A 280,199-nucleotide genomic window follows, 5' to 3' on the forward strand; every position below is an offset into this window, starting at 1 on the left:
GAAAACAAAACAAAAGACAACAAACCCCATCTTTCCCCAAGAAGAGGAAATGAGAAAAAACCCAAACCTATTAAGATGTTTTCTGTGAATCATGCTAAGATGCAGATGGGCCTTGAGAATGACAAAGAAAAATATGTCCGTGGTAGTCTGTAGAAACAAATAAGGGAGTTTAATGCTTTTTTAGTTTTAAGTTTTCCAGGCTGCTCCAGTGGCTTGAGGAATTTCCAGCAGCTCCGTGCATCTGTGTGTAACGCCTCTAGTCAAGGACTTTTACCAGAAGGTCAAAATATACTTTGATCACAATAACTTGAGGTGCTGCAGCATGTTCAGCTAACTCCAAGTGCAATGATACCAATTCTTGTCTGTCAATTGGCAGTAAATGGCACTGATGAGCATGCCTTCATGTAAGGAGGGAAAGGTTAATACGAGAAGCAGTGAATGTCAGGACAGTTTATTTCCAGGCCAGCAGCATTAAATTGATATCCTGGAGCTCAGATTTCTGCGGTGGGGCTCAACATACCACACTGATCTGTTTCTCTTGGCTGAAGTGATCAGCTGTTATTATCAAAATGTAAAGTTCTAATCATGTTGGACCTGCCTGTTCTCTGGTGTTACATACGTGATAGCAATACCTTTAACATATTTTTCCAGGAAAATAGTTAACCCATCAACAGTTGATTGGATGTTGTGTAGCCTAAGGCTAGATTTTATGAGAATTCACAGACAAGAGACCTTTCTGAAAGGTACCAGTGCAGGTAGTCAGATCATTCTCAGGACACCTCCGCAAATAAACTTTTCTGTTTCTCTTTTCATTCACCCCCAGGGCTAGTGCTCTGGGATGTAAACTGATTAGGTCCTCCCACCCGTACACATTTTACTCAGGTGCTATTTCTGTTTCAACAAAACCAATCCAGTTCTGCTCAGGAATCCTTCTCTTGATGTGTGGACAGTGGCAAAATAAGGGTAAGCCATTAATTTTGGATTCTGTCTCCTTTAAAGTGCTCGTGTTTGGAGCATTTGTTACCAGAGTTCAGATTTATTTTACCTAAATGCAGGAGATTAGTGACCAAAGTCTCCAAATCCAAGTCCTGGTTCAAAATAGTATAGGTTCCTCATTTAGTCATATCAGTTAAGTGCTTAATGATAGGTGGGATGAGGCGAGGTACACTTGGGTGAAGTACATGTTTGGGTTCTTATTTCGTCTTCTAGGTTTTATCATATCTAGTGGGCATGGAAATGATCCTATAACACCTCACAACTTATTTTAATTCAATGAATTAATAAAAAAAAATTTAAATTAATTTTTAAAATCTAATGATGAGGAAAGAATGGGGCAGTCTAAATTTTCTCCTTCAGTACTTGAAACTCAAACAGCATAGCATTACAATGCAGAACAATGAAATGGACCAAAATGGATATAAATAGTAATAAGCAACATCGCAACAGAAAGAAAAGTAATAGGTTGGAAAGATCATTTAAGGCATTATAAGTACATAACATCATTTGTTATAATTCTTTACATTCTTAATTCTTTTACTCTCTACTGGAATTATTTAGCTGGAATATCAAATCTAAGACAAATTAATTGACAGACTTTTTAAGTGAGTGGAATTTAGCAAACCTACCCCCAAGCTATCGGAATTCACACGGTACTTGGCTGAGCACAGGGACAAGCCTATACAGGAACTGCTGTGGCAGCATAAACATACCAGGATGCTGTGGGGTCATTCTAGCAGTGGTGTTAATGGTGAAGGTCTGAAGCAGTGAACCTGCTAAGTTTGCCCAAACAGCTTAGAGATACAGCTCCGTGACATAAAGTATCATTTATCCACCTCCCTGATAAATTCACAACCGTGTGGTACCAGCGAAGCATTCCCAGGATGAACCACTAGAACTGCTTTGCTGGCGATTCATCCGAGCTACCAGCAAAGTGTCATTTTGCCTTTGTAATGTTAACCACAATAAGAAATGTTGCCAGCATAGCTGTATTAATCACAGATTGTACCTCATCACAATTCTTGTTAAGCACAGTCCTGAACCATTTAATAATAAGACTGCTGTATAACATCTTCATTGACCTACCCGTTGTAAATTACATTGAATTCAGTGGACTTTGGATTTACAGCAGTACGAGTCAGAGTCAAATTCAGCCCAAGGAGATCCAGTTTGAGCTTTCCCATAATTGGCGTATCTGCTAAAAGATACAAGTAGTTGATTCCCCTCCAGTTCTCTAATTGTTTTCTAGAATTCATTCATCTGTATATTTTTCCTTTATTTTACTTTATATTTTATTTTATTTCATTTCATTTTAAAGGAACTGGAACAGATCATCAACTGAGGTAAACATATATATATATATGTATTTTGGTGTCCGTTGTACAAATTTGTTCGTTTGTTCACCTCCAACACCTGCAGTAAAGAGCAAGCGTATTCCTCTGGAATTTAGTTGCTGACGGTTAGAAAGGCAAGTTCTGAAGCCAGCTGTGTAGTTTATACAGGGCTCTGCTTAATGCTATGTAGGGATCCAGTGTTTGTTTTATTGTACTGACACATTACACCTCCACATGCTAGTATTTTTAGATGCATATTTTTCAAATAGGCTCACAATCAGAAATGTGACTGCAAAAACAATCTCCCAAGAACTGCCCACATTTGCTACTGCTGCCTATACATCTGATTCTTCTTTCACTTACATTAGTGTAAATCAAGGGTAATTCTGCTGTTACCAGTGAAATTACAGTGATGCAGAAGTGACATAACTAAAAGGCAAATAAGGCCCTGAATCTTTTTTGAGGGATGCTGACTTAGTTATTGACACAAAAAAAGCTGTAATTACTGTCAGCAGCATTGCAGAACTAATTAAGCAGCAGAAGCTCTTCATGTATTGTCAGCCAAATTATCAGTTCTGATTTTAGGATTTTTATTGTGGGACAGAATTAGTTTTCATGGGAGAAGCAAAATGGATACAAGCTAGTTTTAGGAAATGGATTGAACAGGCAGTTTTAAAAAAAAAATTTTTTAACTTGTATTATCAAGTGAAAAACTGGTCTTTCATATCATATAGTAGTATCTGAATCCTAGGTGTAGGGTTACAACGGAGGTTATGGTTTGGACTTAAAAGAGCCAAGAGTCAATCCTAGGCTTCAGTTACAATGAGCTCTTTGAATGTTGTCGGCATATGAAGAGCAGGAAGCTGGTGAACGGCAGGATCTCCTATTTAAAGTCTGAGTTATAGTAGGCTGGAGTTTGAGACTCGCTGAGGTTAAAGAACAGTTATCTATGGACTTTCACTGAGTAACAAGTGCTTATACTGGGACATGGAGTCTAGTTCTCAAACTACTTTCACACCCTCTTGTGATTTGCAACAGAATCATTACTGTGATCAGGATTAGGGTTGTGGAGCTAAAGTTAGAGCTGGAGGAGAAGGCACTCTTGAGTACAGTGCTTTTTATTAACAATAAGCTGAGGTTTAGAATTAGTGAAAGGATTAGGCCCTTGTAAGAGAGAAGAGCTAATGTTAGACCTGGTCTCCAAGCATCTATTTGCATAAATTTAAGGCAGGAAACGTCAATAGGTACTGAAATATATTTAGTTTTGAACTTTGTCAAGGGGCGCGTTTTGATCAGGATTCTTGTTAGGACTGAAACTCACTGGGTCTTTTGCTAAGGCCTATTTTACAAGGACAAATTTGCATTAATTGAGGGCTGGTATCATCAGTAGCTACAGACACGTTTGTCAGGCTGAAAGTGATTGCTTTCTACAAGATAACAAGAGAATAGAGAATAGGTTTAAGATTAGGATGCAGGTTAAGCTTTGGGTTCTGACACCTTAAGGGAGGTTAGGCTAGAGTTTATAATAGGTCTCTGGGTTCACGGTAGCACCCATACCACCAAGGCTTGCCAATTATATTCACCTTTGGAGGTGATAAAGGTCTTCTCTTAGCATTAGAATTATGGTCGAGGTAGAATGGAGTTTGGACGCATCGAGGGAAATGCATTAAAGTTAGGCCTGAGTCTGAAGGGGGTGGCTACATGAAATTTACAGCAGGATCTACCGGGATGATGCAGACAGTGTTAAGCTTTAGAGGGAGCTGGAGGTGGGCTTCCTCCTTAGGTTTAACGTAACAGTCAAAGTTAGGACTGGGGTTAATGTTTGGGGTAGGGTTCTGATTTTCTGCAGTATACAAGGAATTGTTCAGAAAGGTATTCAAAAAGCAGATGAGACAAGCTTACTGTTGGTACTAGCAGGTGTTGAACAATTGTTTTTCTGACTGCTATAGGTCACCGCCTGAGAGCAAACAGTGAGGTTAGACTTAGGCTAGGATTAGGGTTACACAAAAAATTTGCTAGGGAAGATGAGCTAAGACGAGGCCTTCATTTACTGGGATAAAATAAAAGATGTTTGGAGAAGTAGTATTAAATTTGTGGAGGAGAAGAACTGCTTAGAGTTAAGAACAAGGAGGATGGAGCTTAGTTTAAATATCAGTAAGGTCATCCCTTAAATGTCCATGAAACTGCATTTAGTGCAGGAGATGAAAGATGAAGAGAGACTTAAAGTTTTCTATATAGTTAGAGTCAGAGCTAAAGTTAGGCCTGAGCTTACAAGCGACAGCTGAGTTTAGTCCTATGTTTAGGTTGTTAACTGCTATAAGTCAGCAAAACAAAAGTAGTTTGGTGACTCACATCCTTTTAAAAATTCCCACTATGCATGGCACCAACATCATCATTATTTTAAACCAAAAGAGACAATCAGTCATCCATGCCAAATGGAACATCTTTCAGGAAACAGTTTCACGCATGCAGTATAATCTGAAAAAAATAATATATGCCACTTCTCCCTGGGTGCCATGTGCTAGAAATATCACTACATAGAAAATTTAGGCATCTGACACAGATTTGCAAATATATTTTCTAGAAACAAGCATAAAAAATATTAGCGCCTAGCAAATTACTTGGACTTGCCCCAGGAGCGTACAATGGATCCTGTATGTTCCGTACACTTTGTTTATGGGACCTGCTATTTCTGCTTGAGTTCTCTTCGCATTACGTTTAATGGCCTAAGAAAACTTACTATGCTGTTTGCTCACCAGAACAGCAGACCTAATAATTGCATATAGCTTATTCTCAAAAATGTTATAAAATAGGAAATTTGAGCAAGTGAAACGTGATCTACAGGAGCACTGAAAGGCAGATTAAACCATACAGAAAAGCCCCGACGACGACCCACCCCGCCGCCGCCTCCCACCGGCACCGGCACCGGCACCGGCACCGGCACCGGCACCGGCACCGGCACCGGCACCGGCACCGGCACCGGCACCGGCACCGGCACCGGCACCGGCACCGGCACCGCCATCGGGAGCGGGATCAGACTCCAGCCCCGCCGCTGCCCGCACCCCCATGGCCGGCAGCGCTCCCCACCCGCCTCCGCGGGGAGACCGCCCCGTCCCGGCCGCCGCTAATGAGGGGCTAATGAGCCGCGGGTAATGAGGGGGCGGGCGGGGCCGCAGCTCCCGAGCGCCCGGGGGCAGCCCCGTGCCCGCAGCCCCGGCCCCCCGCCACTCCCCGCATCCTGCACCCCCGGCCCGCACAGCATCGCCCCCCCTCGCCACTCTGCCGGCACCCACGGCTCCCCGCACCCCGACACCCTGCGCCCACCGCACCCCTGCACCAGTTCCCTCTCCCCAAAGCCCCCCGCAGCCTGCGCTGCCCCCTCCACGGCTCGCCCCGAGTGGCGACCAGGGCCCGGGGCCGCTGCCAGCAGCGGGAATGCCGGAGGGCAAGGAGGGCTTTGCTCCGGGCTTCAGCTCTGGGCACGGCCTCGGCTAAAGCAAGGCAGAACCAGAAGCAAAGACATGAGCATGGGGAGGTTCAAAGCCTTAAACATCAGCACCTACAGCTCCAAAACCTTCTCCCCTCATCCTTGTACCTGCCGTTCCCAAGGATGTCATGGCCCTCAGGTGATCAGTTTGCATTTTGCAGCTCTGCGGCCCCATCCTGGCTCGTGCCCCATCCCTCCCTTTCCTTTCCCTCCAGCAGCAAGGCCAGCAGCAGGTTTCCCGCCTGCTTTGATGGCATCACGGCAGGGGTCGGTCACAGCAGAGCTCACACTTGGCTGGGGACCCCTTTGCTCTTGGGGACACCACTCTCCAGCAGCCCACAAACCCCGCTGGTGCCCAGGACCGTCCCCTCCGTCAGCCGCATTCCATCCATGTACAGGGACCCCCTGCCCCGGGGGCGCCCGTGCCAGCACCCCCAGCCGCCTCCAGCCCCGCCATCCCCGAGACACTGGAACAACAACTCTGCAAACGCCGCGGGTGCCCAAACAAAGGCAAAGAGAACTTGGGTGTGAAAAACATGAACACAACTCTTTATTAACAACAACACAACTACCTACAACTACTGACAAAAACACAAGTAACTACAAAACACAACAGTAGAAATACAACTGTAGAAATACAACTATATAAATACTATAGAAATACAACTAACTGTAGAAATACAACTATATAAATACAATGGAAACCCAATGGTAGAAATACAACTATATAAATACTATAGAAATACAACTAACTGTAGAAAGACAACTATATAAATCCTATAGAAACCCAACGGTAGAAATATAACTATATACGTCTCTTCCTCTTTGTCGCTCTTGTATGTTGCTTTGAACTCCCACACGTCTGCTGCCCCTGGAAGAAAAGCAAGCGGCATGGCCGTTTGGCTAATGAGCAGCGCCTCACCCAGCAGAGCTGGGGCTTCCCGAGCCAGCTCAGCAGCAGCAGCTCCTTCGGGTTGGGCTTCACCCTGATGGGCATTCGATGGCCACAGCCCTGGGACACGCTGGGGACAGTGGGACTCTGCCGCCGGCGCTGAGCCCCACCTGGGCTCGGGCACACACTTGCCTGTCCCGGCCCTAAGGAACCGCTCCCGGCCCAAAGCGGACGGGGGCTCAGGGCAGCGCGCTGGGGACCGTTGTGCCGCCAGCATGAGGGCAGCGGGCACCGTGTCCCTGCAGCGGGACCACCCACCCCAGCCCCAGCCCCAGCCCGGTGGCAGGAGACCCTCCCTCCCTGCGGGCAGTGCATGGGGAGCACATGCCTGTCCTCCTGATGGCGGGTCCACATCCATCGCCTCCTCCTCCTCCACATCCACCTCCATCTCTTCAATTTCCACCTCCTCCTCAACCTCCATATCTTCCTCTGTCTTCACGCTCCGCACAGCCTCCTCCGCAGCCTCCAGCGCTAGTTGGCACATCCTAAGCCGAAAGGCAAGCAGAAAAGTGCATTGGTCCTGCCCTGCCCAGCCCAGCAGAACCGTGGCCACAGCCCCAGCAGGAGCTGGCTGGACCTGGGCAGCTCCTTGGCCACCAGCACCCACCAGCGCTGACGCCCCAGTGCCTGCAGCTGGAGGCTCCTTTGCTTCTGCATCTTCTTGATCTTAACGGTTCTCATGGTCTTCTGGATCTGGCGGAGCAGAGAGCAGGGGTGAGCGGCCCTGCTCCCTGCCCCGCGGGGCCCCGGCCCCCGCCCGCAGACCCTGGCCCCGCGTGTGCCTGGGCGCCCCGAAGCTCCTTACTCGGTGCAGATGGCCTTTGGGCTCAGCGCTGCTCCGCTGGCAGGGCTCAGCTCCCATGGCTCCAGCCTGGAAAGGGGCAGCGCAGGCACCGGCTCAGGCTCCGGCCAGCACCCGCCTGCTCCCGGCGAGCATCCCAGTGGCACCAGCCCGGGGCAGCCTGGGCTGTGTGTGGGGACGTGTCCCCCCGGCGCAGGGATGCTGCATCCCAGCAGGGCATGAGCAGCCCAGAAGGGCTTCTGCCAGCCCCTGGCCTTGCAGGGGTCGGGGGAGAGGGCGAGCCAAGGTCCCGGCCCCACCACCACTGCTGGGTGCCCACCTCCGGCGAGCAGGGACGTACCTCCGCCAGCGCAAGCATCGGCTTCTTCATAGTCTTCATTACCGCAATGCTAGGGAAAAGGAATTAGGAGCAGGTGGGAAGGGAAGGGCTGGGTCGTGGGACTGAAGCGTTAGGAGCAGGAGAGCAGGGCTGTGTGGGGAGCAGGAGAGCAGGGCTGTCGGGCACAGGGCAGAGGGGATGCGTTGTGCCCGTCGCCAGGCACTGGCAGTTACAGATGGAACACGGGCCATGGCAACGGGAACGCAGTGGGGATGGGGATGAGCCCCCTTAAAGGGGGGGCAGCTTAATACGTGCATACCCCCCAAAGTTAAGAATCCCAACACATTACACTTCAGTCCTGTCTTAAGCGGCTCTTCCTAACCCTCCCCTCATGCCTGGCAGTCACGCACACCCCTCCGGAAAGTTCTCCTCCACCTATTTCATGCAGGAGCTGATGTTCACCTCACATCTCGTGGCCACCCCTCTCCGGTCTCTGCTCTCTCTCTGCATCTGTACAGCACGCGGTGCTGACCAGTGCCCATGGACCTTTCTCCAGTGGCCGGCACATCAGTTAAGACCACGGTGTGTGGCAGGGCTACCCGGGATGCTTGTGTGCCCTCCAGCTCTAAGGCTGCAAGAGCATTGCCCATCTCTGCCACGGCAGCAGATCCAGTTACAACAGCCCTTGACAATCCTGGTGGATTATTGCCAGGGCAGGAATGCTCACAGAAACTGGTGGAAGCCCCTTTGTTGCCTATTTAACAAGTGCATTTTGCCCAGGGCATTGCAGCCTGGCTGTGGGACGCTGGGGCAAGTGGTGCGTGTCCTTCCCAAAGAGGTCTGGACAGATGGAAATGCCAAGGAAAAACCCAGCCCGTCCTCACGTACAAGTGCCAGCCCGGTCTCCAGGCAGCACCCGACAGGCCTTTGAGCCGCCCACCCCTCATCCTCCTCCATTCCTTACCATCTCATCGTACAACAGCTCTTACGGGTTAGGAGGTGACCATCTATAACAGAAGCCCAAAGGCAAAACCCCACAGCAAATCCAGTGACAACTCCGAATACCAATCGACAGGTCCCGCTGACGCCAAGAGGGTCATGGCAGTCTGTGGGCAGGGCTGGAGCTTGTGCTGCTGGTGGCACCTGAGCCAAGGCAGCTCCTCCAGAGCACCCAGCTCTGCTGGGACGGGCCATGCCCTCTGCGTGGGCTCTGAAGACGCTGGGACCCTTGGAGGCCGGGCAGCGCGGGGGCAGGTGAGCAGCCCTTGCCCACGGCTGCAGCATCAGGAATTCCCAGGGCCTGGGCAGGCCCCTTCCAGCGCAGCCCAAGGCCGTTTGCGCTGGCACAGCTCGAGGGAGACCCCGGCTCCTGCTTTCCGGGAGGGACGCGCTGCAGAGGGGGGCTCTGCTAAAGCTGCTTCCAGCCGTGCGCGGAAAGGCCTCCCACGTTTCATCAAGGGCTGTCAATATTTCAGGAAAGCATCCTCTGTCACTGTCCGTTTTCACTTCATGGGCTCCTGAAGAAGTACAGCAAGGAAACAAACCTGGCAAACACGGGCCCAATCCCCTTTAGCCCAGACCAGTCTATCGGGGGAATTCACTTATTCACCATTCAAGTCATAAGGTCTCATAGCCCATAACTCTTCATTTTTTCACTTACGAGCGAAAAAACCACCAAAAATCATCTACACAGGCAACGGTGACAGCGTTCATCCGTCCTCCTCCGTCACGGTGCGGCATCCCCTGTGTCACACTGGGAGGCACGAAAGCCTCAGCTGCTGCTGGATCCGCTCCAAAAGCTTTGCGGGGGACCTCATGGTGTATACTCTCCAGCTTGGAGGCTTGCTCTGTACCGTTTCCAGAAGTCACCACATTTGCACCAAAGCCCAGAGATGCCGGCCGCAGGAGGCAGCACTTTGCAGGTGACCCTGGCTGCGTGGTGGCCCTTTGGCTCTTTTGGCCACTGGTCCTGCCCACCTGGGGCTCTGCCTTTGCCCTCATGGCGCTGCTCCCAGCACAGCTCGGGCCTCAGCAGGAGCTGGGGCAGCCGCAATCCCAGCAGGAGCAGAGGGAACAGGCACAGCCACACGCCAGGCAGATTTTGCCAGGAGGGTCTCTGCCCTCGTGGGCTGGCGCCACGTCGGGTTTCCCACCGGTTGCAGCGCGGTGGCTTCTGCCCGTGGGCGGCGACCCCACTGCTGACACCAGCCTGGTAGGGGATTCTGCATCTCTGGGGCCTCACCCTGGCTCGTGCCCCGTCCATCCCTTCCCTCTCCCTCCAGCAGCAAGGGCACCAGAAGGTTTCCTGCCTGCTTTGATGGCATCACCCCAGCCCGTGGGGGCGAGCAGCCCGTGCAGAGCAGCGTCAGGAGAACTGGACCTGGTGAAGCAAAGCTCCTGCTGCGCTGGTGGATGAGCCTGGGACGCCCAGCTCTGCGGCGGACTCGGGGCTCTGCACCTTATCTCAGCCCTTCGCCGGCCAGGGCTGCTGCGGTGGCACCAAAACTCTTCATTCCTGCACCTGTGAGCAAAAACTAAACAAACCATTTCCCCAGCCAACGGTGAGAGTGCTCATCCCTCCTCCTCCCTCACCTCCTCCTTTCCGCCAGTGGGCAGCAACCCCACTCCCGACACCAACCTGGGGGGGATTCTGCATCTCCGGGGCCTCAGCCCAGAGAGAATTTTCGTCCCGAGCCAGCCTGTCCCGTGGAGAAGGGGCAATAAAGAGCAGGTCACAGACAACCTCCCATCGGCACGTGTGCTGGCAGAAGAATGCATGCACCAAATAAATAACATTTTTAAAAAAATGAGTTTCCATTCTCCTTGAGCAAAAGAGTTTTGCTGAAGTGTTTTCCCCTTCTGGCAACAACCAAAGTTCCATATTTTGGCTGGGGCAGGCAGCAGGGCTGAGGACCCTCCGCTTGCCTCAGCAGCGGCACCGGCTCCTCGTCCCAGCTTGCTGAGACCCCCACCCGCCGCCACCCCCCGCCCCGTCCCGGCTGCCCCCGCCCACCTCAGCCCTGACACATGCCAGCCAGCGGGGCTGGCACCAAGGAGCGCGTCCCACAGCCTCCACCCCACCGCTGAGGGCGATGCCTTCCCCTCCCAGCCCGCAGGCTCCCTCGCAGCACCTTGGAAAGCCTGACCCACCGGGCACTCGGCCCCCGCCTTGCCCTGGCACCTTTCCTCCGAACCAAGGCACCGGGGCTTTCCCTTCGTTGCCCCCTGCAGCTCCTTGCAACTCCTTTGCGCTCCCCACAACTCACTGCTGGGCACAAAGAGATGCCCCCAGTCATCCCCGCAAACATTTTGTTAGCAACCTTCTACTTGCCCCCCACCTCGCTAATTCCACTCGTTTGCTTTTTAAGCAGACCTTTCCCCAAACCCGCCCAACACCACCCTCCTTACTCAGCTCTTCTACGAATGCTTCCATTCTACTAAAGTTAACATCCTCCCAACACCGTCATCTCGGGGCACTCGCTACAAACTCACCAACACCAGGGGTGAGGTCAACTCAAGCCAAAAGGACGAAGGGTCTCACAGGAAGGGTCTCAGCAGGGAGGGAGAAGGATTGCTTTGGGCAGCAGGATCCGACTGGAGACCGGGTGCAGGCTGCTCCCTGCAGCACTGGATCCTGGGACAGCCCGGACACCTGCGAGTCCCTGGCTGCAGCCTGTGTGTCCAGGGGAGCCTTTCCTGGGGGGCAGAAGGGCTCAGGTCCCACCAGCCCCACTCCACCCAGCTGCTCAAGGGAAGCCCTGAGACCCCTGTCCGTGCAGGAGGTCTCAGGACAAGTCCACGGGGTGGAAGCCATTGCTCAGGGCTGGGGATGCCACCTCCGGCTGCAGCCATGCACCACAGACGGATGGAGGGAGGGAGGGAGAGAGAGAGAGCTCAGTGCATCTGTAGGAAATCGGAGCAAGGTGGGGAGCATGTGTGTGTCTGCACACACCGGTGGGACCCAGGAGTGCCGGGGGAGAAGAGGTCAGACAGCAGCAGCTGGCACAGGGGCAATGCCAAAAAGCCATGCTGGCCGTGCACCATGGATAAACCCCCAACCCGCCCTCCTCCGGGGACTGTCCCCACAGCGTGGGACAGGCAGGGGGTCGCGGCGTGGGGCCGTACTCACCCACAGACTCGGTGCAAGCCCTGCAGCTCCACACCACCCGCCTCCTCGTACGTGGCCATGTCTTCCCCCAGCTGGAGGACACAGTCCCACAAGCCTTGGTAAACGCTGGCCCAGGCAGTGCCCGATGCCAGCAGCCCGGCCAGCCACCCACGGGGTTGGTGTCAGCGCCCACACCTCGGGGGACAGAGCCCACCTCCCTCCCCGGGCTCACCTGGGCACACCACGGCCACCACCGTGCCGCTGCCACCCAGGCACGGCGAGCTGCCCCTTCCCCGCAGGACACACACCAACCTCATGCTGTCCCTCGCCCCTGCCCAGCCCCGCCGCCCTTTGCGGAGAGCCCCAAAGCGCCGCTCCGCCGGGGCAGGGAGCCCATGCGGGGGCAGCCGGGGCACCCCAGCACCGGCACCCCCGGCCCGGGGCCCAGGGCACGGACACCCGGGGGGGCTCGGACAGCTCGGCACTGCCAGCCGACACCCACCGGACACACACGCACAGCCCCGACACAGCCACACAGAGAGGGGACCCTGCATCGCCCCCCACCTCTGCACCCTGGGGAGCGGCCCCTCCACAGCCCAGCACCCCACAGCCCCCCCCGGGCACCTCACAGCCCGACCCCCGCCCGGGCAGCTCTATCCACGGCCAGGAGCAGCACGGAGAAAAGAGTTTACAAAACCTAGAGGACAAGATAGCTCTGCAGAAGAGGGCCTTCCTTAGCCACAATAAAAGTACCTCAGAAATACCAGTGTTCATGCCATAAGAAGGCACTCGCACTCATGATGATATTCTGCCTACGTTGGGGTCCATGACAGAGAATAGCAGGTCTTTTATTTATATCCTTTCATATTTTATTATTGGCTTGTCTCTCACTTGTTTGGGCTATTAAAGTTTTGCCACTGTGCACACATGTGACAGGGATCACATGGTAGGAACAGCCACCCACAACCCAGAACCACTTTCATTTCTGTTTTCTTAAAATAGAGCCTTCTTCCTCTTTGTTTCTTTCTCTCTTTTTCTCTTTCAGAGACATTTGAGTATTTTAAAAATACAAGCACATTCCTTGATAAGTTGGTGTCCTGGTTCCGGTGGGGATAGGGTTAATTTTTCCTGGTATTCCATGCCATGTGAGCCATGCCCACCCTGAGCTGCCGGGGGAGGGGGCAGGAAGTTGCTGCTTAAAAGCTTAAAAGTGGGCTGGGGCGTCCCCGGGTCCCGCCGGCGAGTGGCGGGGAGCGGCGGTTCCGTAATCGTGTTTGTATATTCCCCTATCCGTGGTGTTGTTGTTGTTTGCCTGTTCCCTTTGCTGTCCTGTTAAACTGCCTTTGTCTCAACCCGAGTCTTGCCTTTTCTTACGATTCTTCCTGTATTAGGAAGGCGCGAGCGAGCGGCACGTGGTTCTTTGTTGCCGTCTGAGGCTAAACCACGACAGTTGGCTAAAGAGGAATTAGCATGCAACTGGATATAGAGGCCAAGGATACTCGAATCATTTGTACCAAACTAATGAGTTCACTAGATCAAAAACTGCTTGAAGATACAAGAAAAAAATGTGGAAGAGGTGGAGAATAGTTATTTTAAAAATCTGTAAGTCAAAAGGATGTGCAGCTCCATGGATGTAGCCTTTATGAGAGATTTGGACTTTTTTCCATTACTCGCATGCAGGAAAGGTTAGGCTGGGGTGTTCCCTGAGGCGATTTCTGCTCTCACTGGTTAATATTCTGGGTGCACAGAACTGGAGACAATTAATTCCCACAAAGCATTTTCCATGCTCACTTAATATAAGGACAACAGCTGCAGAAAGATGGGTCAGTTCTGCGTGAGACCTCGTTGGAGTGTCAGAAATTTAAGACTATGAGCTCACATAGCCAGACTGCTACTGAATAAAAGATGGAGTCTGCATGCAACATTGGCCTTTCAAAAGGCTCAGATCTTTCTTCTCGTCCCTGCCTCTTTGGAGCATCACTTATTGCTAAAGAAACTAGTTCTTGCTCACATATTTAGATAGTTTTACTTTGCCTAACTGGAATCCATGGGTGTCCCTAGTTTGTATTTTATGGGCCACTTCATGTCTTCTTTCAAAACTGGTCATGCTGCAGCAAGTCAGCAGGACTGATCCAAAAATCGGCTGGAGGGTGTCTTGCAGATTACACAGTCACCCTGGCAGCTTGAGTGGTTTAATATGTCCTTAAACAGCCTGTGATCAGGTATTGTGAGGCAGCCATGTAAATGGACGGCCACAGCCAATCTTGTGGCTGCTATTCAGAGGCCGTGCGGATTAAACCATTTAGTTTTATTTGGACAAAACACTCAAACTCCTTTTCAATATTCACATTGGGACTAGTATACATTTTATTGGAGAAAGCATTGCTTGACACAGCTAATGGAAAGTTTCCCCACAGCTTCTTTACCAGAATGCTTCAACATTCATTGGTACAGGAGGGATCTTCCTGCACCTTTGCAAGTAACACTACAAAACCACAATGAACCAAAATCTATTAAATGAGAATAAATTCCATTCAGCATTGTGACAAGCCCACAATCCACAGCATGGCCTGATTCTCTAGGGCCCACAGGGATTGCACAGTGCAGAAAGGAAAAGCTTTCACATTTTCTAAAACACTTTTTGTCCTCTTTATTTGCTACTCATGCCTGAACAGCCCTTATGGGTTTTCAAACCACTTTTGCTGCATGCAGTCTATTAATCCAACTAGGGAATAGAAATATTTCCATGCGATTTACATAGCCAACTAATATGATCAGCTTGAATTTCAAACATCAATTGTCAGATGGAGGCAATGACAGAAACTGATAGACAGAAAATGATGTATAGACAGACTATATATATTTTTTCCCCTCACAAGTGTATCATGATGAAAACTATGTTTCACTTAAAAATCCCAATTCTTCAGGCACCATACAGAAAAAACCCCACAGTATAGAATCAATGCATGGAGTGAAAACCAAGCCCCCAAACCTGCAGAAAACAAACAGAAGAATTTGAAAGACTGTCTAAAATCACATCTACTTGGGAGTGTTCTATGGAACAAAAAAACAGGCAACATCCATGAACAAAGCATCCCCTCTGACTTATTTGTTATTTGCTCATAGCTCCTACTGATGTTAGTGTAAGACTACAACTAACTGGTCTTTGAAAATCAAGCCTGTTATTTAGGTGGTCATAAATGCTCTTTGAATTTATCCTAATAATTAGATCTCATAGCATTTAAAGTATTGTTGCATTTGAAGTATTGTTAATAGCTGGAAGCCCATCTGCATTGGGCCTACTAATCTGAAAAAGCCAAGAGAGCTAGATGCCCATGCCGAGTAAGATGCACTGTTTCCAATTATACCATTGTTTTCCTTCAGAATTGTGTTCTTCGGTTGGTTTATGCTTTTTCCAATCTTAGCACTTGTTTAAAACAGTTTTCTTCACTTGAGGGCGCTAAAAGCCTAGCTCTGGAAAGGGAATGCACTGCTTGAGTTTGCAAGCAGTAGTGCTCAGAAGTACAAGAAAAGATCACTACAGTGTAAATAATTATTTTTAGCTACACATATTAACACGATGAAATCTTGCGTGCTAGAGGTGGAAAGAGACTATTGCCATATAGATCATAAAGATGGCCATGTGCTGCTGTCTGCCTTGGATCAGAAGATGACCAGAAGCTCATCCAGAAGAGTGTCGTATCTGCTTCTCTGTGATCAGTAGCTCTTCCACACAGGTGGGCAGACAGACGCACACCAGAGTTAGCCCATTAAGCTAAACAGGGACCTGAAGATTTTGTTTGCATTTGCCTCCATTGGATGTGATCCTAGTCCCTCACAATCCATATATGTCCAAATTAACAGGTACCGTTCCACTTGTTTTGGTTCCAAGAGTTAATATTTATTTAATTCAGCAGCAAATCTGGTCCTCTCACATACTTAAAGAGTTTACTTCATTCAGATTATCTTTCTCTTCCCTCTGGCTTCTCCTTTTCGAAGAACTTTTTATGGCATTAATCTACACAGTAGTCTTTTTATTTTTATTTTTTTTAAAAGATCTACAAGCAGAGCATCTACTTTCTGTCACTTCTTCACAATTGCGTTGTCATTCAAGCTGTAAAGTACAAGCTAAATGCAGGAGGTAACAAAAGCTATATTCCATTGATGTCATAAGCAAAGCCACTTTTCATAGCTAAATCACATATGACTAATATATTGGTCATGCTGATGTGCTGGGTTGTGGTTTAAATGCTTCTAATGACGTTCAGTAACTATTTATATGACTACAGCTTCACAATAATCTGGCAGTTCATTTGAAATATTTACAGTCTGTTTGAGCTAGAAGACAACTTCTCACCATGGGTTCAGATATTTTAAGCCTCTCTGTCATCCTGGAATTTTTCAGCTGTAGCTTGATTTTGCTTGCAATACTATATAAATGAGAATGCAACAAGAAAGAATCTGTTAATTATTACACATGCAAAATTAAAGCCTGAATGAAGCGCTGCTGCAAACTGTGGGTCATTTCAGTGTTGATTTCATTGCTAACATTTTTGTGCTACTGATCCACCTTCTTGGGCTAAAGGCAGGCATATGTCCCAGATGACCCTCCCTCTACTAATTTCTGCTATTAAAAACTAGATGGCTCAAGTCCCCGTGTAGTCCAGCACAAACACTGAGGTGCGCATGTGGAAGAGCAAGTCTCTCTCCTTCATTGTGGGGATTACTCAGTTGCTCGTCCTACTGAAAAACAAAAGCAATTTGTCTTAGAGAGGTTAGCTTCCCACCCACTAGCTATGAAATAAGGAGCTCTGTGTGGTCACCTGAATTCCCAGGTTTCACTGAAGTGGACATGGAAAGCTGGCAGGAAAATATGAGCACAAGAACTGTCAAAACTGGGAAGCATGAAGGCCCCTTCTAAATGTGCTTCTATGCCTTTTGACAAGTGGGAGGGCTGTCTGCATTTTTTACTAAGCAAGGCATTTCCAGAATGTCTGTGATTATGGATGATGAAGAAAAAAAATGTAAGGGAAAGTGGCAAGAAAGAGAATGAGCTAAATCATCTGAAGGTCCTGCACTGTCTTGGGTCTCCTGGGAAGAGAGAAGTGAGATACTCAATGAATGTGTCCTCCTATACTGCACATAGGGAAATTAGGACAGCACTGTCAACAGTGGCTGTGTCTCTGATACTGATCACAGTGGGGAACATAAGCAGAAGCACAACCTTGTCCCTATTACATGACGTGGAAACCACACTGCAATAAATGAGGTCAGGAGACAGCTACATTCCCTTAAACCTGCAATATACTGCACTCTGTCTACGGTGGGTTCATTTAATCATCTAATTCCTTTTAACTCCAGCATTGATCAGTGATTTGTATCCACACAGTAATTTTAAACCCAGCTGTTTTCACTGACACTCATGCCAGCACGTATGAAAAAAGACAAGATTTTCACAAGACTCGTGTATCTGATTTGCATACATGGTTATGGAGGCAGCACATGTAAATCATCAAAATTTACCATCACTGGCTGCTTGTGATGCAGCTTGACACATTTGCTAACTGAATGGCATGGGAGTGCCAAACCTGAATGAAATGGCTATTAGATATAAATGGGGGGAGAGAAGAAAGACTTGGAAAAAATAAAAATGTTGCAACTATGTACCCAAATCACACTGTGCTGCATGCCAGGCACTATAGAAATATACAATAAAACACAGATTCTGCCTCCAGTTACAAATGCGTGTAACAAAAATTGTGATCCCTTATCAGTGTAATATGTCTGCTTTCTTACAGCAAATTGCATGAACTCCTGCATGATAAAACACTGCCTTTTTCTTAGTATCCAATATGATATGCCTTTTTGTTTAAAAGTCTTAACGGTTCCCAGATAGACATTTGTTCTCATAATAACAGACAGACACTTAACTTTTGGTGGTGTCTTGTTCTTTTGAACTACTATGTATCTATGATGTTTTATATGCTATCTTTACAGAAAATTTCAAATGCTTGCAATGGCTTCATATGCTTGTCATAATAAAATGTAGCACTGGGAATTCAGAAATCCATTTAGTACAGGTATATGTCTAAGTAATATTTTAATATAAATAATAAAAAAGTAGAAGGAGCAAGAGATTAAAAAAAAAAATAGAAGTATTACTTCCTACTTCCTTTCTGCACCAGCTAATTCAATCAAAGACAAAACACAACCAAGACATTTGGAGACAAACAATTTCATTGCGTTATGCCTTTCAGTATGGTCAATCAGATGGCAAACCTGATTTTCATGTGCTCAGAAAGCATGGGTGCATTGCCATTGCTCTGCAAAGAGGTCACAAGCCAGGTCACAGTGTTAATCGCTCTGTGAGAGGGCTGTGAGGTCTGAGCAGAAAGAGATCCACAGTTACAAGAAAATAATGTGCGCACTGGTTTCATAAGCAGTGAAATCCCCTGTAATTTTGTTGCATGCATTCAGAAGCTGAGAAAGCAGAAGTCTGGGGATCTCACCAGCATTCCCACAAATCTGCTTTGTCTCCTGTGCCAGTTGCAAGACCTAATACACTGCTAGCAATCCAGCTAGCCAAAGGGAACTGCAATGAACAGTACAGCTGGTCCTGAGTTAATAAGGACCCACTGCCATGTAATGTGCATTTGCCTCAGCCCAGCACAACCATTTCTAGGCTCTGCTGGAATACAGCACAAACTCTAGTGCTGTTCAACCATGGAGAGAGCTCGGAGTGAGGCAGAATGGGAGAATGGTTTATGCCAAAGAATTTGTTGGCCAAGACTGGTTTAGATCTGGCTCGTATTTTGTCTGAAGCCTCAAATTTGTTGGTAACATGGCTTGGATGATTTTGATTATGGCTTATCCTTATATGTCAATGCCCAGCCTGTAAGGTTATTTGTTTTGTCCCTTAGTGGCTTGGGTGTGTTTTCCATATGCCACAACCTCACACTGATATGTCAGTCTATGAAGTATTTCACTCCAGATTAAGGAAGGAAACGGAGAACAAACTCAGGCCTCTTATGTGACCCCTCCTCTAACACATACCTGTAACTTATGTGTAGAACAGCCTACAGCTTCTGTCAGCGGATGGCATGTTGATTCATTCAAAGATACAGAAAGCAGAAAATAGGATCTGAATCTCTTTCCTATTCTAACACTGTAACGCATGTGAAAGTTTATCACAATATACAAAGACAAATATTAAATATGTCCCAGGCGCTTGCTTTCTGTGCCAATGTGAGATTGTGTCAACATGTGCTGGTAAGATTACTATAGTAGATGAATGAGGTACTTTTCTATGGTGAGAACCTGGCAGCCTTGTTCACTACTTCGCTTTTTCTACAATGCTAAATCCAACCATTTGTGAAGCTGGTATACAGCTTCCCAAACTATCAGATTGCCTTAAAAGGCATGAGATTTTACAGAATTTAAAACTCGTATGTTCTCTATTAGCCTTCTGATTGTAAGGGTGCATTTTTTGACGATTTTCTCTCCAATCTCAAAAGCTATGCATCCACTTGAAAATGAAAGAAGCGCTCTCACAAATCAGGGCTACTTTCCTAAAGCAGTAGTGGCATGTCCTGAATGACAGGATATGTGAAGCTGAGCCTAGAAATTGCTTCTTTCTAACCAGAGTCACTCAAAATAGCTCTGACTAGGGAGACTGAATTAGAATGATTTCATCCAGAGATCTCATAAAAAAGTGTTCACATACTCTTTTTCCTCCACTCTTCTAACATCTCTGTACTTTGATGAGAAAACAGGAAACACATTTATTTTTTAAATGACCAGGACAGATATGACAATGTTATGATTCCCACGGTTATGCTCTATGGAACTTCAGAACAAGCAGGACAACAAATCAATGTTCTTCTCAAATGGCCATTTTTAATCCCCAAAAAGGGAAGAAATAATATGCAGACTTCAAACTTAGTAGCTACCAGTCAGGTAATCAAACTGCTAGGAACAGCATTGTGAATATGGCAGATACGCATATATTTGCATATGAGTATAGTATGTCTATTTTACTGTCTTCTAAGTAAAAGCAAAAATGTTAATATGGGCCATGAAGTTGGCCTGACAAATAAAGAATGACCATCAACATGATAATGGTAGAAGAGACTAAGAACTCTGCTCTTTACGTGTTTAGGGGTGCTTTTGGTTGGTGGTTGACATGGTATTAGTGGAGCCCCTTTGCCCTCCTGATAAATCTCTACCTGCTCGATATAGCATAAAAAATAGTTTTAGTCTACATTACATTCATCCAGTGCCTCACTGAGGGCTTCTTCCACCTGAGCACCAAATGCATCTGGGCTTTCCAACACACGGCATATAATGTCTTAATGTCTTCCAGCCCATATAATGTCTTAATCTCCCAGGACACACAATGCTAATGTCAAATTAGGCACACTCAGCAAACAATGCTCTCATCACACTGAAATGAGATTTTGCAGCTAACTGCAGTGAAAGAATAATGGGGTTTGGTATCATTCTCAGAACTATTTTCAAAGTTTTAAAATTCTTTTTCTCAAAATATTTTAAGATCACATTAGCTGATTCTCTGAGGGGAGAACGTGAGTTATTTGGCTAAATCAAAAGCAACATAGACTAGCTCAACATTACAACTGAATATAGCACTGTGCTGCATACAGAGTTTAATTGCATGGTGTGTATTTGTGGTTGGAAGCATACAAGGAAAGAAAGCCTTTCCATAGAAGAGAAGGCAGAAGAACAGGGAAAGAATACATGTATCTGCATGTCTGTATTTGCAAGTAAATTCAGTGCTAATTACATGAATAACTATTAAACTGATGTAAAGAGCTAGTTGTTGTAGCAAATATGTCTGTAGCGCAAGACATAAATCAAGAGCATACAATGCCTAACAGGTGGACACAGTTCACAGTTTGTATAAGCTACTTCCTTGGCAAGAAGCTTCTCTGGATTTCTGCCCAGGGGCCAGGTGCTGCTCACTGACTGACAGGGCTAACCTCACAGCACTTCCCCCACTGGCACATTGCTACATATTCTGCACTAGGAAGGAAACCTCAGCCTACAGAAAGATGCAGAATGGACAGGAAAATTCTTGGGAAAACAGCACTGATCTCTACAGTAGCTCAGTTCCCAGTCCAGAATTAGCAGAAATTCCTTGTAGATCTTCTTTTCCTTTCTGCTGCCCATTTTTAATCATTTCCATAGAGACTGATTCTATTTATTCTGCTTGGCTTCTAGCTGTTTTCTCTGCTGTCCAGTAATGTACTTACTAGTGGATTTCCCTGGGGACTCCACATTTGATTCACTGTCTCAGCTCTCTAAATTTTTTCCAGTTAACACTGCATGCCCTAAAATCAATAAATCCAGATGGTAAGGAGTTCTCCCATTGCTAACAATATAAGTGAGGTAACGGAAGGATTACTAAAACAAATTATTAAGTGGGTATTTATATGAGTATTCAGGTGGTATTAGCAAGACATTTCACCATGCGGTTTATATACAATTCTCTCCCTCTCATTCCCAGTGTTTCCTTCAAATCCAGATTTCAGACCTTCTGTATCTTTCTGACCAACTTACTGACAGCAGCCTCACACTGAACTTAGATTCCTACCCAGGGAAACTCTGTAATTTGAGGAAAGGACACTGACAATACATCTAAACAGCACCGGGCAATGTCACGATATGAAAAAAAAATAATCATTTGACAGGAGAGGCAATATAGCTGTATTTACACAGTGCTGTGGAAGACAAATTAGACCAGCTGTTTCTGTAATTAGTCCACATAAAGGCACTCCACAAACGCAATGATACTCTTCTACCTCCACAGTCAGGCCTCTGAAACTTACATCAGTATTTCTACACAGTGCTGATATTTTATCTTTTATGTTAATATTTTTACCTTGAAGTAGTTTACAAAGAATAATAGCCATATACGGAATATGTGAAATTTATACAATTCTAAGTCAATAAAAATTAAATTCTTTCCTTATAAAGCCAACAGGACAGATCAGATTTGCAGCTGTCTCTCTCAGAAGAGAACTCAGACTTTCTTATAAAAAAATATGAAAAACTAATACTTTGGCTAAACCCAAAATCTGCAGTTTTCATATTTTTCAAATTTCAAAGGATCAGCAATATGTCCAAAGAAAGCAGACACTTCTGTCACGTAATAATTTTGTTAAAATCCCACATTTCAATCAAAAACAAATTAGGGATTTTTTTTTTCTTTAAGTAGACCTGGCAGAAGGAGCTTCTTACTAAAATCAGGGTTGGTCTGGTACCCATTGGGTAGAATACAAGACCTTACTTAGTACTGTAAACCACATCTTCAGATGCTATACAGAAGCAGATAAAGACACTTCGATCCTGAACTGCAGTCCCTGCTCATTGTCATAATAACAAATAATATGTAACAACAATAGCATCCGTTAGGAACATAACAGTGTTTATACAATCAGAGATGCAATAGAATCTGAAGGTTAGATTTTAAATCTAAGTGTTCACATATACAAATACGGTTACCTTCAAGGCCTATTTCACTGAACACCAACTCCTCCCACTGACTGACATCAGTTTGTGCTTCTTGTGGCTAGCAGTCCTAAAACCAGTCATTTTAAGAAGCTTAACATACTCAGGCTTGAAAATTTGAGACTATTTTCCTTTTATAGTCTTTAGAATAGAATCATGCCTAGGCCAGAAAAGCCTGTAATTACCTAAATACATATAAACATTAGAAACAACTTGTCTTTAAAAAAAAAAATTGTATTTATTTTTTTTGAAATAGCAGCCAGAGTGAGATAGCAGATGGGAAAAATATTTTTGCCAATCCCTGCTTTTGACTGCAGAGTGAGAAGTCTAATTGAGTGGAAAGATGCAAATGAAATTGAGTAGCTCCCACACCCTGAAGTGCCTGAGAGGTGGAAGACCTCGGGCTGGTTAATCACTCACTTGCAATTTTTCCTGTCTGAGAGGTGATAATGAGACTTTATTTGCCATGCAAGCAAGTGCTAGTTACACTTGCATGTATCTGAATGCCACTGAAGGACTGACTTGTTACACATTCTACCTTCTGCACAGAAAAGTCTGTTTTGCATTGTATTTTGCTTTTCACAGAGGTAATAGTGTAACTATTCAGATTTTGTTGACAGAAACCTTGTATTCAGTAAAAACGAAGGAAACAGAATACTAAACTACCTAAAATCCTGGTTTACAGTGTAACAAAATCCTGTCAGAATTTCTTAAGCCAAAAGGAGTTGAACCTTTGCAGATTTATAGGGTTTTAGCAATTGCTCTCCACCTCTGACACATATGCCTGTGCATCAGCCCTGATTTTGCTAACCAGTAGGATGACTTCAGTCACAAGGAGAGCTATTAGTAGCACCAGGAATTAAATTGATAAATAACCTTCTCTCTGACCTTTCATCTGATCTTTATATCTCGTCATTTCTTGTAAGAAATGCAGAGTCATCAAGAAATGTCCCTGGCTTTTACCATACAGTATGGGGTGTGTGACAGTACGGATTTTATTCATGCATGTGCAGAACTCTTCATGTTTTTCATAAAGCCAGTCCAAGACAGTTCCTTGGCTCCTTGATTCAGATTTAAGAAGACTTGTTTCCTTTCCTCTCAGCAGGAAAGGCTTCCTCTCTCTGCTCATTACTGTATTCATTTATTCTTGATTTGCCTTTAGGTATTCTTTAGAGGAATCTTTGTTTAGACAAAAGGGGCTTTGTTCTGGTTTCGCCTCTTGTATCTTCTGCCTACTGGGCCAGAATTAACATGTGTAGCCCAACAGGTCTAGTGAGCTCTCCAGTCACCCTTATTTTATTTAAGCTTCATTTTCTTTATCCTTCCAGTGTTTCCCAAATCCTTGATGAGACTAAATATTACTGAAACAAAAGAAACATATTGACAAATCTGAAGTGTGTGTGTGTGTAGAAATTGGGGGTATGGGACTGATTCTTTCTCCCTCCCTCCAGACTTGTTCAGTTTATAAAGTGCAAAATGATTTTTCTATGCTGTTGTCATTGGAAACTTTTTCACAACCTTCTTGAATGTCTCTGTCTCATCATTATGTTTTGGCCTTCTTTTCAAAACCAGTATTTTATTGCTCTAGTTTCCCCCTATATTTCTGTACTTCATTACTTAAATCCCAGCTACCATTTTAAGGAAATTTCCTATACAAAAATTTAGTTGCAATATGTTGTACTGACATAGAAGAAAGAAGCTGTTAACTGTCCTGGTCTGGTGTTATTAGGAAGCATGCTCATTTTGAAACTGAAATGGTTCTGTAATTTTTTCAGCCAGTAGAGTGGAAAAATAATTTCCATATCAGAGATCATTCAAATGAAATGTGGAGACTCAGATTTACTGAACCCACCCCCCTCCATCCTTATGCACATGGGTATTGTCAGTGACTTCAGTTGGCATACTATTTGTATGATTGCCTTGCACAAGCTTTGTTTGTTGCCATGACTGGTGCATACCAAACAGATATCTAGCCAAAGCCTAAACTTGACATACAATACACTGACAGGAAAGATGGGACTCTGCAGGGAATTTGGTGCTTGAACAACGAAAATACAGCTGTAGTGCAAGCCATGCCCAAAGCACCAGGCATTCAACAAGAAAGCTTTGTCTGCACGCTTCTAAGGAGGTGTTTCCTCATGCTTGGGAGAAACCAAACGTAAAAGACGATTTGCCTTCTTCCTCAGGGACTGGCAGGGCTCAGGGCTGCTGTCTGGTCTGCAAGGACTTGCAGAAAAGTCTGAGTTGTGGAGGTCTGTTTCAGGGCTTGGGACTATTTGTGTAATATATCATCAGGGATGATGATTTATCAGCAATGGTTATAAAGGTGTAAAATCAGCTGCACAACCTAGTTCAAGTTAACATCCTCAGAAAGGGAAACAAAATCCTGCTTAGCATTTTATACTTTATAGTCACTTAACGCCAGGGTGCACCTATGAGCTATAAAATCCAAATGTCATGCATGCTGAAGACAAACACCTTGGACTTTGGTAAGTGCTTTTTGTTTAAACAAAGCATTCTGTAGCATGTTAGCTACATTCAGTTCAAATTAACCTTTTTATTTTTTTCCCCTGAAAAGGAATTCCAGCATAGCATTGAGTCTACACTGTGATATTTTTCTTCAGTTTTCAAAAGGAAAGAATAGTTTTTTACTTCTACTCCACTCAAGTCTTCTGAACAAAATTTCACATTTTTTACCCCTGGACTTAGACTAGAAAATTTTGGCCAAAATGAGGATTTCTCAAAAGTACCAAGCTTCTGAAAGCAAAGGCGTCATAACTGGCATGTTTGCTATTATTAATGCAATTTGGTTGTTAAGAAAAGCTGCAAGAAAAACAGATCTGCCCCATTTCCTTCCATTTTCAGTCTAAGACCTTCTGCGTGCTGTATTCTGAGCCATTGGTGTTTACACCAAGTTCCATCTTCTGTGGCAAAGCATAAAGGCCTTCCCCTAACTCTTATCTGCTCTCACTGGCTTCCTGTTATGACTTGTACAGCATTTACACTGTAATTCAAATGAAAGTGTTCTGTGATTTTACAAGTGATACTGTCAGTTTAACGGCATTTTTATTGCTACACCTACTTTTAATGTTGCTGCACAAAATCAGCAAGAGAAAAAAAATATCCCCCTTTGACAATATCAATAAGGCAAAACCCAGTCTGATTCCCATTCTCTAGTCGGACTGCTGTTGTCAATTAGGATTCTGTTAGAGCTGGGTGATGATTTCCCAGAACGTCTTTCTACTCCTACACTGTGAGCTCACAGCCCATGCACTGACCTTATATAAGTGGCTATAATTCCATGGACTGCATCCAGCACTGATGCACGCAGCGGTGTAAGGCTACAGTTTCACAAATGGTTTTAAACTGATCTGTGTGTGAGTTACTGCCAAAGGAGGCAGTCCCATCCTTCTCTCAGCCCTGCCCTTACCACAAGACCTTACACCTCCTCTTATGCCAGCAGTAGCTCTTGGGAGTTGCACGCTGAGCCAGCTAGGGAGCAAATCTGACTGAAAAAGGACCTTTTGTTTGTTTGCCTTCAGCTGGATTTTCAGCTGGATCAGCTGATCAGATCCTGTTCACCACAGCGTCACAAAGGAGGCGGTGAAAACATGCAGGAACGTAGAAAGGGGAAAAAGGATAGCTCACACTTAGATTGACTCAAGTCCAACCACAAAACCACAGTCTAAGCTACATACAGGACTAAATTTACATGAATTCAGCCCTATAGATATAAAATATGTGCACTATAATAACCATGGAGACAGTTTTATCCTGAATACAAGATGGCGAGGGAGACTGTAAATGGCAAAGTTATGTATTATGACAAAGATATCTATTTTGTGCTAATGTGATATATGACTGGTTCAGCTCATCCTTACTAGAAGATCTTTAGTTTATCAAATGCAGACTCCCCTTACTCTTAGTATTTAGTGGAGAAGAGTTCACATATCATCTCACAAATGCATATTAGATTACTGTATTAAAAAAAAAAAAGATATTTTCTATCTGACCAAACCTGCAGGTGCAGACAATAAAAAACAGAAATTACATCTCTGTTAAATACATTTGGAGCACTGAGTGTGAAAGAAGCAGCTGATGGAGCGTCATGTTATATGGTGTCTTGCTCCTTTCCCTTCTACCAACAAAGGGAGGAGGCCCCAGCTAAGCCAATCACTTAGGCATGATCTGAACTTAAGCATGTGAGTGATCCATCAAACCTCTTAAGCACGTGTTGCAGTTGAAAGCCAGCAGACGACAGATTGATGAACTATTGCCAATCCCTAGACCCAAAAATCAAGATCTGCATCTTCAAAACCACTGAGCTGCATAGGAGAAAGCAGAGAATAGAACTGGAGAAAAGAAGAGCAGATGGATGGATGCCTGCTGGATAGCACGTATTTCATAAACATTTTTTTCTCTGATCTTCAAATCTCTGCTCCATGAGGGAGACTCTTTTTCTGGCTCTAGTTATGAAAACCACACGAATTTAGAAGTGGCTGCATAATTCTAGTCTCCACCTCTTCATTACTTTTTTTATACACATTGGTTATGCTGACACAAAGGTAGGTGGCTTTTCCTGTAAGATGTACTGATGGTTGAAAATAATATCCATGCAGTTACGAAGAACCAATTTATAAACAAAAAGAAGCACCATCATTTGTGTTATTTTTTCTTCATGTACTTACAGAGAAAAAAAAATGCAAAAAGTGACTTTTGCTTGGTTGTGTTAGCGTGGGGCAAATATTTATTTGCAATACAATCTGCAAAACTTCCATCAGCCTCTCTTAGTATTCCCTCAAAACAATAAATTTCATAAGAATGTTAATTTGTCAGAAAAAAATGTAAAGAATTGCAAACTTCTAAATGGTCTCATGTGGGAAAAAAGTCACTCGGAACAAGCCCCATTTAATTCAATATTTCATCAAAATGTGATAAACTTCCCATTTCCAAAATAAATATATTTGTAAAATAAAAAAATATATTTACAAAATAAAAAAATCATCCTACTTCAAGCATATTGAAGTTTGAGGCACCTTCTTTTCCCCACCCCTAGTTCTGGTGCTTTAGATAAAAGCACCTAAGCCTGCTGTCAAGACAATGGTTCTTTTTTGTTGACTTCAGAGGGTAAAGAGCATATCACACAACATTATATGTCAGGAATAATAGACATGCTTTCTACACATTACTTAAAAACTAAACTGCTTAAAAATACCCTGAATTGAGCAAGACCTTTTGATTAATTAAACCAAAAATCTTCTCTCAGTTCAAGAGCCCAATGAGAACCCTTAATTACATAATCAAAAAATTATGTCAGGAAAGAGCATCATGAAAATCTAATTATGCACTTTTTAGTACGTGATTAGTTTTAAGTAGGTGGGTATGATTGAAGAAGAGCAAAAGAGGGGAAATATAATAAAAGAGGTGAATCAGGCAGTGGAAAGAAAAGAGGTATCAAAGAAGTGAATAATAACAAATACAACCTCCTCCCAGAGTGTCTTCAAAAATCGGATGTCTTGACTTGATTACAGAATGTATGAAGTAAGACATGCTTCTTCCTCAACTATATGCATTTAGGATTTGACACAAGGCTCACTGAAGCCTATCAAAAGGAAATAGGCTGCATTTCCAATTAATTAGTGATTTCAATACCAGGAATATGGTCAAAAAGTTTTGTCCATCTCTCCTGACCTTATGATGGAAACAACTGTTCATTCTCATTGTGCTGTCCCTCTGGTAAGTGAAACTGGGATATAACATTTTACAAAATGTTGTGTGCAAGTCCCATTATATAGTTTATAGTATCTCCCTCTTTCTTCTCAAATCCTGAAACTTTTTTTTTCATGAAGTTGTGTTAACCTTCAGTTCTCTCTAGGATATTAGAGTTACGGAATAAGTAGGTACATGGGGATACCAAGGAGAAGCACAAGTTTCAGGCACTGCTGTCTCATCACACTCCCATGTGGCCTGAATTAACAGCATGGTTAAAATCTGAGTTTCTGACTGCAAACTTGTGTGACATCATGGGGGCCCCTTGGAGTGGGGTCTGTAAGTCAAAGCCGAGAACCGTGAATTCCTGAATTCCAGTTTTGTACATATTGACACTGTGTTCTTGGGCAGCCACTTCAGCTGTCTATATCTCAGTTTCCCCATTTTCAAATGGACATAATAATACTTACCTCCTTCTGCCACACATCGTGAGTCTAATTAAGTGCTTTCAGAGTTTAACTGAGTGTGTGTACAATATTATCCTCTAATCAGAGAGAATTCCACCCAGCCTTGCCTAGCAATTCTCCTTCTTTGTTCTGCTCACTCTAAGCCTCTCTATATTTGTTCCAAGTCACTCTGCAGTCAAGTTACCTGAACATTTTTATTCTTAAATTATTTTTATGCTGATGTTAAAAAAGGAAATGCAAATGCTCCACTGGCAGCCTAGGTTCCTGGAGAGTGAGAACCTGAGAAATTATTTCTGCAAAGCTCACTGCAAACTACCTCTATATATCTTGCTTGAAGATAAATCATTTGTAGAAATCAAAGGGATTAATTCTTAGCTAGAATAAATCAGTAGTGGTTTTAGTGAAATCAGTAAGCTGCAATGAATTACATAGGGACAGGTGAAAGGTGATTCATGTCCACTACACACAGGCCAGAATCTGATTTCAATTAAACTGATGGAAATCTCTATTAACTACATTATTTTGACTGAAGTTTCTAGAACTACTCTGCATATCTACAGGTACAATGACAGTTTTTAAATTAGCTACTGACATTCACTAAACAGTTCCTGCAGTCAGGGTTTATTCTCTGCTCAGCAGCAGCCATAAAAGCAAGCAGCATTTTAGAACCTTTATGGAAACAGCACACAGAACATCATGGTATCACTGAGCAAATCCCTGACACACATACATCTTTAATGTATTGCAGAAATCCATTAACACCATCTCTAAAAGGAATTAGTAGAACTGCTATAGGTACAGAGAAGGGCAATAAAGATGATCAACCATGTAAAATGGCTTCAATATGAGAAGGATCTAACAGATGAAGGCATTTTAACTTGATGTGGACACCCCTGGGGGGAAATACAGAATCATAGAATCATTTAGGTTGGAAAAGAGGTTTAAGATCATCAAGTCCAACCGTTAGCGTAGCACTTCTGAGTCCACCACTAAACCATGTCCCTCAGCACCACATCTATACACCTTTTAAATACCTTTTAAATGACTCAGCCACTTCCCTGGGCAGCCTCTTCCAATGCTTGACAACCCTTTTGGTGAAGAAATTTTTCCTAATATCCAATCTAAACCTCCCCTGGTGCAACTTGAGGCTGTTTTCTCTTGTCCTATTGCTTGTTACTTGGGAGAAGAGACTGACTCCCACCTCACTACAACCCCCTTTCAGGTAGTTGTAGAGAGTAATAACTTTATCCCTTGAGCCTCCTTTTCTCCAGACTAAACAACCCCAGTTCCCTCAGCTGCTCCTCATAGGACTTGTGCTGTAGACCCTGCATCTGCTTCATTGTCCTTCTCTGGACACGCTCCAACACCTCAATGTCTTTCTTGTAGTGACGGACCAAAAACTGAACACAGTATTTGAGGTGGGGCCTCACCAGTGCTGAGTACAGGGGGACGATCACTTCCCTAGTCCTGCTGGCTATACAATTCCTCATACAGGCCAGGATGCTGCTGGCCTTCTTGGCCACTTGGGCACGTTGCCAGCTCACATTCAGCCGGCTGTCGACCAATGCCCCCAGGTCCTTTTCCACCAGGCAGCTCTCCAGCCACTCTTCCCCAAACCTGTAGCATTGCACGGGGTTGTTGTGACCCAAGTGCAGGACCTGACACTGAGCCTTGTGGAACCTCATACCATTGGCCTTGGCCCATTGATCCAGTCTGTCCAGATCCCTCTGTAGAGTCTTTCTAACCTCAAGCAGATCAACACTCCTGCCCAACTTGGTGTTATCTGCAAAATTACTGAGGGTGCATTCAATCGCCTTGTCTAGATCATTGATAAAGATATTTAACAGAACTGGCCCAAATACTGAGCCCTTGGGAACACCACTTGTGACCAGCCACCAGCTGGATTTAACTCCATTCACTACAGCTCTTTGGGCCCGGCCACCCAGCTGGTTTTTTAGCTGGTGAAGAGTATGCCCATTCAAGTCATGAGCAGCAGTTTCTCCAGGAGAATGCTGTGGGAAACAGTGTCAAAGGCTTTACTAAAGTCTAGGTATACATATATACTAAAGGTCTGCAAAATCTTAAATGGTGAGTAAAGCATGGACAGTGATTAAGCTCTATTTCTTGCAATACTAAAGCTAAGGTGCAACCAAGTAAATTATCAGGTCTGAAGCAAAAGGAAATTTTTTTTTCATGGAGTATATCATTAAATGTGGACATAGTTGCTAAAGGATGCTGGAAAAGCCAAAAATTTAAATGTGTGCAAAAGGCTTTAGGAGCATTCACTGGGAAATAGGCCCATTGGTGGCTATTAAAAACAATGGTTCAGATACAACCTGTAGCTCAGGAAATCCTTAAATTACTTTGAACCAGGTACGTCATATACAGGGCTTGAGTACCAAAATTGCTTCAGGGAACCACATTTCAACTGCCCTATTGATTTCCCATGAGTCCTTGGGCATTTCTGTACTGCTCAGTGAAATGAGCTGTGGATTAGTAAATGCTGAATCAAGGCAGTAAATTTAGGGTGTCCCATGGACATAATGTACCAGATCTGGAAACAGTGTAAGCGTGATCATATGAGCAAGAGCTCTGTGATGCCTGCCTTTCGACAGCACTCATTAGCTCATATGCAGCTCCACACAAAGCTCACTCTCAGCTTTAAGCTTCTCTTAAAGTTAGCTTGCCATACACGGACTGTTCGAGACCCATATTCTCCAAGAGATCCAGACAAACCACCTTGAACACTAACGAACAGGAACTTATAATCCAGTGGCTCCTTTAACATAACATTAAGAACATATACAAAAAGACCTAGTGGAGATCAATACAGGAAAGTAATGTTCAGATACCTTGTCTCTTAGATGCACACTGTACCCAACACTATTGTCCACATGCTTTTCACCACAGAGAGGTTCAATAAACTGTGAAACTGCAATGTACTAAATTCCACTGAAAAGCTGCATAAACATTTTCATAAATCAAAGCATGTGAGGCTGGAGTTTATTTAGCACCACAAAAAAAAAAAAAATGTACGGGGTTGGTTCATATAAATCATATATACAACGTGCACACAGACATAGAGTAATGCACTTGAGCATCTGCCTTTGTCATCAAGTCACTTTGAAACTAAGCATGAGTGGCAATTTTTTGATAAGCCAGAAATAGGGATTTCATTAAAAATTTCCTAAAGTTATCAGAAAGAACATCTGTTAACTTCAGCAGACTTCAGAACAGTATGCATTTGGGAAGCCTGATGAACAGATATTCCTTTCAGAAAGGAATAACAATGGTTAAAGGAGCATAAAAAAAACAGTGGGGAAGAGGCAGGTGGGTGGTTTATCAGATCTTCCTTGCTGAGGCTAAAGGCTCTATCAGTATAAACTAATTCTACAATCACTCTAGATTTCTAAAACTTATTCTACAGCAAATAGGGTCCCAATCACATCACACACAACTTTCTGGGAGCTCTCCTACAGCCTTTAGCAGGCCAGCAATGAATAACGTTTTCTCCTACAAGAGAGAATACAGCCATTATGCAGACAAACACATGATTGATGATTATTTTCTTTGGTATTGTGATGCCATGTAGAGACCTTGCCACCTTGGTGCTACTGTGGTAGACGTTGTACAAATATAACAGCTCCAAGCAGCTTACAAGCACACGTAAATTAATTACATCTTCACGAAAGATGGTGAATTTCATGGTAATTGATATGTCAGCCTCCTGATAATTGACTCCCTGACTGTTTTACAAAGTAGCAGCATTTTTTGTTTGTTTTTGAAGTGCTCACTTGAAAAAAATATTGGCAGTAAAAATTCTCTTCAAAACTGAACAGTGGTTGTAAACTACTTCCTTTTTAAAAATATAAAAAAAAATGAAAAAGAAGCAAAAAGAAAACAAGCTAAAAGGAACATATATTCAGTTGAAGCTTCATTCAGTTAACACACAATATCCCTTTAAAAATAAAAGAGCTTGCTGGCCAATTACACATTTTTGTCTTTAAAATGAAAATCCATGCTAGCAAGTAATAAAATATTAATTCTAAAGTAAGAATTATGTGTACATCTGAGATAATTTGGACTTTACCAACCTGAATTTTCCTACAGCTAAGAGAAAACTGTTTCTAAAAAGAGTGAAAAATCTCCCTTTAATTTTAATGTAAACTTTTTTCTTAACATTTTAATCTTCCCAGTCACAAGTAACATCCTTTTAAAAATCCTTACACAGTAATGGTTCTAATGCTGACAATAAAGCTAGAAAAGTATTCTGAAGCAATGTAGCTCATACACAATGTCAACAAAAAGGCATGCACACCACAGTAGTTCAGGCATTGCTCAGATAAAATCCTACTGATTCTATGATTGTCTCCTGTCTCAGCATTTGCTGTGGGAATGAAATTATTGTAAGACTTCTGAGGCAAACACAGGAGACAGTTAACAAATTAACAACTTTAAAACTAACAACTTTCTCATTCAGCCACAGGGTGGGGGCGTAGCTTTGGGGATGCTGATTTTTCTTAGCAGAGTGTATTGTTATTTAAACTGTTAGGCTCTTTTAGAAGAGAGTCTTGCCACTTGCCCCAAACAGAAAAAACATCTGATGATTTTTAAAAAGACATCAACTGTGGACACGCTGACTAAATAAATGAAAATGCTGTAGTGACTTTCAGAAGAAAACAAAAGGTTAAACATAAACAACTTGAAAGAAAACCAGTGAATCTGACCTTCTGAAGACTTTGCTTCCCTGTCCTTGTCTCAGGCCTGTGCTGTGGTGCTTTTCCATCTCCCTCAGTGCAGCTGAGATCTGCGTAAAATCCAGAATTATCCCTTGGTATTCCCTTCCCCTCAGTGCTTTTCCCACAGACACCCTACATTTAGGGAGACAAGAGCTTCCCCACATTTTTCTTCTCATTTTGAGCATTCGTGTTTCAGACTGACTTAGAGTGAAGCGAACATTTCTCATTGATGAGGTTGCAGAAAGTGGTATTACAACGTATCACGAGAGTCATGTTTGTGAAGGTGCACATTGTGCACCTTGACCCAAGGCTACGTCACAAGGAGACGTGGCAAAGTAATATATTATTATTACTTGATAAAGGCAATTCCCACACCTAGGATTGAAAGCATCTTAGATATTTTCTTTACACTGCAGGCTGCCGCAACTATGACTTGACCGAAGAGCTGTTTTTTCATTTCATGTGATATCCGTGAAGCCTAAATCGGACTTCAAGATGACAACTGTGTTATGTTGGACTGCCATCATTTTCTCCTGAATAGAAAACTTAATGGGTAGAATAAAGGAGATCAGTCAAGACAGAAAAAAAAGTCACTGTTAAGTTAAAGTACCCAAAGAGGTTTTTGTTTTAGCCTGAGGAAGATGATGATTCATTACATTATTTGTGTTAGTGTTTAAGATTTGGCAGTGTTAGGTTAGCGGCTGGACTCAATGATCTTAAAGGTCCTTTCCAGTCTAAATGATTCTATGATTAGATAAATGTCTCTGTCCTTATGTCACTTAAAAGTTCACATTATTATATTTTTTAAAAATTCCTCTCAATTTTTTTTTAAATTCTAAATAAATAAATATGTATTTGTAGTTTGAAGAAATCCTGGCAGCTTTCTTACGGTGTAACGCAGACTTTTGGGAGAAACTCCACTGGTATGAATCAAATTAGCTTTTTGGAAGCCAGTAGGAGCAGCACTGAGTTTCAGGACTCTGTTTATTTTTGTGCGCAATTTACCCCGTTAACCCCTGCACTTATGCCTTGCACTCACTTTGCACAAGCACTTACAAGCAACTTAAAAAAAAAAAACATATTTTTGATTTCACGGCAATGAAACACACATTTGTTGCACCTATTCTCTGCTGGCACAGAAGTCTGCAATAGCTTATTTCTGCATAATTGTGTATATTCCAGTGTGCGTATTCCTGTATGCACTTCTGTGTACGAGTTGGGTGTGTGTCCACCCCTCAAGGGAGGGAGGGTCTGTAGATCTGGGTGCAATTCTCCACATGTGCAGGTAGCTGTGGCGTGTTTATCTCCCTGCGTGGTGTTAATGCGGTGGGTGGGTGGGTGTGAGCTCAGTGTCTGGGTGTGCTGTGTGGTGTGTGAGTGTGTGCTGTGGGGGGGGTGCAAGTGCACGGTGTGTGAAGTGTGTGGGAAGGGGGACGTGAGTGCAGGGTGTGTGGGGTGCGTGTGAGGTGTGTGCGAGTGTGGGGTGGGGTGTGTGTGCGTGGGGGTGTGTGTGGAGCGTGAAGGAGTGCAGGGGTGTGCGTGTGTGTGATGTGAGGGAGCACAAGAGTGAGGTGGGCGTGTGAGGTGTGTGTAGGGGGTGAGAGGGAGTGTGCGTGTGCAGGGTGCGTGTGCCTGGGGTGAAGAGAAGAGGGAGTGCAGGGTGTGGGGGGCTGTGTGACGTAGAGTGTGAGGGAGTGTGTGTGTGTGTGGTGTGAGGGGCTGCAGGTGTGAGGGGTGTGAGTGTGATGGGGGTGTGTGTGGGTGTGAGGGAGTGTGGGGGGTGAGGTGTGTGTGTAGGTGCGCGGATGTGAGGGATGAGGTGATGAGGGAGTGCGGGTGTGTGCTATGTGTGTGGGTGTGAGGGAGTGCGGGGTGTGAGATAGGGGGGGTCTGAGGGAGTGCGGAGCGTGTGGCGCGCGGGGTGAGGCTATGAGGGAGCGCGGGGTGTGCTGTGTGTGTGAGGGAGCGCGTGGGGGAGCGAGGCCGCCCTCCCGCCTCGCCAGGCCGCTGCCCGCCGCTGGCTCGGCCAGGCCCCCAGGGGCCGGGCTCCACCGCCTTCGCCCTCCCCGTCCCGCCTTCCGCGCCCGCCTCTCGCTCCCCCCCTCGCCTCCCCGCCGCCGGGGCTTCCCTTCTCTCCTCATTCAGCGCTGCCTCGCCGCTGAGCGTTCGCCGCGCCGCTACTCCGGCATGTCCCACAGCCGGGCTCCCCTCAGCTACCGGCCCCTGTAGCGCCTCCACCCGCGGGCAAGGCAGGGCCGAGGGGGCGGCAGAGGGGGGGCCGTTGCCCATCCGCGCCGGACACCGCGCGGCCATGGGGGGCTCCTGAGGCGGTGGGGAAGCGGAACGCCTGGCCCCGGGGCCGCCACCATGGAGGCGCCGCCGCCGCCGCCACCCGGCGCCCCCAGCGCCGCGGAGCCCACCGGCTGCCCCAAGGACACCGACCGCCAGCTGCGCCTCCGCCTCTGCGTCCTCAACGAGATCCTCAGCACTGAGCGGGACTACGTGGGGACCCTCCACTTCCTGCAGTCGGTGAGCGGCGCCGCGGGGCGCGGGCGGGAGAAGCCCCCTCAGGGGCACCGGCGGGGCTGGGCGGGCGGCCTGGCCTGGCGCTGAGGGGAGCGGAGAGAGCGGCTCCTCCCCGGGCGGGCCGGGGGCTGCGAGCGAGTCGGCAGCGCTTGTCCCCACAACTTGTGGGAAGTGCCTGGGGCCAGGCCCGCTCCGGCGAGGAGGAGTTTCCTTTGCCCGAGAGGCTGGGGAGGAGGAGGGGGAATGTGCGAGGGGCCGGCGTGGGTCCGCCGTGGGCCCTCCGCGGGCAGAACGGGACCGCCAGAAACCGCGTTGTCTCCTCCGGTGAGGAGAAACCCCGCCGCCGGAGCCGTGGAGCATGCTGGCGGCGTCTCTGCCTCCCTGGGGGGTGACAGGGAGGCATCCCGAAGTGAATCTGCTTTTCAGAATGCCTCATCCCCTTTGTTGTTGTTTAGAAGTTACTGTTACACCCACTCGGAAACTCTACCCTTACTGCCTGTTACTTATAAATAAATAGTATATATATTTTGTTTTAATGGTATACATAAATATGTGCTTGGGCCGGGTGTGTCTGTGCATGTGGAGACAATTATACCCGCCTCTGAAATTATCCACGGACTAGTTCAGAAGTAAAACTCCATCTGGATATTTCCTTTTTCCTATATAGGCTCTAGATGTGGAATTCATCAGCATACCACCACACTCCTGCAAATAACTAGGAGAGCCTGCAGTAAAAGTTACTAGATAACAGATATGCCATAAAAAAGGAAGAAGAATAAACTATTTGATCACACAGAGATCAAGAATCAAAGCAAGGGAAGTCTCTGCAGAGATTTCTAAAAGATTGGACAGGGCAGAAATTCTTTCTGGTGTTTTGCTAGATAAGTACTAAACCCTGATTTCATCTAAATAGGCTTAGACCCTGGACCCTTTTTGACTTGTCTTTCTGGCAAGGTTTTTGTTTGTTTGTTTTTTAAAATCAGTTTGTCTTCAGTGTTTTTCAGATTCACCCAAGTGGCAAACTGTCTAGCATGAAAGATAAATGAAAAGGATGTGGTTGCTTTATGAACTAGTCTCTACTTAAATCCTCCTTTTCTCTCTCAAACAGCTGAACTCAGAGTCTTTAATTTCAGAAAGCTTCTGACTAAAGTGCCAGTTAGCTTCCTTTAGAACTGGTATTCTGCCTGAGTGTGAGATTCTTAAAAAAGCTGCAAGTTGCAAAAGTGCCCCACCCTACAGACCAAACAAAACAAAAAAAAACCCTCAGAAAACTCCTCTGTCCTAAGTACTGAATTTGAGAGAATTTGAATTTCCAACTGCAGGCTGGAATGCAGATTCAAGCTGCATATATTTTTAGCTTCGGTTCTACAGCTAAATGCCTTCACAGTGTTAACTAATGGGATTTTCATATATTAAAAAGCAAAACAAGTCTCTTATTTATTTATATTCATTAACTTGGCAGTTTTCATGAGAGCAGTAGTGAGTAATATGCCTTAGGTAATGGCACGAGAAGATAACTGATAGAGTACACTTGGCTGTGTTCTTGGGATGGCACAGCAGGCAGTCAGAGCCCTTCACAGTCACTTTGTTACTAGCTACTAGGTGTAGACTGGATGTAGTATTATCTCGGGGGGGTTGATTCTGATAATGCAGATTTACACCCCAAAGGAGTTTGTGTTTTGGTTAACTATGTTTGAATAAAGCACTGAGGGACAGGATCTTTCTAGGCCTTAACTTTTAAGCATGTGTTGAATGTTCATGTGCTGTCCTAAATAGTGATAGTTTTTTTAGTCATTAACCTAGTTCTTGTAGGCTGAATCTCTGTACAGCTGCACTCAAATAGTTGAATGGTGTAGCACCAAGGAAAGGAGAATGAGCATCTAGTGCAGTATGTGAGAGTAAAAAGAGCAGTAGTGGTATGAAATCTTTAAAAATAAAATTTGAAGTGAGAAATATTTTCTGTATAAGTTTGGTGGATGGCCATAACTTAATACCTTCTAACAAGATATGACAAAGGAAACAATTCTGCCCTGCCTGTCAGGGGCAGAATTCTTGTCAGCACATTGGGAGCTGACATGACATGCAAGGATAGTATCATCTATATAGTCACTGGAATTACAGGCAGTTACAGGGCAAAAGTTTTGGCGTATAATTAGGACACTAATAAAAGTAATGCTGTAGCACTGGGATCCTGTATTCTCAAATCTACTTGGGCCTCACAAATGAAGTCCACTTTATTCCCATTAGTTTGTTTTGCTGAGTGCTCTGACGTTACTGCATAGGAACTGCTGCTCCTGCCCCATGGGTCTCTCTCTTACCATCTCGTGTTCTGTGTGAGTAGCACTTACCCAGTGCAAAGTAGATGTGAACTATTACACTTTCTGGGGTAATGCACCCAGTTAACACTCAAATGTGGTTGGATGATGTTAGGGTTTTTTTAATGGCGTGCATTGTACTGAAATTGTACTTCCATATGTTGCAGAAGTAATTTTGTCTGTAGTGGAGAGAAGACTGCAGTTCTTCTGTGTAGGACAGCTGCATTTCCCAGACCTTATGGAAACTTGTTCCTGTCAAACATGAGATTAGAGATGTGAGGGGTACAGGTTCCTTAGCTTCAGAAACTTTAATAGCTTTGATAAATAAAGGAAGGCTAAATCTCATATCTTTCAATTGTCAGAATGAGTTTTCCCTAAGTAGGATGGGACAGTTGTGCTTTAGAAAAAGGTTAGGTGAGGGAATTTGTGTTCTTTGTTAAATATTTACTATTGAAGCTCTAGTCCTCATTAAGTATTCTCAATAAACAATGTTTTAAAAAGCAAACAACTAAATTCTATGGGTTTATTCACAGCACTGAGGTTGCTTGCTCGCAGCAGCTTCCTGTGTTCCCTGGTAATGTAAAAGAATCTCTTAAGTATTTAATACTATGGATTTGCAGATAAATCAATGTAACTTTGATTTATTAAGAGTATTTTCTTCCTTTTCAGAAGACTAATATGTGACCATGTTAAAGGAAAGGTTTCCTTTTTCTTTTTTTTGTATGCTTAGAAACCTTTCCCCGCTAAGCTGCAGGGAAATAGGTTCTCTATAAATATAAGGACTCAATCCTTATTTACTTTGCATAAAAGATTGTAGTCCTTATTTTGCTTCCATAGATTAATAAAGTGGGTTTCATTAACGTATAGAACATGGAGTTCCCTTTTCTCACAATAAAAATTGTGTTAGTCACCATGAAGAACACTTTGCTATGAGTTTTGTACTCATTTAATAAAAATGCTCCAGATGTTTACCTATTTAAATAACATATATAGTCTCTAGAATCTGTTCTATTTCATACCTCGAATAATTCTGACAGGAATTATATCTGAAAGGAGTTATATCTGCAAATTTAACTTAGATGTCCCATGCCACTACAGCTAAATCAGGCTATTCAGTCTGTTAGGTTTAGTACATACAGCTAATATTTTACTGTATATGTTGTTTGTAACATTTTTATCCCATTGAATTTTGGACACAAGAAGGTGTTCCTAGTTAGTTTTGCTCCTGCTTACTTTCGGGTACTGCTGTTGATAGGTCGCATTATAGTATTATGTATCAGAACTGTGAACAGTAGTTCTTCTCTGTGTTTTTTTCCAGATCTCGCAAGGTGAGATGATCAGTTCCAAGGGATATAGCTTTTTGTTTGTTTGTTTTTTTTTTTTTTAAACAGAGTCTGGATTTTAATACAATAGAGATATGATACTCTCATGCATATCATGATTTCGACAGTCTTACCTTTCCTAGACTAAACCTCAAAATGAGGAGTTACCATGCTGAGAGAGGGCAAACTTTTCTACCAGCTCACAGCTGATGAACTGAAGTTACTGATTTAACTAGGAATACGCACAGGCCGTATTGTGTCCTGTCTTATCTGCCATTTTGCTAGGCAGGTATCATGTTGCAAAATGTGGAATCCTCCTTCAAGAAATGCTGTGTAAATCAGGAGTATTAATAGATAATACTGTTGTTATGCAGGTATGTTAATAAATTTACTAATAAAGGCTTATTACACAGCCAGACCTTTTAAGCAGCAGGGAGAACTACAGGGAATGGATGAAAATGTACTGCTGCCAACATCAGTAAAGAATTACTGATCAAATAAGAAGCAAAGTGGAAAATTGTCAGAAGCTAATGGAACTTTAGTAAAAGTTACTGATGGAGTAAGATAAACTTCAAAGAGATAAAGGCAGATAATTCTGTTGTACGGCTCTGGTGAGATCATAAACCATAAGGATTTTCAGTCTCCAGACTTAAAGATTCAATTAAGCCTTTGCCTGCCTTTCGCCTCTTCTAACTCTCTGCAATGTATGGAGAAATGTTTACATTTTATATGTGATCTCGTAAATATTTATTTTCTATGTGACAAAATTAAACCAGGAGATAATTTAGTTTGAGTGACCAGTGGGTAAATGTCAAAGCATCTGTCTGGTAGCATGCAGTCTTGCACATAAATGTGTGACTGCCACCAGAGTCTTTGGGTACTGGGGTGCAATGTCTGCACATTGCAGCCCTTAAGCTTACCCGTTCTCTAGGTATCTGTTCTTGCCTGTGTTGTCAATCTGTATGAAAAACTCACAGACAAGTCATTGAGAAAAGAAAGATTGTGGTTTGTTTGAGTGCCACGTGGTCATTCCACAGAATCTGAGACAAATATGTGATACTTTTATTGCAGTAATTGAAGACCAGCTTTCAAGTAAGGAGACAGAGAAGCCCTGAGCAATTTCAGACATACTCATTGACCATCATTCTAAAAATAGATGAATAGTGGGTACACAACAGCTAGATGTTAGTATGTAAAGGTTTGGTTTACCAGTTTGTAGATACAATCATATGAATTGTGTGTGAAAGTATAGTAACAGTAATTATCCAATACACTAGATTGCAAAGGTAGGTATGTTGTTGCATATGCTTTTTTTTTTTTTTCCATCCTTTAATTTCACTGAACACTTACCTCTAACCTGCACATGCAGCTCCCACAACTTAGTCAGGTAATTGCAAGTATATAAAGCCAAATTGTTCTCCACGTTGTATATAAATAAGGCTCTTTCATCTTTCCAAAGACAAACCACCAACTTGTAAATTTTAATGTCAGAATGACAGGATGTACTTTTAGTTTGAGCAATTGCAGTGTGTCCTGTGCAGGCATGAAAACAGTATGAAAGTTGAATTGTCCTTATCAGACAGGTATCAGGTTGGATAGGTAGTTGTACCAGGACTATTTTTAGATTCTAATATTATGCTATCCTTTATTTTTATATGATGACTAGAAGTCTTTTTCCATCTTAGCAATTGTATAAATATGTTATGTTAGGACACGTGCCATCAGATAAATTAACCCACATCCTACAGACTCAAAATATTTATGTTATGCTCCCTTTTCTTGCTTGCTTTGTAGTTGTAATTGATCTAGTATCTCTGGATTTTGCACTCCACCCATCTTGAAATATGATAAGCATCACAGGTCCTTTTTTTTCTTCTTTTTTTTCTTTTTTTCTCTCTTCATATTTCACAATCTTGTTTGCATCCAAGATTAGGGCGCTGATGCTCAGATAGAGTAGCAAACAGACCATTTGTCTCAGCTGTGAGGTGTGGTTTCCTGTCCTACCCTGTTCTCTGCCTGTTTCACCCTCAGTAGGTACAGATAAACTCTTGATTCTGCAAGGTGAACCATATGGTTTGGGTAATGTTGCTCCTTTATTATGAGAGAGTAATTGGGGAGAGGAAGGAGATGGAAAAGGAAGTTTCTTTGGAAGTAATCTAAATTAGCATTGCTGTTCTGTTGTTTCAGTCAATTACTCACATGCACTTACCTATAGCCAGTTGTTAGAATTGTGAATTATCAAGATTTTCTACTGTTGAGTCTTAACAACATGTGACATTTTTCTTAAAAGCCCAGTTCCTGACATTGAGGAGGATCACAGCTTTCATTTTAAATGGCACATTTGTGGCTCCTCTGGTTGTAAAGCAAAATTTGAAGCTATAACAACAGCAAAACATAGATGCTCATGAATTTTTAGGGGCTTGTGTTATGACTCTTGAATATTTGGGGCTGGCAATTCTGATAGTATTCTATTCAGACTAAGTGTAGTGCAAAATCAGCTGCTAAAGGCTGAAATGCAAACAGATTAAAAGGTTCTTTTGCTCTGGATACAAAGAGAGAATGTGAAGAAAACAGTCTGGATATAGAAAGTGAAGCAGAAGTGAAAAACAGAAAAGCAAAACAGAGCAAAGAGAAAGATCTGAAAATATTTATTCATCTGAGCCTGTGGTCTGCAGAGCCCAGTTTGAGCCACGGGTCTAAGAGCCCTGCTGGATGGAGGATACAGAATTCCCAGGTCCTCTTCTGCCCCGAGATGCATGTTGGAGCTTAGTTTTTCACTTGGAAAATTGTGTGACCAGCCCATACCTTTTGCAGCGAGGCAAAACAGCAGAGGGAGTACAGCAGATTTTTTGTATGAACAGAGCTGTTCAGTTCTTTTTGCACTCTGACAGAATTCCCACAATGAGAAAATATCAATAAATCCCCGATGTAGTTTCACCAGTTTACACAGGTGAGAACTAAAACTCCTTTCCCTTTGCTTCCCCTAGCTCATTTCAGCTTGGTGTGCATCTGACCCTTGTTATCCTTTATCTCAGACCTACTTTGGTCTCGTTACATCCTTCATCAATGATGCATTTGACGTGACTCTGGCTCTGCATCTCTCCCTCCTCTCAATTGCAGTGATACCATCAATCAGCTCTTTTGCCATTTGTCCCACCCATTCACTTCAGGGGTGCCAGTTGTTGTCTGAACATGTGTCATGATCTCTGGGGGAGGAGGGATAAGTTGGTTGCCCTATGCTTTCCCAGCGCCACGCTGGTGCCTCTGCAACAAAACTGACTTGCAATAGCAGTCTGGGAGCTGAGTGAGTGTAAGGGAGGGACAGAGACCCTGGGCTTTAGTAGGAAAGGGCGTGTGGATCAAAAAGTGAAACAAGCATCACAGATAGCAGAAATTATTTGAGTGAGTTGCTCCACACTTAGCTTAGTTTAGCGTAGAATAGGCTATTTCAGTTGGAAGGGACCTACAATGATCATCTTGTCCAACTGCCTGACTAATTCAGGGCTGACCAAGTTAAAGCATGTTATTAAGGGCATTGTCGCAATACCTCTTAAATGCTGACAGGCTTGGGGCATTGAATGCATTTTACACAGTTTTTGGCTGATATATTCAGGAAGCATACTGGTACCCATCAAGGGAGCTTCCTAAATATACGAAGAGAAAAAGTGTGAAAGGTTTGCTGATTTTCCACTTCCCAGGTCACACAGTGTTTGTGCCTTAGGCAGGAGTACTGCTTTGCAGGGGTGGGCAATGCGGTTCTACGATTTTACATCATATCATAGAATCATGAAAAATAGTTGTGGAGAAGATCTTGACAAACCATCCCATCATGTTCTGATCTGAAAGCTGGGTAATTTTGGATGGTTTATCCTGGTGTTTAGCTGTCCTTATTATTAGAAATGTCTTCCAAATACCTAACGTAATGTCTAATCTCCTTTTCTTTGCAGTGAGCACAGAGGTGATCTCTTTCTCTTTGCATCAATCCCTGAAGTATTTCAGACTAGACTAACTTGTCAAATTATTTAACTTTTTTTCTTAAAAACCATTTAATTTTACCTCTGTGCTATTACCTCCTGTGCTATTATCTGGATTCTCTAATCTGTATGTTTCTTGAACTCTGCCAAAATGCAGGCACAAGACACTCCTAAGGCTTTAGCGGTAACTGAGTGAGGGAATGGATTACTTCACATTTTTTGTACATTGTACAGGAGTATTATCATAGCACAGGAGCCTTAAGAAAGGCTTATCTGAGTTTGTACCTGTATTTGAGGAATAACTCATTGCTTATACCAGTGACTGTGACTGGGTGTCTGCATGGAGGATTTATGGGAGCAGTCTAATAGTTAGACTTCTGGGCTGTACTCTGGAAGGGGAACACTGAACTCTCCTTAAGGGGAAGAGAGTGATGTATTTTCCAGCCAGCTTTCCTGTGTTCAGATCCTGGCACTCCCAGAGGCATCCTGCTCTGAGACGGTATCTGAGGCTTGAAAAAGCAGGATCTCCCAAGTGCAGTATCTGCCTGCCAGGCATCCAGATGAGTCCCTGACAGATGAAGCTTTCAAGAAATTACTTATTTCTGTTGCCCGCCTATTGTTTTCCTTCAGGCACTTGCAAGAAAATATAAGGGACTAAGTGTGAATTTCCATTTTTTTTTTCCAGCTGTAGAATCCCTTTTCTGTTGTTTTTGTTTCCAGCCTCAAATGGATTCTCAGCTTGCAACGGGTGTTTTCTTGGTAAAGGCCTTGCACAGTTGTAGTATTTTTAGGATGTAAGTGGTAATGTATGCTTTGACTTTGTTGATGCTTGAAATCACTGTTCAATGGCAGTCTATACCGGTCACCACCAGAGAGAGAACTGCTGACTCACATATACTGCCTTATCCCCTAGGCCTTTGTTATCTGCAAAGACTACCATCAGTTTTCTTGCATGAAATGGGGATTTAATGACAGCTTTGCAGAAACCTTATTTGACATCTTGGATCTTGTTGGACCAGGCCTTTCCTGGGGCAAAGAGTTTCAGATCTCCTGCACTTCATCTCCTTTTTTGAGATACTCTTGAAATCACAAAATAGAAATATATTCTGTGGACTCATCTAGTTTGTGAATTTTATTTTTTTCATTTGCAAGTAACAATTACCATGACTGCAGAAATCTGTTTTGTGGATCAAATCTTTGAAATTGTCCTGAAAATATCTCCTAGTTTCTCTGACTACATGGCAAGGTTTCTTTGCAGTCATATTTCAGCCAGGCCCTTTTGTTTTGTGACATGAAAACATGTGTAGTTCACTAATGCTCCTGCTTATTACCATTGTCTTTGTGTTGTGGTGGAATACTTAATCCATATTTACACAGCAGTATTTCCATTAAATGCTCTGAATTGACAGATGATCCCTTGATTAGTGCAAAGGTGATACTGTTTGAGTGCATGAAGGCTGTTTCAGGACATAAAAGGTAGGGTGGGACTCATGGCATAGGGTGGCTGTTATTTCCTGTGTTGGGGTGGCTTCAATCCTTTCCTCCCCTGCCCCCCTTTTTGTCTCCGTTTCTGTCTCAATATCTTGTGTTCTGTTTTCAACTTGTGTTGAAGCAACTAGTCCTGTGTCTTTGAAGGATGGACTGGATGCATCCCTATCTTATCATGTTTCTTACCTGTTTTCAAGAGTTCCCATTTAGCAGTGGGAATGACTGCAGCATTCTCAGCCTTTAACAGCTAGAGGCAAGAAAAAGATTTGAAATATGCAACAATGTCATTTCTCAATCAGCTACAGAAACTTCATTGTGGAGCAATGCAATTCATGCAAAGCGATCCCTTATACAAAGTCTGAACGTTACCTTTTACTATTTTTCCCTGATGGATCACAAACTGAGGCTTGGACTAGGGGCTGCACTGACAGCGTGCCCAAGACCTGAGCAAAGTCTTGGATTTAAATATTACTGCAGATGAAGATTCCTGCTTGATTGGCTAGCCAAGCCTGATTAAACCTTTAACAATGCCTCCTGCACATATGGTTGAGTCAAGCTGTAGTTGACATTGAGAACTACAGTAGATCTGTACTGGGAGAGAACCTCAGGGTGGTTATCTGGACTAAAATGCCTTACTCCTGCATATACACTCTCCTTAACCCTTCTGTAGAAGCCACTCATCTGAAGAGGCCTCAGCTCCCTTTGAACTGCAGATCTCAAGACCAGAGTAAGAGAAAATCGCTCTGTGGTGAGAAAACAGTTCCTTCACTCTTCCTAATGAGCCCTCCTCCTTAGAAGAATAACTCATTGCTTACACAGCTGATAGCCATATGTCAAGCCATGAGATAGTGATTGCCCAAAGCTGAATGGGAGCTCTGATAGGCCCCCTGACACCTAGTGACAGAAAGATGGGTATTCATCATTCTGGGCATCATGAATCTTATGTATGAAAGCCCACCTGCTTTTTCACCCAGTGCTGTTAGCACTAGGACTTGACACAAACTGGCTGGCAATGCAAGTTCCTTCAGTTCCAGAAACAGCTGCAATTTTATGTCATAATCTTTGACTTGCGGAGAGGTCAATAGATTTCTACACCTTGATTATTTAAAGATTAGGGTGGTTACTCAAATGATGGGATAGTGAAACTGAGTTAAAGGAACATTTGTGTTCATGTAAGAATATTGAGTCAATCTCACTGCTATTGCCATTGCTATGATTATTTCTATGGAAGCATATCGGTCATACAAATAATACCTTGCTGCAACTCATCTGATGTCTCATGACTCTTAGACTAAATTTTGTGACCATTCTCAACCTGACTTTCATTTTGACTTCTGGTTTTGCTTGTGGTCAGTTCTTGTGCCAACAGGTTAATTTGGTTCACAAACCACTTAGCTTATGTAAAATGAGGACTCTTTATTTTTTTTTTTTTTTTAGAAGCACTGTCTTTTAGTCATTAAAAATCTTTGTAAACTAGTCATTGTTTAGTTGGCCCAGTAATACACTTTCCATTTAAAAAAAAAAAACAAAAAACAAACAATCTCATAGACAGAGTGCTGATCATATATTCCTTGTGGATTTGTCAGTTGTTTAGTTGCCGCTGTCTAGGAGTTAGGGCCAATGTTTTCAGGGCTCTTCCAAGCATGTATTAGGAAGTGTATAAGTATAAGTGCTTGGCTGTATGTTTTGGGTGTTTGATGTTATTGGGCTAGGAGTTTCACTTGCACAAATCAGGCTGCTGGTTTAACGTGAACCAAGGTCAGTACCAGTGATACCAAACCCATGTTCTTTCTGCTAATTTGTCTTGCCCTAGTATGTCAGAATGAGCAAATATTGATTACTGAAAGGTCACACTGCTCACCCCTTCCCTGAGCAGACCACTCCTAAAGAGAGAGGCTAGTATAGTCCTTTGCAACTGGTGACCCTGACTGCTGAGGCTGCCACCGAGGAGTGATGCTTGTCTTTGTGATCTGAGCAATTTATTAAGAAACAGCTTTGGACCTGTGAGACTCATTTTACTGGATGGCTGTCAGATGTTAACTACCTTTGTATATGATGGAATAGGCTTAGATTTGAAAAAGCCTAATAACATCACCCACATCTTCTTATGCATGTGCTTATCTACAGTAAATTACTTCAGTGATAATGCTTTTTTTGTCTTGAACATTTTGCCTGCTCATGCTTCTGACATCCTAATGTGGTTTGAGTAACTTTGAACACCTGCCATGGGATACATGAGGGAAATAGATGTGAGGAAAGAGAGGAAAATGTAAGAGGTTGCATTTGGGGATTATTTTGGAGGCTGAGGAAACTGACAACGAGAAGAGTTCCCTGATATTCAGTGTCGTGTGTCACTGGTGGAGGGCCCTGCTTTGGGGACAGACTCCTGATAAGAATTTGCATTTTAGTGAGTTCTTATCTCAGATAGGTGGGTGGGGTTTAGCTACACAGCAAAGTCTCTGGTCCCATGGGACTTTCTGTCTAATCTGACAACCGCTTTGAATTCATCACCTCACAGGGAGCTGTTTGCTGTTAACCTCATCACTAGGCGGCTAAAGAAGCCCCTTTCATTTTGTTTGAAGGGGCAATAACAGAAGGCTGTAAAACTTTTGACCTGGTAAAATGTTTCGGCTCTTGAAACTTGATTCTTAAAACAGAATCCAGGTTGTTGTGGGAACAATGGACAACCCTAATGTAGGTATATATGTGTGGGCTGTGTGCTATTTAATATGTAGGTCACAGAGGAGCAGGCATGGAGGCAGAAGTTTATCTGTCTCCTTAGATCTGATCAGTGGTTAATGCCCTGTATTGTTAAGCAAGAGACTTAGGCTACAAATGTAGCAAACAAAACAGTGCCAGGCTTTATTCGCTGGCCCTAAGGCCAACTGGCGTCTGGTCTTGTACCACTGAACTCTGAGTCTGAAAGTAGGATAGCTGCATTCAGACTGCCTAATGGGAATGGTCCTTGGCCCATCCTAACTCTGGCACCATGCCTGAGAATTGTTTAGGACAATGCTAGTAGACCTGGGCCAAAGGGTGCCAGGAAATATTCTAACAGTTTTCTAACACAATTGCAAGGCTCAGGCCCATGTCCTGGCACTGTTGGCTTACCGGTATAGGTACAGCCTGAAGTCCCATCCCAGGCTGTAGCACATCTTGCTGAAATAGGGCTCTGATAGAACAGTGATGCCTGTGGGTGGGTTTATGTCCAATGCTTTGTTGTTATGTGAAAGTTCTAGGTGCCAGGCCAGAAGTGTTGGAAATATGTTTTGCCAGCCTTTCTTAGATTTTTGTTATTATTGACTTTGTTGTCATCATTACTTGAGGTCTTGTATTTTCTTGATTGGTGGAGGAGAAGACAGAAAGGAAATACAGTTTAAATGGGCGGGGACTACTTTAGGATAGTGTGAAAGGGAACTGGATGTTAATTACCTAATTCTGAAGGTCATTACTAACAGTTGTGAGCTGAGCTATCCTAGACTGAAGGCACTTTGGTCCTTCATATGAGGTGCTGCTTGCTCATTTCTGTTTATGTACTTCCCTTTTTATTGTGAAAAATCAAAGGCTTCAAATGATAATCACTGGACACTTGCATATAATTTTTTAGCTCATATCACTCTGGGTGCACGTGGTTCTGTCTCTGTTGTGTTACCAACACTGTGCTCAGAAATCAGCTCAGATGGGAAGCAGCTGTTTGTGAGGAGAGGGTGTTGACAAGACACAGAATAAGGGAAGAACAGTGGGGGAAGATTTCCAAAGAGCGCTGCAGAAGTGTGTTTGCTATAAGCATTCAGTTGTCAGAGGCATGATCCCTTAACAGGAAAGGGAGAGATGGATATTGGGAAGACACTTTTCCTAGAGTTTGGCTCCTTTGTCAGCTCGTACATGTGAAACTAGACTATCCCTGCTGCAAATATAGGTCTCCTTTGCATTGGCACAAGTGTTTTGTTCACGTGTGCGGAGAATACATTCTGAAAACTTGTCAGTAAATAAATAATGATTTTCAGGCTATAGAGACCAACAATGACTTTTTTGGGAGGTATAGTGAGATTTACCAATTAAATTATTTATAAAGACAAAAGTAACACTGGAGTTCTTTAACTTAGTCACTAAATGATACAGGGCGCATAAAATCCAATGCATTTGGTGTTGCAGTATCTGTTTTGCTGGGCTTTTTAGAGAGTCAGACCTCCAGCTTTGCCACCACTGAATTTCTAGAATTCTGCTGAGTTTAGGCTTCTGGCCTTCACATTGCACCCGCATTCTTGGTTTACCGTTGCCTTCCCTTGCAGTGGATTGCAAAGCCATTGCACAAGGGCAGATAATCTTGCTGCACACATTTCTTTCACTTCTGTGCATTCGTCCTCTGTTCCGTACTTACAAGTAGTGTTTGCCAGAGTAACTGCACTGAAAAGTTAGGGAGCAAGAGCAAAAAGCACATAGTAACAAAAATGGACCAATAAAGTTAATGTATAGTTAAGGGTTTTGAACTAAATGCAATTGGAAAGAGTATTGGTTCTAGATGAATGGAAGAAGTCAAAAGGAAGGACAGATCAGTACTTCTGGAATTAGAACAGGCCATTGCAGACGTATTACATCATCACATACTCTTTCATTATTCACCAACTATGATGGTTCTCTGAAAAAATCAGCGGTGGGCAGTTCCTGTTGTTATAAATTTAAAATTGTGCATGGTTTTTATTACTTTCCTATGGTTTTTGTTGTTGGTCAGGTTTGGGTTTTTTATGTTTGCCAAATGGAGCAAAGCTTTCTTACTCTTTACTCCATGAGCAAAATGTTCCCTGAAGAAATGCGTTTTTTCCTCTTTTTTCGACTCTTAAGCCCCTCTTTCTTTAAATCTTTAATATACTCAGATGCATCTTGATTCTGACATGGTGAATAGATCAAGCTGATGAAACTTTGCTTTAGTGATGGATTTGTTGATGAAGGGGGCTGGAAGTTTTCTGCAGTTACACCTAGTAGCAGAGGAAACAGGGGAAAAAAGAAAGATTACTTGGGATGATATTCTGTTTTGCATTATGTCTGGTAGAGCACCTTTTGAGGATTCTGCTATCTCTATGGACTTTATCCTGTGGAGGAGCTGGGAAAGTTCAGCCTGTTCTAGCAGGTGCCTGTCACCTTGCAGTATCAGCATTTTCTGCGTATAGAATATGAACATCATGAAAAGTAAGGTACATCTGGGAATTTCACTCTGACCTCTGGTTCCTTCCCTATTTAAAAACGGCTTAATATGCATCTTGACATAAAATAAAGCTAGAAAGAACAGCCAGCCTCTTGATTGGTTTTGTCTGTTATACTGTGTGTGCAGCATATATGTCTGTGTCATAAGAGATCCTTTTGCACAATAGAGGCTACTGCATCTTTCTTAAGCAGTTGCACAAGAAAAGCCACAACATTTGTAAAGTAAAGTATGAATCAAAATTTTTACAGCACACAACCAGAGGAACTGAAATTTGCAATCAGCAAGCAAGAATTAAATTGCAGTGGCAGCAGTTGCTATATCCAGGTGGTGTGTGTTTGGAGGCAAGGCTGCATGACATCAGTTCTCTTTTAATGTGGTTATGGGTGAGCTGCTGGGGCAGCATGGTATCAAAATACAGCTTAACCCAGTGGAAAGAAAAGTCTCAGGCTATTTTATGTAGAGATGAAGAAAATTTTGCTTTGAAGTGCATTAGGAACAAAGATACTAGTCTATGTTTATGCAGCACTTTTGGGGCTGTAGTATCTCAAAATAGAAAACCAGTATTTAGTGGATGGATAAACTGAGGCACAGAAAGGCAAAATGACTTGTCCAAACGTTGCAGGGGAAGTAACTAACGGAGCCAGCAGCTGAAGCTAAATATCTTGTCGTCATTCCTTACCTCTTTTAGGAGAAAAAGCAGAGCAAAAGTTGTCACAGAAGCTATACTTCTTTTTTGTGAAAAATTGCAACAAAAATTTTAATTCTTCAATTCAGTCTTCTGGCAACCAGCTGACACATCCTTGGCAGCTTAGTGCTTGATGAATTGGTGGTCTTAGCTCAATTCCAGAGGGACTGTTAGGCATAACCAGAAGCAGTATTGACAATCTTTGTGCACAGACCAAGAATCAATGGGCATGAGAGGCACTAACAATTTTCTGTTCCGAGAGTACCTCGGCTGCATGCAAGAGCCTATGCTAGGAGATTTTTCCTGCTGTAGTCCTATGTGAACATAGGGTGTAGAATGGAAGTCTTGGCTCTTCAGGAATTGCCAGTCAGCAGCTTCCCATTGCTCTCAGTCAGTAATAAAAATGTAAATAAAGAAGCTATGTTATGTCTCAGAATTATTTGGTGGCAGTTGTCAGAACAGTTGTGCTTATGGTAGAATCTCAGCAAGTGCAAGTGCAAACACACAGACATCTGGTTGTTTCACGCTTGCTTAGTCTGCTTATGTATATGTTAGCTGCTGAAACTAACTTCAACACTATGCAGAAGTACTTTTTAAAGCAGTAAGTGCAAGCCTGAGTTCCTCAATCGAGGACACACTGAGCACAAAGGGTGTAAAAGACAGAAATGAAGTGAAAATGTCCATGGTTTGAATGTACTGCTGGTGCTGCCCCTGCGTTCACTAGGAAAAGCCAGCCTGTTCCAGCAAAGTAAAACTGTCTAAGGTCAAACTGAATCCACGGGGAGATTTGGAAGAAGTGAGTTAAAAAGTCAATATATAGAACACTTTACTTGTGTGGCTTCCTTGCACTTGGTTTTTGTTGAGGAGCTGGAACTTCAGAGATGCCACAAAAAGGAAGTTTCTTCCTCTGTAATTTTTTAGCTCCAAGGTTCAGACTTAAAGTTTGAAGGCAAATTAAAGTAGTTGAATCCTGAAATTCACAGCACAAACCTGTCCTTTGGGACAGGAGGGTTTATTTTTGGTATGTTTTGCACCTCTCTGCGCGCTTCTGATCTTCCAAGTCTACAGCTGCCTCCTTTTCATTAATTTTGAAGACATTCAACACCCTTGTTGGGGGGTGTTCTCTTTATTTTCATATAAAAAGACTTTTTTTCAACAGTTCTGACTTTGTCAGAGGCCACTACTGCATTTTTCAAACTAACACAGTACCAAAATAAAAACAGTAGCATAAGATATCTCTGCGAATCATGATACTATTGAACCTTTTGAATAAGAGATCAGTGAGATTTTGAGGGAGAGTGCTCTGGGGAGAGGTGGAGAAATGCCCTTACAGGAACATTACTTTCCTTGTCTCCCACCCAGCTGATGTGATTTTTCTAGAATGCCAAGACTTATGCTTGAGACACCTGGTATGGTGGGTACTATAGCACAAGATGGTGTTAGACTGTTTTTTCCCACTTCACTCAGTTCAGCATCCCTGCACCAGTACAACCTTCTGTCGCATCCTCTCTCCCACATCACAAATTCTTGGTTGTCCCTACATATATTTCTGTTCTGCTCCACTCTAGCCGTTTACGAGGTGGGGTAGGAGGTACCTCTGACCAAGGGGAAGGAGAGGAGAGAACATCGTGTTTTCAGCCTCCTTATACCTACTGCTGGAGCAGGGAAGTGACACTGTTGCGTGGCTCAAAGAGGATGGACACACAAAGGTCCACTAGGACTGACTGGTGCAGAACAGAACACAACATTAGTATTGTGGATACTTTGGGATTATAATTTCAGTATTTCCTGGCCATTGCAAACAATTGGAAAAGCCAGTGTATGTGATATACCATTATCCTGGAATCCCTATTTAATATCATTATGTTAGGAGTACATTAGACCAAACCAGAAGATATTCCTACCTATTTCACTCTGATACACTGCTTACGGCTTTGATTTATGTTTGTAAGCATGTTTAAATGGGGTGATCATGACAGTTATTGCCATGCCTATTTGGCCTGTCATTTTCTTAGAAGTCAAAGTCCTATGGTATGAATGGATGTCTGGGGTTTGTATCCTCAGCTGCTATAGTTTACAGCTAAAGTTGCAGACTAAAGGCTGCAGTGGTTTGTTTAAATGCTTAAATGTTGAGTTGTAGAGGGCAATGCTTAAGCAACAGATGCATATTCTGTGCAGTGTTGTCTGAGGCAGGTGTAACCTTCAGGAGAGGGAGGAACAGAGAGTAGAGGACAATAATTGCTTCAGCTATCTCATTTAAATTAGTTTGCAAATGAGGGTCACAGTCCTTATCCCAAATGCATGTTAATTAACAGTTTATAGTTATCTGTAGGATGGCAACTGGAGCAGTTCAGGATTAGGCACGTGTCTATTTTGCCATGTATACCTCAAACACAGTAAAGTGGTGGGGAAGACACCTGGGGGCTTTCAAACACAGTATTTGCCGGAGCTCTTCTGTTGGAGGTCTGAGTTGGTGCTGTACACCCAGGCTGGCTGACAGTATGCTGTGGATGTTGGTTTTACTTGGACTGTGTGAGGGCAGTAGTTGTGAGGGTAGAAGAGCTCAGGCATGGCCTTGCTGTACAACTACTTGCATCTAGACTGAGCTGTGATGGCTCTTCCAACCCTTTGCTGGTCATCTAAGTCATCTGCAATGAACCTCCACCGTAAGACTTGAACTTGCTTTTTAGAAAGAAGAAATGTTAAATACAGATGATATTGGAGTGACAATTTCAAAGGAGGAAGAGAAACGTGCTGTCTTAGTCTGCTTCTGTTTTCTAGGCTTATGTTATTTTCTTACGTTTGCTGTGTAAGCAAGCTTCGTCTGAGCTGCTCAAATTGGTCAGAAGGGTTGAGACTTTCGGATGAAGTGAAAACAAATTCCTTAGATGTGTTTTGGCTTTTTGTATGTGAGGAGTAATTTGGGCTTGAGTGTACTTCTTTCTTACTAAGGATACACCAGCTGTGTCACTAGTGACAGAAATCTCATGATCTTGTCATTGCAAATGTGCTTATTGAGAGACACATTAACTGTCCATTCTGATGTCTATTTAAGTGGAATTTGGCTAAATGTATAATTTCTGTCTTCACTCATTATTATATAAATCTTTTCTTAAAGGGAAAAGAAAAAAAAAAGGTTGTCTTTCCCATCAGTCTAAATGCCAGGCGGTGACATGAACTAGTTACAAATCTCCCTGTATGTTGTGTGTCTTGGTTACATGATATTCAGTTGTCAAACTTCCCTGTTTTTCTGGGGCAACTCTGCTGCCTTTAGGAGCTTTTGGATAGGATGCACAAAGCCATCTACAAGGAACATCCCTCCAATTAGAGACAAAGTGACTCTAGTACTTATTTTAACCTTCAAGGTGATAAACAGAAGGGTGTGAACTGCTGAGAAATAAAGTTTGGGGTTTTTTTTGCTTCATGTAAAGGTTCTCAGTCATTTTGCTTATAAAGGAAGTATATATCCAAAGATGTAAAGAAGATGTCAACCAAACAGATTAGAAAAATAGTGTTTTACATATTTTAGATTCAGCTGAATTTATAGCCTGTTTATATATCTAAAAACTTAATTTTGCAAGCAGTATTACAAATGCAGGAGTGGTAATATTTCTAAAACGCGTATGAAATTGGTTTTCTGCGCATCAAGCGGTGAATACACAACAGAAGAGGGAAGGGGTTCAGTTAGGTTTGTACCCACACAAAAAGAGTAGTTGTGTGCACAGGGCCTGGGATCTGCACGCTCTGCAGCAGGAAGGCGCTGCACCGTGTGTACTGTCCAGGAAGGGTAAAATATGAGGCTTGGCTAGAATACTGGCACCATCCTACCTAAATACCTTGTTTGGCAGTAAATTGCTGCTAGTTTGGAGCGGTTTCCTCCTTTCTATATGTTTTTAGTTTGTAAAACTTATGCCAGGAATAGTTCCTCCCACACCACATATATACTTTGCCCATTTATTAATGGGATGTGCCTTCTAAACTATAGCAGAACTATGGGATCCTTGTTTCTTGGTAGTGAATTCTTGGCTATTATCAATTCAAGTAGAGTCTTGATGAGTTTAACTAGCAGTCATAACTCCAAATTCATAACCTATTGATGTGTGGTACCAACTGCTAAAGCATGCATGAGCTGTGAATCCTGGCAGAGTCTGGAGTAAGTTTATGGAGGGTATTCATGCATAAAGAGTGTGGTGCTAAATATTGGATGATGCTGCTCCTCAGCAGCTCATCAGGTCTCGAATTCTTCAGCTGCAGTGGCTGTTTCTTCAACAAAACAAATCAAAATAAAGTAACAAAAAAATTTCTATTTTTTCATATATTACTATGTAAATCTTTCATTAAATAAAATGTCAGGGAGGTATAGATTCACTTCAGTGGTGGGAACACAGTAGAATCTTCAAACCCTGCTGCTCTGAATTTTCAGAGGAAAAAATGGAATCTACAAATGATTGAAGGAAACCAAGGCCAGCAGCTCTTCAGAGGCAGAAAAAACTTGAACAGAGTAACATGATTGCTCCAAGGGCTGGGTATGTGGGAGCAACAAGAAAGCATTTCTCTTCATTTCTGAGTCATAGCTTGCTTTGTTGGAGAACAGATGAGCTTACGCAGAGCCAAGAGTAGGCACAGTAAGGCATAGGCACACCCCTGAAGAGAATTAAAAGAAAGGATTTTTGAAAAAGAGGAGGAAAAGGCTAAAAAATCCAATCAGAAGACTTGGGAACTGAGATTTACTTTTCCCTTAAAAAGCAACTGAAGAGCTGTTAGCATGAGAAGAAACTGAAATACCATTTGTCTGATGTAATACTTCATACCCTTTTCTGTGTGCAAACCCTAAGTGTTTGTATACAAGAGCAGGGAGCCAATCTATGTTTCCCTGTCTGGATTTGCCACCTAGAATGTGCTGCTTGGGTGCTGTGCTAGTCGACAAATGCAGCCTTGGCTCTGCTCCTTAGAAAATGAGCATGGTGATCGTAGCGTTTACTGAATAAACAGTTGAATACCACAGTCTTTTTTGTTTGTCTCTATTCATGACAGACATAATCATCATATACAAGGACAGGGAAGCCTATGGGAGACAGTGTGGACATGGGAAAAAGATTAATGGGCTCTAAAGCAAGAATGACTAAATTCTGGAAATCTCTTTTGAATTAGTCTAATACTGTTAAAAATCAGACGCAGGTAATAAATTCTTACACCTGTATGGCTAAAATGGAAAGAATTCTTAAATTCTTAATTTTATTATTGAAGTTCTTTGCTTAACAGGACAATGTCTAGTTTTATGTATAAGCTTCCCAAGTTGGTTGTGTCCAGAAAAGAATAAGAGGAATGTTCTCAAGTACAGCTTGAATGAATTTGGATTGCTTAGGCTGAAAAGGCTAAATCTAGGAGGACATGGTAATAGTCTTCAAAGTATATTAAAAAAACCTCCAACCTATAACTGAGATGAAGGGAGTAAACTCTTCTCTGTATTCATAGTTGAGAGGATGAGAAGTAATGGGCTTAAATTGCAGCAACTGAGAAAATGAGGAGATGCTTTCAAAAAGCCAGGATAATAAAGCACTGGAATAGATAAAGGGAATGCTGTGAAGTGTCTGAAACTAGTTCTTGTTGAGAATGAATGAGACAGACTGCTGACAGAAGTGTAAAAGATACGGTGTGCCTGCCTTGGTGTACTGTGTGGCATTCTGATCTCTTATAGTCCTGATTTCCTTCATTGTTTGATTTTAAACAGTGGAGAGGAGTTAGTCAAAGGCTTTTTAAAATTGCTTAGGCAATTTTAGGCAGCTTTCTTGTCTGATTATTCCCTCTTACCTTACTTTATGTATTAATAACCCGTATCCATTTGGTCTAGTTGAAATTTGTGAGGGGTCTTTAATATATCTGAGTGAAAAGTTAGGGAGTTCAGCTTGAAGTGTTCCTTTGGTGCCTCAAAGTAAGCTGGCTGACACTATGGTGAAGCAAAGGAGTAGTTCACACAAACCAGCTGAGAGCAGGTACAGTAACTTCTAGCAGCAAAGTAGTAACCAAGTAGACGGGGTGGTGAAGTCCTAAATCACTAAGGTCCTTAGCAAAGTAAATGTGACTTAGCTTTGTAAGCCATTCTAAACATTTCACTCTCACTTCTTTAAAAGCCAAGCATATTTAAAAAACAGAATGATCCCTAAAGACATAGATAAGGGGTAGGTTCTTTTTTTGAAAATAATAGTAAAACAAGTGAAACAAAAATAATCTTGGAACTACAAATTTCCCCAAAGTCAGAATGTGGAATCCAGTTTTATAATGCTGTTACCATTGGTAAGAAGGGGTACCATGCGGAACATCCTGTGATACTGGCTGGATGTTTCACATTTGGAGGAGGCTAATAATGTAAAATTATTGTATAGATCCTCCCTTTTTGCCAGGTAATTTCTTTTCTTTCTGGTTTCAAATATGTCCTGCAAATATATTGACCTGAAGATTTTGTGGCAATCCATATATCATCTTTGGAAGCTCTTACCTTTTATAAAATTAGCCAGAGTATCTTTAAGTGAGCTGGTTTATATATTTTAAATTCAGAATGTTTCAGAAAACTCCCTCCACTTTCTATTTCATTCTCACCTGAAGGATATCATCTGGATTTAAACTATTTTAGGATCCAAAAGACAACAATATAAATTTGTGACATGACTGTCAAAATACTAATATCTTCCATCATATGAGGAACACAGTTAGTTGTTTTACACCTCTTTGTATGTTTTTGTGGATACGCAAAATCACTTAACTTGATTAAGAATTTTCTCTTTCTAATTGGGACAGTGCAGCTCCTCCACGTTTCTGGCTAGTTACTTGGGTCAAAAGAATAACAGCATGTTTTATCTGCCTGGATTCTCAAAGGTGTGAATCACTGGACCATCTTCAGTTGTACATTGAAATTCTCTTTCCAGCTTCTCTTGGGGGAACTAGACACTGTCTGTCAGCTTTCCCTATATGCCTGGCTCTGCTGTCTCTGCACAGAGGAGCACCATAGTAGAATGGAGACTTGCTGTGCAGATGAAAGAATTTTGCCCATTGTTCGTAAGTTACAATTTAGCTCCAGAACCTCGCTGTTTTCACCTTTTTTGAATGTTCTTGGCATCCAGCTGCCTCATTTCCAGTGATCTTTGTCCTGGCTAGTTTCGTTTTGCTGTGAAGTGGCTTCCTCACACCACTTCCTTAGTGGTGCAGCTGCATTTTTCTCTCTTGTAGACAGCATTTTCCCCTTAGCACTCTTGCCTCTCAGACCGATATTCCCACACTTTATAAATATGCTTGCAGTGGTGCCATAAGCTGTCCCTTCTTATTTATGGATAGAGTTGCAAATTTGATCCAGATGGTGCTGTTTTCTAAAGTCTGCTTCTGAAATCTGTTTGCAAGATACGATCTGCCTGAGCATATGCCTGATAGGCTGTTTTCAGGAGATCTCCTTTCAGGACTCCTGGTTATTTTTACTGTATCAAAGTTGTGCTTCCTTAAATACCTTGAGTCAGTGGGATTGGATTCTTTTTTTTGCCACAGTAGCACAGGCAGTGTCTAAAAGCTGCTTAGACTTAATTGTTATTTTATCATAATTGTTTCCAAGAGACTTTGCGCTCTTTGAGCTTAATGAGAACAAAATATTATTTTATGATATGTAGTAAAATGACAATTAATGATACCGTTAGTAATAATTGCTAGCTTTGTATCAAGAGACATTTGACAGTAGCTCTGGCTATAACAGGGGAAGTGGTTTCTCAGAACCCGTAGCAGAGTGCCAGCCACATTTAATGGTACACACGCTGACTGGGTTTGTCCAAGCTACTCAAGACCATTCGCCACTTGCACGCTATCCTTCTTGGTTTCTCTTGTGGACTTAATCTCATACAATTCATATTGCCTCTTGCTCTTTTCTCTCACTCTGTTATCTCTTTATGTGCTTACATTCCTTTGTTCTCAAAACTGGAAAAAAAAAAAACATCTTTGGAGTATAGTGTTCATCAGCATTTTTTTCTTAAGCATGCGAGTTATCACAGAAGGCCTTGAGGAGGTCTTTGACAGCTTCAGTTTTACAAAGTTGCTTGTCTGGAGAGCAGAATAAAAAATCCCATAGTTTTACAGCAGAGGTGTGTAATGAAGTATGGTGAAATCTGTGCTCCAGTCAAATTGAGACCGGCTTGTGGAATAAGAGCGTACCAGCACTGAAAGGCTCAGAAACCACAAGGCAAAGAATTAAAATACCACTCTCCCCACCCCCCACTCAAAAAAAAATCCTACCAAAAACCCCTTTTGATAGGTAAAGGCTTCTGATTGGCAGGCCTCTGCTCTGTATCGTTTGTCGCATAGTTCATTTGTTCATCTGTAGTTGTCAGTTCATGTATTCAGCTGCTCATTCTTCTATGTAGAAATCGTGCTGGCAAATGGCAGCACAAATCACAGTGACTACATTGCGGGGAAAAAAAACCTTGCAAACTTTACCATTACCTTCCACAAATTCAGGGTCAGGGGAACATAGCAAAACCTGCTTTTGAGTGTTAGTGCCACACTGCACAAAACACATAGGACAGTGACCAAAAGCTTCTTTCAGACAACCGCCAGCTGCTGTTGACAACTACTGAACAGATACATGCTTTGATGCGTAGAATTGTTGAGGCAATTTGACTTCTCTGTCTCAATGGATATAAAACCTCAACAGTGTGTTAAGTGCTTGATAAAAGAGAGGCTGGAGCTCTCTCCTACAGCAGAAGAGCTTTTGTTTTGTTGCTTTGCATTGGTGTTGCAGCTTTTTGATAGTTGTGTTTCCATAACCTTCCAACACAGAAGCAATGCATATATCTTCAGACAACGTGTTAACAAGACTAGCCTCTAGAAGAAGTTGCGACACCAGAAACCATTGATACCTGTGGACTACTGCTTGATTATTTGGCAAAATTGGTATGTAGGACTGGGAGAAGAGTTACTTCTGCCTCATCTGTCTTACCAAGAGTCACCATCCTATCAGTGACAAACTATTAAAAATTCACTCTTCTGACAAGAGAATAACGTTAACTGAGGGCTGTCTTGAAAGTCGTTCCTTGGAGAAGTTTGACTTTGCTGTTGTCACTGTGCCCCTGTGTGCACCTCTCTAAGTGTTGTGAGGAGTCAGGAACACTCCCAGTCAGAAGAAGTGAGTATATAGCATAGAGAGAACATACGAACAAACAAGCAAACTGCCTGTGGTGTTACCCTGTTATTTCTACTGGTCTGCAAAGAGCTCTACTGCTCCAAGTCGTCTTCATGTTAGTAGTGTGCTGAGGCAGGTTATTTAGAATACAGAGTTGTCCTTTCTTTGTATATTGTGCAGTGTACTGCTGAGCAAACTTTCTAAATGTTTGTTTTAAATCCCATAGATCTCCCAATCCAGGAGAGTTTTCTAATTCCATGTCAATATTGTCTCAAACAGCCACATTAAAAATATAGACAACTATGTTTTCTCACAGCAGAACACTCAGTATTGTACTAACCCTTGCTGAGAAGGCCTCCTCCCTTCTGAACTGCTTTTTAACTAATTGGAATAAAATACAGCTTATAGCTTTTGTAATTTTTGTTGTTATTACCAAGGAAGTCATAACTAGTTTCCACATGGCATCTCTTTTCTTACCGAGCTGCTGGGGCAAGGGCCGAGTTGTTGGAGTCTTAAGGATGTGAAAGAAAGAAGGGGGTCACAGGGAGATGCCTGGTTTGCCCTGTTTAAACTTATTTGAAAGAATAAGTTGTCTTGATTTCATTAATATTTTTGGAAACTTTCTGAAGGTCCTGAAAGAAACAATGGATGAATTTTCTCTGCTTCCCCTCCCCACCCGCCTTTAGATTTTCTTTTGGCCAAATAATTCATCCATATACCTATAAAGTAGATCCAATTGCTCCTTCCAAGTATTTGAAATTAAACATCCTATCATCATATATATAACTTGGTTGAAAACTAAGATGTTTCCTGGTCTTATTTTTTTTTTCTGCAGATCATAACATTCCTGTTTCTATGTGAAAACTTTCTACCAACACAATTAGTATTGTGAGTAGAAGACAGCATTTTCCTGATGCATTTTTAAACTTCAGTAAATCCAGTGTTACCAGTGGGGAAAGTATTTAATTCCAAATTTGAGGGATAACTCTTGTGTCAGGTGACTGTCTCTAATACTGGCAGGTGATGATTTAGGAGCCCTTTCTAATAGCTGACTGCAGTTGAATGTCCTCTCAATACTGGCTGAAGCAGGAGCCTGGAGTTTCAGATGCTGGGAGCTGGGGTGGGAGGGCTGAGCATCATGATCTTACAGAGGTGAAAAGCGGTCACTAACTTAGCAGACTGTGAGTTTCAGGGTCAGATTCTCTTCTGCCCTCGCAATGTTTGGGTAGATGAATTAGGCTAGGCAGCTTACTTTTCTGTGCCTGTTTCTGTAAAACAGAATCGTAACTATTATTCAGAGTGGTTATGAAGCCTACTCAATTATTGTTTGTAATATACTTTTATATCTTTGGAATCCTGCAGGGGGGTAAGGTTTAACGTCGGTGTTGTGAGTTTTGTAAGCCAGAGATACAGTGAACAAGGATCATCATGAGCAGAATGACAGTGGAAAAGACCAGTAGAACGGTAAATGTATGAACATCACGAATTTGCCCTTTGCGATGTTTTTGGGTGGATTCTTTACCCTTAATAAGAATTTTTGCATAAAATCGTGGCATTGTAGATGTCTGGAGAGCTTGGAAAGAGGGGAGATGGAAAAAAGAGGTGAAATTTTAGTTAACATATGGCACAATTAACTAATTAACTCTGGGGGTTTGTGTCTCAGGTTTCACTGGGCAATGGTTATTTTTGCTATGGCCTTTGGCTTTGGCACCGGATTTTCCCCTTTTTGACACAGCAATTGTCAAAAAAGAGTCCAGCATGGAGTCAAGGTCCTTTCAGGCTGACACCTGTTGCCATGCTTATTTCTTTTTTTTTTTGTTTTGTTTTGTTTTTTGTTACCCTACAGACAGTGTGGATAAACTAGTTTTGCCCAGTAAGTGAGAGCAGAAAGTGACATCACTGCACCTGGGATTCATGTCGCAATAGGGAAACCAGAGCGCGTTGTTTGTCTTTAGTGCTGCTTCTCCATGGTTAACTAGTGCAGAAGCTATAGCTTTGGTTAACATATTTTCCTTTGAAACTTGCTGTACAACACAAAGGATATTCCACCTCTGCAAAGGTTTAGTTATCAGTGAACTGCTGTTCAGGTATGTTAACACAAAGCAGCGTGCTCACGCAATTTAACATGAAGGGGTAGCAGTGGGTTGCTTTCTCATGTTCTGCCACAGACTTGGACGCAGACTAGAAATGCCTGCGGAAGCCTGGGAGCCATTTTAAGAACAGGTGCCAGTGTTTGAGAGATTTGCCTTCCCTGCACACATCAACATCTCTGAGAAGCGTGAATTTGATTTATAGGCAGACAGAGAAAGAAACATAGGGTGGGAAAGTGAACAGGAAAGAGAAAAATTGGAGAGGAAGGAGGGGGAAGGGGAGAAGTGGCCAAGGAACGGGAAATGGAGAGAGACAGACAGAAAGACAGAGAAAGAACTGTTTCCCCTTTCATGAGGAAAGGGAGCCTTCAAATCAAGATGACTTAGTTCAGCTGTGCAGGCCACTTAATACCCATGAACTTGCAATTAAATGCGGAAGTGGCAGACAAGAGGCAAGCTAAAAGAAGATATTGTTAAATACTCGGCATTGGAGGATGCAGGGGGAAACTCAGAAAATGGACAGAGCCCAAGTCATGAATAAGCACTCAGTTTCCTGGGATTCTGCTGCTGGTGGGAGGAGTGCTGGAGGTGCTGGAGGCCTCTGTCATTCAGAAACACTGCAGTGGCAGAGGCCCTTTGTCCTTCTCCCCTGGATGCTGCCACAAAGAGAGGTTTTATTCAATTTCATGGTGCTGAGTCGACAGGCCTCTTTCTACTAAGCAAAGGGTTTCTTCCCCAGGCCAAGCTCTCAGAGAGCTTTGCAGAGAGGCTCTGTGAACCTCGATTGTTGTTTGGCTTGGAAGTACATTGTTTGCTGCTTGAATTTTTCTTGATCTTTTGCCTAGATAACCTCAACTGGTTCCTGCTTTGCTTTGGAAAAGTACATGTGCCTGATCAGTTTTTCCTGGATTATTTTACAGTATGGAAACACCCAAAAGGAGTCAGGACTGTTACTTTGTGGGCTGGCCAGAAGGTTCTGAAGTGTTTTTTGTTTTCTTTTGGGTTACAGGGTAAGAATTTACCTACTCTCCTAATAACAGTTTGCGTGTAATTGTGTGTTTCTAGTAACCTCTGCTGGCTGGTGAGAGGTAATCCCCACTTATTCCTGTAAATCCATTTTACCTCTTGCTTCTGGACAGAAGGTAAACTCTTATCGTTGAAATATCAGTTAAAGCTTTCAAAGCATTTTGGAATTCTTTAGGCTGGAAGATGCTCTGTGTGTGTGAGGTTCCTGGGAAACAGGGGCAGACAGTGATTTGACAGGATAGGATAAAGCTATCACATTTATTCCCCTGTCATATACCTTCTGAGTATTGGGGTGGGAAAAGGTTTTCTTAATGTTTATGAATACCTTAGTGGAGCACAGAGGATGCTTTGCTAGCTTTAACAATGTCTGATCTACAAAATTTATAACCTGTGAGAGCAGAACAGGGGTTCTCACGCCATAATCTGCCAAATTTACTGAATAAAGCAGATTTCACTTCAATAAGAACTCAATAGAAAGTGAACACATTCTTTGGGATCAGACCTTATCTTGTGAATCTGTGGCAAGCATCTGAAATGCTCATGTATTAAAGATGTTTCTGTAAACTAGGTTTTCAGGGTTTTTTTTATTACTCTAAGGACTAAAGCAATATTCAGATTATAGCACATGATTTAAACTGAAGTGTGTATATTATTAATAGGGACTAGGATGTGTCCCAGCTTGTAGAGAGTGAAAGTAGGTCATTCCAACTCCTCTGTAGCATTACAACTCCAACACCAATTTGCCTCAGCATATGAAATTAGGCTGAGGGAAACCCTTGAATGGGCTGCTTATTTTGATACCCTCTCTGACTGGTACTGTCGTAACATTCTGACAGCTCCTTTTAACTTGGTTCTCTTGCCAAGGTTGTGTCTGGTTGTTTGGAATTGTTTAGAAGGTTATTTTATTTCTTTCACATGTACAGGGCTGGATTCAAGAGGCTGACCTGTGTTGGTGCTGCTGTGGAAGGGACAACGAGCAGTTTTTCCTGCTATCATTTGGCAGGGAAGAGATCCAGAAAGCTGATGCAAAGCTAGTAGTTCTTTTTGTTATTACAGTACTGTGTGGATTAGGCATTGTTGCAAAGGAGACGTTTGGCTGCCTGATACCAGTTGTCTGCAAATTGTCTCTACAATGCAAATGTAACTGTTATCTAACCCTGCATTTATAACTTCTCACTGTCGAGTGTACTGGCACTGGATAGCATACTGTGCTACCCACTATCAAATATAGATTCATAGATTTACAGCCGTATGGTGGGACCCACTTTGTGTGAATTTCTGGTTCTGTGCCCAACACACCTTGCTATCCACATAATATGCTCTCTCACACCAACAAGGTGCACCCAGGCATGACTGGGAGAACCGATTGAAAATTTCACCACTTGTATCAATATAGGCAACTGTTTTGATACAGACCATGAAATGATTGGAAGTCTGGGAATGACATGCAGTCTTAAGCATTTTATGACACTTTATTTGGATTGGAGGAGCCCCCTAAAAGTTTTATGGAACATTTCAGGTCTGCAGAAGAACTAGGTTGGTAATCACAGAACAGGATGTGTCTTAAATACACGCTATCAATATATGCCTACTGCATGTAGTCAACACTGTCAGTCTTGGATGGAATGTGAAATAAAGCAGCTCCCCAAATTGAGGCTGCTTGTGTCTCCCAAACTTTTGTTCGTGGTTAGGGAAAGCATTGCTGGGAATTTTACTCAGAGTAGTTCATCTCTCCCATCATTTCCAGCTCTCAGTACTTCTGGCTAATTTGGTGATTTGGCCCATGTGCAAAGATTCCTGTCTAAGGGAAGAAGTGTCTGTTTATAATTTTTATTTCTTTCCTCTCTATTTTCAAGCATATGGAAAAAATGTGGAATAAACAATGTTGAATAAATTTACTCTGCACTGTCATCTCCATGATTTAATCACAAACTACTGGGGCTGCATTGTGCTTTGCCAGCATCAATGTTTTATCTCATGAGGCCTTTCAGGCTGCTGCATGAGTTGCCTTTGCTGCCTAAACCAAATCCCTGGAAAGGATTATTGCCCCATGGCAGGCAGCCATTTGACTGTTTCTTGAAACACTCAATTCCAGTGGCTAGTTGTAGTTCTGTTACTGTGACCAGCTGGCCAGCATGTAACCTGTGATTCTTTGCTTGAGTAGAATGAAACTGGTGAGATGGATGGCGGATTCATGGGAGGACAGGACGGACAATGGGGAAAAAGACAAGACTTTAGGTTCCCGTGGGAATCAAAGGCAGGTAGAGGAAATAAACATTTTTGTTCCTAGCAAGATTGATTACACATTAGCAGCTGTAATTGACATGTGTCAAAGATCTCTTTTGTTGCAGTCCTGCACCAACAGCCATATGGTAGCACTGTGAAGGAGTTATACATCAGACAAGCTCCAGCTGTCCCTATCTTAGTTAACTCTCATTCTTTTTTGCACCCATGTAAACAGATGCCTCTTTCCACTCTTTTTCATGTTTCATTGGGATTTCAAAATAAGGAGACAGGAATTATTTTTTTGGTTTGGGTAATATTTCTTTTTCTCTGTAGACCATAAAGCTGGTAAGAGCCCAGTGTAAAGAAATAGTATCACCGTAACAGCTGCACTGTATGTTAGCAGGACTCTGAGTAATGTAGTGTAGAATACAAACAGATGCAGCAGCTAAAATGCCCCTGGTAGCAACACCAGCATTTTAGAAATACATACATGTGTAGATTTTTAAATGGGGAAGTAAGAAAAGATGGCAAAGCAAGCTGATTAATATCAGCCAACATCTTGGTAGAAGGCGTAGGGCAAGCTCTCAGAGTTGCGTTGGGCGAAGTGATGCAATGGAGACAGATTGTCCCCTATCGTAAACTGGCTGAATTCTCTGTCGAATTCAGTGCAGACAGATGATTCTGGCCCGTGCTTTTCAGGAAGGAACCATTTCTGTCAGAGGCCAAAGCACAGTCATAGTATACAAGGAGAGAGATCTAGCACTGTAAGTTAGCGTGGCTGAGTATCCTGCAGCCAGGGTGGGTAGTGTTAAAGAGGAAATGCTGTCTGTTCATGGAACACTGAGTAAGGGACACATCTGCATCCTAAGCCAGCATATCTGAGGTGGAATAAGTTACGTGATGGACTTTGTGTATAGCTCAAGTGCAGATTCAGTGGAGCTTAGTAATATCGCATCATGGTGCACGATATGTCTTTTTTGTGCTTTGTTTTTCATGACATGAATGATACAAGATGTGTGAATAAAATCTTCCAGTTGAAACACCTTAGCCCAATTCTCTCTAGAAAGGTGATGCTCTTCAGTGACTCCTCAAAATGGTCCTGACTCGTAGTCCTGTTGACATTTGTACAAAAAGTTCAGGCTGCTGTAAGAACAGATGCATCCATCTTTCTCTCTGCCTGAAGAATGCAGGGCTGCTGTGTATTGGTTAGGCAGTCTTGAGATCTCAAGTGTAAGTGGAATGAATCTTGTGTTCCCCTTTTGAGGGATTTCATTTTACAAAGTGTGAATTCAGCTTTTCTTATCAACACTTGAATCCTCTAAAAAAAACATTTAAAAATATTATGAAATCTGTCACCAAACAGAGCTTTCTCTAAGGATGAAGTAACTGAGAGCAGTAGAGGGGGATATAAAGGGTCAAAAAACCAAATCTTTCACTTCGTGATGTCTGGTACAGGTTCTGGAATCACCTGGATTTTAGCTGGGAAAATTGTAAGCAGAATGTGATTTGGTAATTTTGTTTCAGTCCTGAGTGAACTGTCGGGTATCCTTTGCTCTTGTGGCATATGTATTTTTTAACGATCTGAATCTTTCTTGACTAAATCTGTGTTGTTCTGATACCCCCCTAATGCTTTTGAAAGCTGAAGCACAGCAATGGGTTCACTTAGCTGCTGTTGGCTGGAGCTCCCTTGGCACTCACTGTCGCTCATCTGTTGTTGTACATTATTCAGAGGCAGTCGAGTGGAGACAGTTTTATACAAGTTCACAGGAAGAAAATGAGGGCAAATCTCCAGGAGATGGTTCTGGCTGATAGTAAGTTCTCCCAGATGAGACCACTGCAGAGAGGAGCTGCTCAAAATGATTGCATTTCCTTCTCATAAGTTACTTGTTACGGACACCAAATCAAAGTGAGCTCAGGAATAATGCAGAGGAGTTTTTAAATCCTCGTATATTCCTTGCATCTTAAAGACCTTTTGTAGTTGTTTAATGCAGCATTTACAAGGTTTAAAGCTGTGTCTGCAAAGATAATGATAAATAATAAAAATACTTAGCAAGACCCCAGGGTTTGGAACTGAGTTACTGCTGCTCACAGGATTTATCTATCTAAAGTCTAAAGAAGTATCTAAGGCTAGAGAAGGAAGGGAAAACTAAAGAGTTAACCCTGAGTGCAGACTAAGATCACCAGGAAGTTTTGGCACTGATTCAAAGGGCAGCTATAGGAAATCTGAAGGTGATATGTACATTACATCCTGGTCTAAAAGCATCACAGGTGGGATGTGTCTTTTTATGCGTTGTTGTTTCAGTATTTTTTTATGGATTGTCTTTGCTAATAAGTATATTTTCTTTGTGAGATACCACAGTCTTGCCAGCAACTATTTTGGTGAAAAAAGAAATATCATTTTGGCTTAGTAGTCTTCCTGAAGAAGTTTTGTCAACTATTGAATTAAATGTCATTTCATAATTAGCCCTTTCTAAGAAAGGAGCATGGCATCTGAGTCCAGTCAGTGACCTAAAGGTCTCATCTAACAGCCACTAATACTAAGGGGGATATTTTGTGTAATCACAGACTGGCTCTTACCTTTAACTGACATTCCCAGGTGTGCTGCTTTCTATTCTAGTCACTTGGACTGGAGGATCATTTCATATCTGCAGCCTTGTTCTGCGTCCAGGACAGTGTAGGTGTTAAATATTTGCTGTAATGATAACATTGGCATATCCAAACAGAAATAACCTGTATCACTGTCATCTTATTATGTAGCTCCAATATTTTACATTTTTATTGCTTGCAATTGAATTAATTCCAGTGAACACAATTTCACTGGGTCAAATTAAATCAAACAAATAGGATGCTGCCCACAGAAATTTTGGGACCTTCTTTAGTCTTCTCTTATCCCTTTTTCCTGCATTCATGTATCTTACTAGAATAATTTCTGGATCAATTGTGTGTTTCCAGGGGCAGAATTAAAAAAAGTGTTTTGAATTCTAAATCATATTGTGGCCTGCAGGCTGCTTTTGTAGATAGCTTTGATTTCATGAGTGTTGATGTTCAGCACTTGCTTCGACTGCTGTGTGTTGCTGCTAGAGATGAATCAGACATGTTCTTTGCAGCTTAGTAGCTAGAAGAGAGAGAGACAGACAAAGACAGGCCCTTCTCATCTGTGATCTTTAGCAGAGAACTATTAGTTACTGGAAAGGGGATGTGATCTTGTAGTTACTGCAACAAAAGAAGAAGATGGACTTCATGTGCTCTGTAGTTCAGTAAGAGAATTACGCTGTAGTTTGGATTAGAAAAGATTATTTTGCATGTCTTAGGGTTTCATTATTTCTGTATAAAAGCTTATTTTTTCCTGTTTTTCTGTGTTCCTTTCATTAGATCAGGCTGGCTTCCCAGGAAGACTGCAAATAATGTCTTTAGAAGGAGCTTCATGTGGCAGTCTTGAGGCAAAATTCAGCACACTGTGTGTAACCAAATGGCCTGCTTCATAGCACTGACTGATTTTCAGTATTCCCCTCTGCAGCGCAGATGCATGCTTGCAAAGGGCTGGAATGATGCTGAAACTACACTGAGGCATTAGGAGGAAGGAGCAAGTCAGGAATAAAGGAATAGAGAAGGTGAACCAGCAGGAAATGGACTAGCAACACTTTCCATTTTTCACACGCACCATGAGGGATAGTGGAAGTGACAGAAAAGAAATGGAGCTGAAAGGAATACACAGACACACAGCCATGGCTTTTGCTCATGGCCTACTTATTTTTGCCTTTTCTTCTGAACTAGCCTTAACATGCAAGCCAATAAAAGTGGCTACCCAGAAACATCAACTTTTCTGTACATATGCAGCATAGCCAGTATTTCCCAAGAAGTGATGGGTTCTTGCATGCTACTCCGATTTGGGTTTGAAAAGGAAATCCTGTGCTTCCAAACACAGAAAGAAGATAGATAGCCTACCTGTCCATCACACTGAATACCTCTGACTTAGAGCATCAAACAGTGCAAGGCTTTTCCAGGCAATCCCCTCAGGAGCTGCTGCCCCAACTACTGGCCAGCTAGAAGTTTTCTGTTGCCACAACAGTTTTGGAATTGGTTTCCTGCACCCTTCCCACCTGTTTTGTGTGACTAATTACAGTGGTAAACAAGTCTTCCCACCCTGAAAGGGTGGGTTAAAATGATTTAAAAGGCTAAAAGGGTTAAAAATTATTTCTTAAGAACTGCTTTGTGTCGCATCTCTGCTTGGGGGAGTCTTTCTTAGTGATTTCTTTCAGCTAGTAACTCAACTCAAATGAAAACAGGCCTGAAATCATTGGCCCCACACCTATCAGGTAAGTGCTATGATCTTCCCCATGGAGCTCTGTGTTTGAAATTATTCACAGCTTGGCCAAACTGCATACAGGGAACAACGCTATCTCTGAATTGGTGTCTGGGCAGTGTCTAGCAGTCTAACTCTCTCTGTGTCACCTTTGCTGATAGATCCAAATGTCCTTGTAGATACTCATCACTTCATTGGCATTGCAGATTTGCTGCTGAGGCTTCTTCATCACTTCAGCAGGGGGTGGAATAGGTGGGGGTGGGGGGAGTGCACAAGGACTGCCCATCAGACAGCTCGGTACCTTTGCCTCCTTTTCCTTCTGTTATCCTGTAGTAGGTATCAATCACAGTGCCTAATTGCTGAAGCAGATGACTGGGTGGAACCAGCCTCAGAGTGACAGCACTTTAGACCTACATGCATATATTTAATGCCACATCATAGACTCTGGTATAAATAGAAGAGTTGTGATGCTGGAGTATCCTGAGAAGCTAACCCTAAATTAGAGGTGTGGTTCTGAAGCTGTTCCCATGGGTGGAAGGAATACGGGAAGGAGAGACTTCCATAACATGTACTTTCCTGTTTAACCCCAACAGTACTGGTTAATGTGTTACACTGGAGGAAATGAAGTGCAGAGTAAAGTAACTTAGCGGTTCGAGGGAGAAGGAAAGAGGAAGATTTAGATGACATTGATCAGTGGGCTATAGGTCACAGGTATCTATAATCTCCTCTTATGAGAATGAAAGGAACAGTACATTCTGGGGTGTACAACTGACTGCATGGCTTGAGCATCTTTGGAAGGAGTCAGACTCAAGCAATGCTGTATCCTTTTGCAAAAGAAGCTAAACTTTAAAGAATCCAGATCAATTCCTCTATTGTGTTATGGAAGAATATAAACCAGAGTAGTTATACTGACTGGGTAGAAATTTCCCTCGGGGAAGTCAAGAACAGAAGTTAGCTCAGAATGTTTTGCTCAGAGAGATTTGATATTTTCTCTGTTGGGGCAAATCCCCAGGTTATTATTCCATTCTGTTCCATTCCATTCCTTCTCTTTTGGGCAAAAGAGAAGCTGACATGGCTGCTGCTTGTGTCTGTGCTAGCAGATGCGCACACAGTGGGCAGGACGGACCGTGCTTTTTCCTGTGTTACTCCCCTGGGATCCTTGAAGACCCCATGGGCAGAATGGAGTGACATAGAGAAGAATCAGGTCTACTGATTTTTCTGAATATCGTGTGAGAATTGAAATACTCCCTATCTTGCTTGGTTCAGAGGAATGATTGTGGCTGCAGTGAAGAAAGTTGAGGGTTGTTGCAGTGAGTTCATGGGTGTTACTCATTTTGGGAGGCCTTTAGACTCACTGTTCCCTGCTAATGCATTTAGGGCTGTGATGCATTACAGGCTGAACATCTGGCTTGGTTTTTACAGGCATCACTAGAGTGTCATCTTCTCTTGAAGTGTTAAATTCCACAAAATACTGTAATTCTAGCCAAGCCGAGAAGTTAACCTCTACAGCATCATGAAGCTTTAGCTTCACATGGCTGCTTGCATAAGGCTGCAAAGAAAACCCAATTGTACTGGACTTAATAATTCAGGTAGATAGTAACTCTCCCTCATTCCTTCCATAGTAATGTTTTGGATGCGTCTGAAAAATACATCCCCAATCAGACATTGCTGTTGGTATCTTATTTGTTTCACTTCCATGCAGTTTTGGTGAGGGTGATGGTCTCGACGCTTTTTGAGACTGAGGCCTCTGTTGAAGCAGGGCAGTAGCTGCACGCTTTAACCTCCAGTGCAGTACACCTAGTCTCTGAAAGAAAAGTTAAATTTCTCTCTACTTAGACCACCAACAAGATGAGTGCCTACAGCAGTGGTGGTTTTGGAAGAATTCATTTGTGACCCACAGAACTTTTTTCACACAGTTGCCAAATGAGAAAAATATTAGGGCATTACTACAGTGAGCTAAATTCAACTTGATGACCAAATTTTTATATAATCATATAAGAATATTCAGATTAATATATTTCAAATATTCTTTACCAGCTCCAAGCCCCTGAAGTTCCCAATCTTCTCTTCCCTCTACTGTAATTGATTAACGGCTATACAGCAGCAGGATGTACCAGCTTGTGTCTTTTATTCACGTGTGTCTTGCCCCAGGTGAGAATTACAATTGCCTTGCTGCTGAGATGGTAAATAACCAAATTACGAAAGACTCCCTATTCCAAAAGGAGATCAAAGTAAACTGTTGGACAAATGATGCTACAAAGTATCACTGCAGGTTTGCTGTACTTGGGTAATGCCAAGGTGTCAGCTGATTTCTCTGGCACAAAGCTTCTTGTCTTGGCTACCAGACTGTGACAGAGTCATTGAGAAAAGATGTCAATGTTCAGGTATGAAGGCCATCAGTTTTGCAGGAAAATCTTGAAATTGTTTTTGGCCATGATGTTCATGGAATTCCAGTCCTCACTGAGGCAACTCATGGTGTCATCTTACCTTTTTCTAAATAACCTTGATTTGTTTTCTCCTGACTAAAGAAAAGAGAAGTCTCATGTACTTAGGAATATGAAGTCGGGTTGAGCAGTTCTGTGTGTGCAGCCCGTGCAAGAGTGTGATTTTGCATATAATAAGATGAGGATGAATCCATTTTGTGGATCTTTGGGCCTCTCCTATTTCTTCGGGAAGTGATTTCCCATGAGCTGAGACGGATTTTAGTAAAGCAGAGAGAATGCTCACAACAGGGAGCCACTTGAATGGGAGGTTTTGTACAGGCACAACATGAACAAAGCAAAATAATAAAATGACATAAGCACATCTGTCTTCCTCAAAGGGTGACTTAGTGTCATATTCACCAACAGATTTTGAGGTCAATTCTTTGCTAGAAACAATAGATCTGTTATTCAAAAGGTACTTCTATAAACCAAAAATTTAATTGACAGCTACAAAAGACAGAAATATAAAAAAATGTTCAATATATGTATGTTTAAATCAGTGAATTAAGGAACCTAGAGTAGATCAAGAGAAATGCATGGATCCTAGACTTGAAAGCCAGAGAAGCCATCTGAACAGAAAGGACAAGCAAAGTAAGGAAGAAGTTCTGCTCAGTTAGTCAGTCCCCAGGGCCCTTTTGAGAACTAACATAGCATTTGATGAAGCCGCATGAATCTGCGCTGGCTGTGAGAGCCTCACCATGGCCTTCGCCATTCTGTCCTGTCCTAGGCAGCATCTGCTTCCATTTCATTTTAAAAAAGCCACAACTTGTCTTCTGTATGGCTAAAAAGAAAAAGAACATCACAGCACATACTTTAGGGGTGTCTGTACAAGGGTCTGCCTACAATACGGTCAACTTCACTGAATAGCAGAAAAAATAGTTGATAAGATGTTGTGACTAGACTGCTGATGATTGCACTCCTTAGTTCAGTTTTCATAGGTATGGCTATTCATATGTTGCTAAATGCAGCATAGATGTACTTCTGAATCTGCAGGGTCCGCAAGAGTAGATCTGAGGATGTGAACTGTGTCACACATCTAAGTGCTTCACTATCAATGAGGACGCTGTTGATAATGGCAACTGTGTTAACATTTTTCCTGAGATGTGAAAGAAGGGGAGGACTTATGTGCAGAGTTTACTGTCAGCAGCATCTGCTTGGTACCACGAGTAGATCACATATGGTGATCCCACCAGTTATTTCTAAGCAAAGTATGGTCTTGAGTGGTATATTCCAACCTAGCCCTTCAAGAGACAGAAACACGCTTTCACTACCAAGGCAGTAAGAGGTGAAGGCAGCTGATACTTGCACTGGTTTTCTCACCCCCCAGCAAAAGTGTCCCTAGTGCAGCTATTCAGGAGGCAGTGGATAATGGGGACAGATCGTGTAACCCAGCTCAGTGAAAGCAGAGCCGTGCAAGGTGTTCCACGTTAGAAAGGAAAAATATCCATCGGAGTAGCAACCTGAGTTTCAGAGCAGTTTGGTGTCTAGTGGGTATCACTGGTGTCACTGAGCAAGTGCATGCTCAGGATGTTGGAAAAGTTGAAGTTGATTGGAGCAAGTGAAAGTTCATTTTCTGTTTTTGGAAACTACTGGCCTAAACCCTTGTTTCTATGTTATTATTTGTTTCTCTATAATTACAACGTTGAGTATTAAAGAATAAAATGTACAGGTCGTCATTAACACTGAGTTTCAGTATTTTTGTCATCATGGAAACAAGGTTTGCATCTTGAAAATAGTCTTCACTTCTCGAAGTGCATAGTGAATGCATATTTGTATTGAAGAATGGAGTCTAATTGTTATCCAGTGAAGACCCTTTTAGAGTTTAAAAATATGTAATGGAAAATTTGTACTAGTTTCATAATTATTAAAAAATGTATCTTTTTTGAAACATGTATACTTCAGGGCCTGACAATGGTTTTTAATTATGAGAGCATTCTATAGCATTTACTGAGAGATGAGAGACTGTGTGTGCTTTCATGCGGATTCTCTAACAAACATTGTGTCCTCCACTGCTTGTTTTACAGAATTCAAGTTTCATTCTACATTAACCTCATTAACTTCATTATGCAATCCTCATCTCTTCCCCAGAGACTTGTCCATTGTCAAGGGCAGCTGCATTTGCTTATTACAAGAACCTCAGTCATTAGTAGCATCAATACAAAGCAAAGCTCTTAATAGAACCCCAGATTACAATTATAAATCAATCCAAATTTCTTTTTAAGTGCAGTAGCAGTATATAGCTTTGGATGCATTCACCCTAAGGGCTGCTACTTATATATATATTTTTAAGTGTTTTTCCCCCAAAATTTTCTGTACCAGATGGAAGAATAAGAGTTTTGTGCCTTGACAAGTCAGATGTTATTTATTTTCAAGATATTTATTTTAAAGATGAATAGATAAAACGAGAATCCCACACCTGTGGAAATTTGTGTGTCTCAACACTTCTCAGACATATCCTAGTGCATTGCTATGAAGCAGACTGAGTATCCTGCATGCAGAGCTGGTTGAAATTCAGATCCTGTAATACAGATAGATCCTCTTGTATGTTAACTTCTAGTATTTCAGAAAGTCCTCTCATCCCAAATCAGGGCTAATTGGCTAGCTCTAATTATGAGAGGAATGGGTTCTAATGTGAAGGATGAATCAACGTTTCTTTTGCGCATTTTGGAGATGGGTTAAAGTCAGGGCTGTCCAGGAGCTACAGCTCTTAAGCCTTTTGCAACATGATTCTGTATCTGTTTAGGCCATAGTTTCTTTTTTAATCATAGTATTTATGTTTTGAAAAATCAGAGTTATTGCTACAGGTAACTGATGCACAGAACTAATACATTGTAATGCTTATGTAGTAACTAGGACAACAGAATGTGAGAAGCAAGCAATGCAATGTAAGCCCTTGGTCTCAGTCCAGGACAGTGAATTTTTGTGTTGAGGGGAAAGCCTAAAGTGTCTTGCTATTACACCATCCCTCTGGGTCAAAGGAGCTTTGCTTCTTGCCCACTGTGAAAAGAGGTGACATAATTTCACCAATCCTTTCCTTCTGATACCATATACTAACAGTGCACTGGAATTCCTTATGTACAAGCAAATCTAAAATCTCCAGGAAAGGAGACCCCTCACATCAGAACTGGATTCAACTTTCTAGGCATGTTTCCAAGATTCAAGCGTTACTGAATGCTTTGGGAAGAACTCAGAGCTGACATTTCTCTGGGAGATGTTAGTGAAAGGAAGGGGGTGAGAAGCGGCTGGTTTCCTTAGGAACACAAAGACCTTAATCATTCCAGTTCTGCATTCTTGTATTGGTTGCCTGTAACGCTTTATATTGATTTCAGGATTCTTTTACATTCATTGTATTGCAATAATTAAGACACTTTTGATCATTTGACTAATGTTCTATCACCTGATGTACGTTATGGTTAAAAATCCCTGGATTGTTTTGCATGTCAGTTTGATTATCAGAACAATTTATAACACTGCTTCTTGAAAGTCGAATTGATTTTTCTAGGGGCATCTGTGCTGATCAGTTGCTTGTCTTATTTATAACAAAATTTAAATAGCATGCACACTTCTCCTTTTAAGTACTCTGAGCACTGTTAATTTTGCTGCATTTAATAGTCAGATTTCCTGTGGCTTCCTTTGTGGGTGCTGAAGTTGTAAGTGCATTTTTGTTGATAAGACTTCAGAAATAGAGAGCAATGCAAGCCATCAGTGAAAAAGCCTGCTGTGTGCAGAAATATGACTAGGAATATCACTTGCAATGGGAGACTTACCTCAGTCTGTAGTTACTGCGATGTAAAATTGATGCTTTTGGGTCAGTGACAGCTTATGTTGCCATGTGACACTTTGGTAACTGAGCCTATCTTTCTTTGTGAGGAAGGCTTTCAGCTCCTCATATTTCCGCTTAGTGGGTGAATTCTGAAAAGAACACTGGGGAAGTAAGTTTTCATCGCGCTGTTTAACGTGACAACAACTTTGGAGGCTCTTGAGAATCCTGGAGTTACAGTGTGATCGTGTCATCCTTCCTCTAGTTCCCAGAAAGGAGAGTTGCTGAACTATCAGGCACACTGATGAGACCTTAACTTTGGTAAATTCTGCTTCCAGATAAACGACCAAAGCCAGTCAGGCATGCCTGATACTTTAATTTTGTTAGTTAAATGCCCCAAATCCTGGGAATGCTGGAGATTCAGCAGTGAGAGATTTATGAACTTCATGAAACCTTAGATTTTAGAAATAGAACAACATCCTTTTTCACCATCTGAATATGTGGGCCTTAATGAATAACAAAAGAGCTTTGGAACAAAGAGGAAACAGCTGTATTTTTTATGAGAGGGTTTGTAGGTAGCGTCAGTTATATTGGTTGCTATGTGAGAATGAGGGCTGGAATCCATCCCTGTGTTGCTATGTGACATCAGTGTCACGCTTGATACCTGAGCAGTAAAATCACATATCCTACTTAAAATGCATTTCCAGATTTCACCCCATAAATAGAATCTTTATGGGGCATTTCAGAATTGGAGCTCCTTAGGAGCCGGCATCATTGCAATCAGCACACACAAATAGGTTACTTCAAGCTATGAAACTGGGCCTTGAGCAGAATTTTGAATCGAAGGAACTGTTGGTAATGTTATGCAAATGTCAGCCTGACAAAGGCTCATACTTTTTAGTGCTGTCATTGTGACTTGAAGCAGACATTGAAAGGGTGGATAGAGCTGGACTGTGACTTCTTTTATTATTTTCATGTAGTCCTATGTGGAAAAAGTATTGATTTCTTTCCTGCACTGTTTCCTCCCAACCTCACTGCCACTCTTTCTCCTTACATGCAGGCTGTCACTTTAGTCGTTGTTTACACAAACAGATGTGCTCACGTAACCCAAGAAGTGATTTTAAATGAAATCACTACTCTTGCGCAAACCTCTTTTAGCAGTGGTTGTTTGCTGTTTAGCTTAGATCAACTGGGAACAGTTTAAAACTGACCTGATATAAGATACTTCCATAGAAATCAAAGCGTGTACACAGAGGTTTGTACCTGGTCAACTAAATTCCTTTAAATCAACAAGGTCAAAATACTGTCTTTTCCCCACATTTGAAAAATCTGGAACTTCTTCATTGTCACTTGTCTAGATATAAGTGATTGATTCAGCTCAGTTATTGTAACTGCCTCATTTCTGGCCTCAGTGATAACTATGTTCTTTCCTGCCAATTGCCCAGTATTTGTTAAAGTCAGATCGATGCATCAGTAAACCTAAAACTTTGCAAACCATTAGCCTTAGCTTCCTCAGCAACCCAAGTGGTGAAGCACTAGTTTTGGCTTGGTGAAGGATTTTTACTAATTAAACCAGTGCAGACTTTTGTACAAGTAATTCTTTACATTCACTGGATGAGCTAAGGAGGTTTAGGATTTTGATAAGAACCCAGGAGTTCAGTGGCTTCTAGCTGAAGCCTCTGTGGACTTTTCTCAGTTGCAAAATCTGACTAGAAATTGCATGAATTATTATTTGGTTTTTTGTGATGTTGCCATATTTCTATAATTGCATAATTCTGTAACTTTCAGGACTGAAGCTGAGAGATACATGAAGTAAAGAGGGGAAAAAATAACTGAACATCATGCAATCAAAAATAATGTTGACCACAAGCTCCATCTCAAAGATTAGGTCTGGTGGCTTATTTGGTCATCAGGCCTTAATTTCATTCTCCCACTGCTTTTTGGTTTCTGAGAAAGCTGTCCTGTACCTGCTTCTTGAAAGTAAGTTGTTCACAAAACTGGCTTCACTGGCATGGTGGTTCCTCTCTGGCATTGTTAGTATAATTTTTTCCGGATTTGTATTATTTAAAAACCTTATTCACAAAGATGCTATGAAAACTCACTGCTGGAGGAAAAATACAGCATATAAGTTGCAAAATTGTGTTTTGTCTTTGAGTCTTTCTTTTTAAAAAGTAACATCTATTCAGAAGGTTTATTGGAAGTTTTATCTGTCCATCAGATCTTCCTGCAGGAGATGCATTTCTCTGAGCAGAATTTTCACCAAATCATTTCAGCTACTTTTGCTTCACTCTGAAAATGCTGAAATTCATGGTCACTGCCTTCTCTCCCTTTCTGTTGGAAGGGAAATGGCTCTGATGTTTGATACTCTCCTTAAAGTTTTCTGGTTTTGTTAAATAACAAAATATTTTGCTATAGTTGATTTAAAGGGAAATGCTAGTAAGTTGTGAGACTGATGATGATGACCAGAATTCATACAGATATCTACATAATCTTCATAATAAATGCTAAATTTATTAGCATAATAATTACAATAAACACTAAATCAGGATTCTGCCAATTTATTGAGGAGCAGAAGACCTCTCTCTCTTAGAAAAAACACTTCCCCCTAACATGAACCTGTGATCCCCGGTATACCAGAGTAGTGTGTTGCAGAATGTTGTACCAAGGATAGATTTCACCATTGGAGACCAGGGCTGATGTTTTCCTATTACAAACTTAGTGTGGAACCACTTGCAGCAAAAAAACCCCACTCCTGTAGTAGAGCCGTGAAGGTGGAATAACAGAAGTAGCAGCCAGAAGAGCTGATAACTTATTGATGTGTCAGTGAGTAAAATGTCTTGGTACTATTCAGACTAGAGGGTCTGAGTTCTTAACAAAGAAAATAATTTCACTGGTTTTCTGCACGGGGCCAAATATGGAAAGAATATGCTAGGAGTATATCACTTTTATTCCTCTGTCATATTTTGTAGTTGTTAGGCTGATAGAGTCCATGCTGATATCTGTGATTGACTTAACTGTGTTCCTTTTGGCAAACTGTTATATTTTCTGTACCTTATTTGAAGAGCAATATTTATCTATGGTTATTATTTTGGTTTTGTTATGGTGTTTGTGCTTTGAAATCCCTTTGCAGAGGGTGGGGGGACTGTAAAAACATGATCACTGCTTTTATAAAATGCCTTGAGTACCTTTGACCAGAGATTCAAAAGAAATGGAACTTATTTTTTTTGCATTGTCATGGAATTTAAGTAATTCCCCAAGTGTCAATACTAAGCACAGAGTCATTCCAGCAGCTGGTATTACACGCACACAGAATCACAGAATGGTTTGGGTTGGAAAGGACCTTAAAGATCATCTAGTTCCAACCCTGCTGACATGGGCAGGGACACCCCCCACTAGACGAGGCTGCTCAAAGCCCCATCCAGCCTGGTCTTGAACACTTCCAGGGATGGGGCATTGACAGCTTCCCTGGGCAACCTGTTCCAGTGCCTCACTACCCTCACAGTAAAGAATTTCTTCCTGATATCCGATCTAAACCTACCCTCCTTCAGTTTGAGGCCGTTGCCCTGTGTCCTATTGTTACACTCCCTGACAAAGTGTCCCTCCCCATCCTTCCTGTAGGCCCACTTCAGGTACTGGAAGGCCGCTATAAGGTCTCCTCAGAGCCTTCTCTTCTCCAGGCTGAACAACCCCAACTCTTTCAGCCTGTCCTCAGCAGACACCTGCTTTTATCTCTTCTGTTTTCCGCCTAGATCGTAGATAAGACATTTCCCTCTTCATTACAGTGAAACAAGATGTGAATGGAGTTCAATACTACATTATCCTACCGCTGGTAGCCTCCATGGAGAAAAGAATATAGTTGGCTCATGGTCTTAGCAGCCAGCATGTTGATGATGTCAGTAAGAGCCCAGGGATATTGTAGAACCAGTGATTTTAAGAGCACCTGCTTTATACAAAGAAGCTGTAAATCTCTTCAAGAGGCTTGTCATTTCTGGTGTACATTGTGTAGAGGGGTTTGGGTGTTTTGCAGACAAAAGAGCCACTTCCCTGTATATGCAGCCAATAGCAGAACCAATCTGTCAGTCCTGAAAGATGATTTACGAGAGCCAGTTGTAACTGCATGTCCTACATAAACCATCAAAAACTATCAAAAAGAGATTCTGTGATGATTCAAGTTTTATCTGGTGAGTCTGAGCATTTAAAACATGCTTGCATGACTCATTACATGGCATAAATCTTCCCATAGTTAATGGTCACCATAATGAGCCTTTGGGCAACAAAGTATGTCTTTTAACAATCTCTTCTGTGGCTTATGTGATAGAGGCTAGCCTATGCTAGTAGATGTGAATGAATCTTTTAAAAACAGTTAACATGAAGTTTTTTTGAAGGAAAACAGTTGGAAAATGTTGTTCCTCCATTAGCACTTTCTTACTGAATTTGAAGAGCATCAGTGACTGGTGAGATGACTCAAAAGGAAGCGGCACATAGGAGAGGCTTTGTTTATAAACTGTATCTTAAACCAATCCCTTAAGAACATAAGTAGTTGGAAGCAAAAGCTACTAACTAAAGACTGGAATGGCTCTGTGATTAGAAGCCTGGATGCTAATTCTAGTCCTGCTGCTTGTTTGTAGTTTGACTTCATAATCCTCTCAGAGGCCTACATTTCATGACCAAGTTTGCTTCCATTTTCAATTGTCCAACTTCTCTAGCTGCCGGTTTCCACAGGTGGTCACTGCCATGGCTTGTGTTCAAGTCAGTATGAATTTTGCAACAAGACTGGTGTCTCTTCTGCTCTGTTCAAGTTTAAGGGCAGCTCTGCACAAGGATGTTTCTTGTCACGATGGTTTCTCTGAAGGGTTTAGTCTGTTCATGTCCTGTTTCTCTAATGACACTCAGCTTACCATCTAGTATAGTTCCTAGAGCTTTGACATACTTCGAAAGCATATATCCGAGTATGTGTTCCTTTAATATTTATGTATCCAAAATGGGTCAACTGTGGAAAAACAAGATGGTAATGCAGTAAATGGAAAACTGTTCATGGAAATCTAATATTCATTAAAAAAGAAAACACGTAAAAACCCTGATGGGGACCAGGTCATAGATGCAATGGGTAAAGGAAACAGAATAATAGATACTCAGAAGTTAGGCTTTCTTAGGGGTGAACTTTTCAGCTCAATGACATACCTTGTGCCCCATTGACTTGATAGAATTTCACCTATATTTCACACATGAAACCAAATAATCCACCCCCCAAAATTGTATACTGAGTACATAGAGAAGAGGTGCCCTCATGAGTATTAAACATTATGATGTGAGTGTGATCTCTGGAAATTACCAGAAACTAGGAGAGTATGCTGGTGGAATGAGCAGTTTGTACTTGATCTCTTATACTTCTTCCTTAAGCAACTGCTTCTTGCCACTATAAGAGATAGAATGGATAGGCTTTGTCTAAATCTAAATAACATTTATGTTGTCACAGCGAGGATGCACAAAAATTGTGCTGTTTCCATTTTAGAAGTGAGGAAATAAAAGTGGAGAAGTTGAAATGATTTACTGCGGGTTGTAGGTGGCTTATTCCAGGTTATAAGTGGCAAGATTTTATTGGTGGGATTTAAATTCAGTCATTCTATGTTTAAATTTAACAACACTGAATAGTTTGTGACTAGAGAACAATAAAAATTAACCCTTGACACTGAAAGACAATGACTTTTTCATCAATGCAAGAATATTTTTCTCTAAACAATTCTGTGTATTCCGGCAGGGTGGTGAAGTAATTCCCTTCTGTTGAGCTAGTCATGTTGATTTAAGAAGCTGAAGTCTCTAGAAACAATACACAAGAAACACAAGGGTAAGAATAAGCTGGACTCTCAGGAGAGAAGCAAATGAGAAAAAAGTCTCTTGATACTTCCTGTGAAATTCTTTACCCAAACAAAGGTCTTGGACAACTGAAAGAGAGGGAAAGTGCAGAGAGGATTAGAGGACCTGAAGATGTATATGTGTTTGTGTACTTGGTAATGCAACAAACTATAAGCCTTGGCAAGGTATGTGAGTATGTTCCTGGGGAGTGCTCATGTTGCCGCCATAACTTTTTTTTATCATGTCAAAGACAGCATTTAATTCTGGCTTAGGTCAAAATTAATTAATAATTTCTGGGACAACATTTAGGCACATTCTAAATTTTAAGCAAGGATTCTCTGAAGTCACTCCACTGAGATGTAGACTAGTTCGCACTCCAGTGCTGTCTTATGCCATGGCAGTATTTGAAACTTTGTAAGGAAAAGTTGGCCTTCTTTTCACCTCCCTCACGTCTTTTCAGGTCTGCCTTTCTCCTTCACCCATATTCTCTATTGTTCCTTATGCTGTTTCTGGTAAAGACTGAAGGAAAGAAGTTTGAATTCTGGGAAGGAAATTGCTCCTTGTGCTGTGCCTACTCTTAACAGGCCCTTTGGATAATTGCAATTTCAATGTGAAACATATATAGGTATCATAAAGCTGTTTTGATGAGGACAGTGGGCTTCAGTATCTATAAGACGTCTTTGCCCATGCCTAGCTGTACTATGATTTTTTTTTTTCACTTTGTTACCCAGTTTCTGATCAAAATGCCTCTCATAATTAATTACCTGAGGAGACTTAGTTTCTACCTATTTTAATGTGATCAATGTTCTATTTGTTTTACAGAGGGGTTTGAAATATTCTAATATTTTGCACAGAGTTTGCTTGAACCACACCATCGCTCCTGTGCAAATTGATAGTGATTTATTAAGCTTTTGTAGAAAAGATAACAAAACCAAGAGCACTTAAAACAGATTTTTCTGTAATAACCATGTGGTTGTTTTGTGGCTTTACATTCAGATGTGGATCAGCATTCAGATCTCAAAAATTAAGTCTTGGAATTAAATGGAAATGATTATTAAATAAAATACTTAAAAATAAAAAATGTCAGCATCTTCTATGATAGAAGAAAGGCATTTCCTAGTAATTGCTCTACTTTTTTTGGGGGGGATAAGGCTTAATATTATTTGTTATAGTAGTAAAGTTAGAATGTTATTTAATTAAAAACAATGAATTTTGAAGGGAATGCTAGGATAACGGGAAGGTTTTGTAAGTATGGGACTATAATTAATCATCTAGATTCTGAACAATCATTGCCATTAGCTTCCTGCTGCCCATATAAAGTGCCAGTAGCACTATAATGAACAGCAGGGCCTTGGATCCAGGGCCATGGGTTACATCTCAGAAGATTTCTGGCATCCCTGCATGCATGGTTCATTCCTTTAAGAGTTCTGCCCTAAAGATAAAGTTTGGTTTGTGACAGTCCTTCTGTAATTAGAAGCACTGCTGGCAGCTCCAGGGCAAGGGGTAAGATAAAGATGAGGTACCAGCCTGCCTCGCCATCCAGTAATTGACAAGGCATCAGGAGTGATATGATGAAAGCTATGTAAATTAGCACTATGATAACGAGCCAGAAATCCCATCAGTAAGAAAGGACCTGCCACCTTTAAGGCTGAGGTCAACACTTCTTAATTCTGTAGAATTATGCCAGTTCAATCAGCATGTGCGTTTGAAACAGATTGATCCTTTATTACATGGTACCAAGGAGGGAAGAGCAACCACTTAAGTGACAGTCAATACAGACAGTGAGTGTAGAGTAATTCATGATGTCTGTGGTGTCTCAGTCTGTGCATCTGTATTGATAATTACCCTTAATATCTCCTTCCATCTGACCAATGCAACTTTTCAAACTAACAAATAGTATGTATTTTGGTGGCATCTTTGCATGCCAAAATGCCATTTCAGACTTGTGTTTTTCTGCTACTGGCATTCAGACACAGCAGAGTTAGGAGAGCACCAAGCCCTTTGTCACAACAGGGAGAGAAAGTAAACCAGAAGTGGAAGGAGAAGGGAGAGAAGCTCTTCCTTTTAAGAATGTCTTAGGATCATTCCAGTTGTACATCACAGGCTGAGCCTTGGTTTTATGTTATTGGAGAGAAATCCTTCTGTAGGAAGTGGTGCACTGCCCTCTCAGTCCGTTTGTAGTGCTGAAGGGCTCTAGCAGCATGGCTGAGATACAGTGCCAGCACGCGTAAGAATTTGTAGATTCTTTCATTAAAAGAGAGTGTTTGCTTTTGATTGATGTGATGGGTGACCTCTCCTTGTCTTTCTCTCAGAAGTTCTCCCATTCTGATGGAGTTATACAGAAGTAACAGCATGTTGTTTTTGTCACCCAGTTTACTTGTTTGTAGCTCAGACAGGCTTGTGGGATGGGTACTTGCTGAAGGTACCCCAGTGCAACCAGTCCATCTGCAACTGACCTTTGAAACTATATGATTGTGCATAGCTTTACAGCAGTCTTTAATAAATAAAGATGCTATATACAGTTTCTATATCTAGCAAGTAGTAATAAAATGCTTTGCTTTTACTGTTTTCTGCTCCAGTTGCTAGAAGTCATAACACAAGAAATAGCACATAGACTCTTGTGGGTAATCACATCTTGTCTTATGTTGCTTTCCAGAGCAGTAAGCGAAGCCAACAAACGTTTGGATTCCTAGATGGAGAAAGCCAGGAGTTACTGGAAAAGTATTAGAGCAGGCAGCAGCCATTTCCCATTGAGGTGTCTTGCATGGCCTCAAGGACTCTGCTACTAGGGGAGGGGGAGAAGTAAAAAGAAAAGAACCAGCCATCTTGCCAGGGATATACAAAAGGATTGCAATGCTGACTTCTTACAGGTTCTGCTCAAATCTAAAGGCACTCATAGCATGACAGACCATATTTTCTATGAAAAGTGAAAAGACAGCAAGCATCAGAATCAAATCATACATGGGCACCTAGCTATACTAGTGATGTGTTTCGAGTTGTGAGGCTTTTTTAGTAGAACATGCAGGCATGTGCATTGCCCTGAAGGAGATTTTAGGTTTTTTTGGAGGGTAATTAAAGAATAAGTAAAATAAACATAAAGAATTCTTGTGACATCCTATGCTAATTACTTCCTGCTGTGGTTTCTTGGTGTTTTGCATGGGTGTTTTGTATTGCCTACTTTCTGTGTTTAGTGGGTGGCTGACAGCAAGAGCAAGCCACTGTTCTTTGGCATGGCTGTGTTTATGTTGTCAGGAGTATTGGTGTTAGAGCTGTGTATTGCTTTTTCAAGGTTCAATGAAGTGTCATGAAGATTCTTTGGTTATTTCTCATTTTGCTTCCCTTCTGCTCCCTATCTGGGATACTAGCAGGGAATATTTTCGCTCTGGCTGAGCTTTCTTCCCAAGACATCCAGCAGAAGTTACAGCTTTGGCCACACTGAGACCATGACTTTGCCTGGCTTGCAGCCATCGCTGAGCAGACATGAAGCTGCACCAGTGTAAACCTTTTGCAGAGTGGCAAAAGTTCCTGTCTGCACTGGCTTCCCTAACAAAACCCGAGTAAGCTGCTCCAGTGCTGAGCAGTTCGTCTTGTATATATTTGGGTATACTTAACTTGGGTCTGGTTGCTGATGTTCATGACCAAAACCAATCCCTTAGTGTAGGCAAGACCTGAGCTATGTCTCCAGGTCTTTCCTGTGCTTGAATGTGGAAAGCAGGAAGCATGTGTCAGGAGTTGTTGACTCTTTGTCCACTGCTTTGTGCTCCAGCTTAACAGATACAAAGTGAGACATGTCTCAAAGTCAAGAAGCCTAGTGTAGTCTTTGGGGAGAAAAAAAAAAAAAAAAATGGGAAAAACGAAACAGGTGGCACTGTATAAAATAAAATTGGGAAGTTTATTAAGTACAGGGAAGGTCCTTAGATTGCTGAGAGATGGATACCATGTTTTGTTTGTAGCTTCATCACTGCTGAGCTGCCTGTTACTTGTTTTAGTTTAAGGATAAGCAGGCTGCCATTTTAACAGGAAAAAAGCCATAGTGTTGAAATAAAAGCACCCCTCTGTACTCGAGTGGATGGATGGAGAGGGTTTGACACTGAAGCTACATGTTTTTTGCCTTTGAAAATTTTCAAGAGAAACCCTGTGCCCTCCCCTTCCCTGAATATCTAGCCATGCTTTTTACTTACTTGTACTTGCCACTCAATTAACACTTCTCATGCACACACCAGCAGGGTGTTAGCCACAGGATGTTACAGTGAAACCCTTAAGCCTCTGTTGTTTACTTTGTAGTTCAAAAGTGTGCAAAACGTACAATGTAGTGTAGCAAGTTCTCCTGTCCCTTTGTGCTTGATGCATGCAGAATGGTCAACTGTCCTGCTCTACTGGGCTGTACAGGGCTTCAAAGGCAGGATGTAAATCTAAACTCCAGTTTTGATCAAGCATTCCAGCCCCATCCTCACTGTCTCCCCAGTTTAACTTGAGTAGCTTAGTATGTTCTAGTGGAAGATGTGTGCTCTCCAGGGTAAGTGTTAGAAAGCACAAATAGGGCTGTGGGTGCAGTAGCTTAAACAGCTCTAATTTGTGTCTAAGTTGCTTACATATATTAGCAGTAATGCTCAGGTGGGCGGGCGATGAGGCAGTTCAGGAAGTTAAGGTGTCTGTAAGGGAATTACTTAATTTTTGTGTGGTTAGTGTTTGGCTGTTTGAGTTACCTCAGCCGGCTGCAATCAGGCTGCAAGTGCCTAATTGCATAAGCAGCAGAGTTGGTACAAGCAGAGGGTAGGAACGTGCAGCCAGGGACTGAGTGCAGAGGGGATTTTGGTTGGTATAGTTACCTGTGGAATCACGCCCTTATTTCCATCTGGTATTGCTTCTTTAATACCTAGGCTGTAGAAAACCACAGGACAGCTTTCAGTGCCAATAGATTGAGACAGGAAGATGGGCTTTTTCCAGGTCAGAGAAGAATGATTCCCCAGAGTACAGAGAGCAGGCAACTCTGCTTGGGCTCTTAGCAGAGAAGGAAGCGTTGCAGTCCCACTTTTACTCCTGTCTCTGCTTTATCCACCATCTGCAGCGTATTTAAACACAGTTCCTTAACTTGGTACATTGGCTCAAATAAAAAAGGTTTCAATAAAGGATCTTGTATTGAGGTGATAGTTGATAGAGCATCCAGAATTCTTTTCTTGGGATCTTCACTGTACAAGAAGGCTGAAATAAACTCTCTAGAAAAGATGTTGCCTTGGTAAGTTTTCAGGGTAATTTTTATAAACACTTATTCCCAAAAAACTTTTATCTCTATTGTATTTTCTATGGGAATGACCAACACTTTAAAGCACAAATGTCTAAATGCAATTTCGTATGTGCGTTTTGCCTTTAAGTTGGCTTATGTAGTTGTGCTTAGGTATGCAAATTGGATGTGTTTTTTCTCTGAACAGTCAGCTATTTAGGCAAAGTAACTGTGTGAAAATACATCCACAAATGGACCCTATTTACAATCCAGGACCTCACACTTTATTTTGTATAACTAAAATTGGTTACTGTTTTAATACAAAACTGAGTCAAAACAGGCATTTATTTAATTGGCAGAACTTGAAAGTCCAGCTTTATTTATGTAGGGAATTCCGAGCATCTGAATAGATGCACCACAAGTCGTTGGCAATCTGAGACTGTTGCTTTTATTAAATTCTGGGGTGTTTTTCCACTCTAAATATTTTATTACAAATAAAAGCCTTGCTATGTGTGAGCACTCAGTAACTGGCAATCAGCTGGGTTCACAGATGCGGTTAGGAGTCTTGCAAAAGCTAAATTCAATCCAATGTGTAAACGTGGTGGATGAAGTGTTAAATAAGCTATTTGCTTTGGCCCAGCATGGACCTGGGCTTTGGCAGCATATTTAGAGGTTTGTTCTTTGGACTGGTAGAGATGGGTCATTGGGGGAAGTAGTGCCAGCAGTGTCTGAGGTGACTGACGATGGACTTGGATGTGGAGCTGGTGCATTGACAGACAGGATGAATGGCAGGAGTATTGGCTCCAAAGGGAACTCCTTGTGTGAATTTTTTGGCTAGACAGTAGGTGCTACTATTCAGCCCCTAATGAAAAGGCAGCTGAGGGGAAAATATTTGAGAAGAGAAAATGGCAGCCTGAATGAATGGACTGCTAAATGCCCGAGTCAGTGCACCGGCACGTAGGCGGTGTGGTCAATGTCCTTTTCTTAGCAGGGACAATTCCTATGGCTGGATGGGGGTGGTGGGCAAGGCTGTATCTAATCCGAGTTCCGGGTCTGCAGATAAGAAGTACCCACATTAAAAATAGTTGCTCCAATTTTCAGAGGGCTGTCCAGGTGCTAGGGCCCTAAGCTGCTTTAATCATTCTTTTTGCAATGCAAGGGGGAAACCTGTGGTGTTATTGAGAAAAGGGCAGGTTCCAGAAACATAAGTTGGATTGAAGAGATGTGCTTCACGTCTCCCAGCAATGTAACTCAGTTGACTTCAGATGAAGGGAACTAAAACTTTACCTGTTTTTCATTTAAAAAACTCATAACGCTTTGAACAAACTGTTTTGATCACAAAGCCACTTCTAGCAAAATTAAAGTTTTAGTTATTCCTTTTAAGTTTTTCCATCTATTTGCACCTCTGTAAAGAAAGAGCAAATGAATACCAAAGCTACATTTTTAGCTTTACTCTAGAATATACATAAATTAGAAACACAACTGCTAGCTCACTTTCAACACCACCCTTCTAACACAGCAGAAAACATTTGACCCGTTGGTTCTCCAAGTGAAGATGACCTTTTAATATAGCCTATAGTTAAGAGAGCCCTGTCCATCCTCATACATACCCAGGCAGTACTAGTATGGCCTCGCAAACATTCAAAACAAGTCAGAGGCCATGGGAGTGCTGGGGAGGGCAGTCTGCTGGCTGGAGCCATTCAGTTCAGGGTCTGCTAGCAAGCTTCACTCTCGCTCAACTTCCCCTTTATGTTTAAAATATAATGGTCTAATTCTTTGCTCTGATTCAGAGGAAGCTGGGGGTTAAGACTGTGTGAGATATGATTGTGTTCTGCAAGAACATGTGTGCAGAGAAGAAATGCCACAATGAGAGGGAGCTTTTCTTTAGACTGTCACAACAAAATAAATGTACGTGAAGGGGAACTAAGAAACCCAGCTCTTTTGCTGGCTTGGGGCAGTAGGACAGGCGATATTTTTAGACTCTGCTCTTGTCTAGCTCTTTGACCTGGCAAAATGGCATAATTTTCCATGTGTCTGAGAAGGAAGGGAACAGGTTACTGTTGAGTATTGGAGGCAGTGAAGAATTTAGGTCTGGCTAGGTACCCAATCTGGTGCTTTTTTGAATAGCCCAAATATTTTAAGTCTGTAAAGTTGGGCTGGAACCCTGAGATGAATAAGCCCTCTGAGGATGTTTCTACGGTGCTCTGTGGACAGAGGTTGGCTCCAGGGCACTCTGCAGTGGGCTCGTGCCTCTCTGTAGAGGTTGGGGGTGTAGTGCTGTTTGGGAAAGAGAAGGAAAAAAGGCAAGGCCCATAAATGACATTGTCTGCTGTCAGGGAGACTTCTGGTTTGGTTAAAGATTTGGCATCATGTTTCATAATTAGTTGAGGATTTTCTCCTGCTTGTTTGCCCAGTTCATTCAGTCTTTACTTACTACTTTATTCCAGTATAGGAAAGGTGGCTGAAAAATACCGTGTGCCATCACCATGAGCAGCTGCAGTCAGATGGTGCACACGTCAAAAATGGTGCAGACGTTGTTAGATTGGGCTCAGTTAGGAAAACTAACTCAGATCAGCTACTGCACTTCCAGCAAGCAGCTTTTCATCAGCTGAACTGTTTGTTCCTGCTCAGGGCTAGTGACGAAAAATGTGCTTGTGAGGTTAATTTTTCTAATTCCTGTTATAAACCAACATGTGAAAGATGATCTTTTTTTTTTTGTCTTTTTTTGTGTGTAAATAATTGCAAATACATCAAGGCAGATTTTGCAAGGTGCAGCTGTGTACGCAACCCATTTTTCTCTGCATGCAACCATAATCAGGGGTTGTGTGTGAGCATCGACTGAGGGTACAGCACATGCAAAGTGGCAGCTCTGAAGCTGTGTTCCTCTCTTTTCTGTGGTAGGAAGTATAAATGCATTGTGTTTCTTTCAAAAAAACCCAAAACTCTAACTCTTAAATTAACAGCTTTTTTGACTAGTTAGATTTAGTCAAATGTTGAAATATTTCCTGCCATGTTGCCTGGAAATATCTCACCCGAGGTGAAATCGTGGTGTAGCTGAAACAAGACAAAACTCCCTGTGTTGTTTTTTGGTTTTGTTTGTTTTTTTTGTGTGTGTTTTTTTTGTTTGTGTTTTTTCTTGTGGGGGGGTGGGTTTTTTTGGTTTTTTTTTTTGTTTGTTTTTTTTAAATCAAAATTGAGTGAAAAAGCTTGAGTGCTTGGATAGGAAAGGTGCATTAAGTGCTGGGTAGTTTTTGCAAACTTATTCCCTGTGCTTACTTATACAGAGGTTGGTGGTCTGATCAGAGAACAGGGATGTTTCATACTTACTTACAGCATTGTTCTTTATTACGTAGATTCTTTATAATCTACAATTATGAAATTGTAATACAGAAAAATATTTACTATGTGATCAAAATATAGAAACAGATATCTCTGTAAACAGATACTTTATTTTCTCGGAAGACATATAGCATGGACTAACCAGCTGTTTGTATAAAGACAAGAAATTGGAGAATAAACATTGCTTTCATTGATTTCAGGGGGGGTGATATGTCACGTTGCCTTGTGGCATTTGCACAGGGAAGATGAAAATTCAGTTCAGCATCCTTCTTGAGATTCAGTTTCCTTTCCATTTACCTGTAGCAGGTTAATCCTTTAGCTCACAAATAAACATACCCAAACTGCTGGTTTTATGAGGTGGGAGAATTCATAGCAGGGAGAGCTTGACATGCTGTTTGCTTCTTGAAAGCAGCCCAGGCTTCATGCACCACACATTAGCTGGTGTGCTGCAGTAGGGGGGGGAGAGAGACGATTCCATGAATGTCAGCCCATCCTGCCTTTAACAGAAAAGGCTTGGGGCGGCTGGAGTTCCCTCTTTTTTTCCTCCCCCTTCCTCCCCCTTCTTCTTCTGGGATTCTACTTCTTTTCACCAAATCACATAATTTTCCATGTGCTTGAAGTTCTTGGAAACCTTTCACAGGCTACAGAGAAACAGCCACTCTCCTTAGGCTCCAGTGGTGAGAATCCCAGAACGTCACGGCCTTTTGTGGAGTTTGTGCTGCCTCACGGAAAGCTGCGTTCCCCATTGTCACACCACAGCCACTTAAGCAGATTTCTTCCAGCAGGGAATTTCAAGCTCCAAAGGCCAGGAATGCTAACGCTTGTGTGCTGCACCAGAGCCCCAGTCGCTGGTTATGGAGGAGGAAAAGTTCCATAGGAATTTACAGCCCTAGCCAGGGAGCCCATACAGACACTGCTGCTTGTAAGGAGCCCGAGGGGAGCTAACTGTGGTTGCTGCACAGGCAGATACCACTATAGTCTCCTAAACTAGAAATAACTTTGGAATTTCAGTCCCTTGACCCGAGTGGACCTGTGTCTAGTATACCCGCATGGAGATTCTCAAATGCAGTTATTACTACTTGCTGCCTAAAATCTGGTGGCCAATATGCCTGAAATCAGGACAGTTTCACTGGGATTTATAGTAATTGCTGCCACTTTCAATACTAGTTTTCTGGATAAGGCACCTACAGATATCAATGGTTCCCATTTACCTCAGCTATGAACACTGGTTAACAGGAAATCTGTAAGTGCATGTACAGATCTGATGCAAATACTTCTGTGGACCTCTCTAAGGTGAAATGTCTAGTTTTGACATTTTGCTTGGTTCTTTTGTAGCTCTGAATTTTATCAGTTGAAAAGGTACAATTCTATTCAATCAGCTTGCATTTTTGGGTCCTTTAAAACTTAAGAATCAAGCACAAATATTTATACATTATGCGTGCATTTGAGAGTTTGATTTGATACACAACCTGATAGAAACCCATTGTGTGGAAGTCAGTGAATGGAATGCTGCTTGTTCAGCTTTTTAGCCACTTATATACACATGAATTGAGGTCAGGCAGACATCTTCTTGAGAAGATACACATAGAAGCAATCTAAATATTTAGATCCAAAGTCTGATGCTAAACTGGCTTATGAAACTCTAAGTATGTATCAGGTGGGCATAGACAAGATGTTGCTAGCGAAACAGGATCCTGGGGTTTTGTTATGTGTTTGCAACGTAGATCAAGTTTGTGGGTCACCCAAGATCATGGTACTTGAGTCCAGTGTAGATTCACAATGCAATTTAGAACAAGTGTCAGTGAACCTGGTGGCAGTAAGCTGAACTGCTCTGCTTCAGTTAGCTCAGAGATTCAATCTGAGCTTGAAAATTGATATTATTCAATATCATCACGTAAACTCAGTTGCAAGTCTAAGGGCCAGGTTGTCAGGTGGGTCTGCTCACATGCAGATCAGTGAAGTTTATGTGGATTTACACCCCTGCACATTTTGGCAATTCTGTTTGCCTGACAAGTCATTTGAAGTAAAATTGGTAACTTGGTGGCTCTGAAAAGGTGAGCTCATCACATGCGTTCAGAAACTGAGTATGCAAGACAAGATTCAACATTTCTTAAGCTTCTATCTATTCTTTATGATCCTTACCTGCTTAGGGGATAACATTGGTGAAGTCCTAGCCTATGTTGCAACTAATTAAAAAAATTCTAAGGAAAAATTCCAAGTTTTTCTGTCTTGTCTATTTAGTGTGTAATGTATTAAGGCACCATCACTGTAAAGAGAAAGCATAGAAAAGGGAGAGAATAATCTTTCTGATATCAAAGTTCTTGAAATAGTAATTGAAGAAATTCCGATTTTTGCTACAATTGCATTCATCAATATCTGGACTTTACTATTTTTGGGGTCTACTTGATGTTTCTAGTCACTCCGGTGCTTCTACTTCCCTCATGAAAAAGCAGTAGCTGCGTAGAGCCTGAAACCTGATTAAACATTTCCTGGTACTGATCTTAGTAGTTGGAGACATCACTAACCTAGAACTGGTTGCAGTCTGCAGGCTTCTCTCCATTGTGGACTTAGTGAATGTAAGTAATATGGGTCAGATCTTGAAGTATTTATATGTTGTTTACTGGGCCCTTACTCCTGAAGCAAACTTTTATTAAAGCAACATAAGGGCTAAGCAGACACAGACTTGTCAGGATTTATTCCCTCTACATAAAAAAGGAATGAAGTAAAACACGCTATTCAAACAAACTACATCCTGAAAACATTTTGAAGAGTTCCACGGTGCCATAAGATGATCAAAATCATCTCGTGATTGTAGAACAGGGAGAAAGACATGAAAAGGCCAATAAAAGGGAGAATATTCCAAAGGCTTGAGAGAATTAGGCATGTAACTTTCTTAAGCTCCTTTGAAAAATCCAAACAAATACATTTTCTGTTGATACTAAAAATGGGCTGCAGTAATACAGGGATAGATATTCACAGAAGGGCGTGCTTAAGCTGTGGGTCTCCAAAGCATAAAAGGTTTTTTTTAAAAAATCTACAGTAATGAGACTATTCAGAGTGATTTAGGAGTAGTACCGGAGAGAAGGGAGAGCGTGAAGAGGAGTGAAGAGAGACTGGGTATGGGAGATACGAAGAAATTAGTAGAAGTGAGTCCTGAAGGATTTCAAAGGTGAAAAATGTAGCTTTTGTTGGTCCCGGAAACGAATTGGGATCTCCTGACCTGTCTGAGGATGCAAATATTAGTGACTGAGGGAGGAGGGGGTAGCAGAGGTCAGGGCAATGGCAGAGGAGAGACAATGGGCCCCTCTGCAGCACCAGCCTCTCTTTCACTTCACAAAAAGTTTTTTGTAATTCAAATGAAGACAAACCCTCCTTAAGAAAGGGATCTCTCTTTGGAGTGATATTTCACTCTCACTTCCCTTTAGTTTCACCTTCCTTCATCAGTCAATGCATGAATGAATTTGGTCTGACCTTTTTTTGTTGCAGAATTCTGGTGTAAATATCAATACGTTGGATATACTCTGGGATCTTTTTGGAGCTTTGTTTATAAATTATTTTTTTCTGGGAAGTGCTGCTAGATCAATTCATTTGCGGCGAGTCCCAGAATACTACCATGCTGAGAATGTCTGTGCACATTAATTTTGCATGTGTCAACTTGCAATGCCCCCGTGTTTGTAGCATCCATGCTGAGAGACACAGTCACTGGTTCACTTTTAGAAACTATTCAGTAACACTCATTGCCCTGGAACTTTGCATTTGCAGATGCTGTGAAACTGGTACAGGCAAGGAGGGTGGTCGAATCTCAACTTGTCATCCAGGCTCTCTCTTGATGGAAAGAGAAGGGCATTTCTAGAGGGTAATTCAGCCTTTCCTCTTAAACATCACTCCTAGAGCACAGTGATTCAGCCCCTGAAGTTGCCCGTTGCTTTCTGTTCTAGAGGGAACTTCTATGACTAACTTAAGGTAGGCTTCAACTTTCAGGTGGGTGCAATTGGATGAGGTGAATCCTAGCCACAGTGCTTTGTTGACAGAAACCATTTTGTGGTGAACTCATGTCAAGAGAGTCAAAATAAGTAAAAAGCAATTGGAAAGTCTGACTCCATCAAGCACCACTGAAAATCCCAGTGCTGTGCAATGCCAATATTTTGCAACTGGTTTTCATTAACTTTGTTATAGACAGTGTAATGCTCAATGGCAAGACAGACGTAAGATAAATCAGCCAAGTGTGGTCATAACACTTAACATGAGCCTTAAAATGCAGGATTGGATAAGGACAAATCAGTTTGATTTTTTGGAAGTATCTTAGGCATCTCTCTTACATAAGCAGTGGCTATTTCTCTTATGTAGTATATAAAGAAATAATCCGGTTTATTTATTCAAGCATTTTATTCGTACATACACTTACATAGTTTTAAACAGCTGAGTTTCTGAATGCTTCCTCATATTTCATTTGGTATTTATCAGGATTCACCATATGTCAGACTAAGAAGTGAGGAAGAGGCTTCAAATTGCCATGATCAGTGCTTAGTTAATGTTTATTAAATCATCGGTATCAGTGGAGGTTTTTTAATATGTATAGATGTATGTATTGCTTATATATCTATACAATTATAAAAAATACCTGTTGAAAGTATGCTTCAGATAAAAAGATCTCTCTCCTGTGATACATCTGGATTTTGCAACTGAAGCTGCATTTTTTTTTTCTGATGGTCTTTGCAGTTTCACCTGAGAGAGAATCTACTTTTTTTTGGCAAATGGTCATGTAGTCTTCTGTGGGCAGAGATGATTCATGCTGTAACATCCATGCTTTTGTGTGTGTGAAATGATTGTTATTCTAAATGACAACACTGGAGTGAAAAAAAACCCTCGCAAAAGAAGGAAGTGTGTGGGGGGGTGGAGTTGGGGCATATAAGCAAGAAAGACATTGTCCCCAGGGATATGGAGGTAATAGTTCTAAAGACAGATCTTAATTTTTGCTTTCAAAAACAGTGAAATGAGTTTCGTAGAGCATAGGTGATCAGTATAAGTTGTTCACCTCATTTCCTGTCTAACATAGCCCAAGATTGTGCAAGGGCTGTAATCTTTGGAAAAGAAGTGTCATTTTAAAAACTGTCCAGTAGAGTCTGTTTGACCTTTGACCTTCTATTTAGCAGTAGGCAATGATGCAAACTTCCAGCTCAGACTGCCTGAACTGTGTGCAGAGAATGTGTTTGATGTTCTGTAATCTACATGGCTGCTGGTGCTTTTTTTTTTTTTTAAATCGTTTTGGTTAGCTAATAGGTTAGTTCCTCTTCAGGGGATAGATCAAAAAATAAATACGTACCAATAAGCTTTGAGGCTTTAAAGCAAATTTGATACACAGGAAGCCTGAAATTAGGGCAATAAAAGATATTTCTGATGCTGTTTCCTCTTACTAAACACCTCTGCCTACCAGGCAAGTCCCTGTTCAGCTGTTTGATGAATTAATTTGGCTGTAGATCTGAAATACTTTTTGCAGAGTTGCACTCTCTCACAGCTGTGGCTCTTTATTGTTTTAAGAGGATCTAGAGAAAAATATTCTTCATAGGTGAAATACTCTATGCAGGTATTTCAGAATAATGCACTCATCTGATGCTTAAGTTCTTTCTTCCTTTACCAGACACTGATAATTAAAAATATGTTTTTGTAGAAATCTTAATATAGCAGCCAGTAATTGATCAATGAGTGAATACAGGATTGCCAATTTACAGTGTAAGAGGTACAGTAATATACTCCTTAAAAGTAGTAGAGTTGCTTCAGTCTTGCTCCACTTCACATGTGTAATGCTAGTGATGTCAAAGGGGTTGCTTCTGATTTCCAATATTCTAACTAATATTTCACAACTGAAAAACCTGAATCAGGCCCAGTATTCTACATGCATACGCTGACTTTTGACCAGGAAGGTAAGAGATATTTGAAAACTGATTGTCTGAATTTACACAAGAATGACTTCATCTGTCTTTAAAATCCAGCTTTCTCTAGGATGGAAGTCAGTAGTTCTTGGTTAACAGTGCCCAGTACTGCGGACCACTCTAGGAACAATAGAACTGGAGTAGGTTCACCTCCAACTGAAGTGACTTGATTCCCAATTGGTTGGTAACCTAAAACTGTGCTAGCATTCAGTGAAAGATCTGCATTCACGTATTTACAACATGCTTAAAGGGACTTAGTTTTTCATAGAAATACACACTTGGTTGTTATGAAGCTGGGGGGGAAGTCGTGATGGGATTTATTTTGTATAAACAGCTCTGTGCATTCATTGTTACATTATTTTGAGATTATTTATTTCATTGTCTTTCAGACTTCAGTGCAGGTGAGAATTGCAGTTCATGTGTAGTATGCAGGATATTTATGTTTCCTGTCATTTGTGTAGAGCTTTAGTTTATTAACTGCATCCCTGATAGAAAGCAAAAAAGCATGATCAGGATGACAAGGTTCAAAGCTAACAATTGAGTAACATGAGCAAGGATGCACCTGCTCTTAAAACACAAACTTCAGCTAACATTCATTTTAAATTGTCAGACTATTTCAGTAGAGCCGTGTTCCCACAGGACTTTCAAGCTGCTTTGCTAAAGACAGTGGAGTATTTTGGTATCTCACTTGTACTGCAATGGAGGCAAGAGCTTATCAAACAGTCACATTTAGTGGCAACACTTATTCAAGTGATGCAAAAAAAAAAAATATATTAAAATTACACTTGCAAGTTCTTGTTCAAATCTTTATGACAAGTTTTACTCTGGATTGTCAGAGACAATATGCTGTAGTTGCAAGGTGAAGATGCTGGTGATGGTCAAATGATGAATTCATTGTCCATGTCACCTCTTAATTTTTCACTGTGAGCACATTTTCTTGCAGTCAAAATGTCTCTGCACTTGCAAGAAGCTTAAAAAATTGATTGCACAAATGTAAAGCAATTTATTCATTTTAACATTGAAAATACTAGGCTCGTCTAGATCCCTACGTGGTTCTGAATTAGTCCTGATCACTGATGAGTTTAACAAAGTTGTCTCATTTGACTCTTAAGGGAAATATGAAATTCCAGTCACCTGCTTAGAAAATGGGTTTCACAGGACTGTGCTTTCAGATATTGCTCGTTCTGGATATGGTAGCCAGTTGCCTCATCATTGTCTGTTTCTGTTCTCCCTTTCATTTCCCTCAAAGTTATGTACAGTTTGCCTGCCTTGCTGTTTAATCAGAAATCTCTTGCTATTTCTGAACATTTGAGGAAGTATCTGCCTTGTATGTGAATTTTGAGAAAGGGCATGAGCAAACCGTCACTCCCTCATCCCTACTATTTGCCATGTGTTACTTATGCTACGTAGAAGGTGGTAAACACTAATTTTCCCTAACAAAGTTAAGGCTACAAGTCAAAGTTCAACAAGGGCCGTTTGAAAAGCACTTGAGAGAAATGCCAGTTGTTTCAGTCTGTTTTGTGTGACGACAACTCAAAATTAGCAGATTCCTTTCCTTAAAGTATGGTTGGTGCTTTTATGGTTCAGAGGTGCAGCAAAGGCACTCAAAGCAACAAGGTTTCATTGCAAAAACAGATTGTAAGGATAACTGAAGAACAAAACACCTTCATGAAAAAGGGTCCATTAAAAAGTACTTATTTACTGAAATGAACTTTTATACCTAAATTTCATTCTAGATTTGTAATGTGTTTGTCTTAGTATTTATTAGAAGGAGCTTGCCTGACATGACATGGTGCAGAAAGGAAGCATTTCACTCTGCTCATTCTAATTTGTCATAGATTTGCTTGAGTCCTGCAAGATGTTTGTACCATAAGACAGACGATAAACTGTGTTTATGCATGACATGAGGAGCATCAGACATGGCCTGCTGAGTTTGGAAGCAGCAGACCTCTAGGGCAACAAGTCACAGTGCACAAGTAAATGTTATGTTGATGCAGCAGCAGAATTTTAAACAAAAACAAATCCTCTGTGGGCTGTTTTCCTAATGATTAGCACATAAGCATAGAAGACTAGATCTTCACAGACTTTTATCAGAAGAATAAAAATTTATCAGTCTGGTTTCACGTTTTTTTCCTACATTGTGCCGTGACCTGGTTTTGTTCTGGACCCACGGGCTCTACCAGTCCTTCTCCCCTCTTCTGCTGTGCAAGCAGCAGACCAAAATACAGCTTGGGTTGCTCAGAGACCTGGCCCAGTGTGAGCACAGCAGAACACTGTGAATGGCAAGAGAGCAAATGCAGCATCTGTGGGGATAAGAAGGAAAGATATTGTGTTATCTGCCATCTTTATATCTCTTTTATGTGAAATTTTTAACCTTATGTCAGTCCTGACCAGCATACAACAAGCAGATAGAAGGGAGCAGAGTCTACTTTTGTTGCCGGTTCATCTCTTTCTAACTCTTCAACAGTGTCCGACTGATCTAATTTGTGATTGTTGTTTCAGTATAGTGTGTATTATAAGCTGCTGCCCTTCCCTGAATCCCTGATAGTTTCTAAGTGTGGGAAACCAACAGCGTGTCACAGTAGAGAGTTCTGCCTTTGATTGTGGCAGAGAGGTGATCGTGATCATCCTGCTGTGTCCTAGGAATAATTTTCAGAGTCTCCAAGTCCTAGGAATGTTTTTCAAGAGCTCCCAAGAAAGCTGACCCCTATTCTTCCACATATCCCTGGAGGATACTGAGTTCACTTTTGCTGAGATCAAAACTGTTGCAGATGAAGAGGGTTACACTGAAGGGTCCCTGAAAGTTCCTCATGGAAAATGTCAGGGACTAGACCCCTTGAATTCATATATGAGTTGTGTAGAGTGTGAAGAGGTTGGAGCAGCCAGAGAAAGCATTTGCCTTAGTTACTTTTTAGGTGGCTGGAAAAGCCTTTACCCCTTCAACTACTTCCTCTTTAGTAACAATATGTTTTGGAATATAAATAAGATACGGATGTAGCAAGTTTTCTAATGTTCACCACCACCCCCTTCTCTCTTTTTTTTTTTCCATCACCTGTCATGTCCTGGCCCAAATGCTTGTGTGATTTTCCACATAACTTAATTGGTCTAATAAAAGATCATACTGCTCCATGTAGCTGTGTTTCCTAGAGTTGCATGCTACTTGTGTAATGGGTCTTAGAGTCTGTGTCACCAGGTGAATAGAGGGATGGTGTTGGTACAGATGGCTTAGAGCCTAGTAAAACTGGTAGCACAAAAGTTCACTTGAGAAGTCTGGAAAACACTGACCCAAATGTCTGAACAACATCTCTGAGAAAAGGGCTGCTTTTTCCAAGCTAGAAGCAGTTTGGAAGGAAAGTGGTGTTGTCATGTGAACAGGGCATGCAACATTAGCTCTATTAGCTGCTGTTTAGTAGCTTGTGTTTATCATGCTTTTTAATTTGAATGACTGTGGTGCAAAAGATTCTGTTTACACATGAGAAGGTATTGAAAACTGGGGAACAAATAGTTCTGCATCCACTAAGTTTTCATATTTTGCGGGGGGGGATTGCATTTTGGAAAGTAGACTACTAAATTTCTAGGACCAAAAATCTCTTGTAGCTGTCTTGTTTTATTATTACTGGAGAGACTGCTGTTCATGCACATCAGTACAAATCAGAGGCTGTGAGAGATTTGACAAACTATCTACAAAGTTGACTGCCTCTTTCCCTCTTATGTCTTTCATCCTTTCTACTCTCTCCCTGCTTCTCTGCCTTTCTCATTTTTTGTTTGATTTTTCACTCTCCTTTTGTCCCTTTCTCACGCTCACATTAAATGATCTTTTCAGACAAGCGTCACAGAAAAGCTGTTTTTTAGATTAACACAGACTCTGCTTTTTTTATTGACTAGCCTGTAACAGCTAACGTGATTTGCACTTCTGTTTACCAGCTTTCTATTATTAGACCCACCATACTGGGACTAATAGGCAGGTAACTATTAGTCACCAGTGGAGCTGCTAATTGTGTAGATTAATTAATCATTCCAATTGGATTTGTTGTCTCCAAACAGAGATGTGATTAAAGCAAGGAAAAGTCTCTGCCTGGCTTATCTTTTGAGAATGAATGACTTTAATATGATGTGCTACCTCATATAAATCAGATGCCTGATTATTAATGCTCAGATATCACACTCAACACTGAAGTGGGAGGGCAACAGCTATTCCTGTCAATCCTCCTGCCATTAGTCATCATGCTGAACACTTCATCTCAGACAGTTCCCTGACTGTTGCCAAGGTGCTGGGCAGTACATTAACATTGCAGCAGTTCCTGGCCAGATTATTGGCAAGGTGGACTGGCTGGTTCTTACAAAATGGCTCTTCCACCTCTGGCACACGTCTTGTCCCTTTAACGCAGAAATCTGTTCTTCAGACTTCGTAGTCCTCACAACCTGCTCCAAGCTCTCCATATCTAGCTGTAATCTGGCCAGATCTCCTTCCTGTTTAGCAATACAAGAGGAGCAACATGGTTATAGTCCTTGAATTTTGTTCAAAAGCAGGTTGAGAATCCATGGCCAAAACCAAATGTAGGGTCTGTGTGCCTCGTTAATTAATCTCTTTTTTTTCTATTGGCACCTGTCCTGTAAAGTGTGAATGGCTGACAAGTGCCAGAGTGACATGGCTAAGCAGAAAGAGATGTGCCCCTTTTAGTGCTGGAAGTCAGACAGACGGACATGTTCGCCGTCTTCCAACCAAAATACCAGAGGTGAAGGCATTCATAAGCTCTAAGTTTGGTTCAGTGACATTGCTTCTTATCTGGTTGTAAGCTGCTGCCAATCCCAACATGCAAAAGGAAAAAGAAAAAGCTGAGTGTGCATCAGCTGACACGGGCATTACTCAGGAATAGTTCAACTTTTAAAAGCCTTTTATTATCAAGCTGTAACAATGCTGCTTTGTACCATAAATACAAAGAAATGACCCGTTTCCCCTCTCTGCCTCAGGTGGGTAAGAAAAGTTCCTTTCTTCCTTATTCACAGCACTCCCCAGGGCTCACCCCTTTGTGTGGGAGGTAAGTTAGAAACCACTAACAAGAACAGAGAGGAAAGCCCTGTGCCCTTCTGTGCCTGGGTCATGTAGTTTATCACAGCAGACTCTGTCCTCGCTGGCTTCCCTTCAGTCTCACCTGCGGGTATTCGCAACTCTCTTTGTGGAAGGTAAAATTCCCTACTCTGTTCAGAAGTGCCCTTTATCCAATAGTTGCTAAAGCAGTGGATCCTTCCCACTGGATCAAATACGTTGTGGGTATGTTCAGTGCAAATGCAAGTATATTCCGACTTCCAGTAGCCAGAACTATGCTTTGAAGGCTGGTATTCAGATAGCTATCCATTTGTATCTGGCCCGGAGCTTTTTATTGATTTGCCTGTTAAAGCCAAAGATGTGCAGAGCTGAGGGAAGGGGAAACCTGGCCTAGGTGAAAAGATTCGGCACTTTTTTTTGGTCTGTTTTAACCAAATGAAATAGAGCGAACTGAATAAGGTGTCCCAAGGGCTGTCTGGAAATTTCCATTTCCCTTCCCTGTGTATTGAGTCTGTTGAACTTGTCCATAACCTTAGCTCATAGCTCTGATATTCCTCAGCTCCGGCAGCACGAATGTCCTTCTGTCGTTGTTTGCAGTCCTTTTTGCTGACATATGTCTTGATGTGTGTCAGGCACGCTGCCTTCCCAAGTCAAAACATCTGCATCTTAGAGGTAAAACCTTCAAAGAAAAAACAAACAGATCCTTGCTGTGGTTTATTGGTAGTAACAGATAATTAAGTCTAAAAGTTTCAACAAAGGGAAGACGTTTATGGCCAGGCAAAACCCAACAACATTGTAGGAAATGTCTTTTGTGTTGCAATGAATGCAACCCTAAGAACTGTGGTGGTGATTTTGGTAAACGTTTACATTCTTTCAGTCTTAAAGGTAATCAGTGCACTGTGTTGATAGGAACCTAGAGGATACAAAAGACTGAAATCAAACTGTATCAAGCCATTTGAACATAATCTGTTTTATATCTACAGGCATTTCTTCACCGGATCCGCCAGAATGCTGTAGACAAAGCCGAGAAGTACATAACAGAGGAGAATGTTAAGGTATTTCTTCTGTCTTCCTCATTTTCTTGGGTAGGAAAAATGATATGTAATGAATGGCTTGATTCAGGGATATGAATATCAAATATCCTCATGTCATATTGATGCTTATTATTAAACTGGTTCCCTAAGGAAAAGAGGCGCACGTTGACAGTGTCTGTCAATCTCTTGGCCCATTTGTATAGCTGCCATCTTCCAGCAAATTTTTCATCCCACCGGCTGATTTTTCAGTAAAATTTGACAACAGTGTAGTGTTGTCAGAGATAGTAACTTTTGGCAAGATTTGTGAAGTGGTGGGTAGAGGACAGAGAGGCCTTTTCAGTGTCTTTGAGAGGAAAGGCAGGGAATGCACAGCCCTTGTCTATTTTGCTCGACAGTATTCAGTTAGCCAGTTTCCATCTGCTGTCTTTTACAAATCTAAAATAGATAGGGCTTATGAGAAGGAGGCAAGAATATTCCTCTGTGCTCTAGTGGGAAGGAATTTGGGTTCTTGTGGGGGAACGAAGTGATCTGAGACCCTTGCACAGGGAGGCTCCTGCATGAATTTTGCACTGGAAAGAGATAAGATACATAGAACACAGAGCTATAAGGTACTAGCTTCTCTAGAGCCTATGGTCACAGGAGACCTTGTTGTTCATTATTTTCATAAGTACATGCAACACTTTCTTGTAGTAATTTGGCTTAAAAACCCTCCTTGTAGACATATGCATGAGAAACCAAAACACTCTTTGTAGACATATGCAAGTGCAACCTGATCATCACTGGGACAGGGTGCAGTTTGTTTGCCATTAGAGGCTTACTTATTTGGCTTGTGTTTGATCCTGCAGCTCCTAAATCAGCAGAAACTTTGCCCTTTACACTTGTGGAAGCGGGGTACAGCAATAATAGCTATATCACACCAGCCAGTGCTACTGCAGCTGGCATGTGTTTCCCCAAGGCTGCTTCCTCCATTTCCCATACTAGTATTACCTGGATGTATAGAGATCCCAGCAGGGCTCTAGCCCCCGTTTTTGCTATTCATTCTACAGGCTAGCAATACTGTAGCATTGACTGACTGGCATCAGAAGGGGCTGGTAGCAAGACAGGTTGGCAGCTTTGTGGAGCTAAGCCTCTCACTGTCTTCAAATTTGGAAGTCACTTCTCCCCAAAAACTCACCATCTAGAGTCTGAAGTAAGTTTGGAGGTGGCTGAAGAAAAAGTAGACAAGTGATTAGTGACAACAGATCTCATGTGCAGAGAAGTGTGCAAAAAGTAAGCTCTGTGTGAGAAATAAACCTACACAACTATTTGCCAATTTGATCAACAGTCACAGATGTTGATGAAAGTTATTATTCTATCGTATTCATGTATCATCAAAATGAATATTAATTATAACTGGTACATAATCAGATGCAGTGCCCACAAAGCCTGTGCAGAAGAATCCATATTTTCTCTACTGATTTAAATGTATTTGTATTTGAAGTTTCACCATACTCCTCTGGGGCAGTACCACTTCATTTTTGTGTCATTCTTGAAGTGCCTGGGGCATTTTTGATGCCACTGTGAGACCTCATTTATTCTTCTTATTACAATATCCAGCTTTCAATAACAGAGTTTCTCTTCAGTAATAAAGGGCCTACGCCTATTGCTGGTGAAATAGAATCACAAAGGTACGGTTTTCCTGATCAGAGTCAATATTATCTCCCCCTCCTGCCCCTCTTCTCCCCCTACCCCAGATAATTTCGTTGTCTTTCCTGCAGTTGAAAGATATTCATTCTTTCTTTCCCTCTCCTTTCTCCCTCCTCGCTGGTACAGGCAGGACAAGCAAGTTGGTGTTTGGACTTCTGATAACTTTGCCTGCTAATATTATGTATCTTGAGTCACCAGAGAGCTGTGAGGTGACTGGCAGCAGCAAAGATGGTACCAGAGACTGTATAAATGATTTGGCAGCTTATGTAAGGAGAAGCCTGCCTTTTCCTCTCTTTCTTCATGCAGCAGAAACATCTAGAGGAAAATACAGGGTATTCTGGCAGTCACTCACCTCTGAGCAAAAGGAGAAAGTGCTTTTTAGGATAATTTGGGTTGTTGCTCCCAGTATTATTTTTGCAGGTTTCTCCTACAGCTGGCGCTAAGCACTGGAGATTTCAGTAATCTTTGGCCACTGTACCCCCTTCCGGAAAGGCCACAATGAGCCCAGTGCCAGGCCCAGATTTTGCAAGTAGTCCAGTGACTAACAGCTGCAGCAACATCAAAAAAAATAAAATGTTTTTAGTTTATTCGCTGCCTCATGTGGGAATAACTCTATTGATATGTTAGTGTTATGCTACATTCACGTCAGGGCACTGCTGTCATTTTACCGATACAGTAGATCGAAGGCAGTACAACTTGAGGGTGAGCTGCCAGACATATATCCTCACATGAGGCTTATAAATGGTAACTGTGTATTAGATATAGAAGCACATGCAGTCAAGGTCTCTGCTGCCTTGATTTTCAAGTGACTTTTCTTATCTGTGAATTCTGCTGCAAACTGAGCTCTGCTGACCACCACAGAATTCATTAGATTACACAGATACTCCTTGGATCAAAAAATACCCCCGGAAGACTGCTCCTGAAGGATAAAATCATCCCTGACACATGTTTTCTTCTCCCTTGATAATCCCCTTTTGGCACAGCTTCTGGCAAAGCCATGCAGACAGAGGCTACTGTGTCATCACATCAGTTTCAGCCATGTGACAGAACCATCGTATGCTCTGCTTGAATTAGCACGGGAAGTTTTCTGGAAGCAATCAAATGGTCCTAGCTCCCTGTCCGTTATTTTGGTTCAGAGCCCATCAGTGCAAATTCAGTGTGTTGGAATCTTTTAGTTTATTCAGAGCTAGAAAGGAGCTATGAGACACAAGTATGCATTAATGATGGTGCATACTACTCTCAGTACTCCTGAAGTGAGAGGGGAGTAAAGACAGGGAAGATGCAGCAGGCTCTGCTCTGCACATGCAGCCAGTTTGCAGGAGGAATTTGAGATAAATACTCTGCCCATCCTTGAATAACAGACGGTATAGAGTTGAACCTGGGTACATGCAGAGAGGAGGGCTCTTTGAATTACTGATCTTGTCTACCCCTGCAAAACCAGAGATACGCTGGTTTTAAACCGGGAACTGAGATTTCATTCCTGTCTAGAATGATCAGACTTAATTTACAGATTATTGTTTTTCTGAATTACTCCCACATCACCAGCCATCAAGCTGAATCAGTGTCACATCTGGTGAATAAATTCCACTGCATGAAGTTGAAAAGCTTAGTATTATGATAAGATGCTTTGGGAAGTGTTGGAAGATGTTAGGCTGGCTTGTCAGGCTGCACGCTTTGGGGTTCAGAGGAGTGTAACCCACGCACTGTGCAGGACTTGGAAGGCTGCTTCCAATGTAAAAGCTGGTTTGACTGCACTGCAGATCTTCTCTGTGCAAGTGGCATGGTTAAAGCAAAGTGATAGAAAATGTCATCTGCAATATGTATGTCACTACAGACTCTAGGATTTACTCTGCCTGTTCAGGCTTTCCTCCGGTGGCTGTCAATACTGATGTCACTATGCATCAGGACTTCTCCCCCTGTGTAGATAGCATTTTGTCTCCTATATGTGTATTCACACTTTCTTCTCATATTTTGCATGAAAATGATTAAGACTTATAAATCTTATGTGTGTATAGCAGTTTTCACCCTGTCAGTTTATTCCTCTTAGCACATGTATATTCAGATCGCTAGGGATCATTTAGCTGTGAGATTGCACAATTACCTTTTATTACATGTCTAAACTAGGGGCCTCTATCCCATTACATACACCTGTTAGAACCACTGAGATCGGTGAAAGGGAACTCTAAAATGCTGCTCTTGTGGTTTGCAAGCATTTTACACTATTCTGTACTCCTGTCAGTGAAATGCTAGGTCCATGTGGCAGAGATTTGGTCTCTTATTTACAGGTACATCTTTGTGTGTGATAGCTTTCAGTCCCTTTCTTCCAGAAAGTGATTTCTAAGGCATGGGAAGGAAAGGTAGATGACTTCCTGCTTCTATCTCCTGCAAAGTGAGTTTGGTCCTTACGATTCCATTCACCTGGTTAGTCTGATAGGAAATCTTTTCTAGACTTGAAAGAGGTTGCTCACATTCATCATGCTCAGGTATCTGGAAAGATAACTTTCATTTACAGCAGGTACTTCAGTAGCAATAAAGATTTCTGCAGGGGGCCAGGAAAGGGGCAAATTCAGTGTAATTCATTCTGTATGAGTCCCTGTTTGTGCTTTAGATCCTACCACAGCAAGGCTAGAGCCACAATATTTTTGTGCTACTACCTTAACAAAACACTCTCAGATGTATTAACAGCTAGCAATGTTTTTCTCTTTATATTTCAGATCTTATTTTCTAACATCGAAGACATTCTCGGTGTTCACAAGGAGTTCCTGGCTGCCCTGGAATTTTGTTTACAACCAGAACCTCAGTCTCAGCATGAACTGGGAAATGTTTTCTTAAAATTTGTAAGTACAATGACTTAACGCTATCTGAGAATGCAGTTTCCTGTCATAAGCTTTCATGCCCGTTAGCTAGCCCTAATCTCTAAGGCTTGTGGCAATACTATGACAATGTGTGTCTTGTATGAAAGTTGTAGGTTGGGTGGGAAAAAACTTGTGAATGAGGTTAGAACAATGGAAATCACATCACTCAGCTAAACAACGAGCTATTTTTAGAAACTCCTCCATTTCCCATTGATTTTTTTTTCCTTTTTTTCTCACCCAGCTGATCACATTTTATTGCCGAGAATTTGTCTGCTTTGGTTCCATGTGTTTCAAAAAAGCAGCACAATTTCAAGTACATGAAAAATTTTTGCGTGTATTATAAAATTAAAAAAAAATAAAACCCACGAGGATCAAAATTAAAAACAAAGGACAGTACATAATTTACAGTAGTTAATGTCTGTGCATACATTTATCCTTCAGTAAATGGAAGGTAGCGTGAGATGGCTTATCCTACTGAAATGCAGCACAAGTTACAACACACAGCCTTTTACCATGGAATAAAAAAGTACCTGCATTCTGTAGCTCAAAAGTAAATAAAATTTGGCTTTTGGACTCATAATGCTAGCTCAAGAACGCCAGAGACAGAAAATGCGAAGTAGTCATATGATAAAAATTTGCTCTGCCAGTTCCAGGTTGTTTAGAACATTTTGACAAGTTACTTTTGTGTCATCTGACTTTATGCCTGATAGCTGTATTATTTGTTCTCCTGCTACTTCCATAATATGATCATATGTGCCAACCTGGTCCGGTCAGATTGGTACTGGTGGGTGATCCAGGAAAACGCAGACCCATGCTAAGGATAGTGCAATTGCAGCTTATGATCCTATCATTGCTTCTCTAATTGTAATTTTTTTCTTATACTGTGAAATTCTTCCTGTGGTAGATTTTTGTTTTGTTTTTAACTTGGCCCGATTTTCAATCATGGATGTGTGCCATCCTCTGACTAATAGGTATATAGAGCATACAGTATGTGCAAGATCATTTATTGTATACACCTAGTTATAAGCTGGACTCATTTAAATGCAAAGTTACCTAATTTACATGTATAATAATTGGAAGTTGCACACTTTTTTCACTTGGAGTAGCCCTCCTGAGATGTTTGAAAATTAGAAAGCACGTACATAATAGCCAGTTCTTCAAATTCTTATTAACTGCATTAAGCCACGGGCCAACTTCCTATCAAAATATGTTCTATTACACTTTCATAATCAAAATTCATGCTTTCACAGTTCATCAGGTTTGACTGGACAGCAATTATACTGCCATTCATTACTCATCGAGCTTTACCAGCTACTCCCCCCTTGTTTAATTTTTATTTATGCTGTGACAATTATTAAAATAGTGTCAGAAAGTGTTACATTGACACTATGCCCAAAAATTTTATCAGAGGACTGACTGTCAGCTGCTGAAAACATACTGGTGAACTTAGCTAAAGCCTTGAATACCCACTAGAATCATTGCCTACCAACAAGATGTGTTGTACTAATATATTAGTATTCATTAGCAAGAGTATCAAAATTAAAGGGCTTTTGCATGTTGCTGTCAAATTGTCTACTGTATTTCAGAGTGGCGCTGAATAACCAGAAATGTTACTATCCTGTTACTTGACTGAAGTCAAGCCTGGTATATGTAGTCATTGATAGTGTTTTCTTGTACATGAACATACAATTTTGTAACTTTATTACTGTTAAATTTAATAATTGTTGCATGTTCCTTATTTATTAAACATGCAACAATACAGGAATTATGAAACTAATGCATGGGGATGAGCGCTGGGTGAGAATTTGTCTTCTGACAGAGGGAGTTTGGCTGAGATCAGCTTACATTGCTGCCTGTGGAGTGCATTGCAAGTAATGTTTCATGATCCCCTAGGGGAGAAGCAGCTTATGCAGAAGGAATTAAAACATATATTTGATTCAGAATATATAGAAAAAGCCGGTTGCATCCATAATTACCTGAAGGAAATGTAGGAGTACCACTGGGAGCATTGTGATACCTCAAGTCTGAGTAAGGAACAGTCAACAAAAGATTATCAAGAGAGGAGGAAATAATCTATCCTTGCATGCAGAATGTCCCTAGGTTTTAGAACACAAGCTTTGCTGTGGGTATTTGGGAATGAGGGAGGTGAGATTTGTGTCCTGTCACAGCAAAGGCTTCCATAGTGAGTCTCCAGCAAGTGACAGGGAGATGCCAGTGGCAACTGTTGTTTAGAGTGAGTCTTCAGTTCCTTTCTGCTCAGGCTTCCAAAAGCTCCATTTCTCTAATTGGGGCTGAGGCATTCATAAAAAAAACCCTGTGCCTCAGAAAGAGTACTCCTGAAGGTGTTTCCATGATGCTGAAACTTTTTTTTTTAAATGGCATACAGTATTTTGCCACCACAAGAAGCCCCTGCAGCACACTTGAGGTTTCCTGGAGAAATAGACAGCCGTTCTCTTCCAGTGATGTTTTCCTGCAACGTGGCTGAAGAGCTTTTTTCAGAGTGCATGTTGCTAGCCAGTTTACCTAGGGAAAACATGGGTAACATATTTCTTTGGTCTTACCTTACCTTCTGGTAAGGTTCTCTTGTTGTTGCAACGCACTTAGAAGAAGTGCTAGGAAGAACGCCCTCAGTGCTGCTTTTTCATTATCATCAAATCGTGGTGTATCCTTAGGGGAGTCTGCAGTGAGGAAGTGACAAAAGGCCTGTAAATCTTGAATGTATCTTCTGTCATGATCATGTGGTAAGATCATTCTGGATCCTGATGATGAACCCAGTCCTTGTCAGCAGCCAGATGTTAGCACAGGTGCTTTTCTTCAGAAACTCTACATTAAAAATGCAGAGCACAAGGATGGAGAATTGACAGATGCTTCATTTCTGATATTGTCACATTGTTAGAGGTTTGATGATGTGACAGCTAGAAACTTGTTTGAGGGAAACATGTTTTCTTCTTATTTTTATCAGCAATGTTGTATGAGTGTCAATTTTACTGGCCAAGTCATCAGGGATCTTGTTTTGTTGAGAATTCTATCTGCTGTCTTGTTTAGGTTTTTCTTGTTGACAAAATTTGTTTCAGTCTGCTTTGAAACAAGAAAATGCCATGCCTTGTTAAAAAAATGTCCAAATAAAATTGTACGATTTTCCAAATGTCTTATTTGCTTTTTCTAGTCAAAACTATTTTCAAATTTGCACTAATTTGTGGGCAGTTCTAATGGACCCAAAATAACATATTTGGAGAATAAAGTATTGGTTAAAGATTTATTTTAACCAAACTAAGAACAGTATGGACTTATTTCTGTCACCAAAATCAGAAGGTCTATCTGTGTATCCAGCAGATCTGCTGAGTAAGAAGGTGCCATCGTTATGTGGTCACATCTCTGACCATAATTGCACTTTAATATAGAGTAACTGCAGGTTCAGAATTCCTGGGCTAACATCTGTAATTATGTAACTGATAATTTCCTCACCAGGAGATGGGAGAGTCCAGAACTGAATGTCACCCAGAGAGGAAATTAAACACTTCAGGCACCGAGTAATTTAAAGCATAGTTCTCATATTTGTGGGTCTCATGCATGAAGGACAGCTGGAAAAGACTTGATGAAAGCATGCTGGTGTGTGTATAATTATTGTACTGACTTGAACTTTAGCAAAGGGATTTTGTCGTGATCTAAATATAACCTCCCAAAACTCCAGGCACTCAAAGCTGCAGTCAGAAACCTGAGCAATGACATTTTGTGTGCATTGATGTAACGGATGCTGTTGTGTTAATGGTTACTATTTTTAGTTTCAAGCGTGCTGCTTGTGTGCATCCAGGGAGTTGAGAAGAGCTGAGAGGAGGAAATGTAGGAGAAACTCATATATCTGTCTTCTCATTCTCCAACTCCCCAGTTTCTGTGATTGAAAACAATCCCATGTCTCTCAATTGCCTCTTTTCTATTGTGTTGTGGACCCACCCCTGCCTTTTCCTGCATCTGGTGGTCAGAAGCCTTTGTTTCTTTTCAGCTTCCCAGTATTAAACTCCAGTACTAATATGAACAGCTGTAGATGAAGGATAAAAGTCTCAAACATCTGCATTCCAGCTCTTTGCACCATATTTTTGTGGCTGTTGTTTTATTTGCTTTGTACCATTGTTGCTGTGTTTGGACATACATCTATTTATTCTCAATTCTTCCTTTGGAAGTACAAGGAGGGAAAAAATTTAATCAGATTAGTGATAAACCAAACCCAAAAGCGTTTTACAGTCTCTGTGCACGTACATCTAGCCATTGAGCATCTGACCAGAATGTCAAGTTCTCCGAAACTAATATTAACAGAATTTCTTTTACATGTGACAAAAGCGAAGGGAATGCCCAGTGAGTGCAGCTGTATTCCCATGGATTCATGTTACTTAACTCCTTCAGTAGGCAGTAGTTTTTCGTTTGGATCACTATGAGCTGTCTTAAAAGTAGCTAAATGCTGCGGATACCTTCAGCTAACACAGGAAGGTCTAAATCTCTGAAAAGGGCGAGGAATCCAGTCTAAACTCAAAAAACATTAACTTCCGAGTTCTGGGGAGATGAAAAGGTTCATATAAAAAGTTTTTAGGCCAGGATCCTAAATAGAAAATTAATGATGTGAATGCCACAACAAATTCTGGAGGGCATTGTCTACATGGCACTGTGCCCTGAGATGCCAGCTCTGGAAGGCCTTGCATATTGCCCCTGGCAGAGTGCCACGCTAATGCATCTAAATTACTTTTGATATGCAAAGTAGCTTGTCTGAGTACCTCTGCATGGCACCGCATTATGGCATAGAGGCCGACCTGAACCAGGAAAGAAACTACTATTGTGAGAAGTATCCAAAAAATGATGAGTCTTTTTTGGCTTCTGAATAATTTAACCCGACTAAAGCCTAATACCCTAACACTCTTGAACTCCCTTTTATTCCAGTGAATGCAATACTGGAATCTCCCAACATAGCTGCTGAAAGTTCAGCCCTTCCCAGTAGCCTCGAAGGGATCAGCCTGCTCCCTGCCTGATCTCAGGCATGGAAATAGTTGTTACTGCTTCTTTTGTGAGTCATTTCAGTGTTTCCAGATATCTGCTGTTTGCAATGGGTTCAGCATCTCTGATCATTTTAGTTAGAAGAAGTTGCACTGTCTTTGATTCTGGAGATCAGTAAAGCAGAACTTAGTGCTGCCAGCTGACCCTTGTTTCTTAACAGGGCATTTAATTCCACTGCATGTGCTGGTGCATGTGACATATTCCAGTGTAAGTACCTCAATCTAGTTGTGAAGCTGCCCTTCTCTTCCTTTAATTTCTCTAATATATTGGTTATTTTGTGTGTATTTGATGAAATTCTTCCATTTAGGGAAACTGTTACGGGCAGCTGATCCGCTGTTTAGCGTTGCATCAAAGTAGTGAAGTCTGCGGCTTGTTTCAGAACACAAAGTGAACCAGCCAACGCACTGGGGTTCCCCCTCAGTCCTGAAAGGGAGGGGATTTCCAGCTGGTTGCCTTGTGTTATAGTTCCTCTCCAGATCTCTAAGCTTCTTCCAGGCCTTGGTTCTTCCCAGACACCTCTGTTTCTTCCTCCTGCAGGAGTGGTCAGCACAGCTCAGAAATGTCAGCCTCCTTGTTCCTGGCTTTAATCTGCTCCTGGCTACTCTGCTGGAATATCCCGACACACATGCAAATACCCTGAGACAGCAAAATCCATTCTTTCAGCAAAGAATATATTATTTCAGTCATGCATTAAGAGGAAAAGTGCTGGAAGTCTCTATGCTCAGAAAGCCGATGTTAATTTACAGCACAGTAAGTTAGGAATTAGTGGAATGCCTCTATACATTATTCATATTAGAGGAGTATCACGCGCTTCAGGTAAACTGCAATCTAATGCCACTTTGAGTGCACACCTCTTTGTAAAGAATTTGGTATCAGATTGTGACAAAATAGTCACTCCAGTTTTGTCTGAGTCAATAAGTTACGTTTTTCCTTGCAGAAAGACAAATTCTTTGTGTACGAGGAGTACTGTAGCAACCACGAGAAAGCACTCAGACTGCTGATGGAATTGAACAAGATCCCAGCAGTGAGAACATTCCTCCTGGTAAGCACCTTCTCTAGCACTCTTGACTTAATGATCTAACTTTGTACTGTACTCATAATAACCCTTTGGTATCCCAGGAACGCCAGACATCTTGCAGATATTACCCGTTCCAGGTATGCAGCACTCAGAATGGATAGGTACTGAAGTCACTGAGGAGTTCAGGCACAGAACTAAGCACAGCTCTGTCAGCGGAAACAGGGAAGACTCTTTTATTTTTTTTTTTACTTTTTTTTTTAAGGAACCAACAGAAAATTTGAGCAAAGATTGTGAAAGGAGTAATACATTAAGTCAGCAACAGGGTTGCAACTAGTTCCCAGTGGATCTGATTCCTTGCTCAGTTCTCTGACCAATTCACCATCTGCACACCCACCAGAAAAATGTGGCCTGCCTCTGACACCCTTTTCCCCATGAGTCCAGTTGTGGGCAAGAAATATAGTCTGGATGAATTGTTTTGACTGCGTCATTGCTGCTTGTATCAAAAATGACCCAACTCCCCCTCCAACCGATGACGTATTAGGATCTATGTCGGGAGGCACTGTGGCATACAGCCTTCAAAAGCCTCTATAGAGGCTGGGCTGGGAGGAGAAACAACCAGTAAACATTGCTTTCTGCCCAGCATTCCTTATTTTTATTTCTTTTCTTGGATGTTTCTCCTCCTAGCTTTCACCCCAGTTCTGCTTGATTTTTTGGGTGTCTTGTTTTCCTGGCCATGGATACATGGCATTTGGAATGGGATCGGCATGTAGGTGAGGGAATAATTCAGCATATTAGCTTTTATTCTTCATAAATGCTATGAGGTAAAAGAAAGACTGTCGTTTTGCGAGGGACCTGCTCTTTTTTCTGCTCTTCTTTTTTCCTTTCAGCCAAAGGTCTGCTCTTTCCCAATATAGTACAGCAAAAGAAAACTTCTGCATAAATGTCAGTCACAGGCAGGGCCAGAGCAGTCTTTTAGCCACAAAATACAGGCCTTGGAGGGAGCAGCAGGGACAAGCATTCACGCTATTGGGTAGTCAGAATCTCTTTGTCATGTCTGAACGTTAATGAACCTTGTTAAATCATTAGTTTGAGTCACCAAATGACCCTTATCTTGTTCCTGAGTTCCTCTGGGTGCTTCTGTTGAGGGAAATTAATGACAAAGAGGAGAGACAAAAGTGCATGTAAACACTATCCTTCCCAACATTCAGTGTTCTCCACTTCCACTGGATTGGCAAAAGCCTCCTGTCTGCGTTACTGGCAGCAGCTGGCAAAGTGATCAGGAGGCACATAAAAGATGTCACGCTCTCTGCTGTGGCTTGCTGCAGCACCTGAAGCCAAGAGACTCTTAAAATAGCCATAAATATGGGAGGAGAAGCTACCCTGAAGTGTCTACTTTGCTGTGGCTGCTGTAATTTCTTCCAGGCCTCCCTTCGCCACTGCCTCCTAAAGCTATAATGCCACCATGCAAAGAAAGCTGTATTAAAATACAAAGCTTTGCTTGTGAGGATAGATTTGGCCTGATTGCCCCCTCACAGCTGCTGAAATATAGAATGTGGGAATGTGTTTGAAAAATCAGTAAGTGTTAAAGGGCAGTTTTGAGCCCAGAGCTAGAGAGAGGACTGAAAGAAGAGATGGGAAGGACTGAATCACTCGAGACTTGGAAAATTGGACAGGGAGTATTGTGAGCTGGTAGCCAACGCCACAGATCTAGGATAGCCTGGGGAAGGGTTATTTTACAGACGATTGTCTGTAAAAATACCAGTTAGGACTAATGAGATTTATGTATGATGTCTCTGAACATTCCTTGAAGAGGAGGATTGTTGAACTACAGCCAAAACCCCACTAGATTTCAGAATGTGTCTGAGCCACAGCACACTTTTCACCGGGGAAAATGTTATCAGCGATGCCCCAAAGCAAGCACGTCTTGGCTGAACTACATTTAAACTTCAGCTACTGTTGACAGAACAGGTTTGCAACTGGGGTGATTTTTGGAGCAAAGCTGTCCAGATTCATGGTTAAACATAGGAATGTAGACTGGTTTATCTGAAATAGATTCGAAGTCCCTCTGAGTCCACTACCTGCCTCTGGCATCAGCCGATAACAGAATTCTCAGGGAAATGTATAAAAAGCTTACAGTAGGTCAGTATTTGTTAATCACACAGACGTTACACATTATTGTGACAAAATAAGAACAGGTCAAGGACTGTAGATTTGTTTTTTTTCTGATGCCATGCACAACTCTCATACTCCCCTTCCATGTCAATCCAGAGAAATGAATTTCCATAATCTACTGAGAAGCTAAGCATCGCATGTTTTGAGGTAACGTGCACAAATTTATCTGTGAAATGATTCTTCTGGAATGCAGGGCCCCTCAAAATTTCTGTGAACTCGTGTGAATATTGCAAGGGTTCATCAGTTGCTGCTTATGTTCTTCAATCTAAAATCTATAAATCTATTTGAACTTGGATTTCTTTGCTGTGTTGGTCCAATATTTGTCCCCTTCCTTACTGTGTTTAAACGACACTGGGAGAGTAGTAATTTTTGTAGGTAGAGAAATGCCTTTCACCTTCTTTCTGTTTGGAAATCAGAGCTTCACAAAATAATGCTGATATCCTTTTTTTTTTTTTTTTTTTTAAAATGAACATCAGAATAAATGAAACCTGATTTCCTTAAATTTCATTGCCTCTTTCACCTCCTACCTACAAGGTAGCCTTGCTGGCATGTCACATAGCGCGCTTTTTTTTGTTTTGTTTTGGTTTTTTTTTGTTTCAGCAACATGTGCTGTGACTGGTTGAGAGCTACATATGTGCTGGTTAGCCAGCCAGTGCATCCATGCTGTTTGTCCAGCTGTGCTTAGACATAATGTTTTGCCAGAGAATTGGTGGATGTGATGCAGATGACTCATTTATTTCAATTCCACTTCGATTTCCTTCAGACATAAGGATTGGACTGGAGTTAATTACATGATTACTAGTTAGTAGCCTTTATTTTAGCCTTCAAGAGTTTTCTGGACCAGCAGTGCAAATTTTGCATAGTGAATGAAGACAAATGGCCATATCAATTATGGGGATAGGATGGATTCTTTTAGGTAATGGTGCATCTAGGTTTGCTGATTGTCATTGTATTCTTATGACACTTTTTGAGTTACCAGCTGTATAATACTTCTCTGGGAAGATACTTTTCTACACAGCCACTGGTAACCACAGCAAATTTTCTTTTGCTGATGCACGAAGAACTTTGCAGGCTTGATGGCTGTTTCAGTGGTGAATAAAGTCCCATTTCCTGTATCTTAGGTGTTGCAAAATGCTTTCTGACCATAATACATATTATAGGAATACAAAAGTCATGTCAAAAAGCATCTGAAAGCTTTGTGTCTGAGGTAACATTTGTTTCCTTTTTTGATTATAGGGTTGCATGCTTTTGGGAGGCAGAAAGACAACAGACATTCCACTAGAGGGTTATCTGCTGACTCCAATTCAGAGAATTTGCAAATATCCACTTCTGCTTAAGGTAAACCAAAGAAAGTATTTCTCTAGATGGTTGTTTTATTCTTGGAGTATTCTGCAATTTTTTTAGCCCTGACTTTTGTTGTCACTGCTGTCTTCCTGGTTTACACGTCTAAATGGCTCTTTACGGGTACAGTCAAAAAGCTGGCTGATGCTGACAGGCTGCTAAATCTTCTAACAGTGGGGATAGACCAGACAGTCTTACAGACTAACTAATGCCTTTTGACTTCAGTTCTCTTCAGATGCTTACTAAGGCTTGTGAGTGCTATTTTATCCACTTCCTGAAAAGCTGTGTTCAGATAGAATTGTATCAGTGTCCTGAGGGACTGGATAGCTCTGGGGACTGGGAATGGGATACGTCTTTCATCACAAGGTCTCTAGTTTGAGTGTGTTCAGGTCAGTAATGATCAAAATCCTGTATCATCTGACAGCTGTTTGGTGGCTTGTTTGAAAACTGTTTGGTCCTCTCAGACAAGTTCCCAATGGAGGGGTGTCTTTGCAGAAATGGCTATTGCAATTGGCACTAATTGGCCCCTTTGCTAGTATCCGTACTGTAGGAGCTAAAAAATAAAAGACCTAAAAAGAGCTAACTTGCCTCTCATCCCTTCAGGTCAGGGCTAGGTCATACGCCTCGTGGGGACAAGGAGAGGGAAAAGGAGAAAGCACTTTCTGGGAGAGCTTGCATCACCGGTGGCCTTGTTGCTACTCCGTGGCTAACAATCTTCAGTGATGCCAGTCCCTTTCTCAAGCAGAGTAACATTACATTTACTAAAAGAAAATTAATTAATAAAAAATTGCCTTATATTTTGAAAGAAAGGTCCCTTCCTGAGTTGTGGAAGAAAGTAAGAATTCTGTGATGAGCTGGTGCTCTTGGTCACAGGCTGACCACGTGAATCAACTGTATGTCATGTAAAGCTATTGCAGTGTTTTGCCCATACATTCAGCATGAATACAAGCTGATTAGCACAATACTGATCTGTTGTTCCATGTAACATTGTTTGTTTCATCTGATAAATGTTAAAATTATTTCTTTCCATCCAATTGGAGCTTTCAGAGCCGAATTTTCAAAATAAGTCTTTCCCACAGGTGGAATCATTCCATTGTCTACACAGCTGTGCACAAACCCATTTTACAGCAGATACTCACACACTGTTCCTTATCGACCTAGCTACTGGGATTTATGTATATACAGCCAGTTTGTCAGCCCAGTCAATTTATCCACGACTCCACTTACAGTTTGAATAAACAAAAGCACATGCAATTTCAGCACGTAGCAGGAGAAGCTAATGTGTGAGACTGCTACAGACATTTCTTGCACAGTATTAATAATAGTCAAGATAGGGCAAGGATGCCTAGATCAGGAAAGAACATAAGTAGCTCCAGCTGCTATTTATCTTCAGAGAGGACTGGTTATGTAGAGATAGTTGAAAACCTAATGATGCCTCAGTTTAAGTCCTCTGTGTTTATTTGGAGTTAGCGTGGAGAGAATTTGCAGTCTGTTCATTCTGTGGATCTCCATGATGGCTGTGAAGAACATCCATGTGCACAGAAAGGGAGTTCCTATGGCATCCAATACAGTAAACAGACCAGGGGATGTGGGGACCTTAAAATATGCATTCCTAACCAAGTATTTTGATAGTGTTTATGTTTTGTTGTTGTTTTTTTTTTTTTTCCTCTACTCTGCGGTGTGTTCTGTGATTGTTATCTAACTGTGTGTTCAAGACTGAAAATCAGAGATTGTTTTGACTCCTTACAGAGATCCCTTTTCTATTTTCCAAGAAGCTTCAAGCAGAGGAAATAGCGGCTGAGTTCTTACTTTTGAACTGATCACTACATTTGTGCTGTTACTATAAAATGGAGTGTTAATCTCCTGCGGACTTCCTGTTATGGTTACCCTTTTGTATGAAGAGAGTCATTAATGGGTACAGAGCCTCATCTATTTATTCCATGCTGGAGACATCTTAATCAAGCCAGAGTGGTCAATACCTGGTGTACCATTGCTATGCTTACCTAAAAGTGATCTTTAACCAGTTTTATCCCAATATTTTTGAAACTTTTTGGACCAAAAGGTCACTGTTAGCACTCTGTATTTCTTATCAAAGACAAAGAGCAAACCAGAAGCTTGCAGTCACTCCGAAGTTAATATGATTTCATGTATCAGATCTGATGACTCAATATGTGGACCACCAGTCATCTCTCAAGCACAGTTTGGGGATCTCAGCTGTAAGTCATGCACATGGCTGTCTTGGAGAACTCTCTACGTTTCTTCTGCACCTGAGTGCCTCTTCTTATTCTCTTTTTAGTGTGACTTGGTTGCTGAATCACTCATTGCTAATTAGACCTGCTTAATTTCTAAGCTTTTTGGAAAACATTATTATGAGTGGTAGATTTCTATCAGTTTGGATAATCTGTACACTTTTTATCTATTGACAGAAACTTGACTTGCAATTAAAATCTCTGTTCTGCTTTAAACGCTCTTCAGAATATTAGAATGGGAGAATCTGCCAATACTACAAATTTTCCTGAAATCTCAGGGCTTTTACTCAAATGCCATGAGGATGCTGGCTACAGAAACACACCTAAAAGAAATGTACAGCTTTGATTACGAGGTAGTAGCATCATTGATGCAATGACATTTTGATCTTCAGCTTCAATTTTCCCACTCCTCTGTACCATTCTAGGGCAGGTCTTTTGAAAAGTGTGGGATTCTGTATCAGGGATTGGAAGAGCTATGAATGGACTGGTTTCTCTTGCTTTTCTATAGGAATTTGTTTTGCAAGGGGGTGGTAAACAAAAGACTAGAAGAAAATAAGTATTTCTAACCCATAATTAAAATCTTCTCAAGTTCAATGGCAACTGAAGTCACTGTGTTCTGGGGATCAAATATTGGCCTGTGGAAATAAACTGGTGGTTTCCACTTTCTCACATGTGCACAGTTGTGTCTGTCAAAAGGTCTGCTGGCACAAACCTCCCTTCTTTGAAAGCCAAAACCAAGACCAGCAAGGCTACAACCAGAACAGTGTTTCTTGCCTTCAAGCCACAGTGGGGTAGAATACAGATAAATTTGTCCTTCAGCACCAGCACTGAGCCTGCCTTCTGGGGTGGGGACTCGTCCACGGCAGAGCCGAACCCCACACCCAGACCCACACATACTTGTCCAACAAATAGCCATGAAGGGAGCGAACGGGAGGAGCTGTGATGAGGTGTCGGATGATGTTGCATTCCATTTTTCTATGGATTGCTTTTTGTATATAGGCTGATGTAAACCACACGCTGTTCATGACTTGAAATTTCCCGGACAGGAAATAAAAGTTTAAAGAAAAAGCCGAGGGGGATTTCATTTCAGTGAGGCAACAAATCTGTCTCAGTCGGTGAGATTATGCCATTACTAGGGGTTGTTCAGCTCAGAAAGTTGTCTGTGATCATTAGAAAGTGAAGTTGATGCTGATTCTCAAAGGTAGTGAATTCATAGTAAATAAATTATATCCCATTACTAGCATGAAATTACTAGAGTGGACGCAAATGTTTCAGACATGACAACAGGTAAGGGAAAATACAGGCTAATTCTGTTAGTGCTGACCAGGAAAATGCAACTCTCCAAGCAAGAGAAAAAGGTAGATTTAAAAATAACACAACCCTCAAATTAAGTGTTTGCTCTCCCTTTGCTACTGAACTGCAGTTATTGCTCCTGAAATAGCTGTTTTGTATTCATGGGGATTGGATCTTATTTTATCTAATTCCCAGGGCAAACAGATACTATTGTATTCCAACTGATTAGAAAAGTCATAGACCAGAGCTATCCTACTTTCATCTTTTACTTTGGATTTAGCAAGAGTTTGTGAACATCCAGATTTTCTGATAACTTTGATATGACCTTGTTATAGCATAAATATTTATAATAACTAATTAGTTAGGTTTGATAAAGAAACTATAAACATAGTAATTCAGACTTCTCTGTGTGTGAAAGCCAACCTAAATAGTAGGGTAAGGCACATATTTAAAATACTGTAACTATTTTTTATTAATACCATATATGAGTATTCTGCTTCAGAATAATAGCATCTAGCATGGAGTTAATTTGTGTTACTTAATTAGGAATAATATACTGGAATATCTCCAACTGCAGGTACACTTTAAGCATATATTGCCAATAATTTTCAATATAAAGTATGGCATCCTGTAATTGGTGATCTTATGTTTTCTCATCCTCTCCTGAAGCTGTTTGAGTTTTTGAACCAACAAATGATGGAGACAGAACAATGATTCAAATGATGGTGATTGATAAATTTCAATTTTATTTGTAGTTACCTTTTTTGGTGTGCCAAACATTGCAGCTTTTGAGTGTCTGACTGTAAACAGATGTTTTTTGTTGGGTTTTTTTTGTTGTTTTTAAATTCTGGTTGCTTTCCCTTTGTCCCTAATACAGTTTTTGTTTGCTTCAGACAGCACGCAAGAAAATTAGTACAGAATTTGTTGGTCAGTCAGTTTTATCCCTAGTCTAAAACCTTTCTAATGTGACTTCTACTTCTTTTTCTTGCTGTCTAAGTTCAGCAAATGATTTGAAGTCTATTTGGGGATGTAGGAGTTCTGAGTATTTGTTAGTGATGAGCTTTATTGTATAATGTCCTTAAAAGTGAGAAAGGGGCTTGGGCTAGGCTCAAATGAAATGAAACTGTGCTTGCCATGATAGCATTACCATTTGGTAAGAAGAAAAGAAGCAAAGGCAAAGAGATGCACAGACCTAGAGAACGTAGACTGTGTGAGTGAATTAAAACTCCAGTGCCCTGGAAAGCTTGCTGAGTAAATATTTCTAGCAGAACATTTTGGATTAAGGCAGCTCTGTCTCAATGATAATAATTGCATGACTCTGTATTAATTAGTGTGAACTATACTACTTAAGAGTAGAAGCAGCTGTTGTGTAAACCTGTCTCTGAACAAAAATAGCCTTTTTCCCTTAGTAAAGAGCATTTATGTCAGCAAGAAGAAAACCCCAGGGAGTGGTGATCATGAGTTAATCACACCGTTGGGGGTGGGGATTAGGAGCAGTCCTTTCTGTCTCCTTCCTCCCAACACACCAGGAATGTGCAGCACATGATAGATGCACCCCTACAGGGTCCTGATAGCCCAGTGCATGTCACAGAAGTTGTTTCTTGTTTGATGATGTCTGTTCTCTTAAGGAATTGCGCAGACTCCAGCCAGAAATGCACATTCCACCTCTGATCCTTTAAAAATACCTCATAATGTATGCAACTCCATGTGTGATTTAGGGCAGTAATTATGTATTGCTTCATGTGATGGAAGACTCATTGGTCCCTAGGAGGAAAAGAAAAACCTGGATGCAAAAAGCTGAGTGACCAGATTCAGAATCCTCTTAAAGGGAAAGCCCAATGGTGAGGCACATGCAGGCCTTAATAAATGCACTGCCTGGACTTTGAAAGGGAAAGATGGGAAGCCAGTGGCGGGGATACAGAACAGGATGAAGAATGGTCAACTCACTGTCTCCCCTTTTCTCTTTCTCCATTTTTCTCAGAGCTGTTTAAGGAACAGAACCTTCTAATTGGCCATACTTGAATATATTTAATCTTTGGGGAATTATTTTTTGTCAGTTTTTTTTTTCTTCCCTTTTTTTTTCCCCCAAGAAAAGCAGTGCTGATCTTAACTTCATGACATTGCCTGGTTGAAATCCAACTCTGCGTAGCACAACAATATTGATATATACCCTACAGAGTTGTAAGGAACACTGCCAATTTATAAATCATACTTCTGTCTTCCACACTTTTTATATATAATCACAAATAGCTGCTAATATTTATAAAACTGCAAACATGTTTTTGTTACATTTTAATTTAGAATATGTCATAGATTTGATGGCATATTGAATATAATCAGTTTTACTGATTTATCGTTGCTTGTGTAGTCTTTGCCCTGCAGAAATATTGACATAAATTACAAGTTTTAAAATTATACAGAATAAAAAAAAAACCTGCTTGGCAGGTACACAGATATAGCCTGGTGTAACATTTATTTTCTGGTTAGTTTAAGTGGAAAATAAATTTCAATACAAGCAAATATTAAAAACTGTAAAACACAAATATAAAACTCCTGGGAACATTTATATTCAGAGGAAGGGGTTTTTTTGTTGTTTTTTTTTTTTAAAAGAGCACATTTTGAAGCTGAACTGTTTATTAACACAACTTTTTGAACTGATAAGCAAAGAAATATGTTGTCTTTGTTATCTCTGTAATCCTGAGATGTTCAGTAAGTAACCAATGGATGTATCTCTGAAACTTTATTTTATGCATGCACTGGTTTGTAGTGCAAAGCGAGACAGCCTGGCAAGCAATGATTTGCACCAGTCAATGCACAATGTTAACATTCATTGCACAAAATCCATGTTAAGTCATGTCTGACTGTCCTCAAGAGTATAAAGATAGGAGGAAGGAATTTTAAAAATATAGAGACTTGTAAATTTCAGTTGCAAAACATGTGTTCAGTTGTCACTTTTAAGTACACAAACAATCATTTTTGTGTGGCAAGGGAGGACATGGGGAAGGATGACAGAGACTTCTTTTTTTTAAAATAAAACAAGGTCGGTTAAGCAGAATAACATCCTTTTTTCTAGGAAATATTAAAATTGGGTTTACATTTAAAAAACCTCTAGTTTCCTCTGCTTGTCTGCATTGTTCGCACATCATCCCTCCTGCCACCTCTTTGTGTTTTCCTGTATAATGTTCTTTTTGCTGGGTTCTCCCCTCATAGGTGTGGTTTTTTTCATTTGGTTGTTTTTTGGGGGTTAAGCGCAATTATCAAATAGGCAAATGTTTGAGCAGCCGTTATGTCTGTCGTCTTATGTGATTTAGTTCTTGCATTTAGATTCTATCATATTTAGAACTCTTAGCCTTAAGCTATTTAAAGCTACATCTGAGATTGAAATGCTTTAAGTTGGAAATCCCTTTACTCCATTGCATAATCAAAAACTATCATTTTTGAGTCGATCAGATGTGCATGTCCTGTCCTTCCTTTCTGTATGGTGTTCAGGAGGACGCTACAGCTGGATGTAGATGTCTTGGAGTGCTCTGTTACTCCCTTTGTAAAATGAGTTGTATTCTGTGTGTAGGTGTTATATGAGTGGCACAACCTCAATCTTTGATCTTTGCAGCTATGAAAGAGGAGTGAAATAAAAGGAAAATTCTGTGCCCAGAGGATGCAGTTCCCATTTCTGCCTTAGTTCTATAAAGAACAGAGATCATTTTTTTTTTTTTTCCCCAGCTTATGATACAGAACACCTTTGCAACTTTCCTCCTCCCCACCCACCCCCTCCAAAAAAAAAAAAAAAAAAAAAAAAAGAGAAAAGATAGAGGATGATGGTGAAGATGACAGAGGCTATGAAAAATACCAGCTTTTCTGTTCTCCACTGCTGGTTAGCCTGAAGGATTAACAAGTCCTTAGCTAGAAAGTACAAGTGTTTTATGAATTAGTTTAAGAAACTCTTTGCAAGGAATAGTTTTCTGCAAGTGGTAGCAACCTCATTTCTGGGCCCTATTAGTGCACTAGTTGCAATACGTAAGATAGTAATTCCAGACAACAATATATATGAGCTTTATGGAGGACAAGACAGTCATACCCGAGGCTTGCCATCTGGTCTGTCTCTTAGCTGCCGTTCAAAATGTTGTCAAATGCTCTCAGAGTTTACACATCATAAATCTGTCACTAAAATAAATAAGCACCCAGAGCTCCATGACTATATTTCAGACGTGCTAGGCTCCGCTCTTTTGGGGAATGGCAGCATCAGAGCAGCATGGCTTAAGACCAGGCAGTGGTGGGACAAGTTCTCTTGACTATCGGTGCTGCATATGCTGTTGAGGCAACTGGCTGCCCCACCAGCACCCTCCTTGCCTTTTCCAGCCCCCTCTCCCGCTCCTTGGGCAGAACTGCAGGCAGCTGGGAAGGAGCTGTGTTTATTGCAGCAGAGGGCTTCTGTGAAGGAAGAGTTCTTTCTCTGTGTCCTGGTGATGTTTCAGAAAGGGATGTTTACACAGTGCAGGCATATACATATCTGTTTCCAAAGCAGCATCAGTGACACTTGAGCTGCAGAACTTCATTGATTTTTTTAATGAGACTTGTGTAGCAAAAATTCTGCACTCTGTTTTGGGAGCGTGGAGTAGAGGTTAGTGTCACTAAGGTGCAGCTCTTCTCTCCTGCCTTTTCTTTTTGAACACTTATATTCCTTGGGCTCATCTTCAGCAAAAGTGGGGTAAAAACTTCCAAAGGAAATTTCATTTGTGATATCAACTGACATTTGTAGCAGCCAGCCTCTTTTTCCTGTGCATGTGTTACTCTGTAAATCATCCAAGAGTTTAAGCTCATTAACTTCTCTCTCTTAATGGGATTCCCAGCTCTCAGCATATTACCCATCTCCTCTGTCATCCATCTGACAAGAGCCATTGTCAATTTCCGTTTATAATTTTCTGAAAAGAGAAATTGTAAAAAGAGAGAATGAGTAAATTCTCAAAATACCAAATCTGTGCAAAGAACTGAATGGCTATATTTTATTGGATGAACATCCAACATTCCCTCCATTCATTTGGGCATTACTGTCTCCAGGATCTGTCCATGTGGGAATGAGAACACCTCCCGTTGCCACATTTTGTTTCTCATGAGACACGTCCCTTGTATTACTTAAAGGAGTCCCAGCGGTCAAGCAGTTTAATCTCAAGACACAGGTTTCACTTTAAAAGGTTCTGCAAACTGAGAAGTTGATAAATAAATAAATAAATAAATCACTTTGCATTTCTGGGTCTCAGGGTAGTTTACTAGTGCTGGTGAATTAAGTCTTGTTCCAAACAGAGTAAGAAAGCAGAGAGGACACACTGAGAGGGTCTGTGCAAAGGCAGTAACAAACCTGTACTACTTTAAACTCTAGCTTCCTCCTTTCAAATGTGCCTTCTAATTTTGCTGATATCTGAGCATCTCACAGTCTAATTATTTATTCTATAGTTACTCCTTCTAGTAGAAAAGTACAGCTAGGTATGCACAAACCATTCACATGCTAAAGGTGACTTTTGCCTGAAGAACTTTGTAGAGCACATCTATGATTCAACACAAGTACAGAGAAAGTTCCTTGATTTAGCAGCTGAGAGTGTCTGGATTAGCAGCTGTTACTGCAAGCTTCAGCAGAACTTGAACTTCAGCCCACACCCCTCCGCTCTTTGACAGGCCATGTAAGTTGAGCCTAGAAGTACCAGTTAATTTGATCTAGAGGTTGTATGTGGACGTAAGTCAGTTTAGGAGCAGTGCTCATGTAACAGGTTTTGTGACCAACTCAGGCAAGTCAAGTCCTGGTACTCAGGATCTTGCCTGAAATCAAAGTATGTTAGTGCCAAACAAGACAGCATGGCACAAAGATCTTTAAATTAATGCCAATATGGCAAAATTTTGTGTGGCGAAGAGACATTTGCTGATGTGGAGAAGCAAAAGACAAATCAGACCACAGATTAAGCCTAGTTGGAGCCAATGACAGGCATTTGGGAATCGCATTCATTTATTTTGGATGAACAACAACTGCAACAGGCTGTCTTTGCCCTTAGCTCTAGGAGCTATGGATTGAAGTAGTTTAGCTCTGTTCAGACCACAGAGCTGTGCAGGCTCTCTGTCTCTATTCAAACTCATTCTTGTGTCTCATGTAAAGTGATGCATGATGCAATTCAGCAGCAGTTTGCCAGTTAGACACAGGACTTTAAAAGAAGCAAATAACACGTTGAGGCAAACCAGAACATAGTGCGAAAGTTAAATATTCCAGGCAATCTAAAAATGTGGGTCTTAAACACCATATTGTGTATCAAGATGAAATTATCAGCCTTAGTTAAGGTTTCTTTAATGTATTTTTATCCAATTGTGGCTGACTATAAAATACTACTGGTCTAAAAAATGATTAATTGTGAGTTGACAGTGGTTACCCCTTTTGCCAAACTGGTTAATGTTGTCAGGTCCCAAGTTTTTCTACTGCTGATTTTAAGCGGGCAGTGTTTAACTGGGCTGTTGTGCTCTGAACCAAGTGAAGCAGAGACTCTTAGGAACTCCTTCAGAGCAGACATGCTGTTCACATCTATGTTAATCTCTCCAGTCAAAACCCAGCCTCCTAAATATAATCTGGGGAAGAGTCCCTGCTAAACTCCTGCTGCTCTCTTGGCTGCTCCAGCACTTTTTCCCACTTTGCCTTCTGGGAGCCCTCTCCGCTTGCCATGGGCCTGTCTTGGAGGTTAAAACACTGAACTGAATGCCAGAAAGTCTTAATTCTGCAAGTAACTTGCTGTTGGACAAGTTACTCTTCTGTAAATGAATTTTCTCCTTCATAATGTTATTATTGTCCTTCCTGACACACAAAAACATGGAACAGCTGTGGCTAGTGCATTTCCCTGCGATTTCTGGGCACACAGACTCATCATGCATAGAGCTGTAGGTGCTTATCCACATGTGGTGGGTTGACCTTGGCCCAATCAGGCACTCTCTCACTCTTTTTGATGGGATGGGGAGAAAATAAGATGAATAAATGCTTGTGGATCAAGATAAAGACAGGGAGATTGCTTACTAATTGCCATCACAGGCAAACCAGACCTGACTCAATTTATTGCCAATTGAAATATATTTGGATGGTGAAAAACAAAAACACCTTCTCCCCAGCCCCCACTGTTTTCCCCAGGCTCAACTTCACTCTTGAATTCTCATCTCTTCTACTTCCCCCCAACCCCCTGAGCCAGGGGGCATGGGGGATTGCAGTCAATATGTAACGCTTCCTCTCTGCTGCTCCTTCATCCTCACACTTTTCTCTGCCCCAGCGTGAGCTGTCCTGGGGCTGCTGTTCCTCAGGATAAACCTGGTACTGCATGGGTCCTCTATGGGCTGCAGTTCCTGTCAGGAGAACCTGCTCCTGCATGAGCCCTGCACCTACAACCGTTCCTTCAGGGAACATCCACTTGCTGCGGCGTGGGGTCCTCCACATGCTGCAGTGTGGGTATCTGCTCCGTCATGGTTGTTTCCATGGGCTGCAGGAAATATCCGCTCCAGCCTGGTCTCTCCAGGGGCTGCAGGGAAGTCTCTGCTCCGGAACCTGTAGTACCTCCGTCCCGCCTTCCTCTCAGGCCTTGGTGCTCACAGGACTGCTTCTCACATGTTTTCCCTCTCTGCCCTGCTGTGTTTTGCCCTTTCTTAAATGCGTTTTCACAGAGGTGCCACCAGCCTCTCTGATGGGCTCACTGGGGTCCTGCTGCGGGTACCTTGTGGAGCCGGCTTTGCCCGGCACGGAGCAGCCCCTGACCTCTCCTCACAGAGGCCCCTGCAGCCCCCCCTTGCCAGCACCTGGGCACGGACACCCCATACACTGAAGGACCTGAATTAGGAGAGTTGTCTCACTGGAATCCCTCTTCGGTCAGTAGAAAGACACAGGCTTCTCATGAGGGCAGTTCCACTCTTAGGTAAATCTGATTTGCACTTTGGTTGCATTTCTCTTCTGGTTATATATCTAAACAACCTAGGTCCTAAAGCTTCATGTGGGTTGGGATTAATCTGCACCTTCTGTAAGTACTGTGGGTGGTGTATACAGCCTAGCATTATTCCTGTAAGGCCATAGTCCACAGAAAACCCTGCTTCCATAGTTCTGGTGGTTCCTGATAAGAACCTGCTATGGGCAGAATTTTTACCTGATCAAAGGGGCCTAATCCAGCATCGCTGAAATACTGGATGCACATCACTGGGGCTGGTATACCATCTAGACCATGGCTAGGTCAATGCATCACATGTCTTTGAAGTGGACAATGTGGTTTTTATGTAATCTTTTAATTTTTTTGGCTTTGGTTCACACTAGAAGCAAACATATGTGACACAGCAAAATGTATTTGGCTTGAGCTCTCTTAGTTTGGCATATTTAACATGAGCGATTGCTTCATTTACTTAGCAACATTCATATGAAATGGCAACCCCGCACAGATGAAGATCAGAGAACAACATCTACAGTAGCATGCCCACAACTTCTCTTTAATTTTGCAGTGGTTCTGGCATTTTGCAATGGGATTACACACTAATGCTTGCACCTTTCCGTGAGCCGCTTCTAAGTTTACATTGCATGTTTTCTTTTCTTTTTCTTGAAGGAATTAGCTAAGAGGACTCCCTCGAAGCATCCTGATCACCCAGCTGTCCAGAACGCACTGCAGGCAATGAAGACAGTCTGCACAAATATCAACGAGACCAAGAGACAGATGGAGAAACTGGAAGCTCTTGAGCAGTTGCAGTCCCACATTGAAGGATGGGAGGTATGATGTAGGACTAGCGAGCTCCTTGGAGGCAGTTTGCTATACAGATTAATGGGCTGAAGTTTAGTGACTCATACGATGTACAGGGATTTCTGTTTCTTATGTGATGTGTAAATGCTCTTGAAGGTGTGGGTGGCATCACTGTGATGAGTTTAGAATTTAGTGTTTATTTTGGGTGTGCAGGCTGATGCTAAATTGTAGCAGAACAAACGGATTATGAAAGGAGGAAGGTGTTAGAGCTAGAATGGACTGAAATTTCAAATGGGCGGATCTCATTTGAATGACAAGTAAGTCTAGAAGATGAAATCAGGACTGGTCTAAATAACAGAAGTTCCTCTTTCCACTCCCACAAGCCTTTAGTTTTTCCGTGAGCTTTAAAAGTTAACTCACTTAGCTTCATACAGATTTCCTGTATAAAAGATAAAGCTTAGATTAGCAAGCATTAGATTATAAAGCAAGTGATATATTTGTGTTTGCTCCAGGTAAGTTACTCATGGATGTGTTTCTAGTGATGTGTTTATCAGTAGGTGGATCTGTGTAGGTAGAAGCAGTTACTATGGAAGGGAGAAAAATAAGAGAGGGAGAAAACTACAATGTGAAGCTTGGGAGAAGAGGAAATCTGGAAAAAGAGCTACTCAGTAGAAATACTGGGAAGTCAGGATGGTGTGCAAAGGGTTGGCAGTCTATCTTGTGATGAGTTTAGTTGGGGCCCTTGAATCAGTGTAGTTGGAAGCCTCTGGGATGTGCACCATAGGGAGTCAGTGGTGTTAAATGGTCTCGTGGAGGGATTGGCGTCGGCGTTGAGACTGACATTTAAAATGTCGAGGCTGATCATTGCCAGCTGAGGACATTTTGTTAGAGGTCATGTAAACTTCCTCATGTTCGGACTCTTGGGTGCTCTCCATGACTCTCTCTTGGGTTGTTTTTTATCTTTCGTGTATGTTTTAAACCTTGCTCATTTTTTCCCTGAAGGATGTTCTTGGCATCCAGCTAAAGATGTGAGAACAACCCAGATATCCAGCTGTGTATTTTTTGGATAGCAAGCTCAGCAAACGAAGTCATACAATGTTCTCTATAGCAAGACTTCTAGAAGCAGTTAAAACCGTTTCAGGTTCAATGCAACTTTTGGGTCTTCTAGGCAAGAGGCCTGGTTTGAACTCTGGAGCCTGAAGTGTGACTATTAAAGTGTCCACGATGCTATAAATGAAATGGTATCCAAACTTAATGCTTTTTTTTTTTTTTTTTTTAGGGTTTAACTTATCTACAGCAACATTATGGGGCTGAAAACCCTCAGCATATTAAAAGGAGAAAAACTAGCTTAACACATCACAGAGCTTTACATATGCTCAACATGATGGCATTTTTTTCTTCTGTACATATAAAGAAGTTTGAAACTGATTGACAGTTTTCTATCTTCACAGTGCTTGGGGTCTTGTAAATTATGACTCTTGAGCAAAGTGCTGTGTTTGTAATTAACTGTTTTGAGTTCTTTCAGATGTGTTTCACAGTTTATTCGTAATAAGAGCTCCTAACTTCTATCTATGGAAAGCTGCTATTGCTGAGTTAAATAATTTTTCAGCTTAACAATGCGGTGCTATAAGCCACAGAGCTGGCCATAGGAGCAAGTCTATAAAGCAAATTTATGCCTATTTTTAGTTTAGTTATGCCTGCAGCTTTCAACTGTTTTAATCCAAGGCATAAAAAAAGTGAAGATCAGCTGACTTATGACCAAGTATTTTATGATTCTAAAGGATGTAGCCTGAATCTGGGGAGTGTGCAAGCAGCCCAGCATGAAGTGTGGTGTTAATTTGTTCACATAATTTGGAACAGGCTCCACCTTGTCTAATGTTTCTGTTTAACCAAACCAGCAGTTTCACCAGTTTCTGTGACTTTTCAATTCCTTCCAACTGTCCCAATGGATCGCCCCTGTTCTGATCTTCATCCTATTGCCATCAGTGCCACTCTCAGTATGTCCAACATGAAGAACAATGTAACATCATTTTGCCTCTGCAGTGTCTCCTCTTCTTGCCCTTGAGAGTCATCTGTAACTTCAGTAAGAGCAGTAGTAGGTTTTTAGAGTGTTTTCCTCAGTTCAGCGTTTTTTCTTCCACATCTCCACCCATCAGTCTGCGTCTCCCTCTCTAATACAGCTCTTGCTATCATACACTGGCATCATCCTGTCAGTCTCTTTCTGAGACAGATTATAATGAGGGGACATGTTAAACTAGGCCAAATCTGGGAAGCCGCTGAAGGCCTGCAGCTTAATCAGAGGTCTGTTGATCGAAATGAACTCTGCTCAGATTCATTCTTTCCGAATGCACAGAGTCCTTGCAGATGTATGTTATGGATTAGTCTTAGGCAGGTCAATTTGATTCTGGTTAATCCTTCTGGGAAACAAAGATTAGTTTAAAAAAGGGGGAAAGAAAAGTAGAGGATGCATGACAAGACCAACTTTTGTATACCACGTTTTTGTTTGCTTAGTGAAGAACAAGTTAATATGCTGTTTCTATTAATTATATATTGATTTCTCTGGGGGGAGAGCCCCTCCTCATGAGTCCTTGTAGGTTATTTTTACTGAACAATTGTTATATATCCCCAAATTCTCCCAGTCTGAAATGCATAGAGAAGCAAAACCCCCATCACAGAACAACCTGAGTTATAAGATATGTGTTAGTGCTTAGGCAGATCAATCATTTTATAATTGGCTGTAATTTGCAATTTCATCAGCTATGATGTTTTCTTTTTCTTCCCCACCCCCCGCAGTTTAGTTCCACTTAGAAAGGTGAGAAATCCTGTGTTGTCTCTGAAAACATCAAATAAATCTTCTTCCTCTGTTTTTTACTATTGAAAAACCTCTCAAATTGGTATAAATGGGAAGTAGCTAGGTCAACAGCAAACAGGAAATGCAGCAACGGTGTTTAGATACCATCATGATGGGTCTGATGGAAAAATAAAGATTCTTAGATTTTAGGGTGAGAAGCAACCGTTGCAATCATTTGCTTTCACTTCCTGCAATAAATAGGCCAGATAATTTTGCCAGTGATTCCTGTGTCGATAAAAGATTGATGTCACTGTGCTCATTGCTTTTGCTTCTTTGGGTATCTTTCAGAAACCTAAGTACTTGATGTTGAGGTGTTCTGAAGCCTTGATTTGTCCTTGGGCAAACCACGTGAAGAGCGTGCTTTTATGTCGTAAAGTCAATTGGTTTCTGTTCCTATTTGTGTATGTGCTAGTAGGCCTTTTGGGTCACAAATCTGAGATAGAGTGATTTCTTCTGGAGATAGTAATGGTCAACAGGTCATTTTCAAAATAACAATAACAGCTTATTTCTGGACATGTATTAACTCTTCCTGTAGAATGATTAAGAAAATAAAAACATATTGGGACAGCAGATGGAACTGTTGCATCTAGCTAGTTCCTGCATCATTCTATCCAGAATATATAGAAACATGTACATGGAACACACAAATGGGTGTTGCATACTTGGCAGCCTTTAAACAGTAGCTGCTTCCTTGTTAACTAAAAGCGAGACATGGACAGCACAGCTGGCAAGGTTTGATTTAGAAAATGGTGTAATCAGATCCATGTAGAAAATGTGTAATCTTCATTCACACCTTTAGAGTGGCTGCATTGCATTTAGCTGATTCCAATTCAGTGATTTCCCCTGAATAGCTTGATGGCAGCAGACTGTACCTTCCTAAAAAAAACCCAACCCCAAAACAAAACAAAGAGACAATCACTCATGCAATGTCTGAAATCATTCAGACAAATCCTTCTGGGGTGTCTTTCTAGATTCAGCTGGATTGCATGCCCGTGCACAGAGATGTCTTCAGTTTTTTTAAATAGATGAATTGTATTTTACAAATTTTTTCTATTATTTGTGAATATAGGGTTAATGAACCTTTGGAAATCAAGCAATTTTGTTGATAATGAATGTCTTGCAATCCAAAGTCAGTTCTCTTTTCCAGTAAGACTCAAGGCAGTGGGTCATATCGTCTAATTTACTTCCTTATCTGCATGCTGACCATGGAAGGAAGTAGTTCTTCCTTCCTACTCAAAGAGAAATGCAAAAACTAGTAAGTGATCCAGAACTAGGTGGTAAATGTTTGAAAGGCCTCAGAATGTTTTTCTGAAAAGGGACCTTTATTCATAGGATGCTCTTATACCTTCGAAGTAATGCTAGATCAAGGAATTTGAGGCTAGCGCCTAAGATTTAGCCAAACCATCTTGTTTGGTCAATGGAGCAATTAAGGATCAGATTTCCAACTGTGTGCGTTCAGAATGTGGGGACACTTGGGAGTTTGCCTGTCCTCAGAGCAAGCTGGGACAGTCCTATAGTTGTTTTTCATTTGGGCCCTACTGCTTTGGTGCTAAAGGGTCCCATTTAAAGGCCTGTATGATTGCTTTTCCTAGGAATAATCTGAGTAACAGTTTGGGAAGTGAATGGTTTAGAGTGATCTACTGTGGTTTGCAGCTTCTGGGCATCCTCATAGGCTAGTGTCTTGAGCACCAAGCTCAGTTATCTCTATGGCTGCTTTCTGCATATAATCGCTTGCACATAGCAGCTAGCACAGTGTCCAGGACCCAACCGCTGACTTGCATGGCTGTTTCTAACTTGCATGCGTTTGCTAGAACTCCAGAAAGGGGAGCACCTGCGTATACTTCTAACAAAAGAGTTGGAGAGACATACCACCACTGAGATGATTTTGCAGAGGGACGGTTAATAGTGACATATGTCAGTATCAGAGCTACGATGTTAGGGAAATAACATTATTCTGTTATAAAGCATTCCTAAAGCCATCGCTTGTGATATTTACAATGATAGCTCAGGGTCTGAAGGGAAGACTAATGGTCTTGGGAGACTCGCAATACAGCTGCTTTGAGAGTAAAAGATTTTTTCAGGAAAAAGTCTCCTGGAATTTAATAGGGAAGATTTATGTTAGTATGAGAGGACTCCAAAAAAATATTTGTATTCCAGAAAAAATATGATGCATTTAGCCATGTTAAGAAATTGAGGACTTCCTCCTTATGAGTGCATCAGTTATTTCACAGTTTAATGACATGCAGATAAAATAACAGTGTCTTAGTAAAAATTGTTCAGTGCGCACACGCACAAAAAATTAAAAATAAAGAATATCTCTTTTCTGTGTTTCAGGGATCAAATCTGACAGATATCTGCACACAGCTCTTGCTCCAAGGGACTTTGTTAAAAATCTCAGCAGGAAACATCCAGGAGAGAATGTTTTTTCTATTTGATAATCTACTGGTCTATTGCAAGAGGAAATCCAGGTAAGTCCCTCTGTCTTTATGGTATTATATTCACAGAATCATAGAATGGTTAGAGTTGGAAGGGACCTTAAAGACCATCTACGTCCAACCCCCCTGCACTGTGTAGGGACATCTGCCACTGGGACCATTCAGAAGTTTTGTTGTTAGAAAGTATGATCAATTACTGATCACTCACTGTGTTCCCTGTTGCTCTGTACAGCTGAGTCACAGGTGTGACTTTCCTCTTGACTATTGCTATTATTTAGACTATATGAGAAAGAAATCGCTACATGGTAGAATAAATATGCCAGACAGTAATGGCGTCCCCACGCTGAGAAGTGCGCAATCCAAGGACAGAAGTTGATACAGTGCAGAAAAAACACAGACTGAGTTCTTACAGCTGGAAAGCTTCCCAGAGCAGATGGGTCTCCAGGAGTGATGTGAAGAAGGAGGCCTTGCCAACTTTCATTGGGAGGTTATTCCAAGCAGAAGAGGGTGACGTGAAAAATGATACAAAGCCAGGAAAGGGGAAAGTGGAAGACTAAGAAAACATTAAATAGATCCAAGGCACAGAGGAGTGAAGAAGAGATGAAGATTAGCAAGCTGCTGTTCAGCATGTGCAGCTTGTGTGATCTGTGCCTTGTCTTCCTTTCTTACCCTACTAACAACTGTTGCATCATTCCACCTTATAAAACTTAAGGATTATTAACACCTACTGCTTATTATTAAAATAGCATTGGCAGCATGGAGGACATTTTGCTTCTGCAGCAATTGCACTGTATTTCAGTTCTTAAGCTTTTTACCTTCACAGCTCCAGTCTCATTCTCATGCTTTGGTCTTTTCTGAATTTACAGTGCATTCTCTACACTCCAGATCGTCCTCCTTCCTTTCCTGCAATATCCTCCCCCTTCTTCAAGTTACACTTCTTTACTGGTGATGGCCAATTAGAATGGCCAACCCAGTTAGAAATTCTCAAAAACCAGAGCATTCTCTCCACAGAAAATTCTCATATCTCAAAATTTCACTTTATTTTCCAGTTTTTTGTTCAATGGAAATTTTGGAACCATTAAGCGAGGAAAAAGTAATTTCAGTAATGATCAGATTTTTTGTGTGGATAATGCTGAAACTGTACAGCATAAATACAAGTTATTAGGTGAAATCTACATTAGAAATTATGAGAAAGTAATATAAACATTTAAATTAAATTGGGAAAAAAAATCACACGATTCAGTCTTATGTGTCTTTTAATATTATCTAACTGAACCATTCTGACTGTACTGAAATGAATCAAGAAATATGAAGCATTTCATTTTGAGACTTTACTAGATTTGTCAATATCCAAGCTTTGATATGTAACAGAGTTCAGAAATTTGTGTGTCTTCTAACAGAAAACTATTCCTTTAACAAAAAAAAAAAAGATATCTAATCTTTTACTTCTTCAGAGCACTTAGAAACTGGTTTTCTAGTCCTGTTTGTAGTTCAGGTTAGCCTAGCCCCTCCCGCGATATCCAGGCATTTTTCCCGGAATACCAAGATTTAGAAAACAAAATGTTCTACTGTCTTTTAAGCAACTCTCTGTTTTTGTACAGGAGACGTTACTGAGCTTCTCTGTAGTTTGGCTTGATTTTGGAGGAAACTGCTGTAACACTTTCATTTTCCCAAAGGATCAATATTGTTTATCTTTGTCTAATAATGTAGCTTGAACTGATGGAATGTCCAGAATCTGATTTCCATTAAAAAGTAGAATATTTTATTAAGTCTGCTGGGAATTGCCTACTGTTAAAGATATATTTAGGGATCACTGAGTGACTTTAGTTTTGGGTATTTCTCCTGTCTAGCTGCTATTTATAATTAGTCCAGGATGGAATTGAATGTCTATCCAGTTGTGGTGGTGTGATCATTTGGCCAGCTGCTTGACAAACAACTGACATGTTAGTGGGATACAGATTCTGAAAAAAAACCAACCCCAAAACCACCAAAAACCAGCCTGTGTCTGTTCCTAATTTGAAATTTGATGACTTGGTTCTCATCTCACTTTTGCTATGCTTATCTTGTAGAAATCACTGGCGTTTTTCTTGATTGAAAAGTGCAATCAGAATTCAGACCTCATTTTTTGATAAGTAGTCAACAACGCAGACATTTGAATTTGAGCATCATATTTTTTCACAATAGCATAAATTAGGAGACCAATTTAAGATGTGTTCAGAATCAGAATTAAGTCTGTGATTTTGGGTCTGAGACTGCAATCTCATCTTTTGCAGAAGCTTAGGGAAGTCTGACAAACTGATGACATAGATTTTCAGGGCTGCGTATTGTTTTGTGTTTTCAGCAGGATCATAGACTGCTGTTTAAATTGAATCCTGATGTCAGAAACAGTATGTTTCATGTGGGGATATGAGATGAGTATTTAAAGGGTTTCCCTAAAGCTGCCAGGACAGCTTTTCTTTTGACTCCAACATTTGTCTTTAGGAAATGATGTAATAGCTCCAAGATCTCAGTCCCTCAGTCAGTCTGATTGGATGTAAGTATACGGTCATCACTAAAGGTGTATTTGTCACTAAAGCTAGTTGTAAAGGGAAAAATTGTTCAGAAAAACTTGGTGATTCTCTTCTCACCTCAGTTTATCACGGATATTTCACTTTGACAGAAATTTTCTCCCCAGCTGTTTTTTATTGCAATATTCCTTGAATCTTATGAGTTCCTGGCAAGTTGCCACAGCGATCCCTTCATTTGGACACCTGCCATCTCAAATGATGATCATTTGACCAGTTGTGTTTTGGTTCACGTAGCAGCGTTGTTCTTAGATATTAAAGCTCAGCAGGTGTCAGTTGGATAGTTTTAAACCTATTCTAGACATAAAAATCAGGACATAACTATCAATGAAAAGTGCTTTCCTGAGTTGTTTTATAAGACACTTCAACAGAGACACGGTAAAGCTTATGGGTAAGGATGTAAAGTTTGGTGCAAAATAGCCACAGCAGCACCTTCACAAATGCTGCATACAATGACATTTATCACACATATGACACACCATGTGACACTAGACTCTTTACATGTTTCATTTCATATTTGAAACTTGGTACGCATACAACAAACTTATCAAAGCTTTAGACAAACAAAGGAGGCAAATGTAACTTTGGGTCAGGTGATATTGCAGTTTTCATCCCAAAGCCATGTGCAGTTCAGTTGTACTGGCATTTCAGTTAGTCGTCAAGAATGTAAATCTTGAAGGCATCCCAATCTTCACATAATCTTGTAAAATAAGCTCTTTATCACTGTACTGACACTGTTGTACGCTTATCTTTGTGAGCTGATTGAGTATTCCAATTATTTAAAATCAGAGACATGGTCAAATACCAAAACCCACTATGTTGGAACCCTTTTTTAATAGTCATATCTCAGATTGATTTGTGCATGTATACATTACACTAGTTGCTTATGTGTTGCTAACAGTCTAAATCCTAATTGCAGAGTTACTGGGAAAAAAGCATCTAAACGGACAAAGTCAATCAATGGGTCCCTGTATATCTTCAGGGGCCGAATAAATACAGAAGTCATGGAGGTGGAGAATGTGGAAGATGGAACAGGTAAGAGGTCAAATACTGTCTTTTAACAGCGCAGCAAGTCCAGATCTTGTGTTGGAAGTTGGTACAAAAGTACTCATCCGTCTCCTTTAATGAAATCTTAAGTAAGATATGTAACCTCTGATGCTTTCATTATTAGACCAAATTAAATAGTTGAATGACTGGACATGCTTTCAGGCACTAGTCCTTCATTCTGAAATGACCTTCTGAAGAGTTTGTGTACCCCGAAGCTTGTCTATTTTTTCTCCTAATCCAAGTTAATTTAGTAAAAGATACTTTATCTTCTTTCCATCCTTTCTTTTCTTACATCTTAAGCCATTACAGCTATAACAACAGAACTTCTGGATCTTCTTCTCCTTTAGAATACTACCAAATATTAGTCTTAGCATCAAATCAGTACCATGGAATGTGGCCATGAACAAACTATGGGAATGCAGTTCCCATGTCCTGTGGACGAAAATCCTTACAGTGCAAGAAGTTAGCTTGTCCTCAGAAAGTTCAGAGCAAATAACCTGAACAAACATCATAGACTTTTCTACTGATGTCATTGTATTTAAAATATTTTAGTTCTTCTAAGGTGAAGTTACAAAGCGTCACTCTTAGTACTGAAACATTCAGTCAGTTGAACAGCCCAGCTGTGGATACTTCTATTAATATTTGTACCTGCAGAGTGGTAAGTAACAACCAGTTACATGGACAGTCACTAAAACTGATGCATGAGGAACACCTCCAGAAATCAAGCTCTTCAAAGAAGAAAATTTTAATTGAGGTGTCCCACGCTGATTTGATTAAAGTAGCAGGCCGTCTATTCACTGTGTGTATTGTGCTTTGGGTTTTTACAGCAGATTACCACAGCAACGGCTACACTGTGACGAATGGCTGGAAGATACACAACACAGCCAAAAACAAATGGTTTGTCTGTATGGCCAAGACTGCAGAGGACAAACAGAAATGGCTGGATGCTATAATCAAGGAAAGGGAGCAGAGAGAGAGTAAGTGGATAATGTATTTTCTAATGCACTGAATGAACTTGTGTACAAAGGAGAAATGTATATACATGTATAAGTATCTGAGAGAAAAAGAAGAGGTTGCAGTTTTTCCTCCATGGCAGAATTAAAATCTATTCTTAATGACAAAGAAAGTCAAGTTGTTGAAAAAAAATACTTCTGAATGTATACCTTGGGGTTGTTCTGGACTTGTGTCAGTACGTTTATCAAATCTTTTTATTTGCCAGAGTCAGTTTATTTGCACTGAATTACTGTGAAAAAATTAAATTTAATCAATTATATTTTTTGGTCCTGTATTGGTAAATAAGATAAAATTTTAATTGTATTTATCAGTAAAAGGAAAGAGGAAAAGCCAGCATGCAGGCTTTTTCTGGAGGCAATGACACAGTCGTTCTCACAAACTCGGCCTCTGTGATCTTGAAATAAACAGAAGAGCTCATGGGAAAAAAACTCTAGAAATATTATACTTAGACTGGGAATAGTGATTATACTTAGACTGGGAACAGTGACAAATGTATGCAGATGCTTGTCACTTCTACCTGTTCATGTGGAATGAAAAAAACCCCAAGCTTATCTTGAAATGGTGCTGTACAATAGAAGCAAGCTCACAAAGCCATGAATCAGGGTGGGTAGTAAAAGTTCTGAGTTCCTTTAGAAGTCAGAGCTATCTTTCACAAGTGAATCTGCTTCCCTGTTTGCTCAGCGGGAAAAATAATAGCTCATTGCCAGAGGAAATGACACTTTAAAACATTCTGTGCCTGACTTTTAGAAGTGGTTCCCTTCTCTGCACACGCAACTCCATTGAAGATGTAATTGCTCATCTATGCTAGTATCGAAAGAGGTCTCTGAAACACTTTTTCAGTAGTGTGTTTTCAGAACTTGTACTTGATAAGCAGTAATGCTTTAGATTTGTAAAGTATTTTAAGAAAGTTACAGATCTGTCACTGAAGTTTAACGAAAGCAGAGAATCTAGATCCTTTAATGTCCTTTGAAATCCAAACCTTAGTTTTAATATTACGATACTTTGCATCTAATCTGCTAAACACAATGTGCAATGCAGTGTTATTTGTTACCATAGAATATAAAACATTTCTAACAGACTTTGTCGTATATGAACCCCAATACATCTTTTGACAATAGCAAGGATACTACCTTCAAAATGTAGGTTCGAAGTGGTGTCAATTTAACAGAGCTAAAAGAACCACCTGGAGTCAACAGAGAGAATCAGTTCTGATTTTTATTTTTTTTTTATTTTTTTTTAATTAAAAGGCAGTGTTTTACCATTCTGAGCTTATTGGTCAGTTCTGCATCCCACTCTACTGTAAGGATCCTAATCTTCCACATGATATATTTTTTTAATAAAATACACTTCTTGGCTTTTACTTTTACCCTCAGAGTGCTAAATCATATCTCTAAAAGATCCAGTGAGTCTCCATTTATTAGTGAGTTTTCACTTTGTGAGGTCACTGGTGCTCTGTGGAATTTCCTGTGCACCAAGTAAAATGTGTGAGGAGAGAGAAGGTTCAATAAGAAGTAAAAAGACAGGACTAGAAAAACAGACCGTATATAAAGAGGGATCTTGAGAATATGGGAAGGTGATTGAAATAAATAGTAGGAAGGGAAAAGAACTATTCCTTAATAGAAAGTTTCTCAAAGTTTTCCATGCAGCATTAGCTAGTGAGAGTGGATTTTTTCTGATGCTTTTTGTCATCTAGTTTTATGATGTGGCAGCTGATAACAGGCACTCGGGGTAAGCATAGATATTCTGGCAGACATTCCAGGCCTTATTGGAAAATCTCCTTTGGATGAGGGTACTTGCAAAGTCACAGAGATATCAGTGTTTGGATTAGAAAGCTTGGTGAGATTCCCGATTCTGTAGGATGAGTTGAGTAGAATGTGCATTCCGGTCTGCCATTTACATCAGAGCCCGGGGAATTCAGTGATGTAAGACCAGCCTGAAACATGTATACTATTACACAGGCTGTTTTCTATCACAAGTTCACGTTGCAAATTTGCCTCGGCTACACGTGTCAGCATTCACATTGAATTGGATCACAGTATTGGGGGAAATAAGGATGGAGGAATAACGGCAATAAGCCAGGGGATTTGTGGAGCCAAAACCTTTAGCCAGATATTGGACACATGAAAGAAATACTGTATTTGAAAGACAAAATATTGTGCAAGTCTAATTTCTGGAACGTGCATTTCAAGCCTCTAAAACAAATGCATTAAGCATTTTCAAAAAGCTAGAAAGCAGCTCTGATGACACAGAACACTATTAATTCATTTCAGTATCTCACCATAAAGCAACAGGATTTATGTCCAATTAGGGTGAACTGCTCTTCCCAAAGAATGTACAGCTTTCAGTTTTTAGCATTACGCTGACCATTTAAGTTCTGCCTAATGTGAATCTCTGTAAAAATTAGGCACGTAAGTCCAGGACCAATGCAGGCTGCCTGTTCTCAAACTAATCTTAGAGATGTCTAAATTCTGTGCCTCTGTTTTGGACTCCAGGATTGCCTAGATTTGCAAGTTCTAGAATAACATAGCTGGAAAACAAAATGAATGGTTCAGGCTAGAAGAGACAAAACATCTACAGCAGCAGAACAACTTTTCTCATGTGCTGTCGTTCTAAAGCAATTTGCAAATCTAAAGGGAAGAGTGCCAGAAAATGCCAGTTATGACGATAGCTGTAACATAGACACCTATTGTTTTCAGAGATCATCCTCCTGACTGTAGCAATTTTCAAGTTAACATGAGCTATATGGAAACTCATACAAAGTGGACATGAAATGTTCTTTATATCCAATTATGTGTCATTCCTTAAATCATTCAGTATGTCTTTCATTGACTGGATAATGTGATTGTCAAACTGTATATTTAGCCTAAGGGTATTAGTAAATAGGCTAATTAAGAAAGAATGAGAAAATCATATTTCTGTCTAGTTTTGATTTATTTAAGGATGTGAATTTGATTTCAGCATTTTTGTATTTTTGGCTACAAGTAATAGAACACTCAAAAAGTCATCTGCTCTGTCAAGCATTTAGCTGCCTTGAATAAGTCTTATGCTGGCAGTTTTTTCAGGGTCAGAAGTGAAATTGCAACAGGAAATCGGTTTCAGAAGGTATATGTTTTATCTTCCTTTGTTTGGAACTTCTCCATGTTCTGTAAACGATTCTACTTTGTGTGATGTGATGTAACCATAAGTTTAAATGACAGTTTTGTCCTCAGATAAATAAATGACACAATTTCCCCCTTATTTGTAAAACAAATCAGTTAATTTTTGTGTTTCTACCGCTTTGTGTGTTTGGCGTCAGCTTTTGACTTTGAGCAAACACTTTATCTGATGTTAAGGATCTAAAGGAATTTCTGCTTTGTTTTCCAGGTTTGAAACTGGGAATGGAGAGGGATGCCTACGTCATGATTGCAGAGAAAGGAGAGAAGCTCTACCAAATGATGATGAGCAAGAAAGTGAACCTTATCAAAGACAGGAGGAGAAAATTAAGTACTGTTCCCAAGTGCTTTCTTGGCAAGTAAGTGGCATTTGAATTGAAAAGGCCCTTTCATCCCAATTAAAAGAACGGACTTGAGATTTTCTGGGGATGGCATTGTGAGGTCAGATCAGATGTGCTTTGATGCAGCTTAATTGAAAAGGCCATAACCTCCATTACAGTTGTGATTTATTAAAATTAATCATTGATTTCTATTTCACGCCATATGCAGGCTGTATAGTGACAGCTCATTCTATTGTACAGTAACTCATAACAGCTGTTTCAAATCAGCAAAAGGATTAAGAAAAAATACCTTAACTCCCGCAAGCTCGGTGCTGTTGGTGGCCTAACCTGTATCCTCTTTTGTGTACAAGCAAATGCTTACCAGGTGATGTTTAAATCCAGCAGAACTGTCCAAGTCTCAGGATTGAATTTAGAAGTTTCCTGTTTGCCAGTGTAACAGACACAAATGAAATTTTGTGCATCAAGAGACCTGATGGATTTCTTAGAAGGATAGGGCTTTATTGTCTGGAAAAAGGCTCTTTCACTCAGGCTAGATATTACAAAATAATTCTTAAGAATGACATGTATGAGGTGGTAGAAGAGAGACCCCATAGAATCAGAGCAGAGATTAGATATGGTAGCAATGGGGCTGTTGTAGGGAAATGTCCTGCATGGCGCACAGGGAGACACATTAGTTGACCTGAGAAGACTTTTCCGCCTCAGCTGTTTATGATTGAAATGATCAGCTGTGGGAGGAAAAAATGTTCTGAGAGGCAGATTATCCATTCATTTCCCTTCCCTGCCCCTGGTCTCTGTGATGGCAGTTTGTGGGCAGCATTCCTTGTGTACAGCGTGTGGAAATGATGCATTGTCCTTCTGCTTGACAGAAGGCAATCTGGTAGCATAGGCTGGCAACATTTCAGCTATTAAAAAAATTCTTGGTTTGGGGAGATTTGGCTGCTTTTTTCTTCTTCTCACACCCTCACCCCCGCTGTTGATGTTGCCGGATTCAAATTCAAACTTTTAAGCTCTGATTTTGGAGGCATGATATAGCATTTCCTATTTTCAATGCAAATGAATTTTCAATGCAACATGAATTACCGGATCAGAAACTTACATTTTTCCAGTGCTGATATATATGAGACTGTTATGGATCCTTTGATATATTGCTTAGTCTCGAGTCCTACCTGGGATTTCCCGCTACTCCTTTTTCTTTTAAAATGCCTGTTTTCTTATATGCTCCACAATCTGTCCTGCTTATTGCCCTCAGTTTGCTTGACAGTCACCTGACACTCCAGTAGTGAGGACTTGACCTAACTTTGCCAATAGGTTGCTGAGCCCAGACTGAGATACCTACAGGTATCCTGATCTCTGAGAAAAGCGTTACTTCTGCTCATGTTCCAGGCTGCTCCATAGAAAATAACTTTGCTGATATCTTTTCAACAGTCATTTGTTGGTACAGTCCTAGGCAACTCAGTTGAGTGCAACTCAATCAGTACAATCCAGCCATGACTCACATACTTTTCATGTCATTCCCGGGGCTTTGCCTGCACAATGCATTTTGGCTGCGACCTATTCATTTTTTCAGATATTCCTGCCTAAGGGAGTCACTGATAACTGTGCTGAGATGTACTTAGTGGTTTTCTGCTACATGCAGCTGAGAGCAACACTAATAATTTTTCTCTTGGCCTTTGGATATCAGATAGTATCTAGTAATTCAAGAGATAAAATGTAGTTGCAGGAAAAAAAAAAATGAACTAATCCTAATATCTTCAGAAATATCACATGCATTTATTTATAAGGCTGTTTATTGAACTTAACTTCAGCAACTGACTTGCTTGAGTGCAAATCCATTTTCCTAACCACTCCTTGGTTGTACGGGCATTTAGGCATGTGAAAGGGAAAGATGTGTGTTGGTGCCAATATATGTAAATGATGTGCTTGCCATGCTTCTTTTCAGCACTGCACTTAATTGATTGCAAAACCTTGAACTGTATTGAGCTTGTAATAGAGAGGATCTATTAACCTCAGGAGGTTCCAAATGTATCTGAGCAGATTGCACAAACCTGGACGGGTTGGATTTTCCTTTGTATTTCTTGAGTAGAAACCCAGCTGTTCTAAGGCCCTTAATTTCAGAGGTGTACTTGGGAGATGATGTCCTGACTTGCATGCCAGATGAGAACTGAGCGTGCTGCACTGGGGAGTGAGGATACTCTCAGTTATACTGAGAAGAACTGCTTAGGATGAGATGAGGAAACAAACCAAACTTTGTCATCCACTTTTTGAGTTGATGCTTTTTAAGCAACAGTCAGCATATGCTTAAAAAACTTCCTGGAATATTTCTGGATCATGCACTTTTCAATGCTTGTAAAGCCTCCAGAACAAATGGTTACTGATTTTACTTATAAATCAAATGCCACAGAAGTCTTAAAGTAGCTCTTAAGAAAACCATCCCATAGTTCTGAAGCTTCAAGGCTGTGAGAGTACTGTTCAGTTATTTTCCTTTTTCATCTCTCAATTTCAAACTTTAAGACTGCCTTACATTTAAAATCCAAATAAATTCATGGACACATTCCAAATAAAAGAAGCAGGAAAGCTAACAGGATAACAGTGTTCTGATGAAGTTTAGGGCAACTGTTTGTGCTGTAAACTGCCATAGACCCATTGCACTTGACAGAAAAATGTATAGCAACTGGACATCTACCCTGGGTACTTAACGTGATTACAGTCATTGGCCAGCATGTCTGTGATGGGCCACTCCACAGAGTGTGTCCCCTGTATTCTCAGTAATGGGTGTGGAGGATCATTCTTACTTCTCCCTCTGCAGTTTATATTCTGTTTCATCTTTTAAGTACTTTTAAATAAATAAATAAATAAAACAGTTCAGAATCAATGGGAAATTGAGAATGAGCTTTCCTTAGAAGAGAGAGAGTCTGACTCATCACTACAGTACTCTGGTTATAGCAGTTTTACAAAACTGTGCTGGTTTCCATGGGATTCCCCTGGCACAGCTGAATAGATTCTGCTGCTTTTTCTACACTATGACAGCTACAGAGTAGTCCCTCAACACACCAAAGTTTTCAGTATTGAAGTTGTTGTTGTTATTTTAAAGGCAAAATGCAAATACTACCTTCAGCTTAGATGAGTCAGCTCTGATAAACATGAAGAGACTAAAAATACTTCGTTTAGAGCCCACGAGTGGAGGCATGGATACTGGTTGTGATAAGCAGCAACCCTCTGCACGTTGGCAAGCACCCAAGTGGCTTATTGAACTCAGATTTCCCATATGTTGCTTCACTTTTATATATTCCTTTTCTTCTTCTTTATGGATTTAACACATTTCTAGTACAATTGCTAATTAACCTAGCAAACAAATGACCCTCCTAAGGCTTTGGCAGTGCTGTATTCATGAGGTTTGCAATGTCCAGGAAACAGTTAAAAGGCTGCGCGGTATTAGAGAAGCCAAGACAGACATAGATAGGTGGTTCCATAACCGTGTTCCTGTAGTGGGCACCACTGAGAATAAGGCACCTTGGACCCTGGTGATGCACAAAAGCAGGACTCTGCTTCAGTCTTCACTCTCCAGTATCATAACCATAAACAGATATGAAGCTTTAACAGCTATAGACACCCACAAGCAAGATCTGCAAGGGGAAACTGTACCAGCAGCACACTGTGGATACCGCAAAAAGAAACAATGAGTGCTAGCAGTGGGTGACTCTCTGTTAAAGAGCACCGAGGCACCCATCTGCCAACCTGACAGGGAGTCACAAGAGGTATGCTGCCTTCCAGGAGCTAAGATCCGAGACATTGCTGAGAGGGTGCCATAACTTGTCAAGAACACAGACTACTATCCACTGTTACTCTTTCATGTGGGTATGAGTGACACTGCAAGCTAGAACCTGGGCAGAATTAAGGAAGACTACAGAGCCCTGGGGGTACAAGTGAAAAATATTGGTGCCCAAGTTATCTTTTCCTCCATTTTACCAGTTGGAGGAAAGGAGGCATCCAGAAAAAGATGTAAAATGCATATCAACTTCTGACTACATGGCTGGTGCCGTCGCAACGATTTTGACTTCTATGACAATGGGACTTTCTTGACTATAACCTGTTAGGGAGGGATGGAATCCACCTGCCTAGAAGAGGGAAGGGAATCTTTGGCAGCAGGCTGGCCAACTTGGTGAGGTGGGCTTTAAACTGAAGGGCTCAGGGGGAGGTTGAAAATGGCAATGCTTATGCCATCGCATCCATCAGGGGAATAAGCCAGGCCAACCAGAGCAGAGACAAATGTTCCTTACAACATAGAACAAATGTTCTTATCTCCCAAGATGAGAATCAAGTAAGCCATCCACCTCAAGGATGTGTATTGCTATGGTCGATCCTCTCACCCCTCCAGGGAAACCTGCACGCTCAGTTATCCCTCTGAAATGCCTGTATACCAATGCAGGAGTCCTGGTGGACAAGTTGACCATGAGGAAGCAATGTGCCCTTGTGGCCAAGGCCAATGGCATCCTGGGGTGCATTAAAAAGAGTGTGGTCAGCAGGTCAAGGGAGGTTATCCTCCCCTTCTACTCTGCCCTAGTGAGGCCACATCTGGAGTACTGTGTCCAGTTCTGGGCTCCCCAGTTTGAGAAAGACAAGGAACTACTGGAAAGAGTCCAGTGGAGGGCTATGAAGATGATCAGGGGACTGGAGCATCTCTCTTAAGAAGAAAGGCTGAGACCCAGGCCCATTTAGTCCAGAGAAGAGAAGACTGAGAGAGGATTTTATCAATGCTTATCGATCTCTAGAGGGCAGGAGTCAAGAGGATGGGGCCAGGCTCTTCTCAGTGGTGTCCGGTGACAAGACAAGGGGCAGTGGGCACTAACTGGAACACAGGAAGATCCATCTGAACGTGAGGAAAAACTTCTTTACTTTGAGGGTCTCAGAGCACTGGAAGAAGCTGCCCAGGGCGGTTGTGGAGTCTCCTTCTCTGGAGATACTCAAAACCCATCTGGATATGTTCCTGTGCAACCTACTCTAGGTGACCCTGCTTTGGCAGGGGGATTGGACTAGATGATCTCCAGATCTAGATGATCCAGATGATCTCCCCTACCATTCTGTGATTCTGTTTGTTTTTCTGTACTTAACTGTTTCTAATTGAGTAACGTACTACATATCTACCCATTGTAGGCTTTTATTCTGCCCATATGCGCAGCTTTGCTCCTCACCATAGAGATTTTGTTTTGTGCTGCATGAGTACACAGTCTTAGCACCTTTTGTCTATAAATTAGAAGCATCATTTATGTATCTGCCAGGCATCAACTCCAGTAAATTACCTTAAATTAACCTGTTAGTGTTTTGCTCTGTGCTTGAATTCAGTAGGTTAAATCTTCTGTCCCAAGTCCTGCTGTGATTCCATTAAAGCCAATGCAATTACACCACTGGCAGGGGGGCAGAAATCAGACCCGGTGAAGAAAGGTGAGCATGTGTAACTAAGTCAGACCATGAACACTGCTTGGAGGGATAGCTTGGATAGAAGTAGCTGTTTTCGCTACTGTCCAGCTTGTTGTTTTTAAGGTCATCAGTTAATCTTGCTTTCCTTTTCTCGCTTGCATGTCTGGATTGCTCAATAAAATAAGGATTCACAGCATCTTTCAGCCGGGTTTTCTTTCCTTTTCTGTGCATGGTAATTATTATGAACTAAGGGGAATGGTGAGAAAAGTCACGGATAGGAGATCTGGATCTTCTCCAGAGCGTTTCCTCCATAAATGTAGGAAATGGAACCACCTAGTAAAGGTATCATCACTTAGAACAGTTTTTGCACTTGCTTTAAGGAGAAAGTCTCCTGTGGTTGACTGATGTCTTGCAGAGTCATATGTCTGCTTATATTCAGAGCGAAAAAGCTAATTGTTTCTGTTCTGCTTCCCTTTGCAGTGAGTTTGTATCATGGCTCACAGAGATTGGAGAGATAAGCAAACCAGAGGAAGGGGTCAACCTAGGACAGGCACTGTTGGAAAATGGAATCATTCATCATGGTGAGTGCTCCATGCCATAAAGAGATGTCAGATTTCAGTAATGCCCTGCAAATAAGGGAGTGAAATGTGAAGAACTGTTTACATTATGCTCAAATGCTTTCCTGTACCATACCCATCCAATCCTCAAAATGTTTAATGACTTCTGGGATTAATGAGCAGGCAAATTTATGTCATGAAAACGGGACTTGTTTGGTATCCTGACAGTGTTTATACCTGCAATTACTTGATTTCTCTACAACATCTTTGTTGTGGACTATATCGGGTGTATATTCCTTTCTACTATGTGTGTTTGAAAATCTGTAGTGATCAATAAATATAGCTTTCTATATGAGACGTAAGCAATACAGATGATAGTTGAGCAGTGCTCTTTTAGAATGGGGCACAGGTACAAACTGAGTGAGGGGCTCCAGACAATAGGTCATTCTTTCTAATGAGACCTCTTGTCATAAAGAAAAGAGATGATGGAGGGTTTGTTGTGGGATTTGTTCTTTCCAGGTCATTTGGCAAGAATGTCTCTCTTTAAAATAGCAATGCACCATACTTCTTCGTCACACCCAGGAGATGACCTTGAAGTGTTGTGATGAGGGGTGTTTTAGAAGAGTAGGATAGTGCATACAAAAGTGCTGCGTGACCAAAGTAGCACAAGATGCTTGTTTAAAAATTTTCTGTGCTGTCTGCGTTTCTACTAAAATAAGGAGTCTCTCCAGATTACATCCTTTAAATCCAGATTTGTCCTGCTGTCCTGTCGTGTTATGTTATGCAGACAGAGAAACACAGTCTTATGCTAGTTAAACAGCAAATGCCCCAATTTCAACATTCAGGTGAGGTTAGCTGCACAGTGCACATCAAAGGCATGCGGTATATAGGTCTTAAGTCACCAGTGGTATACATTTCCATACAATCTCTTGGAAACCAATTTAAATAGGGGAGACATTTAATTAGGCAAGTTGTGCTTTAATCTCTTGGTAACTCATCTCCACAAACTTGTCTTTCAGGTGACAATAACACTGTTAAGAAATGATGTCTGTTGTCTTATTTAATTAACACAGAGAAATCTAATACGAGCAGTACCATATTCCTTCATGCACTTCCACCCCCAGGTACCAAGACATACTTGCAGGCATATTCAGACTTTGAAGGGCTTTGAGCATAAGCTCAAAAATGCTGAATGCTTTTGAATACTTGACCCTAACGGTGGCTTCGGGGAACTGAAACACTCTGGCTCCGATGTGTGGGGACCCCCCTTTGGATGAAGAATGCTCTTTTGTGCTCACACCCTCACTTGCCTACATTCTGAACGTGTACACTTGCACTGTTGGTGCAAAAAGCTGTCCTGAGACTTGTTATTTCATGATGACTGTTTACCTTACCATAACTTCATACTTTGACACTTTCAGCAGTGCCCTTTTTCTCCAAACACAAATTTACAGCTCAAAGAAAGTTGTGCTCTTCTATCTACTGCTTCCCTTATTCAAATGCCCTGAGTAAGATGCATCTGGTTTGGTTTTAATAGGGTTCCTGATACTAGTGTCTCCAAGGATGGTTATTGATAGACATCGGAAGGTGTTTGCAATGCTGCATTTACTTAAGGAAATAACCCTTGGGATTTTGATAAATCATTAAACGTGAAAGTATCCCATTATGTGTCTCCTAACGTAGCGAGAACTTAAAACTTAAGCACCATAATGAAGCCCTCATCCCTGTTCTACATTAGGCAATATCTTTTATCTTTTGTTTTCACTTGGCGTAGCATTACTGTCAGGTGAGAACTGCTGATCTCTCAGTCTGCCTGAGAAGCAGGGCCACACAAGATTGCTAAATGCTGAGCTCTGTGCTAAGTGCTTAGCTCTGTGTGTTTTATCACTCAGTTTCCTCTGTATCTCCTTTAATTCTGGCTATTTTATCTGGGACTGCTGATGTGGAAGTTCTGGTACCTGTCACAGAGCAGAAGTGATCAGAACCCGGTCTGCTGAACCTGACAAAAAAGACATTTCTGCAGACTCCATTCTCAATTGGATTTAGAAATACAAAATCCAGAGCATGCAGACCCTCAAAGAAGTCAATAGCTTATGCAGCTTAGAGATTCCACTGTATACTAAAGGATGTACACCAGATCCTGCAAATTTTGGTTTAGTCTGTGAAATTAAGAAAAAATATCAGCAATAGCAGGAATCTTAATTAAAAACCGGATGTCCTATGTAATGAGGGAAGGTCTTAAGAATTTCTGGTCTCTGCCGTCTAAACAATTATCCTGCCCACTCTGCAAGGGCCAGACTAAATCTCAAACTGAGTCGTGGTACTTCTGAGTCTGCCTAACTCAATTTAATTGTCTTTAGTCATCCAGCACAATCAGTTTTCTTGGGTTAATCAAACTCAGGCTAAGATACATCTTAAATAGTGTAAATCCATATTTTCTCTCAGTTCTTACATAAATTGAATCTGGTGTAAAAGGAAGCAATTTCAATTTTATTGGAGCTGCAGTATTTTAGAAAACTGCTTTGTTTGGTGGAGCTCTTCAGAAGTGCACATAAGCACGTATATACACAATAAGGGGACATTTGAAAAGCTGAGTCCTCTCTTCAGAAAATGATAGATATTCAGCAAATACTTAGGTGTAGATGTACCAACTGGCCTATGAAGAACATGGCAGGGGAGAAAAGACTAATTTTAATTATCATACTGGTGTTTTAGTTTCAGATAAGCACCAGTTTAAGAATGAGCAGGTGATGTACAGATTTCGCTATGATGATGGAACGTACAAGCCAAGAAGTGAACTGGAAGACATCATGTCTAAGGTTTGTATTATCATTCTTATTTGGAACTTGGTGATTTGCGTAAGAACCATCAAAAGAGTTTGCTCGACCTGTAAATGTCACTGACCTGTTATGCAGGAGATCCCTAGTGCTGTTTATCTTTGTTGTATTAAGCTATCCATCCTAATGCCATAGCAGACATTTGCTCAAGGGAGAGGAAGCAGAGCTTAGCAATAAATAACAATAAAGTTGTGACTGCACCCAAGACTGCTGATTACAATCCTAATATAGTAACAAAAGGTCTTAAAAGAAAACAGTAAGCTGTAATACAGCATGTCTGTTGCAAATCTGGGCATTATGGTTCAGGGAGATAGAAGAGATCAATATTTAACTGCTGTTCCTGATAATTGTACATCAGATGAGTTCTGTTGATCCTATATCTGCCCATATACCTTTTAATAAATTGGATTTCTTCTTATGGACATCAGTTCATGGGTTAATTGTGAGGAAGGATTAATGGAGAAAATGTTGGAATGGACGTGATTAGAGATAAAAGAATAGTTTTTTTTGGCTTCTGGAAGCAGGGAAAGAAGAAAGAATGTTTGACAGAGAGAGTAAGGGAACTGTTTGGAAAAACAGTTAATCAATAGATAATTTCAGCTGAGTTGAGACATCAGTGTCCAGTTTTACTAGCTTTAGCTAGTCAGTGTTTCTTTGAAAAGGAAAAAACTGCTAATACCATGCATCTTTCCTTCTTCAGGGTGTGAGGCTCTACTGCCGACTACACTGCCTATATATTCCAGTGGTAAAGTAAGTTCACCTTCATGATCTCCTTGTGTATATTATCTGGCTTTGTTAAAAGGATGACATGTTACTATTGAAATCTTTCATCTTTCTGATTACAAACAGTAGTTTTCTGCATTTTCTTGGCTCTTTTGCTACCCTTCTGTCTCCACAGTTTAGATCTGTAGTTAGTTGTACTTCTGCTGGAGGATGTTGGAACTGGGTTCTGGGAGAGTGAAAGGCTACTGTTACAGTCTTCCTGCCATTTGCTTCCTCTAGCAGTTCACGAGAGCTGTGGGCATGATAAAAGTTTATTTGTGTACTGTGGCCTTTTCTGTGAGTTAAAGTGGGTGTGATTAATAAGTCACTACTGATTCAGGGCAGATTATGTGGTGTGACTGTAGCTGCTGTATTATTTGGGTTATAGAAGATGTAAACAGATGCTAAAGTGATGTAAACAGATTCCAAGCGATGCTAGGATTCTTTCATTCAAGGCACCCTAAACAAACAAAACAGTTGGAAGTGGAATAAAACCTGAAGATGTAATTTAAAAAAAACCCTGTAAATCTTGGGTGGAATCTTCAGAACTTAGCTCTGTATAAATAAATGCTAAAGAATTGAGACAATCTGCAAGTGTGAGTTAACTCTTTTCCCAGATCTCAGGAGATGACTTTAAATGTTGTTGCCTTACTGTGACACCAGATGAACATTTCTGACCTATAATGGAAACCACCCTGAGCCGTTTAGGTGTTCTGTTTAGGTGTTTCCGATTGAAAATCAGGCATTTTCACTTAGGAGAACTTCATTTTTACATACAGAAAACTGATGAGGAAGAAAAAAACCTGTGGTGGGCATGGCTGGAGTCCCAAATTCAGCAAAGCTGACCTCTTGTCCCTGAGTTGTACAACAGATGTTTCTCTGAGAAATACTATTGTCATACCAAAAAGAGCAGCAAAGATAGTTACAGTCCATCAGTCATAAATTTGCCTAATTAGATCTTTGTTTTTTCCCCCAGAATAGCCGTTCTACAATAGTACAGATTTGAGTTAGCCTAAAGAATAGAGAGAGAGCCGGAAAGCGTGATTCAGCCCTTGGTATGCAAAATGGTTACGTATATGCATGTGTGTATTTGCATATACAGATTTCCCCCCATAAGATGGCAATTCACATGCAGAGTAGGAGTAATGGTAAGTGAAGCTGAAAAAATTTCACTGACCTCAGGGTGCCCACAAACTGAAAGGGATGTAGTCTTATGCTTTAGGGAATCAACAAGGACAAAATAACTACCATAGGCCTGTCTTGTGGTGTTTTATCATTGGGCTATTTTTGTAATAAAATCCCAGCTGGAGAATCTTCTAATATCAGGATTAATCTGTGGTAGTGACAGCGTGAATCTGAACTGTGTATGACCAGTGAAAAATAGCAGACTCTCAGAAGTTTTATGATCCTTCTGGGTAGATTTAATGCTCTCGGTATGTTCAGGCTCTTTTTCCCTGCCATTCTCTTTCCTGCACACTCTTCCTTTTATCTCCCTGTTGGAAAACTGAATCTCCTAGGCTGTTGTCCTTTCATGTCGTCTTATCATGGTTTTTTGCCTCTGACGAGCCTGATGTTAGCCTAAAGGAGCTTGCTTTTAGCCAAGTCAGTTGTGCAAAGCCTATTACTTTCTGCTATGTTTTTGGACCGCTGCTTTATCTGGCATCTTCAGACTGCTGATCCCTGCAATCATGCTAGCAAGGTTGATGAGGCCTACCTTTCGGGTGCAACCTTCCTTCTAGAAAATTGACAAAACTGCTTGGAGTGGGAAGTGCATATGCCAAGAGGATCTGGAGGAATCATAAAGTTCAAAATTCAACAATTTTGTTGCCGACTTTCAAACATAATTTTGCTTGGTTGGCTTCCCTGGAAACCTGAGAGTTTCTGTGTAGCCTTTGCCTTTATAATTTTCCTTAAGTAAGCTCTGACACTGACATACTTTGAGGACAAGCTGATATACCCCACTGGAAACAAAGCATGCTACTTTGGGAGGTGATACATAAAAAGTTAAACATTTTGAAAAATCTTAGATGTAGAGAAGGTTCTGAATATGTCTCTGATCGAGTTCGGGGAAGATGTGAGGGTGGGAGAACTTGCTCCCACTTACACATGTGATGGGCAATACTTCAGAGCATAGACGGGCTAAACGCTGTGAGGAACATTATATTCCTCTAGTTTCTGTGAGGCAGCAAGGTTCTGCCAAAATTTCAATGGTTAGACGTCTATATTTGACTATTCACCTTCAGCTCATGGTTCTGGGTAACTTTCTATGATTCGTGCTCTACTCTTATTCAGGCCAGATTGAAATGGGGGGAAAAGTCAGTGAACTAATGTTGAAATATTCATCCTGACAAGCATTTAACTACAAGCAGTGAAAAACTTGGCCTTGGACCAAGATCCTGATGCCAGCTTATTCAAAACTCTAGCTCTATGTCAGCATCTGTATTAAAATGTTGGGAGTTGCTTCTCACAGTCTGGAAACTCCTACTCATTAGCACTCAATATTTTAATGCTTTGCTTTATTGTTCTGACATTTCAAAAGCACATTTTCTCAAGATAAGAGTGTGAGAAGGAAAAAACTGCCCAGAAGACTCCCACAGTTTTGTGCTGGGTTTAGCACATTACTGGAAGACAAGTCAAAAAATGTGTGTAAACACTATGAGGAAAGCTTTTGTTCTGAGGACACATATTTCTGGAAATGCTGTCATGTTTGGGGTTTTGGGGTTTTTTTTTCCAAGTTCTGAAAATCCTGCTTCCCTTTCTAATTTCTCACACCCTGATTCTGCAAATACACAGGCATTTCTGCTGCATTTATTTACAAAAGCCAGTCACAACATATTTGTATCTGTAGATGATTAGTAAAAGGAAAACATGAGTAGGATGAATTTTAGATTATGGCTTCATTTTAAGTTTTTAGAAAAAAGTAAATATCAAATGGTGTGGTGCTAATGAAAGAGATTGATTTGACAGAACTGAAGAATAAAGTCTTCTCTTGAGCTGCTGCATAGATACATCCGGACTGTAAAACAGTCACAGCGGCTGTGAAAGTTTCCTTCCACAGTCATGCCAGTGGACCTCAAGCTTGAAATAGAAGGACCACCTCCAAGGGTGAGAGAGGAATTAATTCTTCATAGCCATTCAGCATTTGGCCTCTCTACTGAGACTCTCAACGAGAGGGAGCCAATTAATGCAAATTAATTGTGGTAATGGCTTTTGTAATGTGGAACTAGGAACTGGATCAAGACCACCAAACTTATTTCACACGGGCCAGTAAACAGCCTTAAAATGGAAAGAGCTTTTCTTTCTCTCATGAGCTGGATAAAATCCAGTGACCTGGAGGTGAAAGGTGTTAGAGCCCAATGTCCTGAGCCACATAGTTCTCTTATATTTGTATCAAAATTCTTTAGAAGTATTTTATGAAAGACTAAAAACATCAATTATCTCCATGGCTCTGAGAAGAGGAATGGAAGAAAACTGCTAAATGCAGCAAGTTACAATAGGGTTTCTTTTCCTTATTTCAAGAACAGAGCTGCTCTCTACAAGGGCTGTGTGTGAGATGGTGCAAGTTGTGTTACAAGACCTAAATACAACACTTCTTTTTTTATTTACAATGGCTGAAATTATCTAATGCCATAAAAGAACACTGTGTACTCGATTTGTATCTGGCTGCTCTGTGAGATTTTGCTAAAGGAAGTAAAATCTGAACAGTTGCAGAGAATCAGGAAAACCTCTCCTGACAGAGTAGGTTAAAAGGTGCTTAATTCGGTGAGCATAAGAAAAAGGGGGCACAGAGGAAATATGTAGGGTCACTGTCTATGAGTACATTGATGGGTAAACACTAGAGAAGAACTATTTAAGATTATAGATGGGGCTGGCACTGAGCCAATAAATGTAAACTGGGCGTGAATGGATGGAAACTAGAAGATGACTTCCAGCCAGAAGAATATGATTTTCAGCAGGACTGATGGTAGCAATATTCTAAAGTGAGTTAAAGAAGCAGCTCAGTGTATCTGTGAAAAGAATGTCTTGGCTGCCTCCGGTAGGAGTATGGGCTCTCTGAAGGTGGCTTGAAACAATATCTAGAGAAATTTGAAATAACACTGCTCTGTATTGATCTGAAATATCTTCCTAATTCAAGTTGCTGGAAAAAGTTTAAAAACTAGTCCTTTCTTCTAGAGAAAAATGATATCTGCTTCCTATTCTTTGTCTTATTTATTTGTGGCTGAGAGTCTCTTTTTTTTTCCCCATCTATAATTCTTCTTTCCTCAACTTCATAATATCAGATCACAATAGAATATGTAGGTTTAGAGTGTAAAAGAAATGTTTACCTTTTTGTCTTGATTTTCACTGAATTCTCTTTCTTAATTAGAGACCGTGACTACCACCTAAAGACCTACAAATCAGTAATCCCTGCAAGTAAACTAGTGGATTGGCTTATTGCACAGGTAAGAAAATTTTAAGATATTGCTGTCTTTGACAAGTAGCTTAATTTTTCAGTTCCATTTAAAATTAAATAGGACACATTTATCCAGAGAACATAATTAAATGTATTATGATTCTTTGAACTTAAATTTTTATGCTTTCTGTTATTGTTCCTTTGGTGAAAACATTATTTGGCAGCATCAAGAGGAAGAAAGTCCTTTGTTAGCCTTGGGAGTGGTGAGCTGGCTGTTCTCGGGGATCTCTTCTATTTCTTGTGATTTTCTGAAGACATTTAAAGCAATGATGTTCTCATTTAATCTCGTATAGGTGTGGTACAATTTTATTGAAAAATGAATCTAGAGTTTTACACCAGCTACTACACCACAGTCTTTAGAAATTGTAGTTGCCCCACATTTACCTTGTAATTACACAGAAGACCCTGTAGCTTGGGAAATTAAAAAATCAGCTTTGAAAATCTAAAGCAACCTAAAGGGAGTGTGCCACGTAACTCACCATCATACAGTCAAATGCACATTCTGTTTTTGTCTTAAATGATGGTCTGATTCACAATCACATTAAGTCATCCACTGACAAAATAACATAAAGGGAGGGTAGTTTGAATGACAATCAGGCCTCTGACAACCAGGGATGTTGTCCTTCAGAAATGTTTCCTGCAATTGCATTTGGCATCCTCCTACATTAATAAGATTGATATAAGGTTTTTCTGTGCCAAATAACTGGATGAGAATGAGTAGTCAATTGTTTTCCTGTTAAGAGCACAGAGGAGAGCAAAGATATTAGTACTGAGGTTGTCATATCAGTTACATGTGATTTAATGGGGTCTTACTCATGGAAAGCTGAGGGGAAAAAAAGTCTGCTTTGGCCAAAGAAAAGAGATGTAATCAGGCTAATCTGGCCAATATAATAGTTAATCATAGAGCTGAAGGCAGTAGAAAGACTCAGATAGCAAGGTAAAACATCGGCTCTCAGCCTGGAAAAGGTAGCACATTTCCTTCCCCATTTTTCTTCATTCTGGTAGGTTAATCTGGCTGTTAGTTTGCCTGTTTACTGAACTTTACATTAAGATTGAACCAGAACGTACTAAAGTCAGATATGGAGAAACAGAAGACTCTGTAATTTATGTTGTGTATATGTGTGCATATGTACATGTATACAGATGCAAAGGTGAGGGAAATTTCTGCTGTGCTCAGTTAAAGGGGAACATTGTTAAACGTGTAAATCACTGTTTATGACTTAGATGAATTCCTGTTGGTGTGGCTAAATCAATCTTTGCTCATAGATCCTTACAAATAGTAATTTTTATGGGGGCTTGCTTGGAGTTTTCATACTAGATTGAGCCATTTTCTAGCAACCAGTCATACTTTGTCCATACTAGCTAACAAGAGATTTTAGTGGGAGCTAACGAACACTCAGCTTTTTGCAGAGTAGTGCATTTATTTAACTGCTCAAATATCTACCTTTCAGTTTCACTTTAGGCATCTGTCCTTGAAAATCTTGGGATGGTGTCTGATCTGATAACTACCCGTTACACAAAAATGCTAGGATATATTTATTTTGCTTTCTGACAATCAGCTTGCATCATGATTTTAGTTTAGAAATGGTGAACAAAAAAGTGCAGACTGGGAAGCAGGTAATCTTGCATCGAGTGACCAGTGTTAACAATATTTTTCTTCTGGGTAAGACCAATAGAGCCTGCTGATTTTTACTAGCACTATTTAGAACTTATGTGTCTGCTTATAAAGTACAACCAGCATGTTTTTAAACTTGTGTCTGCTAATTCGCAGCCATGTAGAGAAGACTAGGCATTTCTTGTATTTAACTGAATTGTAGGTGCAAAACTTAATGCTGCCATTTCAGGTAAACTTCCAAGTCACCTTTGGTACCTGTTTTGAAATACTACACTCAAGGCTTCAGGTAATGAGAAACTGAAGCCTTTGTTCTTAGGTCTGCTCTCTAAGAAAAGAATGCCACTGCAGTTTTAACCAGTCTGACCTTTGGAGTTCACATACACTGGGTTTACTCAGGTTTTTCTCTAAGAATGAGCTTTATCCTCGGTGGCTAATGGGTCCTGAAGTCTAACACTATGATTACAAATAAAAAAGTCTTTACATTGAGATAATATTATGTCCCTTTGTGGGTTAAACAGCTACTTTCCAGAATCCTGGTCTTTGTCCTCCCAGTTCCTGTAGGCGGCAAGAGATGCTATATATAGGAATGAATGGGGTTTGGGCAATGGGGTGGCTATTTTAATTTCTTGCTGTTGTTACCTGCAAAGAGCATCCTGCTAATTTCAAAGCCACAAGCTACGTGGTAGGGAAGGGGAATAATTTATCTTAGGAAGTCGTCTGAGATGTAATATTTATCCTCTTGTTTCTAGGGAGACTGTCAGACTCGGGAGGAAGCTGTCGCACTGGGTGTTGGACTCTGCAATAACGGCTTCATGCATCATGGTAATGCATCAATATTACTTCCCACAGCCAATTAAAGGAGCTCTTACTTCAGTCAAATTAGCTGGCTGTCTGAAAATCCCTTTTCTGTAGGCTGTGCCATACATGCTGACATGTATACAATTGCAGGCATGCCAGCAGGTCCTTCTATTTTAGAAGTCCTTGAGCTTCCACAAAATGTCTAAGCCTACTACCTTCCCAAGTGAATCCCCTTGCTAATAGTTACAATGAGCCCTGAAACAATTAGACGAGCTAGAAGGGGAATGTTTTTTCACTGCATCTCTTTCAGAGCCTTCAGACCAATCCATAGCCAAGTACTGTCCTGAAATATCACTGAGAAATGTCAGGTACAAAGTAAAATTGCCTAGTACTTGCCACTTGGACAACAAGGACACTCCTCAGTGCTGAATCTCTGAAGCTTCAACATCTGAAGTGCCAAATTGCCAAGTTAGACATCATCCATCCTCAATGATGCCACTGCTAAACTGGGAAAGTGAAAAAACCCACATCTGTATCGGTATCAAATAGCACATATAAAGTCCTAAGAGTTAAAACAGTTTGTCCAGGGAAACATCCAGTTTTAGTCATAAATAACATTTGCTCCCTATATTTTGAATAGTGTCTTTGAGAGCAGATTATTGTAAATAACTAATAGAGAATTTGCATAGTACTTGATAAGAATGTAAGAATAATTGTTTTCCTTTAAAGTATTTGATCTTTCTTGAGCCCGTGTAAACTTTGGACATTCATAGCATCCTTTGGCAAGGAGCTCCTTTGCATAAGTACATGTTGAATGAAGAAGTTGTTCCTCAGGTTTTGAAATTGTCACTTGCTGTTTTTATTTGAAGGTCCCATATTTGAAAACATGGTCAAGAACTTTGTCATGCCTTCCACAATTTTGTAGATCTCTCTTCCCTCTCAATTCCTTTTTAGGTTGAAAAGCCTTAGACTATTTAACCATCTCTTGCCTTTAGCCATCACTTACCTTTAAACAGCTATTTTACCCCTCTTTGCTCCTTTTATAGTTTTACCATATGAATTTTGACATAGGAATGGAGCATAAGGTAGTGAGTAGCATCTTTCTTCCAAGAGGATCTTCTGCGTTTTAGATGCATTTTACATGCCAGGGAGGTCAAACATCGTATCATCAGCTACTGTGCACTGTGAAGAAAAGTATATCCCTAAAATACAGTAGTAGTTTAAAAATATGGAATAAATAGGTGACTGACAGGGATGCATCTTGTCTTTGTTCTATAAAGACTGAGGAAATGTTTAGGATTTCCTTTAACTTTCTTTTTTGTTTCTCTCTTTCTTTCTTTCTTTGTGTAAATGCCTGTATATATTTCATATGTATTGTTTCCAGTCCTGGAGAAAAGTGAATTTAAGGATGAATCCTTATATTTCCGCTTTTATGCTGATGAGGAGATGGAAGGCACCAGTTCCAAGAACAAACAATTACGTAATGACTTCAAGCTTGTGGAAAACATCCTGGGAAAGAGTCTTCTGGTAAGAAATATGTTACTGTAAACCTTGATGTTTTCATGAAACTGGTATTGTTTTATACTAGAGGAGAATGAGAAGGAAAATTATAATAGAGTTGAAATGGGGAATTGCACCTGTAGCTAGGCTTTTCTTCACTGCATAAACACTAATTCTTGAGCTGCTTTGCTGTAGAGCTCCAACTTCTGTAGCTCTGACTTTTCTAGCTGGGCAGACCACAGAGCTTATTCTAGTAGCAGGGGAAGTCTGTAAGTTGCAGGGTCCCTGCTTTAGCACATGACCATCCTGCACTACCTGGGAGCTTTGGATTCTTGTGGTGGAGGAGGAAGTAATGGGTGCTGCTATCTTGGGAGAGATCTGCCATCAAGGTTAAACACAGTTTTAAGTTTTAAACACAGTTTAAACACCCTTATATGTGAGGTAGGTTCAGATGCGAGTTATTGCATCACGGATGCATCACAGATATTTCAGGACATCATTGTCTAAGTGATATGAATATGCCCTGCATTACTAGATTAAGTATCGTCTTTATTTTGTTTATGGAAACAATTTTCAAAAAAATACCGTTCTTTATGTTCACACTTTTGCAATGTTACTATTACCTCCAGATTCCCACCTCGCTAAATGCCATCACAGTCTTTACTGCACTGGGATTATTCTAACGCTGTTTGGATTTGGTAGTCGGATTGGTGCAAACTCTTTCTTCTGAGATCCTTGTTTAGTGCCAGTGGCTCCGGGCCCATCTTTTGCTGCATTTGAACACTGGCAGAATACAGGAGCAGGATAAAAACTTGGGTCAGAAACTACAAAAGCAGAATTGCTGGAAAAGATCCAGAGGTCTATTATATGGGAAAACTTCTGTGGTTCACACAAACTTCACTGTCCCACTGTTGTCTTGTCTCCCAGGAGACCAGTCTGTGTTTGTCTGAATGGCCAGAAGTAATATTTAAAGCACCATGGTCCCTTAAAATTATTCCTCTATGAGACTGGTGTGTCAGGTTAATATGATTATCCTCATGGAGAATTGTTGCATAAAGGGAAGCAGTTAAAAGGTGATACACTTTGTGGTGTTTTTTTATTGTGATTTGCAGCACTGAGAAATCAGTTTCTTGCAAATTGGTGGGAACTGCCACTGTTCAGGTATTTTTAATTTTCCACCTTATGAGGACAAGACAGTTTGAGGAAACAGATTGACTGGTATGTCTCTTCCACTTTTTTCTGTTGGTTGAAAGCACTTTTAAAATGCCAAAAATCAGTGGTAGTATATTAGCTGCGAAATGAGGGATTTAAAGTTCTTTGATTCAGTTTTCTATTAATGTAATAATTATTTATTAGTATTCACTAAAGAGACAGAACAAACAAGCAAACCTTGCACATGGACTATTTACTAGTGATTAATCATAATCTCTAATTGGTTCTTCCAGTCACTCCATAATTTGGTAACTGAAATATTTGCAATAGGAATATTTTTAATAATGCTATTATTGTCATTCTGAAATGCATCAGTCAGCCTCTGTCAAAATACAGTCCCATCTCAAAAAGTAAACAATCTGAAATGAACAACACACGCTGAGTAAGAAATTTCCTACTTAGAGGGCACAGATTTTTGTCAAATGAGTAGCAGTCATGCTAAAGTTATGAGTTGCTCTCATTTTCACAAATAAATTAGCAGTCCCTTGAATGCCTGTGAAGAACCCACAAATAGTACAGTAAATGCATGACACTTATCCACAAAAAAATTTGGGCCTGACTTCTGTTTTATTCTGTGTTTAGCAATTATGAGCAGCTGGGATCCTGAGGGCTTGCTGTCTGTGGAACATCACTACTGGCCTCTTTACACTCCTGATAGGGCATTGATCCTTCCCATCCCACTATAAGAAGTTTAGTGGAATTTCCTCAGCACTGGCTTTTGAAACATGCTTTTCTATTGCCATGAAAGCCTATCTGTTTAATGGAGAGCTTCCCCCACCCCCTTCATCTAAGTTTGCTCTATCACTAGAGAGCTTGCCCTTGAAAACAGAAAACAGAAGTTTTGGCAAATATATCATTAGAAATGCCGAGGAAAAAAGTGCTTTCAGTCTGAAAAAATGCATTTCAAACACAATTTAATACTCATTTATTTGTGCAATAGTTTCTCATTGAAGGACATAAATCTTGATAAACTGAAAAAATATACAACATTCTTTGCATAGTTGAAGAGAATTTGGATTTTGGATTGACTCCAAGCATTGTGACTTGGTTATTGCAATGTGCGTTTAACTTGTAATCAGCACCTCTACTTGTTAGCCCAAGCCAACCTCAACACAAATAAAGCTAGTAAATTGGAGCTGAGTGTCAGAGAAGGACAGTTGCCTGTAGGGATGGGCCTCCATCAAAGTTGCCTAAGAAGCTTCATGCACACACAATGCTAGAGACCCCATAAGACTCTAGTGTATTACTTACCTGACCTCAAAAGAAAAGCATTTCCAGTGATTTCTAAAGATGGTGCTTCTGTACATTTTATGTAGCATTTCTCAAAACTGCCGTGCTGCATTGGAGATCTGGACTGCAAGTCTACACCTCATCAACTTTCCAGACCTGTGATATTTCTTACATTCCTCCGGGGTATCCCATATTTCTTGTTCTCAGTAGTGTGTTGCAGTAGTTGCAGGAGGGAGTAGTTGCCATGTACCACTGGAGTTCATAGCCAGGGCTGTGGCGGCGTGTCCTGGAATTCAACTCATGCAGGCGCCTGAGTAGTGTAGCATAGTCAACGACAGCCAATGGTTTGAGGACAGAAGTCAGGGCTACCTGGGGTTTAATCTAACTTCTCACATGAACTCACTGTGTGGCCTGAGCAAGACCTTAAGTCACTCTATGCCTCAGTTTGCCATTTGAAAATTAGGATGCTAAATTAATCTACCCACAGGGCTTTGCTACTGCTGTTACATCTAGAATGAGCTTTGAAAATCAAAGTGTCCATATAATTCAGCACTTCAGATATCAAGTTTTTAGATAATAGGTAGAATTATCATTTGAGTTCATGTCGTCTCTGTTTTAAACCAGCTAATCCAATAAACATAGCGTCGACTTTAAAATTCTTATAAAACTATTAAGCACATTTCTCCTATTCTAACTATGTATAAAAAAAATAGTAATTTGTATTACTCAAAGCCATACTTAGTCCTTATTAAAACTTTTGGAATCTTTAATCATTCCAGGATAATAATTTTTGTGTGTTTTGCTAATACAAAATGACCTAATTCTGCAAAATTTCAGTAGAGAGTGCAAAAAAGAGATTTCCCTTTGTTCTTCATTATACTAGTGTACCACGGCAGCTTGAGAATTAAATCATTGATTTAAAACACCCCTGGGAAGAGAGCCACTAATAAGCGCCCATCCTCTAGGGATTTCTGATCTCCCAAGGAGACAGGCTGGCAAGTCAGTAACAAGAGGCGTCCATCATCCAGGTGTTTGTGGCCAGATAAGGCCTTTGAGTGGATTCATGTACTAAAAATTACAATGAACTCTGAAGTGAAAAACATCCTTTCAGCTGTAAATCTTTCACTGTTCAGAATGAACAGTTCCATTTCAGTGCCCAATTTCAAAGCTCACAAAGCAGAAGAAACTTTGAGTCATTTTGTGTATATTAAGCCTATTCTTCTAATGTGGCAAAACATACCTTTAAAGATAATAGCAGTAGGGCTGGCTTAGATTCTGGAGCTTCTCATTGGAAAGAAATTTTGTCTTTTCAAATTTTGTTTTAGTGCCCCAGAGCTTTGGACTTTTGAAAGGCTGGGGAGACTGGACTGGGAGATGAGGTGGCAGGAAAATAGCTCTCTTCAAAGGAATGCAGCTGAAGCCTCATCAGTTTTGTGAAGCATTCAGGCTTGACGTTATCTGATAAGCCACTGCTCCTTAAGAAATCCTTAACCAAGCCAGACTCTTCACATGTGTCCAACAGAAAAGAGTTTATGCTGGAGAGCTGTAGGGAAGGCTGCGAGAGAAGGATGTGCATCCTGGGCCATAGTTAGGAAATGGTGGTTGATCTGCCTGTCCTGCGTCTTCCGCTGCTGATGTCTGCAGGAGTTTAGGCTGAGAGTTTCTGCTTCTGCATGAACAGTAGGAGCAGCCTGCGGAGGCTGCCTGGAGTGAAATGGATCCAGTTTCTTCACCTCCTTCTGTGGGAGAATCTTAGTACCCAACCCAAGGCCCTTCGCATGTATGCAGTTTGAGGGATCTGCAAGTGTGGTGGGTAAACCGGACAGTAAACCCTGTGCATTAAAGTCACGCTCTCATGACATTAGTGTGGTGCAGTGCTGAAAGCTACCCCATAGCTGAGCATCAAGCTACTTCACATCTCTGTCGCCTTCTTCTGGAAATCTGTCGAATCTCCCTTCATAGACACTGAGCGTCCCTATGCCACAAGCATTTTCTGACTCCGTAATCCTCCTTGTACAGGAATGTGCAGAAATGAAGAGGTACCACAAGGGCATCATACCCACAAGCCAAAAATGCTTCACAAATGTAACAGATACAGGTGTAATAGACCATACTTTGCATGGCTTTTCTTCTGCCCACTCTCCTCCTCCCCCATCTCTGCCAAAATTCTCTTTGAATGTATTCTGACAACATTTGCCCTCTGATTTTGATTAAACATGCTTATTTCTCCTATGGTCTCATTTTTTAACATGGTTGTCTTTCAAGATTAAACAGCTGCTGCCTTATGTTCAAAAAAACTGATTGGATTTCAGGGGCACAGAAGTAATTCTTGTAGATGGCAAGTTAGTTAATTGCTTTGGACTCCTTAGGGATGAATGGTGTTCAGCTGTGGAATTGCAAGGTATTACTACTTTATATTAAAGGATGAATCATAGCTTTCTCCAAGCATTACGATTTGAATATTATCCTTAGTCTACCTTTTCATAAGAGACTGTCCCCAGTACAGGAGCATCAGTATACAGAATGGAAGATTTCTTTCTTTATAACTTGGTGATAAATTCCTAATGTTGATGCATTTGTGATTTCTTAAAAGTATTTTGGTGCTTTGCTTTCAAACAATACATTTTTGAAGTACTAATGAACAGAGAAAGGTAGGTTATTAAAAATGATAGCATATAAAAGATCGTCATGCCTAGTAATGGTAACTGTACCCAAGAGATCTTGTAAGTTTGTGTATCTGCTGGCTTCTTAAGTTTGGCAAATCAAAGTCTCCAAATTTTTAAATATCTTTTCACATATGCTTTCAAAATCCAACAGAAGAAACTGAACAGTCCCTTCAAATTTAAAATGAGGTTTGGATGGGGAAGCTATCCTAGAAATTTTCTATTTAATCCCAAATGTGAAGTGATAAAAGTACACGTTATGTTGGGATGAAACTCATTACACTTGGAACACTAAAAATCTAACCAGTGATATGCCCAATCTTCTAAGATGTCCTTTTATTAAACATGCATAAATAGCATTGCTTCTGAAAGTATTTTGTTAGAAATAGGCACGAATGGCAAACTTGCTTTTCAGTCTTTTTACTTTCCTTTCCATCATTTAATCTGAACATCATCTGATGAAGGTTTTTTCCCTGCAGATCTATTATGTCATGCATTATTTTAACGTGTTTGTATGGCTCCTGCAGGAAAGGTTTATTCTATTCCTTTAATTTTTTTCTAAGGTGAATTCCTGTAAAAGGACAACACTTATAGGCTGATGATGTTGGCTTCAGTACAAAAAGGACAGTATTTTAAAATAGTGCAGGAATCATCAGAATCAAGGAAGTAACTCAGTAGTTTTTTTCTCCAGTCTTTTTTTCCCATGCTAGATTATAGATAGCTTTATTTTTCCTTTAAACTCAATTCTAGTTTATCAGATGGTTCATAACTCTCTGGAAATTCTGCTTTACTATAATAAGGGCTCAATGTAAAAATAACTAGATTAAATTTTATGGTTTATGTTATGTAGGAGATCAGACCAAATGACCTAATAGTCCCTTTCAGCCTTAAGATCTACAAGTCTATGTCAATCATGGCTTGCAATGAAAAGTCCGATTTCACATCTCCATCCTTCAGCTTTTCAGCTACCTCCATATTTATGAAGCATTACTTTGTGCTCTTTTTAAGATCTTACCGGAAGAGGATGACTACGGATTTGACATGGAAGAAAAGAACAAAGCAATCGTGGTGAAGTCAGTTCGACGAGGGTCTTCTGCAGAGGTATGACCTGACACTCATAAATATTTTGATTTTGATGTCTAAGAATATTTCAATGCTTTGAAAAGTACAAAACTTTTTTGGTCTGTTTCATTTTAAAGGCAGCTAATAGAAAATTGGGTATCTTCTACAATTCCTGTGGTAATAAACTGTTTCCGTAAATTGCTAAGTGTTTTGACATCTTTGGGTGACTTGCTGCATATATTTGATAAGTGATAGGACAACCGCAGCATCTCTGTGTGATGATAGCGTACCTCAGGTTCATTAGCAACTTAAATTTGAGGAGGGAGGGAAAGTAACATTGTTTCAGGATAGCAAAGATGTTGAATCAGAAACATGTTTATTTGAGTGAAAGCTATACTTGTAGCTTTGTATTTTTTCCTTAAGAAGCATGCACTCATTTCTCTCCCTGGTATTTTTTAAGAGCTCTATAGAATGTATTTGCTTTGTTTTTTTGAGGCACATAGATGGCCCAAATATCATAGGATCTGAGTATTCCACAATCATTTGTTTATCCATACAAAACCCTTGAGTGGATAACACAGTGTGATCCTCCATTTACTGAAATAAGGCACAGGCAGATTTAAAGTCTATTTTTTAAAAGCCTTTTAGCACCTATGAAGATAAGAGACAACTAAATGACTTGTCCAGGGTTTCATAGTAAATTGTGGCAGCACACAGGCAGTACTTTAATGTCCACACTCATTTGTTGGTCACTGCTGTAGGCAACAGATAACTCCTGGATGACTCGCCCAGTGCAAACAGCTGAAATGAACAGACTAAAATTAGCAAGTTGAGAAAGTCAAATGGGAAGGAATTTTGAAAAGAATTTTAATATTAGAATTAAATTATTTCAGTATTCCTGATTCTTGTTTGTTTTATGGTCACCAAAGTAACCAATCCTATGCTCTACCTCATGCTCAAAATCAACATAGATTAGCCAAAAATTTTATTAATCTAAACCTCTGCTGTAAACCGTTGCCTGACAGATAATCCTTTTGCCCTTTCTTTGGCTGGATGCCTGTGGAATATCCTGCAAATCTGTTGTGTTTTAAGACAACAGAAGCACACAATTTTCTAAGGAATCTTTTTCTTGATCTTCCAAGACAAACTATCTATGACCATGACCCTGTCTTTTCAACCTTGTCTTAAAATATTGCTCCAGAAAAGAACTAAATCTGCATTTCTCTGAACCAGAGGGCTGGCAACTCATTCTGGAAAAACCTGCATTAATGCATCTCATTACATTCTTGGACTTTTTTAATTGCTTTGTGATATTAGAAAGATATCCAGTGTGTAGTTCTGTGTGGCTCAGCAGCTGTAGGCTGTTTAGAGACCCTATGCCTGCTGTCACTCTCTTTAGGGACAAAAATTAAGACATGCAGCTTTGCTTCACAGTGCATTGCATTCATTAGGCCTGTCAGACTCTAGGCCGGAATAATACTCCAGGTTCATCAATTAGTGGGAACAAATTTATTACTTGCATGGGTTTATTCAAGGTTAACACAATCTGTTTGAGTTTGGGATTGTGATCTCTTTTTCCTAGTATACCTGGAAAAAAATTGTCATGCACAGGTGGTGACAGCACACAGCATTGAACTTCATGCATGTGCAACAAGGGTCTTTGGGGTTTTTATTCAAGATCAGAGTTGCCAAATATTGTTCTTTCTATTAATAGTGTCTTTTTTTCTTCTCAAATTTTTTAAAATCTGTTTTGTGAGCTGTTAGATCTGCCTATGCCAGAAGCAGTTCCCGATCTGTGTTTAAAAGTTGTTAAGAAAAGAATTGTTGGAACATCAACAACAGACCTTTGACACAGTCCCCCGCAACATCCTTCTCTCTAGACTGGAGAGATATGGATTTGGTGGGTGGACTGTTCAGTGGATAAGGAGTTAGTTGGATGATCGCATCCAGAGGGTAGTGGTCAACGGCTCAATGTCCAGATGGCGATCAGTGACAAGTGGTGTTCCTCAGGGGACCAGTATTGGGACCAGTATGGTTCAATATCTTCATCAGTGACATAGACAGTGGCATCAAGTGCGTCCTCAGCAAGTTTGTGGATGACACCAAGCTGAGCGGTGCAGTTGACACACCTGAGGGATGGGATGCCATCCAAAGGGACCCGGACAGGCATGAGAAATGGGCCCGTGTGAACCTCATGAGGTTCTACAAGGCCAGGCGCAGGGTCCTGCACCTCGATCAGGGCACCCCGGCATGAATACAGGCTGGGGGATGAAGGTATTGAGAACAGCCCTGCTGAGAAGGACTTGGGGGTACTGGCAGATGAAAAGTTGGACATGAGCCGACAATGTGTGCTTGCAGCCCAGAAAGCCAACTGTATCCTGGGCTGCATCAAAAAAGTGTGGCCAGCAGGTCGAGGGAGGTGATTCTGCCCCTCTACTCTGCTCTTGTGAGACCCCACCTGGTGTACTGCATCCACCTCTGGAGTCCTCAGCACAGGAAAGACATGGACCCGTTGGATCCGGGTCCAGAGGAGGGCCACAAAAATGATCAGAGGGGTGGAGCAGCTCTGAGGTGCTGAGAGATTTGGGGTTGTTCAGTCTCCTGAGAGAGTTGAGGTTATTCAGCCTGGAAAAGAGAAGGTTCCAGGGAAACCATATTGCAGCCTTTCAGTACTTGAAGGGGGCCTACAGGAAAGATGGGAGCAAACTTTTTAGCAGGGCTTGTTGCGATAGAATGAGGGGTAATGGTTTTAAACTAAAAGATTTAGACTAGATAGAAGGAAGAAATTTTTTACAATGAGGGTGGTGAAACAGTGGCCCAGGTTGCCCAGAGAGGTGGTAGATGCCCCATCCCTGGAAACATTCAAGGCTGGGTTGGATGGGGCTCTGAGCAACCTGATGTAGTGGAAGATGTCCCTGCTCATGGCAGGGGGCTTGGACTAGATGACATTTAAAGGTCCCTTCCAACCCAAACTATGATCAAATTCCGGTACTGATAAGGTACTTGAGCTGCAGTTCAGGAACTCTTTGCCTGATGTGTGTGTTCAGCTTCTCGATTTTGGCCCATAGATAACATAGTGCCGTAGTGGGCACTACTCATGCACTTTTTCTCCTGATCCTGAATGATGAGCAGCTCTCAGCCCCGGACTCTCACCTGTGGGAATTGTCCCCTCAGGCAGCAGCTGCCTGTGACTGTTAACACTTGCTCAGCTCACCTAGACAGAGGGTCACAAAAATCCATATAACAGGGGTTGGTTGGACTGTGGCACATCCCATGCCTGTTCCAAGTTCACGTGTCTTCAGAAGGACATTCAGAAAGTCAGTGTCTCCTCAGTTTGTACTTCATCTTTCTTTTGAAGCCAGCTGACTTGCAGGTTAATTGTAGCCGGGCTTATTCCCACAAGTTTTAATCCTGGGTCTGGTTTATGAATGATACTCTGTCAGAAGGAAGCAACAGTGAAAAAAATTATCCTTTTGGGAGGTGTGGTTGCTGTCTTACTCTGAACAGCCACTGACGAGCAGATGTCTGGTGCTTGAACAGAGTGTGTTCAACAAGCAGCCAGCTGGCCAGTGGCCATGCAGATGAATAGCAAATAGCAAGCTGCTGGTGTTTGGGAAAAAACAGTGGCCCAGATCCAGACAATCGCATTGAGTTGTCATAAGGAGCATCCGTTATTCAGAAGCTGTATGACACTGTAGGTCTTTACTCTTAAAGGGATATGCTGTCTAGTCTTCCTTAGCCTGGTTAGTTATATCCCAGTAGAGTAGCAGATTTTTATTTAAAAGTTGCTAGTTTGTAGGGTTTAATATGCAGTTTGTACCTCATACATTCATGGATTTGCTATGATTATGTGTGCAGGGAGGTGTCCTGTATGCACAAGCAGTAAGTTAGGAATATAAAGAGGTCATCTGCAGGTAGAATGATTGCACGTATGCAAAGAGTGTAGCTAATTGCACATACATTAGGTGCATGAAGTACTTTGGGAAAATCAGGCTGAAAATGTAATGACTTTAGAAATTTATATAATTTTTTAAAATCTTTTTTATTTTATATTTGTAAAAATCTATATATGTAAAATATAATATTATTTTACAATAAACTCATCAGTATAAGTAAATGCAAATAGCAGAAATATTTCCATTGAATTATAAAGCACAAATTCTGTCTTAAGTTAAAATCTCTATTGCTATTTAGCCCTATTATCCATTTTAGAGATTATTTACAAACAAAGATGAAAAATGTTATTTCCAGGTACACAAGAGAATGTTGATAATTGTACAGGGCTTGAGAATTAAATCAAGAAGAGCACTTTGTAGTTTTTTCTTTATAATAGCTTTGATTTGAGAAAAAAAGTGTAGGTTTTTGTAGGTAAACTGACCTCTGACTTTCAGACCACAAAACACATTTAAGAACACCCAAGCCATGTATAGACATAGTCAGCAGGGTTTTCCAGTCCTACATTTCCAGATTCATTTTTCCAGACCTCCTTTTTCCAAGTCAAGAAATTTGTCAATGGATTGCAGGCAGAACAGGAAAAGGGTTTGTCACATTTAGAAGAAATGCCAACTGCTGGACCCTGAAGCCATAGGAAGTAATTCTAACTTGGGAAGGGTTAATCATGTTTTTTTTTTCTTTTCACTCCATTAAAGGGAATGTTATATTTTCTTGATATCCTCACACCTAGTCTAAGTGCTGCGATGTCATATTTTAACTGGTATAGATCATCGAGAGGTATGTTTAGGGTTGTTGTCCAGGGGGCAGAATCTGTGATCAGTCTGTCTCTGACTTCCTGTGCGACCATTGCCAAATAATTAGAGTTAGCTGCAAAAGCTAGGAATTAAAATTAAAATTTTGTGGCTTGTTAGGCTGATGAAGAGCCAGCACTTCACTTGGGGCAGAGACAGGCTTTTACCACCACGTAAAAACAGGTTACATTTACTTCTGTGGGTAGGTATAGATTGGTTTTGCATGGCTAATGGTTGAAAACTATGTTCTTGGCTCCCTGTGCCTGGGCTGTAAATTGTGGGAAGTCACACTTCTGTATCTCACTGGGTATCACAGACAGTCTATTATAGTCTCCTATTTTTTAACACACACCCCCTTTTTTTTATAGTCTCTTTTTTTTTTAATAGTCCCCTATTAAAAGAATTGTAGCAGAAAAGTACAAAGATATATCCATTGCAAAGTAGGATATAGCTGTGGAGTGGTACATTTATACAGATATTGGTGAAATCTCTTTGTTTTCTGTAAATGCAGACAACTTTAAGGGTGACTGGCAAATGATTCGATGAACCAACACTGTATGTACAGTCTTCCATATGACAATAATCGTAGGAACATTTGTAAGGAGAGAACAGTTGAACTTTGGAGCCTGAACTTTCAGAGATGCTGCCAATGACCCAAAGCTTTCTGTGGTGTTTGTTTCATTTGCAGATGGCTGGCCTGCAGATGGGAAGAAAAATCTATTCCATCAATGAGGACTTAGTATTCCTACGCCCATTTTCAGAAGTGGAAACCATCTTAAACCAGTCCTTCTGTTCACGAAGGCCGCTTAGGCTTCTGGTAGCTACCAAATCAAAAGAGTAAGTGCCAAAATGGGCAGACAGAGAAGATTATCTGCAAATGTCAATTACGAAATATTTCTTCTACAGTTTGTAGTGAAAACTGTGTAGACACGTTGCTATTCAGAAGCTGTTCAATAGAAAATGAATGACATAAATGAAAGATAAGAGTCACAGGTTGTTTTTTGATGAACTTTGTGCTTCTAGAACAGGTTACGATGTATTCTCTTTATACTGCAGTTAACTTTTGGCTTCCTTTTGCATAAACAGAACTGAATCACGAGGATTGTCATTCTGTCTCAGGTGTGAAGCTTCTCACACTCTAATACACGTGCAAGGGAAAGCAATTTCCACCCGATTAAAGCTTGGTTTATTTTTGGATGACTCTAACAATATTAGCCCTTATAGTTTTTTAGTCTATTATTGTATCTTATAATGAGGATTGGCCCTGTTAATGTCTTGGGAATTATTAGATTCTGTAATCCCAGAATTTGCCATAGAATTGAACGTCTCAATGAGCACTTGATGCTGAATTCTAGTCCAGGATGTCTGGTCCAGTCTATTTTTTTTTTTAGTGGAAAAGATCCTCAGCTGGTATAAGTCAGCACAGCTGCACTGAAGTTTGCCTAGAAATGGAAGTGAATATAAATAGCATAGAAAGCTTCTGTTCTGTTATTCATTTAAAGATGTCATAAATTTGGAAGTGCCAAATTTTAATTAACAAAGAGAATCACCCATCTGCCTTGGAGAATGAAGATGGAACGGATGATTTCTTCAGGTCTATTTATTTGTTATTTGTTTGTAAACTATGTGGGTGCCTTCTTTAATCCAAAACATGGTTGTGAATGCCAGGGAAAGACGCTGTTAGAACTGGCCAGAGCTCTAGCAGCCTGGTTTAAAATGCTGCTTTCTCTTCCCCTTGATTTACCTGCAGGATTATTAAAATCCCAGATTGTCCTGAAGCACTTTGCTTTCAGATACGGGGAGCAGCACCACCATACGTTCATGCAGTGGGAAGAGGTAAGTAGAAAGGCTGCAGTATAGTTAAGCTCGGAGTACAGCTAAGTAGATATATGTGTGTATATAGAGTGTGTGTGTATATATATATATACCTCAATAAAAAAAGATCCAGGTTTCATTGTCAAACTTGTTCTAAACAAGTTCTGACAATTTATGTTGTCTACCTCCAAGTTGTCTATGACATTGGACTATTATGTCCAATGACTAGGAACCTCTGTCATAGAGAAGGATTGCACTCATATATAAAACCTTAGAACAATGAGATAGTTCCTGCCTCAGACTACTTGTAATCTAAATACAGTCTAAGAAAATGGTATCATCATTATGAACTGAGCATTGGGTCACTAATCACATCAACACTAAACAAGGAATAACTTAATTCTACAGCAGAAGAAACTCGGTGGTCCTGCAATCTACTGTACTGTGGAAAGACTCTTGAGAACGCATTGTCACTTGAGCTCTTGCGAGCTAGAAATGCACTTGCATAGTGATCCTATCCCGGTTTCTTCTAAGACTACTAAGATACAGCTTTACAGCTGCAAGGAGTAGAAGTGTGAAACGGAGGTGGCTGAGAAAAATTTGAGGTGTAATGCTCTCTGTTGCTTCCTCAATATTTTTGCCTGTGCTCAGCCACGCTTTGGATCACTGCAGTTCTGAACGTGCTGTGGGATCAGCAGCTTGGTAGGCAGATGATGTTTCTTAATGGACATCACAAAGTATGATATAAGACCTGGAGACTACTTCTCCCTTTACATTGGCTTATACTGCTATAAGTTACTGGTAGAGGTCAACTGCTTCCCTCGGTCTTTTTAAAAGCAGAAAACACAGTTTGACAGGTATATTTACTGCTTCCGTAACTGAAATGTGAACTGAGCTGCAAGTAGATCACAGCTCTAACCTTTATTTTCAGCAGACGCAGAGAATGTGACCTTTCAGACATGGACCACTTCCTTCCTTCAGAACAAATACATATAACCAAATATGTGCAGTTAGTATACAGACAACAGGCAGCACCCAAATGCAACAAACAATGTTCTCAGGGAGACGTATTTGTTACACTCTTTCATAACAGCACCTATAACCACTTTTTAACAGTCTGAAGAGTGCAAATTGGAATTACCAACTAGAAAGATACTCCTTTTTCAGGATTTTGCTAGCAAAAGACAAATTGCATTTGGAATAAAACTGTATAAATGTTAAATGATGGTGCCCTAAAAAAGTTAATCACCTTAACTGTAGATTTCAGGGAGCTGGATTTAGCCTGAGTCTTGTTCACATGAATCTGGAATAAATCCACTGAAGTCAGCTATTGCGCTGTAGACTTACTCTAGTTATAGGTACATCATAGCATTCTTCTTAGACCATGGCAAATTGCATAACATGCAAGTGTTCTGTATCTTTCAAGTGCAACAAGCTGAAACAGAAATATAACTGTTTACATTTAAGCAAGACCTCAGCTAATGTAATCATAAGGCTAGAAGAGCTATGAAAGAATCCCAAATGATTTCCCACAGGAATTTCAATTTCGAACATGAATGCCTTTAGGTTTAGGAGGTCTCTGTTTTTGCCAGCACTACTGAAAATATGAAGGATAGATGCGTGATCTTTTCCTTGTACAAGCTCTCAGAATAAGTACTTAGAAGCAAAAGCATGACAGCATTCAACTAGCTTTTCTTCTTAACTAGAAACCCTTTGCAAACTATCCAGTGTTCTCTTCCACAGTTGTATGGCTTTACTGTCTAACTCCTCTCCTGTTATTTTCCAGGTTCTGAGGCTGCAGCTGTAGGCCTTCATCCAGGGCAGTGTATTTTGAAAGTTAATGGGAATAATGCAGCACATGGAAATTATATGGAAGTTCTGGAGCACTTTACAGCCTACAGGACCAGACAACAGGAAGCACTGGTATGAATATAAAACCTCAAAGGAAGTACATTAATTCCTCCCCTTCTTCTCTGCTTTTATGCTCACTAAATATTCAGAAAAACAAATTATGCATGACTCTCTTGACTGACTTACTCCCATACCAAGTTCCTAGTATAACTGAGGGAGCTGATTGCAGTTGCCTATAGTTGCAAAACGTCTAATATGTATTCCAATTCATACACTGTGAACAGTACTAAATATTATTAACTGTTGCTAAAATTAGTTCTCACAGATATTCATCTAGATTTTATATTCTCTGAAGTTCAGAGGAAGGCTGGGGGAATGTTAATACTTCAACTGACTTAGAAGATACAAAATTGATAGCTAGATTCACCTTTGTAATCCAAACATACAGAGATCGGGCATTTTTACTGAGGTCATAGCTGAAGCCAATATCTCTTGAAAGGGGTTGTACCAGTGGGTGTACAGAACACATGAAGATGCTGAGGAGGACAGAGTTCAGCAAGCAGCATCCACTGCATATCTGAATGGCAGCCATCCTGGCTCCAGCAAAGAAGACTCTTCACTGGAAGGAGGTGCAGAATTGGATCCGCTTCAAAATAGCCAACAGGAATCCGGTAAAGATTCTCATGGGGGAGGGAAACCTAGGGAAGATTCAGGAGCTTCAGGAAGGAAAACTCCAGTAGAAATATAAAGTGTAATTATTATTGTAGAATATCTCTTGTCTTAGTAAAGCTTTGTAATAGAGTGAGGTCTGCCAGAGGAAGTGGTCTTATGCTGCAGTTTATTCAGGAGAAGAAAAAATTGAGATACATACAGAAATCATACCCTTGAGACTCTGATCTTTATAAGAGAGCCAGTTTCTGGAATGAAAAGGCTCAGCATTTTTAAAATCATTTGGTTGCCCCTGCAAACCAGGAATTTATGGGCAGTAGCAGCTGGAGAGGGAAGCTCTGCAAGTACTTCCACCTAGAATAATCTGTGTTTTCTGTGATTTAAGATTAAGATTTTAAATTACTGTGATCTGGAGCAAGTTTTCAGAGCATGTTACCACTGTGTCAGTAAAAGGTAGGTGTATTTCCTCCAGCTTAGAAAAGTGTAACTCAAAAAACACTGCTTTGTCTTCATGTTGAGTTTATTTGGAAAAGCAGATGTTAGGGGAGAATACTGAAGCCAGATTCAGTCCAAAGGACTGAGTCTGGACTCTCTGAATGCCATTGGTAACTTCTCCAGGAGCAGATCCACATCTGTGTGGATCTCATCTAAGGTTTGATGAGCCTGGTTATCTAATGGTCCAACAGTGCAGCTCCATGGTGGAACAGCTGGAGCTGTGCCCTGGTAGAGGCATGTGAGCAATTCTCTGGCAAATCTCAATCTCACTATAACTTAAATCTGTTCTCTGGGGACAGTAGCATTGCTGTGCGTAAAAAATGTTATCTCCTCACCCCACCCCTGCCCTGCCATGTCAGTCTTACAGCTGCACAGAAAATGCATCTGGAGCATTTCCCAAAATTGGACAGAAAAGTGGCAGTCTTCCAGAGGGTCACTACAAACAGCGAGACTCTGAGATTAACATACTTCACTTCCCGTTAGAAAGCTTCTGCTGGGCTCTGTGTGTCTGAATGCTGAACAGAACTAAAAGTAGCGTCCTGTGCGTGGATGTGTGCATGCACACAGGAAAGAACAGCAGAATGTGCATTGGAGCATGTGGATTGTCTAAACCACTACCACTGCCTCTGGTAGTGGCCAACAGCAAACGTCGTCCTCAGAATATTTTCCCAACCTCTAGCAGTACGTGGTTCAGAGACTCCTTGAGCCAAAAGTTGTGTCTTTGTGTCTTTGCGTTTAATAATACCTCTCAACAGGTTTCTATTCCCTATGCATGACTCTAATAACTTATTTTGGTTCCAGCCCAGACACCACAGAACATCAGCTCTCCCCTGGTCATTAGTGAAGAAACACCTCTCATTAGCCTGACTGTCGATAACACCCACCTGGAGCATGGGGTGGTGTATGAATATGTAAGCAGCGCAGGAATCAAATCCTTTGTCTTGGAGAAAATTGTGGAACCAAAAGGTTGCTTCAATCTCACTGCAAAGGTACTGGAAAACATACACAGCCAGCTTCATTCCTAAACGGAACAGGGAAGCCAGTGACATAGGCATTTCTCTGGTGGCTTGGTTTGGCTTTTCACATGAGGCAGCTCATGGTCTTCTCAACCCTGCCTGGAGTTTTCTTCATCAGAATGCACCAAGCTATAGTAGCTTGTTTGGTATGAGCAACTCAGCAAATGCTTCCAGGATTTCAGCTGTTGAGGCAGAGGGAGGGGGGCCCTCAGCCGTGGAATTCTTGCTCTTATCTGTCTGGTAACATACTCTTTGCTGATACTCAAGACTAATCTTTTCAGGCAAGAATTTACTTCACCTTGGAAGAAAATCAAGCAGCTTTTTCCCATCTGATAGGCTGGATGGGTCACTAAAGGAAGCAGCAGTGCACTTAGTATTTTGGTCATCTATGACAATAAAGAGATAATGGTAAATGTTTCTGTCACATCCCAGTAACATTATTGTTATGTCCCATGAAAGTATGCCAGAGCAGGTAACTTTGACAGCGCACGGTGGATATTTTGATCCATTTCAGTTATTCTGAAAATTTTTGAATAATGTTTTATGACTCTGAGGATTAGACATGATAGTGGTTCTCAGGCAACTTGTTCTGAAGGCAGCTTTATTCAACCATGACAGCATGAGGGCATTACCACTTATTCAGTGGAAGAAAGCTGTATTTTCCCTCACTGTCAAGTCTCATACCATTGACATCCTGTCTTTTTGTTTAGATTTTAGAGGCCTTTGCTGCAGAGGACAATCACTTCGTAAGGAATTGCAAAAGACTTATATCCCTAAGCAGTGCTGTGGCCACCATGCCCCAGTATGAATTCCGGCAAATCTGTGACACTAAGCTGGAAAGCATTAGCAGAAGGCTCACAAACTACCAAGAGGTACAACACTAGTAGTTATTGGTGAAGTCTCAAGACAATACTTTGCTGTGATAATGGGTCTTAGTATTCTTTATTAATGAATCTGAACTGCTTAGAGGTAGGTGTCCTAGAAAACAGTGCTGCAAGTTACTGAAATTGCAAGTTTTGAGGAAAAAGGACCATATCTGCAAATCACTCCTTTCAGCTTGTCAGAGCTGTGTCTAATAACATATTATTGCAGGTTCACTTCCACCGTATCAGTGAATAAAGATGACAACAGAATGATCAGTGTCCGATTTAACATGAACATAAGTACAGTGTATCGTAGTGTAAACAAACTACATGTGCTTTTTTGCTCAGTTACCTGAGCTGTTTGAAAAGAGAGTCCTAGAAGGTACAGATAACTGCTTTCATTTGTTATTTTATGAGGTTTTTATTTTCTTAATATGTTATTCCATCTGCAGCAGAAATCATACTATTCTGGAATAGGAGGCAGGAAGAGAAAAGGATTGCCTGTATTGCATGACCATTTTTTGCAAGTGAAGTAGCACATGCTTGCTTTATTTCTCCCAGTTTGCAGATGAATTGAAAACAAAGGTGAGCCCAGCCTTCAAACAAGCCATCATGGAGCCACATTCCCTCAACAGCATGGATTTCTGCCCCACCAACTGCCACGTTAACCTCATGGAGGTATCATACCCCAAAAACACTACCTCAGCAGGGAGGTCGTTCAGCATTCGCATTGGACGGAAGCCCTCTATTATTGGTCTTGATCCAGAACAAGGTGATAATTAACTTTCAAATCATACTGATTTCATCTGCGTAAAATGTTGTGTCTTTCCACTGTTCATCAAGGTCAAAATAACTTCCAAAGAAACACAGTCTTCCCGGTAGCCTTTTTTCCTCCTTAAAATCTTACAGTAAAATGACAGCCTCCTTGTGTTAATAGTAATGCCTTTAAGCATAGAGAGGTGTCAGGCCAAATGATTTTACCAGCAAAGCAGTGTGGTCATCTCATGATAATTAAGTCTCCTGAAGTATTGTTTGCACTTCATCGAGCTGACTTACTGATTCAAAAATAGTGAATGGGGCTAATAGTAGTGCTAGTGCTGTGAAGAGAGGCTGCATTTGTGGGAAAAACACGAGTCAGTCAGGCTGTAGTGCTGTTCTCTTTTGTCATTACTAGAAAAATTCCATGCATTGAAGCTGGAGGTCTCTACTCTGCCAAGGGGATCTATTTTCTGATAAATAGTTGCTATATAGCATTTGTCCTACAACCTGATTATTTGAGTTCCAACATTTCTTCATCATGATCTCACCTGATACGCTTCTGATTCATTGTCTTGTGAAAGTCAGAGTGCAGGAATGTTTGGAAGAGACCCAGGGAAGTGCAGACTAACCAGTCTTCTGAAGAATGACATTGACTATTCAAAATGAGGTCAATAAAGAAGCCCTGCTCGCTTGAAGATATTAGAATTCCCTAGTATTTTTAATGCAAGATAAGATGGTTAGGAAAGTACCATACCAAAACATGTCTCTGTGTAAGTGTGTGTGTGTGTAAATGTTTGTAAAGATGCAATAATAACACAGACCAGCTCCTGAGAACATTTCAATAATTGCTTTTAGATACTGTCCACGTTGTCTATATGAGTATATATGTGGACACTCACTCTCTTTACTTCCATAAATTGACCTGTTTCTGGACTGCAGTAAATTCAAAATATCTAGATGGCATGCCAGGAAAAAAACCTTCGGTTTTTTGTTTGTTTTTTTTTTTTTTTTTTTAAAGAATGTTTTTGTCATAGAATGTAATTATATAAAATAATTCTGTGAAATTTTATTTTTCTCCTGTTAAAATTCCACCTATTCTAAACTGTAATTATCGGGATGCAGTGGTGAAAGTCATTAGAGCCGTACTAACTAGACCCTTCAATTTTTAGTAGGTACTTTAAATCCAGTCTCCTATACTCAACATTGCATCACCACTATGGCTGCACCATCCTGGCGGTGTCTGCCCCCCGAAGATGGAGATCTTGACAGCAGCTTTGGACAGCAGAATGGAGGAACAATTCAGGAAGAAAGGGGACTCAGTTTTCTGCTGAAACAGGAAGATCGGGAGATACAGGACTCATACTTGCACCTTTTTAACAAACTTGACATTGCAGTGAAGGAAATGAAGCAATACGTCATTCAGATAAATAAGTGAGTAAAGAATCCAGGGTGCGCTGCAGAGCAATTCTGCGATTCTGATAAAATGGAGGCATTAACCTCAGAATGCACATTGTGCCTGTCGGCCCCAGCTGTCATACTCTTATACTCGCTTACTCATTACAGCTTCTTGCTGGTTGTGTCAAACCTGCTCCTGTGTGGACCCACCAATGTATATATTATTGTCCTTTGCTCCTAAAAGTCTACCTGAATTCAACAGCCACTGTTTCACTTACTATATATTCCAATATAAGAAACTATTTGGTGCCAACAGCAGTTCTGGAATTTCATACACACAGAGTCCATACCCTTGAGATTTTGTCTGTCATAAGGCAGACTAGGCAAAACTTGTGATTTCAGGCAGCTTTCTCTATTGCACCTATGTTTTCTTCTCCTCTTTTTGTCTTTCTCTTTTCTTCTTTGTTATAATGCGTCTGCTAGTAGTAGTAATGAAGGATTTGAGTAGCGCGTCTATTGTGCATAACTGGCAGGGTTTCAGTAGCAGGGGCTGCAGGCGTGGTCTGTGTGGGAGAAGGCCATAAGCCGCCCTAAGCTGCTCACAGCCACTTCCAGGAATCCCACTATCAAAAAAGAACAGGCCATTGTGCACCAAAACTTCAACTGACCGGAAAGCATGAGGTGCCTTGGTTCAGACATATTGAAGAAAGGGTGGGAGCTGCTGGGTGGAGCCAATGAGCTGAGGCATTGCCCCAGAGGAGAAACCCAGCGCCTTGGATGCAGAAAGTGAGGACTTCGGCGAATTAAAAACAGAGCCCTTTCAGGCCACTATGGTTACGGTGACTAAGCTGTACCTTATGGAGGTAGGGAACCTATGGAAACAGGACTTTTTGTGAACTGAGATTCGTGGATTTCAGTAAACCCCTTTCGGAGCTCGCAGTTTGACATAGCTGTAGTCTATGTAAAATGCTGGCAAGGTTGCTTTTGATTTCACACAGCTGAATTTCAGCCTTAGTCATTATATTTCATTTGTAAGAATACCCACCAGTCCCTGAGAACTCTATGTTTTACTTTTGCAGACTTCTGTCCACCATAACAGAACCTACAGAAGGTGGTGCCTGTGAGCCACCATCTACTGAGGAGACATCTCCACCTTCCCTGGGAACAGAAGAGAGCGATCCTGACAAAGCTGAGCATGGTGGAATCAAGAAGGTCTGTTTCAAAGTTTCTGAGGAGGACCAGGAAGACTCTGGACATGACACAATGAGTTTCAGAGACTCCTACAGGTTTGTCTGAAGATTGTGCCTCTTTTACCATACTAATATAATGTTGTGAAGTTCTAATCCAGGTACGGATTCAACAAGCAGGTGATTTTCCAGTCAGTCAATTATTCTGTATTCATTAGCTATAGTTATTTTGTTACATTTGTTACCATGGAGACATACACAGCCAAAAACCTTTCCTCCTAACAATGCCAAAATACTAACGCTTCTAGGAAATTGAATAAAATGAAATAAATAGGTCTAGCATGACTTTCCCTTTCTATATTGTATAGCTGGAAACTACAGAAGCTCAGCAGAGTTTGCTTGGTCTTATAATAGCCGCAATGGTAAGGGGATGTTTCCATTCAGTTCTGCAAACAATTTTCCCAAAAGTCTTAAGAGCTGAGAAGCAGAAATGGACATTGAGTTTTTTTATTTTTAATGGGTCTTTGAAACCACAAATGCAAATGTTTATTCAGGTGTCTCAAAATCTTGGTTTTGGGACATGATTGACTGCTGCTTCTCCAGGAATATTTGCTATTAAAGTAAACCTCACACACTCCAAGTCTGTCTGTCTTGGGAGGAAACATTCGGAAATTCAGCTTCAGAAGAAATGGAACAGCAAGTTGCAGTCATGTCTGACCATTGCAATTTGACATCCTTAATAGGCCATTTTTACATGTCTAGGAAGGCCAGAGGACTTTGCCTATATAAAGGAGTAAAGACACTTTACAGTGAGTTGGGAGGATTTCAGTAACTTGAATGAATGATGCACCTTTCAAACTTCCACACTACAGGCCTGATTTTTTACTTGCTGTTGGGTTTGCACTAGCCCAAGCAGTAATATGTTACAGTCATGCAGGGCTGCAGAAATGACGGAATCAGAACGGCTTACATTGGAAGGGGTCTCTGGAGCCCACATGGTGGTATCTCTCACTCACAACAGGTCCAACAAGATAGGGTGCTCAGGGTCTTCTCCAGTTGAATATTGAACATCTCCAAGGACTGCAAATAGGAACTCAGTAAAGAAACAAAAAACCAGCACTCACAATGTTGAGATCTGTGGCATCTATTTATTGTGCTAGATTTAAATCTGCACGCGGGCTTCGAAGCTTTTTTTAATTGAAATGTGCTGCATTTCTTTAATTGTTAATAGGAACCCCATTTATGAACACTGTTTAGTTTAAATTGTTCTGTAGTTGAGGCCAATCTATTCTGGGGGAAGCTGAATAGTGACATCAAAACAGTCTCTGTGGGTCTGTCACTTGTTTCAAAATTTTACACATAAAAAAAAGATTAATCTGTCTTATCTTTATTAGACAGAGGAAGAGAATTAAGCATATATTACAGATAATAGTTACTCAAGGGGGAATAAAATGTATTTTGATGGGTTTTGATCTGAAAGACCTACTGAGGAGCTACAAAAATAAGCAAATTACAGATAATAAAAAATCTTGTTTGCATTAGCCATGCTTCTTTCTTCTGGATCATTTGGAGGTGTAAGTCAGATTTCATAAGGGTTCGTACTGCAGAGTAGTTGCCATAAGCATTAATCTTCTTCAATAAAAAAATATTTCTTTGATAATGGGCTTAACAAAGGACAGACCAGACCCACGGTTAGGGTTCTTTCAATTGCTCTTGTATTTTTCTCTCATCTCAATCTAAAATAAAAACAGAGGAAGAGATAACATGGAAAATTTTGTAGGCTTTGTTTCGAACTTGTACCTTTTAAAAGCACTTTGTCACTTAACTGGAGGAGGACAGACTGAGACCCATAGCCTTTTTGATTACCTTTATTAAGTTATGGTTAGTGTAAAGTGAACTTTAAACAGAGGAGATTCATAGCAGAATTTTCCATGTGTCCATGAGCCAACATTGGTGTGAAGCCAACTGTAGTGACTCCTCTGCTTCCTGAGATAATTTTAGGATCTGCTCTGATGGTATAGATTCCTTAAATTTCCTCTCCCATCTGCAGTATCTGTGCTACTGCAGCTTCAGTGTATGCTTGAGTTGGATGCTGTTAATATCTTGAGAATTGGTAATAAACATTGAGTTTAGTGGAGATTGTCTCACAGATTTTAATTATTTCTCCCCTCTTCAATGCTCATAGAGCATGTTTAATGATGTGACCCAGATGAGGTCTGTGGTGGGAAGTCCATCTTCATTATTTATAGGATCCAGGCAATATATTAAGCATTGAGTGGTCACTATAAATGGAAAAAGACATCCCCTTACAGTGCCAGCCCCAGGGGCCTTGCTTAATGGTTGTTCTGCATGTAATTAGTCTTCCTTTTGTATATGCGTAACTGAATTAGTTTGGGGGATTGCAGTGTTAATAAAAACAGAATGACAGGGTATCAGACTGGACGTAAGGACAGCTTATTTTCAGTCAGCTTCTTTGATTTTCTTTTTAGTGAATGTAACAGTAACCGGGACTCAGTGCTGTCATACACCAGCGTACGGAGCAACAGCTCGTACTTGGGCAGTGACGAGATGGGGTCAGGTGAGTACATGCATAGATTACACGCGTATTTCTCATACCAGGCCCCTTAGTAGAGCTGATAAGTCTTTGCTGATTATAAGCACTTGCATGTTTAAGTTGCGAATGTGGTTTCTTCAAAACTAATCTCAAGAACATAAAGATAAGAGATTTGTTCTTTTCCTAATGAACCACAATAAATTTGGAATAGGGAAGAGGTATTCGGCAGGGATAAGCTTCTTTAGTTATTGGACATTTGCATTACATGAAAAATCATGAGTATTTTGATCTATGAATTAGAGATAAAGCAGCAATCATTTTTCACCCACTCCAGTGTGAAGATGTGCTTGTGTCATCTGTGACCTCATCACAGATTACATTGGTTAAGACAGTTAAAAGCTTTTCATCTTTCTTTTGTTAGGAGATGAGCTTCCCAATGATATGAGGATTCCTTTAGATAAACAAGATAAACTTCATGGCTGCCTGGAACATCTTTTTAACCAGGTATGTAAAGCGTTACTATTACACAGAATTGCTTTCTCTTTATGCATGTCAAACAAGAAATTGGAAGTATCAAATTCTTTAATGAAATCATATTTTGAGAGAAGACAAACTATCAAGATTTTGGGGCACAGTGTAAGCAAGTATATTATAGGACAGTTTGAGGAATCAATTTTGTCAACGCTCAAGTTGCCGTGTGTGATTTAAGTGAGGTTTACCTGCCTGATCTCAGACATTAGACTGAGGGGAAAAAAGCTTTCATGAAAAAAAGGAAAACGTGAACAGAATTCTAATATGTATCATATTCTTGTGGGATCTAAATGGATCACATTTACAGATCTCAGAAGAGTTCTCGCAAGTTTAGCCAACAGATGTCTTTACAGATGTATAGCACCAGGGAATTGTTATGTATTGTCTTTTGCGTCATCAGCATGTAGATAACATTGTGCAAAACGCTGTATTCGGTGTGAGGCTCTTTAGGCTAGTTTATGGTTGGAAAGTCTTAATGCTATTTGTCAACGAGAAATCATTCCAAAATACAAATAGTGTAACGGCTTTTGCATTTTCTTCTGCAAATTTTACTAACACTGATTGAAAACATTCCAATTGTAGGTCGATGCAATCAATGCACTTCTAAAAGGACCAGTAATAACTAAGGCCTTTGAAGAAACCAAGCACTTTCCAATGGACCACAGTTTGCAAGGTAAAGGAAAAGGTTGACTGTATTTAATAATGTGATTTGCTAGGACTTAAGAGCTTAACATATCTACAATATGGCCACACAAACTCACTTAACTATGCAGTCTGCCCACTCATACATTAATGGCAGGTACCGTGTCTGACCATCGAAATTTTGCATCCTTAAAAGGTCATTTTCACATAAATTCCTTGTGAAACACACAGAACACTTGTGTTATATGCCGCTGAATCCTCACAGCTCTTTCACAAGTCTCCAAATCTGTCTCTCAGTGTGAACACGGATATGTATCTCCAAAGGTACGAGGTAGAGATAGGTGAGATACAAGGTCAATGAGCGCTCTGATAAGCTGACGAGGGGCTGGCCACTGTAGATCTGAGGCACCAAAAGGTTCTGCCTGAGTTTTCTTAATGACTTATTCTGCTTTTCTTCAGATGGATAATTGCCAGAGTAAACTCATCCTCACATGACACTTATTTTGAAAACTGATTCCCATAGAGAGCAAACAGATGATGCCGTGTTTTCTTTTTCCTCAGGGAGCATGAGGAGACTTTGGTCTTAACGGTTTTGGGGCCCAGGATGTGGTTTCTTCTCTCACTGAAATACACAGGACTTTATTTTCTGAACATTTGCTGCATTTCCTTTCCCACTTGAAATCTGAAATGTTTCCTACTATTCCTAGTATACTTCAGGTGCTGTAGTCACGCCCCCCCTGCTCCAACCTTTGGCAAGCTCTATTTTTAAGTTACAGTGGCAAACTCTCGAAGAGACTTTTTTTCTGCTTTTTTTTTTTCTGAGTCCAGAAATAACTCCTATGAAGTTCTGTTACATGAACTCATCTTTGCAAACACATTCTCATTTATGTAGAATATCTATTAGTCTTTCCATGCACTGTTGGAATGAAGCGAAGAAATAACAGCCACCCTGTGTCCACTGCCTTTATTTTATTTTGCTTAGTCTCATTTGTTACAACTATATTAATTACACTGACAGAGTCTTTTAGTTAACTGAAGTTAACTGATGATCCCACATTCATCACACTAAGGAACGGACAAGCCCTGCTTACATTCAGCTGGAATCCGGACCAAAGACACCATAGACACCTTTCAGTGATGGATGTAAATTTGAATGCTCTCCCGTTTTCTGTTCATGAGCAGTGATTTGGCACGGTTTTTCTGTGTTTCTCTGTCTGCTTATGCATTTTATCACCACCGATGGGGTAGTTGGCTTAGCTACCTAGCTAAGTCATGGAGAATAAATCTTCTACTCTGTAATTAAATAATTAGTTTCCATCAGGTGAAAGAAAGCAGAGTATTTCATAACTTATCAGTATTATGGGATGTGACAGCTGCAGCCAAAACGTTGATCTGATTCTGCACAGCCAGAGACTCCAGATCTACCTGATCCAGCTGCTTGCGCACTATTAAAGGCAGAGAAAACAGAAGGGAATTCCGTGCTTTGTGAGTCGTGCAGAGCTCCCGTCACTGTGCACGTCACCATGTACATAACTTTTAGTCCATAATCCTGAAAACAATGCTAGGAGACTGCTGGTCATGAGATTACAGGAAAAGCCTTTTCTTCCTTCTGTATTAGATCTATTTAAGAACACTTTTCATTCACAGTTGTTGCTATTGATACTGTATCTCTGCTTTTGTCTGTATACACATTATAACTCATAAGCCACTCTCAGGTATGGAGCATTTCCTTAATGGCTAACAAACTCAATTTTTTCTAGAATTTAAACAGAAGGAAGAAACCACGGTTAGGTGCCGGAATAATATTCAAGCCAGCATTCAAGAAGATCCATGGAACCTTCCATTGCGCATCAAGAACCTTGTTGAAATTATACAAAAACACGTGGAAGGTTTGTAAATAATGAAAAGTTTGTCATCGGCTTCAGGGAGAAAAGATTTTGATCTAATCAAGCCTAGCAGTTGAGCATTTTATCTCAATGTGTAATAAGGCTGCACTGGGCTCTAGAGAAGAACAGGTAAAACAGGTTATCGTTTGCAGAGTCTCGGTGCCGTATGGTAAAATCTCACCTGTGCAGCAGTTCCAAAGAACCTTCTCTCCCTTATTTTATTTCATCAGCCCATTCAGACAGAATGATATCAGACCTGATCTATTTCCCTGTGATTTTTGTAACGTTTTTACAAAAGGAAGAGGGAGATGTTTGGTATATTCCAGAACGAAATGAATGTTAATCAGCCATTACAACATCCTAGCCCATTGCAGTCTGGTTGAACTGGAACAGGAGCTGAATCTGATGTTTTCAGCCCAGTGCAAAGCACTGGACAGAAATCACCTCCTTAGAGATTCATCTACACGTGCAGTTTGGTTGCAGTAATTCATGACTGTTAACAGAGCATTCAGCCTGTAAAATTCTTTGATTTACACTTTGTTTCTTTTTCGGTCATTAAAATACCTGTACGAGTAAGGACTACTAGAGTAAATAGAAATGGCCACGCAGAGGCCAGGCATTGTGAGGAATGAGGAGTCTGTTACCAAATGCAATCAAATCTACCTTGGTGTCATGTTGACTAGAACATTCCTTTTCTTCACTGTTTCAGATGGGAAGAACCAGCTGCTTTTGGCCTTGTTAAAATGCACAGGTAAGGGGTTTTGAATTGTTGCAAAACAATGTCATATATACAGAAGTCCCTAACCCTTACAGTTTTATGTGCAAGCATGTGCATACATCAGGATGTTATGATTTGCCTTAGCATTTCAGGTTTTCTGTGGCATTTTATGCTAACATTTCTTATGCTCTGCATCTAGGGCAACTTTCCACACATCTGACATCTGTTCTTCAGTTTACATTATTTCAATTCACTGTAGGCTGCTTGTGTTACCTGGCTGGTCGCTGATGTTTCCCAAGTACTGTTTTTCTTTTTACTGCCTTCATATTTCCCTTTGTACAGTCCTCCTTCCCAGATGGCTTTTGCTGTTTCCTGCTGTGGTGAGAACACGCAGCAAAAATGAGCCCTATTGCACAACTTTCTGTGAGACCAGAGAAAGAGACTCTGTCATCTTTCCAGCCAGAGCCGGTGTGTTAGGAGCTAGGATTGTGTGTACCGAAATTATAGCCAGGTGCAGAGTAAGACCCTAAGTGTGCAGGCAGCACCTAATTACACATCATTAATCTGTGTGGTGTGTGCATGGTAATACACAAAACATTGTGCTCGCAGATGGAGGGACAGGCCTTTCCCGGGAGTGAATGCGCAGTCTTTTTGTAATTGAAACACCTACTTGGTGTACTTTTGTTTGAAAATGAGATAATAAATAACTGGAATAGGCTGTTGTTATTTCACTGTGCCAGACTCGATTCTCAAGTCTTCATAAAACGAAGATGAGAGATTTGCATGGGTTGAAGTCACCTCTCTGCTCCTGCCAGGGCTGGTCCGTGAGTCTGTCTGACACCACCAGCGTGTGGTGTCACTCTAGTGTCCATAAAGGCTGTTTTTAATGCCAGCAGATACAATGACTCCCTAAGTCACTACCCGTGCCCCATCTCCTGCAGCATCTCCATGAACATCCTCTGGAAAGAATGGAGGAACAGATGGCACTGAACTGGCTACGGCAGCTCATGGCACAAGGGATTCCCTTGCCTTGAGGGCAGTCCTAGGCTCTCTTTGCCTCACTTCCAGCAGTGCAGAGGTGTGCTGCTGGAAGGATTGGTTGCCCTTAAGCTGAGAATATGGCCCAGGGCCTGGAGCGTATTAGTCAGTCTGTTGTGTTCACTGCTTTATAAAAATAATCCAGATCTTCAAAGCCTCTGGTGATGTCTTCAGCTTCTTTCTCTGGGGAGAACACTGCCTGGACAATAAGAGACTGCTGTACTCTGGTGCCTGCTGGCGGAGCCCAGGGTGCCTGGGAAGTAGCTCTTCACTTATTCATGTGCCTCTTTGGCCTGCAATCCCCTTAAGTGTGACGAGGTTGATTTGACCAGCATGTGGCTGCCTGGCAGGCGGACTGGAAGCAAAGTTAACACGGGGAGAAATTCTCCCAGGAAACATAAACCAATTGGTACCGTATGGGCAGGCCCAGTTAATGCATTAAGCATATGGGAAGCCCACAAAATACAGATGGATGGGGGAAGATGAATCGCTAATAGCCCAGGAGAGAAGTAATGGCAGAGACCTTCTTTCAAGAATTCTCTTGCTTCTGTAAACAAAAAAAGAAGGGAATCAGTCCAGATACAGCACTAAGGAGTTACAGCTCTTCCCAGCCAGAAGAATGTGCATGCAGATGGCAGAGGTAGTAATAAACAGTCAAGTGGACTAGAAAATTTTCAAACATGCATGTACTCCAGCTATGCTGTCTTTATCTAGACACCCAGGTCACCCAGCAAGAAGAGGTTATCTGTTAAGTCTTTGCAAGGCTACAGCAGAAGCCAAACGTCATGCGCACACACAAACACACGCGCAAACTGCCTCTTTGGCAGTGAGATTAAAGACAAGTATACTCATGACTTCTTTGTGCTTCTCTCCCCTTCTCTGGCAGATACTGAGCTACAGCTGAGACGTGATTCCATCTTCTGCCAGTCTCTTGTGGCTGCTATTTGCACCTTTTCAGAGCAGTTACTGGCCGCTCTCAACTATCGATACAACAACAATGGGGAATACGAAGAAAGCAGCAGAGATGCAAGCAGAAAATGGCTGGAACAGATAGCAGCCACTGGTGTTTTACTAAACTACCAGGCTCTCCTCTCTCCCACTGTGGTAAGATGAAGAGTCGTGGCACCCTTGGGTCTGCTCGCACTTGCCTCTGTACTTCTCTGCCATTCACAGCACAGCCAGAGCCCTTCCTTCTAGCAGCATGGTTAGACTCATTACAGCAGCCTGTGGCAATTCCCACTGCTCACAACGATGTGCCAATATTCCGTATCATCTTAATCTTCTCACAAATACTGGACCCACTGGAACACTGTAGGAATCTGTCTGCCTTCATATTTGTTGTAACCCTCTGCATTTAGGGAGGTTTTAGTGCTCCGTTGTTGGTGACACGTGTGTGGCCTGCCATCTTCTGGTGAAAGCGTACATTTCAACAAATAGGTGAAAATGTTCTGAGAATTTCAAGAGCTTGGACAACATGAAAATGTAGGCTTTTGTTCATACACTGGGCACTTTTACAGAATAGATAGACTGCAGTCTCTCTCTACTTCCGTTATTCTGGTATTTCCATGTCTAAGGAGGAGAGGAGCTGGTCTTGCATAGTTCCTCTGCACCTAATGGAACAGATAAACCATAGCTACAGTAGATAAGCTACCATAACTGTAAAAATGTTAAGAAAAAGGAGCATAAAAAAGACAAGTAGCTCTGGCACTATAGAGAAGTGACAATTGTTGGACTTTGTAAACATCATAGGTTGAGTGTCGTTTGTTTTTTTTAAATACAATCCAAACTATATGCGTATGTAACTGCTATTTCTTCACGTTGCATGGAACGTAGGGACATCTATGTCACAGTAACTGATAGGCCGTCCTTCCCATTTGTAGGTATAGAATAAAGTTTGGAGAAAGAGATTCCTTCAGACTTACTCAGTCAAATCTCTCTACTCCCTGTGAATCACATCCAGTGACATCTATGCAAAGGGTAGCTAAGCTTGTATCACAAAGCCAAAGAGCCATTAGTAATTACCTGGCTGGGATGGAGTTAATGGAAGGCTCCACATTCTGCTCTAAGTCTCCTGAACCAAAGCATGCCCATAACAACTATACCTTTCTGCCACTGATCTCTTTCTGGCAGATTATAACCTATTTATATCTGTTTCTTTGCCCTGCAGAAGGAGGAGCGTACCATGCTGGAAGACTTCCAGGTCACTCTGACTGAGCTGGACAAAGTTGCCTTCTATTTCAAGCAGCTGGATGAAAGTCTTGTAGCAAGTGAGTATTCTCTGTTTCTTTGAAGCCCTTTTTCTCTTGTTTGTTTCATGGGTTAATGTCCTCCGTGATTGTAAATCTAACAGACCGTGTCAGACCCAGAGAGTACTGAGCAGCTTCTCTGGAGCGCTGTTGCATTCTCTCAGCTTCCACTGCAGACAGACAGGATACAAGGCAGGACTGGCATTGTGGGATTGGGGGATGCTGGTTCTGTGATTTGTAACTACGGTCTGTGCCAGCGTACCTTACCCGTGTGATTTCACACATGGGGAGCTATGACAGATGATGAGCAGTTCCCGACAGATGTTTGTAATTCACCATCTTACCTAAGGTAGAAGGACTGTCCCTCTCCAGCTCTTCTGTGTCCTGTGTCCCACCCTGCCAGATCTCTCTCCATGTTTACTGACTATGAGATGCCATGAAACAAGATAGGATTTTAATTATTAACCATGTTTATGGTATTAGCATCAAACATCATGGTAGGTCATGCTAACTGCGTATCTTTTTAAGTATAATATTTCAGAGCCTGCATTCTCTCAATAAGGGCTCTCTCCCTTATTCCTCTAATGCTGGAGATGTGAAATGTCATTAGATAACCTAACAAACTCAGATAGCGATGGTTTTGCATTTCTCCTGCTGCAGTAAACCAGCAAGTGTTTTATCTTTATTTCTCCAGATACTCATGTCTTCTACCACATCGAAGGAAGTCGCCAGGCTTTGAAGGTTATCTTTTATCTTGACAGCTACTACTTCTCCAAACTGCCTTCTCGGTTTCAGAGTGGGGGAAGCTTGAAACTGCACACGGTGCTCTTTACAAAAGGTGTCTATAAAAAGCTTTCTTGAGAAAAATAAGATAACTTGTGATGTTGAAAGATTCAAAATAAAGAATGACCATGAAGCTCTTAACATAATGCAGCTGAGAACTACAGATATATTTAAGAAGCAGATGTTTCTGTTCTAGGAAGACCTGGGGGAGTGCTAGATTTTAGAATAAGACACAATCATGAGAACAAGATATGCCTGTTTGGGTCTTTTTTTATGCCTTCCTATAAAGGCCAAACAGACATTGTATTGGACTATGTGGACAATCTGATCTAGTATGGTATCAGGAGACGTTCCCAGGCTACAGAGAAGCGTTTTTAAAAGCCTACACTGTGACAGAATCATCGGGATTGGAAATTGACTTGATAAGCAAATATTCACACCAAAATACAATACAGGAAATTTCCTTCAAGGGGCTATTAATAGCAAGTAACTGCTGTTAGATAGAACTGCTTTTTGTGACGCTCACCTTTATGATACTACCTCTATATTCCCATACAGGGACATGCATTAAATTTATGCAGTAACGGGATCAACCTTGACATGATCCAACAGTCATTTGCTGAGCAGTGACATGATATAATGATAAACAAATAAATGAATAAAAAGAAAATTCATAACATGGGTTTACTAAAATGTTTTCTTCTTCAGCTCTAGAGAGTACGGAGGGGCAATCACAACCAGCTGGCTCATCTCTAGAGGAACTTCCCCAGCAAATTAATGGCATTTCACTTGAAAAAGTGCAGCAATACTACCGTAAACTCAGGTATTTCGTGCTTCTCCTTTGCCTTAAAAGACAGTGAAAAGAGTGCTCCTTCCTAAGGTACTCAAAATGTAAGAGATTCCATTCCTGATGGTTTCATGTACAAATACAATTTTTGGAGATTCTCATTGTGTGGGAAACTTGTTAATTTTCTTCCCATAGTTAAGCTCATTCTGAAGTAGCGCACTGTACAGGATGAAATGCCCATCTAATTTGACTTCATAATTTTGTGCAGAGCTGAAATTACATAAAAAGGGGATTTGGCGTATCTTAGTACAGACTTCATAAATTACTGCAATCAAAATGGTTGAATAAGAAAGCAGATCTTCAAGTACAAGATTTTTAGCATAGCCCTCTCAGATGTTTTGTATGAGATAGTATACATATTTGCGCTTCAAATGAGACACACCAACTAATGTAGTCCTTGCTGGCCTTTTTGCAGGACATTTTACCTGGAGAGATCAAACTTGCCCACTGATTCCAATACTACTGCAGTGAAGATTGACCAGGTATAGTTATTGTGTTTATTTCTACAATAAATTATCTCATAGAAACATTATTTCTAAATCTCTAAAATCCCAGTCGTGGGATACCCATATTGCAGGCCTGTACAAATCCAAACATCATTTAAAAAACATTCCCTACCCTAAAGAAGTGATCTGAATTTCTCTGAGGCTTGGCAACAGTTCTTTTGTTTGGAAGAAAATGTGCTGAACTGGGGCAGGCACAAACAGGAGAATAGTACCTCCCAGTATGGCAGGTAAAGGCAGTCTGTCTAACTGGGGCAGGTGGCACATGGGAATATACGCATGTAAGGCATTAAATACTCCTGCAGGGAAGACAAAATCACAGACTATCTTTGCAATTGCAATATACATTGTAAACAATCTATGTGACCTGTGATAATTGCAAAAAATCGCCCCAAGCCCAAGTAGCATTTTTCCACTTCCAAAGTTCATGTATATTCTAAATAGTTGTTACTCTGTGGCAGTTACTTTTGTGTAGAATATTGTGCTTAGACATAGGATAAAGAATTGTGAATGTCTTTATAACTGAAGGTGTACATATGCCACTGATGCTTTTTTTTTTTTTATTGCTTTGTTTAGCTTATTCGCCCCATTAATGCAATGGATGAGCTTTGCAGGCTGATGAAGTCTTTCATTAATACAAAACCAACCCAGTCAGGATATTCTAGCAGTAACGCATCAGGGGCTGGCCTGCTGCCCATATCCTCTGAGCTCTGTTATCGACTTGGAGCCTGTCAGATTACTATGTGCGGCACTGGGATGCAGAGGTGAGATTTAAGAAACCTACGTGTCACTGGGGTGATGAGACCTTTTGTCCTTTCTAGACATGTGAGCAATATATTTGATTCTGTTCAAAACAATAGAGAGGTAGATCATAAGGGAATACAATAAGGACCTAAATCTACTGCCATCTTTATTTTAGGGTAGGTTGTGACTTTTAATACTTTTGTTAATAATTAGTCTTGACACACAAACTTCTTTATGTTTCAGTGCATCAACGAATGCAACTGACTGAGCGATCTCTTTTCGTATAACTTTCAGACAATGTTGTTTTCAGTCACACACTGAAAATGTAGGAAGTTGCTCAAAAATAGCTTTAGAATCTTGGTGTGTGCAAGCATTGATTCTAAACAGAGCACTGTTCTTCCAGTATCTCAAAACCATCGAGTAAAGATTAGATTCATTTGTGAATAACTTCACATGAGTCAGTGCAGAAGCAGTGAAGCACAGCCTTGTGGTGATGATGCTGGGGACTCAAACGATTGCAGTATCTAGGTGTAACGAGACCGGAAATGCAGGACTGAGGGAATTTTGTAGCTTTGTAAATAAAAAGCCTAAAAAAGTAAATATAAGAACACTAGCTAACAGAAATCATACTTACCAGATAAGTGTCCTGAACATACCTGTTCATACATTTTTAAATACAGTTTGTGATTGAACATCTCTTGTTCCCATGCTCAGAAGTACATTGAGTGTGTCCCTGGAGCAAGCAGCCATACTGGCTCGAAGTCATGGACTTTTGCCCAAGTGTATCATGCAAGCTACAGACATCATGCGAAAGCAAGTAAGTATCTGCACGTGTCTCTGCTCCATGCCACTGTTTTCATTCCAGTAACATCATTGTACAAACACCAGTTGACTTCAGTGTGGCACTGTATTTTGTGCACCACAAACCCATATGGCCAAACTTCTACTAATGTCTGAATAGCTACACATATATTTTACAGGAACAAATTAACTTTTGTATGTACAGCCATTACAGCAATTAAAATATCTGCCTCGGCGTACATTATTTAAAGCGTGTGCCTTGGCGGTTAGCAAGTAGAGACTACCCAGTATATTTAAGACAATTCCTGTATATAAAAAACCCAAGTCTCAATCGCAGTGTTAAATAGTAGAAATTCCCTAGTGCTACACAGCAGTGCTTGTAAAGTGCTTTGGGACTAGTTCCATCTTTTAAGTAAACACAGATGACTAATGTATCCACCCAATGCATTCCAAATCTTCTCAAAGTAGTTAATGGATTCTCAAATAGAAACCAGACTCCCATTATAATATTTCCCCCTAAGGATCAGATGCTTTATCAATACTGTCAGTACCATAATTCTCTGTTTCCTTAGGGACCAAGGGTTGAAATCTCTGCCAAGAATCTGAAAGTGATGGACCAAATGCCACAGTGTGCACCTCGGTAGGTTATTATGTATTATGCATTTGATCTGAGTGCTGGTTTTATGTTTCTGTAACAATTGTGGAGTTCCTGTTATAACCAAAGATCTCCTTAGTAGCAATAGTAGAAAAAAGAAAAAATTCCTATTCTTCTTTTTCAGTGTACTAAACTAAGCGCACTGTAGATTAATCAGCTTTGCTGCTTACAATTTGCAGATCATTAACTTCAAAAGTTTCTGCATAAAACATAGCTGATCAGAGGGGAGGCTCTTTTTTGGACTGTTGCTGTGAGTTGGCAAAGCTAGTGATTGACAGCCATCTGTGGAACGCTTAGAAAGAAAAATGCCTGAATGGCAAATATGACTGCAGATATGCAAAGATAATTCATAGCCTAATACTGTTTGTGCTTAGAAGAGCTTGACTGCTTAGTTATGGCAGAGCAGATTAAAGAGCAAGCACTTGAAGTCAGAGCAACCATACCGTACTGCAGCTGTAAGGGAGATCAGTTGCCCAGGGTTATGTATGTTTTTGTCTAGAAGACAACTTTGAAAAGTGCTCTACATTTGTCAATCCTACTATACCTAATGGGAGCTAGAGATGTTCGTCATCTCTCTCTACAGGGTAAGAATGCCTTTATTTTTAAGAAAAGTATCTCCTTCTGGTCAATTTCCTCCAATTTCATGTATCAGAGAGAAGAGAATATCCTTTAATAAACTGTAATGCAGCATTTTCCCACAATGGTAGTAACAGATCATCATCATCATATTGTCGTCAGTATATACAGAAGCAGTCTGTACAGATATCAGAGAAGCCTCTGATTCTGCTCTTGTTAATGGCATTGTTTCCATGACGGCGCAACAGTTCTGGCCTGCAGGAATCAGCCCCAGGAAAGATTCAGTAAAGTCTGTGCCGTCCCTTCAGACAGAGCGAGTGTACTTGCTCGTGCTGGAGTCCTCCAAAGAACATGTTAGTTCAGCGTCAAGAAGACTTCCTTAAAACACTGCTATCTTATTCACCCGGTACTAGACTTCTGAGTTAGTCTAAACAAGGCCCATGGTTTGTTGGTTGTTTTTTTTTTTCCTATCTGCTCCTCAAAATGTTTATAAGAAATTATTTTAAACTTGACAATTAAACTTGAGACAGTGATGATGCTTACTGTAACAGCCCGGCCTTGGTTTATTTTCTCAAAGACCTTAAAAAGAACAATATTTCACATATAGAACCTTACCCTTCTGTTGGATTGTAATTGCTATTTCAAAAAGGAATAAAATAATAGTCTATGTTGGCTCCTGTCCATGTCCCCAGTGTCATATGTCAGCATTTTAGCAGCATGGTTATTTTTTGCCTTATTACTGGTCGGATGTTACTTTGGTTCCATTTTTACAACCAGAACAGCATGTTATGTTCAAAAAGAAACAGCTTTACAAACAAATCATAAGCTGAGGCATTTCTCTTCTTTTGTATGCGCTGTAAATCACAATGACAAATTCCAGGACTGTTTACTTGGATTATTTCAGGGCAATACAGCTCAGATACACATGTTCCTACTGGGCTCCGTCATCATAATGTGAAATAAAACTGAGCGAAGTTAAAAGGAGATCTGGTGAATTAATGTTAATTCTCAGGATTATATTTCCTAGCATTAAGGTTTGTCAAACTCTGTAGTAGCAGTCTTGAAAGAGAAGTTATAAAAGACTTCAGTTTATTCAAATATAAAGTAGAAAACGCCAAGAAAAAGCTCCCACTAACAGTCGCATATGAACGATAGTCAGGTCAAGATGTGCTTTAGCTTTAACTACTGGTCTCGATTTGCTCATCTTGTAATTCAAAAAATTTCTCTGAAAACATGCTTACTAATTTTGAAGTTTGTTCAACCATGTCACCAAGCAAGCGTGTTCTTTTATCTCTTTGGTATCCCAGTCTCTATGAGAGGTGAACTCTCTCACTCAGGAAAAATGCTGAGCTGGGTTTAAAACAAAAGAAATATAGAGAAAGAAGGAAGGGACTGTTGAAGACCTGAATTGGACCAAAGTTAAAAGGGAAGTGATGCAAAGTGTCAAATAGTATTTGAACAATGATTGTAAATACTTCGGTTAATAAATTACTAGTGGCACTTCTAAATTTGCAATTATTAAAATTAAAAATAGTGGTATTATTGATACCGGATTATGTCTAAAGCCTGCAGAATGATAAAGGAGATGTTGACTCTCATATACTATGCCAGTAACGTTGTTATCATCCTGATGATATTTAATACCGTACTCTTCATCTGTTTAAAGACTCTATAGGTTGTGCCAGCCACCTACAGATGGAGATTTATAAAAGCGAGAGAGGCGCCGTCACTGCAGCATGGATAAAGCATCCACCTACGAGCAGCCCTCTCTGAGGACCACGCGAACTGCCACTGATGGCGCCCGCTCAAGAGAGGAAGAGACATTGCTCTGGTTTAGTAGGAGATGAACCTGCTGGACGCGGGCACCAAGAATCTCCCAGCACGTGCAGGGATTCTTGCATCACTTTGACTTCTCAAAGAAATTCTTGAAACAACCACCCTGGAGCTAAGATGGATGTTACTGCCATTTGCTAGATGCCTGGAAAAATGACAATTAGATTTCCAGAAAGTGCAGTTTTACTGATGACTTGTTTGTGCTGCCACCTAAAAGTTGTGGACTTCAAGATACAGATTGGCTAAGAAAATGCAGAATGACACGCACCTCTCTCCCTGTACTACATCTGGCATCCACTTAATTGCCAGCATAATTTTGGTCAGCGTCCTTGAGCAGTAGCTTCATAAACCCCACTTTTTCATGAAGTGACCTGCACTTTTGAACAACGAATAGCACAATCTATGGTTTATTCCAATATGAACATAAAGAATTTCTTCTGGAGTAATTTTCCACTTCAGCCCAGTGAGAACCAATCTCTCTATGCTGCAGACTATACATTCCATAATACTTCTTAACATTACTTCATTTTACTCGCTGTAGCTTTCAGGTTTTTGATTAACTCTTTTTACTAATGCCCTATTCCGTACTCTGGAAATACCGTACTATTTAAGAGGAGAGACTGGAGCGAAGGATTTTAAAGGAAACTTTACAAAGGAAAAATACAGTCTTAGAATCCGATTATTTGAACAGATGTAGTTTTTAAAACAGGTCAGAAGAACTATACTTATTTATGTGGAGTGGAATATGTGTTTTCGATCATGTTATTATATATACAAGATTTAAATAAAAATTATATTGTTTAAAATGGGACCAATATGCTGGCAATTACACAGCTACTCCCAGTTTACTGAAAAAAAAATCTACGTTATTTAAAATCTTTCAATATTTAAGTAGTCTTTAATACAGTTATTAAGATGTATTAGGGATGCTTTTAAGTTAAAAAAAAAAGGAATCATGTATATAATGTACTTTATTTTTTCTTGTTTGAAAATTTGTTCTCCATTCTGTCAGTATTATCCTAAGCATAGTAATTTTTTCCAGATTACTGGCTGAAACTAATTGACACATGTCAGCAGTCTCAGGACAGGAATAATGTTGTTTCGGAGTGAGTGCCTTAATATGACCACCCATCCCTAACGAATTTCAATCGTAGCAGGTGTCGGTAGGAGGGTGTACAGGAAACTTCCCGTTGCTCTGCTTCTCCGCAGCCTCCTTTCAAACAGTTCCGAGTCAGGAGATCCAGAAGAGCTTTGCAGTGATGTATATTGTAGAAAATAAAGGTTTGGGTTTTTATTTCTGAGGTTGTTTCATTTTTAGCTGGCTTAATTTTATTTTATTAACATCCAAACCACCTCAAAAATTAAAATTAGACCTTTTCCATTTGGATATGAAGGTTTCTTAAATTTTTTAATCTATACATCAACACAAAATGGCTTATGACAAGTTTGGGGATGCGGATTGTTCTGAACCTTGTTTCTTTATTTTTTTTTTCTTCAGTCACAGACTGAAATAATTTTGGGGAAGCAACGTGTTTTGTTTAATCTCTTGCTTTTAACTGTTTCCTCTGACCTACAGCAACCTGTTGCAGGGAACTCCACAACCCATCAATCGCCAGCTGCCGGGGGCAGGGCTTTGTTACTGAGCATCCATTTCGTACCGCAGCCAGATGAGCCGACCATTGTTTCATGCACTTTCTGATTTTGTTTGTGTTAATTTTGGAAGAGTTATTCTTGCCGTTTGCTGTTTGAAGAAGAAATGGATGTTTCTTTACTGAATCCTCAACTTAAAATGTACTTAGTATTACAAGAACTGTAGGAACACCCGTAAATGAAAAGAACACCTAGATCCTGGCTTTGCCTACACCAGCTCGGCTCCGCGGAACTGCAGAATTTCCAGAGCCTGGTGAGGAGCTGGCCCACACTTCCGCAGTCACTGTAAACCTTAGAGACACATGGAAGAGTACCTGAGGGCATTTACACTGTGCACTGTTTTACATTGAAATGTATGTTATTCTCATTGAAAACATGATAGAAGTTTTTATTATTAAAAGCTGGTTTATATTATAAGGAAAGAAGGTATGATCTTATTTTTCTGTTATACCCTTTAGTTCCTTGGCTCTAAGTTCTGTTGAACAGTTTCAGTTCTGATACTTGTATGGAGCAATGAGGAGTCAGAAGTTTAAACTCTAAGGGAAAAGTTGTTTTTACTGTCAGCTCAAACTGGCGGTGTGGAGCTAAACTCTTCCTGTTTGTGCAGCGTCGGCCACAGATGTGGTTTCACTGCAGACTTCCTAGTACAGCTGAAAAGAAAACCTGTTTTGATGCTGTAAAATTGCAGGGTTTGAATCCAGTGCTGGAAAAAACAGGTTTAAGTGGAAAATAAGAGGGCAATGCCCAAGCCAACCTGCAAGTAGAGAGTAGATTAGGTCTGCAGAATTTCCATGACTAAAAGCAAAGTAAGAATCAGGCCTTCCACAACCAAACAAGTGCAGATTTCACAGATCTGGAGCATCTGATGCACTGCGAGCGTGGAACATGTGGAAAACACAGTCAAGATGGAGAAAATGGAAACTAGCAGCAGGATGACGAGGTGCGTCAGCAGCTGGCTGAAGGAAAGAAGGCAACACTGAAAAGAAAGTGGGGGTTGGTGGCATCTGCAAGCAGAATTTCTTGTGTGTCAATCTCGTAACTGATTTCACTCAGCATTTTCATCAATCGCTGAAGCACAGGCAGTACCAGGCCGGGGTTGATGTTCAGTTGGGAGGCACTAATCTACAGACGGATCAGGATACACACAGAAAAAACCCTGGGAAGACTTTGAGCACTGAAGGGGATGAATGGGGTGAAATTTTACAGTACAAATATTAGCTCATGCCCTTGAAGATTAAACAGTTTTGCTATATTTCTTGTTAATTGTTAATAAAAGGACCTTGGTTATAGAGTTTGTCACAAGATAACTCAGATGCAATTTGACAGAGTCACGACAGCTCAGCCTGCACTAGGAGACAAATTTCCAGTTGGGATGGAGAAGTATTCGAGCCGCTGTGCAGAGGCCAAATAATTAAGTGAAATTGCAGCAGCTAGATGTTGAGGAAAGATACTAAAGTGGTATCAATAAAGTGGATACAATTCTGCAAGGTAAGACCAGGAGAGCTTGATTTATTTAGCCTAAGACACAAGCGTATCTGATGTCTTTATAAGAAGATAATAATGAAAAAGGTAAAGGCAGTTCAATCTAAACATAAATATAGCCACAAGGAGAAAAAGGAGTACAAGCAATCAAGGATAAATACTGGCTGAAAATTGGTCTGTACCCTAGAAAATTTTTTTTTTTTCCAATCAGGCTCTGACAAAAAAGCAATAACTCTTACAAAGGGGCTTGTCAAAGAGGGGGCAGTGGTGCCTGGAGCCGCAGGAGAGTGACAAGGTGGCCTTTCCCCGTCCAGCCCCCGTTGGCCACTGCAGCTGGGTCTGGCCGACAGAGAGAGTGTGACTGTCCCTGCTGTGCCCGAGTTTGTCCAGGGCATTTGCAACGGTATAAACTGCTTTTCAAATCCAGGCCCTGGTTATCTGCTGGCATTAGACATTTTCATATTCCATATTTGCAGGCTGAAATACTGTGATTTATAGATAAGAAACCACAGATTCAGACAAATATACATTTCATTTCCATTTAGAATAAAAAACATTGAAAAGAAAAATCCACCTGGGCTCTGGCAAATCCTTTTTCCTTAGTCATATTTTCTTATCAGCAAATGGTGCTACTTTGGGAATATTTTGAGCGCTAATTATTTCATGGTTCGAAAGTGATTTGAAGTTACAAACCACTAAGGACTACCAATCAGAATTTCAATGTAAAAATAATTAGAAACACTCCTACTTCCATAACAGCATATATAGTATTTCATTTGTCATAACACCTGGCATTGTAAACGTCTGATGCAGCATCTGAGCACCTGGTCATTGTTCATCGGTAAAAGGGCAAAACCCAATCCCTAACCCAACAAAGGGCTCGTAAAACCAGCTTATTCACGAAAGCACATAGCACGTAGACTTGGTGATAAGAGATCATTGATTAATCAAATTACCCAGTACAATTTGTATCTAAAAGTAGTATTTGTGTAGCACTAGAGTGTTCAAGTTTGCCACCCAGAGAAGTCTGCAGTGATTACTTATCCTAACGGGGAGGAAAAGCCTTTAAACAGCAAAAGGTGTTTTTCCCACATTTTAGAATGAGAGTCCTGGCTTTGATTAGCAGCAAGAAACCATTGTGATGCCGTGGGCTTTTGATCCTTCTGTTCCTGTCCAAAAATTCTTTCTGTTTCGTGTTAAATAATATAGTGCAATAGCAGTTTTAATAGTACTGTCGCAGCATCACTACACTACATTGCTAAAGGAGACTTCATTCAATATAAATTGAAAAAATTCCAGTGTCAGGAAGATGTGAGTTCCCGAGCGCTCAGTCTCACCATGCCCACCGTCCTTTGCTATACTGAGCACTTCACTTCTCCTCCCTGCTCCAGTTTGGGGAGGGAACTGGGGAACTAGTTTATTACCACTGATATTGTGAAGACTCAAAGGAGAAAATTTGTAACCTGCTTTGAAAGCTGACAGTGCTTTACATACATAATCTAGTTCTAATGACTTGAAAAACAGGAAACTAGATGGAAAAAAGGATAACCATCATAAAGACACGTATAAAAATCTTTGCTTTTAATTACCATAAATATATTAACTGAGAGCATGCGGTATAAGGAAAGACAGTGTATTTTTGATGCACTTGCTCTGCCCTGTGTCATGATTCAGATGTACTATGCATTAATACCGTCAAGGAACATAATTTAACATACCTGTTTTCATTAGGGAAAAAGAATAAACTCATATTTATGTGTGAAGTTTCTTCAGAGTCCCTTTTCTTCAGCAGTTCCTACTCCTTGATTTGAAGAACATCAGAATTCAGAACATAAGTAAAGGTTAGGTGAGTATTATTTTAAAAATATGGTCTTGTGAAGAGGGTATTCAATTTGGATTTTTTTAATTCGTGAAAGAATTGATAATTCTTTTATCACACAGTTTGGCATAAGATAAAACTGTTTATTTAAGGTCCTTCTAATTGTCGGCACATACACGCTGCGACTCAGGCTCTGGCGCACCGCTGCCATCAAGTGTACCAGAAGAAAGATCTGTTGGTACCTGGGCCCCAGTCAGTTGAATGGGTTACGCCTTTGCATCCTGAAGCCTACACCGGCCTCAGTGCTGAATTAAAGATGAAGGACCTGATTATCTTAGAATAATAGGTTTGCTTTTAATAGTTAACCTTTGAGAGATGTTTCTAGATGAGCTAAGACCACAAGATGAAAATCACTGCACTAGTACAATGCCACAGAACAAACAACTAACTCATTGAAGCAGTCAGAGGACTTTTGAAAGGCCTTTATTTTTGCCCTTTTTACAAAGGGTAGGAATGGCCACAGTAGTCTGACCATAGGCTAGGCCAAATTTAAAAGCCTTTTAAAAGTTAACTGATGATCAGCTATAGGAGTTCAAGTAAGATTGCTATAGCATTACTGCATTTACAGCTCATTTTGCACCCAAGAACAATTACCTCGCCTGGGCAATGCTGAAACGACATAAGTTGTATAGTGTGTTTTTGCATGAAACAGAACTTTTTGTGGTTTTAGGCAAATGTTCCAGATACGATATTTTTATATCAGTTTATAGGCTTGGTGTTTTCAAATGTTTTGTAAAAAGAAAAAAAAATGTACAGAATATTTGAGAGGGTTTTGCCTGTTAAGTTTGAGGCATTCTAGTGTACTAATACTGTTATATTTTTCTTCATGTTTCTGTATTTTTAACTAAGCACGTTTATTCTGCATTAAGATAAAAGTCTTAATATAATTTGTTCAACTTTTTGTGTTGTATCACCCAATCCATGTTGTCATTTTAGCATTACTGACCTGTGTGTGTTCGGTGTGCTGTTATGCTCTGTGTCTGTCAGAGCTGAAATCCAGCCATTCCGAAAACACTGCCCAGATGGTCATAACGATGGGTCTTCTACCAGACAGGATTCCGAGCACTCCTCTTGGGTTTGGAAGGTTGAAAGGTATCTGAACAGGAGATGTTTCTATTGGGTTATTAAGACGACTTGGGCTATTGCTTTAAGCAGAATGTTTTGAACTTCAAGAAGATTGAGAAAGTAAAAAGAAAACCGTATTTGATGGTTAAGTCCTTTTTTGCTTTGTGGGACAAGGTACAATTAAAAGAGCTCTTCCCTGCTGTGTGCAAACTGCATTCTGTCTTTATAGGGCATGAACTAAAGAACTGGATCTCTTGAGCCAGGAAAGTGCATTGCTGCCTTTGATTCCCCAAACTGTGCATCTAAAATTTCCCTTGACCCTGAAACTGAGACAGGTCCTGAGTTTTCCCTCAGAGTATTAAACTCAGCTTTAGGTGTTCTGACACTTATTCGGAATACCAAAATTAGCTACAACTTTTACTATTTCCATGGTGTATGTGTTGCATCAAGTTCATGGCAATCCAGCAGTTAGAATGAGGAAGTTCTGGACAGCCAGCCAGGCGATTAGACAGCCTAATCACCCCACTCATAAATGCCTCTTGCCTTTGATGATACACACAGCTTGTCAGCGCTCTCAGCTCTCTTTAAAATGGGAACTCATCATTTTTCTGTCTATCCAGGGGCTGACATTTGGGGAGAATTTACATTCACCAAAAGCATCAATTGTAGAGATTAAATCTGCACACCTGAAAGGGTTCAATAGGCTTCCAAGAAAGAAGAGAATAATTTAAGAGTTAAATCCCTTCATCCATGCCTCTGATCAAGATACTATGATTTGGGCTTCTTTCTCTTTGTAGCAATAGACACCAACATGTCAAAGGAGAGATTCAAGAACAGTTTTGTCTGTGGCTTCCTGTGTGGTGAAAAATGAACTTTTGTTTTGTCTCATTATTGCATATTCAGATATGTTAGGTTTGGTTCTTAGCAAAATCACCCTGTCGAATTCCCTTAGTCCTTAAAGTCTAGTAGCCTGAGTATTATTATAAGGAAGGACAAGCCTCTAGTTCTAAACAGTGGTTCAATTTCCACTTCACTTGCAAGAAGCTTACAGAGGTGCTACTAGTTCCTCAGCTCCTGAACAAGACACCTGTTCAAGCCAACATGCCATAGAGAGTAGCGATAATGAGCTACTCTCCAAGCAGTATTTTATGCTGGAGAAAATGACAGAAATCAGAGAATGAGGCAGTTGGTGCATGTCTCCCCTCTCTCACTAACAAGTTACGCAGAGCTGTGTGGTCACGCCTCAGGCTTTAGGAGATATTACTCTGTTTCAGAGGCTACTTCTTTTACATAGGAGGAAGAGAAAAAAATCAGAAAAATAACGTAAATGGGCGTAAGGAATTCAAATTAAGAAACGGATACCTCAACTCGTAAGCTTTCCTTCTGAGGGTAACGCAGATCACGAAAGGGGCACTGAAGTACTCTTACAGAGTGTATTAAGATCCTGACCCCAATGTTTCTCTACCAAGATCCCAACATTTCCCACTTACTTTATCAGCATCAGTTTTTATAAAGTTCCTGTCCTTTACCCGGGTGAATTTGACTGACTTTCTTTCCAGCCTTTCTCCTTTGATCCTAATCACCTGGGCAATGAGCTAGTCACTAGAAAAGGAATTAACTGCTTGTTTATTGGAAATCAATTGAGATGTCTGTGTTTCTTTTCATTTTACTGTTCAGGAGAGATGAGGGGCAGGGACTGTGACTGTGCCCGTTCTCTGCCTTAGAGTCTTAACAGCATGTTCAGTAGCCAGGACTCATAAGCTGTCTTGAGCAAAGAACAAATAGCACCAGGGAATCTTCAAAATGAGAACTTGTACTAGCACTCCCAGTACTAACCCTGTCCATGGCTTACATAGAAGCGATGTGAAGTAAAATTCTGCTGCCTTAGAACAACAGGGCAAAAGAGTAAGTAATCCTTGTTCAGAGCAATAGGAGCTATTTTTAGAAGGTTTCTGACAACTCTTTTTCCTTGTACAGCTACCAATAACAAAGGGGCTTGCTGCTGCTGCTGCTGTTGAGCGTGCCAAGGGGCAATGCTGAAGACCTGCTGACAAACCGTGTGCTGCACTTGCTGCCTGCTCTCAGCTCACCAGCTGCTGCGATCATCCGTAGGGAGGCAGCTGCAGCCCAACCAGACCAGGACCAGGGCACCCCAGAGACCACCTGCTTCCAAGCATTCCCTATAGGGAGACCTAGACTTTACATCTGCCGGGAGAGGGGCTGCCACCTCCTGCAGGGACAAGAATACAGCAGGAAAATTTGGGAGTAAGACCCAGTACTTGTCCTCTTTGCCCAGTCTCCACCGGGGCACTACAATATGCTAGGCAGGTTTTGCTACAGCTGACAGATGGCCTTAATCTTCAGTGTTATTTCCAACCTTTTTTTTTTTTTTTAAAAATTGTTGTCCTGTGCTCATTAAAAGGCTGGGAGTGCTCTTCAGTGATTCACTGTATTCATCTTACAGATAGCTTTCTATTAAAATAAATGTCTGTCTTTCTTGTATGGGTTGTTCTGTTTTACACTGACAGTTTAACTAATACATCATTATTTCCTTCTGTTAAGCAGCAAATTACAGTTACTCCAGGCTTATCCATTGGTATCTACACAGCTTCATTGAAATACCGTCCCCCTGCCATTTCAGGTCATCACATTTCTACTGAGAAAGGTGATGTTTGGACAATGTGAACATCTCAGTTTCTATTTTCAGTTGTGTTCTCTTTATCCCAAGGTCTAGCAAATGGCTGACAGCATTTTGAGCCAGTACAAAATAATACCTTCTCTATGGAGCAAAAAGAACAAAAGATTACCTTTTTGCTGGTTTTCCTTCGTAATTCAGGTGATTCGTTGTCGAAACTGTAGTTCAGTTGATTTTTTCAATTGCGGAAGCTGTGTCCAGTCCTGCCTGTAATTAAGATGGATTCTCTGAGGAGCAAAAAGATGAGAAGGGTGACAATGATAAGTGTAAAAATGTAGGCTGAACAGGAAATGTTTGTAAAAGTATCATTGATAAAACGATAGTATGATCCCTTAGGTGGTGTCCTGGTCACATGGGACTTACAAAGCACGCAATTTGAGTGAGCAAAATCGAGCTATTGAATTAGCTGTAGGAACAAGGGATAAAACCTACAGGTTATATTAGTCAGTAAGTTACATGGTGGTTATAATAATCCCGTTGGGGTTTAAGATCTCCTATCAGGATAATTACTGATATATTAATGTAATTTTTCTCAATATATCATATAGGACCACTTAGCCATTGGGTTAAACTCGGTATAGTTACATAGCAAAAAGGTAGTCCTTTCCCAAAGGAATTTACAGCCCACAAGTTTGTCAAGTTTTTGGGGCGTGTTGCTATTCTCCCCAGTTCCTAACAAAGGAGGCTAGCTGGTATAGACAAGCTACCCAAAAAAACCCAACCAACAAAACCAGTGCTATAATTGTAAGGCTGTACATACCAGGACCAAATCCTGAACAAACAGATCAGATTCTCTATCCGTTTCCAACTTGATTGGAAAGAAAGCAACAGACATCCTGATTCTTACACTTCTAAACTGACCTAAACTCTTCCCTCACCTGTTCCAGCTTGTCTCAATAAAGCTGTTCATTTGCTTTAGGATACTTTTTCTTCAGTTTACTCTCCTGTTGCCAGTAATTAAAGGTAGTTAGCAGCTCCCTGGCTACTGTGAAGAGCAGCATTACAACTACTTTTCCAGTCAGCCTGGAGAAGCCGAACTGCGGCTAAATGGGGCTGCTTTTTTGAAGAAGTCAAAGCTCCCTCGGAGCTCTTTAACAGTCCCCTCTGGTAGTCACGATTCACCGTTTGAAAAATACTTCTCCATGCCAAAATAATGACTCATTTTGTAAAATGTCAATTAATGCCCTGCAGAGTCTGCAAAAAAATAGGTTTGTTTTTAATGAATTAGGGTTAAAATTAGTAATTAATGTTTGAATCAAGTGATTATTTTCTTGATCCTGCCTAAAATTAAATTTGGGTATAAGCACTTTGAAGGCAATGAGCAAGGAATCATTATTATTTAATCAGCTTTAAATTGCTTACATAATTACTTACATGAGTGACGTATTTTCATCTTGAGATAATTAAAAATAATTAGTATGGCTTTATCACAGTTTTAATGTGCAAAAATCAAATTCATATTATTAGTGGTGCTTGAATACTTGCTTTTTTTGATGGAATTTGTCTGCAAATTATTGCATGAAAGTTAATGAAGCTATCACATAAACGCATTGCTTGGAAAGAGTGATTTGGAAGGGATGCATCATTTATCTCTGATCCCACGTGAACTCAGCTCTGTTTTATTTTTCAGGGGGTTTTATTAAAGTTTTCTGAAATAATAAGCACTTTTACAGCCAGTACAGCACATAATGTGTCTTGCTGCAAGAAATAACAAACCTTGGGCCTTATTTCTTTTGCCTTCTTGCATAATTCAAATGTAGATTCCATAAATTCAGTGGAATCACAATGCTATAGACTGCATATAACTGAAACTATAACTCAAACACAGCAAAAGTTTTCAACTTTTTAAACAACATGGACCAAACATTCACCTAATCCTTGCTATCTATATACTATTTCACAGTCTGCTAAAAGACTTTGCTTAAATAGGAATGCAAGATTAGGAAAATAGTTGAAGTATTTTTACCTTTTAAAGCAATCTAACTTTAAAAGGCAATTTAAGCAGTTTAACAGATGGAGATAAAAAAGAGGAGCCAGTATAATGCCATTAGCCAGAAGTGCTTTATGGACCACATTTATTAATATTTCTCATTAGAGAATTACACTAGGGTTTTGTGATGCAGTCTAGACCATGGCTGTGGTTCACTTATTTTTATAAAGAGGAGATAATTACAAAGTTCAGAAGAGAAGTTTGCCAACAGTTCAGGATCTTTGGGGTTTTCACACCTACCTCTTATAACAAACAATCCTTATTTACCGACATATTTCTCTAGCTTTAGCAGTTAGTGAGTGCCTCAGCTGAATCTTTTGCCACCAGCTCGTCTAGACAGGGCTGTATCTACTGGTGATCTCCTATTTCATCTTCTGCTATGCGTCCTCTTGCCCAGGCTACTCTTTCTTACCAAAGATGCTGCTGTTATGCCTGCCTTTGGCATTTTGCTGCGGTGGAATAAGCATTTTCCTTCCTTGCTCACTAAGGATATCGTCTATATTACCAGACCCAGAAGGGCCTCCCGGCTCCTGGGCAGAGTGATGCCAGCTCTGGGTTGAGATCAAGCACTCGCTATACCTGCTTCTCCTCTGACTGCAGTTTCTGGTTAGCTTGCAAAAAAATTGAAATGTATTTATTCCCAAAGCATCCCTATAAAATAGGAAGCACTATTTCCCCACTGTACAGATGGGAAATGACAACAAGAGCTCAGATACTCAATTCCAACGGAAACGATGGCATTATAATTGTTGGAAAACAAGAAACAAATAGTAGTTTTCACACAAGATGGGTGTGATGAGCACTACACTTCTCAGATATGTCTTGGTCTTGGGATCCGCCAGGACTTGTTCACCGATGATTTGAAAAAAGGGTTAAATAGTCTTGTGAGAAAAATTCAAATTATAAAATGTTATTTAGGATAACAAAATCCAAAGGCAATTGAAAAGAGCTGCAGAAGAGTGTTGCAGTAATGAGTGGCTGAAGTGACTAAACGGCAACTAAAATTCAATAACAGTAAATGCAAAGTATTGGTCATGTGAAACAAATAATTAGACATTGGATGTACAAAGTCAGGTTTCAAATTTAATACCTAGGCTTTGGAAAATCTTTCCAAGTTTTTGTGGACCATTGCCTGGAAACATTAGTTCAGAGTTCAGTGGCAATCATAAAGAAACTAGAACAATAGAATTATTAGGAAAAGAAAAGAAACCATAGCAGAAAATCTTATTAATTCCATGGTGCCCCTGAGTCTTAAACACTACAAAAATTATTCTTACGGTTTGGGCCTCCAGTGTGATACAAGAAGGTTCTTGTGCAGCATAGAAACAAATGCGTTTCACGGGAGCCTAGGCTTCCTCTGACCACTGAACCATCCTTACTTTAAATTCAGTGATCGTTTCTCCTGCCGGTATACACCCTGGAAAGGGTCTTGTTGAGAAGCTCTGGGCTTCTCCCTCCATCAAATGAGTTTCCTTTAGTTTTTTTTTTTCCCCACCAAAAAAATATTAGAAATACTGTTTAGAATCTCCCTTAACTTGATAGTCAAGACGAAACTGATAAGTCTGGTCTCAAAGTGATGAAAAAAACCCCCTAAGAAACCACATATTTTTAGCTTCATTCCTCATTACTATATAAGTTTTATTCATGGATAACCATAACATTGTATAATGCCTTAAATCATATGGAAATAACTGTATTTAGCAGCAGTGAGAAAGAGCCCTCCTGGTTTCAACAACCTTTTTCAGACATAAAAGCAGGCAGGGGGAAAGACTTTATGACAAGTAGCCACGACTTACAAAACCACAGTCGCACTTAGTACGTCTTTTTTTGATAAAGGTTCCAGGAAACTTCCCAATTTCCAATTAGTAGTGGAATTAAAGCTACAATTTCAGCATATCTCTACATTAGCAATCAATAGCAACTACAGAGGCTGTGCATTTACTGGCTGATAAATAGCCTTATCCCTCTTTGCATGTGGAGAAATTAAATATAGAGAAGGTAAATTACCATGTCCAGATAGCAAAGGGAACAAGATTCATCTCTTCCTCAGTCTGAAACTTTTTCTGATGGGCCAAGCTATCTTGTTTACGGCTTCCAGAAAGTTGCTGGTGATCAGAGTACAGTTTGTGCAGGCTTTTTCTCCTCCCAAAATAGCCAAATACTAGCTAACTGTTAAAAAGTTGTGTAAGTTTTGACCACAGTTGAAAATATACTTCTGGATTTATGTTCATGAAAGTCATAAAATGACACATGCATTCCTCCAAATTAATGTCGTATTAGATGTGAATTTGAAATTTGCATTGTCAGATTTTGAAAAATGGCAGGGGGTGTGGAATTAAAACTAAAAAAACCCAACCTGTTAAACAAAGAAATTTCCAGTATCTCTTTACAATTATGCTGTCTATATCTAAAGCTGGAAGAAGAATGCATTAAGAACACTAGGCTAGGTTTTCAATGCTGCCTGGAGTAGTTGGATCCCCTAAAGAGAGAAAAGAAGTAAATATTCCGTTAGCTCTACTGGGATAAATTGGCTGGTTTTGTCAGTAGGGCATTTCAAAAGAATAATCCATATAGCTGTACACACACACATAAAATAATGGCTTTCCAAAATGGATACATATAGAAGTCAGCTTTTCTATGTAGAAAGGTTCAACAGACCCTGTAATGACAAAGCAGGTAAGTTACTTGTAACTGCCTGAAACTGGTCTTCCCAGTGATATTCTTTACTGCAGCTGAATGACACTCAAACAGATGTGAAATTGTTTCTTACCTCTGAAAGCCAGAGGAAATGAAGGGAATCTCTCCCAGTCTCTCTCTCTCCAAATGAATTTTCCCACTTATTAATATGAGGAAGAAGGACACATGCCAGCAGTCGCAGGAAATTGTTTTCAGAAAGCAATTTTTGATCGATACAACTGAATGATCACTATTAAGGATGATTATTAAAAAGGAATTTCACTGTTCATATCTTTTTGCACATTATGTCATTCACATGATTTGTTGCATAATATCACTCCAGTAATATTACTTTTTTTCCCCCTTGCTCATCTGGAGAAACCACAGATGATGGACTGCTATAGAGACTTCCCATAACTACTTTCAAACATGTTCAGCCTCACTAGTTTTAGACAGACCAGCCCATAAAAAATCTTCAAACATACTGAGAGGTTCCATGTGTGTCCCAAAACCAATATACACGGCAAACTGCAATCTGTTTAAAACTGCAAAATCCCTCAAAATAGATTTAAAAGACAGCACAAACCTCTACGCCCACTCCTTTCATATTATTGCAACAGTATGACTCGAATGTATTCAGAGTAGTATCACCAACAATGGAAGTTGAAGTCAGCAGGTGCTGGAATGTAATGTCTTTTCCATACACTCCAATTACATTAAAGTGGCAGAGGTTTGGGATTGTCAAACTATTCAGTTATTGATTGGCTTTTAGATAGAGAGCACTTGTTTCCAGTTTCTCACTTTAACCCTGTGTTCCATTAAACTCACTACAGTTAGCACTCAGAATAAATTGCATTTTGGAAGATTAACTAAGTCAGATGGTAAGGCTAAGTGCACAATCTATTCTCTCTCTCACCAATCACTTACAGTTCATCAGCTCTTGCAATAAAAAAAATGAGAAAGGTAAAAGTCTCAGAAAGAGCAGGGTTAAAAGGGGATGTTATGTTTTAATCACTTGATTTTTTTTTCCCTTTTCCACAAAACAGTGGACTTTGGACTGCCAAAGGGAAGACTGAGCCATTCTTTCATTTCCTGGTTGATAATACCCTAAGAGATGATTGCTTCACAAAACCACGTCAGGATGCATTTTCTTCTGTTTAAGCCAGCTTCCTCACAGGAAGAATGATCATTTGATATTACAATTAAAATCACCGCTAAAGGATCAATAGCTAATCCTACAGATGAATCCCATCAACAGTATCTAAAAGGCTTTTGGCTAATTCTTTTTAAAATGTGTCTCCACTGAAAGCAGTGGAAGTACAGTCAGTATTAGGGGAAGAAGAATTTGGTTCCCTGCATTCATATCACCCTGTGTACAGCTGTTTCAGTCCTGCAGTAAATGCTACAGTATGATTTAATATGGGATGCTGTAGAACAAAGATGAAAATATGCCAGATAGATTGTAAAATATTTTTTTCTATTTATAGTTTCTTCACGGTCTTCTATCCTATATGGAGGAGATTTTTAATAAATAACTGCCTTTGCAGAACCACAAAACATCATCACTTTATACATATGACAGTGAGAAGAGAGAGACTGGCATCCATCCATGTGATTGACACGTCCTGCACCACTGAAATCCTTAGCTCTTGTTTAGTCTTTCCTTAGACAGAACCTCTACAGAAATCAACAGATTTCCATTCATTTAACTTTGTTCCCTGAAAATCCCTTCCTTTGACTCTAGATGCTGCTTGGCAAAGCAGTTAATGTATGCTTAAATGTAAGGTCAAACGGGTCGGTTGCCTCAGAGCAATGGTACACGGTGTACTCAGAGAGGCACTGCTGCAGCCAAAGAACAGAGGTCCAGCTGCCATCCTGTGCCGGGTTTGGCACTCATCTGACTGTTCTGTGAGCTGATTCAACTTGCTAACTCAGCAGAAATCTATTCATCCTCTCGCTGGTGCGTTTCCTGCTCAGTTAGCAAGCTGAATCAGCTCACAGCAAGGTTCAGTGAATCAGTACAAGGTGATGGAGGAAAGCATAGAGTGAGGAGCTGGGGAAGCAGGCTGTCCTTTCGGCAGAAATGAGCTGTTGTACTGCCTTCTCCGTGTTGTGTAACTTCACTCTGAGGTACTTTAGTAAAATCTGGTATTCACCTTTCTGGAACTCTGAACACAGATGTACCTAATAGAAGATCTTCTGCTGGCCAGTTGAGGGGTGCAGCCATAGGCACTGTAATTACTATAGAGAAGGCTGGTGGCAGCTAAGGCTGCCAGGGGCTTACCAGTGCCTCCCTGCTGCAGCTCTGGGCCCTACATCTGAACCAATAGCTCATGCCAGCGCTTCTCATCTGCTTCAGTGCAAAGCTGGAGGGCTTGCTTTATCGCACCCTTGAAGGCTATTTGGTAAACTTGGTCTGACTTTGTGATAAAACGCACAACGAGCAGATGGCTCACCTACCCTGTCAGCTCTGCTTGTGCCTCCACCAAAGGCATAGTGAAAACTGCGTGGTAACAGCCATCATCTTTTGTGTGGTGATCGTGGCCTTCAGCTTTAAACCTGGGTGGTGAGGGAAAGCTGAAGGGAGATGAGGAGAGATAAGGAGGTTCAGCCAGGTGAAGGGCCCTGTGGAAAGATTATAACAACAATGATTTCTTTTGCACTAGAAAGGAACGCTGTGGAGCCTACTATACATGATGGCCCCGTACTGTTTAGAAATTTAGAAAAGTATAGCCTTGAAAATGAACCTGAAGGACAAAAACTGTTAGGATGAAAACCCTTGCTGTCTTCATTGGTTTCGTCCTTTGACCAACAGAAAAGCAAGGTGCTGTAGAACAGAACAGGAAAACAAGTGCAATCTTCTTTCACTGACTCACAGCTCAGCAAGGTTGGCAAGTGTTTTTTTGAAATGAGTTTAAAGATCAATTACCAGGTTAGAAGTTAAATCTTTTGCAATTTCTATCATTGATGAGCTCCAGAGAGAATTCCTTTGTCAGTGGCACCACATCAGATCAGAACGCATCTTCAGATGCCGTCAGTGAACCAGAAAGCAGCAAGAGGATTTCACAGAGGGGAAAGAATAATCTCACGAGTCTCTGAAATGAGTGCCTTGCTGGTTTGCTGAATGTGGGCAAAATCCAGGATTAAATCTGCTACAGTTCCTGCTTTGCTGTCTGCTCTTATCAGGCTTTATATCAAAGACAGATCAAAATTTTAATCTTCATTCATCTTGTACGTCTATTGAAGAAATTTTAAAAAGAAAACACCAAACATACTGGGGTCAGGTTTGATTTCCTGATTATTTCCTTGTGTTAGGCTTTTTACAATTATCTGTTCTGCTGCATTTGTTTTTTCCTGCACTATGGAACATTTGGCTCATACACATGACACAAATGTGCATCTTCAGGGCATAACAAAATGCTCTGACATCATTTATTTACTAGAAACAGTTAATGGGATGAGCAGAGGCCTACTGAGTATGAGAAAGAATGCCATAGATTACTCTCTGCTCTCTAAGAAGTAAGAACATGAAAAACATTAAACACAAAGTCCTTTATCCTGAAAGTCCCACAGACTACACGGTGGGGAGGAAAGACCATTGCACTTCATTGTAAATATGAATGGAAAGTATGAATAAACAAAAATAATATTAAATGCTGCTCCTAGTCTTGTTGTTGAGAAGAAGTGACAACTTCTGGCCAAGATTTTTCCTGCATGCAGAGTCCGTTGAAAGAGATGTGGAATTAGAGGACAGAAAGGATGTGAACAAGTGCAATGAATCTAAACGTTAAGTCAAATGCTGTGCATGGCTGCAGGCCTCCAGTCTCATTACTTACGGATTCTTTTCTTGTAAAACACAAGCCAAACGCTCAAAATGCTGTAATGGTACTTTCCAGATTTGCCTCCTTTCTTTTTAGTCTTTTCCAGACACCACAATATACAATACATACTAGCATTTAGAAGATCAACTTTTATATTTTACTAGCTGGCAGATTCACTCTGAACATGGCTGTACTTAAGTGTCTGGTTTAATTACTTCTGCCTATGAACTCAGAGGTCACAATGAAGGCAAAGTGCTGGAACATAAAAATTAGGAGATGATCATTGCAAACTGGTTTTGGATAAATAAATATTTGAACTGGCTTACATATAAGCTTGAATTTTCTGACGAAGAAAGATCAGAGGAGATGTAACCATACCAAAGATTAGATTCTTAGGGGAAACATAAATGCCTCACAGAAATTATTTTTCCTGATAAATCAAAGGCAATTGTTTTGTTCCCTTTCACATGCAGTCACAGGAATATTATTTAAACAGTAAAGATAATATAAAGCATTTACTGAATGGCCTGTGCTGAAATGGTCACTTCAGGAAGCAAAAATAAAAGTACAGACACAATTTATGTTGATCTGTAACACAAAGGGATATTGTTGATCTGTAAGGGGTATTGTTGAAGTCTAAGACATTGTCTAATGAAAGAATGCTTAAATTGTTCTCCTTTTACAGCACAGATAATTGACTTTTCTCTGCTCACATACTACATCAATGATGGAACCACGTACAAATCTCAGCCTAGTCAGGACCCACTGGACCAGGCTGCCAACCTATGATGAGTTAACAGTTCCCTTTTTCTCTGAATGGTCAGATAAATAATTGGTATAATAATCATACTGGAATGGCCCACACTGAATCCATGGGGATTCCCGTTGAAAATCCCTACTTCCAGGGGGTGAGGTGATTTTACAGCTCACGAATGGGTTGGAGGTATTTTATTATTTGTCGGTTGACCAGGAGATGGCGGTAATTCCCTTTGCATAAATAAAGGTCAAAAAAGATACTCGGAAATGCAGACAAGGCGTTTAGGGGAGGGGGTAAGAAATTCAGAAAACAGGCTGCCAGAGCTAAGTGAATAAAATTACGTTGCAGATAACGGAAAGAATATAGGTAAGCTCTTTTTATTCTCTCTGTGACTACTTTCACTATTTCTTTGGTGTCTGAAAGAAAGACAAATTATTGGAAAGATATACAGCTCCCAGAGCTTTCAGTTAGATATTATTTTTAGCACTAATCACATCTGCATATTGCAGAAAGAACAACACATTTCTAGCTGGCATTCAGCAGCTGTATGTTAATGTTATTTGTGAAAATATGCACGAAACATTGTACGTTAGAAAGAACTTGAATATGCAGAAGAGACCACCTTTCCCCCAGGTACCTCCACAGTGAAATGCACAATATTCTTGTTCCAGTGACTCTAAACATGCACCTTAGTAGCACTCCTCCATGCTACTGTCCCTTTGTGTTGTATCCCTCTTCCCCCCCTTGCAACTTTATAGATAGATTACATCAATTATTGTGCTATCCTTGGAGCATACCGTGGGTATGTTCTGCAAATCCTCTTCTGCCTCAAGTCTCAGCCAACCCTTTCACCCTACTTACAGCGCTCCTGAACTTGCCTTCTGAAAGAAGCAGTAGGAATTTTGTGCCTATGCCTGAAACTCCTCCTCTCTGGCCTGCAAATTCCATATGCACAAAAAATTATTTTGAAACAGTTTATTTCACTCATTTTGCTCAAATTCTAGAAATATTCTGCAGAGGGAACATCCAGGCAGGACTGCTGAAAGATACAGTGCATTTGGTGTGGCTATTAAAAGGTATTAATGATAACCACACTTCAAAATCCTATTTATTCTGGAAATATAAGAGTTATAAATTTATTAAATTACCATGACAGATCCATGTGTGGTATAATTGATGCTGCCCCATTAATCTCAATCCAAAAGATATATGGTGATTTTTACCAACCGAGACTCTGGCAGAACGAGTGGAGGAATATAACATTCCCCCTTTGACCAGTCAAAAGAGTTAACATTTCAAAAGTAATGATGAACAACCCTGGCAAACAGCTCACAGAAGCTCCCATGAGAGACATTTTTTACATCAAATATTCATTCTATCATTACAAATATACACCATCAGTTAGTCAACAATGGTACGTCAATGTAAGAAAAGGCAAGGGTCTTTCTGTAAATCATGTTTTGTGGATTTTAAAAGACTTCTACAGGATAGATTATGTAAGTAAGGATTGTTGGAATAGGACCTTCTCTGCATCTTTGTCATTTTACTTTCTATAGGTACGTGTGATGATTTCAGTGGTCTGTCTGAGCCATCTCTGCTGCCATGTGGATCTCATAGAAAAAGTATCTATCCCTGCCTTGTAAGTATAAACTCCTTCTACTACCCAGACAGAACAACTCCTCATGCTGTCTTTTTGCAGGCTGGCATTAGCTACTTCCATATCACCCCGTCCTCCATCACCCAGACATATAAATTCCAGTCCCTTCAAGGTTATAGTGCCCTCCAGGCTTACACTGAAGCACTGGAGATAGTACACCCTAAGTTCAATAGCTTTATGCTGGATCACATTATGTCAAGAAAGAAAGGATTAAAAAGTCACATTAGCACAGTCTGGAGCATTGCAGAGTAAATTCACATCACCCAGAGGGTGGAGGACAGGTATGGCCTTTCTAGCAATAAATCTTGTGCATCTACAAAAGCTAGTCCAGTTTTAGCTAGTTGTGGATGCAGCCAGTCTCCACTTAGGAGCTCTCTTTATCTTAAGGGCCTTCCCTCCTATACTTCCCTCCTATAGCTTCACTATCAGTATTATATATTGATTAGATAATAGTATTATATTATTGATTATATACTGATTTAGATTTATATTGTAACCATCGGATGAAGTTTTAAAGATTCATTTCTTCAGCGTCAGCTTGTTGGGTTTACCCCCATATAGTCACAAAATCATCAAAGCAAAATCTAGACTATTTGCTTGAATACACCAAACAAACTATGAGTTAAGTGTTTCTAGTGAAAAAATCAGTTAGTTCCAACAAAGACAGGTGCCACAGCACAACTCAAGTATGTCAGAAATAATATGACTAGCAGGTAAAATGAAAAGGTCCAAAAAGCCATTGTCCATTGCTGTTTTACTGCAAACTAATCTGCATGTATATGGAATATGTTACTGATGATAAGCTTCAGAAATTGTGTTTTTGTTGAATGTGATTCACTGGAGTAACATGTGTCTCAGTGACAGCATTTCCTGTTTATTTAACCTCAATCTAATATTTGATCATTAGAAGGAACTACTTCTTCACAGTGTCTTATCTAGACTACCTCTTCACATTTACCTTTAAAAACACCAAGTTCTTTCCTTTTGTCTAATCAAAACAAACTTTGATTTAAGTTGTGCTCCAGGCCTGTCATTTTCCAATATTTTGTAATCTGTTACCCAATTAACAAGTATAATTCTCCTTTTTCATTTATCCTTTACAAAACCTAACCCTTTGCAATTTTGGCCAGACACTTGCTGTCTACTTCCTTGATCCTAGTCAGAAATCATATTTACAGCAACTATATGTTCTTAAAAGTTTAAGAGAAAGAAAACCAAACCCCATTAGGGTCAGTGATTCTATTTCAAATCTAGGTCAGGACAGACAGCCTCAAAAACTACTTGTCATCCAATAAATTGATATCCACTTCAACTCAACTGAAAGTTACGGCTCCAAGAGTACAATAGAACATGGAGTTCCCCACATCTGGAAATCAGAATCATGCTCACACTCAACATCAATTTCCTTCCATCCTAACTTTCAGCTAACGTCATTCCAACCTGAGCACTGGTGTCAGCAGATGTGTCCTCTCACTTAACCATTGCAACTTTCTCCAAATGGCCTCTAATCTTGTTGACTGTCAAGCTGCAGGAGAAAAAAAATCTGTCAATAAACATAGCTTCAGCTTCCTAAGTCCCTCTGTAATTCTCATTCCAGTCAATGTCAGAGTAATTGCAGTTTCATATGATCAATGTCCTAGCCCAAGTACAGTCCTCCGTCTGCATAAATATCTCCTGATCTGTCTTTTCACCTAGCCCTGGGAGATCAGTAATTGTTTTCTATTATAATTGTTTTACCATTTCAGTCTTCAGCCTCAAGTTCAAGGTGTCTCTGAGTTGCCATCCATGTGAATGTTATTCTGTTTTCAGCATAATGTCCTTCCTCATTTATACTGTCATATCTCCTTCTCCTTTCTCAGTGAGAATTGCCTGTCCTTAGAATCTGTATCTGGGTAATGTAATATTACAGCCTATTTCCTGAACTGGCCACGTCTCAGTTGCTCCAATTACACTAGATTTGTCTTTAAGCAGCAGATGTCCTTGCTCTTCCAATCTTGTTTCCTTTTTCCCTCCCTGCCTCATCATGCCCTCCAGCACACAAAGTATTCACCTGCTAAACAGTAAACAGAAGCTGGGCTGCCTCATTCAGGCATTTTTCATACCTGTCTAAATGGAAGAGGAGGTTGTTGTGCAGTTATTATCTCTGTGAAACAGAAATCTAGACTCTTATCTCAGGTAGGGATTAGCCCCAGTTTCAACAATAGGAGGTGCTCAGTAAAACTCTCTAACATAGACAAGGCAAAACAACGTTCCCAAATGAGCTTCCCCGTATTTGTAGCCCATGTAAACTCCTAGAGAGTGAATTGTAACTATTCATGACTAGAGGGAGGCCTGTATATCAGTTGTAAAAGAGCATCTGTATCAGTTTCTGGTCACCAGCTGCTAAAAACTAGAACAAACATCAACACACCTGTGAAAAGACAGGTCCGAAACTCATAGATGTCAGTGGAGATTTTCACTTCAGTTGAGTGTTTCTGGATGTCAGAGTCCGGCTCTTTGTCATACAGCTTATAATGTGGAGTTTGCCATTTATTTCCAGAGATATGTCTGCATTAGTAAGAAGACCATAATATGTCCTTCCTTTGTCCTTAGGCTGAAACAATTACAGTCCATCTGTCACTCTGCCTTTTATTCCCAAGGGGATAGGCAGGTAGTCTTATATTTTCTGTTTTACGTCTCCAGGAACCCTGGCTGTACTAGTGCTACGACTCGAAACACCAGAGGCCTTTCCTCCTGCTCTAGGGAAATACAGCTTTACACCCAAGCTCATCAACGGTAGTCATAAAAATGGCATACGGTTTTCCAGCTCACACAGTCACTGCACATTTTATTTCATTTTTATTTTACTTGAGTACATGTATTGCATATGCATTAAGCAGGCTATGCCAGAAGCATCATTCCACAAACATATTTAACTCGACAGCCTGCTCAAGTGGAACAGCAGTGTTGCTCATTACACATTGGGCTGAAAGTCCTCCCAGAGCAGAGCCTTCCAATGGAAGCTTTCCTTCCCCTCTCCAACCTACCAAGAACACAGGGATTGCTATTCTCTGCTGCAGTTCTGAGCAACACATCCCCATGTTGTATTCAAAGTGGATGTAGTCAGGATATGACAACCCAGATAAAGGACAATTTTGTTTCTCAGAATATGCAAATAGGATGGAAATTATAATCTGCTGTCTGCAAGTTCAATAAAACGAAACCAAGCTGTCCATGTATATTTGCTCTCACTAGTGTTACTTTTTGAGCTACCGTGGGTTAAGTTAAAATTTCTTATCTAACTACATTCAAATTACAGAGCAGTGGCATGTATGAATTTGTCCTTCTGTAATTTCTTTCATTCTTTCATTTTGTCTCCATTTTCTTGCATTAAAAAAAAAAAGAACATTTGTCATTTTAAGTGCCTACAACTGAGTTGAAAGGATGACAAAAAGAATACATGTTAGATGCGTGATTAACCATTCTGAAACTGAAACATGTGAAGTATCAGTGGCATGAGGTAACAACCAAAAAAGTATCACAGGGTTTTCATTGTGGCATCTCTGAGGGAACAATAAAATATCTTGAATCCCTGAGAAAGCCTAGTCAGGTATGTGTCCGCTTAGTAAATTGAATTCAAGTACAAGTGAAAACTAATTTTATTAGAAATATTTTTTCTCTTCTTCTCACAAGCTTAACCAACTTCTAGGGCTGAAGAGGAGTATAAGTTAGCCAGGTCACGGATACCATGAATATAAAATGTCTAACTCGTATTAGCTTTTCTGTACTCTATAAATGGTAGTTAAATGATCCTCACAGCTCCCAGGCTAAATAACTAGCCCAATTTTCCAAGGGGAAAAGTGCCAGCTCAGGTGCCCAATCTGACATGGACATAGGCATTCTTTTTCGCTCAGCCACCTGGACTGAAGCAGAAGATACCTTGCCTTGATCAAAGTCAGATACAAGGGATGGAAAAAAATCCAGGCCCGACATTTCCATCTTTCTCCTGTCTTATTTGTAAAAGAGGAGATGAGAAATTTAGAGAAACATCCTGTGGAGCAGCATGCTGTGCCCCATGTGTGAGGCTCGTCTGCCCACTAGCAGTTAACTCAGCTTTCCTTTTCTGTGTTTAGTTTGTCTATTATAAGGTCAGACTTGCTGCAGAGACCAGGGGAATTGCAGTCCCACTGCATTTATACCATTACAGCGTTAACAACATTCTCTCAGAACCAGCACTCTATTTAGAGCCAGTCCAAGACCCATCTTAAACAAGTAAAGCTCGCTATTGTTACTTTTATTTATTCCACAGGTGCTATGAGCCAGATCAGAAAGAAACTGTACTGCATCCAAAGCTGCCCTGATTCCACAAGAAACTTGTCCTGTCCTGCCGGGTCACCAACCTGCCCGGGACAGCGGAGGTCTCTGCAGTTTCCCTGAAGGTCACTAAGAGGTAATTCTGTATTGCTTACATACACTGTGCACTCTCAGACTGCAACCAAAACAAAAATTCTCATAGAAAGATCTAGCTAGCGTGCCTTTAGGGATTATAATTACCATCCTTAGTCCTAACTGAGCAGAAAAGAAATGGCAAATGTCATTTTTACCTCAAGCTCATAAATATTTCCTGTTGCTAGAAAGTAGATGTGATTTCCCTCCTTAGGATAGGTGGTTTCCTTGGTTTCCTGGCAAGAAATGCATATATTTACAATACTAAGACTCTTAGTCAAGTATATGTTGCCAAACATTCGCGTCCTAGAAATACTGCTGTTTCCGATTAGTTATTACACCAACTATGTATAATGCCATATGGCCTTAATAACATGCCTGTCACTTTTAGAGAGTAATTACTTCAATTTTGGCAGCATTAATCTGCAATATTTGCTGTCTCTTTGGATGACATCGTAATGGTGCAATGTAAAAGTGATCAACATCTCACAGGCTGTGAGAAAGGCAGTGTCTGAATAGATTATGATTTGCACAAGGCAAGGACATTTTTCTTGAAAAACAATGAATTATTTTCAGTAATGCAATTTTTAGGAATATTTGGGAAGGGAGGAAGGGACCACACTACTCATATAGAATTGCTAAAAAAATACAGAACAAACCCTGCCTGTTTCCAGATCACTCCAAAAAGTAAAAAATACAACTGCAAAATAAGAAAAAATAATTTATGATTATATTCTGTGGTCAACAAACCAGCTAAGAACACCACTTATATTTTTAGCTTGAGTAAAGGTTTAAATTCTTGTACTAATCTAGTTCTGGAGGAATTCTAATTGTAATTGCTAGATAAAAAAGAGGTGCTGTGGCTTTGTAACTGATTAGAGATCCTCTACAAGAGTCAATGAGCTGGATATGGCCGCCCTCTAGGTATTGCAAAAGTGCTTCATAAATTTGTGAAGCATTAGTTCACATATGACTAATCATATATATCAGTGTAGTCTCAAATGACTTATGATGTGATTTGGTCTCATTACCCATGTAGGGAAGTGATGTCTGCCACTATTTTAATTGCTTGCAAGTCTGAGAAGTGGAAACAGAAGTCAGAATTTGTTAGCCTGCACAAACACCAAGTAAAATTAACATGCTGAAAGCCTGGACTTATGTTCACTTCATCCTGCACACACATAGACTAATATCCTGTCAAGACTACATATGTTCTTAGCATTATTGCCATTAGCATTCCTGCTGATGTGAATGGAAGTAAAGTCAGCATAGGAGTCTGAGCAGAACAACATTACCACAAGGCAAGACAAAAAGCTCAGAGATAGTACGAGTCTGTACCATATCTTCCCTGTCAAATCACTTACAAGCATCTGTGGAAAATCATTGGTATCAATCATAGCTTTGATATATGATCATGCTTAAAATTATCATTCTATGGTTATACTAAAATATCTGTTTGCAAATCTTTTCTAGGCAGAAAGCAAGCCCACCTGCTTTGAAAGACCAGCAATGCCTTCATTTGCCATTCTGTTGTCTTCAGATGCTCGCTCCTGACCATGAGCACGATACCTCAGTGCACCTCAGCACTTGCAGAAGCTGCATGTACTGAATAGCCTGGATGCTTACATACCCACTCCCAAAGTCAATATCCACACACTTATGCCCATTTAACATACTCTAGATGTTTGTCAGTGTGTGGATCTATTCCAGATTTTACAATTAAATTAACATAATATTTACATAACATAACATTACATTTACATAATATTTACAGATTTTACAGTTCTGTGTGAAATTTGGATAGATATATGTGATATGCTTCATTGGTGTTAAAATAAGCTATATACATAGCAATACAAATGATACACATTCCATTGAAAAGGAAAATTATTAACACTATATCCTGTTTTAACCTGTCAGTTGGGCATACCTGTAGAGGAAATCTCATACAGGCATACAATTAATGCACTTGCACAGAATCCAAGTCATTATTTGTCATTACCAGAGTGCTGGCCATTACTCAATACAGAACAACACCTCTACATTGAAAGGCAGGGAATTCAGTGGCGCAATAAAATTGTGGTGTTCCTAATGAAAGAAGTCAGTTTGGATTTTCAAGGATTCCAGTGAAACAGAGCGGCCTCTGTCCCTACAGAATGAGAAAGAGATTCGCGACAGAATTTGAAAAGAGCAGTATCGGAGGCTTTGTCTGATTATGGGGAAGGTGGGCTTATTTCTAGGCCTGGCAGTTGATTATTATATATGTCAATTATCATTTACTATGCACAAGATCACGATCATCCACTTTTACCTCCCACCACATATTTCACTGTAAGCAAGCAATAGAGACATTCCTTCAGCATGTTCTACTTTTCACAAACTGACACTCTTATTTCTAACATTTTCATTACAGATTATGTTTTGTGTATAGGACAGAATGATTAATTATTTTTGTGAAACCACACAAGCCAATAAATGAAAGGCAGAAGGTACTTTGGTATAAAAATCCCAAGTCCAGGTGGGTGTAAACCTACAAAATAAAACAGCATTGGGTGTCACTATGGCCAGTTGCAATAATAAAAACAGGCTTTATATTTGTAGGATATACCATAGCATATAGAGCAAGAGAGTCTCTTTTTGGTGGTGTTTGCTATCAATTTCAATGTCAAGAATCATATTTATTTCACTGAATGAGTCCAAAACAAAGGAGAATGCCTATACTGCATGCACTCCTTTGCTGCTGCTTCATTGCTCTCCTCTGAGCTCTACAAAGCACTCAAGGACACTGACCTGCTTTTCATACCCTCAGATACAGTCAGGCAATTCCCTAACAGCATTTCTATGCCATATCATCTAATCCTGTGTAAAGATTTTAGGTACCTTTGAGCAAGAAATCCTGCACAGCAGAAGTCACATAATCATATTAGTGCAGCTCTCCACAGGGGCTAAACAGCCTTGTGGAGAAGGACTTTGCTGAGCAGGGCTTCGCAAGCCAAGCTTGGCAGCTCCCTGGTGGTAATTCAGGTATTTGCTTTGTGCTGTGCAGGCACCCCTTGGTTTTCCTTTACCTAAGAACTGGATCACCCTCAGCTTCACTTCTGCTGTTTCTTTCCCTAGCCTGACTGGTTCCACAGGCTTTTATGGCAGATCAAGAAACAGACTTCTGATTTATGTATGTGGCTGCTGTTGAGATACTATTTTATATTAACTCCTTCATTTCAGCAGGAAGAACTGCTGCATAGCCAAAAACTGAAGCTGTTGTTTCCACATGCTAAACAAGCAGGGACTGTGCTTCCTTATTAGTACTTGGCAGAATTTGTGTCCACCCTCATGAGAACTTTAACATAAAGAAATTAAGTAAAACGTGCCCATCACTTTTCTGAGATCCTCCATTGCTAATGGGGCTTTTTTTGTCCCTTTGCTCACTGAAGTTTAGTCTGCTGTCAGAGTTAGCGTATTTCTGGTGATTACAGATTTATTATAAAATTATTGGCGAAATATTTACTCTGGTTTCCTACTCGTATGTGCCGTAGAGTACACCATACCCTAGAAATATGCTGCTGAGATCAAGCCTGAATTATCTGTGAGGAACAAGAAAGGACAATCCAAAAGAACAGAGTGATCAGTCGTCTATATGCAATAATTTGCCTATAGTAATCCTGACTGTCAAAAAGTCACAAGACTTTTTTTTTTTTTTTTTTGGCTCAGAGAGCCAAGGAGGAGAGGGACCTCCAACAAGAGTCCACAGGCAGGAAATGAAATGGCAGAAGGGATTTGGGGTACCTGTGGTTGGGTCCCAGAGTGACCAAGGAAAACCAGTCTCAGCTGCCTCTGCTAGCTCACTTGCTCTAACAGCAAGGATTCAGGATACCTCTCAGATCTTATTCCAACAGCACAGTTGTCAGCTCATCAGGTAACCCAGCCCCACAGGAAAAATGCATTTGAAGTGCTAAGGAGCTGCTTAGGATTGCCTTTACCATTCTTACGGCAGTATTTTGTACTTCTAAGCCATATAGGAAATCTGTGAATTATATAAACTATATAGGACTAGCATCTTTCAATGTTTATGGGACATCCTGAATGATTCAGCTGCATTGCTGGGAATCTGACGTTTCTCAGTTCTAAGAGGCTGCTTAGATTTAAACAGCTCTACTTTGTTTGAGTTGTTGGGAATGATCAGTTTCTTCCTGCTAAAAGTCAATGGTGTGAAAAACATTTGAGATGCCACCAGCAAAACAGCTCCTCCAATTGAAGTGCTTGCCCAGAGCTCACATTTCAGAAGGGTGGGAAGTCATTGTGTACCTGAAAAGTACCACCCTTGCTGAAAAAACAAGTAACAGCACATTTCCTTTTCTCTTTGCTTCCCTGTTCCTTGCAAATAGACGGCAGCATCTACTGACGCAGAGATCCCAACAAAGGAGGTTCCTCATAAGGATGTGACTTAGTGAAATGGGAGTAATGGAAGCTTACATTTTCTCACTCCTGTTCCTATAGCTGCCAGACTCCTGAATCTGAAAACTCTCCATTGGTCTCAAATGTTTAAATGAACATAAAAATGAGGGAGCAAGGCAGGCAGGTGGGGACTGGAAAATATCATTTCCTAAAGAACAAAACTAAATACAGCATAACAAAGCTAAATATTCAGAAAGTTTCAGGAACATAGTTTATTTATTAAAGAAATTCAATGTCATCCCTATGGATTTTACAAACCTTGTCATAAAAACAAAGTCATTCTGACTGAATCGATCCACTCCAGAAATGTTGGAGATAAAACAGATACAGAATCAATTTTCTGTGATTTAAGTATTCACTATGCATCAAATATGTACTACACTATACATCTATACTCCAATTACCAAATGCGTACTCTTAGCCAATAACAAATGTAAGACAAATCAGTTAGAGTAAACCTCGGTGAAAAAGACTTAAGTTAATTATTTTGAGTCCATATTTAGAACAGGCTAAAATAATGTATGTAGTTTTTCTATTATTCAGTTGTCATGTGGTAATTCATTAATCCACAGTAACTCAATTGTGTATCAGATCTTTAGTGGCTCATCTAATTATGTAAACATGTTTAAATGCATAATTATCACTTCTTGCATGTTGCAACTCCACACTTAACTGTTAAATTAACAGTCCTTTTATCTTTCTAAATATCCAAGTGATGGAAAATTATAGCATATTTATGTGAGAAGCTAGATTGTATCTTAATTTTTCTCTATTTTTCCTGTCCAAATACAAATAATTTAAATGAGAACTCTAAGTAAAGAAATCCTGTCCCTAAATACCCTTGTGGTTCTGTACCCAAATTACTTGCTTCTTTCAGCAGTACTGCACAGCCTTCCAGAAGATGGATGCAAGCACAGTGATTGTTTGTTTCAAGGTTGCTATTAAGAAGGAACAAGATCAATGCTGTAGGTTAACCCGTAGTGGAGGAATGCAGCACCTGGGTGCAGGGTGTAGTTAGTAATATTTATGCTTACCAGGCTATTCATTCTCTATGGCCTGCAGTGTGTATCTATAATTTCCCAAGACAGATCTGCCATTACGCACATCACCCAGTGAGTGCAAACAGGAAGATTTATCAGCACATTAACCAATGACTTTATGAAGAACAAACAAATATTTCCCTCGGAGAAATTAAAATTAAATGTCAGTGGCATGGCTGCCAAATATTCATCTGTACTCAAATTGGTTTTTACTGAGATCAAGGATCGGATACTTTTTTAACAATTATTAATCTGCTGAGGGTCAAACTATGGAAAGGGGACCCAAGGATGGATTGGTGAGTAAGGAGAGAAGAGAACAGAAAATCAAAAGAAAATAAATGAAAGATTACTGGAATTAGCAGAAATCTACTTGTTCTGCAGAAGATTTTAAGGTATCAGCATCACTTGTCTGGTTACCAATGACAAATAAGTGTCAACAAGGCTCAGCATTGCCACTGTTGTGAATACCAAGGAAATATGCTTAGTTGTGTGTGATCTCCAAAAATTCTTCCAAATACTATAGAAAACTATGGCTACAGATAAATGCTCACAAAGACTGACACGGTGGCATGGCATTGGATTTAACTCCAGAGTCTAACCACTTCAGAAACATGAACACCTCCTTTAGCAGCTTTTTCTGCAAGCTTATTCTTACATACACGAAAAATAGGAACCAGTTAAAATTTTCATCCTTTCCAAGCTTACACTATAACTAGGAAAGAAGTAGTATCAGGTGTTCTTATCAGTCTATATACAATACAGTCACAGTAATGAACCCTACAGATCCTACATAAAGGGACTGTGTCCCTCCATTTTCTCTGTGTGAAAGCTTACTAGTAGCTGCTTCTGCTGGAAAACTGATTTTCTGCTAAAACTGCTGTAAAATGAAATGGTTGTTTCAAGTGCAGCAATGCACCATGGGTGCAATTTAACTTACAAAATCCCAGCCCTCTTCATGGACATCTATAAATCTTTGCCCTTTAGACCAGAACTATCATGCATCCCAGCTTGCTAAACCCTCCTAATTTAATGACACACATTTATTTGGAAATACTGTAGCAGAACAGCTTCAAAAGCATTACTTTGGCATTATTACACTGTGAGAAATTATGGTGGTTTGGGGTCTTCTAGCCTAATTAGATTCCATTTTGTTCAGTCATCCTCAAATGAAACTTCTATTTTCAAAGGATTTTGTGAACAGTCTGCTAATGAAAGAGAATTTATAGTATTTATGGGGCAACAGTATAAATGGAATTTAATAGCCAAGTGCCGGCAGGGAACCGTCTAATCTTTATCGAATGCTGATTAGCAACCAAGGATTTCTGTTGAGATAATGAGCCCTGGACTGGCTTCCATCCAGTTTTTGACACTGGTACCAATGTACATCTGCTAATTGCTAGAGGAATACATATAATAACTGAACTTCGACTAATTAGTAGAGATTTAACCAAGTCATTGAAGTTTGTATCTGTGTAACTCACAAAAATATCAAAAGTCAGATAATCACCACAGGCACTTAGTGTACACATCAGTTTATCCTATGCAAATAAATTAAGAGATGAATTTCCAGAACTGGGTGACCCCTCAAGAAACTTAGCACTGGAATGAGAACGTATTACAGTAACTTCCATCAGTCTGGACCTAGGAACTAAAAATGGTCCCATGCCAAACTAAGTAAGCCCTGCACACCCAGAGTGATTTCAGGCCCTCATAACTTAATTATCAGGTCCTGAAAGTTGAAGTAACCAAGCCAAAATCACTGAATTCTGAGAACATCAATATCTAGATCCACTTTTTCTATCTTCGCTAAAAGGTCACTACACTGAAACTTGAGAGCTTACGTTAGACACTCACTTGCACAGCCAAGCACAGATTTTTTTTGCATTTCTAGAACCAAAACCCCAAATTTTTTAAGCTTTTGTATTTGAATGGAATTTTGTCTCCACAAAACATAATTTCCCTAAGTGCTAATACAAGTTTAAAAATTCCTGACTACTTACGTAATTGCAAAAAATTTCACTACAAATTTCAACATCTGTAAAAATGGGAGTGAACCTGAGTCAAATGCAAAAAACCCCAAAACCTCAACAAACCAAACCCGCAGCAAATACTGCTTTCCTTCTCCTGGTGCCTGAGGAACAAAATGATTCCACAAGCATCACACTCAGGATGAGTGCAGCAGAGCAGAGTTCTGGTTCCCCTGTCACCCATCAGAACCTCCTGTAACTCCAAAGGTATCCACAATCCTTAATTCAGGATACCTATCAGTGCATGTTCTTGTCACAGCATTAGGGTCTCTCACCAGGTACATACCTGAATGATAAAGCCCAGCAATGCACTGAAGAAAGTTTATTCCCCTTTTCCCATTGTGCCATAAACCTTAAATATCCTCTAAGTGAGCAAGAGGGATACTGTCACTAACTAGAGTCTCTTCAACAAGTAAGGATAAAAGACCCAATAATTTGTGGATGCCAGAGGATAGGTGTGACTGAAAAAGAAAGAGTAAGACTGCTGCCAAAAGAGTTCCATACAGCATTATAAGTAACACAGATAGAGGGGAATTTCAAAACACTTATTTGATTAAATGAAACTTGAAATGAAAAAAGGAAAGAATATATGTTCCGTCCAGCTAAAAAAATGCACTTCCAAAATACATGTAATTGCTAAAAATACATGGCTTGGAAAGGGGAAGCTGCAGAGATAATCAACCTACATAGCATTTCAAACATATTGTATTAATGTCATAAATATATACACCTTTAGTGGGTTGATACTGATTGTACTTACATCTCAACGAGAGAGAAACAATTACTTCAGATTCAACAGATTTCAAAGCTGAAATGATGCATCTGAGAAACCTCTTGACGTTACTCTCTTCTAGATAAGAAATTCAGGTTCTTTTAACCCAATTCAAGATTGCGAAGAACCTAAGTCTGAAACTAATCTAGAAATAAGAGGGTGAGAAACCAACTGAATAACCTTATGCAGAAGATGTGCAAATAATTTCATACTTATTAGCATACAAATCAGTATCACAGTTTTCTGGAAAAATTTCTCTAAAATCCTTTTGGAGCTTCAAAAGCTCTGCAAAATCTGTATTGATGACATGATCTTCTATGGGCACCTCCTATAAAGAATTGTTCAAGCTCTGTCTCTTTACAGTACTTCATTAAAAAAAAAAAAAGGATATTTAAATTAGTATTCACCTGTATCCAAAAAAAAGAAATTAGATTTTATTGCAGAGATGACCTTCTGCATAGCTCAGAAAATAAACTTTGTTTATGTATCTATCAATTGTAGCCTGCAGCTAACCTAATTTTTCTAATTAATTTGTTTCCCGTAAGGACTACAGAGACTAACAGGTGGTTCTTCACCTCCTTCCAGCTGCAAGATACTGCATACCAGGAGATCTATGTGAGCTATGCTGCTATTCTGGACACCATAGAAGGACGGAACACCAGGGAGACCAGTGCTGTCCTAATGCTGTAATGAACGGGGTTTTTCTTGTTGTGGTCACAGGAGAAAGGTGTATTTGTCAGTAATTGTAATCTGTTGCCTCTGGGGTTTCTCCTAATTGGAGCTTTTTAAAAGTACAGTAGTTACCTTCATTGCATGTAAGGACTGTGGGGCACAAAAACCTTCAAGAAAGGAAGATTTTTATCCTTTGCATTTTCAGTAGCCCTGTCTCTCATTAAGAAAAAAAAAAAACAACACACAAGACAACAACAAACATAGTTTCGTACAAACATAGGCACTATGTTGTTTTGCACCGAGCAGATGAACCAGTGCAATAAACCACTTGCCAGTTCCTCTGCAGAGTGCTGCCTTGGGACCCTTAAAGTTGGATAGAATGAGTCAACTATTATGGCCAGAGATAATTATTTCCTTGGATCACATTGGCACTGCTCTCTTAAATGTAGATCCCCTGAAACACTTCTCTTGGTTGGAGGGTTTGGACAAAATCCACACTAATTCTTTCCTCTTTATAATTGAGAATTAGACTTCAAGTGGGCATGAATATTCATCAGTAACATCTTCTGGAAACTCTTTTAACTTATCGAGCAGCATGGGGATATAACTGGAGACAGTAGGTGGCAAAAAGTTCATAGCAATGGGTAGTGTCATGGGGTTTCTGGGTTTTTTTTTTTAACTTTTATGACCAATGAAAAACACCTCTGGTGTAGAAGGATATGCATATAAGACACTGTTTCATAGATTTTTGTCTTTTTACAAAAGCATAAAACCAGAATGTGTCTTGAGGGTGAAGAACTTGGATGTCCCCATTACTGAATACCATTCCTATTTATACCCTGTTGGATATTTGCTTAACAAGTCAGAGCTGGCAGGTTGAAAAGCTACTGTAATGTAGCTAGTGCGTGCTCAGAATGCAACATCAGGGGCGTAAAATAAGACTATCAAAGTATTCATTTAAAGGACTTCCAGAATAAAATGAATTTCATTCTGTGTAACAATGTTTGAAGGCTATATTATGAATTTGTATTGGATCTAAGGGCACAGGAAAAAATACACACCCTTTACACTTCTAAGGAGGTTTTTGTAATTTAGGTCCAGGATTTCAGTCATCCATAAGAATTCTCACCCCTTCAGTCTGTCCTATTCCATCTGTATCTGGGATTTCATTTAAGTCCTTTTAAAAACAGAACCTTTCCCTACAGTTTTGATTTAGATTCATTTTCCCATAGAACCTTTGCAAACCACCTCCTCTTATGCCTAGTGCTGAGATCTAAGGGGCCTTGTTTCTCCTGCAAGGTCAAATTACAGGCATCTGAAACAAATGGAGAGACTACAGAAAAGCATTCTTTTTTGGATACAACTTTCCCAGTTTATTTTCTGTAAACGAGCTGTTGAATAAATTAAGAGGTTGTCTCTGACTTCTCAGAAGATGTAAAGAAAAAAAAATAGCAGTGAGAAAAGAGCATATGATCATATGATAATAAAATGGGTAAGAGCTACCAAAGGCAATTGTTTGGTAAAATAATGCCAGTGTGGAAAGCTCAAGAGAGATGAAAAGAATACATCACACTACAGTGATCTCTGCATGCAAAGTGATGTAAGGAAAATAGACCCCAGTCATTCAATTACTGCAGTCTTATTTTTATTGGGCTTTGCTTAATAAAAAACTTCATTATATTTCTAAACTGCATGATGAGCAGCAATGTTGAAGAAATTACTGGAAGAGGTGGAGGTATACAGCTGTGGTTTTTGCTAGGTTCATAATTTCATATTTATAACTTTTAAAAAATATATCTTTGCTGTACATTTCACATAGAAGGAACAATCTTAAATTACTAGTTCTGGTCCTTTTTGTCTTTAAAGGACTGGGTTGTTGTTTCTGAAGTTTTTTTGGATATCAACATATCCAACTGTTTTTCCATCAGTATTTCAGCAACCTCAGTGACAGAAGTGACATTAGAATCTCATCAACATTCTTTTAATATTTTTTCCTATTTTTACTGAATCTTTTTCATCAAAATGGAGAGGCTGTCAGAACAATGGATGTCTGCTGCATTTTCTGTTCCTGCTAGAATCAGTTGTATAAGTGTGTTATCTCATGACTATATAATCACTGATATTTCCCTGCTCCTGTGGCATATTATTATGACAAGTGCAGAAAAACAGCATCAACAATATCTTATTTCCTTGGCACACTGAAAAATAGTGAACAGAAATGGAACAACATGAACAAAGACCACTAAGGCTTGGTTATCATATCACTGAGTTCTCATCATCCTCTAGTTACTACACAGACTTATCTCCTGCCATATGTTCTACCTGCTGTAGCTAGCTGGATAAACATTTTTCTAAAGCAGAACAAAAATTTACTATCTGTGTGTTGCACAGCCTTTAGGCTGCACTTACTTATTTCCAGGTCTTCCTATCATATTCCTTCACAGAAACAATATATTTCAAGAAGGGCAAGATAAGCTAAGAAAGAATTACCAAAATACCCCAAATAACAGTTTTGATCATTTAGAGACTACTTCCTGAATGTTCACTTTCACTATTAGGTGTCTTCCACATTCATTGGAAAATTAGTTTTTAAGAAATCAAACTGTTTTGAAGCTTGTTTATACTATGGAAGGAGCCCATCAGGGGGAGGAAGATGAAGATGTGTCCTTATTCTTCAAAAAGAGCAAATTTGTGCCTTGCTCACACCTGAATATGCCTGCCACCAAGTATCCCATTCAAAGATCATTATAGTTAATATAATTAAAAAGCTGTCATTCAAAGAATGGTCTTTCTCTCATATGCACGTGCAAGACATCCAAAATTAGATCTCTTAATTCACCCTCTAGTTCCAATTTTTAGTTTCAACTAGTTTAATTTTAATCTTACCATATCATTAAAACACAAAACTTTTCACATAAAGGAATGAAATCTGGTCCTCCCTGAAGATGTCTTCATACTATTTGTATACAGCAGAAATGTAATCTGGCAGATGACTTTAATGTTGATTCCGTATACATGTAAGATTTGGTATACTCTGTCCGCTTGGCTTGCTTATGCTGCCAATGAGATCTGGGCAAAAGCTCTTATGATTACTCAAGGCCAAAACTCAAATGTCAAGATAAGCTTCTTAAAATATGAATGCTTACTAGACAGATCAATTTCTGGCTTCTCATTCTTCCAAACTTTCTCTACCTTTAAAAATGATTTTGATATTTTTGAAAACATAGGCTTACATTCATTTACTGTAATTGAACACAGAAATAGAATATTGATTTGCACAGACTAATTGGACACTGCCCATCCATTTACATGAATAAATGTCTAACAAGCACATAAAATTACAGCAACTATGCTTGAATATTGGACACTCAATTTCATTCAGCCAGGCTTCTGAAGTGATGGAAACCAAGGCTCTGAATTGTAAATTTAAGTTTCTCTAAAATCTTTTTTGCCTTGCTTTATTACCATTGACAAACCATCTTTGCTTTGTTTATAACATTCACTGAGTAATACAAAGGCCTGATACATATTATACTTGAGACAGGTACGTTACATGATAAATGGAGTTCATTTTTCTTACGTTGTTAATTTAAAGACTAGTAACATATTGCTATTTCAAATAAGCTGCTGTGTTCTCTGAGTATTTGACCATATATCTTTTGTATAGAGGTTATTTATTATTTCTATTGCACCACTGGTGTACGTAGCTTCTTACAATTGCTGATTATATGACAGGAGAAAGATTTCAGTCAATCATGACCAAGAAGAAAAATGTTATTTTCCTACCTCTGCTGATAGCTTTATTAGCATCGGGCTAAATTCATTCCTAGGTAACATCATTGATTCCAATGGCACTACAACAGGAATGAATTACATGCTCACATCTCTTTTATTTATCTGCCCTTTCACAGTCAGCCACCACAGCTTATCTCTTCAATCCCCTGAAGATGGACAGTCCAATTTTTAGGGTGCCTTATTTAAGGCGCGGAAAACCTCCATTCATTTCACTTTGTACTTAATTACCTCAGTCAACCCTTTCAGATCTCAGCCTCAATATCAATAGGCTAAAAAGCACCTCTTCTGCTCTGCACCCACTGCATATATTTTAGTTATTTCCATTAGATGAAACACCTTCAAAAGGATTTCCTTACTCCCAGAGTACCCAAAAGCCTGCTGGCAGAGCATTCTCCTGCCATACGGGAGATCTGGGTTCAAGGCCCTGCTACAAATCAGGTTGAGTCTCCCACATCGTAGAAGAGGGAATGCTTTACAGTAGGCTCTTGGGTTTGAGGAGAGACAAATGTACATCAGCCACACCAAATATTATACTCAGCTGCTTTCTCTGTAAAGCTCCAAAACAAAGCCCTAAAACAGCTATCAGATTGACTAACAGATCGAAAAGAAACACTGGTTTGAAAATCCCATGTGGATTTATTGTAAATTATTTCTTTAGGAAGGTTAGCAGTTTCAGCAATTACAAGATATTTGTTTCCTTACTTACATCTAAGCTCCAAGAGGTTTTTGCTGCAGAGAAGCGTGTGTTTTGGGATCCCAGCAGTGTGTTCTCCCCAGACCTGAAAGTGATAGTTAGATGCTTTCACAGAAATCCAGAGACTTCACTGAAGTAAAGGAGCAGCAGTATTTGTAGATTGGAGTCATAGCTTTATTTTAACAACTTACCACAAAGGCTCCTATCCTCAAATAACAAGCAATCTCCAGAAATTATTAAATAACAAAGATATCTAGGAAGCAAGATCTGCTGTTTCTTTGGTTTGGTCAAAGAGAAAAGGTCTCTTCCTTCTATTAAGTCTAATACCTGTTAATTTGTAGTGATTTCCAGTTAATTGCTACCTATATTTGGAATCTCTTACCTAATAAATTTGACTTGTTGATGAACTGCTTATGGCAAGCTTAGAAATCTGAATCTGGGTCAGTGAGAGCAAAAGTTGCTGCTCTTAATAGCAGCTTTTAGACCACAGAGCACTGAATACAGTTCAGTTAGGGTTTTCCTTCCAAAGCTATGTTGTCCATCCAGATCTTTCAGCAAGAGACATCCAGCATCTTTTCTTGAATAGCAAAGTACATCAGTATCTTTCTTACCTTACTTGATTAATGTAAATGATTTGCCTGCAGCAATCAGACTGTTTGCCAGGATAGTCATTATACAGTGACAGAGATTAGTGAGGTACTTAATCAAAACCAGCAGTGATTGATACTCCGTCAGTTTTGGTCTTTAATCAGTGAAGCTTTCATCCAATCATCAGCCATTAAAGAGTCTCATTTATCTGATTACTTTTGGAGTATTGGACTTAAAAAAGAGATATATAAAGGTAAGCTATAGCCTTCCTGTGACACTACCCAGACATATCAGTGCTTTTTCAACTTTCTGTAGCACGGGGGTGGAAATAAGCCATATCAACAAGTATTTCTACAGGATGGTTTGCTCAGATGGTTGGGACAAGGATAGGGAATTTTTCTGTTCAGCTACAGTACACTAGTAGAATTTAGCCTCAGGTGAACAATGACTAAAACTCATTTTCATTTTATAGCTCTTTGGAGGCTTACTGTAAATGAGTTGGTGGCCTCAGTCCAGTTCCTAGAAAGCAGCAAAATTGCCAATAAATTTGTCACTTTTCATTTCTTCTCATAATGGCTGACCTAGATTATAGAATGGAGAAACCAACTGAAGTAACTCAAATTTCTTTTGAGAAGGTAGATACAGTGACACAGTGCGAGTGAGCCAGCTCTGGACATAACTTCGCTCAACTTTCTCTGCACATTAGCAACATGTCTAATCATTGTAAAATGGAAGATGTGTTTCACAGTGTGTACCATGGAACTATATAAATCCCAAGCAATTCTTCAAGAGCTTTAAGAATCTCCCAGCTTTGATGGATTATGGTAAAAGCGAAGCCTAAACTGGACTGTCAGGTAGTGTAGAGTTATTACAGAGAAAGAACTTAATGCTCAATTTTGATGTATAGAAAGGTGCAAAACCAGCTGGTGATAATTGTTCAGTTGAGGTAGATGCCCTAACAGGTAGAAAGGTAAATAAAATGAAAATAATGAAGCTGTGAGATTCTACTTCCTCCCAATGGTCACATTGGAATGGAATGGGAAGACAAAACCCATCCATTAAATAGCTGCAAGTGCAAAAGGTCCTAAAAAGACAGGATATAGACTGACCAAACTCAATCACAGAATTAGGAAAAGTATTCTTGTTTCGCATTCTGAAATTGTGTATTTTTTAAAAGGCATGTCAATATGTGAAATTAGCACAATTGTATGTGTACTCACGGCATCTCCAAGCAATATTGATATATATGAACCTATGTGCTTTTCACAAGTGGAAACACATGGATGGTTCTGAGCCTTTAGCCAGAATAGTTTATTCCTAAAAATACACCCTCTTACACATACGATTGGTGTAATTGCAAAAAATTAAATTAATTTAAACAGGTGGAAAAATCAGAGTATTTTAGAAAGTCTGGACATTCATATAAATTATCAATCAAATCTCACTAAATTAGGATCATTGGAAGAATTCCTCAAAGCAGCTGCTTCAGGTATACACCCAGGTCCAGCAATAATTTTGCTGAGAGGACATAGTCTTTTAAATACATATCATGCTCTTACTCTTGGCTCTGTGTTAATGTAGAAGAGATGCATGAGTAAGAAAGCTTGGTGCTTGAAAAAGGGAAAAAGGATGTATGTGTGGCTGATAAATCTGGTGGTTTGGAGATTAATATTGATATTCTACAAATTATGGAATTTATTCACACCAGTTATATTTCCACTGCTAGGATAGAAAAGGTGCTTACGTTTAGAAAGGAAAGTGTGATTTTTCTATCACTACAATCCTTAGAACAATTAATAAATTCCTTTGAAAAAGCCACACAGTTTTTATTTTACGTTTAAGTTCAAAAAGGATATAGTGACTGTACATATTCCTGACATCTGGAATTAAAACCAGGCATGGTGACAAGAGTGACTGTAGCAAAGTGCAATGGGACAGTAAACTCACACAGCACTACCATTGGGTTGAATTTTATCTGAGATAATAAAAACAAGTAGTGACTAAATGTTAATTTGTCCTACATTTATGAAACAAAATTGACAGAACTCACATGTACTTCCCAAACATGAGATCTCTGATTCACCAAATGCCAGAGGAAACCAGGAGAAACTCCATTGAAGTTGGCAGCACAGTTATGCTGTAACAAAACTGGAAATCAGAATACTTCAGGACTTGATTGTCAGGAGCAAAATGGTGAAGTTAATAGCTAGACTGTTTCATACAAACTATGGACCTATCCCAAATCTTACTCACTCAAATGAAGATGAACTCCCCACTCTGTACAGGTAGGTGGCAGAAGACTATAAAGCCTTTCTGGTTTTTGCCTTCCCCAGATACGCTGGGGGACTTGAGACAGTTTTGCAGGCAGTACATAAGGAATTTTACAGTTACCAGCCATCTTTTCCCAGCTAAACCTCTTATTTCCTGTGTTGTCAGACTAGCCCAAGGACAGTGTCATGTTAAGAACTGTGTCTCCTTCAACAGACTCATTTAGTAACCTACTAATGGTCTGCGCTATTGCTCATCAATAACTCACTTTCTTGCCAAGGCTCAAATGAGACACACAAAGTGACTGAGACTCAAAATAAAACACACAGAATTATTATGCATATAGGAAACTAAAAAGCAGGGCGATACACCTTTCTTTCATGTAAAGAAATCCCTGGTATAAACTCAGTCTTAAGATTCCTTTCTCATATTTCTTAACACCTACCAGTTGTACAGAACTTTTCATCAGGAGGCCTCAAATTGCTTTACAACGAAGGTCAGTGTCATTACAGCACTGGTCAAAGGGGTCTCAGGGGAACATGCCAATTTCAACAGGCTTCTCATTCAGAATCATTTAATCTTGGAACACTGCATTTGATTTTTTCATTTCAAAGAAACTTTCCTTGCTGTTCCCCTTTCCCCCCATTATAAATTTTCTATATTTTCCCTTTCTCCTTGAGATAAAAGCAGTTAGTACCCTCTTGTTAATTGCCCTGGGTAAATGAACTCCACATGGTGATTTAACTTGAATAAGATGTCCCTAAATTTTAAAGTTATATCATTCTCCCTAGCATGTCAAATTACCCACCTTCCTCGTGGTATTCTGAGTACAGCCTGAGGTATACAAAAAATCAACAATGTTTATGTCAACAATATTGAATTTTCAAATTCCTAGATCATAGAAACTCTTCCTCGTGTTATTTACATTGTAAAAGCATCCCAAAGATCCCAGTGTAACAGCCCTGAACATCTTACTTTTTACTTCATCACACTGATGATTTAGCTAAAGAATTTTCTACTTTGTCTAAACTAAGATATAATTTATCAGCATTATTTCTTACACTATTCTTAAAGGATTGTTTATCATATCATTGCTACATATGGACATAAAGAACACAAGAATCATAAAGAGACATGTTCTCCAGTACTCCAATATATGACACTCAACGCTTGAAGAAAACCAAAATTTGAACAAGCTGCTTGACTCAGTAAAAGAACACTTAGTTGTCATCAGGAGATGTCGTAATGTGCATGGTTGAAAACAGGATTAGCAAATTTTCCCCTCAGCCATCCAAACACACTGGCATTTATTGTTATTGGCACAAAAATTAGGGTCACTTTCTTTATGACTCTCATTTACATTTATGTCGTTTCAGCAGAATGATTCTGAAAGAGTAAAAGATTCATAACATTCAAACAACTGGTTTCTAACGCATAGACTGGATGAAACATCTGCATCGGGGCCTGCTCTCAGTTGAGCTGCTGCAGCTTTATAAATAGTAGCAATAACCACAACAAAATAAATCCACTTCGGCAAACAATGTAACTGTATGCTCAAATTCCTTTTTACTGAGAAACTGTACAACTAGTACTGAATCCTTAAAATTTGCATTAAAACTGATGGTAAAACTTCCATTGGTTTCCAAAATTAGGTTGGTTTTGGCTGGTTTTGAAAATCCCATTCTTATACGTGCCCTTGTTATTAGAGACTTAAGTGTGTGCTGAAGTATCTTTCTAAATAACAAGATCGTATGACAGGATTGCATACAACAACAGGACATTGAATTCTGTGGGTCCCTGACAATCTTATGTTTATATTAATTGAGAACAATGATAGCATCACAGCTAAATATATATCAGCTTGCTCGTAAGTTGGGATACTGACTCCAGCTTGTCTTGCTATAGATGGAATGTTCTTAATTTTGAAAAGAGGGGGAAAAAAGACAGAGTTTCTGATGTCACAAAATGGCATGGGAAATCAACATTTCATTTCACATTTGTTTTCTTTCAAATGGCACCACATGCCCATAGACAACATGTTAAACCTCTTTGCAATTGGCCAAACGTTATTGTCGCGGTTTGGGCCAGATTGGCCAATGACAACAGATGTTCTCCCCCATAAAGATAACGAGATTTATGGGTTTAGAAGAAAAAAATAAACTACTTCAATGAAATATTAATAAAATAAAAAGGAAATAATGAAATAGATACAATATATGTAAATACATGCGAAACCGAATCCAGCTGAGAGTTGGCCCTGCTCCACCCCAAACCAAAACAGCTATGTACGTCTGCTTCAGCGATATTTCCTTCTTCAGCCAAGGGTCACAGAAAGAACTGCATTGCTAACCCTAAAGAAAGACATGTTTACAAATTTCAGGTAAGAGTAAAAAAAATTTCAGTAAGGACAAGAGAAACTTTGATTCTAGCACTTGATGTACAAATGAGACAGTACTAGATCTCAGTAGCGCTCTCTGCTAAAACAGCAGGAGAAACTTAACCTGGCATGAAGAGTACAGGTTTCACTGAGTTTATGGAACTTTACTGAATGAAATTAGGTTTGCAATAACTACGGAGTTTGCAGGTATTTGCTCAAAAATTAGGATAAAGTGGGGATTTTTTTTTTAATAGCAATTATGTTTGCAAATTAATTTCATGACTTGTAATTTGAAAGGCATTTCAAGGGAAATAAAGGCATATTTTTCATGCTTTCTAATGTTTATTCTTCATTATATTTTGTTGAATTGTTACCCAACAGCTAAACAAAGTGTACAGGTTTTATACAATACACAATTCTGCAAATGAAGCCAACTTAGATCATGATCTCCTCCCCATCTCCTCTTTATTCAGAAGCTATCTTTCAGTCTTTATAGCTTATTTTAAAAATACTAGTCCCAGACCATTTTGCTAGATATTAAATGTGTAGATCTCAAAGGCAGAGTAAATTTTCTGGAATTTCTGAGAAGAGGATAGATTCTAATCAAATGGCACATCCCTCAGGATATGATCACAAGTGTTTTTTAAGGGCAAGAGATAAAATATAACATCTGCTAAGCTTCTTGTGACTGGTCTTCTAACTTTCAGTGGTCTGGTAGAAAAGAAATGAAAAAATACTAAATTAACACACACAACCCCTTTCAAATCCCAGCAACTCACAGCCACCATGGACAATGCAGTATTAAATTCTGCTCTCCTAAAAGGGGCTATTGTGCTTAACACCCTAGTGGGCTCCTAACAGAAGAAAGGGGAAAGACTTCTTCATGGTTCCATATGAACGTACAGGATGTTAGTGATCCAGTAAATTATTGTTTTTCCATTCACAAATTTATGATATCTTTTGATTTGAAGTTGCTGAATCTTGAAAAATACCAATATAAGTCTTTCAGAAATATCTCCTGAGTCTCAGTAGAGATTGTCCGTGCTAACAAAGGATTTTCACCATGGTCTAAAGAAACAAAAAAAGCACAAACTACAATCTCTGGCCATCACAAAATATTTCTATATGTTACTACCACTATAAAGTATTAACTTCATGGGGGAAATAATGTAAGTTGCTGCACTGCTGGAATTTTAGTTTTATTGATTGTTCCTCTAGATGCATTTTAAATGCAAAGGAGAATTTATTTCAGTCTAAATCTTACTGAGGAAAACATCTCAAGATAACATATTGGGAACTTTAAAATATATGCATGAAAGAATAATGCTTTAAGGGTTCACAGTTATTGTCTTGTGTATATATTTTTTTAATTTAGTCTTTATAAATAGATACATACCAGAATTCAAAATGTGGCCCTTAGACAAAGAAGAAGTTTCAGCTTGATTTCAAAGGAAGTGAGCTCAGGGCAGAAGTGTGCTAATACAAATCCGGAGTCAGAGATGCAGGCTCTTCATTGTGGAGACCAAGAGCAGGTATCCACCAGAGAGAGGGGCTACCAGGCTTAAAACACTTTTCTTAAAAAAACTTACTCTAAAGTTATGCTTTAAAAAAAAATACAATCACTTTAGAGGGGAAAATGATACAGCACCAAATAAGTATAGCAGCTATTTAGAAAAATATTTTCAAATATGTACAAAAGAGTAAGAAGATCATATTTTCATAGCCAGCTTCAAAACTGGCAGCCATATGTTTGACTGTCAGCACAGTCAGGTACATGCTTCCTTAGAACTAAAGAAAAAGCTCTAAAAATGTTTGATATTAGTTAGGAAGGATCTTCCCTATGCGGGAACTTAACATGCCACGCCTGTATCTCTGAAGGATCCATCCATAAGACCAAAATATGCTTGAGCTTGGACGTCTTGAAGGCAGAGTGCATATCACTGAAAAATTCTACGTACAGATACACAAAAGATCACTGGTGAACTGCTGTAATTTTTGTATGTTCCTACCACGTGGCAGTCTAAACCTGTGATGAAATCAAAGCTACTTTAGCCTCCCTAGCTTGCTACGTGTGTGCTGCACTGTAAATACTTCAACATTTGACATATTAAGGCACGCAGAAAGGCAAGGAAAGCATGAAGGTCAAATTAAGGTTCCCCCACTCCACACAATTGTTTGTGAATTTAAAACTGGAACACACAATTTGTACACCAAAAAAATCTGCCTATTAATGCTGATCTCAATCACAGATGTTAGATGTTACCCATCTCATGAATGGAAGAGTGTATTCTTCTGCTAACAACCTGTCTATAGCTTTGGCTAATTCTGAATACTTTCTCATGGTAAGTCACTTGTGCTGTTATTGTAGAATAGTTAAGACCTGATACCTCTTTTACTAAAGCCACTGAATGGTCATAGGATCATAGGATAATTTAGGTTGAAAAAGACTTCATTTAGTTCAACCTCTTTCTCCTAGCTGAGACAGCTATCAGGTCAGAATAGATTGCTCAGGGCTTTATCCCATCTTTGGTCCTTGGCTTTAATAAAGCAGGCTCAAAAGTAAAGATAAATGGGGAGATGGAAAGTATTCTCAAAAGAAATCTTGAGTTTGTAGCAAATCTCCAAGCAGAGGACTCTGGATTTAACTAGGTTATGACTAGCAATAGCTTTGTGAGTGCAACATCTATAGATGTGATCAGATCACGTTTGTGGAATAGACTGAGTATTAAAGATAAGAAATAGAGGAAAATACTCATTTGTCAAGTGAGTTCTTAGGTTTAGCTATGAGGTCTGTGAAGCAACTAGATAAAATTCATTTAACAATCTGAGGACACTCTAAGCTGTCACTATTATTCAACTGAACAGAGACTTCTTAAGTGAGATTTCGAGAAGTGATTATAAGAGCAAGTGAATCTGAAATATGTGACTGGATCAATTAAAAGCAGAAGCCAGATACATATACATAGTCACACTGACAGAATTTTGGTTGAACAGTGAAAATTGCCTACTATGTAAAAAAACAGGAGGAAGTTAGGCAAAGTTAAGTGATCACCCATGATCACAAGTGTCAGATTATGCCATACCCAGTGACGGAAGCGAGACTCTTCTCTGGAATTCTCACTTTTATATCACAGCTGACATCTAGAAATAAATGTGCTCAGGAGATGCAACCAAAGACCAGTCTTGGAGATTAATAGCTCTGGGGTTAAAAAAAATGAACATTGATTTCTTAAAGAAACCAGACAAAAGTTTGGAGGAAACTAAATTGAGAATTGGTAGTAATGAACTATAATCAAAGAATAAAAGCACTATGGAATTTCAGGATACTTGTGACATTAAAGGTCCTTAAAGACCAATACAACTGGTGTGAATAGTTTAAAATCTAAGGGAAGCAAGAAGTCCAAATGAACCATAACATTTATTTCATACATACTGCAGAAAAAGAATCATCTCCCTGCTGAGATTATTAACTAAAAATCTCATAAAGTTGAACAACAAACTGCTACAAACAAGAATATTTTGACTGTCTGGACATAACCCAAAACTTCAAGGGTCAAATTTTCATATTTAGCAGCAGTCTATGATGAGAACAGATTGAACGTTAACATAAATCTCCTTTATATCACCAGCCACCTGTAAAAGGGAGTTAGTGTAAATAAGAATCATATACTTTAAATCAAAGGAACAATGGACTAAGCAAAATAACTGCAGTCACATCTCAGTGAAATGTATCTGAGGACACTAATTGGAGACTCCATTTTGAAAACTAAGACTCAGTTACAGAAAAGTCAGGACTATAGGAGAAGCACTGCGAGTGTCACAAAGCAATTTCCCCACAAAAATAATTTTGACAAATATGTGGGAAATAATTAAATTAAACAAAGCAGGAAAAGTGGGGGGAAAAAATGACTGAGAGCCCTATGCTAATATAATAAGTGCTAGGCTCATATATTCCACAACCAACAATATATACACTAATATTAAAAAGGGGTCAACATTTATGAACAATCATGTGCAAAGACTAACCAAGCTTATGAAAGAGGCTTTGAGGAGGGATAAAATATTCAACAGCGAGAAGTCTGAAAGGACAACAAAATGAAGATGAAGACATACTCATGATAGGAAAGGCTAAGGTAGAAATTAAAGGATAATTACACACTGTTTAGAAAACTACTAGGATATTTTCCTGGCATATAAAGAATGAGATGTCAGTAAAAAAGAAAACTGACTCTTAAGAGACAGTCTGAGCAATTTATTGAGAGTACAGGATGATTCTGCTAAAATAATTACTTAATCATTTTTATCTAAGCTTGCAAAAATGATTTGTTGAAAACTGCCAAACAGATACCTCTCCCAAAGAAACAAAACTGAATTTTAAAGGAGATTATCAAGAAAGACAGATCCCAATACTCACATTTGGCTGTAATGCATACAGCAGACAGCTTCCTGCGCCAAGCAGAGGTGTACTTTGTCCTTTGCTGCTGGGAACTGATTATAACCCCCTCCATGTAAAATAGCACGGTGTCTGGGCAACAATATTTATAACAACCTCCAGGAGAAGTTAAGAAGTCATTATGACAACACAATGTGAGAGTGCGGTGCATTCTATTTGTATCTCTTCCCTCTTTCTACTTCCTTGACAGATAAAATTAATGCAATTGATTCCGTATCATTCCTTCTCATCTCATTTTCTATTTCTGCGTGCCAGTGGAATTCCCAGCTGGCCAGGAGAAGAAAGTTCAGGCAGCTTCATCAGATTGTAGTTGCTAGTTTGTGAAATTATGAAAACTGGCATCCAAGTCCTAATTCTAAAAGAAGTTGCAGGGGCAGGAAATATTGATTTTCAAGTGTTCACATATTAATCTTCCTTCTTTGAGGGGGAGAAAGCGCCGGTATGGAGAAATAAAAATCCATCTTTGCTGATAGCATACTGGTTGTATACCCATTTCTAGAGCCATCCAGCCAAGACAATGTGAATTTCCAGGGCTGAATGGCATTGCAGGTGTAATGAAGCAATCACATCCAAATCACAAAATATCTTCCCATTTTGATGTTTGTCATATAGCCAAGTAAGTTATATAGGTAGAAATACGGACATAATTTTCCACTCATTTTTAGCTAACCCTATTCATGGCAGTACTTATTTACCTTAAAGGGTGTTATGAGGATAAGTTCCTCTCCATTTGTATGCCACTTTTGAAGAGAGAACGCAACATCCAGCATGAATGCTGAGTTCTGTTGTTCTTGATACATTTGAATCTTACGAAACAAACAAACAAAAAAATTACTGCAAAGGATTATTTTTTTAATCTTTTAAATATGAGTAGCGTTAAATCACAAATTGCCTTCTCTTAATTGCCTAAAATATGTGTATTCAAGGAAGGTACATTCAGGGACGGTGCATCAGTTCTGCTACAGTTCTTACACCTGATCTAGACTTTTACTTGTGCCACTGGTATACAAGCCATGCGCCCTAAATATTTAATTAAAAGTACAGCCATTCTATCATATCGATCTCTTTCCTCCTGGTTTAAATGATTCCCATCTTAGATAAGATGTAACCCTGGAATAATACATGATCATAGCTTTAGATCAGGTGCAGGGGTATCTTAACCCCTTGCAGAAATGAAGATCTGAACCAGTCTGTAAATCTGCCATGCCTTTGGGCTATAAGGAAGAACTGAAAAGGACAGGAGAGCAATACAAACAAATCTCAATTATTTAGCACTTACTGCAATGCTTTTTAGCTATAAATAGGAATAATACATGACAACTTTGGCAAGAAGTGGATTATCAGCCATCTCAGTAATACCCAAGAGGCAACACAATCCCTGACCGTCATTTATTAAAAATGAGGGTGGCTAAAGGGAAATTTAATCCACAACAAGGTTAGTGCAGTTTTTGCTCCTTCAGCAAAAGGAAGTTCCCTATTGATTTTTCAAGTGGCCTGACCATGTACAGATCACGCAGGTCTGGCTCACAGCGATAAGGTCTGGACAGAAGTGGACCAGATGCTATTCCCACACCAAGCTCGTTAACAAGGAGCATATTAAAACCATTGACTTCAGCGGAATTACATCAGTGTAAATTACAAGTGCAACAGCTCAAACAAGTCAGGCCACCAGATGGCAGATCATAAATAGTTTAAAGCCTATTTTGGTGTCTGGTCATTATTTCACAATCTGAAGTTTCGTGAATATTAAAAGACAGGTCTTCGTTTCATAAAATAACACTGGCTTTATAGAAGAATGGACTGTTTTGGACAGAAAACCTTGAATTTCTGAAATAATTCTAAATGAAAAAACGCCTCCTGACTGCAGTATTTTCTATGCAAAATCTGTGAAATACAACTATCTGTAATTGCTGTTTCTTAGCTGACATTTGGCCATGCTGCAAACATAATCAATTTGAGAAGAGACTGAGAAACAAGACCTAATAAAAAAGCTTTGTTAAGCCTTCACAGTGAAAAATTAGGCTGAAAAATACACAGTGAAGCTATATATTAATAATTGGTATGGAGTGGAAACAATGGAGGCACATCCTCCCTGCTGTCTGTCATTAACAGATCCGCAGCTATTTATACTTCATGTGCTAAGGCTCTTACATTTCCTTACCACCTTACTGCTTTATTATTATTGAGCAAGATCTTTAGCATGTGTAAATTGGGATAGCCTCCTTTAATTTAATGGGGCTATAGCAACAGTGGCAGGCCAGGGTTCCAGTTACTATTTGTCAATCAGATTAGTAGCTTTCTTTTCTATAGTGTAGGGGGAGAAAAACCTCAAGTAAAAAATTCTTCCCCATGGCAGCTAAGCAAGCTGGAGTACCAGGCATAGTCTATCATCATTACTACTGGGTGACCAAATGGACTTTGGAGCTTCTAATCAAACCTCATCTCCCAACAGCAAGAAAGTTTCTCTGACCTTTGAGGGTCCTGAAGTTTGATTTGTGTCAGCAGGAAATCTTCCCTAGTCTACAGGTAAATTATGTTTTACCATTCTTGTTTCTCAAGTTCTAATAATCATATTTGGATTTTGGATTTCTAACAGCCCCAAAAATGGCAGAAAAAGGCAAATTGTGTGGTAGCACTCATATCTTACATTCATTTCAATTCATAGGAGCAGGTCATGCCAGAATTTGGGATCTAAGGCTTTCTTTTCAGCACTTTTTAAAAGAAAACAGAGCTGCTGTTCCCTAAACTCTAAACTACAACCATCTGTTTCAGTGAGTCACTACTCTCCAGGAACTGAGGCAGGAGCTGCAAGGCTTACACAGCATGGACACCCATAAGCAGTGTAGTTACAGGGGCTTATTCTCAGACCATCCTTTCCTTTGTTGTTAGAAGCATCGGTGTAAAGTACTAAAATACTGTGAAGACCCCTACCTGTGACTTTCACCAACACACTCTTTTACTTTGAATTCATTTGGAGGCTGGAGCTAGTATTTCTAAGATCTAGATTTAAGCTTGCTCATTGGCACGTGTTTCTTTCCTCTATGGTTCAGTTTCTCCACCTGTAACATAAGGATAATGCTTATCTACCTCACCCAGAGCTTGCGAAGTGTCAGCAGCCAGCCAAAATTCCAAATTGAAGGATATTTCAAAGACTGCAATGCAATGTAACACTATATTCACGAGTTGCCTTGTATTGGTGGCTGCAGACCTACATTGGTTCATCTCAAAAACCAAGAACATGTTTTTTGGGCCCTGCAAAACGTAAATGGTAATGCTAGTGAAAGTGAGGCAGAAAGAACAGAAATAAAACCATTACTATTTCATAAGCTTTACTGAGTCTTCATTGTTTATTAAAGCAAGAGAGGACTAGCTTTATACAAAATACACATGAAAGATGCTGCTAAAATTAGTGTTGAATAGTTAGATCCCTCTCTCAGTTATAACTGTGTATTGAAGCTGACACAGCTTTACCATGAAGTGGTTAAATAGCAGGGTTTTTCTTGATAGGTAACTGTGGTTACTTTTTCTTTCTACAGTTTCTTTCTTTTTCTTGAATTTGCAATTTATTAGAATGTCCAAAGAAGGAATGGATCATCTGAATCTACTCTAAGAGAGATGTGGGTGTCCTGTGTTTGTAACCACAATATATTGTACTCACACATACAGCAATCTTATTTATTTAGGTATCAAAGTAAGAGGATTTTCATCAGCCTTCACCAGAGCTGATGTTTCAGGCTGCACTTTGGAAGTCAGATTTCCTGAAAAAATCCTTATAATTGTGCATAAGAACAGCGGTGATGGTTTTGCTCAAAAGCTCAAAATAAACAGATCATTGAGCAACTTTTCACTGATGCAGAATTTATTTTTTCCAGAAAGCTTTTAAAACATCTCTTATATAACTGAATCATAACCAATATTAGATAATGAATACACCATAGACTTATTTTTTTTTGTGAGCGGCTGAGTTCATATAGATATAAAATATATGTTACATGTACCATTTACAGATTTGCCCTTCTGATGACATATTTCAAACCTAGCAATTAGAGTCAGGGAAAAGCACGTAATAAAGTAATGAAACTTAATGAAAAAGTATATTTTTGGCTATATTTTTCTTTGTACTGTAATATAACTAATTTACTAGGTTTGGTTGAGTGTTAGAACATGTTTTTTAAGCATTGACATACACACTCCATACAGCTCTGGAGACAAGGCTTTCAAGACTTGCTCTCCCACTCCACTTGAACACCAGGACTGAAATAGCAGCAGTGGATTTACAAAATCCTGACATGCCAGGCAATGAAGTAACTCTTTTCCTTGCTCCTTGGGGAAATCCAGTGGGATTAAAAGGAAAATAATTGACCATGTTCTTATTAGGCTGGCAAGCATGAATCTCTGGAATGGGATCAGACATTGGCTGTCAAGGCTTTAGTGGAGTTGTATAATAACTCCAAAACTATACAGCCGTCTCCAGGAAAGAGAATGCAATATGAAACTGTTTTTCAAAACAAAAAGCCAACAATTTAAAATCAGGGTCTGACATAAATCCAACAGGCTTCTTTTGGGTGTTACATGAGGGATAAAATTGGCCCTGTTGCATTAACACTAAGTGTATTGTGCATTTTAAAACAACTATCATAATTTGGAGTGAAGAACACATGGTCCATAGTTAGTTAATTCTAAAATAGTTAATACTGTGCCATTCATGGTACAATTAAAACCTTGATTTGGCTAATGTTTTTGGTTATGTCATTAATTATCACCCATTTCAGAATGGAAAATAGTTTTCAAAAATGCAATTTAGCTTCCTACAAATCTAAATTGAACTTCTTATTGCACAGGATTTCAGTCATATCCAGTTTTATTCCCATGCCTAGTTAGATATAAAGGAAAAAACAGCCTCCATGCCCTCAATGGTGTTTTGAAATCCACAAAAACATAGCAGCAGCTTGTTAGCATAGCGATATAACATATTCATTATATGCCAGCTGAAGTATTGCAAAGTTTGCATCTGTTGTCATGAAGACAGATTGATATTAGATAGGATTCATTACAATTTTGCACCATTCTAGCCTGTATTGTCCCTGCTTTCAAGCTAAGTAAAGAGCTATTTCCACAACTACAGAACAATTCATTTGTATCCTTTTGGAATACACAACATTGTTACCTCAGTGCAAAAACAACTTTCTGATGGAAGGCCCTTTTAAATGATAAATTGCACATTCAAGAAATGTTGTTTAGAAGACTACAATTCCAAAACTGTTCTCTCTTGTATTCCTAACTTGTATGTGTTGATGAGCTAATGAGACTTTTGATTTTAGTAACTATATTTTACTACTGGATGTACATGTCTGTTATGCAAATACTTTCAATAACAGCACACAGATACCTTGTACATTCAACTGCAATCAACTAATCAGCTACATTTGCATTCCCATATTTAGTTGTACCCACAGTCATGGGGAATGTACATACAGCTTAAAATCATACTTTTCTGAATGTATTTGCCAAGTTTTAAAAAATGTAGCCAACATTGTGCAACCTAGCATAACCTAAAAACTTGGCCAACCATACCTATAGCCGTACTTAAAAACTGCACAAACTCTTCTGAATACCAATTACTGCAATCAAACATTCATAAAACTGCATGCTCCACGTGCAACTGGAGCTAGAGGAGTGATGGGCATTATCCATCTGATTAGCTATGCTCTTTCAAGTTTCAGATTTCCTGAATACACATGTACCCCAAGATGAATTATCAAAATCTAATTCAAAATTTATAAATCCCCCACTATTTAAGAGTCTCTATAGAGTAACAAATGGTGATAAAATAGAGGTTCATCAGCATTTCCATTAGGAATTATATTGTTCAAATGTCTAAAAGTAATTAAACCCATTAAAAATGCTTTAGTTATTTGTTTGTGTTTTTACTAGTCTCTAATACAAGAACACCATTCAACACCTTAGGTGCCCTTGGTAGTCTTTTGAAGAAAGTAATAAAAGATAATAATAACTAGCTCTTATACAGCATTTTCACTAGGAGACCTTAAAGTGGTGTACAAAGGAACTAAGTGTCTTTATAGTCTTTAGTTGCAGCAAGAGAAAATCATGTCTATACATGTGTATCCATATTTTGCGTTTAACAGTGCTGCACTAGCCATTTATGTTATGATTATCTTAGAGATATCAGTTTAAAAATATACCTACTCTAATTTATTACGCTCCTTAGAATTTTTTTCCAGAATTTTGGGAGCAATGGTGAAAATGTTTGAGTGTTTCAGGACTGTCAAGTGTAACTCATGATGCATTCATATTCCCTCGAGGCTTATGAAAGTCAGTTAACGTTCAGATGTCCACTCACAGATTGGCATTCCTTGATGCCAGGTAAGAAAACAACATGAGCCTCTCTTGCCTACAGTACAGAAATCATAATTAAACCTCTTTAATGGATGGATTGTTGCAAAATTTCATCATCTTTATAGTTCATTACTCTAATTTCTCTACTCTGAGATCCTGTGGGTGAGATTTATGCATTAAACAAGAACTGCGATCACAACATAGTAACATTTTTTGAAACGTGACCAAATTAGCTTCATGCAAGAGAAAACCAACGCTTCAAAGAGGACAAGATATTCAGTAGTTGTTGTCAAGTAGTATTTCAATTTTAAAGAGAAATAGCAAACGCGCTTTGGGTCCTAGTCTATTTTTACTTATCTGCATGTGTTCCTTGTCTCATTCAAATGTATACACAGTTTGAAATACTTCTCCATCTGTTGAGAACTATGGGATGTTGAAAACAGTGCTTTCATGATGATTGAATGATCTAATTCAGATCTAAGCTAAAGAACATCATAATTACTCAGGAAACTCTAACTTAAAGTTTCTTCAACCACGTTAGGTCTCTTTAGGAGAAGATATGTTAATAATCATGAAATTTCCCTCATCTCAGATCAGGCTGAGGGTCACAGTGTATCACCCATAACAGTTAGTCTGATACGTACCTGTACTTTCCTCCACAACAATTTTGATAATTGATAATAATAAAATAAGAGCTCTTCATTCAAGCAGCAAATTATTAATTAGAAGAAAGCAAATATCTCTTACAAATAGTGAAAAATGCTAGACACCCCTAGCTTTCCTCGTACACTTACCAAGACCGACATACTGGGATAACCAATTCCTATAGAAAGTTCCACAGACTATCTTCCATGAAGTGTACCCTGCAAATGATGCCCATGACACTCCCTGACATTTGACAACTGTTTTTCTTCTTAAGAAGACTAATTATTTTACATCCTTAGAATCTCTTGCTTCTTGGCCAAAAGCCTCAAAACCCACCCACATACATGACTGCCTTATCTGGCAAGCCATTTTTACCTCCCAGGTGTTTTTCTTCATTAATCCAATGTAAGGTTTAAAGTAGTGATATTCCATCCATTCATTTCTATCACAGACCCTGGCTCCATACTCATACCATGGTTACTGTCAAGCATCTCATAATTCCTGCTTCCTCACCTCTGCTATCTTCTAGCTCTCTCCTACGTTCTCTTCCCTCCTCTCCCACAACATCTGCCCCTTCTCCTGCTCCCAGATATGCCCAACCAATCCTGAAATGTCTTATAACCCACTCATACTCCTACACTCTCCCTTTTAAGATGGCAAAGACTGAACTTTTCTGGCTTTTCCCTCTTTTGCAATACCTCCTTGTCAATTCCTTTTCACCTGCCTCCTCTTTCCAATTACCTTTGGTTGCTCAGTGTCCCTAAATGCAGCAAAAGACCTCCCATAATACTAGATGACTCCACGTACTTTGACACACACAGTGCACCTCAAGAGGTAGTACAGGCTCTTTGGCTCGTTCAGAGTTCGTCATTCCCATTAGGCAGCTGTTCCATTAGAGTAGATGTACCCCTTGGCTTTTTGGCCACCTGGCCAAGCAGCAGGAACGTATGTCATGGTCAATCAGACATTTGGTTGTGGTAATTTCCTGTCAGTCCTCAGGTGAAACAAATAATGCAGCCGCCTCTCGACTCTTGGTATGCCAAAGAAATTGTCCGGTAAAGCACATGCTGCACAAGACTGTCACAGAGCCTCTCTCAATAACTAGGTGACATATCAATATTTCTAGATTTCCACACAGCCTCATCTGTGGCATTCATAACATTATTACATTTCAGCTCTCCTTCTGTCACAGTCAGATGTGACATATTATGTTTTATTTTAAAATATGTACATGCCCTAACTTTGCTTGAGAATTTTAAGCAGGATCTTTGCAAAGCTACAGAACATATGTTTGCTTCTACTAATTGATATAAACGGTTTTCCTTTTTAGAGAGCTCTATTCAAAATAATTCCAAATAATTGGATTTAAACCAGAAAATAAAGCGTTGCAAGGTGGAATGGATGACAACAGTGTGCTGATTGATCTGGAGGGATCCAGATTAACCTGTGTCTAGTGATGGCAGCTGTTGCTCCATCAAGATACGGCTATAAAAGCATGATGCTTAGTTTCGCTGCCTGCACAAATGGTAATAATATATGCCTACCTATTCCGAACGTTTGTCAGCAGATTCTGGCCCTTTTGTACAGGTGATGAAAATTATGATGAGCCCGCATTCAGATGGTTAAAGAAACTGTGTACATCAACAGAAGAGTAAGATTACGCTATGAAGAAGAAATGTTAACACTTACAAAAATATGGATGAAATTTGACTTGCACAAACAAATATGCTAATATAAATAAAATATGCTTTACAGAAAGTTAAATAAAACTGCATGGTTGGAAAGCACAATTCCTAGTAAAAAAGGCCACCAGTGAAGCAATACTGAAGGAATAAATATCTAGAAGTGAACAAAATCTTGGTAAATTATTAAAATCTCCATTTGAAACTCACTACATGTTCTTTTATGCAATGAGTCCTTGTAAACTAAGTACTTATTCAAAGGAATCCTCCATCCCATGTCTGCAGCTTCACCTCATCTTCTAAATTGGGAGCTGCACTGGGAAGGGCAGTGGAATTCAACATGGAGGGCTGTGCCACACACCCCTCTGCCTCAGTTCCCAGCATTATCGATCACCTGAAAACCCAAAAGGGTCATACGGACTTGCCATATTGTTGCCATACAGAACAAAACTTCAAGAGAATGTAAGGTCATATAAGTCATTGAAGATTTCCAACCAAACCCCTGTGGAATAATTACTAAATTGGCCAAAAATACAAAAGTACAGCATTGTTCACACATTAAGGAAAAGTATAAAATCAAGAGGTTTCTGAGGTAGAAAGCAGCTGCGGCTGGCATGCGAAAAAGTGCAACATCTGTGATTCCCTGTATGATGCTTGCGAAGCTACATGAGATACGGGACGGAAGATAATTATTCCGTGGCCTTGTCTTATGCAGATACAGGAACGGGATAGTACCATGAAACAGATAAGCTGCTAATTAGCTGCCTGCTCTTTACCCTGAGCCAACATTTTGTCAAATTTTGATGAAATGCTGTCCTTTGTGCAAACTCTGCTCTTTATAATTCATTATAATACCAAAACACACCTCCATCCTGAAGGCTACCTGCCTGCAAGGTGCGACCGCTCCTTCTTGAGTCTGCGCCCTGAATTTCTCATAAACTATACCTTTAAATGTGAAGTGAGAGAATTTTACACCAATCATAATAAAAGTATGTATGACTAAAGTCACTCAAACTCCACCTCGAAGATAACAAATAGTATAAAAATAGCCCGAAAGAGGGGGGATACCAGGGAAGACACCGTTGCGAAGAATTCCATCACTGTCTTCCAGGATCAGTCGACGGGCAGAGCCTTTCTTCCCCCCCATAGGGACGCCTTTGGGTAAGACTTAGATTATACTGAGTGCTTTCTCGGGAAACTTAGAAATTTCTCTAGAAAATCTCTTTCCTACATTTATAGCCAGGCTGTACCATTTATAACTGTGTTGCACATTTTGTATATGTAACAATACTTTCATTTGCACGCGCTTTGCAGACAGTGTATTTATCACCGGCAATCCTAAGAACCTGTATATCTGTTGTTTAAATAAACTGCACTGTTTAAGTAGCTGGTCGTTTCGGTTTCTCACTGAACACAACCAAAGACTCGAGAGTGGCCGTGCTAGTTCGTGAGCACGACTAGACTGAAGGTGCAGTCCACTATTAGTGTATCCAAATCGTAATAGTTTAATACATATTAAACGCGATTGGACTGATAGTGCTGAATTGGGCATCACTCAGAATTTAAACCCAGCCGCACCTGGCCTCCCACCTCGGTGAGGAGTGTTACAACGCAAGGGGGTTTATTTTCTGCCAAAACCGCTTTGCCCCTTTCACGCAACAACCCCCCAAAAAGAAATCAGAAGTATTTTTCCACAACAAACCTTCTTAAAAATGGGACTCGGCAGTACGTCAGTGGAGCCAACCAAACTGTGACAAGAGCCCTCTGCTCTATATGATGATTGCAGTCACTAAAGCTGAGAGAGCGCCTGTCATATAGCAGAAGCTATAGGGAACTTTAAAGATCTATTACTACAAATGAGTTTTTCAGCTTGGGTTCCAGAAGAAATGGTTACAGCAGGAGCAGTAATGCAACACAGGAAATAAATGGACCCATAAAACCAAACATTTTACAGATTTGTAGATTTGATACTACTAAAAGACCATGATAACCAGAGATTAGAGTTTAAAAAGGAAAAAAGGAGAAAAAATATCCCTGAACGGTGCCACAGATACCTGGAGTGGAGCTGAAAGTGCTAGAATCTGCTGTGCAGTGAAGTGAGTTTCGGCTCCCTTGTGAATCAGTAGGATTTACCTTGACTAGAAGAGGAATAGGATCATACCCTAAGATAAAAAGCACATACTAGTAACTACAACCAGCATCACATAAAATTACTGCAGTCACACCAAACCCATGGATTAGGGTAGAAGTAGAAAGCATCTGTACAGAATCCTTTCCTCCACCTGCTATTCCCAAAACCACAAAGGAAAATTAAAGCAAAAGCCAAACAATTACATTGCATGTGCAAATTTACACTTAGAAGACACTACTTCTATTTTTTTCCAGAGTTGATACTTTTTAAATACTACTTTATTTCTTCAGCTAATGAGTATTTAAACTGACTGTTACCATTCATACCAGGAAAGTAAGGGAAATCAACCTTTTCACCTACAAATCCCATCCCCCCAAAAGATAAGGGTTATTGATATAAGTAGGATTGCCAACAAATGCAATGGAAGAGAAATTCTTATGAAAGTGGTAAAGGGAACGGTCTGATGCACGATCAAAAGATTTCAGAGTATGCACAACACAGGAGCAGAGACTCTCACACATATGGAAATATGAGAGAAAAATGTTTTCCTGGGGATATCATCACATGGAAATGAACAGAGAAAATACACTTTTCTGTGGATGATTTTGCTTTGTAGTAGGAAGAGGGTATTAAGGTAATTGGCATAATGAGGAAAAAATAGTTTACGTATTTTTCAGTAAATGCATTTGAACATATTCCCATTGGACACAATGTAAAGCATATATTGTATCCAAGGCAACAGAACAACAAATAGGGAATGTGTCTTGCTTTATCAACTCAAATATTCACTGGCAAGAAAAAAATACAGAATAAGAATAATTTACAATAGCCTGGAAGCTGTTAATTTAAACTGCAAAGAAGAAAAATAACAGCGATAGTGGATCTTCATCTAAAGTAGAAAAATGGGCAACATATATTGATTTTCTCCTTAGAATCTTTGGGAGCCAAGGGTTTGCAGAATTAATTAGCAATCATGTTAATTAAGGAGTCAGGTCACTGCCACAGTATCCTCAGACTTGGCGTGGTGGAAGACTTTTCAACCTATTTTAAATTTATGACCTTGGTCCATGCTTTTCAAGCAGCTTTGATCTCAGAATTGGCCTCATATTTAATTTGGTTTCCTTCTTGCTCAGGAATAGTGAATTTCAGCTTGCCTTTCTTGCTAAGTGTTACGGTGGTGCAGTGCAATGAGATCTTGGCACAGAACATCTTATGCTCCAATTCATTCTTTTGCCATTGGGGTCTTACCTGCGAACATTTAACCCACACCAAGAAAAGCGCATGAAGAAACTAAGATGAAAGTGAAACAGCATTTCTGTAAGTCAATTATACTTTGAAAATGGTTTTGATTTCACCCTGTTTACAACTCTTCTTTGTGTTTCCTTATGACAAACTGAGCTGGGCAGAGTCCCATGCTGGGTCAGAGGAAATGGCAAATTCTAACTCTCCCTCTTTCCCCACCACAAGGAAGAAAAATTTTCCTCAGAATCTATTTTGACACTGGATTAGAAACATAAGTTGGAATGTAAGCACTAAATTGCCATCAGACCAACCTGCCTTTAGCATGACTTTATAACAACACAAACATACACTCTGTGAAAAACTGTTGGAATACACTGTGAAGCTGGGAATGAGAGGCTGTGCTTTCTGCAGATCTAGCAGATTTGAGATCTTTTAGTATTTTAGCCTGGTTCAATCCAATTTAATCCAATTTTCACTAATTTCAGTGATATTCAGCACTCAGAAACATGCCTCAAGAATAAATAAGTTCTTACAACCTTCGTGAAATTAACTTGGTAAAGGAGAGAAACTGAAACTAAGTCTGCTAGGGGGGTGAGACCATCTCTGCTCATTTCTCACACATCATTCAGCATCAGCCACAGCACATGCTGCCCCTCATTGTACAGACACCAAGGAAATGGGAAGGAACACTGGATACGTGCTGAGGAGCAGGGAAATGTGGGATGGAGCTGGAAGCATTGCGAAGAGATGTGGGCTGTTGCAGTACAGTGAGTTGGGACATAACGTCATTACAAACTAGGCTCCATTAATTCCAATGCTGATGAAAAAATTGTTTTGCTGTTGTTTTTAACCAACACAACATAGACATTACTGCAAAAAAATATGAATATAGAACAGTACATTAATAGAGTATTCAGAATGTATCACTACCACTACAAAAATTTTGTGTCATTAATCTTATTCATAGCAGCCAGCTATCCTGTCTGAAGAGAGCATGCAAAGTGTTTTTAAAGAAGTAGGCTTTTGCCCTATAGCTCTACCTCATAATAGATAAAAAAGGTTGAAAGAATTTTATTAATCTGGGAGAAGCAGCCTAATTCCCCTATTTTTTCCATTGATAAACACATACATAAACACACACACAGATTCTGCGTATACTGTTATAACAGTAACAACACAGGAAATTCAAGTCACCCTCGGTACTATGGAAAGGCAGCAATAGGTTGTTTGGTCTTTTGGACTTAAATTTTCACGAAATCAATTCAAGTAACAAATTGCCAGACAATTTTGCTAAAAGATAAATATTTAAATACTTTGACAGTAAGCTTTTCCCCAGATTCATATCCCATCTATTGCTGTTAATGCAGACTAAGTAGTGTCCTGACAGATTGTGAACCTGGAGAGAGAAACTAAGTGTTAATTTTGTACTTCCTCTACTATGCTTTGCACTGTGGTGGGAATACATTACAATGAAACGTATCCGTAATATAGAAGATAAAAATAACTGGAAGGAAAGCGGAAGTTCAAAAGTTGATATTTCTCCATCAGTGTTTTTGCCCGGATCAGAGCACAGGGCAGAGCACACCAAAGCAACTTGGTCTGATGCAACATTTCACTGTACGCTGTGGAAACTTTATGTAAAATATCTGGTGTCATTCCTCCTCCTATACGCTTGACTGGCCACCTTAAATTATATATTGGACTTAGCAGTTAATCATTCTCTGTAACATTTCTAAGTACTGACTTAAAAAATAACAGTGTGTCATATAACGGAAAGACTGGAGGACTCTTACAGTCATTGCAGAGAAAAATATTAAGTAAGGGAGAGCAGATAGGTGATGGACATCTCATCTTTAATTTTAGTGTTACAGATATCTGTGATGTTTTTCAATATTGCTTTATCACAAATTCATGTTTTGATTCCAATTTATGATGTTCTGCTCCTCAGCACTCTTACACACCTGTTCTGGATTTGAGTTCAGAAAGAAACCTCCAGAGCTTTTCTTTCTCTGCTTTTTATTTCTGAGTTGAAATTCCAGTTCTATATTCGGCCTTTTGCTGGACATTTCTCAATATATACATACCTGTGTGGGTGCTTTGCATTACCAGTGTGAGAAGGCCTTTTGCCCTAAGGAAAATACAATATTGCTCTCTACGCATAGAACAAAGTACATTAAATGCTGAAATTTTGCTTTATAAGACTCAGTCATATGTAGAATATCAGCCAGAGCTCTCCAACATCAGTGGAAGCACTCTGATGAGTCAAACGCATGTCAGAGTGCTTCTAATGAAACTCTGCATACAAGGTCTTACACGACACCCGTGGATAGCATCTGTTTTACTTCACAAAGAATTTCACTTTGCTAATGTTTCCCTGACAAACGTACATGATATTTTTATAACAACTCATGAGCTATAAGTTTTAAATGTGATTCACAGAAATAATGTATAATGCTACAAAGACATCAAAACAATGGAAATAGTCAACAAATAAGGAATTTGTTAAGTCTACCTTGTCCCTTTACCTTCACCCTGACAAATGCTTATTGAGGTGAAAAAAGGAGGAATCTATGAGGCACTAACATCATAATACATTTCTTTTACCATTCAAAGGAAAAGTAGAGAAGAAAGCAAGCAGGCATACTCGGGATAATCAGTAACAGTAGCTGCCATTTTATAAGGAAAATTATATTGGAAATATCTGCTTTCTATCACGCAGAAGAGAAGAAACAATAAAATCTCAGCTTTATCATGGAGTAAAGAAAACATGAGCATTTTTGCTTTTTGAAGAAAAAGGTCTTCAGTGCTTTATTGCTGTAAACCACTCCTCCACCACCATAATCCTGTGGTGCAAATAACTCCTAGGGTTTGCATGGTTAAAGCCCGGTTTGGTTTCGTTATTACTACTATAATATGTCTCCCTGGAATAATGACATGACAAAACTTCCTGGAAAGTGAACTCTCAAATTAACGCTGAACTGAAGAAACACGTAAGTAACATATAAGTGAAAGAGTTACTGGAAAAACTGACTTGGAGTTTATGTATTTCTTTAGCTTAAAAAATATTTCAGTTGGAGGAATTACACCATCAGTCTGGCATGCTGCCAGAATAAATAACTTAAAACACTGCTCTATACTCATGTTACTACTGGTATAATTTCTGCATAGTAAGTTATTTGTATTTAATTGATAGTGAAAAAAGAGAAGTACCATCTAATAGATAAGAGTCTTACTTACCTGTGGTGATTTCATTGCAATTCCTGTAAATGAGAAGATGAAATCACATTTTTAAAAAAACTGACGTGATTGACAAGATCAGAATTTAACAGTACACTTTTGAAGACAGCAATCCTGACCAACGGGGGAAGAAAATCACATCGATCTTTTTGCTGAGAGAGATGCAAAAACCTATTCTGTAAATGCTTTTATGTTTGGGAACTACTGATTATAATATTTATTTATAGGACAAGAAACAGGATTCTAAGCCTAAAGTAAAATTAATACTCTGTATGTCTATGTGTCCGTTGATCATGTAATTTTTTAAGCTAAATATTTTCATGATTTAAATCCTTTTTTATGATGCCAAAACAACAATCGTACTTTATTTTCATTAAATTACAGTAAATTCATGGCCACATTCACCACTGCTATAATGAAACACGGCATTCTTAAAGGGTGCAATGAAAAGCACCCTAAGTGCAGTGTGATTTGCAAATTCCTTTGGTTTTGATTAAAATCTTACAAAAGCACTCTGAAGTCCAAGGGTTTTAGCATTTAATGCGTCACTGCCAAAATATTAATCCTGATTTCATTATGACTCATCGTGAACAAAGAGTTTTATTAAAACAATATGGTGAATAACAAAATAATACAACAGCATAAAAAAAATCTCATCAGACAAAAAAAGAATATGAACCAGATTTTCGAAAGCAGGCATACAGAACATGCTTATGTACACTCATACATGCAAATTTTTGAAATGCTGGCTCTGAAAAATAAAAATTACATTTAAAAATAGGACTCAGTTCTATAATTTATGGCATAAATCCAGGAAATATCTTAGATAATGGACCCACAGCCAGAAATCTTTTTCCAACTTGGCCTATGAAAATTCAGGGACAAGCTTCAGAAACCAATCTTTTAAAACACAGTAACCCAAAGTTATGCACATAAACAAGTGCACTATTTTTTACCCCGGTAAGCATGGAAGTTATTAATATAGTCACTGGAAACTCCTTTTGGTGTTTCCCTTCGTTAAGCTAAGGCCAGATATTTCCTTTATCCTGAGAATGGGCACAATCCACATTAGTAAGCATTCCTTACTGAGAATTCTGACCCTCAAATCCTACCAATTTAATCAGCCCAAGTGGAGAAGATACATCGTTGAAAAACAGGTAGTGGTGGTAGTAACAGAAATGCCAAACATAACAAAAAGTCACAGTTGTCAAGTTTATCACTATACACAGTATGCTACCGTACTTCTTGTAACCTCTGAAAATATTCATAAAATGTAACTTCTGTGCAAAACCATTGAGTTAACCAATTGCCAATATTAAGCCCTGTATTTTATGGGGTTTGTAGACTTAAATTTGTGAGTAGTAATTCTTTTTCTATTCCCCAAACAATTGCTTCTGCTCCAAAAATAACTATATGAAACAATGAAAAGGCATTTTGTAGTTTAAGGAACTTCTTGACTGATGAGAAATGGCAAACATCTGTTTGCAAGTATTGCAAAGTGAGAGCTTCTCAAAAAACTCTGCCTATTTGGGAATTGTCAGGTAAATAAATGCAGCACCGGCTGCCTCACTAACACTAGCATAAAGAAATAATTCGATACAGTTTAGCTCATATTTGTGACTATGTAATTTTAATCTTTTTGAATGTGTTGAGATCTATTTACCTACTGTGCTACACACTCGTATCAAGTGTTTCCAAAAATGTGTATCTTAATCTTCTGTGGAACTTGTGTATGAGAAGGAGCATGAGGTGATACTGAACCTCTGCAAATAGGATTCTTTCAAGACACAACAGGATGAGCTGGATAAACAGAATAGTTTCACAGGAGATACAGGAATAGGATTATCCCACCTTTTGAAGTGTTTCACATAGATAGAAAGGAAAGAAGGATCTTGCTGGCACAAAGTAGTAATTCAAAGCCACAAGGATTGATATTCAGATCAATAATCCTGCCTACAACTTTCTGGTAATGCTAAATGTTTCCTAGAAGGAGAACTCTTAAAACACATCATCAGTGAGACACGCTGGCATAATTTTAATCTTGGCTTGTAGCTATTCTCTACTGATTATATTTAAACTCCTTTCTAGACAATATGAAAATATTCTGATATATTAATATCAAAAGAAACTCAAATACGACATAAATTATTCAAAACTTTCACAACTAAACTGTGCAATTTATCAACTTAACCCAGGAAATCTGAAAGGAGATTGCCAGGCAATGTATTTGCACATCTGGAGCCCCAGGGTGTTCATGATAGTTATGACTTCATTTCACATCATATTATAAATTTGAGGTGCTTTACCATACCAATACTTTAATCGTACTTCAAAGCTGCAATGGCTTTTTACTAGGAGACAAGTTGAGGTGATCGCATTTCAGTGATTATGCCAAGTGATAGTTTCCTCATCCACCATATTTCACGTATATTGTAGGCCACTAATATAAAATCCAGGAGATCTGCCTTCAAGTTTCCATTTACTACAAGATGTACTGACAGAGTATTGAATTATATTCTTAACACAGAAAATTTTTATACATAATAAAATCTACCAGAGCAAAATACTGCACCGGTATGTAATTTGATACTTTTGAAAACAAAGAGAATGTGGAAAGACTGAAATCAGGTCGCACCAGTACAGGTTAACAGATTTTTAGACTAAGCAAGTGTGCAAATAAGGGCTGGTATATATATATAACTGCAATAGACACATACACTGCAATGACTTGCTTCCCTGACTTGCTCACGCATTAGTCACTCACAGGTATTTCATTCCAAATATTACACAGTACTACACTCGCAGGCAAGGCCACGAGGCACAATTCTGTGCAAGGAGATGGTTGCTCCTCTCTCTTCAGGGCAGGGAAAAGCAACTTAATCAGCTCTACAAAGAACACAAATTGCTGCAGATTCTTCTGTTGCACTGTTTTATCTGTAGACATTTTACTAGACCACACTTTTCAGTACACTGAAAAGATTCTAGCTTTCACTATATGATTGTTTAATATGGTATTTGGATAAAATGAGTGTATCTTAAAGCCTAGAGCTCTCTTTACGTGCCTGTGCAATGACTCAACTGAGTTTCATGCTGTGTCTGTAAGAGAATCAAACACATAATACAGCTCAACTCCAGTGTAAACGTTGTAGGAGTAAAATCTGTATTACACATGCTATACCTATTGTACACCCTTTTTAACCATGTACTTTTTTCTAAGTAGCTGTAGCAACTCATTCATTACTTGGAAACTAGTCCTACCTCCACATGCACATACACAAGCATTATCTAATGTTGACAATCTACAAAACATCACGTTCTGTGTAGGTTAATCCCAAATAGTGTTTTCATTAACTGACAATACTTACTAAGTTCACGTCACTGCAAACACAGAGAGCTACTTAATATGTATAGTGAGAATAATATTAATTTGCAGACTTTTGTGTTTGGCATTTTGAACCTATCTTTCTTAAGTTGGCTTTCTTGTAAGAAATTACCTTGATGGCCAATATTCCAGAGAGATTCAATAACTGTAGATGATGGGCTTTAGATTTGGTTGGTTCCTTGGTTCTCCTTTCTCTGGGGACACTTTACTATATAGCCTTTGGGTCTCCACTATGGTAATGATGGAGAATCCTTACTGAGACAGATAATGTCTCTAACATTTACATTAATTCCACTGAAATCAGATGGCTTACAGTACTACCCATCTTTCACAGTTTTTCTGCCTTCTGCTTTTTCAGTATCTGCCTATGCCCCCATTTTCCATAGCATTTGTCATTCTGGATCTTTTGCTGCTTTACATTTTCCTACCTTTCCTTCCTCTCGTCCACATTAATTTTAGTGCTATGCATCTCATGCTTTTACAGTGTTTATAATTGAGCTTCCTTCAAAAATATTTTTTCTTGGCATATTTTCCTCTGTCTTTGAGTTATCCAGATGGAATTTGCCGAGAGTGTCTCTCATTTATAAGTATTTTTAATTAGGAGAAAAACAAGTCATTTTTTCCTCTTCTTATTATTTTAAATTCTTTAATTAAGAACTAATGCATGAAAAGATTAAATACATTATATTAAAATGAAGATGTATTAACCAACAGCATTAACGTTCTCATGGTCTGTGGGGTAGAAGAGTGGAAAGAACCCTCTGATACAGAAAATTTAAACCTGGCACCGGGGGACACATGTATACTTGTTGGCATTTAATTAAAAATGTCATTGGAGAGCTGCTGAATAATTTCCATCTTAAACAATTACTCCTAAATAATGACTCAGTCTTCTCTAGATCATTCATTAGAAGAAGCTCTCAGTGTCTAGGTACAATAGACTCATAATGTTAATGTCAGCTGTAAAATAATGTTCATGGCATTCAGAGATATGCAAGTTAAGCTATGTATCAGAAGACCACTAAAAAGTCAATTTTGTGGAAGACACTCAATCTAGAATTGAAATATAGTTATGTCGCTGGGCTGCCAAGGAGAAAGCGTACCTAATGAAATACTAAAGAGGGGGGAAAAAAAAAGGAGAAAAAAAAAAGAGGACAACACTATATTAATAAAATAGCAACACAGGTGCTTAAACAGATGTGGACTCCAGTGCCCAGATTATAAGTTTGATCTCTCTTGGCTTCAATTCCAAACTTAGTGCATCTAACATAAATAATTTTTAGAAGATACTAAGTCCATATAGGACAGGAATATATTTGGTCTTTAATAAGGAAATTTGAAGCATTCCCTGGTGGAGACAGGGTAAAGGAGGAAGAATATAGCCACAACTTGTTAGCTCTGCTGGAGAAATACTGCATATTATGGTCACTCTTCATAAGCAGGGCAGGGGACAATGGCAATGATGGAACTGGCTGGCTATTTTAAAAACACGTCACATTCTACAGTAATTAGAAATTGGGCTTCAGCTTAGTCTTCTGTTTAAAACATTTTTATATGCATATTTATGTGTCTGTATAGACAAAGAAAACATTTCTCTGAGAGGAAATATCAACCTAAGGCTTTGAATCTTATCATAAAGTACGAGAACAAGCCTCCTTTTTTCCTGTTTCTTCCTGAGATTGATGTAATCTCTGACTAGAAAACTACATATAAAATATTTTAAGGTTAATTTTTGAGACTTTGCTTATTGTTGGAAAGGGGTCACGTATAATATGACTTGTTTATGGCAATGAATGATTTAAATTATTCAAATAACTTTTTGAGGTAGTTCATAGAGTAACAAGCTCAAAAAAACATTTCTTCCTGCACTCCAAATCAATTTCTTTGCAGAAAGCGATTACATATAAACCAACTGATGCACACTTAAGAGCATTAAATTAACTTTTACCACTCGGGAGAAAGTCCCATATGTCACTGTGGACAGTTCAATGAAAACCTTCTGTTTGACAGATAATCCATCAGAAAGATCAGAGACGTTTAGAGAAGCATTAGCAATTGACTCAACAATAATCCCCAAACCTAATGTCTCTGTATCAGTAACTGGTACACTCTCATCTGGGAGCATCGTGGTCAGGTATGGTCCCACAATCTTATAAAGGATATAACAAGAAAAAATGGTTTAGAGAAGAGTGAAGTGCTGCCTAAAGGAGTAATGAGATTCATGTATGAGAACAAACAGAAAAGAATAGGATTGTTTTGCTTAGAAGACTTTAAAAAGGAGGGCGAAGGAGGGAATGGCAAGAGCACTTTGAGAGCACAGTGACAACCACCTTTAGGAACCCGGTGGGTCACTGACTTGCCGTGGTGTCAGAAAGCTGAGGGCATGCGGAAACTCCCGGACTTAGCATTGCTTGCCCATCATTTCTCTGTACTCTCAAGGTGAGCACAGAAAACGTTCTCCCTGTTGTTTTCTTCAAATGCTCTTTCTCGCTCGCCTTCCTCTTTCAACTTGTTTATTGCTGCTTTTATTTCATTGACTTCAGGGTTTTTCTGGTTTTGACTTGGCTCCACAGTACTATCCATCTGCTCAGCTTCAACTTCACTGCCTATAACAGCCCAAAAACCTCAGCTCTAATAAAATAACCACAGTCTTTGAGTATGTGAATATAATAAATACACTAAGCTGTTCAAATGCAATTTATCTGTGAAAAATAAGAAAAAAGAAACAGATTCCCAAATGAAAAATCTGGGCTCTCTCAAAAAGCTGGTTATATTTTCAGTCCTTTCACTGGGCCACATTCTCAGCTGGTTTAAGTATGTCCAAATCCATTTGTATTAATTACCAGCACTAAAAGACATAATCCTCTTCACACAGAAGTCAAATCAGATGCAGACAGTTATATTTACGTATATCCCACAATCAGATTTACATTCAACAAATGCAATACCACACCTGTACACATTCACTCCTGTTACACCAGAAGTTAACACATAATTCAGAAACCACAAGTTTTAAAGAAATTCCAAAGGACCTTCTTTGCTTTCACAGTATAGAGGGAGAAACAGTTCTACATGCATGATTCTGTACCTGGTAATAATTCTGTACATGAAATTACTATCACACATAATTACAGGGACACTCGGAGTGTTGTACTATGCATAGCAATGACAAACTGCTGTGGGAAAATGCTATCACTTTCACAAAATTATTAAGTTTTCTCATGTGATTTCCTCCTGAAATTTAGAATAGAACAGTCCCAGCTGGAAGGGATGTGCCTATAATGATAATCTAGTCCAACTGCCTGACCACTTGAGGTCTGACCAGAAGTTAAAGCATATTATTAAGGGCATTGTCCAAATGCCTTTTAAACATTGACAGACTTGGGGCATTGACCACCTCTCCAGAAAATCTGTTCCAGTGTTTGACCACCCTCTCCGTAAGGAAATGTTTCCTAATATTTGCATGGAAAAAGCCTGAATTTTGCATTGGTATCGACATTTCTAGAACTGACTGCATCCATTTTATTAGTGTTTAGGAGAGAATTTTTCCTATTATTTTTCCTATTTTTTCTTTATTTCTCAGACGTATAGCTATGCGATAACTCCTTTACTTCTTGGTCTGCTATTCAACCTTCTAATAATAACAGACACACAGACCACTTTAAAAATAGAATGAGAAGAATTCAGTGGGCATTAGGTAGAATACATTTAATTTGCACAAATGTACTGATTCAAATATGATAAGCTCTGTAAAAGAAAAAGATACTCCAAGATGAAATGCAAAAGACAGAGAAATATATAGCTTCCATTAAAATATGGCTTCCATGTCAGTACCTGCCTTTGACAAATTGATACAGAATATGAAATCCATTGTAAAAAGACTTAGGTTTTCATGTCCTCATTAACCATATTGAAACACTGACTTCAATACCAAAAAAAAAAAAAGAGGAATAAAAAATTTTTTGTGCCTATCTGTGAGAGACCTACAGAGAGGATCCATGCAGTTCTGGTTCCAGGTGGGATTCTGCTCCTCACACTCCAACTTAAATTACCATTGACCTAATTCAGGTTTACTGCTGAAAAGCTATTAAGACTGCAGGTGAACTTCCTCCTACAGTTGAAGACTGAAGCTCTGGTATGACTTTGATCACAAGTCGTATCTTTGCTTTCTGTATCCAGTTATTTGAGACTTGGAATCAATGTACAGACAGTTGAAAAGGTCCTACCTTAAACAAAGATTGGGTTGCCCGAACCAAACACTAAGAAGCTATGCAACAGTTTTCTGTGCGATTGAAAGCTGCCTTCTGTTGGTTTCCTGTTTTCATTTGACCCTTCAGAAGAGCCATTCGGGGCCTGTCATTGTCAATGTAAAAAGCAAGTCTAAGCACAAAGCTTTGCCTATGTGAGCAGATGGTGACCTTATCCCTGAATGCTACTTCACCAGGCCATATGCAGCAGGCTTTCACATTAAAATTTAATCAAGATGACTGTACAGATGTAGAACAAAGCAGTTTCAAACATGACCAAAGCAAACAAGGAATGTGTTTAAGCTGGGCAGGTTTGAACAGCTGAAAACGAAATAGCTTGTGACTTGTTCTAAATAGTCTGGTTCAATTGTCAGAACTAAAGAAAAATTTTGTCTGGCAGTTTAATATATATAGCACTAGCAATATCACATTCTCAGTTTATAGAAACATCAATTTTTTCTTATTCACTCTGGCATTCTTCAGATGATAGTATTAAGCTGTGTATTGATACATCCTGCAAATCTCAAAGACTAGGAAATTTCCCCTCTTTAGCTTTTCAGAATTAACCTTTTGACAAAACAATCAAAACAAATTTAAAGGACAGAAATGGCTACCTGGCCATAAGGTCCACCAGCTAGAGTAGATATAAGTGAGCTGGCAAGTGTACTACGCACCTTAGGAGATTAGATCAGCACAAGCACAGTCACTCTACAGTAGAGCTCATCAAAATGCACAGTTCTTAGGTGGTACAGTGCTACACTACACAGCTGGCACCCTCTGTGAAATCTCCATCTTCCAGGAGACAAATTCATATCCTCCTTCATATGTATCAGAACATCCACACATGTACACACACATTTCCCACATATGAGTCCCAACAAAGGAACACATGGAATGCAGGTCTGTCTGTCTCCTTCCCAGTCACCAGATACAGCCAGGCGGGTATTGCAGGCAAAAGCACTGAATCGTATGCAGCTAACCATCAGCAAGTACCTTCATGTACTTATCATAGACAGGATCATAGTGCAAAACAATCTTAGAAACCTGAAGAAATAATTAAGAGCAGCAATGAAAATTAAAACATACTGTAGCTATACATGATACGTAGGACAAATCAACTGTACAAAGAAAAGATAGGTTAGGAGGCATCTGTTTATAAAGCATGTGGGGTTTAAAGTGAAATATCAGCCAACACACATTAAAGATTTCACGCTTTTGCAAAGAAGCGTAACCATAGTACTGTGTTTCTTAAAGACTAATACTACCTGCAAGACAGGCAAAATAATTATTCTGGTCTATTTAACCTACTAAGACCTCAGCCGGAATGCAACATCAAATTTGCCCACAACATATCAAAAAACACATAAACAATCCAGGGAAAACAGAGAGGAGAACAAGAATGACCAGAACACATGACCTATAGGAAGAGACTGAAATGAATTGTCTTCAGTCTTAGGGAACCATGAGAAACATGGTAACAGCTTTTAAACGTACGTAGGGAGTGAACGGGACTATTCTAACTGTAAGCAAAGTGCATCAATGGAACAGATCTCCAAGCAGACATTGTGACGGTTGTTAAGTACAGGTCAAGCAAACAAATTGGCAAACATATTGCAGTTGTTCCTGGTTTGGAACTCAGGGAATGTTCTGATGATCTCTCAATGTACCTTCTGTCCCTATTTGACTAGGATACCACAGGCTAGAGAGTCACTGGGTCAGCTTAAATTCAATGAAAATCTCATTAATCCACTGCAATGTTGCTGAAGCTGAATCTTTTTTTTTTTCCTCCCCCTAAGTTTTTTTCTACGCTTGATTAACCCAGTTTTGGAGCCAGTATAAGTACATCGCTTAAAGAGTTGGGCTTTTCATTTTTGTTTCTTTAATTAAAACGTGATACTTGCACAATCCCTACCACAGACACCAGTAAACACATACAAAGATTCTTTATACCACTATGACAAACCCTCTTTCCGTAGGAGAATAGCTATGTCCAATGATATGATACCCATACTGCTGCATCAGGAGGCTTGTGCAGTTTTGGTGCAATGATCTGTGTGTGTAAACTACTCACAGTCCTTGGCAAGCATGAGAGTTCCAAAAAGGTGCATGTGACCTCTAAATAGGAGGATGCTTTCATGGTTCCATACAGAACCACATAACATTGTCCAGAGTCTCCAAAACCATCATCACTTGACTGAACCAATCAAATAAGATGTCTTGGTTTCACAGCTAACCCATGTTCAGTTTTTATGCATTTTTTCTTTTAGCATTTCGAGATACCACCTGCACATACATTAATAAGGTAAGTGGAAATTGTGGGAATTGCATACAGCAAGAAAAACATTCAACAGCCACAAACTAGTCTCTAGCCCTGTGGATGTAAACTGAATACTTTCATGGACAAATAATATGTGTGGTGGCCACAGCTGAAAATTTGATCCACAACACTCTGACCTAAAATGTAATGGTAGGCTTCTATTTAGGTTTCATGATTCAGCGAGATCTGAACATGTGAAAATCTCTCATGTTTGCTCTGGTAGGCAGCGGAAGTTTTTCATTAAAAAATACATTTCGTTTATTTGTTACAACTGAAATAGGTCAGATACAGAGAATCAATACCCTTAAATTGGGGAAATACTTTTGAGGCTAGAAATTCTAAAATAAGAAGTTTTTTGAAATGTCCTTCTACTAACTGCTTTCCTCAGAGAAGTCTAAGATGGCATATTCATTAGGCTGAAATTAAATTGACCATGGCATGATTTGCATCATGTAACATAAAGTGACAGTAGTGAAATTTCAATTTTAAGAATTTTCAATTAAAAAGGTAGCCTGGAAACCCGCAAAGCCCCATAAACAAAGGGAAAAAGGATTAAGGCTGGCAGTGCTCTCAGTGACTTAATTTACATGTGAAAGAGTTCAAATTCTAGTTAATTATAGTGCAGACACAATCCTGGATATCCAGGGTATGGATATTCATTTCTCATTAGAAAACTCTAGCTTCTCTCTCTCTCTCTCGTTCTCTCTCTCTCTCTCTCTCTCTTTTCTTTAAAGATCCTCTATCTGCCTGGTGTTCACAGATCTGCAGAAAAACATCCAGCTAAAATATACCAATGAAAGTGTGACAAATATTGACATCAAAATTGTTTTGGTAGGAATGTTTTGTTCATTCCAAGGCTTTTTAGCTGAATATTCTACTTATCTCTTCTTCCACTAGATGCTACTGTGATTCCCCTAAGCTTTCTAGCTTTAATTCATAATTTACATAGAAATGAATAGGAATTCAAGAAATCTATACACATTTTGCAAACAAACTATCCTTGGTAATGCACTCCTTTCTTTAAAGTTCTTTCCATCTTCTTCTTCCATCCCTATTATCATTCAGGTTACAAACAAAAGAATTAAGCTGCAACTGAGTTCCTATTCTGGTACTTCACAGCAGCGAGATTCCTCCTCTCACAGCCTCCAGAAGGGTTGTGGTTTTCAGTGAGAGCTCTCTGGAACCATTCACTAGACCAAGTGATTTAAAATAATCTTCTTTCTCCTCCTCCATACCGTATTACAATAGACACATATACACAGTACTTTTATGGGCGTTTAAAACGCATATTGGGATATTAAATTTTATCAATCTAGGAATGTGTGTTTGTGTATTTTGTGTAAAAAAACTGGAAAAAAAGGAAAGATGTTGCTCCCCTTCCTTTGACTGACTATTAATTCCCCCATAGCAAAAGCCCCATAAATACATCACTGCTCTGCTGCTGCGCTGGTCTAGCTGCCGTTCTTTACAAGTACAACAAACACATGAGCACTGACACTGGATACTCCTTTAGGCTTGTTTACAGCTACCTGTTTGCAGTCAATGAAGTCTGTGAGAACCCACAAAAATTTCTGCTCTTTTTCCTTCTCCTAATGAACCTGAAAGACGTATCACCAACCAACAGAAATATAGCACTGGAAAAATGAGGGTAAATGGGGGAATTCTCATTTTCTTCGATTATTTATTTTAATAGATCCCCCTCAGCATGTTTGCATTTGTCAAGAAATGACCACGAATATGGAACTTCCAGAGGAGCAGCTTTAAGGTCCTTTTCACCTTTCTGCAACACAGTGCAGGCTTCCAGCATAGTTTGGACAAGGTGAGGAACCTACACAGCCAGTTACCCCGTGGGCTGCAGCACTGACAGAAATCTCCACGGAAATTCTGCAAATTTCTTTCAGACCATAACATGCCTGCTAGGCCTTCATGCAACTTCTTAGCATTTTTTCCACCCTGTAAATAGCGCAACAGGGACAGACAATGGGGTTAGCATCTTTTCGTACATCTCTACTGACCAGTTTTCCCAGTGCTCAAAACTTGTTGGTTATAGTTTAAAAATATTTGTCTGCATTTTTTTGTTTCCTATTTTGTTCCATCCATGTTTCTTGCCTGGATTTCTCTTTTATAGGGTGTTCAAGTGGTTTTAAAGTATAAAAGGCAACATGAAAATACTTAGAACATTTCATATACAACTGTACATATGGACTTAGGATCCCCCACGTATCAAAACATCCAAATTTGTCTATTCTCCCTTCCAGATTAACATCTTTTCCTACTTCAAAATCAACTGTGACTCTGATTCAAATTTATTAATACAAAACATGGAGTTTGGTATTTTTCATAGCTCTATTCGAATCATACCTGCTCCGGTATGACAGGACACATGAATATGTGTTTACCCTGAACCTACATCTGAAGAGGAAGGACTTCTGGCGCTGCAAATTATTTGAAGTACTATTTAACCTTTTCTGGTATTGACATCATTTCCTTTGGGAGTGGAACAGAGTTTGTCATAGGTTATAGCTTTTATTCAGCACAGTAGATCTCATCTAGTCTGGCAAAGGTTCTTCTCTGCCAATTAATTCCATGTTTTATTCATCCCAGAATTCTTTAAAGCTGCAAATCAAAATGCCACTCTGTGTATTCCTAACCACATTATGAAGCACCAGTATTGCAAATAAAGGTGCTTTTTGCATAGCAATCAGATTGCCTCTTTTTAGAGAAAATGAATTTAGCTCTGTATTTATCTCACTAATTGCATTCACGGCATTACAGACAAAGTATCACCCGCCTCACATTTACATTATGCAAAACCTAATCTCTGTAAGTTACTAAACCAAAAATGAGCCATACGTTTCCTCCTGAGACCCAGAAAACACATTGTTTGAACTGTCAATCTATATGAATTAGATTTATCAGGAAAAAAAGTTTAGATACCACACACGATAAGAGAATAATCGCCTCTGTAAATTGTACTGTAAATTCATTGCTTAGGAGAAAACAGAACAGCTGACCAAGCAGATGTTGCTGAAGTTATGTCACCCCAATAATTAGAAAAGCGAAGAGACAGTGTCTTACTTAAGTTCAGTTCAGTTAAATTCAAGAAATAATGTAACATTCAAATGGAAAGCAGTGAGTGCTCTTACAGCTATCCCTCCCAGATGCCCCCAGGGCTCCATTAAGTTTCTGGGTAAGGTTAGTCAGTTTTCATTGTCCCACTGCAAGCTTGAAAAATGAAAATATTCCATAAAGAGGTAAGTAAATGTATGCCCCAACTAGCAGGAAAACTACGTTACACAAAGAGTTACAATTCGGGGGCCAGAATCTGCTGTTCTTATTTAGGCACAACTCCCACTGACGTCAATGCCTTCTTTGCTTGAAGCTGTTCTGACTAAAAACTGAAAGACTGAACCTCGAGTTGAAATGCTGAAGCTCAGAAAAAGTCTATAGGGTACATTATTGTAGCTAAGTATTGCCAAGGGTTTTTAAGTACTGCTTTGTACTGTAATTAGTGTTCCACCTCCTACTCTATTAGCTCTACCAGTGTGTAAAGCACTCTTCACAAATTTCTACAACAGAACAGATTGAGAGAGTGCATTAGAGACAGTGTTGTCATACTATGAATTCTTTTCCATTTTTAATTCTTTGTAAAGGTCCCTGTTCACCAGAATGACTCGCAAGGTGGGTGCATTATTATTCCACAGACTTTCTTTTGAGGTGCCAGCGATTTAGACTTTAGAGATGAAACCACGTCACATCAGAAGCAACGCATATCGTTTGTGAATTCTAATTGTGGCTTTTTCAGAACAACTTTGCATTGACATGTGTCTGTCTGGTCATATTATGATATAAACACGAGAGACTGTAGGGTATTGAAGAGAATCTAGTGCTTTGGATATCCACATATACTCAAGACAAGACAGTAAAATTGATCTCTGTTTGGACACAAAAAGAAGAATATTCCAACAACGATTACAAAGCTAGAAGAGCGTAAGAATGGCAGCAAAGGTCATACCACAGGCCCAGGTATCCCAGCACCCTGCAGCTGACTGGAGTCAACAGCAAAGGCTGAGTGAATCTTACAGGGATACCTTCTCAAAATACCAGTTTACCGAATTTAGACTTCCTCAGTGAGAATTCATATCTTGGTAACTTTCAGTGGATTTTTCTTTCATCAATTTCTCCACTCATTTTTAAACCTATAGCTACTTTGTCTCCAAGTGCCTTCTATCAAGGAGGACAGATTAAGTTGCATATGCAAATGAGATTTTATTCTGTGTAAAAGCATAACCTTCTTTCACAAAGGTTTAAAAATGTGGGATCCATTATTTATTGCCATTGCAAACTTTGAGTGAAGTTATCCCTATTTTCTACGGTGCTTACCAAAACGGAGAGCATAGCAAACAATCATAGATAATGAAATTAATCTGAAACATTTGAGGTAGGTAGATAAATATCTTAATTTTATCTTATAGCATAAAGAGACTATTTCCCTCAATATGTCAAATGCCATTGGTAGTGTGTGGCAAATCCAAGAGCAGAATCTAGGTCATCAGTTTCCCTATCTGTTTTCTAATGTACAAGATAAGGAAGAAAAAGCACAAGAAACTCAGAAAAAGAAAAGACCAATACGGAAGAGCTTTTAAAAACTTAAGAATAAATTCAGATCTGACCTGACCTGACTTAATGAAGTTGAAAGGAGCTTTACCCATTTTTCACATTTTTTCAGTATTTGTACTTGTTCTGGTCTCCACAGCTACTAGCTTTGCAGATGAAATACATGGGTGGTGTTCTGTGCTCTCATAAAATATCTGTATTCTCCCCTGTACTGACTTCTTTCATAATATGCCTCTCTTTTTGAGTAAAATCTATTGCTTTTGCTTCATTATTGGCTAAATGGAGTTTTGGCATATTTCTGATCGTGGAATAATCTGCCTATTCTTCTAGTTGGAATCCTTGGTAGATAGTTCTCCGTGGAACAGAAACAAGTCCATACCTTCTGAAATGCAATAAACATCTTTAATAATCCCTTGCAAACTAAGATAGAGACACTATAAAAACATCATTCATCTCACCTGCTTTAAAAGCCAAAAAAAAAAAATTACAAATCTTTGACAGTGACTCTGATATGCTAATTCATGGAAGTATTTTATGGGCATTTGGTTTTGTCTACAGAGCTTCAAACGGGGTGGGGGGGCAGGGTAGGGGGCAGTGTGGGGAAAAGGCCTGAAACCCTAACCTGTACGTATTTCTTTTCATAGTAGAACCAGGATAGTGAAAAAATGGGAATGTTACCTAAACTGAATCTGATGTTACTTACTTTGGGCAGGGTTCCTCTCAACTGTACCACTAGCAAACAAAGACAGATTTACAGTAAAACATTTACTGTAATTCTACATGTTGTATCATCTTAGTGGATTTCAAAAATGAGGAAATGATCTTCAACAGATATTGCTAGCAATGTCAGTAAAAGTTAAACAGAGTCCTAAATATATCTGGTAGAGGGTAGGTAAAAGGCACAGAGCACCTCCACCTCTTCATATCAGTCATTTAACTGTACATTTTGACAAAGATACCACAAGGCCTGTTCAGTGACTGTCCTTTACTTGCAAAAGGAGAAATTTAATACTGCGGCAAATGCCTGGCTCAAAAGCTTATTTTCACATATTACAGATAAGTCACTGCTGAATCAGAAGAGCTACAGTTTCTATTATTCTTCAACTATTTCCATACAGAAGTATACAGGATAAAGATACACGCTCCCTTTTCATTTTTTTAGTATCTTTTGCTTCTTCATATATTTATAGCCGCACATACAAGCACATGACTGTCCCTTTCAACTGGTAGATGCAGAGCAGAGCTCCCTCAAATGTGTCTGTGCAGTGCCAAATGCCTCATCGGTGTTCAGTAAGTAATAAATAAGATTTAATAATAATTAAGAAATTATTCCTCCCATAACTTCCTTGTGAATCTTGCTTATAATTTTCTCCCATGAGACAGAGAGAATAATACTGGATTTAAGATCCAATATTTAAGATCCAATTCACCTCACATTAAGAAGTGAATTTTGGTGGGATAGTCTGTTATTTTCTATCCAGAGAAGTAAACTTGGTATAACAAAATCCCTTTGTAGGCTTACATTGCAGTTTTACTACGGCAAATAATAAGTATAATATAACGGGTCCTGTAGAAATAAGCAATAGGTGTTATGGTGTTATTAAAATAAAAAACTCTGAACAATTTCTTCAGTATTCCGAAACTACTTTTAAAATAATTTTGGGTATGGACCCTGCTGGAATAACCACAGTGATTAAAGAATCAATATAGCATAAGGTAGCCTGAGAGAATTAGGGCCTGCAAGGATACACCATGTTCAGAGCTCACTCTGCAATGGCATGTATCAGCGTAACAAATCTCATGACAACCAAGAGAGGAAAACCAGATGTGGGGAGAAATACAGAGATTACTATTATCCCATCCCCCAGACCTGCTGCTGCTGTATGTTTTGTCTTCCCTGTCTGCCACTCATCCAGCAAAATTTTATTTTCTCCGTGCCTCTCCTACCAAGTTTCCAGTTCCAGTCCCTGGTACAATAGGTGGTACCAGAAGCTTATATTGCAGTCCTTTGGGCAGAGAGTCTTCTATCCTCAGAGACTAAATAGAGAGAAAAAAATGAGGCTGAACTTTTCATAATACACCTTGAGATCAAGGATTGATCCTTCTGCTCTGCAAAAATAACGTCCTTCTGCAGCCAGCTAATGGTAGTTCTGGGGCTCAGATCAAAGACATATATTCCATACTTATGGGTTTTCCAGACATGACCCTGCTGGTGGTGTAGGATGGGATAAGTACTATGCAGATTTCCTTTGTAATCTTAGGAACACACACACATACATACATGTACATGGACACAATTTCAAGGAACATTAATCCTACTGCGAAGTCAAGCAGTAGAACACGCAATCTTAATTCTGCATCTTTGAGTTTCTGCATTATGAGAGAGTCTTCAATCACAACTTAATACGATACTTGTACCACATGACCCCTTCAACTCAAGGAGAAGCAGAACAAGGAACTGTCTTAAGAATACATATAACATGAACAAACTGACATACCTCTATGATCTGAAAAAATATTAATTATTTTATCTAGCAAAACAGTAAGAGTGCTACTTGGGTCACCTGGCAAAGATTAGATGGTGTATTAAGTCTCCCATTTGTAGATAAACACTGCTAGTGTCAAAGCAATCCCTGACCTTGCCTGTGACAGCCTCAACAAGCAGAAAGAAAACTAAACGGGACTAATTCAGTGTTGGGTTTTTTTAAACCTTTTAACCTTTATGTAAGTTATACCACTGTAAAACTACTACCTCTTAAATTTACATCTCTTCTCTAAAATCCTGTCACATAAGAGAAAGGATTGATATGCAATTACAGATCAATACAGTGTTTGTTTATCACTGATGGGCTTGAGCTCTTCTTTCTCTAATGTCTAATAACTAAGGTTAATTTTCTAATCGGATGTGCATTTCCTCTGTAACTATGTTTTGCTGAAGACAATCATTTGGATGATATGAGACATAACAAATCAGTCATTTTTGCCAGGCCATTTTCAATGTTAACATAGTGACTTTGAATCCAATGAGTGCCTTGCACGGATGATGCTTATCTTGTTACATGCAACTTTTGCATTCTTGCAGTTATAATGCAAAGCCAGATGGTTCAATCAATCAGTGCCTGGCAGGTGGATCCTGCTCACAAAATTGGGGAGAGTGCCAGCATTCTTGACAGCACAGATATTCTACCATCTCCACATCTTGGCTTGAAATTTATCAGAGGTGAGAGTGATCGGAATTACACTTGAAGTCTGCGCGCAAGCGGTTTTGGCATTGCACCACAGTTACAGGAAAAACAGCCAGGCTGAAGGCTTGAATTATGATCTTGCTCTTTCCCCTCCCGCCTTCCATTGCCAACTTTTTCTTAATGTCCTTTCAAAAACCTGGCATCATAACTGAATGTAAAAAAGTGGAAAGAATGATGCTCAGATTCCCTTGGATGTACTTCTTTGGCTGATGCCATCCACACTGAGCAAGCAGCCAGCAAGTTTGCCCTTGGGGTTCTCAAGCAGAGAAATAGCCTCACATCACCTTATTCTCTTTTCTTTCTTTCTCTATTTGCTTTAACAAATTAAGGTGTGATTTGTCTTTACTTTTGGTTTTGTGGGGATTTGGATAATGACATATCAAAATTAGGGGAGGTTTATATGCTGATTCAACTCAAAATGAAGACTTGCATTTCAGCACCAGGAAGCATCAGGAATTGAAATCTAAATATATGATTTGAAAGTTCTGGTTCACATTTGAAAAATGTAGTCACTCAAAGATTGTTCTCTAGAATATAGAGCTAGAAGATACGTCAAGAGTTTATTAGTACATTACCCTACCCCAATCCAGGATCATTTATCTGTATTGAACAGGGACTCGATTGCTTTCTTTCATTACTTAAATGAACAAGAGCTAAGATGGGCTATAGAAGTACAAAAGCCAGACTCTAAGCTGAGCTGAACTCTATGCCACTCTCCTGCTCCCCCTGGCCAGCAGAGGATGTGTTGGCCTTCACCATAACCTGAGAAAGTTTACCGCTTGTTCTAATGTCTGCCAGTTGAAAGTATGGTCTACTCTTCAGGCCCCTGTGTTACCTTCAGTGTTGGCAAGAAAGCAAGAAGTGAGAGGTGAGCTTAGCTGGCTTCATACCAGCTGAGAGGCATCTCAGTCCCTGAAAGTCCGGAGAGGTTGTTTTAGTTTGGTGCAGGTTTTTGCCATTGTATGTTTGCAGTGCTCTAGCTGTACAAACTTTTTCATGGCCTAGTCTATGCACAGATGCTCTTATTTGGTATTGGTGCTCGCCATCAACAATAGTAATCCTTATGACAACTGTTAGCCTTTATTGTAAGCTCAGCAGAACCTCCCCTATACCATCTGTTTACTGCTTAGGTAAAGTACTTAGGTTCCAAAAACAGATAAAGAAATATTTGCATAGAAGGTACGCTGTAATGAATATAACTGAGACAACATCTTAGAAATGTCATAATGTCATGATCACTTAGAAATACAAGTTTGGTTTTTTTTCTTCCTTCAGCCTACCTCGTGAAGCAGCCACACTGTCTTAAAGCTGCTTCTGTTAAGGCTGAAATTATACAAGATTCATTAGCCATCCTGATGGATTCTCTCTGGGATCACAGAATAATCAGTGAAGAAAAAAATAGGCTTATTAGAATTCAGAGGACAAATTTCCACATCCTCTGGGATCTTCTGAAATACGCCAAGTACAGTCCAAAATTTCAGTGTCGTTTCCTTCTCATAGGTATTTCTCTACAAAGAAGAGCCCATCCCCTCAAAGAGGGGTTCTATGAAAACAACTGTGTTAAATAGCTCCATGGAAGCAGTTCTACAACTAGTAAAAGGCTTTCATACAATTAGCCCACTTGCCTTCAGAGGATTTTTTTTTTTGATGGCAAATATGGTCCGTCATAATTACTTTCCTCACTTTCTTACACACACAAGAGAAGAACACGGAGAAAATCTTGCAATTAGTTATGGAGGGGTTTTATCTGTAATAAACTATGTATGGCATGACTAAAACACTTGTTCATCATTTTCTGCAAACAGACGTTGGTATTTATGAAGCTGTTGGTCATGCATAACTTTATTTGTAAGTATATTACAGCCTGGAAGCATTTGAAAAACAATATTTTCTTAATTGATTTTATCTATTTGGTACTTTGTGAAGCTGCTTGTGAGTTACACGGTCAGTTATTGTTTCCTCCAAGCTGTAAATATGTCACTAGCCTTTTTTTCTTAACTGCCTAGATATATTCAGCCTTTCCCAGGAACCGGGATGAACAAAGGCCTGTATGCATGAGGGCACAATGAAAAATGAAAAGGAAAACCCATCTGAGTGTGGTTGAACTGAGTGCATTTGAGTAAATATCCATAAATAAAGCTTTACAGCATTTAGTTAGCTTCATGCTTTAGCTTGTTGGTGTTTTTTCCAAGGACTAATGAGAGAGGCATAAGTTCCTGCAGTATAACACAAGAGACGCCAGTTCTGCTCTCTTCTAGAAATTATATCCTCCTCCTTTCAACTTAGACTTCATAATCATTTCAGATACTGTGACCCAAAATGTCTTACTATAGCTCTAAAGGCAGAATGACAGTAAGAAGCATAAACGTGGAGCCTGTGCTCGAGCACTTGCTTGTGTAGAAT

At 40.1% G+C, this 280,199-nt stretch overlaps 1 protein-coding gene across 3 annotated transcripts; it reads left to right on the top strand.

Annotated features, from left to right (window-relative positions):
• Positions 1-35,684: 35,684 nt before the first annotated feature.
• On the top strand, positions 35,685-198,760 carry PREX1 (phosphatidylinositol-3,4,5-trisphosphate dependent Rac exchange factor 1). Of its 3 annotated transcripts, none has more exons than XM_074605020.1 (40): positions 35,685-35,969; positions 102,369-102,440; positions 106,820-106,942; positions 112,938-113,042; positions 116,427-116,528; positions 128,668-128,829; positions 133,985-134,118; positions 137,569-137,684; positions 138,524-138,673; positions 142,074-142,221; positions 148,099-148,199; positions 150,891-150,994; positions 151,713-151,762; positions 156,141-156,216; positions 158,592-158,664; positions 160,025-160,167; positions 166,254-166,346; positions 171,741-171,889; positions 172,803-172,888; positions 174,654-174,790; positions 175,218-175,389; positions 176,684-176,871; positions 177,609-177,770; positions 178,323-178,533; positions 179,690-179,951; positions 180,995-181,201; positions 183,592-183,680; positions 184,078-184,160; positions 184,770-184,860; positions 186,590-186,718; positions 187,425-187,466; positions 189,358-189,575; positions 190,639-190,738; positions 191,412-191,555; positions 192,209-192,323; positions 192,763-192,829; positions 193,427-193,614; positions 194,309-194,411; positions 194,968-195,035; positions 197,293-198,760. In XM_074605020.1, the coding sequence occupies exons 1-40, from the start codon at positions 35,808-35,810 to the stop codon at positions 197,333-197,335; spliced, it is 4,968 nt and encodes a 1,655-aa protein (XP_074461121.1). In that variant the 5' UTR covers positions 35,685-35,807; the 3' UTR covers positions 197,336-198,760. The 3 variants fall into 3 exon arrangements, with proteins under 3 accessions (XP_074461121.1, XP_074461122.1, XP_074461123.1); XM_074605021.1 differs by having other exon boundaries at positions 179,693-179,951; XM_074605022.1 differs by having other exon boundaries at positions 138,527-138,673.
• Positions 198,761-280,199: the final 81,439 nt, after the last annotated feature.

The sequence above is a fragment of the Larus michahellis genome, chromosome 12 (genome assembly GCF_964199755.1).
Source record: "Larus michahellis chromosome 12, bLarMic1.1, whole genome shotgun sequence".
Classification (NCBI taxonomy): domain Eukaryota; kingdom Metazoa; phylum Chordata; class Aves; order Charadriiformes; family Laridae; genus Larus; species Larus michahellis.

Excerpts from the sequence above, each read along its gene's own strand:
- PREX1 (XM_074605020.1), top strand. The coding sequence starts at position 35,808 with ATGGAGGCGCCGCCGCCGCCGCCACCCGGCGCCCCCAGCGCCGCGGAG. Across the intron at positions 166,347-171,740 it reads GACGAGGGTCTTCTGCAGAG|ATGGCTGGCCTGCAGATGGG; the intron begins GTATGACCTGAC and ends TTTCATTTGCAG. Across the intron at positions 191,556-192,208 it reads CACGGTGCTCTTTACAAAAG|CTCTAGAGAGTACGGAGGGG; the intron begins GTGTCTATAAAA and ends TTTCTTCTTCAG.